At 46.3% G+C, this 231,139-nt stretch overlaps 10 protein-coding genes and 3 long non-coding RNA genes across 27 annotated transcripts in view; 8 read left to right on the plus strand and 5 right to left on the minus strand.

The window, feature by feature from the left end:
- Positions 1 to 8,097: 8,097 nt before the first annotated feature.
- LOC107079742 (uncharacterized) lies at positions 8,098 to 11,935 on the minus strand. 2 transcript variants are annotated; one of them, XR_011182968.1, is made up of 3 exons: positions 11,846 to 11,923; positions 10,103 to 10,191; positions 8,098 to 9,364 (listed from the first exon to the last, which is right to left on the minus strand). It is a non-coding gene; the product is annotated as an uncharacterized lncRNA (long non-coding RNA). The 2 variants fall into 2 exon arrangements; XR_001480661.2 differs by lacking the exon at positions 10,103 to 10,191 and having other exon boundaries at positions 11,846 to 11,935.
- Positions 11,795 to 46,646, plus strand: zmiz2 (zinc finger, MIZ-type containing 2). Of its 5 annotated transcripts, none has more exons than XM_015365744.2 (19): positions 11,795 to 12,416; positions 26,994 to 27,099; positions 28,734 to 28,848; positions 29,270 to 29,466; positions 30,815 to 30,995; positions 33,148 to 33,369; positions 34,057 to 34,251; positions 34,796 to 34,891; positions 35,197 to 35,368; positions 36,042 to 36,183; positions 37,438 to 37,648; positions 37,756 to 37,861; positions 37,994 to 38,151; positions 38,436 to 38,503; positions 38,678 to 38,746; positions 39,705 to 39,949; positions 40,360 to 40,529; positions 42,153 to 42,374; positions 42,806 to 46,646. In XM_015365744.2, exons 2-19 carry the CDS (start codon positions 27,050 to 27,052, stop codon positions 42,911 to 42,913), a joined length of 2,727 nt encoding a protein of 908 aa, XP_015221230.1. In that variant the 5' UTR covers positions 11,795 to 12,416; positions 26,994 to 27,049; the 3' UTR covers positions 42,914 to 46,646. The 5 variants fall into 5 exon arrangements, with proteins under 5 accessions (XP_015221230.1, XP_015221294.1, XP_069038118.1 ...); XM_015365808.2 differs by having other exon boundaries at positions 29,273 to 29,466; XM_069182017.1 differs by lacking the exon at positions 33,148 to 33,369.
- Positions 46,647 to 48,108: 1,462 nt separating this feature from the next.
- Positions 48,109 to 54,382, plus strand: ppiab (peptidylprolyl isomerase Ab (cyclophilin A)). Its single transcript, XM_069182045.1, has 5 exons — positions 48,109 to 48,285; positions 52,160 to 52,190; positions 52,835 to 52,923; positions 53,233 to 53,405; positions 53,998 to 54,382. Exons 1-5 carry the CDS (start codon positions 48,217 to 48,219, stop codon positions 54,128 to 54,130), a joined length of 495 nt encoding a protein of 164 aa, XP_069038146.1. The 5' UTR covers positions 48,109 to 48,216; the 3' UTR covers positions 54,131 to 54,382.
- Positions 54,383 to 56,714: 2,332 nt separating this feature from the next.
- On the minus strand, positions 56,715 to 78,063 carry LOC102686719 (B-cell linker protein). 4 transcript variants are annotated; one of them, XR_011182971.1, is made up of 21 exons: positions 77,409 to 78,063; positions 74,369 to 74,394; positions 73,660 to 73,694; positions 71,673 to 71,710; positions 70,688 to 70,781; positions 70,139 to 70,215; positions 69,725 to 69,782; positions 69,201 to 69,278; positions 67,901 to 67,929; positions 66,949 to 66,985; positions 66,594 to 66,620; positions 65,121 to 65,193; positions 64,303 to 64,333; positions 63,287 to 63,308; positions 61,853 to 61,952; positions 61,138 to 61,175; positions 60,799 to 60,842; positions 60,359 to 60,442; positions 59,833 to 59,991; positions 57,088 to 57,610; positions 56,715 to 56,885 (listed from the first exon to the last, which is right to left on the minus strand). XR_011182971.1 is itself a non-coding variant. In XM_069182088.1 (20 exons), exons 1-20 carry the CDS (start codon positions 77,409 to 77,411, stop codon positions 57,494 to 57,496), a joined length of 1,170 nt encoding a protein of 389 aa, XP_069038189.1. In that variant the 5' UTR covers positions 77,412 to 78,063; the 3' UTR covers positions 56,715 to 57,493. The 4 variants fall into 4 exon arrangements, 3 of the variants coding, with proteins under 3 accessions (XP_069038189.1, XP_069038190.1, XP_069038192.1); XM_069182088.1 differs by having other exon boundaries at positions 56,715 to 57,610; XM_069182089.1 differs by lacking the exon at positions 74,369 to 74,394 and having other exon boundaries at positions 56,715 to 57,610.
- Positions 78,064 to 78,378: 315 nt separating this feature from the next.
- gnsb (glucosamine (N-acetyl)-6-sulfatase (Sanfilippo disease IIID), b) lies at positions 78,379 to 95,057 on the minus strand. 3 transcript variants are annotated; one of them, XM_069182066.1, is made up of 15 exons: positions 94,960 to 95,057; positions 94,198 to 94,445; positions 92,358 to 92,417; positions 91,903 to 92,106; positions 91,574 to 91,639; positions 90,779 to 90,877; positions 88,612 to 88,776; positions 87,727 to 87,809; positions 87,021 to 87,139; positions 86,548 to 86,651; positions 85,701 to 85,802; positions 84,876 to 84,986; positions 83,610 to 83,717; positions 81,507 to 81,699; positions 78,379 to 80,686 (listed from the first exon to the last, which is right to left on the minus strand). In XM_069182066.1, the coding sequence occupies exons 2-14, from the start codon at positions 94,378 to 94,380 to the stop codon at positions 81,547 to 81,549; spliced, it is 1,557 nt and encodes a 518-aa protein (XP_069038167.1). In that variant the 5' UTR covers positions 94,381 to 94,445; positions 94,960 to 95,057; the 3' UTR covers positions 78,379 to 80,686; positions 81,507 to 81,546. The 3 variants fall into 3 exon arrangements, with proteins under 3 accessions (XP_069038167.1, XP_069038160.1, XP_069038170.1); XM_069182059.1 differs by having other exon boundaries at positions 94,895 to 94,965; XM_069182069.1 differs by lacking the exon at positions 94,960 to 95,057 and adding an exon at positions 94,844 to 94,908.
- Positions 95,058 to 95,097: 40 nt separating this feature from the next.
- Positions 95,098 to 106,309, plus strand: polm (polymerase (DNA directed), mu). Of its 3 annotated transcripts, none has more exons than XM_069182072.1 (11): positions 95,098 to 96,071; positions 96,310 to 96,490; positions 97,234 to 97,332; positions 97,813 to 97,983; positions 98,217 to 98,288; positions 98,392 to 98,512; positions 101,739 to 101,871; positions 102,079 to 102,181; positions 102,745 to 103,044; positions 104,137 to 104,220; positions 105,064 to 106,309. In XM_069182072.1, exons 1-11 carry the CDS (start codon positions 95,893 to 95,895, stop codon positions 105,148 to 105,150), a joined length of 1,530 nt encoding a protein of 509 aa, XP_069038173.1. In that variant the 5' UTR covers positions 95,098 to 95,892; the 3' UTR covers positions 105,151 to 106,309. The 3 variants fall into 3 exon arrangements, with proteins under 3 accessions (XP_069038173.1, XP_069038178.1, XP_069038182.1); XM_069182077.1 differs by having other exon boundaries at positions 97,813 to 97,926; XM_069182081.1 differs by lacking the exon at positions 97,813 to 97,983.
- Positions 106,310 to 119,689: 13,380 nt separating this feature from the next.
- hs3st1l2 (heparan sulfate (glucosamine) 3-O-sulfotransferase 1-like 2) lies at positions 119,690 to 139,202 on the plus strand. Of its 3 annotated transcripts, none has more exons than XM_015344209.2 (2): positions 119,690 to 120,749; positions 135,541 to 139,202. In XM_015344209.2, exon 2 carries the CDS (start codon positions 135,681 to 135,683, stop codon positions 136,560 to 136,562), a length of 882 nt encoding a protein of 293 aa, XP_015199695.2. In that variant the 5' UTR covers positions 119,690 to 120,749; positions 135,541 to 135,680; the 3' UTR covers positions 136,563 to 139,202. The 3 variants fall into 3 exon arrangements, with proteins under 3 accessions (XP_015199695.2, XP_015199630.2, XP_015199765.2); XM_015344144.2 differs by having other exon boundaries at positions 135,567 to 139,202; XM_015344279.2 differs by lacking the exon at positions 119,690 to 120,749 and adding an exon at positions 133,573 to 135,440 and having other exon boundaries at positions 135,567 to 139,202.
- Positions 139,203 to 150,838: 11,636 nt separating this feature from the next.
- Positions 150,839 to 155,663, plus strand: ved (ventrally expressed dharma/bozozok antagonist). The gene is made up of 3 exons (XM_015348997.2): positions 150,839 to 152,539; positions 153,769 to 154,028; positions 154,645 to 155,663. Exons 1-3 carry the CDS (start codon positions 152,188 to 152,190, stop codon positions 154,999 to 155,001), a joined length of 969 nt encoding a protein of 322 aa, XP_015204483.2. The 5' UTR covers positions 150,839 to 152,187; the 3' UTR covers positions 155,002 to 155,663.
- Positions 155,664 to 160,666: 5,003 nt separating this feature from the next.
- On the minus strand, positions 160,667 to 167,707 carry h2az2b (H2A.Z variant histone 2b). The gene is made up of 5 exons (XM_015340344.2): positions 167,594 to 167,707; positions 164,401 to 164,478; positions 163,214 to 163,327; positions 161,673 to 161,802; positions 160,667 to 161,407 (listed from the first exon to the last, which is right to left on the minus strand). The coding sequence occupies exons 1-5, from the start codon at positions 167,594 to 167,596 to the stop codon at positions 161,346 to 161,348; spliced, it is 387 nt and encodes a 128-aa protein (XP_015195830.1). The 5' UTR covers positions 167,597 to 167,707; the 3' UTR covers positions 160,667 to 161,345.
- A 951-nt stretch (positions 167,708 to 168,658) lies between these two features.
- Positions 168,659 to 177,414, plus strand: purbb (purine-rich element binding protein Bb). Its single transcript, XM_015362064.2, has one exon. It carries the CDS (start codon positions 168,714 to 168,716, stop codon positions 169,626 to 169,628), a length of 915 nt encoding a protein of 304 aa, XP_015217550.1. The 5' UTR covers positions 168,659 to 168,713; the 3' UTR covers positions 169,629 to 177,414.
- Positions 177,415 to 186,096: 8,682 nt separating this feature from the next.
- On the plus strand, positions 186,097 to 189,095 carry LOC138224485 (uncharacterized). Its single transcript, XR_011182974.1, has 2 exons — positions 186,097 to 186,327; positions 188,836 to 189,095. It is a non-coding gene; the product is annotated as an uncharacterized lncRNA (long non-coding RNA).
- An 8,179-nt stretch (positions 189,096 to 197,274) lies between these two features.
- On the plus strand, positions 197,275 to 199,624 carry LOC107079292 (uncharacterized). The gene is made up of 3 exons (XR_001480243.2): positions 197,275 to 197,343; positions 197,808 to 197,989; positions 198,408 to 199,624. It is a non-coding gene; the product is annotated as an uncharacterized lncRNA (long non-coding RNA).
- Positions 199,625 to 217,297: 17,673 nt separating this feature from the next.
- The window catches only part of ckap2l (cytoskeleton associated protein 2-like), a 28,895-nt gene continuing 15,053 nt past the window's right edge, over positions 217,298 to 231,139 (minus strand). The window contains exon 10 of the mRNA XM_015340531.2: positions 217,298 to 218,211. The gene's annotated coding sequence lies outside the window, so the exon portion shown is untranslated. The remainder of the gene's footprint in view (positions 218,212 to 231,139) is intronic.

A 231,139-nucleotide genomic window follows, 5' to 3' on the forward strand; every position in this document is an offset into this window, starting at 1 on the left:
TGGAGTGTCCAGAAAAGCATTATATAAGAGTAAGAATTATAATTATAGCGTTATAAGAAGCACAAATAGTATTGTTATTATTTCACTCCAAGTGGTGGCCAGCGGCCGCACAGCTCGGATCGCCACCTGTGAGGCACTGGAGATTCCACGGCTCCAGAATTCCGGTTGTGAGGAGTGAGGAGTGCCGTGTGGAAGCTAAAGACTGTGGAGCACGACGCTATGGGGGGCCCCGGCCAAAAGCTCGGACAGACCAGCGCAACACATGTACGCCGAGGGGTCAAACCGGTTGCCTGACAGGAAAGGCCTGTTGCCCCGAACCTGCCATTTGCATGCGCGCGTGTGTCCGCTGTGTTGTCCTCGAGGGCAGTGTGTGCAGGGCAGAGCTCTGCTGTTCCCGAGACGGTTCCAGGAGGGTTCCAGGGAGGCTGGGGTGTTTCCTCGAGTCTGGGGTGGGGGGGGAGGGGAGGGGAGAGTGCAATTACACCTCACTCCAGGTTGGAGAGTCAGGGTGAGGTGGCGTTCAGACGGCGCGAGCTTGTCGTGGCTCGAGCTAGGCTCGGTGGTTTCGGCGAACAGAGTAACGCCCTGGCAGCAGAAGAACATAAAGGAAGGTTCCCAACAAGAAGAGGCCTTCTGGCTTCCGGATCAATCATATGAGTTCATCTAGTGTGGCTGGTGGTAGCTGAGTGACATGAAGATCTCATCCAGCCCATAACTGAAAGATGTTCATGTAGGGAGCGAGGTTTATGCCATGCTGAAAAGAGAAGAGGGAAAACGCAACGGTTTGGCTGTGGAGCCTTGTTCGGGGGTATAAACCTTTACTTGGTTCAGGTGGGTAGCTGCGTCAGCATGCGTAGTCTGCAAAGGAACAAGTACAGTACTGCTCATCTTTACTTGTTCCTTTGCATTCTTGAAACATGCCAAGGTATCAACTTTGAGGCATGGCTGGTAGCTCATTCCAGTGTTGCTTCTGTCTGTGGGTGAGAGCCAGTGTGCCTACCAGCAAGATGATGCCCTAATCTTAGAGCTCTGGGAATGCAGCAGTGTTTCAAGAATAATAAAGCTGCATTCGTCATGACACTTGCAGTGTCGGCCTCAGTCACATCCAGCACCCTGGGAGGGAACTGAAATGGTGACTCAGAAAGACACCGTGGAGACCTGCCTTTCTGAATTAGAAACTGCACTGCAGGAGAGTATCACAGAGCAGTCTTCCAGCTGTCTACCTCAAGTGGTTGAGATCAGTCCTTTTAGGCTCTCTGCAGTCATAAGGGACATGGATAGGCCTACAGTGCATTGAATAAACCAAAAAGAGCTGCTTTCTCTCGGAAGACTGTGGCTGAATGAGATTTTGTCTGCCATTCCAATACGCCTGGCAATGTAATGCACTATGTTAAGACTGTGTATTGTTATGTGTGATCTTATCTGATGTAAATGTACAGCTTCAGAAGAGATACTCTTTCAGAGAATGTGGGCTCCAGTTTAAACATTTTCCAGCTGTTGGGACATTGAGGAATTTGGTAGCCTGTCAGTTACTGACTGTTGCGGTTGGCATAGCAGAGCCACCCTTAACTTTACTGAGGTCATGACGCAGCAGTGAGGATTCCAATCTACATGTACATATTGCAATAAACTCATCTACCTCTGGAAGAGCAGGCTTTCCTGTAGGTTGATCTTTTCTCTGGATGTGCACTGCACCAGCTCTGAGATTGTAAAAGAAATGAATCTGGAAAGAAGGAAGTAAAATGTGCACGTTACAGACTTGCCTTTCACTAAAATCCCTAAAACATACACAAGACCCACAGCAAACTGGGAATACCCTTTACAGAATTGATATCTTTCCCAGAATTTTATATACCTGTAAAATAATCATTAATTTAATTAAATGTTGAATTAAAATAACTAATGGGCATCCATTCCATTGACAGAGATTGGGATGGGGGTGTTTTTATTAAGGGTCAGGTAAAGAGGTCGGAGGTCAGGTCAATCCCTAATGCAAGCCATATGCTGTTCTGCTGCAGCCTGGCAGCGGCATTGTGGGTAAATTCCAAGTGACCTGGTTAGTCAGTTGACTGGTGGGTGGGGGAGGGGAGAGAGACAGAAAGGGAGAAAGGGGGGGAAGGGAGGGAAAGAAAGATCACTGCTAGCAAAAGAAAATCCAGCCAAAGTACTTATGTCAAAAGCATGGTGGTTAGTGGGAGTACATCAGTGTTATGTTTCAGAAGTTCTCAGAATGTGTCTCATCTGACTATTACATTCAGTAATAAAAAAAGGATTTGGAAATGCTGCAATCTCCAGAGTGTCTGTCCATGTGTCTGGTATGTGAGTATGAGTTTAAGTAAATGGGACTCAACATAGCTACCACAGGTCGAGATGGGATACGGATGTCTACAGCAGTGCAGGTCAGACCAGTTTTAATGATGGCAGCTGTGCATCCAGTCAGCAGGGAACAGGAACTTGGAATTCAGTGCTGATTACAAGAGCTGAAGTACGACGGTGACGTTCGTGATTCCACTGAGGTACACACAGCGTACGGCTGAGAATAGCTCTGACTCCGAATGTAGTGGGCTGGCAGTGACACACACCAGTGCCTAGTCAAGTACAATGTTACACCAGCGCCTACAGACAATGAGAGTTAAGTACGCCAGTGAAGTTAATTTTGGTGAAAAGCCAGGGGGACAGGGACCACCATTGTCACAAAACAACAAATCCCCAATCGTCAACATTCTGAAGAACAACAAAAGCACACAGTGTACTTGAGTGGCTGTTTCCTGTTGTGAAACGGACGTGGCTGAAGTTCCAGTGTCCCAGGCTGTCGTGGCCTCAGGCTTTTTACGACAATGACACTACCAACCCCCCCCTCCCAATACCACCTCCACCCTTCCCCCCAGCAATACAGATCCTCCATGGCAGGAAACACAACAGCTTGTTTTAAATGAGAAAGGCTCCTCTTGTGTCAGATGGCTTTTCCTGAGGGCTTTTATTCTGCATCCTCCAGTGTGTGTGACACATCACATGATTCAGCCCCGACCCCACTCTCCTAATCGCTCGTAGCAGAAGATTCTGCAGCGCTGCGTTCGAGAGCACGCTGTTGTCGGGGTTTTTTTTTCCCAGAAGAACAGCACTGGCGAGTCAGATTTTCTTTGGCCTTTTTCCATTGCGGCTGTCTTCCCCGACAAGTGCTTCAGCCAGGACACACGCGTCCCATGTCATCTCACAGACAAAAAGGGTCATGCTGCCCCCTTAAAGTGATTGACGCATCTCAGTCGCTCACTATATTTTAAAGTTCTTTGTTTTTCATCCGTTGCAGCCGAGATTGATCAGTGCATACAAGCCTGGTCTTAATGGTTCAGGAAACAATGGAGTTCTGAAGTAGGTGTTACTGGTATAAAGGGGGACACTGGGTTCCGGGCTTGTGGGTGTGGGACAGGAGATAACGACTCTGCCCTGTCTCTGTCTGCTCCAGTGCAGGGCAGCAGCTCCCAGCAGGACTACCTTACCCAGCGCCGATGTGACGAGCTGTTATTGTCGGTCAGCGACTTTCCAGGAATGTGCCTCCTCTGGCCAGAAAGGCAAAGTCACTGCATTGGAATGCAGAGAGCGTCCAGCAAAAAAAAAATAATATTGACTTAAAAAGGCTAGAAAAGGGAACAGCACTGCCCTGCACGCACTCACATGTGTGTGTAGGGTGGTGCGTTCGTGAGTATGGGCCTTTCACAGTCTTTAGGGGTTAGCCAGTCCGTGAAAGTGTAAGGGATTCTCTGAATTTACTATGGCAAAGGACAGACCGTGTCAACAAGTAATACATTTCAACTGCATCCCGAGCCCAGTTTGTCTGTGTATGTTAGCTAGCTTTCGAGGAAGATCCAGTACAGCCGAGCCTCTAAGAAATTAATCTGGCTATACAAATGCGGGTGAAGAAGCAGCTTTTCAATCATGTTCATTTTTACAAATTCCAGCTTGCAGCAGACTTTACCCAGATACTGCTCCGATTCGAAATGAATTGATGGTTTCCTGATCTAATCCGTACAAAATACCACGCAAGCCCAAAATTGAGCCAGCTCAGGATGAGGCAAATGTTAAGGAAAAACTAATACTGGTCTGCATGATGCCACTTTCTATAGTGCAAGCATGTATAAAGGTATACAGATGTTCATGCACACACACTGGCAAACTCCTCCTCTGTCTTGTGCTGTCGTCTGTCCAATGATTAGCTTGAGGTCAGATTGTTGCAGCACAGTGCATGACTGTCCCCGGCACGCACATCAGAGCCAGACAGCTCATTGAGATCAATAGCAGGCGCGTTGCCTGCGCTGACACTATGTGAGCCTATGAATGTGTGTGTATTGGAGCTGTGGCAGTGGTGGTGGTGGTGGTGGTGGTGGGGGGTGTTGGGCTGTGACAGTGCTTAATGACTGCAGCAGGTCGGAGGAGTCTCTGTGTGTCTCTGTGTATGTGGTGGGTCGGGGGAGGTGGGGTGGGGTGAGGGGGGGACTGAACTGTTTCTCAGTTGATCAAGGGGAGAAGAAGAAAAAAAAATGAAGAAAATGCAGAATCTCAGCATCCGTTTCCAGGGCAACGGGGCTCTGCAGACTCCGGGACTGACTGAGCTGTGCAGAGGATTCACCTCCTGCAGATAGACACACAGACACACATGCATTCTCACTGCCTTCAAAGTCAAGCCCCTGCACATGAATTTGCGCATGGGGTGCAGTAGGTGTGTATTTGACCGATGATGTTTAAAGTGTGCTGAGTGTATGCAGGGATCTCTAGTAATGCAGTTCGTAAACTCCCACAAGGGGACAGATTTTGTGAATGAGTGGAATCAGAGGGACCCATCTAGGGTCTCATGCAGCCATTCTTGATGATGGCAAATTGTCTGCTTCATCAATTTGACAAGGTAGCTTGTTCCAAACTCCTGTAAAAAAACACATCCTAGTTTCAGTTATAAATGTGCTTTGCCATTGCTGCTAGAAGAAATGTTAGTGGGACCAGTAGGGGGCGCTCAACCTGCGATCTGTGTGGGTCCTAATGCTCCTGTATAGTGATGGGGATATTATACTGTAAAAACAGATGTCGTCCTTTGGATGAGATGTAAAACCAAGGTCTTAACTCTTTCTGGTCATTAAAAATCCCAGGATTTTTCTTGAAAAGAGTAAGGGTGTAACCCCTGTGTCCTGGCCAAATTTCTCATCGGCCTTTACCAGTAATGGCCTCCTAATAATCCCCATCTCTGAATTGGCTTCATCACTCTGTTCTCCTCCCCACTGATAGCTCATACTGGTGCACTATGGCTGTCGTCACATCATCCAGGTGAGGTTTCACACTGATAGTGGTGGAGGGGAGTCCCCATTACCTGTAAAGCGCTTTAAGTGGAGTATATAAGTACCAAGACAGTGCTATATAGGTGTAAGGTTGATTACATCATTAAAAGATATAATAAAGGCTGACCTTGTCAATATCCCTGAGGATTCTGAATACATGAACCACATGTCCTCACAGGTACTCTCCAGGACTACAGAGATTCTGTTTTTTTTTTTGCCTTTCAGAGTAGGATATGATATTAATGTAGGAATGTATGTGGATGCTCTTCTCCGAAGTGATTTCAGACCAGTAATATATTTCAGAACGTGGTAACTGTACTCAATGTTCTAAATGAACTAAAAAGCACATTGTATAATTTAACAACCCTTGACTAACATTCAACGGTTCTAACTATGTATCCCAGCATTCTGCTTGCTTTCTCTTTGGATTATTGCTTCCCAACGTTCTCTGCAAGATGAAAATGATATGCCTTCCTTGGTCATGTCACCGAAGCCAGTGTGGACAGCTGCATAACAGCAGTATAAGGGTATGTGCAGCTTTCTCTAGACGTGCCTGTGAATCTGTGTATCTGATGTGGTGGCACAACTCATTACTCACATTTAGTTTTCTAGGATGAGTTAAATATTGTTGATTAGAGACAGTTTATCATTTTAATCCAAGGACAGGTGCCTTATTTGTGTTGATTTCCCTCTGTGGTACTTGTCAGTTTAATTAATTTGTGTGATTACCATGAAAATTGCTATTTTAATTAAAAGCAGTTTTCTGTTTAAGACAACAAACAAAGTCTGAAAGCACCTCTACACATGGCGAATTATTTTGCTCTTTTTCTGCAAAATTATTTTCATTCATTGCACAGGTTACCAGCGAAGACCAAACAGATTTCTGAAGCACTTTTATATAGAAATCACACCCCAGTTCTGCTACTGTACAGTATTAATGTCTGAATGGCGCTGTGCAGCTCAGTCACTTGCTGCGATAGTGCACTTATGTCTTTGACACGAAGTGTGCCTGCTGTGTGTGCATTTCTGCATCATGTAAGACATTCAGTTTTATTTTTTTGTAAGTATTTTAGTGTTGCGGTTTGCTTTTTTTTGCCATACCTCGCCTTTAACGTATTAAAACAAAACGACGCGCTGCAGAAGGAAATGACAGGAGATGTTCCAACGCGCACTGTGCGTCTGGCCTTCCTAAAAGACGAAAGTTGTGACCTTCCTCACTTCCCGGCTGCTGATTATTAATTTCACTCCGGAGGAACAGAAGAATCCCGTTGTTGAGCAATTTACTCCATGTCAGGTTTTCTGAACTGTAGGCTCTTAGGACACCAGCTGGTGGTAGGGGGTGTTTAAAGTATTGTGAGTATTTTTAGAGACCTTTCCGTGCCTAGGACACATCTAATGCTAAAAGAGCATTAAAAATATTCTCGTTTTGCTTCGTGATTAATTGCATCTAAACCCCTTCAGGCATAAAATGGACCACATTGCTTTGCAAAGAAAGTCTGTTTTGTGGCATGTAAATACCTTGTTTAGCCATTACACGCTGTATATAAAAAAGTCGTTCTTATGAATCCTCGGCAGGCGGGAATACCACTCAGTGGTGCTGCTTGGACTGCAGAACTGGTTGTTGTGTTTGCAATAGATACGTAAATAAGTGAACATCACTGTGGCTTATCCATTTTTCATCTTTCTACAGCTTTAGTCTGGCCCCAGAGCTCAGTTCCTCTGTTGGCTAATTCCCATGATGTGCTACAGCACTCGCAGGCAGAATATACCAACCGCCACCGCCAGGATGGTATATTTTTATTTTTTATTATTCTGTAACTGGAGAAGGCCTTTGTTGTTTAAAAACCTGTTAAATGTAGTATAGTACGGTTGAATAAAAGAAATGCCCATGTATTACCGAGGACACGCAGGTGTTTACAATTTCTCAATAAAATTTGCGAACGCTTGCACCTCTCATGTGTGGATGTGGTACAGGCCATTCCGGCCTCGCTTGGTTAAGTGCCTTATTGACTCGATGTCTTAGAGACTGTTCTTTTTTGTAAAGGTGGAACCACAATTTCAGACGTTAAGGAAGCGTAACAAAGAACAGATCCTCAACAACTACATGTTTAAATGTGAACATTTAAATTTGTGGCTTGCGCCGCGTGCAATTTTCCACGTTTTGTAAGAGGGAGAAACAGTTCAACTGAAACCCTTACGTAGGTAAATGAGTAATTAAGGCTAAAGCATACCCGCGCACTTATATCCCCAAAATAGATTAAGGACTTCACAAGTGCATAGTTAATCGTTTAACTTTTTTTCCCATTTTTAAATATCCAATTCACGTATACAACAGCTTAGTGAGCTTGTCATAGGACGCTAGGGTAAGGAATAAATATGTCGTTTTAATCATCTATAACAAGACAGGGTGAGGAAAACAGAGATGAGAGAACCATTAGGTAACTGTGGTAACTATCATAAAATGGACCACATTTTTTTACATTTCATTTTTGAAACTTTACATAGAATGCATGGCAATACTTTGATTATTTCTTTTTACTTTAATCCCATGAGTAACTCCCATCAGAAGCAGTTGTCCATATAGTGTAATAAACTAAGAAAAATGTGAGGAGAAAGGAGGTACTTTATAGAGTGATTCAAAAAGTACAGCATCCAGTTAAAGAAATGGAGCACAGTTAAGTGAATATTTCCAACCATATAGGGTTTGGTTAAAACAGAATATCCCAGAACACAAGAAAGAGAAAAAAAGAAAATGGAAAGAAAAATAAATGCAATGGAGAGTAATAAATAAAGTTTTATTTTGTTAAGTATTGTGTCATGTTGTGACACGTATCATGTCGGCAAAAGAATGGTGCAGGATAAAAATTATGTCTCAGAGATTATGATAATGGCAAAGTTTCTGAGATGATAAAGGAAATGGCTGATGAATGAATATTTCCCTGGGGTCTTCGGCAAGGAAGAGATCAACAACATGCCCCAAGCATGGGAAAGATGAAGTTCTATATTTAATAGTATTAGCATTAAAATGGCAGGAATGTTGTGGATACTAGAAGCACTGAATACTGCATATACAAAGCTGTAGTCATCTTTCAATCGTAATTAAGAAGACAAGATATTTCTCAATGCAAAGAGATTTTTACTGATTTAGTCAGTGATTTTCATGTGCAAAAGTGTTTTGTGTCCTGGTGGATGGTATATCTGTGTGGTACTGCTAATATTAGTGGTACAGTGTTATTTGCTCATATGTCAGTCTAAATGGAGTAAGCCACTAGCTGAGGGACTCTGGGAAACCTAGTGTAGCGAACAAGTTTGTTAATCAAGTAATTAATAATGGATCAGCTGATCCTTACCACTGAGGTGATGTAAAATCTTGGAACAGCTGTGGGTCAAGTCAGAAAATCTGTATGAAATTACTGAGAAAGAAGCCAGAGTTTAACCTGTGTCAATGAAATATTGGCACTGTTCCTGAGGCAGGATTTGCTTGGCTCACATGGTGTAGCCTTCAATGTAGCTTTCTGTTTGAGTGGAAAGGATGTGGGAGATGGTTAAGGTAAGATGTGTTTGTCATGTACTCTTGTGCAAGCCTTTCTTCTTCTTCTTCCCCTCGTTTCTGTTTGTCTGTCTCCTTTCTCAGTCATTATCTCCAGTCCTGCTCCTTATCTCCTTGTCTGTGTCTCTCTACTTTCCTGAGATTTTTCTCTCCCTCTCAGATGGAATTTTCCCCGGTGTTGTTGAGTCCTGATGAGGGTGTGACTGGGTGTGACCTTTCTTGACCTTCTCTTTGTGTTTGTTCATGGCCTGGTAACTCCTCCCCAGTGTCCCCCCTGCTATTCAAGCTGCAGTGCTGACATGCTGGCAGGTAGGCTGCCGGGGGTGAGCTGGACACTCTCTGCATCCTCCTGCCCCATGCTGACATGTGCTGGGTGAAAGGTGGACCGAGCCAGTTCAGCAGAGTTGACCACCACCAGGAACTCGGCTCCATGCTAGTACTGTAGGCCTTCTGTGCCTGACACTCAGGTACAGCCCAGTGGCAGCAGCGTTCACTGAAAACAGCAAATCAATTTACAGTAAATCAGTTGTGAAAGCAGAGCCAGGGCGTTCTCAAAGGCAATGACATTTCAAATAAAATAAACTCAATTTCCATTAAGTATATCCAGAAAGGACATTTTAGCCTTCATTGTCCTTTCAGGAAGACAGTTCCAAAGCCAATGAGTTTATTGACTGAAAGCACTGCACATAAAAACACCCAAAGCATCCAACGCCTACAGTACAAAACATGGAAACTTATTTTCTTCATCCAAGGCATGGATTTCAATGCATTAATAACTTTAAACTCAAGAGGCACTTACGGCTAAACCTGAGAGGAAACTTTATGTATTTATACACTCCAGTATGAACCTACTTACTCTCCATTTGTAGGTATGGAGCTCGTAATTGCAAAGTGGGTATTTGATGATCTGGCACATAGGGAGCCATACTGATTAGTAATGTAGCCTTCTCCTCTTGAAATCAATGCAATACCTAGTGGTTGCCTAGTGGTAAGATTTGAAAGAGATCACACGTTGAGTAAATGAAAGGTTTAATTTGTCAGGACTAATCTTGCCCTTTTCAGGGAAGGTCATGTCAGAAAGGATGTCAATTATTTTCTTAGGCAGCAGTGGGCAAACAGGAGGCATAAGGCACCATGACAAGGTGCGCACAAAGACAAGACACAAACTTGTAAAGAAGGACATTACATTCATGAATCTTTATAGCTATAATAATTAATAATAATTGCTTACATTTATATAGCGCTTTTCTGGACACTCCACTCAAAGCGCTTTACAGGCAATGGGGATCCCCTCCACCACCACCAATGTGCAGCATCCACCTGGATGATGCGACGGCAGCCATAGTGCGCCAGAACGCCCACCACACATCAGCCATCAGTGGGGAGGAGAGCAGAGTAATTAAGCCAATTTATAGAGAACAATTTATACGTGGTGAACAAAAACACAATATCAGAGCGTAACAGCAGTTGGAAACGAGAGGAGACCCATCCTGGAAATTAACAGCTAATTGATCAGAAGAACTCGTCCAGCCATTTCTTGGAGGAAGAGTATGTTTCTCTTTCAGCATGGCTGGGTAGCTTGTTCCACATTGCCACATGCCTTTGCATAAAGAAATACCCTCCGTTCGCAGTTTTATATCCATTTCTATGTAGATTCTTCTTGTGTCCTCTAGTAACGTCCTAAGAACAGCTTCTAAATTATGGTAGTGCGCATCATAAACAGCTAACTGTGCAATGTCCCAGAACGCAATGCACCTCTGCACTATACACTTTTGACTTGGGCTACCGTGTGTTTTTGTTCACCACGTATAAATTGTTCTCTACCGTGTTTGTATTGTTCTGGTTGTTTATTGACTGTACACACTATCACTTTCTATTCTGAAACATTTTGTAATGTACTGTCTACATTGTGAGGTGTTTTCTGTTGGACTGTGTTGTTTGCTGTACTGAGATAAACACGTGAAGAAGAATTCCAATGTACATGTACATGTGGCAATAAACTCCTCTACTCTACTTTGTGTTTTATCATTTGTTATTGTCAACACAGATATTACAGAAGAAATAACATTAGCCTGTTTAGTGGTTTGTGCTATATCAATCACAGTTGTTAGAAGAACAGCTCACATGATTGGAGCCGATTTTTGACATTAAAATGTGAGGTATTTCAATATGTACAGTATGGGTTTTGTACAGGGACACCATTTGTTAGTGTGTTATTTTGTGATCATAGCACACCGTCTCCCACTTATTTTTAAACCCAGATTTCCTTATGATGACATTCTTCATCATTGGTTATTGTGAGACTGCATTTTAATCATCACTGTTACTAAAAATTATCGTTGTGTAAAAGAATGTATACGTTTCAATCAAAAGTATTGAGATTAATTACACCAAAGATGGTACTTCTTAATGAAACGTCAGTGTCCAAATAACATGGTAAGATGTCTTCCTGATGTGTTGTGGTTGTTTTTAATTCACTTTGAATAACGGACACACACAAATGCATCATTTATTAGTGGGAAATTATTTTGTTTTAAATGCCGAATGTTTGTATAAGACTTCAATTATTTTGCACTTAAAACAAATGTGCGGTGATAGAATAACGCGGTTACAACACATTTCAAATGTTATTCCTTTTTCCACCTCAAAAGGGTCGACGGGCAAGTTAGAAATCACGCCGTTTCCGAAAACCCCAAAACTCTGCAGTCCTCGACACCCCCACCTTCAACTCACAACAGACAGCCATGTTGGCTCTAGCTTCGGGATTAGATCAAGGAACGGGAACAGGCTCTGTTTCAGGAGCCAAAATGACCCGCGTTTCATTCAACACCGTGGGGTTTGCTCGGAGCCAAGAGAAACTAGGGGAGGGAGCGAACGTCCTCTAGCTGTGATCGGATAGGCGATCGGTTAGTTGCGACTGCGGACGACGGGAAGGCAGTGAGGAAGGCGAAGAAAAAAAAGTGTCTTTTTTTACCTCCTCCGACAGAGAACCAACATCCCTCATGATCTCATGAATAAATTATAGCAACCCATTGTGCAACACCGAGGGAGGTAAAGCCGTGGAGTCGAGGCAAATACTGCCTGTGCACAGAGCAGCGAAACGAGTCGCGTTGTATGTAGGCTAACTCTCACTCTCCACTCATGCAGTGTCCGGGGACGATCTCTAGCGAAGCTCCCCGCAAGCCACCCGCGTCCAGGCTGAGCTCCGGAGCTCTGTCGCGTTGCTAAATAACGAGAGCCGAGAACAGGGGGGGAAAACGAAGGATTACAAGAAATAACGACATGGAAAATACAACTTAGCCGAGGTAATCGAGGACTGCGAGCGAAAAAGGGGGAAAAGGAGGAGAGGAGCGGAGGAGGGGGGGGGGAGGTAAGGTTAAAAAAAAGAACACGCACCGTTCCGAGTGGGGAGTGGAGGACGGAGGAGAAGCTGCTCTCGCCTTCCGCGCAGTGCAATATTTAAAAGGAGTAGCGCGTGCTGCTGCCCGGAGATTCCTGCAGTCTGAACCCCGGCGCGCGGCGACCGCAGGCAGTTCGCGTCCAAGGTAAGAGACTGACGCTGCGTCCACATTGTTGCTGCCATCGGCGGCTGCTCCGTGTTTGATGTGCGTATATGAGTGTGTGCGTGTGGTTTTGTTTTGTTTTTACCACGATGTATTGATTTATAATCGTGCTCCGGGGAGAGGGCGAATGAACGGACAACCCGATCTGCGATACCGGATCGGCGTGGGCTTTGATTTTTTTGTTGTTGTTAGAGTGTGAGAAATCCGAAATAAGAAAACAGTTTTTTTTTTTGCCGTCGTTTTTAATGGTCGTTTTCGTGTAGTTCGCGGTGTGTTACAGGCGCTTTAACAAAGGCCCCGCGGTCGAGACACCTGGTGTGCCTTTGGGAAATACCACATTTCTAAGAAGGAAAGAAAGAAAGAGAGAACTAGTTCCCGTACATCAGTGTGTGTTGGTATTACAAGGACGTACAAAATGTCTTCCAATTGTTATTTCATTCTGGGCACACGTTACTGTGCGACTGAGCTGGCTGTACCTAGCCTGCCTGAGTACGACCTGCCTGCCCGATGTCTGGCAGTCACGTTTTTTGGGGGGTCTTTTTTTGTGCTATTTACCCTCCTCGTACTTTTCTGCGTCTTGTCACTCGAGATGGGGATGCCGTGAGAAATGTTTTTGTGCTGTAGCGAGGGTATTTTAAATGGTGCTGGTTGGATACCTGCCGAGCTCTGGAGACCTGTACCCAGCATGCGACGTGAATGATGCCGCGGTTTCGTGACGAAAAGCAAGATTGGCCAGTTTCGTAGTTTTGTTTTTCTCCCCCAAGGATGTTGGCTTCTGATGATGAAGCCCGTCAAAAGAATTCAGCAGAGCGAGTCAGAAACTGTTAAGATCTAAGTTCTTGGCTGTAGAGTACGCTTTCTCTGGTAGATGGAGTAGTTATTACAGTAGAAAGTTTCCAGGTGTTGAGCATGTATCTTGTCGGTAGTTGGCTATGGAGGCAATTTTGTGTACACTTTTTTTTGTCGTCTCCTCGGAATTCAGCACAGACTTTCTTGTTCTCGGAGGGCTACGATTATCGTATTGTAGCCCACTTTTGAGACGGCGTCCACCAGCGCACTGAACCCCCTCATCCGATCGCGTCTTGTGGCGGACAGCTGGGTCGATACCACACCTCCACCTGCTCCTCACAGCACGGATCACTCGCCCATGGCTGTCCACCAAAACTCAGGCAGCGTGTGTCGGTGACTTGTTAAAAGCCCTGTGCAAAAACGTCATCGGACTGACCGCCTGACCCTATCGTTTGTCACTGCAAGAGTTTTAAAAAGAGTTCGCTCAGAAATGGAGACGACTGCCCAAATGCCATTGACTAATCTGTTACCTGTTAGCATCTGCGAGCAGGGCTGCATCTCGGTTTTGTTCAGAGACGGCTGCGGCTCTCAGTGTTGATTACTCATAATATGCTAAAGTTCAGATGGCGTTTTGTGTTTTCACGAGTGCGAGGACCCTGAGCTCACTCTGTCCATGTGGGTGGGTAGCGTTCGACCCGGGGTTGCTGACTGTGCTGTGAATTATTGATAACGGTACATGACATTTTGTGCCAAACTCTGTGCTTAAGACCTGTCGAGAGAAATATGCTAGTGCAGACTTATGCTCGGGTGTGACATTTTGCTTTCAGTAAGTGATTTAGTAATAGATCACTCCTGGGGTGACATGAGGGTATTTTTTGTTTGTAGGAGTTAGAGTGAGTAATATTTTGTGAGGTGACTTTGGAATAAAAAAAAAGTTAACTCTAAGTGAGTGCTGCTGTGTTCTGTTACACTGTGTAGTAGTTCATGATGCTTTCATACTTATGTGCTTTAGTGCTTATTGTAATAAAAGCTCCCGAGACAGGTCAGTGCTGTGTGTATCCTGCTGTGGGACTCATTTCTCTTGGAGGGGCTGAAACGCCCTGGCGAAGTACCAGTTCTCTGATCAAGGGACTCGGCGATGTCTGGGGTGAAATGAATTTTGTGTGGCCACTGTTTCTTTCAGACGCGGGGTTGAAATGCACGCGCTGGCGCTGTGCGGATAGTTTCGGGATTGTGCCCTTTCTCTCCTGTGCGTCAGGGTGAGACTCGCTTGTGCCCTCTGCCCAGCTCAGTCAAGGCTGTCCTGTCTGCTGCGAAACCGTCGCCTGCCGAGCTTTTCGAGAGGCAAGTTTGATTAGGCTGAATGTGGATGGCCTTGCCAACTCATTGAACACCCCTCTCTCTCACACACACACACAGATCTGGTAGCTCTCCCATCTTTTTTTCCCTGTTCTCCTAAATGAGGAGTGTCCTGAGCTCGGCTCGGCCCCGCCCCGCTGCCAGTGGTCCGACTGGTCAGTCTTGCCACGTCTTTCCAGCTCGGGGGGGCTGGGTGGATGGACGTGCTAGGACAATTGTGTGCTCTGTGCCCCCCTCCTGCCCGAGCTGCCCCACTCTCTCAGCCTGGGACGCTGCGAGTGGGAGAAGAGAAGGGGAGCAGCTGGTTTGAACTGTGATGCGTCTCTGTCTCGCCCCTGGCTGCGAGGTCAGGATCCCAGAACCTCAGACAGGTTGGGAACGAGAGGAGGCCAGTCGGCCCATCTGTGCCGCTTGCTAAATAGTGGTTATTGATCCAAGGAACTCATCCCACTATTTCTTGAAATAAGATATGGTATTGGCTTCAACAACATGGGAAGTGTGTCGCGGAACCCGATACCTTGTTCCATACTCCCGCTACCCTTTGTGTAAAGTAACACCTCAGACCCACTTTGCCTTCAGCACATGGCCCATCTTAAGCATGGCACTACACACCACTTCAGTGCGGTGCTACAGTGGGCACAGTGATGTTATCCGGGGAACTTTTAGGGAAATCCTGTGCCATTACGCTGTTCTTTTCTGTGTTAAAGAATCAGGTTCTGAATGCTCCTCTAAATGATTTTTTTTGTAATTGTTGTTGCAGGGCGTGCACGCCAGTATTAAACTGGGCTTCACTCGGGCAGATGCCTTGCAGAAACCTTGCATGGTCAGGGTATATAACCTGCATGTGAATGAGGGGCATCTAAAAACCTAACGGCACACAGCTGATCTCCGCTTCTTTACTTCCTAGTTGTAAGACAGGGTTGAAGGTGAGGATGAGGCTGCTTTTTTTGGTCAGCGGCATGAGTGCCTCTCTAGCCCTGCCCCTCAGCTCCTCTCTCGCAGGCTGCTGTCCCGCTGAATGCCAGCTCACACGTGCCAGTCTGCCAAGACCTCTGGCTTTTTATAACCACCCAGGAGACTGTGCAATGTGAGCAGCGCTGAGCTTGTCTGCCGGGCAGGAGCTATATTTAACTCCATGGCGGACAGACAATGGCGCTTCACAGCGAGGCCAGGGCGTCCCTGGTGGCACAGCAGACACAGGCTGGCTCCACGAGCAGGGGGGGAGCCGTGATGTGCAGGAAACATCAGTACCTTGGTCTAGTAAGCATGAGTGTGTAGAGCAACCTGGGGGGTGGGGGGTGGGGTTCAGTCACTTGGCTGTGGCACTGACAGCAGGCACCACGAGGGGCTGGCTCGCCCTCCTGGGGTCTAGAACGTGGCGACGTCTGCAGGGGGGACCCGCAGGAGTGGCTCAGTTCTGAGTAATCAAGGGGCGTGTCCCTCTGCAGAGTCTGGGAGAACAGGTGAGGCAGAAAATAGAACCACATGTACAGAGCAATGGGGGAGGGATCCGCGTCGCTCATTCGTGTGTGTGTGTCTCGGCCGTTTCTGCTCTGGGAAAAGGTGGAAAGGTAGACAGCAGAGGTTTGAATCGCTCATCTTCGGAAAAAGGGACATGGCGGAGCCCTTCCGCGTGCCTAGATCTGCAGACACTGTGTTTTCTGCTGTATTGTGCGGTATCAGTCCTGTGCATGGACGAATGGACTCGGTGTGGCATAATAATAATAATAACCACTTTATTAACCTTATACAATTTCTTGTATTCGGAATTTGTCTTTTCGCATACCCCAGCTTGCTCTCCATGAGACACACAGACACACAGATAGGGAGAGAGCCTGGTGTCAGAGCGCAGGGTCAGCCATTGTACAGCGCCCCTGGAGCAGTTGGGGTTAAGGGCCTTGCTCAGGGGCCCAACAGAGTAGGATTCCTCTGCCAGCCGCGGGATTTGAACCGGCAACCTTCCAGCCACAGGCGCAGATCCTGAGCCACAGAGCCACCACTCTGCCCCCCCCAAATTGTTTTCAGAGAGCATTGCCCCTCGGTCTCAATCTCTCCCTCCCATCGGCTCGGGCAGCTCTGTAGACAGGACTGAGGTCATTGGAAATAGGACGCTATGATTTCTTTGTGCAATGTCTTGTTTCCAAAACGTTTTGAGTATCGGGGCGCGTTCGCAGATAAAATCACATCCGCAGGGCCCCACGTTGAGACGGGATCCCCCAGCTGAATGTTCTCCTCTCTCCTCGAGAGAGCCAAGCGGAGAGAAGCGCTCTAGAATTGAAATCGTTTTTTACTTCAGCCTTTCCTCCACTCAAGGAAAGACAGTTGAAGCTCAAAGGGGGGTGACGTTTGCACGCAAGACCACATAGATGGTATCTTGTTTCCTGGTTTTTCTCAATGAAGGCAGCAAGACCGCAGCTCTTTCTGTCAGCTTCTCTCTTCGTGTTGAGTGGATGGGGGGGGGGGCGCAGACAGGCCCCCCGAGATGGGCGCCTGCTCGCTCTTGCGAAATGTCAGGTGGTTTGCAGTGTAACGGGTACAGTGCTCTGCGTGTATGTGTGTGTGTCTAAGCCATGAGCCATGCCATAAACAAATGTGTCTTGGGCCATTTTTGATTGTACTACGGACAAGACCCACCTGGAACCGGGTTCGAAGGGCAGCTGAGGCTGTGCTACATGTGCTCTGAGGAGGTGGGGGGATTTTTCCGCCTTGTCCCTGATCTCTTCTTCGGATGGACCCCTGCTTTGGGGGGAGAACCCCTGTTTCTTGACGTGTGACTGTTTTGGGATCCCCACGGATTCTGGGAGTCTGAGCAGTGTTCCCGGTACGAGACAGGTGCCCGCAGCTCCCTGGGCTGTGTGTCGCGCTCTGCTGCTTGGCAGCTGTGTAGATGCGTGTGGAGAGGGGAAAGTGCTGAGGTTATCTCTGCGTAGGATTAGATGACTCAGGGTTTTTTTTTTGCATAGTGCCTTCGGTTCTTAAACACAATAGAGCCATTTAACAATGTGCCTGCAGTAGAACTCACTTTTCTAGAAAGGTACATGCACACGGAACATGTTACTGAGGGGGGCAGCATGGTGGAGCAGTAATCAGCATTGCTGCCTCTGCGTTGGGGCCCTAGGTTCAATTCTGGAACTGTCAGTGTGGAGTTTGCATGTTCTCCCTCAGGGGACTTTGGTTTCCTTCCACATTCCAGAGACATACAGGGAGTTTAATTGGGTTCTGGAAAACCTGGTCCTGGTGTGAGTGTGTGTTTGTCTTGTCTGCCCTGCAATGGGCTGGCGTCCTGTCCAGGGTGTATCCTGCCCTGTGCCTGTTGCTTGCCAGGATAGGCTCATGGGATAAAGGAGGATGGACAGATAGATGTTACTATTGACCGGAGAAAGAGAACCTGGACGACCGGTGCTTGTGGAAATATGAATGGGCTGTTCCTCAGCCTGGTTCTGAGCCCTCAGTCAGGCTGCTCATGGCCCGTGTGCACAGGTTGTGAGAGAAGCAGTGGTCTTGGCAGCCCGAATGCTGATCCTCTTAGCAGAGGGCCCAGGGATGGCGTGACAGCACGGGACATTTTGGATTAAAGCACTCTGCACCTTCCTACTAATAAATCATCTTCGTGGTGTTCTAATCCAACGTGTAACTGGATGGCCAACTTACACAGGCTCTCGCAGCTCTGGAGAAGAGCCGGGGAGGACCCGTTTAAAATCTCAGTCTGCTTTTTTGCTATAGTTAAAAATATATTCCAAACTTGGGAAAAAAAAAAAGTTGGCTCAATTAGGCATGTAATTAATGTATTAATAGTGTAATTTAAAATTTAATAAAGTATGCGGGACAAATTGATCTTGAAAGAAGGGGGTTTGGTTTGGCGACAGTGTTTTTAAGCATTTCTATTGATGAGAGCAAGGGCAGCGTTCAGCAGCTATTCAGTGAACCACAAGAGGTAACTAAGTGCTTTTGGTCATGGGTCATGAAAAGTGCCTCTGTTGCAGACGCCTGGGCGGTGAACTGTCATGATTCATCGGGAGGCAATATGTTGCCATCCTGTGTCTCTGGAGGCAGCGGTAGGGAAGTCCAGAGACAGCAGTGGGATGATGTGTGGCATTGCTTTTTTTTTTTTAAACAAAACTCGCAGTGCCTTTAGCCCTTTTCTTCAGACTGCAGACCCACAAATGCAGACCTGGGGACCCCAAATCAGCACAAGTTCACCGCCTTTCAGATTGAGGTGGCTGCAGTTTTTCTTCCCCATGCTCCCATTAGTCGGCAGACATCACTGTACGTGCATGAGCCCAGACAGAAGGAAAGAAAAAATAAATAAAATAAGGATCTTTGCTCTCTTATTACCCGGCTGGCTCCAGGTGGATGATTAACCGACTGAAATTATCTCAAGTTTCCTGCTTTTCTCCGAAACAGTCAGAGGACTCGACCGCTGAAGGAGTGCGCATTTCTACTTCTGCTTTTCTGCAATGTGAAACCAGCTTTGTGGCCGCTGAGGAGAAGATTATAAACGTTACAGTTTGTTTTGCTCTTGTTGCAGATGACATGGCTAGTGCAGACATGAGTGTCTTAGTCCAGTGCTAAAGCAGGTTGGCACTTCTCCCATGGCTTAGCTGGGGTTGGATCTCATTTGGCCCAAGCATACAGCTCGCTCGTTCTAGAGCTGGAAAGCATGGGAGCTTGTCCTCCAGACCGTGCCTGCTTGTTTTTCGAGGCCCTGCTCTTGCGGGGACGTGCTGTTTGGCCGATTAATCGGCAGGTCTCCGCTGTCACAAGCCTGTGTTTCTGGCGGTCGCGTTTCTGCTCGATCAACCCGTTTCCAGCCCGCAGGTCTGGAAAGACAGAGTGAGATAAGCAGCAAGTCGGTTTTGAGGAAAGGGAAGCTTCACCCTGCTGTGCGTCTCCTCCTCCTGAACACCGCTTCAGAGCCAAGAACCAGAGCTGGGCTCCCCTGTGACTCGTGCTTTAAGGCGGGGGGTCAGACCTCTCGCCATATGTCTGCCGGCCACGCAGGTCTCTAACGCCTGCTCCCAGCGCGGGTCGGTAGGTGTGTGTGCTCTCTGGGGTAGGGGGAGGCCTGTGTGTGGCATTTTCAATGGGAGACTGTGTTCCTGAATTTGCCCAGTCATGGTGAGTTTGATGATCTGAGCCCGGGTCTGTCTGGGAACAGGGTAGTAGAATATACAGAGGTCAGTGGGCATCTGTGCTCTGGGCTTCATGTTTCACAGTTTGAACCTGGGCCTGTGTTAAGGATTTCTGGCTAAACGCTCCCCGTACAAACTTGCCTTCCAGCTTGCCCTCCCCGTACAAACGCCGAGGGGAAGTAAACCCCAAATCCGAGGAGACTCCAACCCTGCTCCTGGAGAGCCACACTCCAGCAGCTTTTACAGTCTGCCTTTAATTCATCAGTTTCTAAAGGCCTAGAACAAATGTAACTGTGATCAATTAAACAGGCTGTATGCTTAATTACGTCTTTTGGAATCAAAACCCTTCAGGACTGGTATTCCCTTGACTGAACATTTACTTATTAATTGATCAACGGCTTAAACCAGCGTTCCTGATCTTTCAGTTCCAGGTGATTGTGGGTGGCCTAGAAGACTAACTGGATCTGAGCTCTTGGGACCAGAACTGGGGACCCCTGCCCTATTATCTGCCCATCTTGTATCGTACATGTTTTCATATTTCTGACCTTCTCTGTATCCGAGCCCTCCTTTTTAATGGAACACTTTCCTGATTTCTGGGGAAAATGTGATTCACAATTCTGTGAATTCAGTATTTACATAGTGCGTACATACAACAGGGCAGTCAGACTCGGTCTCAGGAGGGCCTGTTTTTTTTTCCACGCCATCTCTCAATCACATACTTAACTGTATTCACCTCGGTATTTAATTAGCTGCTTGGGTGTATTTCTAACCTGGATCCAAAGAGTTTTATAGGTGACTGTACATCTACTGAAATGAATGGCAGCAGTGATCAGGGTTCAAGACTTGTAACTGGAAGGTTGTGGGTTTGAATCCCATATGAGACTATGCTGTTGATCTCTTGAACAAGATACTTCATCTGAGCTGTTCTAGTAACACAGTTGGCTGAAAAAATGGGTGCAAATCTAATCCTCTGGGGATCAGTCAATCATACTAATATTTAAAGGGATAGTGATGGAATGATTTTTGCTACAGTGGGTAAATCAAGTCGTTCTAGATGTGTCTTACATAAGAAGATTATTTCGTTAATTGACAACTCCAGTCAGAACAAAAACCTGGGAGATACTAGGTCCTCCAGGAAGTGAGACAGTCCTCAGGATACGTTCTTGTATGTTGGGCACAGCATGACCTTGCCATCTAGACTATACTAGGCAGGATTCAGAACAGCTGGCATCCCGGCAATGTTGGCTGGTGGAGAAAACCCCTCTCCAGGCCCGAAACCAGGAACAGGGACTGTACTTGAAGATGGTGGCATGGGACGATGACCTACAGATGTTGTGCCTCCACTGTGCCATCGTGCATGCGGTGTATATCAACTCCTTCTCCTGCAGCGGCGTGGGGTGATTATACAGCTACCAGCACAGATGCTGACACAGCTGGGGTGTTGAGCTAGACTCCTGATCGTGGCGCAGTAGTCTTCCCTGCGTGAAAACAGCAGAGCAGACCGGTTTCATTTATCTGGAAACGTTCAAGCATGAACTTAAAAGTGTGTTCATGCAATACTCGAGGAGCTCTTAGCAATTGTAAAAGCATTTTATTTCTTCTGCTTCGCTAATAAGAAAACAGGGTTTCAAAGCAGAAAGTGTCTTTCAGCCAGGATAGACTTGCGTTCTCACACCAGTACTGCTGCCCTCTCTCTGCGGAATGGTTTCTGCAGAACTCCACTGGCAGGGGTTGACATGAGGGAGGAGGGTGGCACTGGGAGGGATCTGGGGGAGCCCCCATGTGTCGCCCTAACACCGCAATGCAGAGCACCAAAGTCGAGCTTGGAGTGCATGAGAACTACAGCTGGCCACCAGTGCATTTCGCCAAACATAGATCCACTTCACACTGTGTGGTTCCTGATGCATTACAGAAAAAGGGGGCGGCGCTTGAAAACAAGCTTGTTCAGACCAAACAGGTGGATCTTGTGATTCATCCCTGTACTTCTTGCAGTTCCTTCTAATGTTTGACGTGTTGCATTATGCTGATTTCTTTTTTTTTTGCTTTAACCACTTTATGCTGACAGCCTTATTTGTGCCTTGTTCTTTTTTTTTTATAATTCAGTTTTTGATCTTGATCAGTCTCCCGGGGTACAGCCGGTCAGCTGATTGACCTACAGGGTCCTGTGTTGTGGAGATCCAGGGTTTGTTTAAGGTCTGCGCAGTCCGGTATTGTTAGTGCTGTCGGAGCTCTGGCCCTCTTTAGTGACCGTGGGAGGTGGAGGGTGGACTACATTGACTGTGTCTGCAACTCTGCAACAGCAGAAGGGGTTCTGACTGCTTCCAGATCAGTGTTTTCTTTCCTGTGCGTGTTTCCCTCCCATGTGCTTTTGATTAGGCTGAGAATTTCTTTCTCCCCTCCCATTTGTGTCACTCCCCCCCCCCACCAAAAAAAAGAGGAAACAAATGTCTTCTGCAAATCCGAGGTCCTCCTGCTGAGAGGCTGGAGTTTCACCTGTTTAATGGGCTGAGAATTTCCTCCCCCCTCCCCAGGAAAGCCTATAGAGTTGCAGGCAAACTCGGGCTCGTTTACTGATAAATGTGCACAGAGGAGGTTCCAGCTGGGCATGAGAATGACATCGCTAACGTGAGAGAAGCTGGAAGCGTGTCTGGATGGATCTTGGCGGGTGTGCGCTGTAGTAGTAGTGGGTGGGTGTGTGTGCTCGTACCCTTGGACGATGTGCGGCAGTCTTGCAGGGAGGAGAGAGGGGCTGCGCGAGGGGGTGACCAGATGCAGCAGCAATATGACTCTGCAGCTGGCAGCCCACTGGAGCTCAGCAGGTGTGCGCCTGGTCAGTACCTGGATGGGAGACCTCCTGGGGAAAAAGGTTGCTGCTGGAAGGTTTTAGTGAGACAACTAGGGAGCGCTCATCCCTGCCGCCTCTGTGGGTCCTAATGCCCCAGTATAGTGACGGGGACACTATACTGTAAAACGGCGCCATCCTTTGGATGAGACATAAAACCAAGGTCATGACTCTCTGTGGTCATCAAAAATCCCAGGGTGTTTCTCGAAAGGAGGAGAGGTGTTACCCTGGTGCCCTGGTCACATTTCCCCCTGGCCTTTCCCAATCATGGCCTCCTGATTATAACTCATCGCTGAACTGGCCTCATCACTCTGCTCTCCTCCCCACTGATAATCTGGTGTGCGGTGAGCATACTGGCGCAGTTTGGCTGCTGTCCTGTCATCCAGGTGGGGCTGCACACCGCTGGTGGTGGAGGGGAGCCCCCATTACCTTTTAAAGCGCTCTCAGTGGAGTGTCCAGAAGTGTCGGGAATTTGTTCCGCTACAGCGGTTTGTACTGACTCTGTGGTGTTTCACCACACGTTTCCCTTTCTGCCCTCACACCCCTTTGGCCATGGCAACGCAGTTCCACAACCATCGCGGCGCAGAGCACCATCGCGGCGCACGCACCCGCTCCACGCTGGCGCGGGGGGGCAGCACGCAGGATGCCAGCGTAACCCAGCGGCACGGGGCGACGTGCTGTGCGCGGGGGTTCTGCCACGCGAGGGCCTCGCCTGCCTAAGGCCTTTCAGGAGTCCCGGGAGTCCTGTCCCAGGGCGGGCCGGAGGGGGGTGGGGTGGGGTTTTTCGGGTAAGCCCCTGGCTGCTGGACAGAGGCCAGCGAGAGGCAGAACGGGACCAGGCGCAGCAATCTCAGGAATGTCTGGTCAAACACGGCCCCACCCCGGCCCCCCCTTCCCACACTCCCTTTCTCCAGGGACAGTGGGGGGTGTTGTAAATCTTGTGAATGGAGTCCCTGCTTACAAACCCCCCACATGAGTTCGCATGTGTTTTTTTTTTTTTTAGCGGCGGGGGTGGGGCAGGTGGGACCCACCCTCGCCGCTGTGATTCTGAGGGTGGGGCTCAGCGGGTGCTTGTCCTGACCACAGCTCTGCAGGATGAGATCGTGGTGTCGGGGTGTCCTTGCTTCGATCAGGCACAGTTCAGCTTGCTTTTTTAATAGTAATAGTTCTTATGCTTATATAGCGCTGTTCTGGGACTCCACTTGAAGCGCTTTACAGTAATGGGGAAAGAGATGAGGATTCAGGAGGCCATGATTGGGAAAGGCCAGGGCGAAATTTGGCCATGACGCTGGGGTAACACTCCTCTTTTCGAGGAACACCCTGGGATTTTTAATGACCTCAAAGAGCCAGGACCTTGGTTTTACATCTCACCCAAAAGACGGAGCCTTTTTACAGTATAGTGTCCCCGTCACTATACTGGGGCATCGGGACCCACACAGACCGCAGGGTGAGCGCCCCCTGCTGGATCTGGTTAGCGGCGGGGCTCCTGTCTCCTGAGTGCTGTCTCCACTGGGGCTCAGGACGGCAGTGTTTTCTCTCTGTCAGCATTAAGCAAAGTTCCTGAGCACCTCAGTCAGGGTCAGTGTAACCTAACTTTCCTTCACCTAAAATAAAAAAACAAAACAAAACAATCCAATGACATTAATTTCCTGCAGAGTTATTTCCTGTAGCCGCACTGCGAGTCCATCAGTTCCTCTCGTCGAAGGTCCCCGAGTCCAGCAGTTTCCTGTGTTATTTATTGTTCCTATTAGCATGCAAAGCTCTTTTCAATTACCAGAATTCTCACTTGATTGCACGATTGGAATATCCTGACAACTAAGAGTCAGGATGCATGATGCATACACCTCCTGCAATCAGTCATTTTTAGATCTTCCTAAAAATCCCAACAAATTGAAATAATTGCTTCAAGCAGCTCCGCTGGCCTGACCTGCTGGCTGCCCTGCCCAGACGAGCAGCTGGGTGGTGAGTGCAGGGAGCTCGGCCCAGGGACCCCACAGTGGCAGCAGGGGGGTTACAGGCACAATGGAGTGGGATTAGAAGAGGAGGGGTGCTCTGCATTGTTTTGCAGGTACCACCCAAATGTAGAATCTCCCTTCTGAGAGAGCCTGTGCAAATCCTGGCCACCTTGTGCAGGCCCACACCCTCCTCTTCTCTGGGAGCTGAGCGCTCTGCCTGAGAATGGGATAAAGACGTTTGGCCGTTTGTCTTCAGGGTGAGGGAAGAATGCCGCATCCGATCAAAACAGGTTGCCCCCCCCCCCCCGAAGAAAAACATTCCCCAGCGCTCGTTTGCGCTTGGCGGCGGCCGTACGGGGCTTTTGGGATCCCCGTCGGGATGAGGCTAGGACAAAGAGAAAGTGTAGGAGAGGGAGAGATGGATTAAGGATGGACCGAGGGGAGGTGAGGAGGGGGTGGAGAGCCGAGCGGAGAGGAAGAGAGAAGGAGAGAGAGAGAACAGCGCGTGCTGTTCATTCCAGGGCAGGAACAGTGTGTGCTTGGAGCTCCGGCTCATGGAGAGGGGAAGAGGGAGGAGGTGGCCGGAGTGTGTGAGTGTGTGTGTGTGTGGGGTGGGGGACTGCTCCATGCTCCAGTACCTCATGGCTCGTAAATAACATTGCAACAGCCTCCGAGCTGGAACCCTGTGCCCAGCTGGCCGCCTGGCTGTGTGCGCAGCAGTGGGGGAACCGCTGTTCCCTCGTTCTGCCCCCCCCTCCCGTGTTTCGGACCGCAGCGGTGTCCGGGGAGCGGCCGGGGGAGGGAGAGTTCACCGGGCCCCGGTGGAGCCGCGAGCCCGCGCCGCGGGACCCCGTCGCTCCGGTCAGAGCCCGCCCGCGTCGGCGTGCCTCTGTCAGCCGTAACAGTTAACTCTGTCAGGCGACTGGGGGCTCATTTCCTGTCTGCGGCAGAGCTGCAGGCTCCACAGGAGAGCTCTCTCTCTCTCTCCCGTCTCTTCTCCTCCTCACTGATGCTTTCCTTCGCCTTTCTCCTCCCCTCCTCTCTCTCTCTCTGCGAGCGCTATTTTGGTATTGGATTCTTTGTGTTTTTTTTTCCCCCTCTCTCTCTCTCTCACTCTCTCCCTCTCCATTATCATTGTGTGTGTCCTTCTCTCCTCTCCCACCCCACCCCCTTTCCCTGTTCCACTTTAGGCTGTCTGCCTGCCGAGTGACCTAAATTTGGGGGGAGGGAGAGGAGGAGGAAGGGGAGAAGGGGGGTGGGGTGGTGGTGTTGGAAGGCAGTGATGTTTGTAACAAATTAGCATGTCAGTAAATATGGTTTATCCCCGAGATTGAGAATAGGGGGTGGGGTGGAGGTGAGGGCTGGGACTGGATTGCTGATCCCTCAACTGGTGGGGCAGCAGGGGGGGGCTGTGTTTTTGGCAGAACAAACAGACCAGCTCTTGTTCAAGCAGAAGCTTGAGAGGTAAATTCTTTGGCAGTAACTTCGAACTCACCCCTGTATCACAGAAGGAGCGCACGGTCATAGATAGTTCAAGATGGTCCCCCCCCCCCCCCGTTACCGTTGGCGCTTGTAATGAGACGTTTTTCTGCGGAGACTGGAGAAAACGAAAGGAAGAGGAATAAGACACTTTTCTCTCAGCACTATATTTAGCATTCCCTTGAAAAAGTGGCCTTTCTGTAGCGGAAACAAAAGGAGTCTCCAAGGAAAGCTGTCAGCGGCAGAATCGCCAGCACAGGCACTTAAAAAAAAAAAGAGACAGTGGTGCATCAAAAGTGTAGGAGCCCCCTGCTGACGTCAGTGTGATTTGGAGGCGCTGAAAAACAGCTCTGTTCTCATTACTCCGTGGAATCGCCTCGTGGCCGCAGTGCTGAGTGTCTGAAATCGCTCTTGGCTTCTCCTGGAAGAGAACGCAGTGCGAGTGGTCCCAGTAAGGGCAGCGTGCCGATAAGTAAAACCGGCCTGGTCCGCTCTGCAGCCGGTACAGCTCGGGATGTTGGTGTCTTGCAAGGGGTCAGTGCAGCAGAGGGAATGTCTGCTGGGCAGGTGCGGCAGTAGCTTTGTACAGGACAGGCGTGTTCACACAGCAGGTACAGCAGAGGTGCTGTCAGGTGGTTCTGTTGCTTGTAAAAGCTAGCCAAAATGGTCTGCTTCCCCAGCAGCCGTGTCTTGACGGGGGACTACTGCTACGGTTTTGTCTCTATCTGGGCAGATGACGTGTGTCTGACTGGATGTTCGGTTGGTTGCTGGCCTCTGGTCACGGTCCTCATTGTCGCTTGACATGCGAAACCAGAGCTCAGTGTCACCTGCTGCCCTTCAGCGGGACCAAGGCCCGCTGGTGATCTGAGCAAGGGCCTGAGAGCAGGCCCTGCAGCGTTGACGTAGTGTGAGTGTACAAAACTTCAGGAGCAGTGTGTCTGTCTGTGTGGCACGTGGTGCACTGTGTATGCAGTGCGTAACCCTGTCTTTCCATGTCCCTCAGGCTGCCTGCTGGGTTGAGGTGTATCGGGGCTTCCTGCTGAGCCCCACGCCCCTCCGATGAACCCCATCAACCCCATGAAACCCGCCCTGCCTCCAACGCCACACAGGTCAGTGCCGTGGGCCCGAATCGAAACGCCAGCACTCCACACCGATTCGAAACCCTGAACCTCAACACTAAAAGTGCTCAAAAGCAAGCATGCGCGCACAGTCGCTGCACTGGAGCTGCCACACCTGCAGTGACAGTGGCGCACCTGTCTCTAAAACTGACCGGTCGGTTTTAGAGACAGCTCTGCTGTCTGGAAATCGCGAGCAGTCTTCCTATGTTTGCGATTGGCTCAGCTGCATCCAAGGCTGGGACTGAGTGAGCACGGTGCGGTAATGTGATTGGGTTGGGTGGGCAGGAAGAGGCCGACTGTTTTAGGTGTATCCTCTCAGCCTATGGGCTGAATAAGCTTTGCTGCTGATCTGTGCTCAGGAACACCGATTTCCTGTTGCTGAGGGCCTGACTTCCTGTGGTGTGCAGAGAGGAAACTGATAGAAGCCTACTCTGTCAGGAACCTGACCACAAAAGCCCCCTGACAATTCTTACATTGCTGTACAGTACTCTGCACTGCATCTTCACATGCTAATGCTATCCCACAGTACAGTACAAGAGCCTGCACAGCACCCAGACACTTGATCAAAGTGTTTCACCCTGCCATTCTGTACTGAAGTACAGTTCAGCACCATACTGTCCTCTCACATTAAATACTACCATCCAGGAAAGAACATGTAGCAGATATACAAAGAACACTTTTGTAAAAGCTAGGAAGTGTCATCTCTGTGTATCTGCTGCTTCTATTACATGTTTCCATTCATTCGGCAAGAGGTGTAATAAATAGTTAAAGCCCAGGATCTGCTGCAATGTGTCTTCAGCCTGTTCCAATGATGTAGTCTGGAAGGTTTTCAGTCAGCTTAGTTATTTAACCTCTCTTGCCCCAGGATGTGTAAAATGACTGTGTATGGCTGGGAGGCTGGGTTTCGCGTCGGGGAGAGGGGTGATGTTAAATACAGATTCAGCAGCAAAGGTAAAAAGATGAAGGGTTAACACAAAGCTGACCTCAGGCCATGTCCTCCGAGGGGATGAATTATACAGGACCAAGCGGATTGTAGGAATCCGGTATGTGTTGCAAAAATGATTCTTCAGTGCGACACACACACACACCCTCACTATCCCTCCCTCCCTCTCGCGCACTCTCTCACTCTTTCTCCGAGGCACAACCGCTCTTCCTCGTCTCTAGGTGACAGTGGTGTCTCCATGGAAACGCAGCAGAGAGCTCCGTGTGCTGCTTGAGCATGTGACTGTGTGAATGTTCTCGGACACACGCGCGCACACACACACACACTCGGCGCGCGCAGATCAAGAAGTGTGCAGCCACACACGCCCGGGCGCCACGCTCAGAGACTAGAGGGTGACACATACGTGCTCAGTCAGATTGCTTAGGCAGTGAGTAAGCCACACTCGCACACTGTATGTAACTGTGATGTCAGATAGGAAAGAAAAACCCACACACAGTGTCACATTAGTCAGTGGTGATGCGCTGACCAATGCAGGGCTGTGTCATTATTGGCATCAGGCAGACCGACCCTCACACACAGCTGATAGAACAGAGAGGTGCATGGGCTGTGGGATTCAGTCCTGAGTGGGAATTCCTCCACTACAAGGCTTTATAACCCTGCTGTCTCTCTCTGCCCCGTACAGTGACGGCTCCTACCCATATGACCCTGTCTCTTGGCAGCAAGGCAGCAATCAGCCAGCAGGTTCCCTCTCGGTGGTAACCACTGTGTGGGGGGTGACCAATCCCTCGCCCAGCCAGGTAGGGTAGTGACCCTTCGGCAATGTTGCAACAGCAGTGGCTCCTTCTTCCACTAGAACAGCCTGTTCTAGAGCTCATTCTCAGTCTCTGCATCCAGTCCTGCTCTGATCTCTGTTGCCCTTCGTGTGGGCCTCCTCTATTCCTTCCTCTCTCCATCTTTGCATCTACATCTTTATGACACTGTGTGCTTATTTCTGGGTGTTGTTTTGTATTGTGGTCAGACTGTACCTTATTGTCCTGCTTCTGTTTCTGTTGTGAATTTGGGTGCAACACCTTCTGTGAAGACTGTTTTTGCTCACCTCTGTTGTGCAGTCAGATTTGGTCCTGTCCTTCCGTCAGCTGTTTGCGTTGCGGGCTGCTCGCAAACGCAGGATCTTCATCCGCCTCCTTCTTCTTCCTCTCTGGCCCCCTCCCTCTCAAGCAGGTGCTGGGCAATCCCATGGGTCCAGGTGGAAACTCGGCTGGTGGTCACATGATGCCCGGCAGCAGCCCGGGAATGAGCTCTCCGCAGTTCATGGGCCAGCAGGGATACCCCGAGCCCAGCAAGGGCTATATGCAGCAGGGGCTGTACGGCCGGCCGGGAGGGGGCTACCCCGGCGGGCCGGGATACGGGGGCAGGTGAGGGCACACACGCCTCTGACCGGAAGATTTCCGCGCAGTGAGAATGGCAGAGAGCGTTTGCAGAGGGCGCCTCTCTTGGCACCTCTGTAATCGTGCAGCTAATTCCTAGCAGTTCATTGATCCGAAAGCCTTATCAGGCGGTTTTAAGGGTTGAAGAACCTCAAGTCAATTATCCGACCACATGGTGTGACCTTGGCCTCACGATTTTATTTCTCATATCGTGCAATACATAGGTGGGATTTTTTCATTTCAGATAAGAGCGAGTCCTGGGTTTTCTTTCGTGAAAGTCTTTCATTATTGCAAGAATAGGATCCCGGGCTCTCAGGAGTAGCACAATGATGCCCGCAGCAATCCATCATTGGCAGCAGCTTGGCGTCGCCGAGAGCGACTGGGGGGTATCGGCCACACGAGGGCACGGGTGATGGTGCCCGCATGAGCACCGCCCACTGGTGCAAATGTCCTGTGTGACAGCAGGTCTCTGTCTTTTCAGTCCAGCTACACACATGCCTGTGTGTTTACTTCGAGTTGCTTACTATTCAGACAAAAACATTTCAGAGGCAGTTTAAATAATTTCACATGGCAGCACGATGAGAGTGAGGGCCGCAGGGTGCCGAGTTACAGCTGATCGAATGACAGAAGTGTCAGATGACAGGTTAACTCTCGTCAAGTGAGGCCCGCAATTCTTTTAAGTGCCTCGGCTGACGAGCTCGTCAAGTGGAGCGTCGTCTCGGAGGGATCTTAAAACTGAAAGTGTTTCTCAGTGCGGCTCAGGCGGCACCATTATGCAAATGTCTGTGTTGCGCAGAGTAAAAAAAAAAAAAGAGAGTGGTTTTGCACACCCTGCCTGCAGAGCAGCAGTGCTGGCGGCGGCGCCCGACACGGTGAAAGACCTGAACCTTTTCATTCTTGAGCAGAGAACACTCCGAGGCGACCCGATTCACGTTTTCAGAGTCGGCCGAGTCCACCCACTTAAAATCACGGCAGGCAGCACTCTTGGAGCATGATTCGGAAGACGAAAGAAAACTGTGCAGAAAGTGCAGGGAGGCTCTGCTTTACGCAAAGGGTTGTAGGAGTGTGGAACAAGCTGCCCAGCCGATCCAGACAGTCTGGGTTCTTTCAGGAAACAGCTGGATGAGAGCCTTGCGTTGGGTTGTTTCTGGGGACTGGTGAGGGATGGCAGCAGGGGAAAAAGAGGCTCTGGTGAACAGCTGTGCCACCCAGCCTCGGCCGACGAGCGAAGCAGGCGCGTTGGTGTGCGCCGTGCGGGATCTGGTGTCGGGATCAGGGCCCGTATCCACAAGGTGGTGTGCTGACGCCCGGTCTCTCTCCTCTCTGTCTCCCGCAGCTACCCCAGCAGTGGCGGTGGGTCGATGGGGATGCCCCCCCACGGCGTGCGTCCCTCTGCCGACTTCACCCAGGCGGCGGCGGCGGCCGCGGTGGCCGCGGCGGCTGCCACGGCGACGGCCACAGCCACGGCGGTGGCGGCGATACAGGAGAAACAAAACCAGGAGCTGAACTACGGACCGGTAAGTCACCTGCAGGCAAGGCCACTGGATCGTGATCGTACTGTGGCAACACGAGACTTGTGCTGTCGCAAACTCATCTGGAGAGTGGCCCCCTGACGCTGTGACCTGCGAATGCAGGCTCGCCCTCATCCACGCAGCGAGGCTCTGACACGCACACTACCTACCGGTGGCGGTAAGGTAGCCAGCCTGACTGACAGTGGCTGCTGTCCTTTAGGGGTGTTGCTCCCCCTTGTGGCCGCCGGTGGGAATTTCTTTAGTCAATCCTGCTGCAATGAGACAGTGCAAGCCTGCTGGTCGCAGTGGTTTCAAAATCCAACCTCAGAACAGGAGGATCTGGCTCTTTTTTTCTCATTTGTTTCCCCATAAAGACCTTGGGAGAAAAAAAGAAGCACCGTACTGTTTTTGTTTTCATTTCTTTTTCAATCCCTAAAATTTCAAAGAAATAGTTTGGGTTTGATTTCTGTTTTTCGCAACATTACGTTTTGACTGCGATATTGAATTTCTGTTTTCAGAGATGCGTGCGCGACGCGTCCGAGTTCATGCTCTGCTGTTGGTGTGCGCCGTGATTTAATTCAGACATAAGAAAACAGTCATTTTGAAACCACACAGATATAGCCTTAGCCCTTAGAGTGTTATGTCCCTGTTTTATTTACTTGTATTCATTTTAAATGTAGTGGGCATGGGTTTTTTGAAATACAAGTGTAAAAAGAAACCAAAAGGTGTAAGATACTTAGCTGATAAAATACAATTTGAGTAAATATTTTTTTTTAAGTGTGCACTTAAGGAAATTCTAGTCATTTATTGCTGTGGACATACTGATGCTTGGTTGGCTGATTGTGCTTATTTCCTTTTACACTTCGAGAAGTGAGGGGAACATTTTGTGTGATTCCGGTGGAAAATGTGTGCAACCCAGTACAGTAAAAGCGTTGAATTAATACTGTGATTGCAAATCCTCTACATGCTTTTCCTCTCGTTTTTTGTGTTCCGGGTTCGAGCCTGGGTTGTTTCTAGCCGACTACAATCGGGATTCCCCCAGTGGCTGCTTGCAATTGGCTGAGCATCAGGAAAGGGTGGGATTAGTTAGCACATGTGACCATTAGAGCCCTGCAGCCTCCCGTGTTCTTGCAGGCACACGGTGCCATCGGTGACGGACAAGGCTCTCCTCCAATCACCGCTGAGCCTCCGGGCGCAAGGCTGTGCAGCCCATGACCCCCCCTTTTCAAAGAGGAGGGGATTGGTGGTGGGCGTGTCAGAGGTGTCTCTCTCCACTTCCTCTTTCTTCCCTGTGTGTGGTCACAGGCTTCATAGCTGCAGGCCGAGAAAGACCCACCCGGTTTTCTTTTTTCTTTTTAGACATTTCTAAAACATACTTTGCTCTTTGGACTTGAGAAAGGTGGCTCCAGAAGGACTGCCATCAGAATACGATGTGCAAAGTCATGCTCACGCCAGTGTCTGAGTACGTCGCAAGAACCTGAGTGGGGTTACAAACGAGGAGGCCATTCGGGCAGTCTTGGACATAGTCATTAGTTCATTGACCCAGGGTTCTCACTCTCCTGTTTCTTGAAGGAAGCAAGGATATCGGGTTCATCAACATAACTACATGACGGCACCTTTTTCTACGTGTGACCTTTTCTCTGTTCAAGTCTAAAACCTTCAGTTCCTTCAGCCTGTCGGTCCATTCCCATTCCCTTGGTTATTCTTTTTTGGACTGGTTCCAGTACAGCTATGTCTTTTATAACAGTGATCACAGTTGTACACATTTTTAATTTTGGCCCCACCAGGATGCCAGACCAGTCTCAACAGTGGTTCTACAAGTAATTGTGTCCGCTTCTTCTGTGTTGACTTCGATTCTTTGTACATATTAAAGTAGAATCTTTTTCTTTAATTTCATATAATCAAACCTTCTTTTTGTTGCAAAAAATAGAAAATGTGGAAACAAGCCCATCATACATTTAATTTTTGGTTTATATATTAAAATTTAAAACGGGGGACAACCTTTTTTCAATTTTCATTTTCAGAACAAAAAAGGGAGGATTCACTTGCATGCTGATCCACTGCCAATAGTAGTGACAATTTTAAAATAAAACCTACTGACCGAATGAACTGCAGGTTTATGAACAGTGATGTCAGTGCTGCCTTCGCTCTGTTGCAGATGGGTGGCGCTTCCTCCTATAACAGCCAGTTCCTGCCTCACTCGGGCCCTAGAGGACCCCCTGGCATGACCGCCACAGGCATGGGCCCCTCCCGACCCCCCTCCATGGCGCCCCTGTATAACTCACAGGGCCAGCGGCTTCCTCAGCACCCAGGGTACCCTGGGGGCCCCCAGGGGCCACCACGCCCACAACAGGGCCTGAAAAGGCCTTATAACTCTGAGGTGAGTCTGGGATCTACCATGAGATACAGGAGGACATCTCTGATGATGATTATAATGGCATTTTTATAGCACTTCCTATTCCAATACACTTTACAAATACATATACGTTACACAGCGTATCAGGGGGAGGAGTGAGGAATTGCTTCACCAGTTGACTCAAGAGGGCTGTGTTGGGTAAGCTTGTTCAATGAAAGCATGGGATCAAAGTTAGCAGGGATCCTTCTAAACATAAAATCCTTCTAAACTTTGGGGAAAAGCAGGTATTCAGCACCCGTGTTTCGCCCCTGTACAACGGCAACACCTACAGCATAGTGTCCCCGGTCACCATGCTGGGGCATTGGGCTTGGGAGGACTGGTTAAGATGAGAGAGCGCCACCTACTGGTCCACCGGCACTTTCACCAGCGGCCTGGTTTTCCTCTGGGTTCTGTCTGACCCCTGCTGCAGTCTGCTTGTTCTCAGGTTGTACTGCAAGGGCTCTGCTGCAGTGGGGAACTGTGCAGGGGCTTTTCTTGTATTAACCTGCTCATGTATTAACGGCAGGGTCACTTGGGAGTTTCTGCACGTGAAGGCCCGGAAGAGGTCCTTGAAGCCAGCTTGCTCCAGTGCCGAACGATCTGTGGCTTCTACACGTCTCACTGTTAGTTTTTTCTGCCTCTCCTGACTTTTTCTCCCCTCTTTGTGCTCAGGGTTTCCCAGGCCAGCAGTACGGTCCCGGGATGGGCAGCGGGGGGCCATACGCAGGTCAGCCCATGCAGTACCACGGCCCCGGCGCCCAGCGCTCTGCCCCCTCACCCTCTTACCCCGGGCACAGGATGCCAATGCAGCAGGGCGGCATGGGGCAGTACCCCCCGGGTCCTGGCAACCCGGGGCAATATTACAAGGTGCGTCAAGAGCAGTAAAACGCACGGGCCCCTGGCCGCTTTCACACAGCGTTTCAAGAACCGCCCTTGCAGTGACACGAACAGAGGAGTGCGAAACCAAATAGCGCTGCCACTGGGTTCTGTAGTCCCAGTTTGTTCTGAAAGGCCTTGATCAGTTTACATCTGTGCACTAGCTGCTCCCAAACATCTGGCTAAACGAATGCAGGGGGGATTGATATAGGTGATGTGGGTTAGAACATAGTGTCATTTGTTGAGCGTTTTAACCTCTGGTAAAAAAAAATGAGCAATCCAGAGTGTGGGTGCACGTTATACGAGAGAGAGAGAGCATCCACTGGAATCATTCAGCACTGTGAAGTCCTGTATTTCGGGATCCTTAATTAGTAGGGGATAAAAAGAAGGCACTGCCATTGTTAGCCAGGGTCACTCACTAGTTAAGTGCGCGGACTGCCAGGCGATGCAGCGTTAACGTCTCAAGAAGGCAGAATCTGACAGCCTTCCGCTTCACGTGTGCTGGAGGTCTCACTCTGCCCTGTTTGTTCCCCAGGCGGCCGAGCAGTTTAATGGACAGGGCACCAGCCTTCCAGGGGCAGGGGCAGGGCCAGGAGGCTACAGCAGCTTCAGCCAGCCTGCTGTCAATGGGGTAAGAATCTCGCTTCAACAGGTCCTGGACTTCTCCCCCTAATCACACGTGCTCTGCGCTTGAACCCTGACTGTATTTCTGGGTGCAAAATTTTAAGGTCTTAAAAATGGGAGAGGCTTTCTTACCAGAAGCAAGGAGGCCTTCCTTGCATGCAAGATGCTCAGATCGTGTCTGAACTAGACTTACATTGAAATAAACGGCTCCTTGTGCGTGTAAGGGTGAAATGATCTGGTCTGATATCTTCTCTCATTCTTTCCCACCCTCCCTCCCCTCCTTTCTGCCGTTTCTTCTCTCTCTGCTGACAGCCGGGGCGAGCGATGCCAGGGTACCCCAGCTCGCCCCTCCCTGGTAACCCCACCCCACCCATGACGCCTGGCAGTAACATGCCACCTTACATGTCACCAGGACAGGACGTGAAGTCCCCGTTCCTGACCGATATCAAACCCAACATCAACTCTCTGCCGCCTCCCCCTACAGGTACAACACCTTGTCGGTTTTCCGTTTAGGCTGGGCAGTGTTTCGTAGTAAACGGAAGTACATCCTCCGTCGAATGCATCTTTGGAATCGTTGTTGGTTAAATCACTTGATAAGACTATTAAATGTGTCCGTCAGGGAAGAGAATTGAGTCTGGTTCAGAACCTGGGAGATTACAATGGGATGAGAAACCAGGGAAAAGAAGCCAGGGTAATGACTTTGACAGCATGGCAGGTGGTTGGTGCCATACTCCCACAACCCTTTGTGCAAAGAAGTGCCCGATAACCGAACCGCGAATCTTGCCATCTTCTCCCAAGTGATGAGCTGAACTGAAGTATAGTGTGGCCATAGTGTAGTTTGACCTGCAGTGGCCAAGTGCGTTTGCAAGTGTAGTGCAAACCCCTGGCACAGAGCAGTGTATGTGAACTTCGTGGCTCAGCTGGAAGATATCCTTGGGCGTGTGTGCTGATTGTTTGTGTTCTGTGCACGGATGCTAATTGCAATTTTAGTCTCCAGTTGTTTGCTTTGGAGACAGTTGGTTGTTTTGATTTGAGAAGGTGCGCAACTTGCTGTGTTGAATGACTCAGAGGGTGTAACCAAGTCCTGTACTGTGATGTGTGACAGTGTCTTTGTAAGCCGAACTCCGTCTTCCCCCTCCCCCCTCTGCCTTCCTCAGGTAACCCTAGCGATGACCTGCGGCTGACGTTTCCCGTACGGGATGGGGTGGTGCTGGAGCCTTTCCGATTGGAGCACAACCTGGCAGTCAGCAACCATGTGTTCCAGCTGCGGGACTCGGTGTACAAGACTCTGATGATGAGGTGAGGGGTGGAGATGAGCCGTGCTTTGGGCTCTGGGGATGAGCCTGGCGGTACTGTTGCAAATCATTCTAGCAAATAATTATGGATTCTCAGTTGACAAACATTATGCACCAAAATCATGGCTGTGAGTGAGCTCTGTAGGACATCCAGCTACATGGAAAATGTCCTGTCGGGTCTTAAAGGGATCTTTTGTATTGACACATCCAGGCTGTTTTGAAAGGTGTAGCCTTAGAATGTCATTTGATCTGCTGGGGTTTGGAAAGATGCAGTCAACTCCAAAAGATGAGCTTTCATCTCCGATTTCTTAAGCTTCCTGGCCATCTAGAATAGCAGCTTTCATTTTAATTGGCCGGTGTGACGGGGCAGGTTACAGAAGTGACATCACTGCCCCCTCAAGTCGGGAAGGGAAGCTCTGCTGTGGCGGTTCTGATCTTGGGGAGCGGCGGAGTTCTCTGCTGTCCCGGGAGTGGGCCTGTGCGTGCTCGTTAGACACTGAACAGTCTGGTGTAACGGTAATTGTCCGAACCTCAGCAGCCGCGGGGAAGCATGGCAGTGACAGAAGGTCGAAAGTTGTGGCCTGGGCTTTGCTGGGGAGCAGGCCTGTGTCTGAGGCTCCTGGGTTCTATAATGAACATTTCCGTGTTATGGGAAGTATGTTGTGTACACAAAGGCGAAGCAGTGTAGTTATGGTTCTTCTGCTCTTCAGCGCAGAGTGAGCGAAGACGATCACCTCCAGTATCTTCTAGGGCTCTGTTTTACACTTCAGTCTTGTTTTGCTCCTGGTTAGGTGTGGTAACCTCTGCATGACCTATTGCAATCATGTCAGGCAAGCGCCCACGTGATTTTATTCTTTTCTGTGGATTTTGGATACGATTACTGATAAGTAGGGTGTAGTTAATGATATGAATAATATCTATAAATATGTTCAAAGATGAAAAAATCTCTCCTGTCTCCTGTCTAATTTATTGCATGTTTCTCCACTGTGTGTTTTTAAGTATTTGGTGTGTATATTTTTTTTAAAGTATTTTTAAGTACCTTATTTGGTGTGTTTATTCTTATTATACCGTTTTAAAACATTTGAATTTAGCAAAATTTGTATCGTGAATGGTTCACGCAACAGGGTCACTCCCAATTTACCTAACATTCCAGGCGGGCAAAGACTCGTGCAGCTGAAGTTCAGTTTAAACGCAAGTCGGGCAGGGGGTGCAGTGGTGGGAGTGGGGTGTGAGAGGCTGCGTTTGTTGCCCCCCGCAGGCCGGACCTGGAGCTGCAGTTCAAGTGTTACCACCACGAAGACAGGCAGATGAACACCAACTGGCCGGCCTCGGTGCAGGTCAGCGTCAACGCCACCCCTCTCAGCATCGAGCGAGGGGACAACAAGACCTCCCACAAGCCCCTCTACCTGAAGCAGGTGTGCCAGCCTGGAAGGAACACCATCCAGATAACGGTCACCGCCTGCTGCTGTGTGAGTACCGCTCTGCCAGCGCCTGCCTCTCGCCCCGTGGCTCTGCCCGGCCGAGACCGCGCGGGATGTGCCTAATCCCCCGCCTGTCTCTTCTCTCCGCCCCGCAGTCCCACCTGTTCGTGCTGCAGCTGGTGCACCGGCCCTCGGTGCGCTCGGTGCTGCAGGGCCTGATGAAGAAACGACTGCTGCCCGCGGAGCACTGCGTCACCAAGAGTGAGTACACCGCCGCAGTCGCCGCCGCCTCTCGCGCCCGCTGCTCGGGTGTGAGCGCATCCACACGCATTCGGCTCTTCCGCTGGTGCTGTGGGTCATTAGAAAATCTCTCCCTCTGTATCTCCCCCGCAGTAAAGCGGAACTTCAGCAGCGGCACTATCCCAGGCACCCCGGGGCTCAACGGGGAGGACGGGGTGGAGCAGACGGCCATCAAGGTGTCGCTCAAGTGTCCGATCACCTTCCGTCGCATCCAGCTGCCTGCCCGGGGCCACGACTGCCGGCACATACAGGTGAGGCCCTCTGGGGGCCACAGTCTGCGTAGGGGCCGCTGTTTGATTCCCCGCACCAGCTGGGGAATCGCCTGCGCTTGTATGTGCCCTGGGGGGGCGATGGAAGTCTTGAGCAGTTGTCTTCTGCGTGGAAGGTGTTGTAGGAACTCTCCTGCCAGCCCTCGCGCACAGCTCCCGTTTCCTCGGTGTCAGACGGATATATGAGAGAAGTTTGATGTGTAATGAGGTCACTGACGTTTTTTTCTTCTCTCTTTCTCTCTCTCTCTGTGTGTTTGTCCGTGCAGTGCTTTGATCTGGAGTCCTACCTGCAGCTGAACTGTGAGAGAGGAACTTGGCGTTGTCCTGTGTGCAAGTAAGATACCTATCTCATCAGTCTCTCGCATAACTGCAAGCAACACAGATCCTGCAGTTCTCTTGTGTCCGTCAAGGAAATCTCACGTTCTTTTTCGGACATTTGAATAAGCATTTGATTTTTCATATGCTGCTATGACTGTAACTGAGTGTGCGTCTCCCTCTGTTCTCCCAGTAAAACAGCCCTGCTGGAAGGCCTGGAGGTGGACCAGTACATGCTGGGGATCCTCATTTATATCCAGAAGTAAGACCCTGCCTCCTTTTCTTCCTCCACGTCTGTTCTCCTGCCTCACCCGCTGGCGCGGCTGCGGTTTGTGGTTGTCTGGCCTCGACGTGGACTTTGGTCACGTGCTGGTGGCTTTTCGCTTGAGGCCTATGGAAGACATTGTGCCCCTCTCTTTGAATTCTCAGTATGTGCTGTTCAACTGCACTCCTGTTAGCTGTGTGCAAACCAGTGTGCTGAGGGGAAAAGAAAATCCAGCTCCTTTCTAGTGGCAGGGTGTCTAGAGCAGGTTTCGGCAGCAGAACAGAGCATGGGAGCACCAGTCTGCAACATAGCAGGGCAGAGTAAGAGCCGTTCATTCTCCCAGCAACCCCTCCAAAAGCATTTATTAGGCAGCATGGCGGGTTCCTTCAGGATTGTAGAGCTGGGGTGCCTGTGTCTCTTCCCTTCCATTTTCAGGTGTCCGCTAAAAAACCTTTTTCAATGAAATGCTCATTTTTACAGATTGTAGTTATTACTGTCATTTGGGTTGATGTACGTCACAGCGTTAAAATCACATGGTCTTTCTCTTGGGCTGCCGCTCTTTCTGGTTTCCACTGTGCTGACAGGGCGGGGGGGTGGCCCTGGGCGGAGCCTGGCTGTGTGGGCGGAGCTGGGCTTGGCTGGGGGGTGGCCCTGGGCGGAGCCTGGCTGTGTGGGTGGAGCTGGGCTTGGCTGGGGGGGTGGCCCTGGGCAGAGCCTGGCTGTGTGGGTGGAGCTGGGCTGGGCTGGGGGGGGTGACCATGGGGCGGAGCCTGGCTGTGTGGGCGGGGCCTGGCTGCGTGGGGGGGCGGCGGCCCTGGGCGGAGCCCTACGCCACTCCTGTTCATCAGCCTGCTCCCACGCTGCTTTCCCTCCTTCCGCCTCCCTCTTCCTCAGCTTCGGCCGGATCACTGGAAGGACTCTCACCCTTCTCCCGTTCCTCCTGTCTCCCTGCCAGCTCCGAGTACGAGGAGATCACGATCGACCCGCTGTGCAGCTGGAAGCCGGTCCCAGTCAAGCCCGACATCCACATCAAGGAAGACCCGGACGGGCCAGCGCTGAAGCGCTGCCGCACTCTGAGCCCCAGTCACATGATTCTGCCCAGTGTCATGGAGATGATTGCAGCCCTGGGCCCCTCCTCCACTCCATACCCACCCCTGCCACCGGGGGGCAGCAACAGCACGCCGGAGTACCCCAGCCAGGGTAAGAAACCTGCCTGAACCCCGAAAGGTTATTGTGCGCAGACATCCTTACTCTCCTCTTTATTTAAATTGATCAACGCCATCAATGCGTATTTCCAAGACAGGTGGTGCCGAGTAGGAGCTGGGATTTTCATGCAGAGCGAAGTAAAGGCAGTTTTTAGTCTAATTTTAGGCATGTCGCCGCGAGAATAATTGGAGTTTACGTCATTAGCAACAGATGTCAGATTATTTTTTTTTAATTGTGGAGGAGGTTCAAAAATGTTTAGAACGGAAGCAGTTCAGAGCAGCTAAAATCCGGGTTGCAGAACAACCTTTTCTGTTGTTTGGCAATAGGCATGAAGATGAATCCCTGTGGCTGTGATTTTTTATTTATCCCGATTTTCCAAATTCCTTTCCCGCACTTTTCCGTAGGTTCAGGATACTCTGGCCAGCCTAACTTCCCCGATTTCCCTCCCAACGCCCCGGGGACCCCTACCTTGGGGGAGTTCAATCCCGGACCCCCACCTCTGTCTTACCAGGCCGACCTGCCCAGCGGGCTGCTGACCCCTGAGAAGCCCCTGGGCCACTCCATGCCTGCGCAGGTAAGCACCCGGCAGGCAGCCCTGTCCGCTGCACCTCTCCTGCTCTGAGGCACACCCCGTCTTCTCACACACCCTGCCGATTCTCAGACTCGCTCCACGTGTGTGTGTGTGTGGGTGGGGGGGGCGCGGGGCACGGCGATGACCCCGGTGCCCACGCGGGTGGCGAGTGAGGAAGAGCACACGGGCTCCTCCTGCCTGCCCACCCGGCGCTGCTCTGGAAGCTGTGCCTCCAGTCGCCCCCCCCCCAGGAAGGAGCAGGGTGGGAGCCCGGTGGGTCCAGTGGCCCCCAACCCTCCTGTCCTGATGGGGGGGGGGGCAGGTGTAACCTCCATGTTGCCCCTTTTCCTTCCGATCACTCGAGCACTTCTGTGCACATCTGAGCGTCTGGATTCTCATTCCTCCTTGGTTTGCTGGTCGGGATTTGTGGGATGAAGCGGATGCTGGCAGAGGTACAGGGATGAAGCTATGACAAACTGCGTTGGCACTCATGCTGTGACACAGCAAGTCTCATTATAAAGTCAGGTGCTTTTAATCCGGGTACCTTACAGCGCTGGGCATACTGAGAGAACCCCATTTCCATTACCTGCACGGACGTTCATGGGGGGAAAAACCGCTACCGTCAGGATTTTTCAGTGGATTGTGAAGATTTTCCTCTGGCCTTTTTTGGCTGTGCTGAGAGAGGTTCTGCCCCCTACCAGCACACGCTGGTATTTCTTTACCTGTGTGGACCTGCGGCTCACTCAGTGTTGGACAGAAGTATGATACAGCCTCCTCACTGTCCAAGACATTCTCTCAGATTTGGTCCTCAGACAAGCAGTGATACCTGTGTGGTATCGCCAGCAGGCACGCCCACTCAGCGCGCCCACTCAGCAGCCCAGAGTGGGTCTGTCACTGACAGCCTCCCTCTATCTGTCTTTGACAGCCTCCTCTTCTCTATAAGTCCAGGGAGCTTCTCCCATGGCACGGCATTAACTGTGTGTGCATTTAAAACTCTGTAAGAGCCAGGCTCCCTTGTGTTACTCTGCCCTTTACATGTCTTTTACAGGTTGTTGTAATGTGTTTTTATGTTGTTGCTACACTGGATAGTGTTGGAATTATGCTGACCTACCCAGTTAAAGGCAGGACAGATACATATCTTTTTTTAATATTCACTTTGTGCACTTCTGTTCTCCCAGTCTGAGTGTGCTGTACAGTCGACTCCGTTTATGCGGAGGTTAGGGATTTTGAGTACCATGTACAGCCAAATTCACATATAGTAACATTTTACCCTATAACCCTTATAAAAAAAACCCTAATAACCTCTCACGGTCAAGATTTTAAATATAAGTTTAAAAGCAGTACATAAAAGTAAATAAGACAACTGTATAGGCACGCTAACTAGATCTTGTACGCACGCTTGATGAAGCTTTCAGAGAATAAAGCATTTTTTCAATATTTTTGTTTTCTGGAGCCGACTACGTAACTCATGAGCACGTAAGTTGCGAGTTGACTGAAATTCGCAATGCACAACAAGGCAAGGCAAACTAGAAATCAGAATAATGGTGCATGAAGGTGTTAATCTGCTCAACAGCACTGCCATGGAAGTATCGGCTAACCCAGCCTGTCCTCTCTGCTCGCTCCCAGATGCCTCACTCTGGACGCATGGACCCCTCCCATAATCCCTTGCAGCAACAGCAGCAGCAACAGCAGCATCAGGGTCTCCATGGAAACTCGCACATGGCCGGGCAGGGGGGCCCACCACTCCATCCCCGCAACCCTTCCCAGAATCCCCGGTTGCACACGGATGGCTCCTTCGGGCTAGGAGGCCCTGGAGGGGCAGGAGAGGTGCCAGAACCGTCTCTCGATGTGAGTTGCGCAATAGCCCGCTGCCCGTAGGGCCCGTCTGTCTCTGACAGGCTCTGCACAGTTCTCGTCTCCATTATCTCTCTCGCTGAGTACTTTGACATAGAAGCCGTTTCTCATCCCGCTCCTTCCCCTGTCATGGGTTGGTCCCATCGTGTCTGATGGCTGACCGTTTTCCAAACTACATTTTTGTCTGGCTCTTTGTTGCTTTTGCAAGCGCCCTGAAGGAATCCGAGCGGCTCCCTTGGCTGGGAGGTTAGCCTCAGTCGTGTCTTACGCACGTACTCTTGCACTCGCTCCCCTCGTGTTGCACGTGCTCTCAGATCCCTCACCATCCCGTGTCTCCTCACTCCTGTCTTGGCTGGTTTCTCTCTCTGGCGCTCTTGCATCTCCTTCTTGAATAACGCTCCTTTTCTTTTTACTGCTTTCTCCAGCTGCTCCCCGAGCTGACGAACCCCGACGAGCTCCTCTCGTACCTTGGCCCCCCCGATCTGCCCAACAACAGCAACGACGACCTGCTCTCTCTCTTCGAGAACAACTGAGCGAGTCCGACTGCACCTCCCACGCCCGCTGCGGGGGCCACGAGCCACACCTCCCTGGATCCTCTTCCGAGACCTTCCGAGACGGTCCTCGCCTCCAACTCCCAGAATCCATTCAGAGGAATGTACTTCCTTGCATTCCCTTGCAGCGGGAAACCACGAGAAAACTACATTTCCCAGAGTTCCTTAGGCCAGTCTCACACACACAAAAAAAAACATTTGTAATGCAGCAGAGTAGTTCCACTCATGTCTTCGAGCATGACAAAATCACCCATGCTTCTTGGGCTATGACCTTCAGACTTAAGGTCTCATCCCTTCCATCCTTGGCTCAAACAAGCCCGTCCCATTGCAATGAGAGAACTACAAATCCCACAGTTCCTAGAAGCCGATCCTTCTGTTGCAGACATTGATAGTGTTTGCCACTGCAAAAAAAGGTAAAGCCTTCAAGAAGCCCTTGGGCAGGTCTCAGAGCGAAAGCAGCATTCCGTTGGGAGATTTTCCCTTGCCAGTCCCTAACCCTTTTTCTTCAAGACAGGGGTGAGAGACAAAGAAGCTACAGCAAATATTTTTTTTTTATTTAATGAAATCAATTAGTAAGTGAAGGAAAAAAAGACAGTTCAGATGTCCTAGGTTTTGGAATCTTTTCAGCTGAGATGTTTTTGTACAGAATCCCATAAGTTTTCTGATGATGACTTGGGAACTGCACTAAGACTGGTGGGGGTAGGTGTCGAAGATGGGGAATTGGGGTGCATGTGGATTATGGCAGGGATGTTGTGCTCAAGTGCACCAGAATGCACAGTGCAGACGGATGCCTCATTTAATCCCCTTGTGGTCTTGACATTTCTTCCCTGCGCTTGGTATCTGTGGTTTCAAGCGAAGGCTTTGCAGGCTGTTTCAAACCAATCTCAAAATGCCATTTTATTTTAACCTGTAAGTCTAAATTGTTTTAATTTTTTTAAAAAGATTTTATTAATCTAAAAACAGACATGTAAAGTAAACCATGTGTCCCACTAAACATCTATAGTGTCCATGAAGTCTGTATATAGAGCTCAGAATGGATAGAAAATGCATTGTATCCTTAGCAGGGAACTTGAAAAGGCCTTGTCTCGTCTCCTTTTGATTAGGCACTGTACAAAGCATTTTCTTCACCTTTCCTCCTTTCTTTTAGATGTGCATAATGTGTTCACAATACCAGTTTAACAATTTGGAATTTGAATTGGTGACGATTTTATCTGAAGTGACTTGTATCTGTACCCATCAGTATGGCAGGGGAGATTTACTGGAGCAATCCAAGCGAAGGGTCTTGCTGAAAGGTCCAGCAGCAGTGGCACCTACCCCCTCCTCACACCTGGAATTCGCACCCACAGTCTTCTAGCTGCGAGTCCAGAGCCCTGACCACTCCTCCACGTGGACGGAGGATGCTTTTAACATTCTTAAGCAAGGGTCTTAAGCTCGGCTCCTGTCCGGCAGCTCCAGAAGTCTTCTTGTTTTTGTCCCATCACGAGTTACTTAATAAAATGTTGTTTAAATAACCGGGCGATGCCTTTGATGCTTTTCTGGACCTGCACCTTGAAGCAAGCACAGCCTTTCGGTCTTTCGGGCTTTCAGTCGGCTCTGCAAATGAGTAAATGTTTGAGATGCCTTAAGCAGGAACAAAGGCCAGAAGACACTGTCTATTGAGAGAGCTGGAGCATGAGACACCTGGCTCGGCATTCTACACCTGAGTGAGAGCGATAGGGGTGTCTTCAAGAGCCATTTACTGCAGCAGTGGCTTTGCATTCCTCCCCATAAATGAAAGCAAGTTTTCTTTTCTTACTTTGTCGTTCATAGACAGTTACCCAGCAGGTACAACTCTGCCCAGCAGCTCTGATAGTCTTTTAGTTTGTGTTCTTAATTTGCGTGGCGGAGACGTCTCTCTTTGCTTTATGTAGCTGTGCACCGGTGCGAGGGCAGCACTGCCGTAGCTGGAATGCGTGTGGCTGATCCTCTGGTGTGGTGTAGGAAGAACACAACCCCCTGTTTCCGTCCTCTCTCTGCCCAGGCCTGTCTGGCGCCTTGGCACGGGCCCAGAGTCTTTGCTTCGGGCTGTGGTGAAAGTCTAAAGGCCAGTCCCTCTGGTTAGCTTGCTCTGTTCTTTTCTCTGTGTTGATTTCCCTCTCCTGGCTGACTTCCAGAGATGATGACGCTCGCAGGGCGTGCCGGTGTGTCTGAGGCAGCCACCGAGCCCCAGACCTGCAGAGCCCTGGATCTGGGAGCTACAAGCCTTGAGCTTCAGGAATTGACACATTTCATTAACAAAAGCAGGTTGGTTCTGCCCCAGTCACAAGTTGCTGGCTTGGGATAAGGCTCTGTATTTATTCCCTCGTGTTGGGAAATCGCTCTGCCTGACGCAAGTCCGCATTGCTCAAAGGTTCATTCACCCAGAGGCTCACCCGACCCCACGCCTTGCACCTTCTCCGCCGTAAAATTGGCAGCATCTGCAGGATAACATCTCGCTTTCTTTATGAACCTCTAGCCCGTTAGGCCTGGATAGGATCTGCTGCATCAACTGAAAATCTCCCCATGCCCTTTTTAGAAGGCAAATTATTCTGTCTCCCTCTCCCAACTGCAGAAGAGGGGGAAGGGATGGCAATTTTCCTTAACTCCCATCTGTTTTTGGATTATTTTTTTGGTCATCTGTGCAGCCATTCATTGATCGCGCAATGAGCTGAAAGGAATGTGGCTTCCCCTTCCTGTCGCCCTGCTCTTGACGCAGCACCGAGCTCAGAGAAACACTGCTGCCGTTCTTCCTCTGGGTATTGTCTCCTCATCTCTGTTCCACAAATCCCAGCATCCCCCTAACCCAGACCTCAGCAGGCCCAATGCGGGCAGAGTGTAGTGTATAGTGTTTGCAGTGTGCGCAGGCGTTAGTGTTGACCGGGTTTGTGATCTCAAGTGCTTGAAGTTCCGAGGTAGTGGGCATCGATCGGTCAGGCAGCCCTGAGCTTACAGGGGGCAGGAATGAGTGTTCTCTGACCTGTAAAGAAGGGCTGCATTAATTGTAGGGAAACGTCATTGGGGTGTGTGACGTCATAGAAAACAGAAAAAATATATTACATTTGAAATGCAAGTTTTGTATACAAACTTTTCTCCGAGACAAGCAGCCATTAACTTCGAATTCCAACTTCATACGCTCGCACCATTTATCCAGATTTCTGTATATTGTGGGTTTTAATTTGTCTCAATCCTTGACTGGAAGTTGTGGATTAATTACTTTAAAAAAAAAAACCCGAGAAGCTAGAAATGATGGACGAAATCCTATCCGTGCGGGTAGGTTCTTGGGAGAACTAGGAAATATTAAGTACAGTAACGAGGAGTGCGGACAAAAAAAAACCTTATTTTTTAAAAAAAGCACAACGTTTTGTCCCTGTAAATATCCAAAACACTATAATTAAAAGTGCATACAAAAACACATGCTCTGCCAGACCCACTCCTGTTCTTTCTTGAAGAGAATGCCAATTAATCGATCGACGTTCCTTGTTCCCTTTCTTGCCCGTTCTTATATTTTTTTATTTTATTTATGACTGCTGCCTACGCGCTGTGTCGGCTGTCGTCAGTTTGTATGATAATGACCCAGAGCGACGGAAGTTATTGGATGTGCAACTGTGTTTTGTTCCAAGTTATATGTGTATCATATTCATCTTTTTTATTAATAATAATATTATTGTTATTATAATTATTAAAGATAATTGGTGTACCCCATGCCTCTTTCTTTCTCATTGGAGTGAGCGGTGTGTGTGTGTCGTGTGTTTTGGGTCAGGCGCGCCTTGTCTGCTACTCAGAATGCATCCAGCACAATGGCGCTAAATTCGCTTTAGCTCATAGCAGGCTTCGACTGAAGGCGTGTTCTTGGGCCACCACATTCCTGAGGCACTTTTGAAGGAGCCTTTAATACCTTTAAAAAACAGGGTCTGAACACGGTCGTGTAAGGATGCAACACATTTTGAGACACCTCATCCCTCTAACTCGGGATTGGAGATAAATGCGTCGAAATTTTCTATCGTTTACATGCATGTTTTTGTTTATGCTATGGACTTTTATTTTTGCAGTAATCATGATCTCTTGATTTATGTAGACTACACTGTGGGGCCCACAAAAGCGGCGGACTATAAAATAACAATAAGTATTTTATCTACACCCTTTCGTTTCGCCAGGCACTGTTTCGACACCCGGAAGTGATTCGAAACCAGTACTTAAAGTGAATTGTGCGAGTCCAGGAATTTACACGTCAAGCATTTTAAGTACATTTTCAATAGCCGTCACTTTTTGAGCAGTCAGTTTAGAAATGTGCTATTTCTCTCTGTTTCGGAACTTCATTTTTCAGGGCATTCAGAGCTAAACAGTTAAAGCTTGTTTGGTTTACCATGTACTAAAACAAAGTAATTAAAAGTAAAGTTACTGCCTAACCGCAAGAAACGAAGAAAAGGATTACAGACTGTGTATTGACTCGTTTGCCACGATTACATTTTTAACTTTATTATGTCAAACCTTGAAGAACACTCGTTTCAAAGAGCACCTCACGAGCACTCATACATACACGTTAAAGGCGTGGTTAATGTAAATTATGAGTAAAGGCTTGTTGAAAAATTGCAGACACGTTTGAAATCTGACAGGCTGAAATCTGGCATTGAAAAGGATGAGCATGTGTATTTTCCAAGTCAAATCACTAACATGCCATTTAAAATGTGGGTTTAAAAAAAACACACGTCCCATCGAGTTCAGAGAACTCCAGGGATTCAGAAACCGGCGCCATTACGGATCTGTGGACCAACGCAGAATGATATCCTGGCTGTGGGCGAATGGAGCCCCAATGGCTGCCATTTTACGCCAGCGTTGTATGCACATGACGGAGCACAAACCGCGCTGTCAAGCGGAGCCCTCCCACTGCTTCCAAAGTGAATCCGATTGGGCGAAAGGCAGGTCCGTTATTTACAAGCTCCCACTTAATTGAATAGTGCTCACGTCTATCATTAACGGACCATGCAAATCACGCACCTCCCTCACCACAGCGCAGCGTCTCCAGAGGAGACGGAGATTCTAATTTATGCGCCGCAGTGATTTCTAATTGGTCAAGCTCTGCGCCCTTCAAAATCTCCCCTCTTCCCATTGGTTGTAACTGTCCCGGGGACTTCCTTACGTTTTATAAATTCTTTGCCTTTGCCGGCACTCTTTTTGTTCCGAATCAGCTGCGGCACGGGTAGGGTCTTGGCTGAAGTCCACGTTCAAGTACTTTATCCGGTAACCCCCCCCTCCATTCATCTTCAAGTATGGGCAACCCAAAGGTCTTCTTCGACATCGCCGTTGGCGACAACGTGATCGGCAGGATTATCATGGAGGTAAATAATGGCACTTGAATGGTCTGGACTTCAGGCGTGTGTGAAATGTGGTGTTCTTGCAGTCGGATCGTAAACGCATGGGATTAAAGAGCGCATGTATGGCCGTGTGTGCCGTCTTGTGGGACGCGTTCCCTGTCTGCACGTTTTGTGTGGATAGCCGAGCCTACACCTGGGTCCATGAAGTATCTGGTCTGTAATAGAGGTTGCTAACAGGGCTAAGCATTTTCCAGCGTTCCCCCTGTTCATGCTTCTTAACTCAGAACGATGCAGTTGGCCGATTAGACATGAACTGCAAGAAGTGACGTAGTTGAGCTGGGTAGTGATGCGGTTGTAGGGGGGGGAGGGGGGTATTCTAGTGGGTTGGAAAAAAAAACTATCCTAGATTTAAACCTGATGAGATTGTCCTGAAAATGATCGTTTTTTGCACACCTTTAAGCATTGGAATAAACTTAATTGGGCACAAATACTTAACTATCCACTGCTTATCGTGCACCGGGAACAATGCCTGGTCTCCTGGAAATGCGAATCTAGGCGAATACCCCGTTTTTGCCCAACTACCCTAATTTGGTTCGATTCTCCAGTCTTGTGTTTTTATTGAGACGGGCGCCATTTTCATTGTCATCCTTCCTTTACCGCGGAAGAGGCCATTTTGGGGGAAAATGCGAGCCTTCTATTAATCTGATTCCAAGATTTGTGGAAGGGGATGACTTTGGAAATCGGATACTCCCAGAGTGTTTAATTCGTCTGTACGGTGGTATTTGTATTGTATCAGTACATTTTTCCCTAGCCGGTGTTCGGGTGGGCTCTATTGTTCTGCAGAAGGAATGCCGCGTTTAGAAATGCGGTATTCCTGGGAGTCTCCCCCCCGGTACAGACGAATTTTCAGTTCGTGTGGCCATCTTGATCAATGAAGTCTTTTCCGCTTACTGGACATCTCAAGCGCAGGGCTGTCAGTCTTCAAAAATCTGCATTCTTGGCAGTTTATCTAGCAGTGGGCAGGTCTCATTGCGGCTTGCGATTTTCGACAATTGGGTCTATACCCAATTCCGGGATCATTTTCGGGATCAGTAACTTGCATTCGCTTGAATAAAATTGCTTTACTTTTTTTTTCTCCGCGCCCGTGACCGCGCGCAGCGCGTTCCCACGCGGCCTCGCCTCTTTGTTGCCTAGCTCCGGCTGCACGTGGGCCGAGGACCTGCCGGGGCCGCGCCTTGTGGCCTAAGCGCACTTTCAGGGCAAAAAAAATGAAACGCGTTTTAACCCAGTAACTTTCCGCAGACGGAAAACGTTTATATTGAGGTGGGGGTGGGTAGCATTCTATGCGCTCCCTGTTAAGCTTTACCGGTGCCCTATTAGTGACTTAGTTCTTAATAGTCGGACTAATTTGGTGTTCAGTTTCAAATTGAGGCGTGTTGCCGAATGGAAGGGAGAGCGGTACACGTCCCAACGCGTACCATAGCAAAGGGTTTGCGTGGTGGACGAATTCGAGAATACCGTAACTCGGGACGGGACATCGTGGAGCTGCGTAAATGCGACAGGAAGCGTAAATGCGCGCCCTCCGTCGACTGGAGAATCGCAAATCTAGAAGCTTCCATCCGCTCTTCAGTGGGACTTGGTTCCATTCAGACGTGATTTGGGCCAAAAGGGGTCCATTACATGAAAATGTATTCGTGACGCTTTTTTTTTTTGTTAGCCGCCTTCTCCTTTTTTTTTAAAAAAAGGAGAAAAGGACCTTAAAGTGTCAATAACGTGATGGTAGGGTGCTGCAGTACAGCTTTGGAGGGGTTTCCGATTAACCGCTTCTGCTGGCCTCTGATGTGATGTGCTGTATCGTCACGCGTTTCAATAACAATGTTTAAATAAAATCGTGTCTTGCTGCTGCGAAGGAATGGAAACGGCCGCCCTCCCGCTTGCTGCTGAGGGTTTTAGGCGTTCCAGTGTCACGATGACCCGGCGCAAAACTACGAAGTCCAAGGGCGAGTGTTTTTAAGAGACCGGATGTCACCTTCCCTCGCTGACTGTTCGCTCATTAATCCCGCAGCCGCAGCGCGCGGACACGCCCGTTTCCACGTGCTCATGTGGGTGCCACGAGGGTGTAGAATCGCCCGATCCTACCCGAATCGATTCGGTGCGCTGTATTGGCATTTGTGCTTTACCGACTTCGTGATTCTGATTTTAACGCAGTCGGGCCGCCGCGACGTCCAGCATCTCGGAAGTATTCGGCGAGTCCTTTTTTTTAAAAAAAAAAAGTAAAACGCGTTCACTAGGGTGTCCGCTGGCTCGGAACTTAGGGTAGATTTTCGGCTGCGGGGTGAGTCGGAAGTAACACTGGGCTGTATGTGGAAGTCGATGACTGTGGACGGTATAATAGAGGCCACGGTTTCGAACCGCCGTTGCGAAATTTGGCGGAGAGGCGTTTTCTTTATTTAAAAAAAGTCAGCTTCCTGCTGGAATTTTTTCTGTTGTTGGGCAGTGGAAAAATACCAGCATCGTGCGAGTTGGCGGAGAGCGAGCGGGCAGGTGATACCGGGGTGTGGAGCTCGCCTTTTTTGTTTTGTTAACGAGTAGAGCTGAAAACTGGCTGGCTGTGGAGGCAGACTTTTAACTTCATGCATTTATTAATGACCCAAAGGGTTCAGCAGCTTAACATCGGCATTTGTCATGTGAATCGCGAGGTGTTTTGGGACTGCCCTGGGTACACCTGCAGTAACGGGTTTGACCTTTTCCTGCAGAATTTTCTTTCAATCTGTAAAAGATTCCATTGGACGTTTTGCAAATAGCTTTAAAACCTTGTCTTGAACACGTTCACTGCAACCCTTCAATAAACGATAACCTTTTGCCTTTAAAGCCTGTAAGAGGGGTAATGGCACCCTAACATGAGGTTTGGTCCTCATTCTGCATTCAGAATTTAAAATAAGTCGAGGATTTAAACTACTTGTCCCCGATTCCCAATCCGCATATGAAATGAACATCCAAATCTTCAATACCACATCTTTCACAGGTCATAGTCCGGTTCCTCGCTCCACAGTACATCCTGGAAGTGTCTGGATAAAAATCCACAGGTGGCCTAGGTGCTAGCAAGTTGGCTAGTGTGCGTCCTTTCTGATTTTTATATTCTAAAGCCAATCCTTCATTTTAAGAGAGCCCTCATCCTTGAGGTCTGGAGAGGCGTTTTAAAATCCCAGATCTGCCAAATCGGCACGCTGGTCCTGCGGTGGTTTTTGCCTCTGAGCCCGAGGGCAGAACTGGGCGCGATGCTCGGGAGCGGGCTGGCTTGACTTGTGGTGTGTGAGAGAGTAGGGTCTGCCTGGGGCACACTGCTGCACTGAGGAGTGAGGGATTAAATGACCCTGCAGACAGCTGAGGGTGGGTTCTTGAGTCTCATCGCACAGCTGCTTTGTATGGAGCAGTGAAAGAATAGTTCCCCCCCCCCCAATTTAAGGCTGTTCCTGCTGATGGTTGATCTCGCACTGCAACTGTGAACCGGGGGCTGTGCAGCTGCTGAATGCACAATACTGGGAGGAGCAGTGCTTCCATCACTGAAGCCCTTAACGAATATGAGCAGTTGGCAGGGTGTTGGCTGTCTCTGCAGCTGCCTGGGCCCCTGTGCAGTAGGCCTGAGCCTGCCTGCCTTCGCAGGCCGCTGTTCATGGAGCAGTGAGCTAATGAACTGTGGCCTCAAGGCTTAATAAACGGTCGTTAGATTGCCCTGTAAATCCTTAGGTCTTACTTGAGGGAAGGTATTGACTGCACGAACTGCAGTCCACCCAGCAAGGGATTTGACTCACTGCAGTCCACCCAGCAAGGGATTTGACTCACTGCAGTCCACCCAGCAAGGGATTTGACTCACTTTTCTTTCTCTTCTCTCCAACAGCTGAGGGCCGATGTCGTCCCTAAAACTGCAGGTGAGTTATTGAGGCTGTAGAACTTAAGTAGATTTGGTAGGAAATTGGAGTTCCCCCTTTCTCTTCTACTCCTGTTGTTGTCTTGTCTGTGGTCTTCCTAGTCTTAACTTTGAAACGATAACTACAGTGTTCCTAGTAGAACTATACCCATACCGAGTGTCCTGGCCAAATTTCCCGTTGCCCCTTACCAATCATGGCCGCCTAATAATCCCCCCTATGAATTGGCTACATTACTCTGCTCTCCTCCCCACTGATAGCTGATGTGTGGTGAGCGTTCTGGCGCACTATGGCTGCTGTCGCATCATCCAGGTGGGGCTGCACACTGGTGGTGGTGGAGGGGATCCCCATTACCTGTAAAGCGCTTTGAGTGGAAAGTCCAGAAAAGGGCTATATAAGTGTAAGCTATTATTATTATTACTTGCATGTAGGGTTTAATTTCCTCTGGATTAATTCAATTGGGCGGGTTCTGTTCCGTGAAGTGTTTCTGCAGTGCAGTTATGCGTTAGATGGTGATGCTCAGTTCCGAAGTCTCCATCGTCCAGCAGATCAGGCTTTGGGTTAGCCTAAATGCTTCATGCCTGGCTACCTGCTGCAGTGGACGGGGTTTGGGGGTACTGTGGCTGACCCATGTGCTCCGTTTGCAGAGAACTTCCGCGTCCTGTGCACTGGTGAGAAGGGCTTCGGCTACAAGGGCTCCAGCTTCCACCGTGTCATCCCAGACTTCATGTGCCAGGTAAGGCAGGGGGTGGGGCTTGTAGTGGCCAATCCAGCCTTTCTTCTGTGGGCTGGGGCAGTGGTTTATGGGTCCAGTCATTAGCTCTGATCTAATCCCCCCCCACCTCATTCTGTTCCTCTACATATCCAAGTATTGCTACGTTTCTGTGGTTTCTTTTTTGTCTGTTATGCAAGGTTGTTTAGCAAGAAGCCATGGGGGATGGGGTTGTATTGGGTGGTCTTCTGCTCTGAAGTGTTTGCAGGAAGCTGAGACAGAGATTCAGGGAAGGCTTGTCCGGTAATGCCGTTCCTGCTTTCATCACCTTAGGGTGGGGATTTCACAAACCACAATGGAACCGGAGGCAAATCCATCTACGGGAACAAATTTGCGGATGAGAACTTCACTCTGAAGCACACCGGCCCCGGAATTCTCTCCATGGCCAACGCAGGGCCGAACACCAACGGCTCCCAGTTCTTCATCTGCACAGCTAAAACTACCTGGTGAGACTCCTGGATCCCTGCCCCCTTTCCCCATAGTTGAGCCTTCTGCCAGGCTGCAGCGGGGCATTTGTAAATGACATTTGACTCGTACTTACTAGGATTTTGAGTTTGGGAAGCGAGTATCGGTGAATAACCGCTTCTGGAAGTGGTTGGTACTTCTGAGCTGGTGCAGTCGGGGCTGGATGAAGTGAGAATTGCCTCCTGCACCTGAGCTGCTGCGTGGAGAAGCTATCCCATGTATCTGAGAAAAGCGAAAGGACTGTGCTGTGTACAAGATGCTAGCAAGGTCTGGTGTTGGGAAGGTTGTCCAGTAGTAAGTAGAGCTAGGGTTGGGTACAAGTTGCAGGAATGTGCAGAAGCATGAAAGTGGCTAACGCATCAGCGCAGCATGTTAAGGGTGCAAGACTTCAATTACCCCCCTTTTAAGTCAGATATGTACTCTGGAAGGTGATGGACACATGTTCTCATTGGAACAAGGGTGGAGAATCGGTACTGCATACTGCAGACCAGAGACGGCCACAAGCATGGCAGGCTCTCGTTCAGCCCGGGCGGGGTCTGCTCTTCCCTCACCCTTCCTGGTTCTCTTCCGCAGGCTGGACGGGAAGCACGTGGTGTTCGGCCAGGTGGTGGATGGCATGGATGTGGTGAAGACGGTGGAGAAGTATGGCTCCCAGGGCGGGAAGACCTCCATGAAGGTCACCATCGCAAACTGCGGCCAGCTCTGAGTCTCCTGCCCTCTGACCCCTCCCTCCCCCCCCCCCCCCCGTCCCATCCCTCTGCATCCCCCATTGCTGTCACCGTGGAGATGGAAGTGGTCCCCCCACCCCCTGCTCATTCTGTTCCTCTGCATCTCCAATTATTGCTACTTTTCTGTGGCGCCTTTTTGTTTTCTTTCAGAAGTCCATCTGGACACAAAGTTGTTTATAAATGATTAAAAATAAAGTTGTGGGGGGGAACTCCTCAAAGGATGGAATAAATCTGGCTTTTTTTGTTTGTTTTTTTTACCTGAGGGGTGCATTTTGAGAATTGTTAAATAGTAGATGGGGACTGAGATGCTGGGGCTCATGGTTTGCAGGCAGCATTGTTGCAATTTATACCTCATCTGGGTGTGTGCAGTGCTACTGTATGTCAGTATTCCTGCAAACTGCCAGAAGAGCAGTAGCTGCCCCCTCAGTCTTTGGACTCGGAGCTGTTGGCAGCTGCTAGTGTAGGGGGAGGGGAGTGCTGGGTAGATGAGGGGTGTTTCTGGGTCACAAGTAAAATGGGCTCATTGCAGCTTGATGTGACTCTAGCTTGCTGCATTGCAGAAGAGGAAACAAGTGTGTGTATGGGGTTTAAAAGAATATGATCCTGAGAGCCCCCATCTGCGTTGGGGATCTTTTGCAGGAAATCATATGACCTTGATGTGAAGCTTATTACATGCCTTTCAAATCCAAGTTGAATGGAAATTTTAAAATGCAGAATCCTACCTGTGGTCTGCTGCAGTAAAACGGGTTAGAAGGCAGTGGAGACTGGGGGGAGGAGGTGTGGAAAAGTACAGCTGGATGATGTCATCTCTCCAGCCTGCAGGTCTTGCAGTGGGAGCATCCACAGCATGCAGTGATGCTAGGTGGGCAAGGGTGCACAGGGGAGCTGTGGCTTCAAGACCTCGGTCTTTGCATTATTCTACAAGTACAGATGCGGTGCTGCTTTCAGCCTACAACCCATATGTGCATTCTATGTGTATGTCCAGCTACATGTGTGTGTGCTCTAGAAACCAGCTTACACCCAGGACCTGTAGCTGTGCATAATTACTGACAGAATGTGGGTCAACTACTTCCTGAAGCCTCCCAGTATCAAAAAATATTTAGAAGTGGGCTGCACTTGACTGTGGGGAAGTAAGTTGTACTTGAATTAACATAACCTTTTATTGTCTGAGCATAGCCATATTCAATTTGAACAGTGGGACAAAAGGCTTACTGTATGTAGTGTGTAGAATTTCTCTAATGCACCAAAGCATCTACATGTCACTTTGCACTGAAGCATTGCTTGTTACTCATAATGCACAGATATAGAATAGTACACTGTGGTACTATCCCAGGATAGATTTAGCAAATTTCAGCTGGGTACAGCCTTGGTCTAAGGTACCTTCAAATCATTGCCTTTATTTGAGACTTGTGCCATCCACAGATTTCAGAAAGAGACATTTTGTGGAAATTCTGTGCTATTCATCTAATTAGCATTTCCATGTCTTCAGAGTAATCTTGAAGGGTTTAGGGTTCAATTTAAATGTATTTCAATGCAGCTTAAGATCAGGTCTTGCAGTATGTCAGGCATGCTACAGTCCTATGTGCCAGCTGTGCTGAGATTGAGCTGGGCCTTACCTCCCTGTTCTGCTGGGTTTAATCGGGCTGCTGGTGCTGTTCTATAAAATGGGCTTGCAAGCAATTGGGGGTTAGGTCTCCCATTTTCAAATGCTGACTTTCTTTTGGGAGTATCCCTCTAGTGGATGGTCACAAACCCAAGTTGAAGGGCTAGTTGCAGTAATCAAATGTTTGGCGTGATTGTCGGAGATGAGCACATCCTCAAAATAAAAACAATGGTCTGTTCATTCACCTGCTGGAAGTGTGCACAGCGCCTACTTCTGCAGAGATTGGGGGGGAATTCCAGACCAGCAAGTTTTGTAGGTCTGATTTAATCGATTTCTTAAAATGCACAGGTCCATTGTGATCAACAGGTCATGGGTCTTGTAAGAGATCACTGTGGAGTAAACCCTAAAATGGGGGTCCCTATTCTCATGCTGGGGACCCAGAATGTTCTACCCAAGCCCTCGTTTAAAGAATTGAAATTGGACATTGAACTCTGAGCTCAGTTGCAAACATGGAGGAGGTTGCCTTGTCTTTTGAAGTAAGAGATCTGGAACCTTTGCATATAAATATATAAAAACTGGTTCAGCTAAGGTGGCTCAAGTCAAGACCTTGGCTCCAATGAGCATTAGAGCCACTAGGAGTAGGACTGAGAAGAGGACGCTGGTCAGCGGACACAGCCCTCAAGAACAAGTTCTCTGTAATTGAACAGATCGCTTGCTTGATTCATCAATACCCAAAAGGTGATGCCAGTCCTTGGAAACTGCCTGGTGAGCCTGGGAACCCCCCAGTGCCTCACTATACTGAAGTTGGAATATTTCACACTGTCACGTGACAGAAAAGGCAACAACGACAGAATATTGCAATTACTCATAATTCAAAAGGGTGATTTTTGGCAATATAGTACAGCAGTATGTATATTATGCTGGATTACAAAGTTTTAAAACAAGTAGAATTGTAAAAGTAATGAAAATTGTGTTTTATTAATATTTTTCAAGAACAGAAATTTTGTAATTAAATCTGAAGGCGGATCTGTAGATCTTCACATTTCACAGTAGTGTGAGTTTGGCGCCATCTCGTGGAAACATCTGCACGCCGGTTGCTGACACTTGGTATTTCTCTTAAAAGAAACGTCCTCAGGTACGATGCAAAATAAAAAAAAACGCATATATCTATACACGTTTCGCTCCCTTACCTCATAGTTAAAATAAATATCGAATTAAAGAAACTCTACAATTTAATTTTAAACATACAGAACAGTATTAACAAACCTCTATGCTAGGTTCCGGGTGCTAATATGAACGAAGGGAAAAGTGCTGAGAGAAGCGGACAGAAACCTAGAATCGACTTTTCGGGACTGTTTCCTCCATGTCCTGCAGGTGGCGTTCTTGTGCATCTCCGTTGACTGAAGAAAACCTGCGTCTGGGACACAGGTGGTCCCATCCAGATGTAGCCCCAGCTGTGCGGGCTGCTCCCCTGTGCAGGGAGGGTGGGTCTCATTAGTGAGAGGAAGGTGATTTGCAGGTCTTGATTTCACCAGGGAGTCCAGCTGTCGGGCAAGAGGCAGCACAGCTGGATCTGCAGGCTCCAGGGCTGCTCCTGTACCACGCTGGGAGAACAGCACTGGCTGGGATGAGCAGGTGTTGGGGTGTTTCTGGAGGTTAATGGTGGGTTACTCATTCTGCTGCTGTTTTCTTGTGCCCACCATGCGTGCTGTACAGGGGGTGTCAATGGGGTGGTAGGTCAGGGGCGGGCAGGGTGGCTGAGGTAGGTGGTGTGTTTGGCCTGGCTCTTGCTGTCGATCAGCAGGATGGGGTTGCTTGCATGGTGAGTGATGATGTCCGAGAGACTGCCGAAGACCTGAGGGAGGAACAGAGAGGGGGAAACTGTTCTGCAGTTCTCAGTACCACCTCAACAGTGTTCTCCCAAACTAGAGGAAGTGGAAGAGAGAACCAGATCCCTAGATACCTAAACCAGCAGCCATATCACTCTGCAACTCACAACTAGCAACCCACTGAAGCTCAGCAGGTGTGAGCCTGGTCAGTACCTGGATGGGAGACCTCCTGGGAAAAACTAAGGTTGCTGCTGGAAGAGGTGTTAGTGGGGCCAGCAGGGGGCGCTCACCCTGCAGTCTGTGTGGGTCCTAATGCCCCAGTATAGTGATGGGGACACTATACTGTAAAACAGGCGCCGTCCTTTGGATGAGACGTAAAACCCAGGTCCTGACTCTCTGTGTTCATTAAAAATCCCAGGGCGTCTCTCGAAAAGAGTAGGGGGTGTAACCCTGGCATCCTGGCCAAATTTCCCATTGGCCCTTACCAATCTTGGCCTCCTGATAATCCCCCTCTTTGAACTGGCTACATTACTCTGCTCTCCTCCCCACTGATAGCTGATGTGTGGGGAGCGTTCTGGCGCACTATGGCTGCCGTCGCATCATCCAGGTGGGGCTGCACACTGGTGGTGGAGGGGAGTCCCCATTACCTGTAAAGCGCTTTGAGTGGAGTGTCCAGAAAAGCGCTATATAAGTGTAAGCAATTATTAATTATTATTATTAATTAGATGGTCGGGCAAGCTTGAGTTACATTGGCAGAGGTTCCCACATACTCTTACTTAAAGGGATCCCTAACTGAGCCAAAGGGATAATGGCTTAGAATAGGCAGCTTCCCGAATGTTTATAAACAGAAAACAATTCAAGAGTTCAAATCATACCTACTGTAGGGTTCAGTTATTCAGCAGGTTTGTGGGTGCCCAGGACCAGGACCGGGGACCCCTTTATTATAGTAACATTGCTCTCACTCCTGCCAGAACCCATGCTGTGCAACTGAATTAAATTAATAAGCTTTTACTGGATACCATTTATAGATAACTTAGATAATAGTGAGTGTTGATTAATCCCAGAATGGCAGGCTGTAATATTACAAAATACATATTTTTAATGTAATTCTTCCAATCCGAATCTACACAAAACCTAGCTTTTTCCAGTGCCCAAAAAGGATGACAGCTTTTTCATAATTATAGCTACATACAGCATTTTCAACCTGAAATCAACTACTACCAGAAAAAAAAACCTGCGCTGCCGTCTTCTGACATAAACACATTTTTGTCATCTATTTCTCGTTGAAGATCTTCAGGAGAAGCATCTTCTAGCATGATGACATCACTTTCAATCAACGTGGGGGAGCCGGAGTCTATCCCAGCTGGCAACGAGCGCGGGGCAGTCCATCACAGGGCAGACGGACACAAACACACTCAACCAGGGCCAATATTCCCAGAAGCCGATTCATTTACCAGTATGTCTTTGGACTCTGGGAGGAAACTGGAGCACCCGGAGAAAACCCACGCAAACATAAGAACATATAAACTCCACGCAGACAGCACCCTAGGTAGGGTATTGAACCCTGGGCCCCAGTACTGCAAGCCACCAATGCTAACCACTCCTTCACCATGCTGCCCATCAGTTACATATTGATAAAGACCATCACAGCTGAACCTTCACTCAGTACAACTTGGTACAGGTCCTCGGACTGCTTCAACAGATTTCTTTTACAGATGCTGAACAAGTTGCACTCGTATGTTGAAAAGAGGAAACAGCGCCTACCGGTGGAGAGTCATTGCAATTGGTTAAACCAGCAGACCAATCTGAAAAAAGCAACCCACAGCCAAAGATGTTTCCTGCTCATTTTTAAATATCTGGGGGCCTCTTTAAAAAGACAGTGACAGGATGTCAGAAGTATCATGTGATGAGCCCCCTACCCTAGTGAATAATCTATGCATGATCATCTATACAAAGTGTTTTGAGATCCTGAGTAGAAAAGTGCTACAAAAATGCAAGGAATTATTATATTGATCATCTCTTCTCTCCTATCCCCTGTCCCCACTCTTCTGTCCCCTCTCTCCTGTTCCCCCTCTCCTGTCCTCCCTCCCCTCTCCTATCCCCTCTCCCCTCTCTGCTCTCCCCTATCCCATGTCCTCCCTCTCCCTTCTCCCCTGTCCCCCCTCCCCTCTCTGCTCTCCCCTCTCCTGTGCCCTCTTCTCTCTGTCTTCTCCACTCTACCCCCTCTCCCCAGTCCAGCACTGCTCACCTCCTCAGTCCTCTTGCCCTCCTTGCCCAGTGCGTAGCTGCGGCTCTCCTCCAGGTACCGGATGGGGATGTTGTAGACCTTTTGCATGTACAGGACCACAAGTGTGTATGGCTGCCGCGCCCCCTGAGCCGAGCTGAGGCGCACCAGGAACGTCCCATCCTGAGACCCAGACACAGAGATCAGCACTCGCATCCAGCTCTGACACTACCCAGGGTGCTGATGTGTCTTAAACGACAGGCCTGACAACTATGACAATAACTACCTAACATCTGTCTTTTGATATAGTATACAGAGACACAACTACACTCACAGAAATGTAAGAACAGGCCCACACACACAGGCTTTCCAGGATAGGTGTCTGTATCAATAATACTTAGCAGCCCTAGCAAGTAGCAGACGAGTCGCTCTAATGAGCTAACATTGTCAGGACATGTGCTGCCCATAGCCATGCAGACACAGAGACCTGCACCCCCACAGATCAGTGAAAGCAGGGTGCCAAGGGGGTGCAGGATTTTGGACTCCTCACCTTGCCAACTCCGTGCAGGACGGCCTCCGCTGCCTTGCGATCACAGTTTCCTGCAAACCAGTCCTTGTCCTGCAGCCTGGCATCCTGGGAAATTATGGCGGCCATGTTGAAAACCGATTTTAGATGGTGCTCTCCATCCTGAGCTAATAACATCAATGAGAACCAACTCATATCTACTACTAATATTATTACCACAACAACTACTGGTATTATTACTTAATTACCCCCACTACTATTTCAGCTGATTTAGGAAAAAGTGTTTCGGAAAAGGCTGAGTGAAGGCACGCTCACAAATTAACATCTTTTAGCACAGCAGCTCCCCTTTTGTAAAGAATTTAATTTCTGATTGGCGTGAGGAGCAGAGAGTGCTGTTTCAGTGCCACTGGATCAAGACGGGCTGAACTCATCAGAGTTCAACCCCGAATCCAAGACACACCCACCTCTGGCCCAGACTGGAGGGAAAGCTTCAGCCCCATTTGCTTGACTGGAGGGAGGAAAGGAAACAAACAAGTTAGGGAGCGCATGCCAACGTTCCGATGACATCATTTCCAAAAAGTGCCCGTGCACTAGAAGCTGTGTCCTCCCGGTCATTGTTTCATGCCAGCTGAGAGTCCAGTGCGTCAGCTCCAGCTGTTAATATGCTCATCACACAGAACACAAGCAACAGGATACGACACAATATCAAAACTGAAATAACAGGAAAATCGAGAGGATGTGATATGAAGTGCCGATGTCAAGCAGAGTCCCACTCCCTTCCACCCCACGGTGGTGACTCTTACCTCCCGGACCGTCCCTGGGCACTCTGAGCGAAGAGGGGCTGCAGTGAATCACAGAACACAGACAGACTGAGTTTCAGAAAAGCTCTTCTCCTGCTCCCACGCCTGTGCACTGTAGCTGAGCATTTCCACACTCCCCCACCACCATGCTCCTCCACTGCCACAGTGCGATTCCTCCTCCCCATTCCCACTTTGTGGCCAGAGAAAACCTGCAGACCGCTGTCCATACTGATTCCGTCAGCAGGTGATACAGACACTCCACTGGCAGCTCGGAAATGACATGAGTAACAAAGGTAGACAAGTAACTGGCGACCCAAACTGCTCGAATCCTCTCTCCCAGACTACCTGTCCTCAGCCAGTTTGTTCGGAAAACAAATCAGACTCTGAAGCACCTCTCTGTGCATGACCTATATCTGCTGCTAACTCAATGACAAAACCACAAGGTGACCCAGTTTTACTCATCTTTGTTAAACGCAGGTAAAAGACAGGCCTTGAACGTTTTTTTAAATGAACACATATTTCGCACACTCAGTTACGTGCACCAGATTCTTTAAAATCATGAACAGAAAAAGATCAGTGGGGCCTGGCAGTGTGAAAGGCCTTCCCTGTATCTTACAGCGGCAGGCTTCTAGTGTTTCGCTCACTCGGATACCATGACCATTAAGAACATTTTAACAAGCGGGGCTCGGCTCAGCCGAACTCCGCCGACACTTCTTACCTGGGCTTGTGCTCCTTGAGTGAAGTGGGCAGGGCAGGCTTGGCTGCTGGCATTGGTGGTGGCACCTTACCTGGAAAAGAGGTTCGCCTGCCCTTTGTCCCTGCCAGGGGGTTGTGTATGTGGGGGTTAGCAATGGCACACTTAAAAAGAACTGTGACATTATTATACAAACCACAGATGCAGAGAAAGAGAACGGACTATCAGTTCGGCCAACCTCATAAGCAAATAGTCTCAGAGACATTCCTATTCCTACTAGAGCCTACTAGAGAAAAAGCCCCCAGATATTTTTACTGTGTATTTTTTTACTGTGTATGGGCAGGCAACAATTATCAGTGTTACACAGTGCATTCACTGTCATCAGCAGTGCAATAATAGGCAGTAGATTCTGCACTTCCAGGGACTTGCTAAATTGCAGCAGAGGACGCCTTGGTATTACATCCCTATGGAGCAAGGCTAGTATATTACTAATCTCTGTGTCTCACAACACCAAGAGTCGCCTGAAGTGACTATCTCCCTAACTTTGGGGTCCCAGACATAGGACAAGTTAACAGAGTGCCCCAGCAATTGTCTCATGATCTCTTGCAATGTGGTCTATCATTTGCCCCTTTCATTTTCAGCACTTCCACTGTTGTTCAAGTGAGAGTTGGTTACTGGCACTTTAGGGGGCTCTAAAGAGGCTTGAGTAGTAGAGCACAGTTTTAGCTGTACAGTCCAGGCAGCTTGTGACCACAAGGTGGGGTGGTTGCAAGGGATTGAGTCAGCTCGGGGTTCCTGAGCAGACTGTGCAACACAGAGCCCTTGGGCATGCCAGGAAGTTGTGGGATTAAACAGGTACCAGTAAGAGCTGCTTCAGCCTTGTAATGAAAGCTAGTGGCCCTCTGCAGGCACTGTGGGAGCCAGGAAGTGAAACAGACCACTACAACTGCACATCTCAGAGGCAAGAACCAACAGTCCTACTGCCCACACCACCTCTGCCTAGCTGATACAGATTGAGAGGTAAGGCAGACTTCATTATGAACTGATTCCAAATAGGGAAGGTGAACGGGGGTATGGAGAAAGAAAATGCCAATTCCAAATTTCCCAGGACATTTAAAATGGACAATTTATTTTTAGGGGCATTATTGACAGGTAATCAAGAACAGTTCTTCTAGAAAAGTTAGGTTGTGTAAATCTTCCAACAAGGAACATCACATCAGTGGCAATGTCACAGAATGCCTGCCCATACACCGGTCCAATAAAGTCCAAAGAACTGGAAACATTTCAAGTCAACAACATTAACATTCCTGTCAGGTAATCAGGACCCCAGTATTGTAGCAGGGTGACAAGCCCAGGCCTTTTCTTGACAAGATTAAAAATTAACTTTGCAACTGGGCAGCCCCTGACTGGATGCTCTACGTGAGAGAAGAGAAAATAACAGGGAGGCAGCTGCCTTACCATCAGAGGAGAAGTCCTTCGTCTGCAAAAGACAAAGAAGCGCTGATCAGGCAGCTTGGAGGTGGATCAGACACCACAGTTTGAAGAAATACCTTCACTCCACTGGCACATGAACACCTTTCACGCAGTTTCCAGACATCTCGCCATGGAGGCTTAAGGATTCATTGCTGTACAGTTCGTACTGCTTTGGCTTGATTCTTATGGCCAAGAAGGGTTCTGCTGTGTGTTTGGAAAGATCACGTTGATCTTTGCCATATCTCTGGTTTTCTTACTTTTCTTGCTCTAAAAAAATCTAGAAGCATGAATGAGCTTCATGCAGTGTGTAGAGGAAGTGTATGACCATCGCATCATCCTCTGAAGCCTTTTGGGACAGTACCAGGCCTTAAAGGCTGCACTGCACTCAGATTCTTCCCTAACTCACTGGCAATCAATTAGCTTACAGAGATTCTTCATGGTAGTTTGCTGATGTTTTCTAGAACAGTTAAAGCAAATAATCCAATGAGAAACACCACATCCGGGACAAGGTCACAGAATCCCTACACGGACAAATAAAGGCCGAGGGAGTGGAGAAATATCAAATCGCAACATTAACATTCTTGACAGGTAATCAGGACCCCAGGATTGCAGCAAAGTTACAAAACCAGCTCCATTTCTTTTCTGGCCTATGTTCATGAGGGATCTTCGACAAATTCAGTGCTACCACGGTTTTACATGCATAGCCATGACCCAATGCACTTTCATTTTCAAGTCAGCCACGTTTACGAGCTAAACATCAGTAATAGTGAAACAGTGTTAAACGCCTAGTGAAAACACTCAGATTGGGCCTGCTCTGTCCTTGAGGGTGACCGCTTACTGGAAAGATGCTGTACTGACACAAGCAGGGATCCAGGGATTCGAGTGGGTTTTTCTGCTCCTCTAACACCCCTCTATAAACTAACTGGGATGTCAGCTTATGACATAACACATCACCAAAAATGGTTAGGTATCTAGAAAATGCTATGATTTCTGATACGTACAGACTTATCCCTGGGAACTGGGGGCTTCATCCTGTGAAAGATCAGAGGGAGAGAAGACATTAACATTCATAACCTGTGACCCATTCACATTTGTCATTTGTTTTATTAAGTTTGGAAGACAAAATTTAAAAATGCTACTGAATTTGTCCCACGGCATCACAAAATCTAATGTATAGTGGTCCATGGAGGTATTAACGAACAAGCAAAGGTTAATTCCACACTGAAAAGTAGGATAAAAGAACGAAAAACACAACGTCTCATCGGGTATTGCAAACGTACACACTGACACAGCCACCCACTTTAACCTTTTACTTTAAAAAGTAAAAGCATATAAGTAGGATGAAAGTTAAACTGTACTTAAAGATGTAAAGTAAAGGTAATTCCGCACTTAGCTTTAACACAAAAGTTACTTGTAAAATAGCTAAAGAGTAAAAATACAAGTAGCAATTTTAACCAGTATGCTTTTACTTCCAGTACTATCTGAGATTATATACGGAGTTTCTGAGAGTATCCGAGAGCTTTATACAGAGTATAAAATTATTCAAGCATTCTTACTTGAATTCAACCCAAATATGGGTTATTTGCTCAAAATTACTTTTGCAAAATTAGATCAAAGAAATAAAATATTCATCATTCATTGCCGTTAGTGCTGAAAAGAACTTGTAAGGATGAGGGGTTAAAATGCACCATCATATCAATTGCAGAATTTTCTTCTGATTTAATTGTGAGTGTTTGGGGGGCTGGAGGACAGCAGCCCCTGGAATGCTATCACCCGGGCAATGCCAGGGGCGGGAGGCAGGGGGCGCCAGGGTACTCACATGGGTATGGTGAGACCGCGTGGTCCTGGTGAGGGAGGGATCAGTGGGATCTTGCTGGGGATGGAGGGACACACTGACCAGACAGATGAGAAACACCCCGACATGTGATCACCCAGACAACAAAACCCCTACACAACTACAAAACACAAACGTGAAGGGCACACTCCTAACCCCGGTGAGTCAGAGCACTGCCTAGCTGCCCCTCAGCTGTAAACTGCTTTACAAAACGCCTCTAGCAGCAGAAAAAGCAACAGAATACTGCATTGTTGAAAATCCTTCAGGGGCCCAGTTTATATCTTGGGCAAAAAGTTGCTTAGTATTAAGACATGGCTAAGATATGGTGTATTTATTTTTCAAGAGGAACTTAAGTAGATCACAGTAGATCATCATCTCACGCCAGAGGGAGAGAGAGAGAGACACTAACAGGTTATAACAACAGGCTTGACTAAGAGGTTTCATTTCCGAATCTCCCTCTTGACTGGTATTGTGCACCGTATGTTGATGAAATACCCAGGGAGTGTGCTATCACTGTCTGTGGCTAGACAAGTCAGCTCAGTTGTCCTTAGCATCATTAGCACTAGCAAAGTAAACTGGCAAACGCCATCTCAAAGAGCACATCCGATGGCTGCTGTGCTGATGGACCCCCAGACGCGCTTGTTCATTGCAGGCACAGCTGGCTGAAGAGGGGCTGGGGTCAGGGTAGGGCCGGGTCTGGGTGCGCAGTACAGAAACAAGCTTGCCTTGTGATTTGCCAGGCTTGCCGTGCTGTTGGCGCAAGTCCCAACGCTCCCCCAATGAGTGCTCACCAGTATGAAAAAAGCAGCAGTGGAGGCAGTGAGTTTCAGAGCAAAGCACGCACTCTGGGCCAGTACGAGGGTCAAGGAAGGACTAGATGCTAAACAGCAGGGGGCGTTATCCCAAATTGGAGTGGTACGAAAAGAAAAACAATTGTGTGAATCCCAAAGAGAAAAAAAAATAAAACCATTAATTTGAATCTGAAATTGAGCACTACGGCCTGTGGCCTGTATTGGTTGCTGTGCTTATTGCAAGCTGAGTTATTATGTGATGGAGGGGGTCCTTCGAGAAATCTAGCTTGCTGCTGTGTGTGATGTTGGTCAAGCAGTAGGTCTTGCTCTTCCCTCGGGATTAGAATGGGTTAGACATTGTGCCATTCTTCACAATAGAATTTAAACTGAGATCTTGACTAATTGGTTTAGTTAAAAATAAAACTCCCTAAAGGTCCACAGGCTAAAAAGAAATAAACCAGTGAAGTAATTTCTGACTTATACTGGCTGACTGTTCCAGTTCACTGAGGTTATCTGAGTCAGCTGGGTTCTCTCCTATGTGCAAAGCACTGTCAGATCCTCTGGGTTGGAAAGAGCCATGCAAAGGCAAACAGTTATCATGATAATAATTATTTCACTTGTACTGTAGGATGCAGGAAACAAATTAAGGACCTGCTTGTCAACTCACCTCTCTGCCTCTCCTGTGATACGTCTCCTAAAATAAAAATATCAGAGAAACATTCAAAAACATGAATACAACAGTTCACAGACTTTAGAAACAAAGAGCCTACTAGATAAACGCAAACAGCAATGGACATTGTAGCTTATATAGACACTTTACAGCGTACATTATCTGAAAGTGCTTGCTTGCAACAGGGTATACTGAGTGCCAAGCACAAAAACACTACTGAAGGCATAGCCAATCAAAGATTCCGACAAATACCACAATTGATTGTAGGTTCTGAGGCCGACAGCTACAGAACTTTCTCTCTGTCAAGTCAGTGAGAGTTATCAGGTGCGGGTTGCTTGTTTGTGTGACTGACCTGCATCAGGCTCCAGATATAGGTCGTCATTGTCATCCTGAAACACAGATAGAACCGAGAGTCGATTCAGGGCAGAAGGGACAGGCTGTAACAGCTACAGCATCATTGCCTTTGCGACGGAATAGATGAACTATACTGTCATTTTCCAACATGGAGAATATATTGAACTTTATCCAAGATTCAACAGAATCAACCAAAGTCACACATTTCTCAAATTATAATTTATGAAATTATCTTTTAATTTTGACACCTATCTCTTTGAGAAAAAAGTCTATGACCTGTGAACAAAAACCTTTTTTCTCTGACAAATTGCATTAAAGTACAATGTAGTATTTTCTCCCTAGTCTTTACCAATCATGGCCTTATAATCCTCATCCATGAACTGGCTTCATCACTCTGTTCTCCTCTCTACTGAATGCTGGTGGGTGGGGAGTGTACTGGCGCACTTTGGCTGCAATCGCTGTTTCCATTTAATACTTTTTAGTATAAAATATAACTCATTACCTGTGTTTTTTATTGTATACAGCCTTTTATGCTGAACTTTATCATGGATACCAATACGTTTGGAGGTGCCTGTACTTAAAATGAATAGAGATCAATAAGAAGGCTTCTTCTGCCTGCAGCTCTTTTCTTGTTTTTGTACCGAAATTTCAGATTTGGATTTTAAATCTTGAGAGCTATTAGGCTGAGCAGCTGCGTTAGGTTCACACAAGCTTCACCAGCGGGACTCAGAGGGCTGTGCTGAGGCACAATCACCTCCCCACCACACTGCAGCTGCTGTTTCACTTGAGACAGCCAGCCAGCTGGGAAAACACAGGTGAGGCAGAGGGGACTGGAGAGAAGCACACTGGAGAAAGAAAGAAAAAGTGTAAGATATACGGAAATAGCAGGAAAGGAGAGGGACCATGAATTTGTCCTGGAATACAGAGCTCAGTGTGAGCAGAGTCCTCACCTGGCCTTCGTTGGGGTCCAGATATACATCTGCAAGAGACAGTAGGGACAAGGTGAGGGCCGGACAGCATGGGCTCCACTCAGGGCTCCTGATTAATTACCAACGCTGGTTTCAGCTTTACTTGGCGTGGGTGATTCTCAACCCGAGTGCCTGGCCACACTGGGGTGCTGTAGTACAGGGAAATGCAGACCACTCTCAGTATCGGTAGATATGCCATGATGTACTCCAGGCCTGGGGATCACTGCATCATCTCCACAGCTGTGCCAGCGTGCTGTAGCCTTCCTCCTGCACTCTAGTGTGGCACTTAGGAAACTGCATTTCTTTTCTACAATGATCACCGTCACAATACATACATATAGTTTACAAACTACATGTTTGCTGGGGCAGAACAGCTGTGCATCAACTAATGCCACAATTTCACAGATCTGAACAGAACCTCCATCATCACTTTACCTTCATCAGCCTGTACAGAACCTCCATCATCACTTAACCTTCATCAGCCTGTACAGAACCTGTGTCTATCAGCACTTTACCTTCATCAGCCTGAACAGAACCTCTATCTAACATCACTTTACCTTCATCAGCCTGTACAGAACCATCATCTAACATCACTTTACCTTCATCAGCCTGTACAGAACCTCCATCAGCACTTTACCTTCATCAGCCTGAATAGAACCTCCATCTAACATCACTTTACCTTCATCAGCCTGTACAGAACCTCCATCATCACTTAACCTTCATCAGCCTGTACAGAACCTGTGTCTATCAGCACTTTACCTTCATCAGCCTGAACAGAACCTCTATCTAACATCACTTTACCTTCATCAGCCTGTACAGAACCATCATCTAACATCACTTTACCTTCATCAACCTGTACAGAACCTCCGTCAGCACTTTACCTTCATCAACCTGTACAGTACCTCCATCATCACTTTACCTTCATCAGCCTGTACAAAACCTCCATCATCACTTTACCTAATAGTAATGATAATGTAATAATAATGTTGCTTTATTAGCCCTACACAATTTCTTGATTTAGGAATTCGTCTTTTCATATACCCCAGCTTGCTCTACATGAGACACGGAGAGAAGCTTGGGGTCAGAGCGCAGGGTCTGCCATTGTACAGCGGCCCTGGAGCAGTTGGGGTTAAGGGCCCAACAGAGTAGGATTCCTCTGCTGGCTGCGGGATTTGAACCGGCAACCTTCCAGTCACAGGCGCAGATCCTTAGCCACAGAGCCACCGCTCCACACCCATACCTTCATCATCCTGTACAGAACCTCCGTCTATCATCACTTTACCTTCATCAGCCTGTGGGACAGAGACAGGTCTTGGGGGCACCTTCTTTCCCGGCTTCTCCTTACGGTTCACCTGGGGGGCTGTAGCAGCAGAGAAAGAGGACTGTCAATACTTCACACCAACCTCTCCCCTTCTCACCGCTACAAGACGTTTCAATTTTTTTTCCAACATTTTTAAACCTTCACCTCCTTCCGGTTGTTTGTTTAACCATTTGATTTAAGGTTGTGAGATGTTTTCTGGGTTGTGGCATTTAGACTGTCACCAGCAATAACTAAAGATATTCGGCAGTCTTAGGGCTGAGGCTAGAAGCAGGGCCTTTTAAAATAAATTAGTGGTTCTTGCTAATTAGTCCTTTTTACAAGATAAAGAAACCCCCCCTGGCTAATAGGAGATTGAAAAAGCTAAGTTAATCGGATGAGTTTGGATGCGCTTGTTTGGCAAGCACACTACTTGGTACGTGTTAAATCAGGAGTTTAGCCCTCAGGACTCTTGGATTGGATGGCTGAAGTGCTAGAGAAGCCCTTACGCGTTTTGGCATTGGGGTCGATGTAGGTGTCCTCGGACTTGTCCTGCAGCTCGGGCTTCTGAAAGAGGACACACACAGGCCCTGTCACAGTGTGCGGGGGACACAGGCCACACACACAGGAGCACACAGAGGAACAGGCAGCTTCACTCCCACGCCAGGAGGGAAACGGAAAGCCCACTGTGTAGCGGTACATGGGCTGAACTGTTCCCCCTGGATCACCTCACTAGATTATGCACAAACACTGTGACTGCTGATAAGGCCCTTGTATTTGCGTCTTATTTCTCAGGACAATGTGTACAACAGCATGCGGGCTGAGGTGGGAGTCTTTTTCTCCAGCTCGGACTGGTACACAGACAGGCTCCTGAACAAGCTTATGAACACACGACCTGTCTGTCAGGCACGCAGACGGGTTACCTTGCTTTTCCCTGGCGCTGTCTTGGAAGGTCTAGAGGGCGGGCCCTGTCTGGAGGGGCTGGGTGCTGCTGCCCTCTCTGTGGAGAGACAACATTACAGGACAATGACATCACACACACCAATCCCTGCAACACCGAACAACAATATCAGCCAACTGCAGACCACTGTCCACACACATATATTATGGATTGTTACTGAACTTATCAGCCTTGCTTTCCAGTTACAGATATCTGTAATTACAAAAAAAGATTACTGTCTTCATGAAAGTGTTTACATGAAGAATTGTTTACACAAAGCTTTCATAACATTACACCTAGAACAACAATACTGCTGTGCACAAAACCATGACATCACACACTAAACTGTGACATCACAGCAGAGACGATATGACATCACCGATTACAGTATGGCACTGAATGGACAACTATGACATCATTATGGAGCAGGCTTGGAGTAACTACAAAGAAAAAAAAAAGGCCAAGAACCTCTTATATTAGGTTAGATAATAGACGTTCCACCCTTCATGACACCCCACCAATCTCCGCTCACCCAGGTAAACGTTCTCCTCCATATTTCTTTGCGGGACCTTCATGGCGGGACGTTCACAAGGCGGCGCCTCGTAGGTGTCGCCATCCTCCTCGTCCTCCAGTGACCACCGGAGACAGGGGCAGATGGACAGATGAAGACAGCTCTCATCAATTCACTCCTTCTCCCACAGTCACAGCCTTTTGAGGTTACTGAGCACTGAAGCCCACAAAAACCCAAGTCTCACCTTTTCACCGATGAAACCCAGGTATCATCACTGAGCAATAGAGCCTGTGCATCCATACGGCTCTACTAAATATTTTTCTATCTGGTTTAGGAACGTGTACTGTTGTCACTACAGCGGGAGAACTAAAAGAAGGAGCCATTCAGCTCCTGGGGAACTTCTTCAAACATAGCAACCTGGAGGGTCCTATTTAAGCATCCGGCTGACAGAGAAGCCCAGATTTCAATATGTGACTCTCAGGTTCATCGGTGTAACGCCAAAGCTTTAGCCTTAGGGAAGGGTGGGGTTAGTAGGACTGGTTTTCATTGAAAAGGGAAGCGTAAGGAAGTTTTGCTGATTTTGTCTTTTCTCTTTCCCTGTGCTGCTCTCATGCCTGTCATGTCTCAGAGTGTGTGTGTGTGGACCATGGTGGCACTGGTGAACTTGAGTCCAGAGTGTATTAAACGACCCCTGCCCGCTCGACCTCAGCGCAGCACAGGGCCCGTCTGACCTGTGGCCCCGCCGCACAAGTCTTTTGGGCTACGTAGGGAATCTGCAGTGGAACACACTCTCCCCAAGCACCACACTTCCATCAGCGGTACAACGTTAGTGTGGGTGTTGCTGTTTTCACTGCTATTTAAAGACAAGAGCAGTCTCTTGGCTGAGCCTCTCGAATCAACTCACTCGACGAGTTTCACAGACACAGCGAAAGAGGCACGGAAGCAGACTGACTGCGAAAACGCACCTAAGAAGGCGATAAAAATAGCAAACATCTCGGAAACTTACAAATTCGTCCGTCATCCAGCCACACGCATCACTGTTATCTGAAAAGACGAGCAACAATAGTAAGGAGATTTGACTACATATATATCAAATTTAACTTTCACCATGTCAGCAACAGACAGTGCTGCTCGTACAGTGCCTTGCGAAAGTATTCGGCCCCCTTGAACTTTTCAACCTTTTGCCACATTTCAGGCTTCAAACATAAAGATATAAATTTTTTATTTTATGTGAAGAATCACCAACAAGTGGGACACAATTGTGAAGTGGAACGAAATCTATTGGATTTTTGAAACTTTTTTAACTAATAAAAAAATGAAAAGTGGGGCGTGCAAAATTATTCGGCCCCCTTGCGTTAATACTTTGTAGAGCCACCTTTTGCTGCGATTACAGCTGCAAGTCGCTTGGGGTATGTCTCTATCAGTTTTGCACATCGAGAGACTGAAATTCTTGCCCATTCTTCCTTGCAAAACAGCTCGAGCTCAGTGAGGTTGGATGGAGAGCGTTTGTGAACAGCAGTTTTCAGCTCTTTCCACAGATTCTCGATTGGATTCAGGTCTGGACTTTGACTTGGCCATTCAAACACCTGGATACGTTTATTTGTGAACCATTCCTTTGTAGATTTTGCTGTATGTTTGGGATCATTGTCTTGTTGGAAGATAAATCTCCGTCCCAGTTTCAGGTCTTTTGCAGACTCCAACAGGTTTTCATCCAGAATGGTCCTGTATTTGGCTGCATCCATCTTCCCCTCAATTTTAACCATCTTCCCTGTCCCTGCTGAAGAAAAGCAGGCCCAAACCATGATGCTGCCACCACCATGTTTGACAGTGGGGATGGTGTGTTGAGGGTGATGAGCTGTGTTGCTTTTACGCCAAACATATCGTTTTGCATTGTGGCCAAAAAGTTCGATTTTGGTTTCATCTGACCAGAGCACCTTCTTCCACATGTTTGGGGTGTCTCCCAGGTGGCTTGTGGCAAACTTTAGACGAGACTTTTTATGGATATCTTTGAGAAATGGCTTTCTTCTTGCCACTCTTCCATAAAGGCCAGATTTGTGCAGTGTAAGACTGATTGTTGTCCTATGGACAGACTCTCCCACCTCAGCTGTAGTTCTCTGCAGTTCATCCAGAGTGATCATGGGCCTCTTGGCTGCATTTCTGATCAGTCTTCTCCTTGTCTGAGCTGAAAGTTTAGAGGGACGGCCAGGTCTTGGTAGATTTGCAGTGGTCTGATACTCCTTCCATTTCAAGATGATCGCTTGCACAGTGCTCCTTGGGATGTTTGAAGCTTGGGAAATCTTTTTGTATCCAAATCCAGCTTTAAACTTCTCCACAACAGTATTACGGACCTGCCTGGTGTGTTCCTTGGTCTTCATGATGCTCTCTGCGCTTTCAACAGAACCTTGAGACTATCACAGAGCAGGTGCATTTATACAGAGACTTGATTACACACAGGTGGATTCTATTTATCACCATCAGTCATTTAGGACAACATTGGATCATTCAGAGATCCTCGCTGAACTTCTGGAGTGAGTTTGCTGCACTGAAAGTAAAGGGGCCGAATAATTTTGCACACCCCACTTTTCATTTTTTTATTAGTTAAAAAAGTTTCAAAAATCCAATAGATGTCGTTCCACTTCACAATTGTGTCCCACTTGTTGGTGATTCTTCACATAAAATAAAAAATTTATATCTTTATGTTTGAAGCCTGAAATGTGGCAAAAGGTTGAAAAGTTCAAGGGGGCCGAATACTTTCGCAAGGCACTGTACGTGATGCCCACATTTGCCTAGTTCTCTGTGATGAGACAACACATGTATTGCAAGGAAATAAAAGTGACCCTGCCCTGGCAACATCAGTGAGATGCACCTATAAGCAGGTAGCTGTGAGCCAGTTACTACACCTAACTCGTGCTTATTTGTAAAGCGGACTGGCAGACCTCACTCTGAATTGTGCCAGAATTGTGTCAGTGGTGTGCAGGATCATCTTTCCTTACCTGACCTCCTGGGCGGGGCTGGTGGAGTGTTGTGCCTGGAAGAGGGAGAACAATGCCAGATATCAGGGGTCAGAGGTCAGAGGTCGAGTGTTAGTGGACACTCAGAAGCTTAGATGTAAACTCAAGAGTTAAATAAATAACACCAGCCCCTGGTTTCCAAGTGATTTCTGCTTTTAATGAGGATGTACCTATTTTGCATTATGAATTTATGGGCACCACTGACATCAATGCAGAAAATTATCTGCTGCAACAAAGACAGACAACTGCAGTAAAATCCTCTGTCTTGGCTCATGCAATGATGACCACAATCTAGGTCACAATTCTTCCCAAGACAAAGGAGGTGCTGCATAACGGCAAACATGGCAAGCAGAAAAGAAGGCATGAAAACTTCTGAGATACTTCAACACACTCAAGAATAATCTTAACATACCTGCAAACTATTCAATGAGAAAGTCATCTTAGCAGAAGAACAGCATGAGAGCAGACTTCCCTTATTACAGGAAGGCAAATGAAACAATGGGGCTGGAATGCAGAGCATGCTTCATAATAAACCCACAGTGCATGTTTGCACAAAACCACACCACAGCACACGGCTTCAGCTGCCTGGAACAGCACAGTATATTCACTAATTTAACCAAATCCACATGTACAGTATATTACAGTATTGCTCAATGTGAACTCCATAATTAGTGCACGATTAGACACTTACATATTCTTCAGTTTGCTAAAAAAACTCTGCAAGAGAGAAAGGGAGAGAGAGTGTAGCGATTAGACAAGTGAAACCCAGCCTTACATGTTTATCTGACTTTTGCTTAACTATTAACTGGACTTCAAACAGTCCTGCAGAAACAGTTATTGTGCTAGACAGGAGAGAATGAAACAGGAATAAAGTTTTAAAAAATTTGGGGCTCTTTTTGAAAAGTCTCCATAAGCAAGCAAGCTGGGCACCACTCTGCTACTGGGATGAAAAAGGTGTCCTGGAAAGGCCGAGGGGTCAATCTAATCCGGTGATTCAGGTTGGCAAAAAAATGGAAAAGGGGGGAAAAACAGGACTTCGCCGAGGATCAGTGCTACAGTGAACATGCATGAATCTTGGTCCTGCTGCAGAACGCACACAGGGTCTGTTATCACCAACCTTGAAGCTCTGCGTAGCTGGCAGGCAAGAGGAGAGATCTTCAAGGTAATCACACACACACTGTTAGCATCCACTGCAGCCTACTGGGACTGATCCAGCCCAGAATTCATTAATGGACAGGCAGGAAGAAAGTTAATATTTGAAAAGCAAACCCCATTACAAAAGGTTGCAGTCATTTTTGGAGAGCTTCCAGGTTTGTAACTCAGAGTTCGAAGATGTGTCTCTGTCTCTGTGCACGAAGGCTGATTCAATGGCAACATTATTAGACAGCCCTTAGCCCTTGGTCACAACAACAAGTGTTGCATAAATTGCTGCTGTTGTTTTGGATGGTGTTTCTTGCTAAGCAGCAATTTATGCCACCTCCATTTCTCTTTTAATCAATGTGTGAATTGTTACGCATTACTGTCACTTACGTGCGTTAATTCACATAATTCCTCTTAGTTTCTTTTAGCTTCTTATGAACTATTTAGTCTTTACTTAGACTGGCATTACTGTCATAATTAAACAAGTTGGGGGAAAGAAATTCTCCTTGATAAGCTGACAGGGTAGCTGTGCAGGGGGAAGTAAATGTTTGTGACACAGTGCTCTGAAGCCCACAGTTAAAGAAAAGCACAGTAAACTGAAGCCTGCGCAACCCTGATCTACCTCCCCACCTCTATATCAGCTTTCAGAATGTCTTTTTGTTCTGGTGGAGTCTGTGACAATGCCAAACAAGTAGGCACATTAACATTATCAGTCAGAGAGAAACAGGTAAAAGACACAAATATGGTATTGATTGTGACGGGAACATGATATAGGAGGAAAGAGGAAATGATGATATAACGTCCCTCAGCCCTATCTGATGCACACTTTCCTGGTAAAACTCTGTGCCAACTGGGCTGGACAATCCGTGAGGCTGGCAGTTTTTGGAGGTTTCTCTTGACAGGACAGGGCAGATGAACAGCACCGCTCGTCCCCTCCGAGGGCAAGTGGGCTCCACTGAGGACTACCAGACGTGAGGGCCTGTAGCTTGTATGCTCTGAGAAAACTGAGTTCCTCCGGAGTCCGAACAAGAATTCTTTCAACATTCTAGAGCTCTTTTATTGAAAGTTTTTTAACCTTTTCTTTTGTCTGTTGGTTCACCGCGCTCAGTCAAAAAGCCCCCCCCCCAAAAAAAACGCCTTCAAAATGTTGTAACCCTCAGCGCCAAAGTCACCGGTGAGCTTTTAAGACCCCTGGCACAGCTGTGTGCCCGGCAGACCCTGAGGAAGGCCTGTGCCATCACTGAAGCCCCACCTCACACCCCTCACACAGTAAGTCTTCTGAACTTCTGCCTTCAGGAAGGACGTTTTTTCGCTGTCCAGGGTGCAAGCCAAATAAAAGGAAATTTACCTTCATTCCATCAGACTCGCAAACAATGACTGTAAAGAACTCTAATCACATGATGTCTATTGGACAGACCCCTCCCCCGCACAAATATGCAGGTATTGATTCCTTACGAAATACTCCACACTTACTTTCACTCACTTCTGTGCTCTCTTTGCTGTTATATCTAAGCAATGTTTTTGGTTTGTTTTGTCTTTGTTTCTGTCTTGTGTTGTGTGTTACACCGCGTGCTGCTTAAACTGCCCCCCCGCCGGGGATGAATCAAGTATTTTGAATTGAATTGATTTAATCAGGCAATGATGTGGCTCTGTGTTTCTGGCAGACAATCCGAAGAGAGACGCAAAATAAGAACAGTCATAGAAACACACTCTGAGCTTCTGGGGCTGACACTTTCACACACAGGGGCTCTGGTTTGCAACCCATTGGCACAGAATGGGAGTTTTTACCAGAGCAGTCTGAGTGAAAGACCTTGCTCTGGGGGAGGGTGCCTCACCCGTGCCCTGCTCCTTGGGAGCATCCTTGTGTAGCGGTTGTCCGGTCATCCCCAAAAAGCAACTTTCAAAGCAGTTGGAAATCAAGCTTTAGGTCCAAGAGATTTGACTATAAAGCCGTCAACACAAATGTGAAAACCTGGTATCAAGATATCAAGATAGTGGGAAATGGTCAGCCTTGTTGCAGAAGTTGGTGCATTTAATTTGCCTATAACCTTACTCAGCTGTAATTCTCAGTCCCCTTAAAAAAAACATAACTACTCCAAATGTCTAGCTGTCTCTAGCGAGGGTTTCGAAACACCACTGCTGGTGCTGCGCTCCTTCCCCGTTAACAACATCGCCGCGACATCGCTGCTGTCTGCCAGACATCTCAATAGCAGATTGACCGGAATGAAAGGACCGCTCGCGTCTGTCTGTTTGCTCTTGATCGTTTACGACTTTCATGTCTGATGTTAAAACAGGAAACAGATCCACTACAGTATACCAATTCCACACTGCACACACCCCAATCGAGCATACAGAGCACGCACTTGGCGCAAAGTTTCAAGAAGTTGTGCCTTCTCGATTTAAAAGTTGTTTTAGGATAAAACGTAAACATAGTGCCTTCGCCAGCACGTAACCGCGATACAGAATGAACTGACAGGAATGGAAACACAAAATACATCACAAATCAAGCGAGGACTGACATCTTTTCTTACCACTACCAAGAACAGCACTAATACGACTACTATTACGAATGATAAAAATTACTACATTACCATAGTGTTGCTCAAACAAGTGGCTGATCTAGTGCGCTTCACTCATCTGGGAAATCTCGAATGCAAATCGTCATTTAGAAGAATCAGGTTAGAAACAAGCCTATTAAAAAAAAGAGGTTCTCTCGCTTTTAGCGAGGGCTCTTTTGCATATCTCTCCTGTGGACACGCAGGACTGTGCGTGCGAGGAGATGCGACGCGACTTCTGCCTGTGTCGCATGTGCCAGCTTGGTTCACCCACACGTCAATTTCGATTTCTCTTAACAGTCTCGTTGAAAAAAAAAAATTCGCGCTTCGTGTTCCTTTTAAAGGTGCAGTATAGTCTTCAAAACGTTTCTTATGCGATTTACCAGGGTGAGACACCCGCGTTAGACGTGGAGGGTCTGGGAGTCCTGCGCGCTAGGAACCCCGCGCTATGGGGTCGGTCTGGGAGCTGATGCAAAAGATCAAGTGGACCGGTCGAGCATTCACGGATCTCGGCTCCATTTAGGAATTGCACACGGGTGCAGGGCTTGACTGAGCATACTGCCATTGCTTTTATCCCTGCCGGTAGGAGGACACCGTCAACAGACCAAGCGCTGTTCTGGGATTGTATTCGAGAAGCGAAAAAAATAATTCCCAGAGCCTACAAAATGGTTTACACGGCCGTATGGTATAAATGACCCTTCAAATAAACAGCAACAAGCACTGTTACAGGTGAAAGCAACAGGAAGCCTGGGTAATTATTCACATTTATGGCACGGACATAGGTGCCGGCGCTGAGATGGTATTTTTCGTTAATATATTTGGTTAATACTCTACCTTCTGTCAAGGCGACCTAATAGGGTTAAAGTAATGAATATTTAATACATTATTTTCCAGCTTTCTGTAGCATAACCTAATGTCCAAACATTTGCGGAATGAAAACTGTTGTTCCCTTGTTAAAGACACACAGGGGGGGATATACGGATAAGAAAGAGAACGACGAATATCGAAGAATTTAAAAAATATATATTTTATTAATTTGGCTTAGTTAAATTTGCGAAGGTGCTCCACATGGCGTAGTAACAACCACAGAGATCGGTTCTGGTTGCATCGTAGTTGATTTTTGCACCACCTAAAACTTACGGCCAGTCCGCATTTGCTGAGTTTCATTTTCAAGCGGAAAAATATTTTCTTTTTCTTTTCTTGACCACCGAACCTGTCGCTTTAATTTTATATTTAGCCAAAAAAAAAACGCGACAGCAATTTAATAAAACACGAATAAGCCTCTTCCATAATATAGCCAAAATTTCTTATCGTAAACAATATTTTTAATCGCAATTTCCCTTGTTCCTGTTCTATTACATAAAATGACCACTACCATTAACAACCTCAGAAGCCTCCCCCACACAATTAACTTCTGAGTGCTCGGCGGCGCACTTCATCCTGGGACAAAACAAAGGTACAAATACGGCCTTTGAAACGGGGCCACTTTCGGGTGAAATGAGATCTTCGGAGGGAGATACTCAAAACAGGGAAGAAGAGTCTTCCCTAACTGACAAAAACGGGATAACCATCGCGGCCTTCCACCTGACACCTCGCTGATCGCGATATCAGACCCGTCTCCCCGTCCCTGCGCAGAAGCGAGTGGAAGATCCACCTGCAATCGTTACTGGGAAAGAGGGACACTGAATTCAACAGCGCGAAGGGGGGCGGCCCGGGTGCGATTAACACCCTGATAACAGTGAAGCTATTGTGCTAGACGAAAGCAGGAAGATGAGAATGACTGATATTAGGCGGCTGCAAAGGAACCCGCTCTGTGCCTCCTCCTCCCGCCACTGCGAACAAAGCTCTTACTATTACAGCGAAACCTGGAGGCAGCAACGCATGAAAATGAATGCAAAAGAGCTGGCATGTGTTGCAGGAACGATGCACGCTCTCCTCCGCAACGGTGACAGAGCACGCCGCCCGTCTGCGACACGGGGGCGGGCTCCAAAGAGCACCCAGTGGTGAGGCCGCAGCCTTGAACGTCTTCATAACCTTTGGTACCCGCAGAGGCGGTAAGGTGGGCGTGGGAGAGCAAGGGGGCGGGGCCGACGCGTGAGAGAGGTGCGTGGCTGAGTGTGTAGTACTGTGGGGGGGGGGGGGCTGGTCAAGACCCACGATGGAAGTGCGGGCCGGCGAGGATGGGATTGTTGACATTATGGCCCAAGTGTCACCGGCTTGTGCGGCGGCTGCTTAGCAACGCCGTGGACCTGAATTTCTGCAGCCGCGCACGGACTCCACCAGTGTAGCGCGGGATAATTTCATATCCCACCTCCGCACGGCCTAGTAGCCTCCGCCTGATTAGAAACTCTCGCTGTTTTACAAACACAAAAAAAAACCCCAACATACTGGTTTGTATTTCAATTCCTATCTGGAGGCGGGGAGAGCAGAGAAGACTGGATTGTTTCCCTCACCGCTTGCACTGCAGCAGAGGGCTCAGCAATTTAGGAAGTTCAAAATATTTAATGCAGCTCTAATGGCGGGCCCGGGGGGGAACTTCGACTAGGAACTGATACCAATGATTCTTTGAGGTAAGATACACACCTCTTTCTTCATGGAGTACAGTCACCTTGATTCACAGCAAGGAGAATGACAAGGGGTTTCATGCAAAACCTTCTGAGAACAGAAGTGTTTCCTCACAGTGGTTATTTTTATTTTTTTTTTTATTATAAGAAACAAAGAGTCTGTGGCAGAGTTCAGGGTGCTCCTGCTACTGCTCAAAACGAGTCAACTGTGCTCCTGGTTAAGGATGAGCACCTATCTCTGAAAGATCTGACTGTAGAAAAAAAGCCCTGTTTTTACACTGTATTGTATCTGACTGATACAAGCAGCCCCTTTCAGGCCTGTATTGAGCGAAACCATTGTGACTGTACAGAATACAGACGACCCCTTCGTCTCCAAAAGAGGAATACAGTTTTATACAGTTCGTTCACTTTACCAACAGCAGACTCCAGCACATAACAAAAGTGAATTCATGGCTTTCAATTCTGCTTCACTGCAAGGGATTAGTTAAAGCCACCTTTGTCTTGAAAACAGGCCCGCACTCTTCATTAGTGTTATTAAACTGAGCCTCACAGGCCTGTGTGCTGTTCTCCTCAAACCCTAACACTCCCTCAGGACTCGATCAGAAAAGTCTCGATTTTTAAAACAAAACGAACGATTAATTTGGACAAAAGAAAGGAAACACAACTTTGAAAAAGTAAAATCTTTGGTTTCACATTGAAGTACAGAGCAGACGGCTCCAGTCCCTTCCACCCAGTAAAGTGCTTCACATCCTGTAAGACAAGAGCACAGATCAGGTGCTGTGAACTACCACGGACTGATGAAGAATAAAATCACAAATAAAGAGTCATGTCAGAAACCACGTTGTACAACTCAATGGGCCCAGCCTGCATGAGAAATGTCCTGGTGAGACGATCACATCCTCAGAGACTATGGCAAGAACACCGTCCTTTAGAAGGGCTGAAATATGGGGTTTCTCTGCTTCCTTCTAATATTCTCTCTGGCTATTTTTATAGAACAGCGCTGGTGTCTGGATACTCATCTAACTTCAGGAGATAAAGCTTCATTTTCACACCCTTAAGACATGACTAACGGGGAATAGCACAAACAGGAAATGGTCTAATCAAGAATATGCTACCCTTACTCGAGTGCTAAAAATTAAGTTAATGTGAAGTTAACCAGTCATATATGCAAAACAAAAGGTATACATACTGAATTTCGAGGATACAAAAGGTCAACAGTCCATCCAGAAACCTATAATAGTCACTTTCTGGAGGTCTGATGGGTATATGCAGTGTAAATCTATTCGAGAATTGTGCTGTATTATCACATTGCACTACTCAGCCACATCTCTTAATACATAAAGGTAAAGGATTTCTTTAATTTTAGCAGAGATGGATTTCCATATTTGCATTGATCCGCCACAATCAGGAAGTAGCGTGCTTGAGAAGAGCGCCTTCTATGCTAATGATAATGATGACAGTGTAAAACACGTGCTTGATGCAGACTTCGTTTTCGAATCACCGCCATATGCGTAATGCAAGACTAAGAACTGTCGCTGGCTGAGAAATCTCTTATTATTAAGTCCTGTACCTTGCTGACTGAGAGGCCACACAGTCTCTGGCCTGCTCAGCTACTGCTTGTAGACCCTGCAGGACTCGCCCAAGCAGGACTGTAGCTTGATCAAACGTTGGTTCATAGTCTGCAGGAGGGTGGGGTCCACCTTCTTGACAACATTCTCCAGTTGGTGAGGGTCAGAGGTCAGGTTGTAGACCTCCACAAAGGACTATGGAAGAGATGTAAGAGACAAAGAATTGAACCCAAGTCCCCAGTTAACTAAACCCCTATGAAGGCCTATTGGATAACACACAGTCTTGATTCTACACTGTTCTCCGAGCTCCTATATCCCTGAGCCCCTTTAAAGCTGTGATTAATAAATCTGGAATCGCATATTCATTCTTTTTATAGCCTCCAAGCTCTTTAACTTGTTGAGCGAAGACAGGGCACATTTGCTCCAAAGCACACTGTCAAGCCATTTGCCATTTTCCACACTGTGAACCCCACAGCCCCTCACAGGACAGTGAGCAGGGATTGGAGATGTCATGTTGTCTCACTGGTGACACTAGAAAGTCACAGGTTCCCAGCATGGCAAGCTGAGGGCAGCCAGTCGTACAGGGGGCTTGACCAATCATTCATTACCGCTTGGGGAATCCCAGTGGTCAATGACGTCACCTGGCTCGAAACAGTGATGTCTGGACTACAGGACTCACCGCCCCTTCCCCCCACAAGTCTTTACTTCCCTCTCCTGCTGTATTTAGAAACTCTCTCAGGTACTGGCCCCCTGCCAGTACAGCTACATTTAAAACACAAGTTAAGAGAGGAGGCCATACAGCCCATGTAACTTGTTTTGTTAGTTAGTAGCTAATTGATCTCATCCAATCGTTTCTTAAAAAAAAACAGCTTTCAGCCTCAACAACATAACAACAAGGTGGCTTGTTCCATACTCCCACAACCATTTGGGTAAAGATGTACCCTCCGTTCTCGGTTTTAATGTAGTTTGTAGTTTCCACTTGCATTCTATGGGCTGGCACGGTGAATGCCTTTAAAGATCTGGAATACTTGCATCAGGTTCCCTTGTAACACTTTGACTAAAACTGTACCATCCCTTGATTAAAGTTTTTCCACTTTTATAAATATATCCTAGCATTTTGTTTGCCTTATCAACTGCCATTGTCTAGAGAATGTAAATGACATCACCACACAAACACCTAAGTCTTTTCAGTGCACCGGTTTCAGTGCAATGATTTCAGTGAATTTCATTTGCTGCTTTTACAGAGTTTGCTGATCCTAAAATGGTATCATCGGTCAACCTGACTACTTTACTAACTATTCTGGAATCTTTATCATTGATATGAATTAAGATGTCCTAGTACAGATCCCTACAGTACTCCACTAATTGCATCACCCATGGTGTGCAGTGTAGATCTGTGTAGTTCTGTGCACTTACAGTAAAACATTGTACTGCTACAGAGACTGAGTACAGCTGCCAGCAGCTGAATGGGAATGGGTATTCAGGTGTTGGATATAAGCCTTGAGGATGGATTTAGTCTACATTATGGCAATACGGTGTGAAACCCTCACTTCATATTGACATTTGTCTTGCAGGATGTGCTGAATGATACAATTACGCCTATTAATCCGCAGAATCCTCAGATATAGTTATATACATAACCCAAATTACTTAAGAACAAGGTTTACTGACAATATTACTTGAGACTATGTGTATGCAGAACACTCAGCACAGTACAAAAAAGTTACTGTGAGTATATCTATTTTTATCAGTTTATGCTAGCTTTTCAGCCCTATCACACTCTCTCAAACTTTTTCATATCTTTTCACATCACCAGGTCACTTTTGCAAAACCCAAGGTTAACATCAGCTGCCATTCCACATTTCTGATGCCCTGCAAGCCCCCTGCAAAGCACACATTTCGACATTGATGTCTTTCTGTAAAACGCGTTACAGATCCTTGCTTCTTTGCCTCCTGATTATCTACAATCTTCTGAAGAAATTGTGAAAGCCTGACTCAACAAATGATGAAAGCTGTTAACCATGCGCTGTCTCCTACTGGTAAGCCTGCATCCAGTCCACCACCCTCGGTGGCGTGACAAGGACTCAAGAGGCCGAGAGTCCTACCTCGCTGTCTGCAAACTCGCAGTACTGCAGGTTGTAATCACTCAGTGTCCTCACGCAGGCATACGTGTTATTGAAGGCGTCTTCACACACACAGTCTGGGAAGCATTGCTACAGGGTAAAGGAAGATAAAGAGAGAAAGGCGATATTTTTCACATCTCTTAAGTGACACGAATGTCTAAGGTTCCAGACTGTCAAAAAAAAAAATGCTGAAATACAAGCATCTCTACTAACAAAAACTGGAGCCGTCAAGCTTGTTGCCTACAGATCTCAGACTGTGTCTGGTATTAGCTTGCAATGCAGGACTTTCTGCTTGCGAGCCAAGTATTCATCTGGGTTTCAGTGTCCTAGGACAGTGCACAGGCAGATTGACACTTCAGAGGTATAGTGTGTGGAGAGAAGGACGAGATCATGTTTTCTGTACAACAGAACTAAAACATGTATTAATGTGGCAAATTGCAGCGCCCCGGCCAGCTTACCTAGCCCCCAGCGACCCTCTGCCAACTACTCGTCACCATTTGGGGAATCCTGCTCAAGGGCAGTTAGGGACATGAGCCAGACTCGAACCCACAACATCTGGATTACAGAGCATCACATTGTCAAATGATGCTGTATTTTACCAGGACACTTTAGGCATTAATTTGAAATTTGTCAGAAGAAACAAATCCCCAGCATCAGTCTATACAAGAAGTGCTCAACTTTGCCACTTGAATTAATCGACCTTCCAATGTAAAATAATTGCTTAATTAACCCAGGTGTTGCAGATCACTTCAGTAATTAAGGGTTAGCTAGAACAAATGCTTGACTTCTACCTGTCTGTACTATTGCATGGGTTCTTCAACAAACGACCCAAAGTAACAGCACACTGCCTTTGTATGACCTATACATCTGGGGATTGTAGGGCACCATCCATGAGCTGTAGCAGCCTGCAATTTGCCCACAAATCCTAAATGGGTGAAATGAAGGATCACACTAGCCTTCTGCACTTTACTGTGATACCAGGATAGTGCGACTCCACACTGCCTCCCACAGGAAAGATGTTCACGATCTATTTTGGGTATTGATTAAACATCTCTAATCCTGTTTAGCTCCCTCACCATAGAAATCTCTCGACATTGGAGACAAGGAACTAATTACTAATTTACTAATTCAGTCCCACAGTGATGAGTCTTAATGTCAAGGGGTACACTCACGCATGGTGACACGGGGACAGGGAGGAAGAGAGCTGTGATTGGAAGATGATGATGATGATGCAGGGCGAATACTCACAGATAGCCCCGGGCCAAGAGAAGGGCAGGCAGGGTCTTGATCAGAGTGCCCCTCCCCTGTGTGCTCCACCAGGAAGTAGGGGCGCACAGAGCCGTTTCGCAGAGAGGGGGCCTGATGGAAGAGACACATTGAGGACACGCCCATCTTGCAGCACATAGGCAGTAAACACAATGCCCTCTCATAGCCATAACATGCAGCATATAGAGAAAAGCCACAAATTATCCATTGTGCTCACATAAACAGAACAACACATACAGGCAGAAGATATGCAATAACCTCTGATTGCACAGAGGTCAGGAAAGCTCTTCTCACAGTAAACAAATATGAACACAGCAACCTTTACAGATCCTAATATTTTGTTCTTCATAGAAATTTGGAATTGCCAATTGTTTTAAGACAGCACTCCTTGACAACTGCCATAACACTCAGGAGAGAATGATACCTGTGGACATGTTTCTCCAGCAGACCCACCTCCAGAGCCCTTGGTCATCTGACGCGCTCCTAGGCGCCTAACAGGAGAGGCAGACACAACTGGCCGATGTCTCTTGCTGACATCATCACTGCAAACACCTGGCAAGCTGCAGAGCCCTGGCTCTCTTACCTAACACCCAGTGACCCCCTGCCAACAGTGCTCCACCATTTGGGGGATTCAGCCCACGGGCAGTTAGGGACATGAGCCAGACTTGAACCCACAACATTTCGATTACAGAGCATAATCTGAGCTCTGAGCAAGCGCTTTACTGATATGCTCACATTAAAAAAAAAATTCCCTCAGCCTTAAAATATACCAATGTCCCATCCCAGGGTGCCCCCTAAAATATGCACCATGAAGGGGAGGAAGGACTGTCCATCCATGGGTGTCTGGGACACGTTGACTCCTGCGATGTCCAGGAAGGTAGGGCCCAGGTCAATGTTCAGCACTGGTGCCTGGCAAACAGAAACACATTGCAGTTACTAATGGCTGATTGGCTGCAGCTACACCTCCTGATAGGTAGATATGGCAGATTACTACACAAAGCTTTATACATATCACGTATTGGAAAACAGAAAGAATGTTTCTCAAGACATACCTGGGCAAGCATGGTTCACTGCCCCTTTCATGATAAATTCACATTATCTTTTGCTTTAGAGTACTGTTACTACAGTAAACCTGGGTATACAGTACCAATAACCAAGCAGCTGCAAAGTAAGGGCTATTGTAAACCTGTACGTTTTGACAGTAAATTGTCAATAGTGAATTAACATGCAATTACAAAGAAGACTGTTTTCACTATCTACTGCATGCACTCAGCAAAATAACACTACATTAAAATTATAAAAATATTACTGAAGCTAATCACACGCATTTTACATAAGAACACATGAAAGGAACAGGAGGAGGCCTCTAGGGCAGTCTAGCTCGTTTGGTAGAAGCTAACTGACCCAGGGATCTTATCCAGCCATTTCTTTAAAGTAAAGCTAAAAAGGCTCAGCTTTAGCAACTTGACCAGGTACTTGCTGCATTCTGGCCCAGCTTTTTGAGTAAAAAAAACTATTTTGAATTTGTAAACGGCGGGGAAACGCAGTTCTACTTGTGCTCTCTGGTAGGTGTTTCATCAGTGTTGTGATGGGGAGTTGCGTCAGGCAGTGGGAAGACTAATGTCCAACGTGGCCTCAGCCCGCCTCCTCTCACCTGCAGGGTCTGCTTGGGCTTGATCCCAGGGCCTCTCACCAGGAGAGGGACTCTGATGTCAAACTCGTACAGCTGCCGCTTGTCAATGGGCAAGGAGAACTGCCCTGGGGACGCAAGACACACTCACGGTTACACGCAAACTTCACCGCTCACTGGGGCCAGCCGGCTGTCACATGTTGCGCTGACAGGACTATAAAAGCTCATGCTGATGAACAGCGCTAGCACAAGGCTAGCTGTGTCTGCCGCTTCGGGAGCTGGGACTCACACAGAAAGCAAGGCTTTGATTCAGGTAAAAAGAAAACAAAAACAAAAAAACAACAAAATTCAACAGAATATCAAGCCCAGGATTCTCTTGTTGTAGCATCTCCAACAAGACAGGAGGAAGAGGCGACTGCTGTGAGCTATGACCCCTGACCTCCATGTCTCCTCGGTGACTGAAATACAGGGCCACCCAGGAACAGCAGGCGGCGCACCTGTATGGTAGCCATGATCGGAGGTGTAGAAGATGTAGGTGTCATTCAGCTGCTTCAGATCCTCCAGTTTCTGGACTACCTTTTCCACCAGGTCATCCACTGACAGGAGAGTCTGCCACCTAGGGACAGAGCCGGAAAGCGCAGTCAGCACATCATGCCGCTCGTCTGATGACAACACTCCTTCCTTCTCTCTCACGCCCTGCAGGGGTAGCCAAATACCAGCCATTCCTGTCCGCAGTGCAGATCTTTGCAAAAGCCAGACCATTCACTGTTATTTGCAAACCTGCAGACTTAAATACATAGGAAATGTCCACATTTAACTGCCCTGAGCTGACACTCTTTCACTGCAGACACCAACTGCTGTCAGCAAAAGGCAAACCTCTAATTCTGAAACCCTTTCCAACCTCGCTGGACTACCGTTTACAGATAGTGACTAGATTGCTAGCAATCCCAGAGCCAGCAGTATTCATCTGGGGGTGCCTCAACAGTCTTTGATGAGGGTAATGTGGATGGAAACTTGGACAGGCAGACAGAACTCATGTATTTAGCAACGAGGTGTTCTTGCAAGCCTCTTTTTCACAGTTTCCCACGATGGGTAACATGTGGCGTTGATAAAATGCCATCCAGGGCGTCCATTTGAACATGTACCCAGATCAGAAGCCTGGTACAGGGTGTTGAGCCCCTGTCTGCCCTCATCATCTCTTACCTTCTGCGAAACGCGTTGTCCAGGAAATTGATAGAGCTGTTAGTCATGGGGTTGTGTGGCTGCCTCAGGAGCCAGTGCTTGTCCTGAGAGAGGGAGATATTTAAGGGTTAGTGCCTGGCTCTCTCTTTTCTCTCTGGCATTTCAATTATTGACACCCTGTGCTGCCCAAACTGCTTTTTGCACAGGTTCTGAAACAGGGGGCACATTCGTTTGGAGGGGCTGTGCCTGGTCTGATTTACCACAGAGACTTTACTACCTGTGTTCACTATTCTCCTCAAGCTGTGGCCTTCTGCAGTACCGCTCACACCAAAACAACAAAGAAAACAGGATGTTAAGATTTACCTCCAAAGAGAAATCAACAAACTACTCAAAAAAGCCACTGAGAGTGAGCCCTTTAGCCTTTGTGTTCATTTAATTAGTTAAATTTGTAGCAGGACCGTTTTCACTTTCCTTTTTAATTCAACAGCCCTCCTTGACGAAAACATGCAGTCAGACCTGTCGGTTGTTTACTTGTTCCTCATACTTTACCGACTTCATAACAAATGATCACTTGTTTTCACAGCGGAAGTGCGCGTTATTGGCAAAAGATTTGTGTTGTTTATTTTCCTGCTTTAAAATGATTGCCCATTGTCATCATATTAATGACAGTGAAACTCGGGCATCAGCAATAATGAAAACTGTGTGCAGAAGTCAAAACGGAAGTTTCACTTCTGCTTCCTCCCTGCCTGCAGTACATGTTCTGCCCACTAGGTGACAGCAAAGGATTCCACTGCAGCCTAAGAAAATCCAAGCGATAACTCCCTGGAGGAGAGGACACTTGAGCTGATTGCTGTGGTCTCTGCGTGGACAGGCTCTGAAATGCTGCACGAGGGCAGCCTGGGTTACCTTTCCCCCAGGTTTGTTGAAGCTGCCATCTCGGGGCGCCTTGATGTTGCCGAAGGTGTTCTGGTACTGGGGTGCAGAGGTCCAGGGGGAGTGTGGGGCAGGGGGTGCCAGCATCATGAAAAACGGATACCTCCGCTGGTCCAGGAACCGCAGAGACCTGTCCACCTGGGGCGGGAGGAGGAAGGACCCAATTAAAGGGCGCGCCGAGTGCTGCCAGCCAACCATTTTTCACTGCGTCTGTTCTCGTATAACTGCACTTCAGCCACGAAGGCATCATACTGCCATGATTGCATCTTAACATAATCAACTAGTACACGCAATGGGCTTTGTCGCGAAATATCCCAATTAAATACAGTGCCTTGCAACAGCATCCAGACCCTTTAAAAGTTTTCAAATGTTGCTGGATTACAAATGATACTTACACAGCCTTTTCCAATTAGTATATTTTTACTGCAAACTCGCATGCTCAAACAGAAAACTTTTAAAGTAAAAATTAATTATGTTTGTCAGCAGATATCTGAAAGAAAGTCAAAAACTGAAATACGCTGCTTGCATAAGTACTCAGCCCGCCCTGTGCTCTCACAGCTCTCTGCTTACACAGCTGAAATTGCCCTAACGAGGATATTATCGCCTTTATAAGTTTACGGATTTCCAGTACCTATTGGAAAAAGTGTGCAGGTATGATTTGTGATCCAGCAACTTTTGAAAACTTTTAAAAGGGTCTGAAGACTTTTGCAAGGTACTGTTATAAGAAGTTGCTGCTTACTTTCCAACACATTGTTTAGTGGTTTCACACTTGGCAGGTCGTCTCTCGGTGAAGCAGAACTGCCCAAAGAAGTTCTACAAAAGCTGCACCAAAGTGACATCTCACTGCATGTAGAATCAGCCCCTACAGCTGGAACAGCGCAGACATCAGCACTCTCTTCCTTATCTTCCTCCTAGATTTGCGTCTCTGTTTTCCTCGTGCTATCTTTGCTTGTGCTGACTAAGGCCTCGTCACAAGATCTCTCCAGAACTCCCCGCACCAAGAAGTCCACACGGGAGGCAACACTAAACTTGCAGGGCTGTTTGCACCCCCAAGGCAAGGTGCTGACAGACTCCTCTTTTCAGAAAGCGGCCTTTCTGGCAGAGTCAGACTGTCAAAAGTCTGTCAGAAGCTCCAGCATACAAAAGATCTCAAATAAGATTAACGCAAGGTAGGCAGTGGAAAAAAAACCCATTATAATTTTAGTGTAGCTGTTGAGAAAAAGTACAGTACTTGTTCTTTAATCAAAGGGCTTGAGAAACAAGAGCTCTGCCATGTCACTCGAATTTGTGTATTTTAATTTTCTAGCTCCCTGGCAGTCATTCCTGGTCTTGGGGGGCCACAGTCCACCAAAACTAATAAGTAACCTGTAATCCTCAATGAGCAAATAACCTGAAAACAATCAATTCAAACACCAAACTGCCAGGGTGGGAGAAAATGTCTTCTGGTTGTCAGCTCTCCAGGAACAGGGGTGAAGTGCCCCCAGAACAAAATGGACGGCTTTAAACTCTGGTCCTCAGGGTCTGGAAACCAGCAGGTTTTCCATGTCTTCTCAAGTTAGAAATGCCTCTTCAGTTGGGGTGAGCATTAATTTGATCTGATTAACGTTTAACTGGACCAGTTTATTCATTTTTCAAAGCCTTAAGGTACTGACAATTTAAATAGAAAACCAGCTGGACTGTGGACCCTGAGGATGAGTAAGCAGTTCCTTCTACAGATGACTAACTCTGTGACCTCCCCCTTATGGTTCAGTCTGAAAAACAGATCAGACCTTTACTGCTTCTTCATTTTCTGAATTACTCATTCTCTCACTTTCAAAACACATCTGCCTTTGTGCTCCAGAACAGACTGTATAAAAGGTGGACTGCAGGGAAGCTTGGCGGGGGACAGAATTTGCGTCGCGCAGTGCTCTCAGGCTCATCAGCGAAGTGATTCAGAGCCCTGCGCAAAACGGACACTTGTCCCCACAGCCTTTCGAAAAAACTGAAAACTGATGGAAGACTGCTAAAGCAGAACAGACAACACCACATTCCTAAAACAACACACAGAAATGTAGAAAGGTAAGAGAATGCAATGGCCTGAAAAAATTGTGCATGACTCCTTGAAAGATTGTAGGCAGCACAAGGGGCCAGCAGGACTCACAATGAGATCGGTGAGGTAGTCAGTCTTGTACTGGTCCCCATGTTTCTCCTCCTTTCCATTCACAGACAAGGTGTAGTTATAGTATTGAGAATTCCCCACCTGCAGGCACAGGGGCACATGTCACACTCAGCACAACACCTGGATAGGATTGCAACACTCTCCTACGGTCTCGCCCACTGCCAGGGCAGCAGGGCCAGATGCCTTCACACTGCAATCTGAACCTCTACAGGTTTCACAAGCTGTAGGCACTTACCTAAGTCAACAGCTGGCATTTAATACTTCAAACGTCTTTTGAGCACACGGGCAGACAGTGGAATTCACTTGAGAGGCAATTACAACTGCTTCATAAGAGCACCAGCAATTAAAACGTTTAAAAGTTGATCTCTCTAAAACACCATATGGATCAGTATGATAGAGCTTTTCTTTCTAAACATGCATTGCATACAAGACTTTCAACCAGAGAACAAAGAAATCCAAAACGCTTGCACTCTGTATCTGTGGCATTAAACCTTAATGGTACCACAGGAGGTGTATTCTGACTGGCCCATAACTTCAAACACGTTACTGGTATATATAGGCAATGCATACAAATTATTGATGCCTTAACGAACGTACAAAATACCACAGTGAACAATCCTTGCACAATAATAGTTGTGGGTTTCTGTCCAAAGCTGCGGCCCTGCGTCTCTCCACGCAGTCAGTATACAGTATGAATCGGCCTAGAAGAATGTTAGACTTGAGAGTTTAGAGCTGCAGCTGGTCCCTGCAGGAAAGCAGCAGTGTGCGGAGACTTACCAACCCATGCCACTGGTGCCAGCCTGGGGGCACGTGGCTCACCCCACCAGCCTGAGGCTTGCCGTACTGTGAAAAGACACAGAGAGAGAGAGACACCGGGCTGAGACTGGCGGCTCGGGAGAGGAGAGGGAGAGGGGGGACAGGACGTCTGCGAGGGGCAGGCGAGGGAGGGCTGAGCAAGCTGGTCAGGGGGAGGGGGGGGGGTGCTCTTCGATTAGTGCAATATTTTTTAATGACCGCGGTTCCAGACAACACCTGGCTGTAAGGCAGCAGGTGCTGCTGGGAGGGCCGGGGCGCGGGGCCTGGCAGCGCAGCGGTGCTCGGGTTACCTGGTTCAGGTATTTGCCAGCGAAGAAGGTCTGGTAGGAGCGCTTCTGCAGGTAGACGGGAAAGGCCTGGGGCTCCTGGGTTCTCTGCCAGTCCGCGCTGCTGCAGTTGCCGTTCAGGGAGTTGTTCCGCACCCCGTGGTTGTGGGGGTACTTCCCCGAGAGGACGCTGCTGCGGCTCGGGCAGCACAGGGGGGTCACCGTGAACTGGGGAGCAAGGCAGCCGAACTCGGAGTGAACACGAATCAGGCCAGGGGGTCCAGCTTCCTCCCCAAACCCCCAACACTGTGGAGACCCCGTTTTCTCCCCCAGCACGCACGCACGCACGCACGCATGCACGAGAGGCTGGGAGACTCAGTCGCTCTTAAAAGTTCGGTACCGAAACCCGACAATCGTCAGGCTATCAGCAGAGAAAGAAGCGACCCCCAGACCCCCAGTCCTCATTCTGCTGGACTCACCGCGTTCGAGAAGGAGGCCCCAGCATCCCCGATCAGGGCTTGGGCCTTCCTCATGGGAATCTGTAAGGAGAGAGAGAGATAGAGAGAGAGAGTGAGATATATCTCTCCCCAAGGCCGTGGGGTGAGACAGGGCTGCAGCCTGAGCCCAACACTGTTCAATATCTATATCAACGAATTAGCAGGAATGTTGGAGCAGTCTGCAGCTCCTGGTCTCACACTACACGACACAGAAATCCAGTTCCTGCTCTATGCAGATGACCTGGTCTTGCTGTCGCCCACAGAACAGGGGCTGCAGCAGAACCTGGCACTGCTGGAGCAGTACTGTCAGACCTGGGCACTGACAGTCAATCTGGACCAGACCAGAGTTATGGTTTTCCAGAAGAAAGCCAGACCTCAGGGAAACAGGTACAAATTCACACTCAACAGCAACACATTGGAGCACTCATCCAGGTACACATATCTCGGTCTCACCATCAGCTCATCTGGGAGTTTTGACTTGGTAGTGAAGGCACTGAGAGAGAAGGCACTCAGGGCATTCCACACAATAAGAAGGAGGCTCTTCAACATCAACCCACCAACAAGAATCTGGCTCCAAATATTTGAAAATGTAATCCAAGTGTGGGGTCCCCTCACAGACCAGGATTAGACTCAATGGGACAAACACCCCACAGACAATACACAGTAGCCGAATATTTGACCAAGATAAGAAACAGACCCTGATGAAGTACAGGCTCAGTGACCACAGCCTGGCCATAGAAACTGGGCGACACGGGCAGACCTGGCTGCCCAGAGAGCACAGGCTGTGCTCCCACTGCCAGCTGGGAGAAATAGAGACAGATGTGCACTTCCTACTGCACTGTGACAGATACTCTGGGATTAGAGAAACATTCTTCCCTAAATTTAAAAATCTAATCCCAGAGTTCCTACACCTGCCAGAATAACAACGGGTCCCAATCCTACTGGGAGAGGGAGGAAGGAACTCAATTGAACTGGCAGCCCAGTATGTGATCTCCTGTCACAGCCTGAGGAACAGTGAATCTGTCCCCCAATAATGCTCAATATGTTTACAGTATATGTACATATTTTAGGATATGTCTTTGTTGTAAATGTCTGTAGATTTTATTTTACTTTACTTTTATTTTTTGTTTTGTTTCATGTGAATGTCATTATTTTGATTTGCTTTGGCAACACTGATTGTACCCATCGGCCATGCTAATAAAGCACCTTGAACTGAATTGAATTGAATCGAGAGAGAGAGAGAACAGAGCTGTCAGCTCCAGGCCCTACTGAGGCAGGTCTGCCCATTTCCCCCAACGGATCAGTGGGCTCTCCCTTCTTGCGCTTGCACGCCTTGCTGTGTGACCATAAGTCACTGTAAGATGAGACTCAGGCCCTCGACAGTCCAGGGAAAGAGAACCCATACTCACAGACAACCAGCGTGTACGTTCCACAGAAACATGGAAACCACTGATCCTCTAGAAAATTGATTTCTGTGGAAACTCTAAAATGACACTGTCACGATTCTCCCTGTCACCCACTACCCTGAAGTATGTAAAGCATAGTCTTCCTGATTTAATTTTACAGAACTTACTGTACAAGACTAAACTCCCTGCATTCAAATTCTTCTCATTACACGTTCAGAAAACCAAATTTGACGTTACTGTTTTTAGCACATTTAACTCCTGACCACTACCGGAGGTCAAGGAAAGCGCTCCTCGTGACAACCGAAGAGCAGGGCACGACTGATGTCGTTACCTGCTGTCCTGAATGCGTCAAGTTGGAAGAGCGCCTCCTCCAACTTGAACCGCAAATAAAATTATCAACAAAAGCGGACTCTCACCATCCCTCCGAGAACCACATCCTGGTCGTCCGTCAGAATGAGGACGATGTTGCTTAACTTGGTGCCTTCCGCACACCTGAGCGCGCAGACACACAGCCCCAGCAACACGGCGGAGCGAAGGACTCTCATGCGGCCAAACCGGCCCCGCTTCTCCGTGATCCCGGTAGTCTGAGAACCGGCCATCGACGAACACCGCACAGCACACTCGGTTCGCCCTGAAGTTACTCTGGAGGGGCGCACAGCAATGCCTAATGGAGGAGAGGAGAAGCAACACGGAAAGCGTGTATAGAGGGGGGTGGCCCGAGGAACTTTTGAGGAAGTAGAAACTATCCCTGATACTTGTTTGACTTTTGATCATATGACTTTTTTTTTTTTAAAGTGGGATTTTCAGCGGACGGCAGCTTGAAAAGAAATTAAAAACAGAGCACTGGGTTTGTATTGCTTCACATCACTATAACCATTTCATAAAACAGAAACTACAAAAGCTACGTGCTCCATTAGGTTTAAAACCTCGCGTTAAAAAGGAGAACCAACTTTGGGCTGCTGCTATTTATTATTAAAACAACGCCGTCGCCCCCCTCCTTCAGTGTACAAATATTTGCAGAACAGTCGAAGCAACAGGAAAATGAATATAAACAGTGCATACTAAAAACAATTATGTTCAGAAAACATCACACGTAAATCTATTGAGTCATACTAGACTTGAACCTCCTGGACTCGCTTAAGGTCATCTACGTATTTCTGTCACGAGGGCAGCGCTACCTTCTACCGACCAATCAGATTGGAGTAGTACGCCGGTCCTTTTGAAGTAGCCAATCACAGTTGTAAGAGGGTGGAGCCCGGGAAAGTGCGCTTTATGTCTCCGGCTGGGCAACTTCAGTCACTAGATTGATGCTAGTCGCAGCCTGAAAGTCAACCGAGAATCAATTAAATCTGTTTTCTCGAGTAATGTTATTATTGAGTTATACGTTTTCTTTACACCCGTGCTTATTTATTAGTTCATGAGACATTTTAAACGTAACAACCTCGGAAAAAATTATAATAGCCTAGTTAACAGTTGGTTACTTATAAAACAGAAAATGCTTTAAAGATTGAATAGAGGACAGGCAGAATTAACTTTTAATCAGACTTTTTCTTGTCTGATTAATTGTTAATCATCAGTCACAAATGCAAATTGTAACGTTAATATAAACGTAACTAATAAGAATCATCACTACCATTTAAGCTTTTCATGCGGTGTTTCCCAATCGGATATATTTTGATGCAACACCGCGGCATAGGGGAGAAATTGGAGCACAGCTGCGGTCGCCTCCGGGACAGAAACAATGTTTTCAGGAAGTTAAATTGCTCAGACACCAACTGCAATTCTTTAACACGCTTAAGTCTGGACATTGACTATGTTTTCAGGTGTAATTCATTGCTGTGACTGACTGGAGTGCACACATTATAGTTAAACCATAATACTAGTGAATGTCGAAACCGTATTATTTTATAGGGTTCACTGCGTTTTTGAACGACTTGAACTACGGACCGGAGTTACAAAGTTTCAAAATCGGAAAGGAAATAAATACACATAATCGAATAAGCAAAAATGGAATTTAACGCAGTTTAAGACTCCAGTCACTTTTCGTTGAAACGATTTTATACAACAGAGCGTCACAGCACGGAAATCTCGAACCCCAACCTCACCTATCCATGGTCCCGTTAAAGCGTAGGAAGACGGTGCGCAATGACGTAAACTGCGAGAGAAATGAAGTCATTAAATTCCCCGATGTCGTCATTTTCCTCCTGGAGCGCAGGATGGGCGCGAGCCGCAGGGCCTTTCTCACGCGCCTGGGGAGAAATAAAGGCTTCCGCGTGGAGGACTGCTACAGGTAGGAACGTGGTACAACGAAATATAAACGCTTTAAAAACTGTAAGTGCTGTGCACAACTTGTAAAAGCGACAGTGTTGGATACAGAGATTAGAAAATAGATGGATGGACTACAAATCAACTGTCTGAAACAGTGGTCAGGGCTCTGGACTTGTGACTGGAAATTTGTGTGTCAAATCCATTTTGTACCCTTCAGCAAGATGTGCCACTCAGCAGGACCTGCTGTGCTCTTGTTGCAGTGATGCTGTCACACATGTGGTATCGGAGAATAACACGGGGGAAGAGGTCGTGGACTGGCTGGACAGACAGATCCCTGGCGGATGGACACCCAGACCTGTCCACCTGCTGGACATCAGCTGGTTCACAGAGAGCATGGGGGCAGCCAGGCCGCTGGACGTTCAGGACGCACACAGGCTGAAGGTCACTGAGCCCAGGGCGTGCCTTGTGCTGTACTGTCTGGACATGACATGAGGCAACAGGCGCCAGCTTGGCTAGCTTTTTCACTCATGTAATTTATTATACTCCAGTCCGACCTTCCATCTTTTCAGTCTCTGCACCAGCAGGGAATAGTTCTGTGTATCAAGAGTGACCTATTTCCCAATAGGGAAGCCTAATAAGAGATAATCGGGGGGGAGTGGTGGCACTGTGGCTAAGGATCTGTGCTTGTGGCTGGAAGGTTGCCGGTTCAAATCCCAGGGCTGGCAGAGGAATCCTACTCCGTTGGGCCCCTGAGCAAGGCCCTTCACCCTGCTGCAGGGGTGCTGTACAATGGCTTCTCTCCCTGTCTGTGTGTCTCATGGAGAGCAAGCTGGGGTATGCGAAAAGACAAATTCCTCATGCAAGAAATGTTATATGGCCAATAAAGTGATCTTATCTTAATCATGCTGTTATTTCTATCTTGCCTGTACCAAGAGGTTGTTTTACCTTGGTTAAAATGTTGCTCAGTCTTGTTCTTTCACTACTGTACTACTACGCCTTCTAATCTGAATCGTTGGTAATTATTTTACCCACTGCTCCGCGATGACGTTGTGCAGTAGAGTGTCTGTCTACATGGGAAGTGAGACCAACTCCTCTGGCGCCTTCAGTGCGACCTGACTCTGCAGTGCACTGGCAGTTTGGGTAGTGCCAGCTGCCGGTTTGAGCTCATCTCGTTGTGTTTGCAGGTGAAGTCGGTGTCCCAGGCAGGTGGCGGAACGAGAACAGTCAGTCCCTATGCGTGCGGGAGGAGGACTCCCCTCCAACATCACAACAGAGCCCTAACAGTAAATATCCCCACTTGTCTCCGCTCTGTGCATTTTTGTGTTTCTGATTCCATCCCACTGAACCACATGTACTGTATAACACTTATGTTTAAATATTTTTTAAAATATTTAGAATTTGGAATTATTTTTAGTAGATCCTTTGGCCTTTGAGAGTGAGGAAGAGCAGACAGGTTCCAGGATAAGTATCCTTACCATGCAATCGCTGTAGCAATATAGAGGGGGAGACCTGTTGGTACCTATTGGAGGAGAGGCTGTGTTGCTGCTAATCCCACTCTTCCAATTCTGCATTCCCCCTCCACACCTGGGGAATCCTTGTCACATTTGGCTAGAATGACCAAAGCTCGAACCCACAACCCGCGCATTGTAGAGCTCATTGTGTTGGAACATCTAAGGTGGCCCTAACATAGCAACAGCACCCTGTGTAGACCTGCAGGGCACTTGTTTGCCCAGTCAGTGCTACCCTGTGCGCCTGGCCCACAGGATGCCCTGGAGGTCCTGGCTGAGAATGCGGAGTTCTGTGACAGTGAAGGGCGGAGCCTGGCTTTCCGGAAGGCGGCGTCGGTGCTGAAGGCTCTCCCATTGGCTGTCCGGAGTGTGGGTGATCTGCAGGGTATACCATGCCTGGGGGAGCACTCTCTCGGAGTCATCAAGGTCATACCATTCAAATTGAGGGAGCGGGGGTGTGGTTACTGTATTTTTAATGTCTTACTGCTACTTATGATAAAGCCCAATATGGTTCTCTCTCCTGATGTTTTAATTAGGTGCTAAAACTGAGATCGTCTCTCCTTACATTCTTATGCCCTTAAAGGGTTTATAAACTTATGTTTCGACTGTCTGCTTTGCTCTTTGTTCACCTCATCTCTCTCGGTCCCTTTCTCTCTAAGGAGATCCTGGAAGATGGCTTGTCCAGGGAGGTGGAGGCCATTGTAGAGTCCGAGCGATACCAGGCTATGAAGGTGAGCAGTGTGTGAACTCGGGTCTGTACTGGTGAAGGCGGTGTGTCTATCGGATTCTCTCCTTTGTTAATGGGGTATCTCTGTCTTGCGCTCGTCGTTTCAGACCTTGACGGGTATCTTTGGGGTGGGTGTGAAGACAGCGGACCGCTGGTTCAGGGAGGGGGTACGGAACCCCAGTGACCTCTTGACGTCCGGCCAGAGACTGACCCGGGAGCAGGAGGCAGGTACTAGCATTCCGGGCTTTGCTGTCCTCTAAATTGAGAAGGTCTCTGATTCTAAATTGATTCATTCTGGTCTGGCTAGGAAAATGCACTGCAACAGGCTGCATACCCCCTGAGATGAGCCATACGCAGGGCTCGCTGCTGAGTGGAAGCTCAGGGTGTGACACGTATTTTCGCTGAAGCGCACTCAGTGTGGATTGATGTGTCAGTGGGACTTCCTGATCAGGTTGAATAGGCAGGCGTGGAACAGAGCAGCTCATGAAATAAGTGATCCTTTAGTTTCTTTGTTTTTTCCGAGGTCCACAGTCCAGCTGACTTTCCATATCACTTTAAATGCTCAACCACTTTATACCCATGGGATAGTTTAACAGCTCCAGCCATTCACTCATTTTCTAACGGGTTCTTCCCATTCAGGGTCACAGGGGAGCTGAGGCCTATCACAGAAACTTTCCCAACAAGGCCAACTTTCCCAGAAACCAATTAACCCATCAGTATACGGTATCCCTGTAGGAGGAAACCAGAGTAGGAAACCTAAGCAAACATTGGGAGAGCATACAAACTCCACACAGACAGATCCCCACCCCCTGGGACCTGAGCCCAGTGCAAGGCAGCAACACTAACCAGTGCGCTACCGTGCTGCCCCCCATCTGACTGATACAACTCCAACTTTTCCTTTTTCTTCTGCCTTGAGGTGTGGATGATTTTAAAAAGATTCAGAAAACCTCCAGGAGTATGGACAGAGAGAGGCAGGTTTGGGAACCTTTGATAACTTAGTATGTTCTTGGATTTTACCTTCACTCAAGAATGTAATCCCATCCATTCCTGCCATCAGTCTAGTGTCGCCACAGGACGTCCAGATGTTCTCTATAGACCACTGGGTTTTAAACTGGGGTGCACACCCCCCCCCCCCCCCGGGGGTGCAAGATGCCCTTAAGCTGGGAGTGCGAGACATGCCAGTTTTTTTTAGAAGGTAAATCGCTGAAAACACTAATTAAGCACAGACACTTAAGCACAACGACTTTCATCAAACCTTAGTATTTTAAAGTCAATGTAAAAAATATATTCTTAGTTTTGCTGCAAATTTAAAAAAAATATATAGTTCTCTCTCTTTCATTCAATAGTTATGATACATTTCAAGTTTAGAGAACTGACCTGCTTCAGCAATTTGTGATCAGGGGTGCGTGAAGATATTTTGAGAACCAAGAGGCTGCAAGCTGCAGTAAAGGTTAAGAACTGCTGCTATGGACACATGGGAGATCTGTGAGCTGCTATTGGAAAATGAGAGAGTCCACCATAGTGGGTGACTGCTCTGTCTGTGACCTGAATCCCAGGCCCATCAAAAGCCGGCTGCAGCCATCAGCAGGTGACAGATGTGTCTCTGGGAGACCTCACTGCGGCATTGTGGGAAACATTCACAGCAAAGTGTGTGTGTGTGTGTGTGTGTGTGTGTGTGTGTGTGTGTGTGTGTGTGGCATCAGGAAAACGGACAACAGTGCCAGATGCTCCGGACTTGAATGGGATGTTTGCTGCATCTTTCAGCCAGTGGTAACTCAACACACACGCGGTATGGTGTGGAGAGGAATGAGTGTGGTCTGGGGCTTGGCTGGGATTTGGGCCAATAAAACAAATTAAAGGCTTCAGACTGCAGCGAGCTTGTCTGAGGTTTGTTTCAGAAGACATGGTGCTGCTGCCGGCTACAGTGATGGATGAGGGGGAGAGGGAGGTCACCTTGGGCGCCCATCCCATGTTTAATGTGCTGATGAAAATAGTTTGACCTGGAGGGGGGAACGGGGGCCGGGGGTGAAATTACTTTGGGGCCATAGGAGCCCCTCTATAGCGCTGTCCCGTGTGGGTGGTTTCAGACCGTGTCCTCTGGATAGCCTTGCAGAGTTCACAGAGGAGACTGAGCCTGTACACAGACTACACGGAGGCTTTCCAGCTTTTGAGATTACCCCCCTTCCATTTCTCGCTAATGTAGTACACCCCTGCAAGAGCCTGAGGCGTCTTGCTTGGCAATAAGAAGGCAGAAGCAAGCATGTATATTGTCTAAAAACACACCCAGAATCTGCTAAGATAAGATCACTTTAATGGCCATGTACAATTTCTTGCATTAGGAATTTGTCTTTTCGCAGACCCCAGCTTGCTCTCCATGAGACACACAGACTGGGAGAGAAGCTTGGGGTCAGAGCGCAGGGTCAGCCATTTATACGGCGCCCCTGGAGCAGTTGGGGCCCAACAGAGTAGGATTCCCCTGTGGGTTGTGGGATACGAACCGGCAACCTTCCAGCCACAGGCACAGATCCTTAACCACAGTGCCACCACACCGCCCGGTATGTTACTGATATGCTAGATATGTTATGATCAGTTCTATCTATATATATTCCTATACATACAGTAAATGTACCACAGACAATTTGGTTAAAATGCTTGACATTTTATCAACTTTTAATATGGGTCCTTAGATGTGAACTTTGACTAGTACTTCAGACACAACGTGGGTTACAGGTTCTCGCATTAAGAACAAGATCACAGAGAGAATTTTCTTCAGGACAGGGGTGACTTAGATGATCACAATCTTTTACCATCCCTAATGAAGTGTAGTCACCATATTTAAGTTTGTTCCTATATTGAGCCACAGTGGCTCTGTGGGCCAGAGTTTGTACTGGTTTCTCACCTCACTGTATAACAGCAGCTGACTTGAACCCACAGCCCACCAGTTACATGACTAGAGATGTACCAGCCATGCTACACTGTCCCCTAAGCAATCACCATGTAGACAGTGGTGCATGTCTTTTGCTAACATTATATAGGATCTGTCTTTTTTTATCTAACATGCAGAGGTATTAAACAGCAGTTGTGAACATGTTGGCTATGATCTTCCAGGGGCATGACCCCCCCAAGCTGAGGCCCTAGAGACCAGCTGAGTCTCCAGTGGGTTTATTTATGTTTGCTAGTTTAATGTCAATGGAAAATGTACTGTATAATTTTTATGTTTATTGCTCTTTCAACCATTTCAGTCCAAAATCTGTACCCTGGCTCTGTTAAGCCAGGGTGTATTCTGGAACTCGAGAAGTATCTTTTTTTCAGTTCCCGTTTTCCTCACTCCATCAGGTTTTTCCATTTAAATGAGACGGCATGCTCATGATGGCTCTCTCCAGCTCTGCAGTTGTTAAAGTTTCAGGTAAGGCTTACTCAGCTGCATCTGGGCTCAGTCTGCTCTTCTGCACAGGTGTGCGGCATTATGAAGACCTGTCCACACCCATAACCAAGGAAGAGGCTCATGCTATTGGCCAGATTGTGGAAGAGGCGGTTCATACTGTCCTGCCGGGGGCGGAGCTCACTATCACTGGAGGATTTAGAAGGTAGGCGTGGCTTCGTGGTGTTTTAACATCGATAGGTGCTGATGTTGCATTTTGTTTCTTCGAACAGGTGCAGTTGTTTACTTGATTACATGTTTAAGTTGAGTGTGTAGCAGTGACTATGGAAAAGTTGGTTATTAGAATACAGTTGGTAGGAGAATCAGGAAAGTCTGTGTTCGATCACTCCACTTTCTCTCCCTCCCTCTGCAGAGGGAAGAAAACAGGCCACGATGTTGACTTCCTCATCACACACCCAGAGGAAGGAAAGGAGGTGGGACTTCTGCCCAAAGTCATCAGCTGGTTGGACAGCCAGGTAAAGGAGAGGGGCGAGCATAAGACTTCAGATTCATCCAATGCCTCAAACCAAAGGGAACATACTGTGTTAAGGTGTGGAATGGGAGGGAATAGTTCCCTTGTGCGAGATCTTTACTCTCTTTTTTTAAAACGTTTTAAAAACTCTTAAGAAAGTAAAACAGCAAGGCTGCTGAGTGGTTTATCTAATACTAGAGCCCACGTGGAGCACAGTCCGAGCCCTTTATTCATCCTCACTTTAGACATCGCAGACGGACAGGCTGCAGACACCTATTCCTGTTCCTGACACCTGTTGTAGCTGTAATAACTGGGGACTTTCATTACCCCTTTCATGGATGTCTGTGTATTCATAAACACTGAGAGATTCTGCATTGCTGAATGAAACAGTACAGTAACAACGTAAAAAGTGTTTTCTTAGATTTGGTGCTGGAGGTTTTGAATTGGAGAACAAGTGCTGTTTGCAAGACCGGTTCTTATCTTTTCTGGACACTTCTTACGTTCAGAGTGATGGCTGTGATTTCCTGCTGTTCTGGCTTGTGAATCCCACTGTGTCTGCTTTTCCAGGACTTGCTGCTGTATCACAGGGTGAAGGACAACACGTACTCAGAATCAAAGGTACAGCTGGCTCGCTCCCAGAGCAGCATGGACCACTTCGAGAGGTGCTTCTCCATCTTTAGGCTGAACCGCCCTCTTGCCAGGCCACCAGAGCCTGGAGCCTCAAGTGGAGGGACAGCCCAAGAGAGTGCAGCCTCTGGGGGTCACTGCTCAGGCGAGCCCAGGAGCTGGAAGGCCGTTCGTGTGGACCTGGTGGTGACACCTGTTAGTCAGTTTGCGTTTGGCCTCCTGGGCTGGACTGGTTCACAGGTACAGTGTTCATGCCTGGGTCACTCCAGGAACTGTTTAGAAATATTTATACTTCTGGTTTTGTTTTTTAATTCATCGGGACAAGTAATTTATTGGAATGTTTCTTGTGCGCCACAGCTGTATAAAGGACCAACATTCTCTAATTCTGTGGCTCCTTAAGATGGATTTTGTGCAAGACCTTTATTTTTAAGTAAACCACATGTGCCTTTGCAGAAGGGAAAGTGCAATTAGAACTGAGAACAGGAGGCTTTTTCTATGCACATAGGGTTGTCTGGGACTGGAACTAGCAACCCAGCTACAGTGGAATAGTCAAAAATTGGTGGATCAGATCGTCTGATCAGTTAGCTACTAACCACCAAATAAGCTAAACCAAACAAATGCCCCCTCTCATTTGTAATTGTTGTGATGTTAGACTGTAACACAACCCAGCAGTCTTGCAGGGCAACAATATTGTCCTGTGAAATCTAATCACTTGCACTTATTATCATTATTGTCTTTGATTATTTCAAAGATCTTAAAAAAAAAGGGTTGTACAAGATAAGACAGAAAATAACCTTCATTTGAAACTGCAGTTTGGTGAACAGCTGCTGTCTGACAAAAGTGGAGAGCCTAGCAGCAGTGTTCTATTAATGCCAGCACAGTCTCGCAGACTTCCCTGTTATTATTACACAGACAGCAAGGACTGCTGTGCTCCAGTTTCTCATCACAGTCCGGCCATCAGGTGTCTCAAACCGGGGGACCAGGCGCTAATTACTTAATTAAGTGTCTGCTCAGGTTAATTAACAAGCTGAGTTCCTGTGGCTCATCCCAGCCTTCCGGTTCCCCCTCACCCCCACCATTTCCCAGATCTCGATCTCTCCTGTGAGTCTCTGGTCTCCGCCTTCTGTCCGTTCTCGCTCTCCTCTGGCTTCCTCTTTTTCTTGACCTGCTTTATGTAATCATCACCTGTGCTTCTCTCTCCCCCTCCCTCAAACTCGGATTCAAACAGCTTTATCGGTATGACTGGTAAATTAGTGTTGCCAAAGCATATACAATTGATACATCATCTACATACATTTAGAAAACAGATCTGTCTCTCTGCTCTGTCTGCAGCACTTTGAGAGGGAGCTGCGTCGCTGGGCAGGGCAGGAGAAGCACATGTCCCTGAACAGCCATGCTCTCTACGACAGGACACAGGTGAGGCCGATGCACCCTCTCGCATCTTACTCCAGATTCTCGCTCTTTTTATTTACTCTCCAGTCCTCTGCCCAAATTCCTCTTCACACAAGGTGAAAGTAGATGCAAAACAAGTTTTTGTTTTTTTTAATTTTAAATCCCAACGCAGATGTCTTTTGGGTTATTAAAAAAAATCAGTTTAAACACAGACAGCCAGCATTTCCATCCCATCCCCACTGAAAAGTTTTTTTTTTCTGGGGATGAAACACGTCGCTCCATGGCGTAATGACGGTGTTGATGTGCGTGCAGGATGGATCGTGTGAGGACACTCGGTCGCGTCTGTGAGTGGGGGGCGCTTTCCCTGCGGGGTGCCGGTTCGTGTTCGGCACGCGCCCATCTGGTGATGCAGACGAGTGCGCTGGGCCCTGCTGGAGGAGACCGCCTGCGTGCACCAGACCCCACGCCTTCCCCTTGTTCCCATAAGCCCGCTCCTCAAGAGGCAGTTCCCCTCCAGGGGCACGCTCGCCTTTCCCTGCTTGTGAACTGCTGCTGAACCCCGTCTCTCCCCGAGTGAAGGAGCTTGCATATAGGCTTCCCGAGCTTCATTTGTTATCCCGGGAGCAGGCACACCTGAATGACTGACTGGATCCCTGCTGTCCTCCTGGTGTACATCCAGGGGCTCAGACAGCTGTCCTGACTAATTCTCGCTCAGGTCTTCTACAGTTGGAAGTGTGATCGTTATTCCGCAGCTCACAGCCAGCCCAGCAGATGGAATGTGTACGAAAATGTCGTGACTCACCAGGCTTTGCTGTAAGCGGGCAGAAGTGTGAGCCCTGTTATTAAAGGTCTCTTTTTCTGACGCAGAACGTGTTCCTACCCGCCAGCTCCGAAGAGGAGATTTTCTCCCATCTGGGGCTGGAGTTCATCCCCGCTTCCGAGAGGAACGCCTGAACCCTGGCCCACACAGGTCTCTGTGGGAACGGTGTCTGAATCACTCCGGCATCAGTTCCTGAGGGACAGACATTTACCACCCTTGGACCCGAGTCCTTGCAGCGACACCCTGGCCAGGAATCAAAGAAACAGATGTGGGAACTCCTTCTCCTCCCCTGCAAGAGCAGAGGAACTTTCTACATACCACTTTAAAACCTTTTAGCTTTTTAAATAAATTAATAGAAATCGGGGGCATTTTTTGGACATTTTTACAACGTGGTGGTCAATCAGAATCCCCAGAATCAAGCCAAAGACAAAGAGGGGCAGGTTACAGCAAACATCAGTACAAAGGGTGTAGCAGCCCCTCAGACTTCCTTATTGCAGGGGAGAGAGTTGAGAGAGACCCCTAAGGAATGGCTCATCAGCCTGACAGGCTTCAGAGGGGTAATAATGGACCTAGAGGACAGTACATTAAAAGCTCAGGCAGCCTGTGAGAAAGGACTGAACCTCACTGGTTTGATCGGGAGCTAAATTAGAATTGCAGAAGATGATCAAAAGTGGGACTGCTGGCTCTGCACATTTTGCCTCAATTCATTCTTTTTATTATGAGGTACCCCTGGGCAGACTTTGAAAACTCCCCAGGCAGCACCTGGCACATCTGTTTCACGTCGGCCTCTGGAAGAAATGTTCGCCTTTCTTCCGCGTTATTCAGCGCAAGTGCTTGTTTTCCTTACCCTCGAGACCCAAGTTCTTTATAAACCGAATTCAGACTGAGTTATTTGGTACTGCTGATGAGATAAGTGCTATACTTCAACACGTGAGTCACTGGAGAAGACGCTCACTGCAGCTCCGAAGACTGCATTCGCTGTGAGCAGCTTCATTTTCCACAGATTGCACGCTTTGAGTTTCTTTGAGGCAGGGGGAATAGTTGTGGTTGTGAAAAATGAGGCATAGTCAAAGCGCAGTTTTGACTATAATTTAGTTGCGCAACACAAAGTAATTTACCTGCACAAGCTGCTGGGACATGCCACCTCTGAACCTGATATTGGAGCTTTTCTAGTTTGGGGCTTGTTATTCCTGTTTTTTTTTAGGTATGTAGTTTAACAGCAGTGATGTGTGCAAATATTTGGATCAGGAGACTTTTTCGCATGATGGAAATAAATATATAAGGTCATTGAAATGTTGATTTTTCGAATTTAATTACAGTTTTGGAGCTTATATACTGTCTTTGTCTGGCCTGTTTTCATATCTTAAAGCCATGGCAGTGAATCTGGTCTTATAGGAGAAGCTCTGAGCCTAAATTGATGTCGGGGAACTCTCTAAAAATAAGTTGAAAAGACACTTAAGAATTATGCAATAGTTGCATTAAAGCAGTACTGCACAGCGACATATCATAATAAATTAGTTATACCCTTCCCCTGGGAGTTTACGTGGTTGTGGAAGGAGGATTTTATGTAATAAAAGGCAACTGATAACTAGAAAGAAAATCCAGAAATATAGTAAAAAGAGTTCTTCTATATTTAGAGGCATTAAAATGCAACAAATACAACCACACGTTCAGTGTCTCTATAGTGATAGTACTGAGCAGAATTGCCAGAACTCCTGGCATTAGGTTTGCCTGCTACTCAGCCCATCCTGCAGCTGCAATCCCATGGTGCCCTGCTGTGCTTGCAGGGCAGGCTGGGTCAGCAGATGACCCTGTCACGTTGCCAGCCATTTTGCAGAGGGATCTGTGACTGTCATTGCTCATGTGTTATAATTTAAAACCGACTACGTCCTGTAATCTGCCTGCAGTGTAGAGTAGCGGCTGGGCCTCTGGACACATAATTGGGGGTTGCGAGTTCAAATCCCCGCTGTGGACACTGCTGTTCATATCCTTGAGCAAAGTACTTTATCTCACACTGCTCTAGTCCACCCAACTGTACAAATGGGTCCCTGCGTTGCTGGGAGTACCCTTGCAACTGTCCTCTAGCATCTTGTTTAAAGAGGAATCATATCCACTTAAGGCAACAGAAAATGGGATGAGCTCTAACCTGATGAGTCTCTGGGGCAGAGTTTAGCCTTTGCTTTAAAAACAGGATGCTGTTGTTGTTAGGGCTACATTACCTCCTTTAGCAGGGTTTACCCAACCTATACCCCCAGTGCAAACAGGCTAAAGCCGAGGACTGTGGGCCGCAGACAGGAGGAGACACAGCCTGGATCTGAACCCGTGATCTCCGCACCTTTGGGTTTCATTCAGACTTTAATGCCAGCGAGCAGCTCAGGACCAGCCCTCACAAATGGCTGAACTATAAAGCGTTTCCATGTCCTCTACCTCCCAACTCCCTTCACGGGCAAAATGAAACCCTCCCAGAGTTGTTTCCGATACCCGGACGAGAGCTGATGCCACCTGAAACATGCGGGCGTTTCCAAGTTGGCTTTTGTCCTCCCGTTCCGTTCTGAGGACAGCAACACCGACGAGGGCATGACCCGGCCTCCCCCCTTGGTGCAGACGAGGGAAGAATAAGCTCGATGTGGCCTGGTTGAACAGGAGAGCTCTGCGCTGCCTTTCTTCGGCGTGCAGCAATACCTGTCAAGCTCGGTGCCTCCCGTGACACTAGAGCTTTTAAGGTTGTCTTTTCAGGAATGGGAGAGAAAATAAGAATGAGTGTAAAAACAGGGGGGTGATAAATATTTGATATGCCACGGTCGGTGGCCTCCCCCCCCGTGTGCTGTAATATTGATGGCTTGGCCCCTGGGCAGGGCTCTCTGCTCTACGCATTAACTCAGCCTGAGCCCTTCCTCTCTCTCACTGCCTCCCTTGCCACTGCCTCGGCTCTCGCTGTTCTTCTCCGGCTTTTCTGACATCTGGCCGGGCTGCGTTAGACGTCCTGCAGCCTAATTTCATAACGCTACTTAACTGCCTGTGTAACGCTCAGGGTTCGCACGTATGTTACTACCAGTCGCCTTTTTTTGGGGACCATGAAAAAGTTGAAATGAGATGCCCTGAGGTGGGCTGGGAGAGAAAAATTCACTGGATATGTCTTCGTCCACACCGAGCTCATCGCTCTGCCCTGTCCGACTGACAGCATTAAAGTCTGGGACTCCTCCTGGGCATACTGCTGTCGAGTTTGGAATAAAATGTGATAATATCAAATTGCCATGCCAACACTGGTAAGTTCTGAGCGTTAAGGATACTGGCAAACATCCAGCTCCGGGGGACAAATCCAGAGATGAAGCCGAAAGTCATAGGCCTGATGAAGAAAGTCTTAATAAGGACTAGGAAGGATAAGAGCAAGACGTACAGTAGTTCTAGGGTGCAGACTGAACCTCTAAACAGGAATTCAGTAGTTGGGTCAAACTCTGGTTAACACCAGGTTTCTAGGATAGTGTTTTTCATGTTTACTTGTCTGGCCGAGGAGAAGGCAGACTGGCTGTAAGGTGGAGGCAGGGAATGAGCCAGGGAGCTGCTGCGAAGGTGATGGAGGAGAGAGATTTATTCATTGGAGAGCAGAAGTGGGTGAGATTAGAGTCTGCTCTCCTGATCATCTGTTTAAAAACTCCATTAAGGGATTTTCGATTTACACTTGGTTTAAATACGTGCAGTGAACTTGATAAACTCTGAAAAATCGAAATCTGTAAGGAAATAAAACGTTCCTGACCACATCTGCAAACAAGGGGAAAAGGGAAGTAAGTGAGGTGTCACAGAATCCAGGAACACAGAAACCCAAGGAAAAAAACAGAAGTCCCACGTCTCTCTGCTTCTTCCTGTTAAACACGCAGGCAATTTCAGGCAGAATATTGCTTATTTCTGTTCCAGAGTCTGGCTACGCTGTGAGGTCAATTAATTTAATTAATTTGGAGGAGGCGTTAAATTAAGGAGGCAAGCGCACTGCGCATGCTCACATCTCTGATCTGTCAGGGCTAGGGAAACTGGGTGGAATTCACGTCCCCTGCTAAAACACAACTGCTGCAGAGGGTGCCAGGATTGCCTGGGCTGTGCCCACTTCTTTTGGGTCAAATTGCGTTACTGGCACAGATAGCCAGTCAAAGAGAGGGCAAAAGAAGGCCAGAACCCAGAAATGCCTGCCTGTTTCCAGCCATCTGCAGCCGGAGCGTGGCGTCGTCCATGTAACTAAAGCACGGTCTCTTTGGCTTGACAGGCAGGGATGCAGGGAGAACAGCTGCAGGACTGAGTTCCCAAGCCAGTGTTTCCAGACGGTTGCACTGACTTTGCAGTGAAGGGAGCGTGCAGGCACCAGTTGCTCTTGGGAGAGGCCAAATAATCTCATCTTGTTAGCATAACCCCTGTTTTTTTTTAAAAGGCAATTCCAGAAGCCAGCAAGAGAGTCAGTGAGGATCTCGGAGGAGGACGGGAAAGCTAGGCCATGTTCATGTCAGATCATTGCGAATTCTTGATGTGCGGTTGAATTATTCAACGGCTTTTGCCTGAGAGTTTTTCTTTGATGGGGGGCAGCAGTGGGAGTCTTAAACACAGGCCACCCGTGGTGTAACTAGCAAGGCGGAGCGTGACCTGCGCTGCAGTCCCACAGACAGATTAACCTGCCGTGCAATTTCCTCAGACGCTCTGCTGCAATGCACAAAGCTGCCTGGCTCTGGCGTGCGTTTATAGAGAGGCGCGCCATTCATAATTGACAATGTTTGCAAATGGAAGGAAAGTGCCGTCTTGCTCAAAACAACATTAAGAGATTGACATTTGGTGCCCCTGACTAAACTGTGTTTTTCCACTTCCTGTTACTGACCTGTAATAGTCTTTGGCGCCTGGACGTGTTTTGTGCGGGAGCTGGCACCTGCTTTTCGAGCAAAGCCGACACGTTCATCACGGAGGGCGGAACCTCAAGCTCGCCAGAAGCCAGAGGAGAGGTGTGAGGGACTTGTCAGGCATCCAGGTGTCCTGGGAAAAGAGAAGTCACGAGATGTACAGTAAAAAAAAAGCCTGATAGGAGTTGTCATTCCTCGAGAGCTAACCGACCTGGAAATAAATGGTTGCAGCCAAACGGAAAATATCCCACTTCAGATTAAATAGTTTTCTGACCTCCCAGAATGTATTTTGTTAAGGTAGCGCAGACTTTAAAAGAGATCCCTCTACAAGACTACACTCCAGAGAGCCAAGGACCATCATCAAACTATTGCCACATCCATGGGTGTGTTTATACAAAGAAGAAAAGCCAACTTCTGGGGGGCGCTGTTGAGCATGGCTCAGTGTAGATGTGTGTTAGGTGCTCCTGATTTAATTTTTGTTTTTTTTTCGCAAAACAGGGTAATTTATTTCTTCTATCTGCAATAATACTGATATGTTATTATTTTAGTTTAATTTGCAATGTCCAAGTTAAAAAAACAAGAAGGAACAGTCAACAGAATCCGCTCGTCTGGACTCAGAAGCATGCCGGGCCGACAGTAACATTGCTTCGCGGGAGAGTAATGGAGAACTAACAGCGCAAGATACAAACTTCTGTTGAGTCCTTCCGATCTGAAAATCGAGAGGCAAGCGCTGCACTTGAACACCCTCGAATCCCACGGGAGCCGGCTAATCTGGTATTCCGGTCAGGGTGACGGGATTAGAGGCCACCTGTAAACATGTAAAACACATGTAAAGCACATGTAAAACACTCGCTGCGGAGAATGAGATGCTTACACAGGAAGTGGAGGACTTAGATGCGAGAGGTACTGTAGGAGAAATGATCTATGCATCGTGACCCGATTGCCTTTGTTTCTCAGCTCCTGGTTGATCTTTTAGGCAAGGATGAGCTGGACCCCCCGCCTATACGAGATCGCGCTAACCCCATCCCCTTATTCTGTGGGAGCACTATTTGTTGGTGAAGGAAAAAACACTGTGCCTGGCGAAAGACAAGGAACAACTGCTTTCAAGGGAAGCAAAGCCTTATATTTGCCAATCTCAGTGCTGATGTGGCTGAACGCCGCGCACTTTCAGCCCTGTAAAAGCGCAATTGCATGAAGCTGGGGTGGAATCCAGCCTTTTATACCCTGCGTTGCTGATGGTTGTCCATGAAAACCGTCGTCTGAAAAGCCAGCTTCTTGATTCCGGCCGTTTTCTAACGGCTTTATCAGATACAGGGTCGTGGGGAAGCCGGGACCTATCCCGGTAAGCAACGGTCCCGAGGCACCAGGGCCAATTTTCCCGGAAGCCAATTAACCTACCAGCATGTTTTGGGATTATAGGAGGAAAACAGAGCACCTGGAAGAAACCCATGCAAACCTGGGGAGAACATGCAGACTCCACACAGATAGCAAACCAGGGATTAAACCCAGGGCTTTTACATGCACTGCAATCTCCAGATGGCCAAGGCTTGACGTTGTGACATCTGGGCCTTAGAGCTTCTCCTGCACTCTGAACTAGCTCATCTGCGGCAAAGAATACCAGGGCACTACATTTCAGAAACCCCCACTTCACCTGCCCAGCTCCCTGTGTTCATTGATAAGTTTCATTCAAGCCTTTCAACCTGAAATGCAGTATGCAAGCATCTGTCTCATGATGAGACCGCGCGTGACCAAGTAGAATGTATTTTTAGCGCATTCACAGATTTGATGATGGGAACCTTTGAAAGCTGTGAATGCAATTCAGACGCAGGGGCAATTAGCACATAAGGATACTAAATGTATACGTAGGTACTAACACAGAACAAGCTGTGAGAAAGACAACGTAAAACGACACAGGGAAGTCTTCAGCTACTGTATGTCTCCTGTTCCATCAGCAGAAGAAAAAAACAGTTTAAGGCAGAGCTAGACTGTGGGGAACAGGGAAGGGAGGGAAGAGACAGGAACAAGCAAGAGGTACACTTCCCTTAAGAATACAGGCATCCCTTCCATTTTCACTCAAATGAATCATGCAAATTTATACCTACTTTTTGAAAAAGGAAGGTGTTTTAACTGCAATGAACAAAATTTCTTCACTGATGAGCTACCTACTGTAGGTGGAGGCACACGATGGGCTGAACAGGAGAGAGCGTACGGAGGCACATCAGAACGGGAGACAGGGAGCAGACTGGTTTCTCGTCCAGGGGGGACCCCACCTTGTACCCCTTGCCTGCCAGGACAGGCGCCGGCTGCCCTGTGACCCTGTGTTGGAAAAAGCAGTTAGAAGATGGGTGGATGGAGGGTAGGGAGCAGTGTCTCGGAGAGTAGGACTGTAGTGAAGAAGGGAAGAGACAGTGAGAGACACAGAAGAACAGCAGGAGTTGAGAGTGCTCTTAATATTAGCGGACCCTATTTGCTGTGCTCCCTCAGGCACCAGGCTGTGTTCTCTAGTGAACCACAAGCCCACAAGCCATTGACATCACTTTATTAACAACATCCGCAAAGGACTCCCATCAACTAGACAGGCAAACGGCATCAGCGCTGGGGATAGACAGACCTCTGTGGGAGACTACAGGCTCCCAGAAGTCTGTTTGTGTGCAGCTGTGTCTTGTGTGCAGTGCTCCTGTGTGTCTTGTTTGCAGCTGTGTCTTGTGTGCAGTACTCCTGTGTGTTTGTGTGCAGCTGTGTGTTTTGTGTGCAGTGCTCCTGTCTGTCTGCAGTGCTCCTGTCTGTTTTTGTGCAGTTGTGTTGTGCCTGAGAGCCTGCGATGTCTGCTCCTGTGTGCACTCCTGCCTGTGTAAGCACCTGTACATCTGAACACGAGCAGGCCAGTAATCTTGTTAAATAATGAAACTGCCTGCATGTCGTGTATAGGACACGACAGTGTGGCTCTTCCGTGCCTATTTTCAGTGTCTGCATTATGCAGCCTTGTGCATTTTTCAGTGTGTGAATTTGTGAGTGCTGTCCTCTGCGCCTTGTCTTTGCGCTTTGCTCTGCCCTTTTAAAGCGCCTAAACAACAGCCTCTCCCTCCTCATACAAAATGCTCCGATGTCACCGAACCAAGAGCACAAGCCCTGAGCCCCGAGGTTCCCTGCTGTGTCTGTCTGTGGGGAGTGTGGGGACTCTTCACGCTCGGGGCGATTGAGGAGAACAACAAACGACAAGCGACCCTTGAAGACCGACGCACAGACATCTCCCTTTAAGGGCCGTGGAGTGTGCAGTCATTTGCGATTAAGCTGCAGAAGGAAAACATGAGGCATAATGGGCACTGAGAGCGTGATAAGAGCACAAATATTTAATACAAGAGTGTTCCCTCCTTTCTCTTGTTGCAGATCATTCTGTAGAGACCAAGCGATTCTGCCTTCGATTTGCACTTGGCCCGCAGAATGACTCTTCTCGCACAGAAATGACATCTGAAAAGACCCCAAAAGGATGAGGGAGTCACTGCTGGGGCAGAATAACAGTGGTGCGCCCCTCGAAGGCTACAACGTCTGTTTCAGATCACCAGCGCCCCCTCCAATTAGTGGCTTGTAGCACATCTGCTATCCCAGTCCTCAAGGAACAACTGAAGGAGGACTTTCTAACACTCCATCTGTAAACCACAATGCACCCCAATTTGAAAAGTACAGCCAGTGTCCGTTTTTGGAAGTGGATTTTAGTGGCACGTGACTGTTCTGCATCTACTTTCGTTCAGATGGGTGGGAGGGGGAGAGATTTGCATAGGGTGGGTAGTAGGACTGTGTAGCACAAGTGTTTCTCCGATAGCTACTGAACATGACAAGTCTGAGCACTGCCGAAAGCACACACACACAGCCCGCACAAAGAGCTCCCCAAAACCACTGTCTTTGCAAAGTCAACCTGATTGTTATCATGCCCCTCTGACCTGAAACCCCTTCACACCCTGGCAGTAAAAAAACCCACAAAGTGCCGCTCCAAAAGCCCACTCCCATCTTTGCATGCACCCGAACACCATTAACAGTAGGGAGTCATTATTTAACATTTATGACCCACCCCCCGGTGAAACACCCCTCATTTCTGTTTGTACGTTCAGCTGACGTCTGATGTTCTGCTCCCATCCACACAGCTGGGCATTTTAATGGAACAACTCAGGCAAAGCACCTTGCGCAAGGGTGCAACAGCAGCCTCGCCCCTGGGATTTGAACCCGCAACCTTGGAATTACAGCTCCGGGACTTTACCCACCACCTCCTGTCAATCAGCTGTGGTTGGGCATTAAGGCAAAAGTGCGTGTTCTTGCGCGTGTTGGAACCTCGAGCCCCAATCCACTCTGTCTCAAAGCAGAAATGTACAAACACAGCAGACTGGGCCAGAGGGAGCAGAGCTGGTGGAGAAATGAATTGTGTTTGCGAACAGGAGTGGAGGGATGTGTTCTTTTCAGGCCTGTATTGACTGATCAGGCGGCTGTAAATGTTCTTTAATTGTTCTCGAGACCCATGGCGACCCGGAACCTCCCCTGACGGACTCGGCGGGCCGCAGCAGAACGCGCAGCCCTCCTGCTCAAATTGCTTTTCTGATTGCCTGAGGAGCGGGAGTCGGAGGCGCTCTCTCACGTGGCAGGTAATTAGTCTGGCTGCTCCAGCGGCCCAGCCAGGCTCTCCCCAGGCTCGCCTGCACTCCTTAACCCCGGCCTGCACGCCCGCTCCCCCCCCGGTCACCGAGAAGGGAGAGCAGAGACACAGGCCAGCGGACACTCCACGCGGAAAAGGTCCAGAAAATGCACATGCAGATACAGTCTCAAGGCAGCACGGACTCAGGAAGTAACATTCCTTCATTCCTGGCCTGTCTGCGTGGCCATTTTTCTGTTTTGTAATATACTGAGTTTATTTTTTAACATTCGGAAGCTGGTAAAGCAACTTTGTTATTCATTAATGCATGAAAGGTTTAATCAGTTGATTCAATTATTCCTTAATTAACGGTCAACTAACAGCTGGTGCAACAAAATACAGGTTGCAGAAATTAATATTTCATTCATGTAGAGGTTTTTCAATGCTAATGAACATAGCCAATCCCCTGGTAAGATTGTTCAGCCACCAAGGGATTTTGAAGGAACCGTGAATACTACAACATCACTGGGCAATACTGCTGAGAACTGAGCTCAGGATTCGCTTTGCTTTGAAGCCTACAGTAATATTGCCAAATATCAGAAAGTAAAGATTGGGCTGGACCAGTACCGGGATGGGAGACCTGTAAGGAATGTTGCTGTGGGTGGTGTTGATGGACCAGTATATGGCGCTCTGGATCACAGTTCTAAACCCAATGCTCAATATATGGTGCTATTTATCTAAACCCAGTGTCCCAGTGTGGTGACTGGAGACACAGTGCTGTAGCAGAAGTTGTCCACTAGATGAGATGTTAAGTGAGATCCTGCTACTTGGACATTGAAAATGCCATGGCACTGTTTGTAAGAGCAGGTGTATTAACCCTGGTGTCTGTGCTACATTCCACAGTGAGGCTGTACAGCCTTGCCTTGATGAACTGGTCTCCTACTGCTCCACCTGACAAGTGCTATCCCTCAGTGGTTAATGAAGTGGGCTTGCTTGGGGTCAGAGTATCCGTCTGGTTCTTGAAATCACTGCCGGCTGGTACCCAGTCTGTCGTCCCTCACCACTTTGGCCCAGCTGAGCACTGGACCAGTGGCATTGTGCCGAACCCCTGCCTACCAGCCTTGCTTGGCAGCGCAGCTTCAGTCAGCAGAGCAATCTCCTCTTGACTTCTCAGCTCCTATCCCCTTCGACAATCTCCTCCTGACTTCTCAGCTCCTATCCCCTTCGACAATCTCCTCCTGACTTCTCAGCTCCTATCCCCTTCGACAATCTCCTCCTGACTTCTCAGCTCCTATCCCCTTCGACAAGCTCCTCCTGACTTCTCAGCTCCTATCCCCTTCGACAAGCTCCTCCTGACTTCTCAGCTCCTATCCCCTTCGACAATCTCCTCCCACCTTCTCTACTCCTATCCCCTTCGACAATCTCCTCCCACCTTCTCTACTCCTATCCCATTTGACAATCTCCTCCCACCTTCTCTACTCCTATCCCATTTGGCAATCTCCTTCTGCCTTCAGAGCTCCTATCCTATCCTGTCTGCCATCTCCACCAGCTCTTGTAACTCCTTGTGCCTTCGTTGGGATCAAGCACTTGGATTCCTCAGCCGCTCCAGCAGACGCTGTTCATTTCCATCTACCTGCCCTGTCATGACAATGGGGTGTCCTGGTCTGGGACGAAGATCTGAGTTTTGGAAGAGGCAGGGCTGAACAGACCTGCCCTCTGCTGGCCACAGTCTGCTACAGCTTTCGTCTTTTGCAAGGCATTGCTATTGACACATGGCAGATGTCAAAGTATTCGATTACCTCCAAACATCATTTCTATTATTGGATCTGAACATTGTGTACAACGTCTAGAAAGAAAAGTTACAAAAAAGTAGTTAAAAAAGTAATAACTTGGGGAAATTATAATTAGTTCAGTTTGCCTATTTAAACCAAGCCCAAATGCTCGTTTTCAACAAAAAGGAAGTCTGGGTTTTTCTCTCTTCATTATCCGAGCATTTTGGTCTAATTACTTTTTTTAAAATTTGTGCTGCTGTATCTCAGTTCCTTTATTTTGATGTCCATATTCCTCGATATCTCTCTTCCTTCCTTGCGATATCCTGCCCATCACACCCTCCTTCCTCCCTCTCCCTCTGCTCACTCTACCTCTCTCTTTCAAATTCAGATTCCTTTTCAAACCTTTCCTTCTTGCTTCCTCTCCCCCTCTCTCTCTCTCGCTGGCTTTCTCCTCTTTGCTCTCTTCTTCTACAGTTCCTCCATCTCCTCCTCTCTCTCCCCTCTCTCGCAGTCGTGAACTCAGGCTGCTGTACTGCGTTGTGTCTGGGCTCTCTGCTCATCCAGTGAGTGCTGTTTTCTGTCCTGCATTATTAATCCCTGCAGTTCACAGTTGACCTGCTCTTCACACCCTGCTTCAGACACTGTCCTCCGCACTGGAGCAAAGTGGCAGCTTGCAGAGAGTGCGAGAGGAACAGTGGGCTCTGGGCTGTCAAAACCCTCTTTCTTCCTCCTGCTTTTTAAAGAGCTGTGCTAAACTTGTCCTTCCCGCGCCCCCGTTCTCTCACTTCACATGTCACGGCTGATCTTTCTTTTTTTTTTTCACAGCCCCTTATTTTATATCTGAGGAACAAGAAGGTGAGGAATCCCACCTCAATTCCACAACAGTGGAGAATGGAGTCAAGTCAGCCTGTGGCTTTGGCCAGAGAACAGAACCTGTAAAGCGAAAGCAATTATTTCTCCCTGGTTTCCTCTTCGTCCCGCTGGGAGCTGTCAAACCCCTTTCGTCCCCGTCACTGGTGCTCCTGAAAGAGCCAGGCGGGGCTGAAGGAGGATGGGTGCCCTGTGATCGTGTTGTTTCTGTGTTTTTTCTTGTGCTCGGCGAGCCTAGTTATCTCTCACCGCAGTGATCTCCACTATTGGGCTCCTTGCTCCTTGCTCCAAATGCTTTCTCCAATACAGGGTTGTGGGAGAGCCGGGGCCTATCTCAGCAAGCAACGGGAGCAAGGCAGGGTACACCTGGGACAGGAGGCCAGTCCATCACAGGGCACACACACTCACACCTGGGACAGGTGGACAGTCCATCACAGGGCACACACACTCACACCTGGGACAGTTGGACAGTCCATCACAGGGCACACACACTCACACCTGGGACAGGTGGACAGTCCATCACAGGGCACACACACTCACACCTGGGACAGGTGGACAGTCCATCACAGGACACACACACTCACACCTGGGCTGATTTTCTTATCACGGGCACCCACACTGGAATTCAGAACTTCAGGTGGAAGTGAAAAGCATCTGACTTACAAAGCTTATATATCCTTATATTTAAAATAAATGTAAAGATTCAGCTAGTATAAAAAATAAATCACAGCAAAACGATCTTGATTAACCTGTGTAAGCTGGGTTGCCTGTGGACTGGGTACAGAAAAAATGCGTGAAGTTCATGTCTGGACAATATTTTCTCCAGTACGTTAATAAAAGTGCTCCAGAGCTCATGATTAATGAGAGAGAGAGATGAGAGACTAGGGGCTACACGCAGTCACCCTCACCCACCTTTGTCTTAACACCTCACACGCCAAATCTGTAGCACACCTTATTAAGGCACACACAAAAAATCTGACTCAGTGCTTTGAAAAGAGATGGTAAAATGAAATTGAATGTTTTTTTTTGTGGGGGGGTGGGGAGAGAAATAAAGATGAAAGTCTGGCGCTTAAAAGTCAAAATAACAATCCCAGTCATAACAATAGAGCCAAGCAGGCAGTTCGGAAGATGGCAGGATTTTGGCAGAGGCAGGATCAGAGGCAGTGAGGCTTAGTGGATCTGAGGCGTTTTGAAGGAGAGAGATATTGTGAGCCAAGCGCACCCCCCACAGAGAGCATGCTGAGAGGGTTTTTTTTATCATTTACAAAAAAAAAATCGCTCTTTATTCCCTCCTGGAGCGCGAGCTGAGCGTGCAGTAATCCCAGAGCTTGGAGAAGTCTGAAGGGGGAGTTGTGTGTATGTGTGTGAGGAGGGGGGGGGTCGGCTGAGAATTACTGGAGAGACACAGCTGGCATTTCCCAAAATACCAAACCACACCCTTGTTACTCTGCCTGATCGTCTCAATCTGAAGTCTGGAAACGGGAAGAAGGTGAGAATTGTGGTAACATACTTGTTTGTTTTTTTTCCTGTTTATAATTCGGTATTGTAAGACCCAAAATAGAGAAACAAACAGCTCAGCAAGACAAAAATAAAGAGAAAAATGAAATCTTCACTAGCCTACAACACTAGCCTACAACAAGAACTAAAGTCAGCTAAATCTGGAATTGCTACCACTGCAATAATGCTGTATCTTGCAGAAGGATGATTATCATGGAAAAAAGTGAATCACTTAAAGCAATAAATATGCTGTCAGGGACCAAATGGAAGGAATGCATTATGGTGGAATAAGATGATTGCTGCTGGTTAGTCTATCCAGAGCCCTGTGCTGGAGTTTTCAGAAAGTAGCCAGCTGACACCCTCTGGGGGCAGGTGAGGTCCAGTCTGGGTCAGTGGAAGAGTGGAGCTCTGGTCAGATGAATCAATCCCAGCTGTGTTTTTTTTATGGCTAAACCACTACGCCAAGCGCTGTAGACCACATCCATTCTACAGCTTAATTTGAGTTCATCCAGCTGCTGAGTTATTTCAGAGGGCCGATAATGAACTCAGCGGCACGACTACAGAGCTGGTATAAAGTGGTGCTCTGAAATAAGTGGGCAGAAAGCTGAAAATCCTGGCTGTAGTGTTTGCCTCTGGCTGACACCTGAGACCATTATCTTTCCCAAACCCTTCCCAGTCCCACGGGACACTGCCACACACCATTCCAGTGACTCTAGCGACAACCCAGGTGACACAAGAAACACCTGCTGCACTGCACACACGACCCTTTACTGTGGAATGGAGGGGGAAATCTTATTGCATTGCATTTTTAATTGCCTTCCAGAATCTGAGTATTCCTCAAAAGCCTTGCTTAAGGCAATAGCGTCACACGAGAAAGGAGAAATTCAGGCTCATATGCCTGTAGTTAAGTAATCCTATATCTTCTGTTTTCACTGTTAAATTCCCCAGACCATTTCAGCACGTCAGAGAGTCCCAGAGATGTCACAGACAGAAGAGGCACTTGCTGGGGCTGTTGTGCTTGCACACAAATAGCTGCCTGTTTCTAAGCGTGTCAGCACACAGGGATCTGTCGCATTGTGTGTGCAGCTGCCTGGGAGGTGAAGTTGGAGAGATTGTAGCAAGAGGCTGAAACAGTATTTAAAGAACATAACAGGGGGGTGATTAAAGGCTGAAGACTGAGGATCTCCCATGAGGAGAGAGAGAGAGGAGTGAGAGAGACGGAGGAAAAAGAGAAAGAATGAGAGGAGTGAGAGACACAGAGGAAAAAGAGAAAGAAAGAAGTGAGAGAGAGGAAAAAGAGAAAGAACAAGAGGAGTGAGAGACAGAGGAAAAAGAAAGAACAAGAGGACTGAGAGAGAGAAAGAAGAGAAAGAACGAAAGGGACTGAGAGAGGGGGAAAAGAGAGAAGAGTGATAAAGAAAGGAGTCAGCGAGAGGTGGAAGAGAGGAATGATAAAGGAGTGAGAGACAGTGAGATGGAGAGGAGTGAGAGAGAGAGAGGGAAGAGAGAGGAGTGATAAAAAAAGGAGTGAGAGAGAGGAGGAGAGAGACGAGTGATAAAGGAATGAGAGAAAGAGAGAGGAGAGGAGTGAGAGACAGGGGAGTAGAGAAATAGAGGAGGGAGAGAGACAGAAAGAGCTCAAGAAGAAGGGAGTGAAATTGGAGAGCGAGAGAGGAGAACAACAGCAAGAGTGTGAAAGAAAAAGGAGGATGGGGGCAAAAAGGAGGGTGGAGCGGACTGGGAAAGACAGCGAGCAAGAGGGGTGGGTGAAGGGAGGGGGAAGTGGAAATTTCCCAGTGGAAAGATTCTAGTGTGTGTGCTCACCGCACTCCCTGTGTTACTCACTCTCCCACTCAGTCACTCAGTCACTCACTCACTCACTGGCTTCCACAACGAGGAGCACCACAAAGCCGCCAGGTCGCACTCTGCTCCACGCACACACTCGGCGCGCGCGGGGCTGAGGGGGCAGAGAGGAAGGAGGAAAGAGGGAAGCGCAGAAAAGGGGGAGACGCACGGACAGGAGGATCACATCGAAGGAAGCAGGGAAAAGGCTCATCTCTCAGCCTGCAGGAACCAGACTTCGCCCTGCTGCTCCAAAACAGGTACGCTCCCGGCTTTCTGCCTCTCTCGTCTCCCTCCTTCTAAGAGTGGCTGCACTTTGGGGTGATGCTCTCTCGTCTCTCTGGGGCTGAAATCTGAAATCTGTGCAGCCTGTCGAGGGTCTCGGCTGTGTTATCTCCCACCCTGCCGCCCTGCTTCAGGACTCCTCCTGCACTTCTTTGTCTCCGGGGCGGGGAGCACACCAGGAATTGTGCTGGAAAAGCTCTGTCTTGCAGGAGTTTTCCCTTTTCTTCCGCCTTTCACTTTGAAAGCCAGGAGCCGATTCCAGAGGTGACCTGGAATGTAGCCTGTGCTCCGAGATTAGGAGGCTCCTGGGGCACTCTGAGGGACACGAGAGTGACAGGCAGCAGTGATCAGAAGTTTTCAGATGCTGGCTGTGCAGCACAGGTTGAAGTGAGGGGAAGGGTAGTTTGTGTACAGTGTCAAAGGCTCCTCAAAGTTAAAGAACAGGTGCTAGCTACCCTAAGAGGGTTTTTTTTTTTAATCATCGAATCTGCGGGGTTCGCTGTCTGGGACAATGAGGGGTGTGAAATGACTTTGATGGTAGAAATAAAATCTAGTTTGTCGGTAACACAGTACCCAGCATTCTTGGTTTACTTGGCTCGATTCTACTTTCTGTTTTTCTTCACTCGGCTGCGGAGAATCATTTGTGATGAATTAGGAAACAAACCCTGATTGGTCTTTAAAAAGCTAGGAGCTTCACTCCCTGTGGGTATCCTCTGCCAGTCTGACTGAGGTGAAGGGTTTCATCAGAGAAAGGGCACGGATACATATTCTGATGTCACCAACAGTGCAAGACTCATGCCTTGTATCGATACATCTATACATTTGCACATTTGCACATGTGCACTTGTGGATAGATCAGAATTGTATTATTTTGGCAGTTTGCTGAGGCGCTGGTCCCTGGCACAGATACTGTTAACCGGTCAGAGATTCCAGTCTGTTTCTTGTCGATTTTCCAGCCTTGCATCTTCATAGTCAGCTGAAGAGGGCTGTGTGAGGAGCACAGACATTTATTGGGTCTTTGTAGCTGTTTCAGTTCTGAAATGCTTTCAGCATTAACAGCTACCCGACACGTCACAGGGCTTGCTGAGAGGAGATCACCTCTGCAGCAGCTTTGTACTCTATCTTGGAGCTGTGTAGTTTTGCATACAATTTAATCAAATGAGTCTTTATGTTTCTGTTTATCTGCTTCATTTTTCAATGAAACTTTTTTGCTGACATTTTGTAACAAGAAATAAGGTACTTAATGTAGCCCCTGAGTAGACATCCAGGTCACACAATGGCTGGACTGCTAGACTGTGCATGGTACAAGCAGGCAGGACCACGCTGACCAGACACTCAATGTACGTCTTTTAAGAAATCGACGGCTTTTGCATTGTGCTCTTTTGTCTATTTCTTTATAACGGCGACACACAGTAACGGGCTGAGGAATGAATGTGGTGTTTTGAAAATCCTAGTAATTTAAGCTGTCAGGAAGGTCGGTGCATATGAAGATATAGCTACCCGTAACTTTGCTCGCTTATTTCATGTTTAATCTGCTTTGAGACGATTAAAAAAGCTGAGGACAGGCAGCACAGAATTGAAAAGCGCTCTCTCTGGTCTGCATCATCCCCAGTCTGAATCCGAGTCTTGGGCTTTTGTTACGCTCGTCGTTGTTAAGCCTGCTGCAAATTAAGAGAAAGATCTGTGGGTGATCCCACCAGCTGTTCGTGGTGAAATTGAAACAGCTACAATGACCCAACAAATGTCCCGTGCTTGTGCCTGGTCAGTCTATCTTTACTGAGGTGTATCGTTAAGGTGTATTTTTACTCAAAGGGTTGCAGGAGTATGGAACAAGCTGCCTAGCCACGCTAGGGAGCTGTAGAAGCTGATACCACGGTTTCTTTCACAAGATGGCTGGGTGGGAGCCTTGGATCAGTTAGCTACTAGCAACCAAAGGAGCTAGTATGGTCAAGTCTCCTCCTTGTAACCTTTCTTCTGTGTTTATAATGCTAATGCAAAATTATCATGAATTATCCACTCATTCTTACTTTATAGTCCTGTTTTAAAAACTATGTCTTTGGCTTTTGCTGTCCCAAATGATACCGATATGATACTGCTTTCACAGTATCATGAACCTTTTTGTTCCTCCTCGTTGTCCGTCTGTTCAAAAATCCTGGGTTACAAAGCTGGCTTATACTGGCAAAGCTGAAAAATAGTTTTCACCCAGCTTAGAGAAGCATTTGTAAAACTGATGTTTTGTGGTAAGATGAATAGTTAAGGTCGTCATTTATTGTTGCAGCTGTTATTATGGTTTAATTTTCTCTGACCAGGTTCAAAATCTGAAGTTTTTTCAGGTCTTTTGAATCACAAAAGAAACAGGGATCTCTAATCCTGGTCCTGGAGGACTATTGTGCTGAGATTGTCTACGAATCTTTAAAGCACCAGGGTCCGAGGAGCTGATAATTTAAGATAAATCAAATTGGTCCGATGAGCTACCAATGAGGTGATTATGTTGTTAAGAGTTAAAAGCTGGAATGAAAACCTGTGGACATCAGCCCTGCAGGAGCAGGACTGAGCCCTGACGTGGTCTGTGCTCTGGGAAAACTGGCAGGTATATTAGAGAGCAAGGATGCAGAAAGGCCTTAACCTACAATCTGCACTACACTTAGGAGATAATCACCTGGAAAGCAGCGACTTTAACTTTGCATTGTAGCAATATACCATAGGCTTCTGTCTGTCACAAAGCCCAGGAGCCACTCATCTGCTGCTCTGTCTGTCAGGCCCAGAGCCATTAGTGCAATAGCAGGCTCATCTTTGCTTGCCTGAGTGCTGCAGGTTTGTTGATCAAGGAAGCTTTAAAAGCCTTGAGGAGCCCAGAGCATCAGTTTCACGCACACCCACAAGTGTTTAAAAATTAACTACTCTTTCCCAGCAAGTTATTGGGTGTGCTGAATAACCTCCCTGATCGCCTCTCCAGTGATGCATGCCACTTTCGCTCGGAGGGTTTCACTTCACTCCTCTGCTTTCCTCGAAACCATCTCCCCAAACCCTTCGCAGATGGAATAGTTTTGAGGTCTGCGTTCAAAAACCTCTCACGGAAGAACACAGGGGGCACCCAACGAGACATAGGATGAGTGAGAGAACCACCTTCTTCAATTTGCTTTCATCTGAGAGATGAAAGGTCGAGTAGCACTGGCTGTGTTAAGAAACTACCCCCTAGCCTGGGCTGTGTGGCAGGGTGACACTGGGAGTCCATTTTTCCTGACCCTGATAATTCAATATGTGACCTTCTGTCTGTCTCAGAGAGGGACAGCCTAGCCTTTGCTTACTCTCAGAGTCACCCAGACAAACATAGGCAGACAGCACCAGTCGTCAGCTCACAACAGATCTGCATCCAAGGAGCTGTTTTTAAAAGCAGGTAGCGCTCTACTTGCCTGGACAGACTGCTAGACAAAAAGAAACATGTTTACATAGGAGGAGGTCACTTCTGCCTGTATTGTCCTGTTTGTGCTCTTAAAATAGGAATATAGACCTTCCATTGCAGACATTGTATTAGCTTGAAGGATCCGTGTTTTCGCGACACTGTGAAAGATTTCTCCCACTCGTCACCACCTGGATGGATTGTGGTTTAGAAGGGTTTAAAACACCCCATCTGTTTTGCCCACTGACCAACTGGATTACAGACACATGGACAACCAGAAAGGGTGATAGGTGTCTTCAGGAAGGCTCCTGTCAGAGGAGTCCCTTGACTCTGTGTTGCTATACAGCACAGTGGCCTTGGTATTGTTATAAATTTCTCCAACGTTGGGGACTCTGAACTATAGTGGGGAAGATATGAGCCACCCGGATTTGGAATGGATGACCTTGACACAGTATGTGTGTGTTGGTTTTTTGTTTTGGGGGGGGGGGGTTGGGCAGCGGGCATGGATTAATTGCAGACTCGTTAGGAATTGAAAAAATCGATCTCTTCCCAAGGAAAGAGCTACTGCTCTATTTGTCTTAACACAAAACAATTTGTGAATTGCAGGCTTTTGGACAAAGACAGAGGTCAAAACTTTGACCTTAAAAAAGCAATGTAATGCTATTGCAGCTTATTGCAGCCTTTTGGAAATGGTTGCTATGTCACCGAAGGGGGTCCAGGCTTGCCAAACTAACAGAACTGTCTCTACTACAGCACTAGCGTGCTCCATTTTTTTCAGGACACCCAGTTTCATCTGGTTTTCTATCAATGTCATGAACAGAACATTTGAAATCGCACCTGGACTTTGAAACAGTGTGCTCTGTCATGCAGACATGCTTAACAACGTGTGCAGAGACCTTCATTATAACAGCTGGCCTGTGGAGAACTCAATCCACATCCGAGAGCCAGCGTGAGGGGAGGGAGAGGGAAGGGACAGCAGAGGAATGGGAACAGAGGAAACAGGGAAATTTGCTCGGCAGGCGGCATCAACCTCACCCCACATCAGACAGTAATGAACGGATGATGCACTGTGCAGGGAGGCTGCTTTATTTACACTGAGAAAGGGATAATGTGTGAAGAAATTACTGCTTCCCGCCCCTGAGGAGGCCTGCTCCACATAATTGGTCTATTTGAGAACGATTAACCCTGAGAAACCCCAAATCAGAGGGAAGTGCGTTCCGTAATCTGGGAATGAAGACAGACAAGGCAAGGAGAAGGACGGGGAGGTGTGATCTGTGTGCTATCTGTCTACTATTCCCCTTCAAACCCATTTCCCCAGCTGTGCCCGAGCCCCAATTTGTCCTCGTCTGTGAGAACGTCTTCATTACCCAGCGCTCCTGTGTGCTGTAAGGGAGTGTGGGGAGCCCAGCGGGAGAGTCACGATCTGCTCCCCCGGCAGAGGACGACTCACACGCACAATCCCAGCACCCTGACCTCGCTCACCCTGCTCCCTTCTGCTCTGGGGGTTTCCCTCGCTCTGGCTGCTGGGGTTTTTTTTATCCAGCGAACTCATCGCCCTTCCGGGTCGCCCTATCGTGTTGGCCCACTGGAACCACAGCCTCTTCCCCAGTCTCCAGTTTCGACTGTTGCGTGCGTGACTCTTTTCGGTCAGGCTGCCCCGTGTGTGCGCAAACGTGCCGAAACCGCACTCCACGGGAACCTGAAGCAACGCCACCGAAAGCGACGCAGCCTGTCGCTTGAGACACAAGGACTTTGGGGCTCCAAAAAGAAAAGAACTCAGGACTCGCCGCGGCCTGTCCGCCGCAGCTCACGGCCCGTCTAACGGTGCCTTCTTTCTCAGCACGTCTGGTCTCCCAGCCAGGTGGACGCATGGCCGAAGTCCACTGGCCCAGTCCACTGGCAACAGTGCTCAAGCTGTCTCTGCAGAGTCAGAACCCTGTACCTTTCTCCTGTTCTGTCAGCAGAGAAACAGAATGAAGTGTGAAGCGAATACTCAGACTTGTATTACCTTGCCAGGGGCATTCAGAAAGGAAACTAAGCACAGAAGATCTAGAAAAGGCAATTGCTGTCTTCCTTTTCCCCCCTCACACCCCTCACTGACTAGATAACACGGAAAACCTAATGAAATGAATGAAATATGATCATACACCCATCTCTCCCCCCCCCCATAAACGGGTCACACGGTGTTTTGCCCAACAAAAGTTGCCCCCATTATTGCATCAGGTTCCCCCTGCTCCAAAGAGGGCAGCTGTGGAAATGTTTTATGGCAAGATTGGAGTCTGCTTTAATGTTCCACTGATCTTTAAAATCCTGAGGGCAGCGCGGGACCTCTGTTTAATGTTTCATTGTAAAGACAAAATGAGCACCATCACCGCCTGGCCTCCCCTCATTAGTGCAGCTCTCCGGGGACAAAAACAGCTTCATCCCCATTATCGACTCCCAGACCCTGAAGGCTGATGAGCTCTCTAATGCAGGACAGAGCAGAGATTCGCAAGCCGATCCATAATGCCAGACAGCCAATCGAAATACCGTGGGAGTCAGGACACCAGGGCAGAAACAACAATCACAGCTTCGACTTGCTTTCTGCAGGTCCCGTTTACTTAGCTGGGAATCACGGCTCTGTTTTCTTGGGGGGGGGATCTTCTGTCCTCACTAGTTCATAAGAGTGCAGGTCTGAGCAAGTTGAGCTGAGTGAAGGTGCCTTGCTGTCTTTAAGAGGAACGAGGGCTGTGAGTATGGCTGTCCATGCATCTGTCGTTGTGTACGTGAGTCTGATTGAGAGTGTGAGCCTTTTACAGAGTACAGTAGGGGGACGCTCTTCAGAATGAGCAGCAAAACATGAATCAAAGGGCACTAGAGGAAGTGCATTTAAAACTGAGCACAGGTGGCACTTCTTTACACAAAGGGTTGTGGGAGTATGGAACAAGCTGCTCAGCCATATTGTGAAAGCTTATGCCGTAGGCTTCTTTCAAGAAACAGCTGGATGAGGTCCAAAGGATCTACATGGGCCAAATGGCCTCCTCTAGGTTGTATGATCTTTAGGGTTTTTATGTTCTTAAGGGGTCTGCTTGACCAACACATGCATATCAGTGTGTGTTTCTGTAAGCAGAACGCATGTGTGTGTGCACCTATTCATAGCCAAGACTGAGTAAGTGGTCCCTCTGGGTAACCGCTCTCGCAGTTTTTCAGAATATCACACAAAAAACCTTGAGTAAATACGTTTCAGGAGCTGATGATGAGAAATGGGAGGGATGGAATGAGAGTGAATGTGAGGGAGAGACAGGGTAGCAGATGGCTCACACACAGGTATTTCATTTCAAATGATCAAACTGTGCCCCCCTCCTCGCCCCATTCCTGCGCTGTGGTACACTCATAACACCCCATCTGCCTGTGTTAACACGGTGCTCTCCAACGCCTCCTCTCGCCCACTCCTCACCTCATTCCCAGCAGGAATGCTGGCCATTATGGCACGGTGCTCTGCAAAAAGTGTCTCGGTTTCTTCATACCTTTAAACTCCACTGATCATAATCAAAACGCTGGATTCCCTGGCAGGTGGGCACACTACTGACGTATACACCTCACGTGCACAGACAACTGTACTGAATTAGCACAAAAAAATGGCACAAGGGGTTTTTTGCAAAGTGCATAGCAGACTGATTCAGTTTTCATGCTTATTTTGATAAAACTAGAGCTCACCTCCTGAAAAGACTTTTTACAAAGCCTTTGTTTGGCTATGAAGAGACATGCATGAGACCTAGAGACTGCCGTTCAACTCCAGGCTGTGCCATTTGCAGACAGCGTCTGTGCACCCTCAGTAGATGGGTGGCCTCAGAACAAGACCTCTGCTGACTCCCATGGCTGAGCAGACACCCCGAGGCCCATCCACCCTGGGGTGGAGCGGGGGGAGGGCTGTGCCTGTCCTGCCGTTTGCTTTTCAGTTGAGCTGCTGTGCTGGTCAGGGGTGGCCGCGCTCCAACAGGCAGATTCCCTGGCAGGAGCAGTGAGAGCCGTGATCTCCCCAGGGCATGTCTGGGAATGCACGGCCTAGAGGGGCTGCCCTAGCTGGGGGCTTTTATATTTGGGGTGGCAGGGACACCTATGGGGTTGGCATTTGTAAAAGATATAGTGCACACATACTGGGCTCTGCAGCCATTACAAGGGTGACCCCCGTTTGACACTGTGGGGGCGAGGCGGAACTGAGGGGCAAGCGGAGCAGAGCTGGACAGAGCTTGTATCCACACCGGGCACGACTCCGAGGCACGTTCTGCACGAGGAAAGATGCCCACGCCAGATACTTCTCACTGTATGCTGTCGTACTTCGAGAGCTTTTTCAAGAACTTTTTTACATAACCTAGAATAAAAACTCAGAATTCTCCACATGACACAAGGTCTCGGTGACAGTTTCAGTATTTGATCTGTTTATTTGATCTGCAACGATCAAACTGGCCGCCGCCGCCGACCATTTACAATATAGCCTGCGTGTACGCTCTTTCAAAAGCGTTTAAGAAGAGCTGTAATTGTTTCCTGCATTTGCGTTTCCTTCTGCTGGCAGATTTAAGACAATACAATCTGGGATTTTAGGAAACACCTAAAATGGCGTGATGGTTTGGGTGGCAAAGCCATATTTAGAGCAACAACTACCCTGTGCCACCCCTCTGGCTGTGCCCCTGGCTCATAACTGGAGATTCTAGTAGGCAGAAAGAATGAAAACATGCTAGCAAGGTTAGTGAGGGGTACTTCAGACGGGGAGCTGCGTCAGCATGTGTAGGCCGCAAAGGAACAAGTAAAGGTTTACTCCCTGCTGAAAAGAGAAGAGAAGAAACACAACGTTTCAGCTGTGGAGAAGGACACCCAAACTCCAAAGCTGAAACGTTGGGTTTCCTTTCTTCTCTTTTCAGCAGGGAATAAACCTGTACTGGTTCCTTAGTTAGGGGTAGACTGATGCATCAGTCAGGATTGAAAAATGTCATCAAATATGAAGTCATTTACAAACTGGCTGCTGCTGCACTGTGGCGTTGTGTGTCCTTATTGCTGGGATTCTTTTTTTCTTCATTGCAGCTCCAGCCTGGTGTTGCATCAGCGCTTTAAGTGTGCAGACTAGGGGCTGCAGTTGACTTCCTTTCTCTTCCTCTCTCTCCCTCTGCCTTGAGCTGCTGGCTGTTGTGATTTAATGAATGGTTGCCATGGTGAGAGTTTTCCCCAGCCCCCTCCCGCCCCCCCCTGCGCACACACACAGACACACACCTCATCTGCTTCTTCACCTGACACAACATAATGAGCTCTGGAACACCTGAACACAGGGAGTGATGAGCACACCTTTTACATTAAGTTCGCTCTTCCCTCGTTCTCTCCTCTTCCTCCCACTCCCACAACCATAACACCATGGAGAAGGGAGAAATCACTTCACCGGCGGAGTTCAGGGGGAGAATCTAGGTAGGGCAGATTGTACAAAACCAGAGCAGAATTCAGGTGGGGAAGAAGGGTCAGTTTAATGATTAAGCAGTTAGGATCTTGGTTTGGCATCTCATCCAAAAGACGGAACATTCTGCAACGCTGTTTTTCCAGTCACCCAGAGCGGTGTGGGTTCATTTTTGGAAACTCTAGTCTAGAGGGAAGAGCCCCACCTACTGGTTGGCCAGCACTACTTACAGCAGGGACGTAGTTTTCCTTCTTGATCTCCCCTCCCTGCTCAAGCTGCGGCTGTATTTGCTGTCTGAGCACCAGATCTCTTAATTAAAATTACTAGACAATATCTAACTGAACCTTCTCTTCCTGGTCTCTTGGCTGAGCTAAAATCAAAACAGTCCATGGTGGTGATGCATTTAATGTTGTTTCCTGACAACACCCAGAAGAGATGAGACAAGTGACAACTACAGACCAATTATTATCTGTCACTACAGCTCAGTCTGCACTTGCCCTCATGGTGCCTTGTTTTAAAGAAGTACTGTAAATCAATGGTTTACTCTTCTTCAGCCATGTCATGAGCCACAGCCCTTAAATCAACAGCCAGCTCTAATCTGTAACCTGGCCAGCGAACAGCAGGAGCTGCTCCAGATGCCTGTTGTTCATGTTAGAGGCAGTGCCAGGCGGAGGCGTGACTAGACCGCACGTCCAGTTGAGTTACTGGCCAGGGTTGTCCCTGGGGCAGAAGGCCAGTGCACCCGAGTACAGAATGGCTGCTGGACCTTGGGGAGGTTTAGCCCATGCGGTTTAGCCCATGCGGACGAGTGGCAGGGTGGTCCGGGGTCCAGGGGAGAACGGGCACAGCTAGGCTGGTTTCCCCCTGCCCTGGGCAGATCTGAACGGAGGAAGCCACGCTCCAGGCAGACACAGCGCGGCGAGTTTGATCCGGAAGGCGAGGGGCGCGCGAGGCTGGGTGCCAATCGAAACCACTGCCGCCGCCAGGCTGCTCGTGCCAAAGCCCTTTAATTAGAGCAGACTGGAGGCAGCAGACCAGACGGTGGGGGGGGTGAGGCTTTGGATCTGTGACCTCATTGACCCAGATCCGCAGAGGCAGGGAAGTGAGGAGGGTGTAGAGGGTCTGGACTGATTAAAGGGTCTAGTTGGAAACACAGCTGGGCATCTGCCTGCAAAGACCGTGCGGATGTACCGAAGGCCACTTTCTCCAAAGCAGAAGGAAAAGGGGGAACTCGTGCACTTTCCTGCAGGCACGGCAGGATTCTTTTCCAAGTCAGTCACTCGCGTCAGACGCACGGAAAAGCAGATGCAAGCTTTGCTCTGCTTCTGCAGACACGGGCTCAGCTTCTCGCTGTTGTGGTTATCGGTGGTGGTGGAGCCGGTGCCCGGTGTCACAGGCTGTAGTCCTTCCCTGGAAGCCGGCCCAGTGCCAATGTCTCGCGGTGGCAATGCGGGGTTTCCGCCGGGGCTTCAGGATGACAAATCCGCAGGCGCGCTCGGCCGTCGTGACAATCACTCAGTAGGCGAAATGAAGAACGGGCAAGCCGGTATCAGCTGTTCCACTTTCCGTCTTCTCCTTCACTTCGTGTTACTAAAAGGATTACCAAACCCAGCACTAAGCAAAATTGTTGGTTTATTTCCCCCTGTTATTCAAACCGAAGAACATGCACCCGTATTTATTTGCCGAAATCGGGAATGTGACACAGAAATACCCGTGTATGGAAAATAAAATGTAGATAGGAAAACAGGGAAAACACCCGGCCCTTCGGGGTAACGCGTCTAATTAAAAATAGACCCGCCTGCCACTGCCATTGATAGGATATTGAGTTTTTATTTTCTGGTCAGTGAGTACTCCCTGGTTTACTTAACTTCGTATATCCCTTATTCACCACAAACGAGCTTGGAAAGCATTTTTTTCTTGGAAACCGTAAACGAGCAAACATCTGAACATAGTGCCAACAACCACAATGTATACGGGTAAAAACAAAACAATTTAACGGGAAACACCAGGAGTCTAAAACATATTAAACAGCTTTAGCGAGGGATGAATTGTGCGATCTGGAGGTGCAGATTCATAAGGAGTTCATATACTGCTGTGCGGTTTTCTTTATTTAGGGGAAACGAATCTCTCTGCACAGTAAAAAAAAAAAACTAAAGCTATTTTAATGCGCCACGCCGATTCGTGACACCCCGCTTCTCTTCGGGAGAGCTCTTTCTGGATCACTGACAGCCGCTAACGCAGAATACCGACGATGAACCGACAGATCCCCCCCTCCTCATCTAAACCCATCCTCTGCCTTTTTATCCCCGTCTCTTCGCGCTAATCTTCCTCCTCTGCCTCGCCGTCTCCCGCGGAGCTCCTCGTGTGCGCGTTATCAGCGCGGCAGGTCGGGGGTCTGCTCGTCTGCGATGAGAGGTTTATCAGCGGCGCGCAGCACTGGCGATGCCAAAAGGGGTGGCTAATCGGTGGCTTTTACTAGGCGCCCCCCCATCCCCACCGAGAGCAATCTCTGACACTGTACCCCCACCCCAACTGAGAACAGAGACACCTCCCCACAACTAGTCTCCGTCCTTACCATCTCTCATGACAGAATCAATCCCACAGACCTCCATTAACACGCTTAGGCACACTAACGCTCTGTGACACATGTGCGGCCACAGAGCGCGTTTATGGGTGTCTATTTGATTCTATTTGAATAGACAGTTGATCAGAATGATCATGAAGATTTTTTTGGATAGGTTGTGCCTGCTATATTGTATGTGTATATATATATTCAAGATCAAGATGATATCTTTGATACAGTTTTCATCATAGGAATTTAAAAAAAACCGTGGGGGAGAAGGGTGAGTTTTTGCATGCCAGGTGGTCAGAATGGCTCTGTGGGTCACGGGCCATCTGTGTCACAGGAGAGTGAGTCTGGTAAGGGGGAACAGGTAGAGGTTACAGTCCAGGACTGTCCAGCTCCAGGTTTTGCAGAATACACTACAGTATTTTTGAAGCCTGGGTGGAAAATGCACTCCGCTCTGTTCACTCTGTTTAATACTGGACTATTTTCACATTTCTTTTGCCAATTTCCAAAATCTCAAATGCAGAAACAAACAGATGTTACAGAATCTATAAATGAGACCCTTGTCTACCTTAATATATATATATATCACCCCCATCTCTCCACAGATGTTCCCTCATCAGCTCAGCTCTGAGGTGGGGGGCTCCGCTGTGACGTGGCCATTAACTTGGGGGTCAATTACATTGTGACTGGGGAGGGAATCGCACTGCTCTGCACTGCCTGATGTGTGATTCCTTCAACTCTGAAGCCATACCAGAAGGACTGATGCTCCGTCCACAGTCTCACATAGTAAAAGATCAATAACACACTGCAAGAATCTTATTCGGAACGGGCAAATCCATCTATCCCATCGATCTTCTATTAATCTTCGATCTTCTATTCACTCCATCTAAGACGGGGGCCTATCCCAGCGAGCAGCGGGCACAAGGCAGGGTACATGCCAGTCCATCGCAGGGCTCACACACAGATCCGACCTCAGACACGCACACTCACACCAGGGTCGCTTTTCCCAGGAGCCTAATTCACCAACCAGTATTTGGACTGCGGTGAATTTGGGAGAACATACAAGCTCCACACAGACAGCACCCCTGGGTCGGAAAGTATCTTGGGACCCCAGCGCTATGAGGCAGCAATGCTGACCACTGTGCCACATAATAATAATAATAATAATAATAACAATTATTAGGTTTATTCCATGCTGAAAAAAAGAAGAAAGAAAACACAACGTTTCGGCCGTGGAGCCTTCTTCAGGTGTGGATAATAATCCACACCTGGGTGATAATAATAATAATAAGAATAATAAAATAATAATAATAATAATAATAATAATAATAATAATACACGTTGACACAGGAGCACAACAACAGAGACAGACACTGGGGTCTGTAGAGCTGCTGGGTCTCCCCAAGGGCCAATTAAACTGAGCAAACAGGAACACCTCACCAGCAAGACATGGTTCCTATTCAAGACACGCTAATTAATAACAAAGTCACAGCACGAAGACTTTCATCAGAGCGACACCGGGCACCTCAGGTGTTCCTGCAATGGTCGTGTGAATGGTTACTCTAAAGACATCCTTGTTTTTTGAATGGCATTACTCTCACGCCCGTAGAGGTTGTCCACATGCACTCCGCATCACCCCCCCGTCGGACGGGCTTGGAGGGGAGGCCGCAGGGACACGCACCGGGGGCCGAGTGACGAGTCTGTGGGTCCCAGGCGGGTGCCGGCCACCCTTTGCTGGGAGACGGTGACGCGCGAGGCGGTCGCGCGAGCTTTCTCTGACGCGCTCAGGCGCGCGCGGGGCCCCGCCGGGGAGGTCTGCCGCGTGTCCCCCGGGGAGGATGTCTGATCCCCGGTTCGAAATGGTCGCGTCCCGCGGGGGACGCCGGGGAGAGATTAGAGCATGACCTCATCGGCAGGGCGCGCCTGCAATTAATTACGTGCATTTGGAGCAATCATTTCAGTACACGTTAGTACTCTTACGGTTGGTGTCAGGACTTTACTCTTTCAGAACTAACAACTTAATACACGTCCGTGCGCCCATCCATCCATCATCAGGGAACCACTGCCGCCCGATGAGACAGGTGGCTGTTTCAGAATCTTAAGGCAAAAAGAAGGAGAGCTCCCGTCTGAGCTAAGTGCTATTTTAATTTTAATTCCACTATCGGGGAATTCATCTGTTATCGAGGAAACCTCTTTTTAAACGCAGTTCAAAGGGTAGGAGATGATTAGGTGTTTTAGATAAGTATCGGCAATAATGTACTGTGAAGCGAAGCTTTGCTTTGAAGTCAGTTCCAACGAGCACATTCATTTATGTTAACGCTTGATTAGTTTAACGCATTAATCAAGACAGTCGCTGTACTCGTTAAGAGCCGTGAGAATCATTATCTTTTCTCTACAGCACGATTAAATCCGGATAGCTCCAACTAACATACTAATAAACACAGATGAGATTACGCCCCCTGTTCCCAGCGAAAAAAAAGGCGTTTTTCAGTTGGCGCGCCTGTGGCTGAGTTCGCCACAAGGCGGCGCTAGTCTCCTATCTACAGCGCTCGAGTCGCTTGTTACAGTACACCGCGCAGTTCGCGGGACGGAACGGGAATTAAACTGGGCCTTTTCACTTGAGACCATTCAATGCATTTTCCTTTCACAATCTTAATGTGAAATATAATTTAATGAGGTTGAGCAGAATCGCCCTTATATTCTCTCTCTCTTGGAAACAGTTTTTACACACCTGGGCTGACCTGGGCTGTCTATGGTGTAGCTTTAGACCTCTACTGGGACTCTTTAATACAATATTTCTACAACAACAGCAATAATAAGAAGAAAGTATTTCAATATCAATCCCAGCTCTTAAAATAATGCTCTTATGTGAAGTAATACTGTTAATACTGATTTAAGCAGTCCGACAACATACGTGATTGCATTTACGGCAAAACCACAACACAGGGCCAGGTTAGGGGACATGAATGGTCAAATTTGGTTTAAAAAATGTGAATTTTGACATTTTCATTGGACCCAGATGTAAACAACAGTTGTCTTAAACTTGATTATTTCATTTCATTCCCTTGTGCCACACCCTGTATAGTATATATCCTGTATCGGGATGGACGATCAGAGGCAGCTGTCTGCAGATTCTTCAGGTCTCTTTAAAACAGCAGCACATTGACTGGTGGGGGTTCCCATGTTAATCTCTATCACAATATGCTCCTTGAGAGCCGCCTGCTCTGACGTTTTACTAAACGCTGTGAGTGGAGTGTCCAGAAAAGCACTGTATAAATGTAAGGAATGATTTATTATAATTACTGTTCTTACCGTTAATGTCATTATGTACGCTGTTATAGCACCCTTCTTGTCAGATGGGCTTATAATAAGAAACAGTCTCTTGCGATTTGCTTTCTTCACAGACCTGTCCCAGAGGGCAGCAGCAGAGCACTCTGGGACATGAGCATCGGGTCCTGGTAGAGTGGGTCTGTCCTCCGCCCTGCCTGTCTGTGCACCCTGACCCCTCGCCCCCCACCATGCTGTGGACAGTGCTCCTCGCCGCCCTGCTGCTGCTCGTCCTCCTCCAGTCCCAGGTGTGCGTCTGCCTGCGGGAGCTGCGGCAGAGCGCCCCCGTCAGCAACGCCACCCAGAGGCTGCCCGGCGCCATCATCATCGGGGTGCGGAAGGGGGGCACGCGGGCCCTGCTGGAGATGCTGAACCTGCACCCCGACATCGAGGTGGCCAAGGCCGAGGTCCACTTCTTCAACCTGGACGACAACTACCGCCGGGGCCTGGGGTGGTACCGCGCCCAGATGCCCCTCTCCCTGCCCGGGCAGGTGGCCGTGGAGAAGACGCCGGGGTACTTCACGGCCCCCCAGGCGCCGGCGCGGGTGCGGGACATGAGCCGGGACGTGCGGCTGATCCTGATCGTGCGGGACCCCGCCGAGAGGCTGGTCTCGGACTACACCCAGGTGCTGCACAACCGCCGCGAGCGCCACAAGCCCTACCAGCCCCTGGAGCAGCTGCTGATGCGCGACGGGCAGCTCAACACCAACTACAAGGCCATCCAGCGCAGCCTCTACCACCTGCACCTGCGCAACTGGCTGCGCCACTTCCCCCTGGAGCAGATCCACGTCGTGGACGGCGACGCGCTGATCCGAGACCCCTTCCCCGAGATCCGGAAGGTGGAGAGCTTCCTCCACCTGGCGCCCAGGATAGCCCCCTCCAACTTCTACTTCAACCAGACCAAGGGCTTCTACTGCCTGCTCTCGGAGGGGCACGACAAGTGCCTGGACGAATCGAAGGGGCGCCCCCACCCAGAACTGAGTTCTGACGTCCGACAGGCGCTGTGCCAGTTCTTCAGGGAGCCCAGCCAGCGTTTCTTCCAGATGGTGGGGCGGACCTTCGACTGGTGCTGATGCCCAGGGGCCCCGCGGAGGCCTCGCAGCCAGGGCCCCCATCGAGTACAGGCCACATGTGGACACGCAACCTCAGAGGAAGTAGAGGAAATGAGTGGATGGGCACGCAAGGGTGCGCGGACACGGAAATCAGAAAGCAAATCTCATCGACAACCCAGCTCTGGAAACCTGTGTTTGGAAACCCGGGAAAGACTCATGAGTCTTGCCTTCTGAGTGACAGCCAGAGCCCGGGTCTTCCCTTCTCTTTGCATGGCTCCCTGACAGTGTCCTGCCAGCTTCTCCAGCTCGGGATGAGCTCTCCGGAGTCTTGCACAGCACAGACGGCTGTGCAGGGTATTGAAATGTTTCCGCTGAGGTGATGTCTGTGCTAGACTAGAATCCTGGTGCTGGGGGCCCAGACGCCTGCTGGGTTTCCTTCCAGCCGAGCTCACCCCTATACAATTGACCCCTTCATGGACTCAACAATAGGATTAGTTCAAACCGCTTGACTGCTTTCAGCACTTAAACGTCTTAAACCTTCATCCCTTGAAAATGCCCTTTAACTACAGCACTTCATTAACAAAATAAAATCCCCAACCCTTGAGTAGAAGATCCAACTCAAGCAACTCGTTAGTTCAATTAAGGCTTCAATTAGGTAATTCAGCTCAGCTGGAATGAAAACAGTAGGTCTGTGGTCCTGTGGGACCAAGAGTAAGAACCCCTGGAATAGAATACAAGCGTGCACCAGCCAGGTGGGCTGTGGACGTAGTGGGAAGTTAGGGTTTTTTGGAAGAGTCCCTAGAAAGACCATTTAATGGCCACTCAACTCAAAGCGCTTTACAGGTAATGGGGACTCCCCTCCAGCACCACCAATGTGCAGCATCCACCTGAATGATGAGATGGCAGCCATAGTGCACCAGTACTCTCACCACACATGAGCTATTAGTGGGGAGAGTGATGAAGCCAGTTCATAGATGAGGGTTATTAGGAGGCCATGATTAGTAAAGGCCAGAGAAAATTTGACCAGGACACCGGGGTAACACCCCCTACTCTTTTCAAGAAGTGCCCTGGGATTTTAAATGACCAAAGAGAGTCAGGACCTTGGTTTAACATCTTATCCGAAGGACTGTGCCTTGTGTCCCTGTCACTGTACTGGTGCATTAGGACCCACACAGATCCTTAGCTGTCCCAGGAGGTCTGTCATCCAGCTACTGGCCAAGCTCACACCTGTTGAGCTTCAGTGGGCTACCAGTTGTGAGCTGCCGAGTGATGTAGCAGCTGACTTTGTCATTTGAAGAAGTGTACAAGGCAGCTATTCGTTAATGAGTTAAAAATACCACACATGACCAAAGCGAGGGCCTTCCCTCTGTAGGAAAATAAGAGACTTTCAATGCAGAAGCAGATCAATTGGCAGTTTGTTGTCTTGACTTGGCCGGCAAACTGTTCGTTTACCTACATTGTCAGCCTTTCAGGTGAGGAATAGCCAGAGATTACAGCCCTGTTTTGGCAGGGATCATTTCAGCCCTGATTAGTCAGTTCCCTACATGAAGGCGTATCTGTGAGTTCGTCGATGAAAATTAACTGATTTGCTTATTCATGAGACGTTTGGTATTTATAGCGTGTCCCATAACAGTACACACAAAAACAGTAATTCACGCCTCTACAAAGAACTAGAGCACAGAACGGAAAACCACAGAACTCCCACAAATGTGCAGACAAAATCTGGGATGAAAGAAGATGAATTTGTGCTGTCTAAACACTGTCCTATAGTCTTGGCAACAGTGACTGAACTGTAGCAGTGACAATAACAATGCTTCCACCTTGGTTGTTTTCTACTGTTAGCTGGTGTAATGTGGTTGCTGTTCCACCACTTAATATATGTCCGTCACTCCACGTGTGTCACCGCTCCAGATGTGAGGGTGAAACGCAATCCAGTAGAGAAATGAATCTCCAAAAACAACAGCTGCTTATCCTGCCAGAGAGCGTGCATTTCTCAGCAGAGTGGTGTTATCCCACACCTTTGGACTCCAGGAAGACAATCATTCACAAGGGATAGCCAGTGCAGACAAATGCAACATTTCCATTATTTGCACCATTATGTTTTTTTTTAATGAACACGCATCATACAATTGTGCAAACCAGGAGGAGATGAAAATAACAAACCTAATGACCATTTCACCCAGTGCAGAAAAGCAGAAAATCAATTCCAAAAATTTTAAATCTCCCTACTGCAACCTTAGATCGGGTTTGCATTGTTTTTCTGAAAAGAAGAGTAGGGAGTTTAAAAAGATTGTTGGGCTCACTTCTGAATCCACGGTGTAAAAAAACACAGCTGAATCGATTGTGCTGTCAGCTGTGCCACTGTGGTCAGTCACTCAGGGCTCTGAGTCCACCGAGCTCATAGATTTATCAATATCAAGGTCAACTGGATGGACTTTGTTTTCCAGAGCCCTGAAGAGTCTTTTTTGAATGCCATATGGACAATTTTACTATTGCTGTAAATACATTGTGTTATATTGTTGACTTTGCATTATTGTTGTTAGCATTCTTAACATTGTGATTTCTTAGTGTTAATAAACCTGGGGGAAGAATGCAATTTTGTCGCTTTAAAAATGACCAGTTTTATATTTCAAGGAGCAAATAAATACGTGGCACAAACAACTGATTGAATGTTTCGTGATTGAGTTCAGCTATCACGCCTACCATTCTTTGTTCTTCATGGTTTTTAAAATACACAGCCATCCACTGCTAGTCAGCTCTGATCATTAAAGCGAAAGTTGTGTGCATCCACTTCATAAAATCTTCCATTTTCACCAGCCTTTACAATAAAAGCAAAAGACATTTCCAGTGTCTATACAGTGCTGTTTGGTGAAGGAAATGTCAGCCCTCAGGGATCAGAAAATGACAGACTTAATTGGAAACTTTTAAAGGCAACTCCAGCCCACAAGGGACTGGAATTCCACAGGCTTCGCAGTTCTGTCTCAATCATCATTGCCTTAAATCGAAAATGTTTCCCATTCCCATTAAGCAAATCATAAGTTACATTAAGAGATCAGGTGGAATGAAAACAGTCCCTGTGGCCCTTAGGGAGAAGAACTGTTAACAGCTAGAATGAAACACAAGGCAGAGACTAGAAAAGATCTGGCCAATTAAGTAGCCATTTCAATTAAGCTTTAAAGATGCACAGGAAGGGAAACAGGTCTGTCAGCCTCTTGAGTATCAGAGCTGTCCAGTCTTTTCTTTTACTGCAGTTGGTCATGAAGTCCTTTCCCTACCTCAGACAGCAGGAAGTTGGAGAATCTCATGGAGAGCCGAGAAGTGTGCACAAGAACCCAGGCACCACTGTGAATTTCTCTCCGTGAGATTTCCGATTAACCACTGGGACAGATGTTGTATCCTTGAAGGCAAATGAGCGTACTCAGTGGTCATCGGTTAGTATATTATTAACTGCTGTAAAGGTCTGTAAAGCACTCTGGTGTTGCAAAGGGCACTATAACAAATTGTTGATTGAAACTGGGATGGGAAGAAGAGGCTTGGAAGTACAGAGAGCACAGTAACACTCTGGGTGGTGTGTTTGTGGGCTAATAGAGGTGGTGTTTTTTTACAGATACAGCACAATCCTTAAAAAAATATTTTTTCAACATCTTTGTGTCCATTTTCCAGGCCGGATTTCATTTGCACAGGTTCCTTACCCAGCTTAAGTTAAATCAATACAGGCAAGTCAAATTCCTCCTTCAAAGTTTATTTGCCTTTCTCCGTCTCCTTCTGTGCCACTAGCAGCCTTTTCCACTCTTCCATAATAATCAGTCTAAGGATCCTGCCTTGTATGACTCCTTCGCTTAAATACAGTACCTGTGGCAGGTGCTTTCCAGGTGTGTCCCATGCTTGCTTTCATGTCTGCAGTGCCCCCAAGGCTCTCTGGGACTTGTAGTCCTTTAGCTTTGTGTGGGCAATGTCCTGCTATCCTAGTGGTCTACACAGTGTTACCCCGCCACTGTGTGTGCTACAACACATAACATTTTATGTCACATTTCCCCCTCCTGTACTTTTTAAACACAACCAGATCATACATTAAAACAATGTTGTATTCATCAGGTCATCATTATTTTATATTTGTATTGACATGCTCCGAGTGTTTAAGCATTCTGTTTATAACCATAATGTTTATTAATTCATGATGATGAATTTTGTCATCAGTTTGAGTAAACAGTAGAAATTCAGCTGCACATCAAAATAATTATTTTTAGTCACTGATTCTAACAAATTCTGGTCTGTTAGCAGTCATCATCTGATCAGCATCAGGTGTTATCTCAAAATCTTCAGCACGCAGAGAAAATATGAGATATTTTGATGTTATTCCCAAGACATCCAGTCTGAGTTTATAATGAAAAAGAATTGAATTGGATTATAGTGCTCCTGCAAATTGCAAGGATAGACTCTGGCTCCTCAGCGACCATTGGCTGGATACAGGTTAGAAAATGAATGGATGGATTAACATATGTAGAATAGCCAAATGAACTGCCTTTGAGCTGCAGCAGACTCATGTAGGTTTGACACTATTGTAAACCTGGCTTTGGAAAACGCATAATTTCAGTGTTTGTAATACCCACAGTTCAGGTTTTCTATTCATTAAAAGAGATCTAATGCTGTTAAACAATCACGTTACCATTTCAAGTTTGGCGGCAATGGCAACACAAAAATAGTATATTCTTAATAAAAGCGACATTTAATCTCTCCACGTATTCTTGTATTTATTCATGTCTTGGCTCAATCAACTACAGTATGAAAATGAAAAAATGGAGATGCCATCAACATTTCCAGGCAAATCATTTTTTGAGTTTTTTTATTTTAAATATAGACATTACTACTCATGGTTATTGTAGCCAATTGCAAGTGGTAAAACTTTTAGATATTGCAACAAGCAGATGGAAGGAATTACATGGAAGTGTTCTGAATTTGACAGCCTAATTGCTTGTTTGTGTTTGTGTCATTAAATTCCATACATTGAGCCTCTCAGTACTCATACTTCCTGATTTTAGGCTTTAAAGTGCCCCTCTGTCTTGTATCCTGCGAATGAGGAATTGGCTGACTTTGATCAGTTCGACTTGCCAAAAGCCCCTGGGAAACATGGGCTGATCCCAACCACCCGACGCCACTGGACCCGAGAAATCTGGGTCGCTCTCCTCAGATGCCTTAGACTGCCCTCTGAGAGGGTGCCTGTACCAGCGGAGCCACAGGGTTAATTCTCCGAAAGCCATCACGCCCAGAGCAAGAGAATCAGGAGTAAGTGTGAATTTAGACGCCTGCTGCTCGTAACATTCACACCCTGGGCAGGGCTCGATGTTGTGTGTAAACTGATGCTTGGGATTGTCTGTCCGTGCCTGCTGAGATCCCAGTCCCTGGGATTGAGCACAGGCTATTTAAATTGCCTGACACCTTCCTTGACGAGCCCCGTATTAGATAAGAGTGGTGTGTTTACGGGCTTTATTATTACAATGCCACATTTTCAAATCCCCGAAACAAAACCCATTTTCTTTGAAAAAAGAAAAAACGCACTTTGAATTTGAACGGGAAAAGAGGGGAGAGAGACAAGAGAAATGCGCCGCTGAAAGAAAGCCAGGCCTGTTACTCCAGTTTCCACCCCGCCGTCCTGAAACAATTCCCCTCAGCTCTGGGAGGCCCCGCTCTCTTTTGATTCTGAGCAGGGTGGTGGCCTGCCTGAACGATGATTAACCTCTTTAACGCTGTTTCCCCTGCCACACGTGCAAACCGATTGTTTTGAATGAGAATGAAAAAAGAGCCCGCTGCTCCTTTTCTTCAGTTGCGAAGGCTGGAAGTGAGGAGCTATTCAGCCGAAGCAGAAGGAAATAGATCTGGTCCCCAGAGGCTACAACAGCAGCCTTCATCGCCCTGGGACACCAGGACAGCAATCAAGGGGTCCTTCACGTACGAATCTGCTATTCTAATCCTGGGCTACTGGCCGCTACACGAGCTGGATGTATAAATGTTACTAGCTCCTTTTTACTTGAAACATGTCTTGTGTACTTATGTTCCTCAAAGCCATATATGCACTTATCAATATAATATTAAATACCCTTGCTTCCTCGTCAGGATCCCCAGGTGATTTGGTAAGATGGGACTGCTTTCCAAAAAACATCCATTCTAGGGGGACACTTTTAAATGATTTACAAATACAAACACGTGCCTGGCCACTCGGAGCCATGCACACACCTGCTCTTGCTGAGGGGACCACATTACAGAAGGTGGCATCGGCTGGCCCCAGTGCAGACTGCACACAGGAGGATGGCCATCCACGGAAAACAAATACAAGTGACAGTGAATAATGACATGGACAGCGATTAAAAAGTCTCTTTATCTGTTATGTTTTCTCCACTGATGAATGAATGGTCTCTTCAAGGTCACGTTGTGGCAGCTGGGTTTAAAAATGGCTTTGGCCATGACAGCTGCTCAATCACATTTTAAAATCATCTACAATTGCCAATCTGGGCTGCATAAGGGGTATTTAATATTTCCCCTCAGGAATTCCTAAAAGCAAAATAGGAGTAATAGTTCCAAAACTCATTCTTTGCAGTTTAAATGCCTCTCAGGACACATTCATTGGTGTCTAAAGTGCCAGATTTCCTAGAATGGCTCAGGCTGTAGATGACGATCAGTCCTTTTAAGAATAAGTAACAAACAGATAAAATGATGAAAAGTGGAACTTGAAACTTTTTTCAGGACATTTAATAAAGCTGGTGCTATTAGCTAGAGCTTGTATTCATCTTAGTCTTTGTTTTGTGTTCTTCCTGTTGCAGCATGAAGCCTTCCCTTCATGCTTTGCTACCCTTAGATGTGGTGCATTCTGTACTGTTGCATACCGCCTTTTGTGTGACATTCTCTAAAGATATCTATGAAATAAGATCTATGAACTGGCTCTATCACTCTGTTCTCCTCCCCAGTGATAGCTGGTGTGTGGTGAGAGTACTGGCGCACTATGGCTGCCATCAGATCTTCCAGGTGGGGCTGCGCATTGGTGGTGGTGGTGGGGAGTCCCCATTACCTGTAAAGTGCTTTGAGTGGAGTGTCCAGAAAAGTGCTTTTTAAGTGTAAGGATTTATTTATATTTTATTCAAAATAAATGACTTGAATAATCTAAGACCAGGATTAAACTACAAATGCTCAACATGCTCAAGAGTGCAGGGATGTCACAGGGGTACTCCACACACATACACCCTCCCTCATCAATGCTCCCTCTCCTTGTCTCTGTCATTCAGGGACACACTCTTGGGGGTGGCTGTGTTTGGGTGGACACAAGATAACTAGATAACAGTTCCAGGTGTTTGTGGCACGTTCCATTTTTGCAGGGTTGCATATTTCTCTGCTCACTGTCCTTACTGCACACAGCTTCACACAAACCCCAAGAAGACCAGAGATGTCCAAATTCTATACACCTGTGCAGACCCCATGGTATCCCATGGTACTCTGGCTACAGGTACATCTCAGACTTAAAACATTCATGAAATTCACCATTTATGTACTTAACAGATTGAAATCTGTAGTACATTTTTCGAATATCTTCTGCAGCTGATCTTATATCTTACACATGCAAAACCTAAAAAAACCTTCACATTCCTTTTACAAAACACTAATGGCCCAGAGCTGTATACATAACACACTGGAAAGAGATGTGGACACAAAATGCAAACTGAAACAGATGCATCTTTATTAGCATGTTTTTAAATTCAGAGAAAAGCCGAAAGACGCCTTTCTGGGTTTCGCAAGAACTCAAGTTTATATGTTTTCGTCTTACTGCGTAGCACTACCTCTTGTTGTGTTTCAAATTGCTCTTAATGACATGAATAAAAATAATTCTGATTGAACTATTAACCAATTAACTGCGGTAAATAAATTATCTACGAGTGTGTTCAAAGAACCTATTGCTGGCATGTCATATCTTAATTCCAATCTGTCCAGATAAAAGCCTGACAAACAGTTTTCTGTTGAGCTGAGGGTCTAACATTGGCTCATTTGTAGTGTTTACCTGGTTTTAGACAGAAATAATGGAGACTGGTGTTTGACACACAGCATGTTAATCCCCATATAAAAGGCTCCTTTACTGTGCTTGACAGCTGTAGGAAGAGAGGAGAGGTTTGCGTTTGTAACAAGGCAGCAAACAGCCCCATTAGAGATGAAAGGGACTCATTGACATCAATCAAAGGCCGTCTCCACTGGAGACCATTAGGCTAAAAGGAGATAGTTTGCACTCAGTCTTGTGGGGTTATCTGTGACTTCACATGCGTCAGAGCTGCAGGCAGGATCTCTGCAGGATGCCACGGGACAGGTCGGACGTGTGTTCTTCAAAAAAGACTGCTACTTTCCTTCTGCCTTTGTGAAGACATCACTGCCCACTCTGGCAACCATGTTTCTGCAAGACACCCACCAACCCCTCTCCACCAATTCAACTTCACTTCTGTCTAGAGCAAAGTCATGTCGCAGCTACAGAAAATCCTGGAGGAAATTTGGCTTCTTGTCTCCTGCCGAGAGAAAGCTGAGTAAGAAACAGGATCTGCTAAAAATAAGTACAGGAATTATTTCTATATATATATATTCCAGCAACATGACATTTCTCTTCTCTCAAAAGTGTGTCCACAAATTCTGGTGGAGCTTATTAATAAGAGTCCTAGGTTAGTGAGATATCCCTATTAGTCTGTCTTCATAAAACTCAAGCCTTTGCATAAAAATGATAGATTCTCCTGTGATTTTATTAAGTTCTGATATTTGTTCAAACAACACTTACACTGTCATACATTCAATGAGTATATATCGTACTTTATTGCTGAATCAGTAGAATATTATGGAAAACAACTTCTGCAGCACTCAAAGAGAGGTTTGTTCTAAAGAAAACCCCCCAGCAATTCATGGGAGTAAAGTCTGCCAGATAATGTCCAAACTCACTGAGAGATTTATGACAGCTCTGCTTATTCTAGTTTCATCCTGAGCCATGAGATTTTCACTCCTGCATTGCCTAAAACTGCAGAAATGTTCCTTTGCAGTATTGCATAAAACCAAGTCATCTGTTGAGGTCAATTTGTGTGCCTGTGAGAATCATGATGTCAGGAATTTATTTTTTTAATGGAAATAATTTTCTAGAAACAAGAAGCCTTTCTTACCAAACGGATAGTCCCTGCTAGTCAGCGAAAAAAAAAACAAACAAAAGAAAGGCCCATCTTCCCCAATTGGTAGTTCGCAATTGATTCAAGGATCCGATCCACCCGATTCATGTCTTCAACAACATAGCTGGGCAGCTTGTTCCATACTCCGCCAATCCTTTGTGTAAGGTAATGTCTCCTCTTCTGACCTGAGGATGTCATTCAGCTGTTTCTTAAAAGAAGACGGGGTATCGGCTTCAACGGCACAGCTGGGCAGATAATTCTACACTCCCACCGCCCTCTAGATGAAGAAGTGTCCCCTAGTCTCAGTTTTACATTCGCTTCCACGCAGTTTCCACTGAACACTGTAATGTTTAGATCGCAACTTCGAGACGATTCAGCTGGAGGTGGATCAGAAGATCAAAACGGCTTCTCAGCCCTGCTACACTGCAAGACCCCACGTCTCCACTCTGCCAGACCGCAGCACCTGGAGAGAGAACGCAGGCTGCTGCTTCATGGGGAGAAACGGAGACAGCTCAGGTGAAAGAGAAAATAAAATTGTTTGATAGCGTCCTGGCAGGGGCCAGCTTAGCAAGAGAAAAGTGCATTAGAAATTAAAGAGATTCCCAGTCTGAGGGAATGCAAATAACCCAGATAGACAATAAAGAAGTAATCAGGTGCAGACTCCATTCTCTGTGTATTCACCTTTGATGCCATCTGGAGAGGCATGAAGAACAGTGCTGTCTCCTGCTCCTCCCTCTGTCATCAATAAAAACAGGCTCCTGTCTGTACTGTATCCCTGCCCAGCCAATTCTCTGCACATCAAAGCTGAGGGGTATCATCCTCATATATCAGGATCTGGATAAGATAGGGACACTGTATACAATCCAGTCCCCCTGGCAGCAAATGCATGGTAAGGTAATGACGTTTGATTCGTCTGTTAGGAGGTTGTCAGATACACCGCTGAAGCAGAACTTTGCTTTGTTAATATACTGTACTTACAGACAACAAAAAGAGAAAGACTGCAATACGAACAGAGATGGAGATAGAGAGCAGAGCCCCAGTATCATTTATTTTTTTTATCTACGCAGATGAATATAAAACTTTTAAAGGTATGGAGAAGTGAACTAAAGATTTAAACGCACCTTAAACGCAGAGTCGCCTTTTAAGACGCCCCATTTATTCGAAAGCAATTATGAAATCTTTCAGGAGGTCTTAAATGCAAACCCCTCGGGGACGGCATTAATACTGTAGAACAGGTTATTCTGCTCCTGTCCAGGTAGAAAATTCAAAGCAACAACGACAATTAACTCCGTCGATGTTGCCTGAAACAGGAGCTAGTCCATTTCAAAGTTTCTAATTAGTGAATATAATGTCACAAAGACCGACCGCGGCAGTTACAACGAACATTAAGGAGTTCGCGCCTTAGCGCCCACCTGCAGTTCATCAGAATCCCGAATTATGGGAGCCAATCTCCTTTATAAACACCCTCCCCCCGCCGCATAGAGATGCATAGACTACATTAACTATAGTAAGCACTTTCGAAAAACATCATGCTAGTTGAAAAATCCAGGTGAAAACTCAATTTCACCGTGCCCCATAATTATTTTATTTTCGCAGTTACTCGAGTGTGAATGATAGGTCCCGTTAAATCCCTGCCAGACGGCGGGTCACAATAAGCTTTCGCGTGATACAACTTCAAAAGGGCTTCTATTTTCGTTTATCCTCCCCTCAAAGGATATTTTAAAATAATAAAGTGTAGCATTTCTTTCCAAAAAGAAGCGACTTAACATCAGAGTCAAGCCGGCATCCTTATTGAAACATGAAGGTCGTCGCTTGTTTAAATAAACGCGCACCATGTGCAAGTACATAATTGAACAAAAAAACCGAGAGCAGTCGAACTACAGCTACTACTAATATCTCGTTTAACTGACGAATTTCTAAAACATACATTATAGTGGGCCTACAGTTAATGTATAAGAGTTATTCAACCTTATATTAAAAAACAATTAACAGTAAGTTGTACGAGTAATACTAAATAAAGAACGAGGTTACCGAAATGACGTAATTTGAAAACCAGACTAATCTCAACAATAAGAATCGATGGCTTGTGTATTTTATTTAAACTTCAAACATTTTAAGCACTCCAGTAGGCCACTTTTTAAAAAGCAGTTATAGGGATGCGCTCGAATTATCCCACAGAGGTTGTATTTGCTGCTAATGCAGACTGTGTTTCATACACTTGGAATTTGGCAAAATAAACCTTCAATCGAATACCGCTGTTTGAGACCTGTTATTTATTCAGGCAGGAAATATTAACGTTCAGCATCTTTCTCCAAAGCTGGGGCAGCTACTTTCTCTATTTTAATATCCAGAGTACAGCAGTGGGCTAAAATTAGCCCTGAAAGTTTAAGTGTACTTTCAGAAATGTATCGCGTCGGGCATATAGGCTTGTCAATATCGTCTGTGCAGCTCTTCATCGGCTAATTGGAAAATTCCAGTTTAATCGACGCTCAGGCCAGACTGCGTTTAATGTCCCGACTGTTGAAACAAACAAAAACCAAGAGACAACTCATGCAGGTAGGCTGCGAATTTAGTTTGCAAATCCGTGGAGCCGTCCCCGGAGTCGTGGCGCCCTTAATCGCGGCTGTCGTGATTCCGTTGTTGTTTATTTACTATCTTTATTGAATTTTACATGTAAAAAGACTCAAAGCTCTGTTGTTCGCACATCATTCTTCGGCATTTGGATGCGATAACGGGGTAAACAGACGCGTTGTTTGTGGGGATCAAGGTTTATCAATGCGAGGGTTTTCGTGTGTGTGGAGCGGGAGACAGGACGGGGGGAGGGTTGGCGAGCGGCACAGAAATCGGCAGCCATCATAAACAGTCATGTATTACGTACAGCATCAATGTGCTCAATGCAGACAATCGCGAATTAGCCAGTGGATAAGATAATTAGCACCCTTTGCAGCTCTGAAAGGAGCCGGGACGGAGCTGTTATCTCTCAGGCTCAATGGTTATAGAGTCTAGGCTCTATAGACTGCTGTCTCCACGCTCGATAACGCGCTATGTCTCGGCTAATAGGCGATTAACTATTACCCGGTACATCAAAGGACGTATGGACTGGGAATCCAACACAAACATGTCGGGACAAATAGGAATAGTCCCTTTACACTGTAAGAACACCCCATTAAAAAAGTATGTACAGACTTCACTCACTGTTACTCTACATATTGCTTTGAATTATCCCAACGCGATTAAAAAATTGGATTGGAGAACTGTTTGGCCTCTGATATCACTTTGTTATGCAAGGTCTCTGGGCAGCCCTCTGAGTCCCCGGGGACGATCGACACACATAATTTCACAGCGTGTCCAGCCTTCTATTTAGAAATTCTTTTCTTTTCTTTATTTTATTGTCTTCTTTTATTTTATTTGGAATAAGCCAAACCCAATAAAACTGATTTGTGTGGCAGACAAGGTTGGTAGACAAAACTGGAATGTGTACGTTTCGGTGTTTTTACGTGACTTTCTCTCACTCTCTACTGTTTTTCCTTACCTCGGTTGTTCCATACGTCCTAATCTCTGGATATACATTTGATTACATCCAGGCGCATAAAAGACCGTGTAGACCCGATAGTACATCGCGCATTACGCAAAAAAACTACTATCGGGAAAACCCAAAGATTCCAGGAACGTAGCCTTTATAATTATTTTTATCTGAAATGCAAAATGTGCACTTTTTAACCCGCGTTATCTGTCCGTTGGATAAACCCGATTGTGTTAAATCAATCACCCTCATTCTCTGCCGAGCACCACACAGTTCGTGTACACTCACAAGGCTTAATGTTGTTAAATGTTAAAGCGGTGATACACTGCGTGCAGGTATTCATTACAAAGTCAACAGATTTGACTGATTAACGCCACGGCAAACACAAGGACAACATCAGACCAAAAAGCAAAACAACAACGCGAGTTTTCCGGTTTCGCTTGTTGGAAAATCTCTGTTCAAGACATTTTATTTAACAGGGATTCCCCGTTTACACATAAAACCCAACTGAAATCTGAGAACGTGCAGTAATGCAACGTGCTATTAATGCATCATTAAAGCAGAACTGCAGGTCGACAGCACCCTAAGCGCCGTCCCAGCCAATCTGGCGAATAAGAGCACTGATGTTACAACACACACACACAAAACTGATGTTACAACACGCAGAGCGAGAGAGAAATGTTCAGATGAATCCCAGATGCCCCCGGTTCTGCATTTCTATATAACACCGACAAAACCCACCCAAGCGCATGCTTTTGTGGGTTTTATATAGGGCAATAAACATCGATTTTCAACTCAAACACCTAGAAATTATATTTGCATTTTTTCACATTTCAAATTTCTTCACGAAACATTTCTTTTGTTCACGAAGAAAATCAACACTTATTAAGTGCTGTCTATGCAGCCATATGACGTGGTGTTCCAAGCAATCCCTATTGCAATTCTTTGTGTCCAGTTTTGTCCTGTGAGCTTCACTCTGAATATAAATGATCAGGCTGTTGCAGCTTCATGTTCCAGTGATGTGCTGCCTCCACTGTAAAGCGTATTGAGAAATCTAGACATGAAAGACACTATATTCATTATTATTATTATTATTATTATTATTATTATTATTATTATTATTATTATTATTATTATTATTATTATCATCATCATTATGGACCAGTTTCTACACAAAGCTCTCCGACACATCCCAGATATATCCCAGACTCCAGCTGCAAAGGCTGTAGGATCTGGGGCTTGCCTCCTGGAGTCTCTCCCAGTCCTGAGCCACAGTAACCTTGGTGGCTCAGGACTGGGAGAGCTGTGGAGCCTCCGACAGTCCGTCAGCACAGTCTGTAACAGCATGGGGCAGTTCCCGAACTGCGAAACAACAGCGATATCATAACCTTTTGGTATAATTTAATTTAAAAAATGTTAACGCACATCGGCGCAGCATAAGCTGTCTTTCTGAGAACGATGCCACATTTCACACAATGATACTGAGTCTTGTATTTGGTAATGAAAGAAAAATCAACCTGCACACTCCGCAGAAACAAGGTGGAGGGTTAGGGGTTTAGTTAACAGCTGTGTTGTTTATTAACTTTCCTGCAACAAGATCATATCCAAACCAGACAGTCTAGTATCAAGAGAGATTGTGTATTCAACCAGACACACAAGACACTAACAACCCAGTTTATGCTACAATAAGCAGGACTTGCTGCCACACAGACACTGCCCAGATTAATTAAATATACCATGCCTTTCTAGAGCTGTGTCTCACTCTCTCCTCCTTGTACACTAGTACTACAACAGATCAGCCAGGCACAGCTCTTGGGAACATTACTCCTGTCATCTCTGTCTATACACAAGGAAACAAACTGTATTTCAGCTAAAACACTCATGGATGGCAGATTCCTTGGAATTATTCAAAGGTTGCTTGGGTGAGATACCGGAATCAATATAAGGCAGAAATACACCTAATATTAGTTAATAAACTAATGTAATATAACTAACTATATATCAGGCACCCAAAGAAGGGTCCATAGCCAAAACTTTGTGGTTTCTTCTCTTTTCAGCATGGAATAAACCTATTACTTGTTCCTTTACAGCCTACGCATGCTGACACAGCTCCCCACCTGAACTATATGTCTAGTTCACTAATATAGTATGACGAGCAAGGCTGGCAAGTTGGCCTACAGATTTTTTGCAGCCTTTCTAGTGTTGTCATATTCTCGCTTGCTGGATGTGTTCCCAGTGCTATTAGCCATTTGTTAGCCCAAGAGCATCATCAGGCGGCGTCACTGTGAGATCACGGACGCTCCCAGCAAATGTGTATCGACTGAATTGCCCCTCCACTGAAAATAATGGGAGACAGTGAACGGGCATTACTGACAATTAAAGGAGTTTCCCAGGGAGCCGCAATCCACAGCAGCTACATGCAGGTTGAACTTGCTCCATCCCCCCGCCCCAAGTCAACACCCCCAGCATGCACACATAGATTAGAGACACAGCCTTGCAGAGGGAAGGGACTGGGGGCGGGGGGGGCCATCCCCAGACTCACTGGAGCCAGGAATTAATGGGTTCATTCCCAGTCGAATGAGACGTCTTAATTACCACACTTGTGAAAACTCAGAGGGGCGGGGCAGGAGGGGAGGAGGCCTGCTTTGATCTTCTCCTAAACGAATTGCAAATGAAGTGGCCGAATCCTTCATAAATACAGCAGCCCGCAGCCAGGGAGGCCAGCAAAGGCTAAGGGAGAGAACCGCTGGAAGTGGAGGAGCGCACTCGGCCATCTCTGCCTACATCACCAGGGGACTCCTGCGGAAACCGGACAGCTGGGCTCTCCGGGGGCTGAACAACTACTTTGCCAGTTGAAAAGACTTGGGATTTACTGCAGGCTGAAAAACAGGATTTACTTAAAATACTTTCTTCTTTCTTTCGCCTTCTTCCTTGATGAAGGTGGGGGTTTATGAGATTTAGCTGCTGCATTCTCCTGCAAGGAATACATTTGCACACAGGCTCTACTCTTACGAACTCTATAGACGGCGACACCATGAAGGGACACTTCTCCGTAGAGTGGCTCTCCCAGAGTAGCCAGAAGACCAGGCCAGCAGCCCGCTGTGACGTGGTCACAGAGGAGCCCTGTATGTCCAGCACTCCCCCGGAGAGCTTGCCAGGGTTCTACAACAGCCAAGAGGGGCGTCCCATCTACCAGGAGCTGCTGAGAGGCAGGCCGTGGACTGGCCAGGACACCCCCTCTCTCTCCCAGCGCCCAGCCCCAAACCCGGGCACCAAAACTGACCCGCAGGCAGGCTCCCATGGTAAGGAAATTCCCTTGGGGAAAAAACTTTACTGCCCACTTTTAAAACTTTGTTGTTGAAAGGCACATCAGCGTTTGATTTTGCAGGAAATCGCAAGAAAGCAGATTATCTCATCTCGTGTCTCATGGAGAGCAAGCTGGGGTATGCGAAAAGATAATTCCTAATGCTAGAAATTGTAAAGGGTTAATAAAGTAATGTTATTATTATAGTAATGTTATTATAGCTCAGTGTGTTTCCTTGTGAATTCAGTGCTGGTGACTGGTGGGTTGCATCTTGTCCTTCTCGCTGTAGTGAGGGATAGGAGATCTGTACTTATAGGTCACTTTCGATTTGGAACCAATACTGATGAAGGGAATATTGCAGCAAAAGTACTGAGTTTCTGTCAAGGGTTAAAAACCAAGCATTTTGCTCTGCCTGGCTGTGGCTCTGCTGTACAATACAGAGAACACAGGCCTGTGAGCTCTATAGGAGTCTTCCATCCACACACTGCTGAGCCTCTGCTCAATCAGGGGAACATATTACTAAGAAACTAGTAAAGTAGTTGGGCCCCCTCTATTCTTGGCCAGGCATACAGACATCACAGGCATTGCATTACTGACACAGGAGGTAGTAGGTGTTAATTCAGTATTTCATTTTGACGTCATTTTCAGGGATTTTATGTTGGAAAATTGTTTCCTCTTTCATTCATGCTGGTTCAAAATGCTGCTCCCTTTATGAAGCTGATGTCTCAGCAGAAAATTAGTTAATGGGATTTGAAGGCATAGTGTACTGTACTTAGACTCTGTACTGTATGTAACTATACATACAGTACAGAGTCAGACTGCTAGGTTTAAAGCACTTGTGCTTCCTGATACAGGAAAGTTGTACACTGCACTCTCCTGTTCTTCAGCCTTGCTCAATTTGTTCACTAGCGGCTTCAAAGGCACTGTTGCTTCTGATAGCTGTACCATGTCATCTGCGCTGTTTACTGTTTCATGCTCTTTCACACTCAGTGAACCTGCTGAACTGTATGTAATGGTGTAACTATCCTGGCTCATGCAACTTAAATCTGTGTTTAGTGCTTAAATCTGTGCAGTTTCCCAGCTTAGTAGTTCAAGTAGGGAGCTGCGTCAGCATGCGTAGGCTGCAGAGGAACAAGTAAAGGTTTATTCCCAGCTGAAAAGAGAAGAAAAGAAACGTTTTACCTGTGGAGCTTTCTTCCTAAATCTGTGCTCTCTGTCCCCACTCAGCGCTTGAGCCAGAGATCGCCAGCGGCACAGAGGAAGAGGAAACGTCAGGGTATGAGAGTGAGGGGGGTCAGTCAGCCTCCCCCGCTGACCCACCAGGCGGCTCCTCCTCCTCACCACCGACCCCTCCAGGGCGCCGGCCGCGCACAGCCTTCACCTCCGAGCAGATCAGCCGGCTGGAGAGGACCTTCAAGAAGCACGCCTACCTGGGCACACGCGAGAAGGAGGAGCTCTGCAGGAAGCTCAACCTCTCCGAGAAGCAGGTGGGCATCTCCAAGGCGCCTGATTCTAGCCCCTGAGGGCCAGACAGTTTCTGGTTGTCCTGCTACCTGAGCCCTTAATTAGGATATTTTCCTAGTTCTTGAGAAACTGGAAATGTAGTGGCCCTTAAGACTAGTGTTGGGCACCCCTGTATTATGTCCATCATGCATTCATATAGTTCCTCATTGTAATATAATTTACGATTTACGATTCCCATAAGGCATTTCAACATGCTATATTGTCAGCTACATAAAATTCGGCCACCTCCCAAGCAGGCTCAACCAGTAAAGATGCTCACATGAGCACCGGCTGAGCTCTGATTGCGGGTTCGAGCCTGCGTCATGTCACTAGCTGACTGAGCAGGATTCTCGATGCTCGGAAACACTGACCCCTGCAGTCTCCCAGGCGCTGGCAGGCGTGGCAAGACTAGAGCAGCTCAAAGGAGCAGCTCCTTCTCCCCGTATCAAGCCGATACAGGAAAACCACACACCGCTGGCCAGAAAAAAATTCTCTTTATGGGAGAATCTTGTGAAGTGGATGCTAAATCCATTGCTATCCCTGCAAGGGAGGTTCAGGCTACCTCGGCCCCACTCATGCTCTCTCATACTTCCTCCCCAGATTAAAAACTGGTTCCAGAACCGCCGGATGAAGCTGAAGCGCACCCTGCAGGACGCCCTGGCCCAGGCCTGCCACGTCAAGGTGGCCTCCCAGCTGCTGCACTACCCTGAGCTCCAGGCTTTCGGGCCTAGTGCCTACTCCGGCTACTACCCAAATCAGGACAGCACGGCGGCCTACCTGCCCCTCCCGGGACTGCCTTATGCCCCATCCCAAGCGCTGGGACACCTGTCTGCGCTGCCGCTGGAGGCACAAGTCCACCCGTACAGCGTGCCACCCTTCGTCATGCCACCCCACAGTGCAGGCACTGGCAGCCCCCCCGTCATGGCACGGTACCACCCCTATGCACCCCGTTATTAAAGGGGCTGCCGCGGACTCTCCCACAGTAATTGGAAATGTATCCCTGCGGCTCTGTGGGGCCCACATTCCGGTACGAGCAAGGACACTAGTTTGGCTCTTGGGAGAAACTTTCCCAGAACAGTCCCCCAGTGGGGTCTGCATTGCATCAGTCCCACACTGCATTCTAGAGCCTGGGGGTGAGGAGGCTGGATCTGTTCTCTCTCTCCTGGTGTAGGAGACAAAAAGGACACTCCTGCTGGACCTGGACAACAACTCACTGTGTCAGCCAGGAAGAATCTGTGCATCCCCGCCACTGGCTGGATCAAGGAATCCTCTGTTTCTGCCTTTAGGGATTACCTGTGTTCTCCCTCCCAAAGTAGTAAGCTGTATTAGCAACAGTCCTGTTGTAACAGGTTGTAAAAGCAGAAAACTGCGCTCTCTGCTTTGCTGGTGCTCAAATCTGTAACGTGACAGCAGAGAACATGTTACCTGGGAATGTTATGAACTCTTGATCTCTGAGAATTAGAAGACACATTCTGTAATTGTACTGGGGTTTACAAAAGCCAGGGCATAGTGCAATAATTATTTTCCTGTCTTTGTTTGTGTTGTAATATTTAAATCACGAAATGTACATACTATATTATTTCTAAATGTATAGTATCATTGAGATTGTCGATTTAATCAAAAATGTCATTGATAATTTTTTTGGTTTGATTTTTTTTGTTTCTGAAGAAAAGAGTTTTCAAAAATATATTAACTTTTTTATTCTGATATCCTTGTGCCTCCTTGATTTGCTTGGATATTGACGCATTTCATCAGTATTTTTATCGTCAATCAAGACACCCAAATGGGAAGGTATTTGATTAAATGTACGAAAATGAGAACCCACTGATAAGCAAATGGATAAGTTCGAAAGAGATGGATGGCACAAGACAATTCTTTTTTTCTTGTGATCCGATCATGAACCTTTATCAGTACTTGAGCAGATTAACAGAACTATTTCCAATATCGTTCTCAATTGTTATCGCGTCGTATCATTAATGCTGTTATCTGCTGCTGCAGCGTTAGTGTTCTATTATACTGATGTTGTCACTCCCGGACCTGCATTGCGAGTTCAAACTTCTGCTATCAAATTTCTGACGCACTGTAATACATTTTCGAGAAACGGCCGTAAGGGTTAAACGAAGCACTGTTTAAAACCAGGTCTTTTTCCCCCTCCCCCAAAATTTTTAGTTTTTTTGTTTTACGTAGGCCGTGCCCGCTGCTCACCGTCGAAAACACCTTAACACATTTGTTTTAATTGACACATGTTTTCACTTCAAAAAAGAAAACGTCGCATACATTTTGATTCGGAAAATGCCCCGTTTCTGCGTACGTCTCCAGCTGGATGTGTGGATGCTGGAATCTCCAATTCTTCCATTAACTAGGTAAAAACACGGCTGTGTCAATCAAATGATTTCTAGCTGCGGGACACAAGACGCCTTGCGCGCCAGTCAGCCCTGACTTCAGGCAACAGTTGATTCCGGGTGGTGAAGGGGGGGCTCGCCAATCATTAAAATGCAGTGAATAACATGGATCTTAACTCTGGTGACGAGAACCTGGGATTGTCGTTAGGGCTGGATGTGGTGGGTTTTGTGTTTTTTTTCTGCGTGTATTGGAGTTGCGGAAAATCTCACGTTACAATTGCAGTCCTCACTGGAAAAGAGGTCGTAACATTTTCATCTTCCCCTTTTTAACTCTCACCACAATAATCATAAAGTTTAAAAATGCATCTAAATGCATTTTTGGGGAAAATAATATGTGTTTTGTTTATATGCCACATTGGGTTTTACAGGGTTTATTTTTAAGTCTAATGAATTTCTTGGTTGGTCCTAAAACAACGTATAATAATAATAAGTAGTTCAAAGTAGGTAGCTGCAAAGGAACATGCCATAGGTTTATTCCATGCTGAAAAGAGAAGAGAGAAAACACAACATTTCAGCTGTGGAGCCTTCTTCAGGTGTGGTGACGCCTTTTTACAGTATAGAGCGCCCCCTACTGGTGCTACTGATCCTACTGATCAGGCTTACAACAACCTCACTTCTCATTAATGAAACAATTTAATACCAAGTCAATACAAAAAATAAGAATGTAATATATACAGCGCCTTGCAAAATTCTAGGGTGTATCTGGGTCTTCCACTTCTTAATGATCATCTTCACCACGATCAAAGAGATATTATGAGTCTTTGGACTCTTCTTCTGATCTATACCTTTCTCTGCAACTTTATGCCTGATTAGGTTTGAAAGCTCCTTGGTCTTCATGGTTTAAATTGGCTGACGGAGGCGCTTTACAGAGACGGGTGTTTTTATTCTGAAAGCACAAAAATATTTTTGAACACTGAAGACACAATCATTTTGCTTTGATACGACCTATTTAGTTTTTCTTGCGTTGAAGGTGTGGAGCGGATTGTGTATTTAACAAATATTGATTCCTACTTCAAAGTATCATCACTGCAAGCTTTAATGCAACAAAATGTGAAAACTGTGCAAGGATTAGAATACTTTTGCAAAGCATTGTATATAAAACAGTAAACTACTATGTGCTCATTCATACTTAAAATTACATATCTAAAATATAAGCAGTGTGTCACACACACTTGAATTAATTTAAACTATGATTATGAAATAAATATCCTAGTTGTGTAGAATTGTTATCATTAATCATACAGTACATTAGTACCGCAAAGGTTTATATGGAATACAGTACATTAGAACGGTTTCTCGCTAAAAGCAATTCTTTACAATTGCTCGTCAGAGAACTATCTTATAGCGCCCCCTGCTGTTACTTTTTTAACATTTAAAAATATTACACTTTATTTTCATTAAAAAAATGTTTTTAGGTTGTAATTGTTTTAAGATTGTTAATCGTAATTCTTCATTAAAACTTCGATTCAAAGTGTGCTATAAAATTTTAAAAATAATGCTTTAATTGGTGTCTATATGTGTATGATTTACAGTACATGTATACGTGGTAAGTCACATTTCTTTGGGTAAAAAACGAGTATTTTTAAAAGCATGTATAAATAAAATTGTATTATTTCATGTGATAAGACTTACATTCTACCATCAACATGTGAAAAACATTTTTGTATCGCTTGGTTACACAAGTCTTGAACTAGTCTAATTACCGTCCATATCGAGAAGTCATCCTCTCCAGCACGACTACATATTTCGCCTTTTGCTTATTTTGATACTAGAGGCGCCCCTATTCAAGACAATTAAACATTCTGTTTTTTAAATGGGAAACACAATCGGCCACAGTCAGGTTTAGAGGGACGTCACGTCACGAAAATGCAAAATACCAAGCATAACGCAGAGGACGCAAATGCATATATATAGCAAGTAAAACTATCTCAGTGTGTACTGTATTGCAGAAGACATGGTCTGATTTTAACTGAACTGTAGTTACCAATCCCAGCGTTGGCTTTGGATGTAATTCGGCCGCTTCCCTTTTTAATATGAGCTCCTTGCGTGCACCAGATGACCTTTTTCAGTTTCAGTACAGAGACAGGGAAGTTCTTTTCGAAGCAAACAGTTCATGCAGACTTCACATTTCCTCAGGAAATGGCCATTCAAGATTCTTAGACCAGTTTGGAAATCGTGCCTTGTACAGTGCCAATCAAACACATGGAAAGCATCGTAGCAATACAGTGAGCAGGACAGTACCCTGCATCAGCTTACAGAGAGCAAGAGCCACTTCTTCACCCAAAGGGATGCAGGAGTGTGGAACAAGGCAGCCAGCCATGTGGAGCTCTTCCCCCTTCTTCTTCAAGAAACAGCTGGATAAGAGGCTTGGATCAATTAACAACCATCTAGAAAATGGTCTAATCTTTGGTCTGTAACAAGTTCAGAGATGCTTATTTTGGATAAAGTGAAACTGGGGTGAGTTTGAGGTAATTTGGGGGGGCTAGCAGAAGTTTGAAGTCATTGGTAGTGGGCTAGCAGAATTACTGCAGCACATTTATATACTACATGCAGTGTGGACTGCAAATTTTCTTCACATAAATGAGACTATTAATTCAAACTTCTGCAAAACACAACTGACCTGAAATGTTTCCAGTTACAGTTGTGACATACCGATATAAAAAAAACTTTAAAAAAATCAATGAACTGGTATTTTTTTTCCTGTAAAAACTGCATATCTTTGAATGGTACTTTGTCACTTTAAAACTTTCTAAGAACACCCTAATATGCTGAGACAAGGGTGCTATAAAATGGGGTTCACATCAAAACAGGGAAAGCCACTCAAAACCAGATAAATATAGTGGAGTATTGAAATGGCAAAACGGAATTACACACAGCAGCTCTGTGTGAACAGTTAAAACCTATGTCAACTTCCACAGAATATTATACCATCATAGACAGATGCATACAATGTGGTGCTGATTGTAAGAGAAAATATTTATGATTGAACAAAGGACTAGGGCATTGCAGTAGTTGGTATTCACAGTACTCACAGTATTGGAGACCTGGGGTTCAATCTGTGTGAGAATTTGGATGTCCTCCCCATGTTTGCATAGGTTTCCTACCACAGTCCAGACATACTCGTAGATTAATTGGCTTCTAGTGTCTGTCTGCCTTGTGATGGAGTGGCAACCCGTCCAGGGTGTATCCTGCCTTGTACCTGTTATTTGCTTATAGGCTGCAGCTCCTCTGCAACAATGAATTGGCTGAAGCACGTAGAAAACAGATGATGGGTGAATACAGGACTATCAACACGTGGACCTTCCAATCCACTCTAGTACTTTGTAAAAAGCATTGCAAGTGTTATTCTGATGCAGCAAATTATTAATAAAGATCAATAAAGGATTTTAGTGTAGCATATCTATGAACCTAAGTGGACAGAACAGGTTACAAGCTGCTTATCTCTGAGCTAAAGCTAATTTTTTAAAACGCAATTATGCTGGTACACCCTAAGGCTTAGCATTTACAGCCACATTCCCAGCTTTAACTTGTTAATGCAACACATTTCATTCTCGCTCCTTCTGAAGTGAGGCACAGATGGGATAACATTTGCTTCTCAGCAAGACAGGACACCCAAGAGGTGTTTACAAAATCAGGTTTGCTTCAAGGTGAGATATCAATATACGAAGTTAAACCTTATTAAAACTATACAGCGATAAACTGAATCTTCAAAACAAACAATAACTGGATGTGTGAAACCATTAGAAAAAACACAGCGTTTAGGATGTTCAATACTGTTCAGGTCACCCGCACAAGTCTCTGTTCAGTCATTCAATGTTTTTTACTGATCATACAAGCCAGCTCTCTCTTAGCAGAGTGTGTCTGTTGAGGTTTAAGATAAAGAATGCATTACCAGATGAGACTCTGCTGCTCCTTAATGTAACCAGAGAACCATTTCCCGCTCTCCGTTATCAGAAATCGTGAGAGCTGTATCAACTCATAGCTCATGGCAAGTCCATTATAATGTCAGACACTTATTTTTCATGCCTAGTATGTTATGAGCTCAGTTATTCCCAAATTGAATGGGAGAACTTCAAATAAAAAACACTTGCGTGTTGTTTAACTGTTAAACATTTTCAATGCAAAGGTACTACCTTTTGTAACAAAATCTAACTTTTTCTTCAAGCACAAAACCCAACATATATACTTTACATTACATGCCAAAATGAGCTTATTAACAGTTAATATTCAGCAATTGTCTTTAATGTTTAGAAAATGATCCACTGTACATTGATAGGCATTATTCTGGTAAGCTAGAACCACATTTAATACAACCCTTACAACCCAGAACCCTACCTAAAGAATATGAGTCACTGAGAAAGTTCCACGCGTGACCATTCTTGTTCTTGATTTAACATAAAAGGGAAGAGCACTAATTAAGCAGGACGACTCTGATGGCACCCTGCTAACAATTTAAAAATTAGAGAATTATACAAACTAACAATTTAAAAGGTTAGTTAAAAGGTCACCCTTCTGTATCAAATAAATAAACACACAACACATTTTTCTTTTGTAAAAAATGGTTTAACAATTCCATTTTTTTGTATAAAACACTGTTGACCCTTAGCCAATCATCAAATTTTATGCCACAACATGACAAGGTACATTTTGTTTCTTCTGTCCGTCAAACAAAAATCTAAAAGAAAGGTACAAACGTTTTATATATTTTTTTGCAGTTTTCTTTGTTTTGTATTATTACAACGCAAAAATCTAACAATTTGTTTCTTTCCAAGTTTAACTACGTTAAAAAAAAACACCAACAAAAAAAACGAAAACAAACTCCCAGTCTGTCCTTCAGCTGCATCTGTCCCTGATACAGAACAGCAGGAGGGACACATTGACTCCACTCTGCTCTGCTCTTTATGCGGTCTTCTGCTGGCCCTTCTTCCCAATGAGGGACTTGTGGATGTGGGGAATGACACCTGAAGAGAGAAAAAGATTGTTAAGTAAGCACCGGGACAGGTCAAGTCTACAAGTAAGTGAAGAGGTGTCCCTGACCCTGGTACTGGGGAGTTCTGAAGTGTTATAGTGCAACCGAAATCGCCCTTGGTTAACTCTACCAATGACAGGCTTTGCTACGATCTACACCGGTTCTGGACCTGAACCTAAAGAACTGTGGCTTTGCAGGACCGTGGCCTGGGACTACCTGACACACAGGTGCTGCTATGGCTAAGCACTCTGACTCACCTCCTCCAGCAATGGTGGCTTTGATAAGCGAGTCCAGCTCCTCGTCCCCACGGATGGCAAGCTGCAAGTGACGGGGAGTGATACGCTTCACCTTCAAGTCTTTGGAGGCGTTCCCTGCCAACTCCAAAACCTGTAACAGACGCACTTTTTTAAAGCCCCTTTCTACTACAGTGTGCTGTACATTCAAAGCAGCACATTTATTGCCGTCTCCAGTGCCATCGTATGATTTGCAACTAACTTTAAAACCTCCGAGATCAACTGAACATCAAAGTCGGTCTCCTAAGCATCCCAGAACAAAATGTCCAAAGAAATCTCCCCATGTTGTTAAAAGCATGCTTTAGCGTTAAGATTGCAAAGGGCGGAAAATAAGGTCCACATATTCAGAAACATGAATTCACTTTATTACTCATAATAAATGCATTAACTAACAGACAGTGGTCTTTTTTTAATTGAAGAAAATACAAGACAAAGCTACTAGCTATTGTCTTACAACTAAACACCACAATGCCTGGAAAGGCTATAAACATTAAATTCACAAAGCTGACATCAAGTTAGAGTCTTTGCCAATAAACACAAACTGAACAGACCAGCTTTACAAGTCTTCGTAGCCAAGAAACTTCCATAGCTGCAACTCCTTAAGTATGCACTTGCAGAAAATATATTTAAAGTAACATTGAGTTACTTTAAATGTCAGATACCTGCTGAAATACATCAGATGTAATCAGGTTCAGGTTTAATAACCAATTAAGGTAAACACTGCATTCAGTTTACATGCAGATACAATTTTTGTATAGATACTGCTAAATTGTGAAGCACAAGAAGTAGTTTCAGAATTACAGACAGCACATTAGATTTTACAAGAAAAATGATGCAGTCTATCCTTTCCTTAGTATGTCTCTTTTAGATGCATTTTGGAAAATGAACGAGAAATGAATTCTAGTTAATTACATAACTCTTTTACATAACATTGCAAATATTTTTAAAACAAGCTGATTTATGCTAAAGATGTTATAATGCTGCAGCTAAATCCCTTATCCAGATTTCCTAGCTCCGTGCAGACAGTGGGGACAAGAGCAGGAGCAAAATGAGTTTATAAAGCTGCGATAGGTATAGAAAGAAAGGCCCAGGACTGTGGAGTTTGTTTCAACTAAAATAAGAAAAACAAATTAAAAACAGGCTCGGGGAAAGATCAGAAGCAGAACTGCCTTTGTTCTATGTCAGTCCAGTAAAAGGAAACGCTCATGGGAAGTTATTTATATACACAAAATGCATACAATGCCATTGCCCATATCGTTGAAATACAAAAGCAGCAGGACAGAAAAGCCTATAGAATTCCACACAATGTGGAGTATAACAGTAACTGTTATATTAGTAAAGAAATACCTGATCAAGAAGTCTTACCAAGCCTCTCTTGATATCAATCTATTACTGAAAATCAAACATCAAAGCTTGTCCCAGATTCAGCGCAACAGACAACCCCAGTGTTGTGGCACGGAAAGGAAAATGTCTTGCAAGTATGGGTGAGTGAACAGGAGTCTCACCTCAGCAGTGAGGTATTCGAGGATGGCAGCGCTGTACACAGCTGCCGTAGCCCCAACACGCCCGTGGCTTGTAGTGCGAGTCTTCAAGTGTCTGTGGATACGGCCCACTGGGAACTGAGAGGAGATACAGAGAATAAAGCTAAATTGACTCTCAAGGCAGGAAATTTAGGTTTTAACTCCAAATGTGATCTGCAGACCATTTTTTCCTGCATAACAGTTATTCTACATAACATAAGGCACATTCCCCCCACATTTCAGGGTGGAGCATATATTAGAATACAAGTAAAAACAAATTCAGAAGTTGATCTGGTTGTTGACATTTTTACCAGAAGAGTACTGAACAGGATTTAACTGTCTGTGCGTACTGTAATGGTTCCAGTCTGTTGTTGTTACAGAGTGGAAAAAAACTAAACAACATGGGAACCATAGGGCTGAAAGGCAGTGTAGAGTGGATTCATGATAAAAGTTTAAAGCTCTCAAGGCAGCTTTACAGCTAAACATTCCAATTCCATAAGTCAAAGTGTCCCATGCCTGAACAATGTGTTTCACAAGGAGGAATGGGTTTTATCATTATTGTTTTGGAGATTGCATTTGGGTTAGCTTTAATCTCATCTCTGCAAAGACGCCTTGTTTCCCGAGCCCCTTCCCCCAATTTCTGTATACTGTATAACTTGTATTTGGTCCCTCACTTAATTTCCACTTCAATTCAGAAAGATAACTTATGATTTGTAAAGTTCTGTTTCCAAATTCCACAGTCAATTTCTGGTTGTGGTGTGTTCAGGTGAGTAGAGAGTAGAGCAGTTTATTGGCATATGTACATGTACATTGGAATCCTTATGCATCGTTCTCTCAGGACATGCATAGTACTGAAGGAACACCACACAACGTAGACAGTACATTAAAAAGCCGTACGTAATAGTGGTAGTACATACAGTCAAGAAATAACCAGAACAGTAACAATAAATGTGTGGTAGTCCCAAGTCAAAATTGCATAGTGCAGAGGTGCAGTGAGTTCCGGTGAATACAGCAAGCAAAGGGGGAAAAAAAAGATACTGAAATACATTTATCCCCAGCCAAACAATTTTCCAGCTGTATAAACCAAAAAGGACCTTGTTTTACACTAGCAACAACTTTATTCCTTCCTTGCGAAACAGGATGAGCGATGGATAACAGCTGGATGGGGTTACCTGCAGACCAGCCCTCTGTGAGCGAGACACTGCTTTAGCCTTGGCTTTGCCACTGTCCTTGCCAGCTTTACCTCCTGCCTGGGAGAGGAGAGTCACGAGTTAACACAAGAACCAGAAACATAGCTCAAACATGTGCAAACAATTCAAAACAATTTAAACAGAACACAAAACACTCATGTAAGCAACCCATCTGATCTGTATAAATTATGATTCGTGTAACTAATTTAATCATTGTCATCCATTACAAATCTGGCTGTGACAGATTCTTGCAACAGAACAAAATAACAGCTGAACATGCTGAGCTGGGCCAATCAAAAAGTTATGCTGTAGAAAAAAAAAATGACATTTAAAAAAAGCAAGTACACTACTCCTTATCTGATCTGAAAGACAGAACATGGTGAAAACCTAATTAGATAAACAGTGCATTACTTCCATTGATTATGTTGTATTTCTATAACGCATATCAGCTTTAAATTAGGTCTAAACATTATTGTTGGCACACAATCATGAGCAGGTTTCCTGTCCAGCCATAGTGTGCTCTTGAAGCAACTTGCCACCAGAAACCAGCTCAAGGATCTTCAAATCAAATCAGAAGGGGCCTTATTAAGGGGAAGGAACAAAAAAAAAACTAAGTACATCTACAAAGCTCCTTAAATGTCATCACGAGTTTTCTTAGATATAGCTGATAAAATGCTAGAGGGAAAAGCACTAAAAGAAAGTCACATTTAGTTTGCAATTCAGTTACAATTTAACTGAAACTCTAACTGAAAGTCAGTCCAGGTCACAAATGTCATATCTAAAAATCACCAAATCTAATTAAACCAGAAGATCTGAATTAAAAAAAGAGCATTTAAAATCTAGATCTAATTTAGCATTTTTTAACAAAATACAGAAAATGGCACCTCTATAATTTAGGAGTACTAGATTTAACACAATTAAACTTTAAACCATTCTTCAACTTTACATCAGAGTCCTTTATGCATTAACTGAACTATATTGATCAACAGTTGTGTAAATAGTGTTACTTTCACCACTTAAAACATCTAAATCCATAAAAACAGAATCCTTAAAATTTACACCTCGTTTTAGTATTGCAATTATTCTTATATGAAAGGACTTTTCTAAAACCTTAAGCTGTATCAACACTACATTGTCAATTTCAAAAACACACACAAACTCGGAAACTAGACAATCAATACTGAGTGGCAGCAGGACATTTTTAAGGGTTGCAACTAATCTGAACAAATATCCTATGTATAATTTAGTTCAACTGATGAAAGTACACAGAAGACAGCAACGCTAAATATTCTGCATTAAAATATTACTTTTTTGTGTTTACCTCAGGATGCACAACGTACTTAAACACGGGGATTTAAAAGATTATTTTCTCACACTACTTACAAGCCCGTGGAAAGTTCAGTCCAGGCCATATCTGACTCTCCTATGCAGACTGTATGACTAAACTCATTAAATGCACCAATCTATAGATCAGACACATTGAACAGCTTAAAATGCATGATGTTTACACCATCGCTAACAAAATGACCAATTTCAAATCACATACACTACAATTATTTAAATCCGCAGCGTCAAAAACAAAAACTGAAGCGAAGTAGCTTTCATTAAAGAACGCCAGTCTTCAAGGAACGGAGGCCAAGTTCAAAAGCCCTTCTCTCTTCTTGAATAAAGCAGGGCGCCTACTCCTTGGGTTTATCATAGATAACGTCTCCGTTATGAATGGATGCACAGATGCACCGCCCATTGTAAATATATACTTTACAATCAGGACCGTCTGACCTATGAGAAAGTCTTTCTGAATATGTTCGTAAATATGTAATTTGATTCCCTTCCAAATCCTGCAGCAAGCGCGCACTTCCTACAAAACTCTCACTGTACAGTTGTATATACTGTACAGCGCTGTAGACCGTCTAAGTAGACGCTGTTTGTACTGGAGCCCCCTAGCTCGAGTCCTCGTTACAAGTAGGCACCCCAGACACTCTGGACAAGATTACAGGCTAAACGTGCTTTTACCTTTTAAAACGTACCCAGAGAACAACAGACCACCAGGCACTGTGTTTACCGAACACGTGTGCAAAGGCTTCTGGTTTACTTACTAAACTGCATTTGAATACCGCGCCATTCATTGTTTGGAATTCAGTCATTTCACAGCGCAACTTCACCCACTCGAAAACGGAGGTCTGACGAAAACGATGCCTAAAACGAACCCGTCATAGTGCACACTAACAGCTCGCTGCCCTGCTCGAGGACTTCAACGTTGATATTTAGTTTACCACTCTCCGGGGAGAAAAAAAAAAACTATACTCTGACAAACAGATTCGATTAAAGAGAGCACACACGCCGAATAATGCCGAATTATCCTAAATGCATCCATCTCAGAAAATGATGTGCAGTGCGGCATTTGCCAAAAATAGAGAGGTAATCCCGAGGTGAGACATCTCGTATCTGCGGTGTTTTGATTCAGTAACTTACACTTTTGATTTCAGTTTACATTTACAATGGATGAAGAAAGTTCGATCGGCGGTAGCGTAGCCAGACTGCGTCTCCAAAAAACGGCTGTATTATTCGACTTTGATTCTTTATTGACCAGTTCTGTTCCATTATAAGATCTCCTTTTATCAACTTATTTTTTTTTTTGCTTCATCTCTTCAAGCCATTTCCATACTCTTGCACTCGCATACACTCCAATCAGGACTTTTCCCGCCAACACATACTACTAACATTTGGGGGAAAAAAAAACCCTAAATGAAATAATATTTTCGAATCACGACGCAAAGGGACCTCACCCCATCTCCTTAGATGGAAAGTATCAATACAAAACATAATACAAATTAAAACATTTTTCGCGGCACATTAAACACTAAGGAAAATTGATACTTTTTCAGCGAAACCATAATCATTTATAATTAAGAAATTAAAGGAAATGCACATGTAACAAGTCCAACGAAAAAAGTCTTATTGCCCCCCCAAAACTCAGATATCCGAAATTCACATAACCACATAATGTACACTAATTGGTTACAGTATCAACATTATGAGCCCCGTAAAATAAATATCCTAAGCCTCTATAATAAAATCAAACCAAAAAAACAACAACCCAGCTCTCCCAACACTATCCGGATAACCTAACCACGTCGGCATTAATAAGAAGTGAGTAGTTAATTCGTCTAATTACCATTTTCGCTGTTTATTTATTATTTTTATTGAAATTCCTGACAGGAATCGAAGAGGTCGGAGACGATTTTCCGCTCGAGACAGAGAGAAACAATAAACCCCTCCGCGAGCTAGTGCGCGAGGGCCCTCGCGAGCAAAGCAGTGAGCCAATCGCCGCACTCGATGTTAGTTTGAAATATTTGTCCAGCCAATTGCAAGGCATATTGTAAACGGTCTGCCCTTCCCCCACCTCAATACCAGCATCAACGGCCTTTTTCCCCCTTTTTGCGCACGGACCTTCAAAGTGGGCGGGTGTGACGAGCGTTAAAAACAATCCAATCCCACATCGGTATTAAAAAGAGTGACAGATTAATCGCCCTATCAAATCAAGCCACCTAAATGAGAAGGAGAAAAAAAACATTGAAAGTTTACAGAAAGCTTGTTTTTTCTTTCTTGTGCACGTATTACGTGTTAACTTGGAAGACAGATACACACTGGCAGTGATAATTGGTACATACACTGGTAAGAAACTACAGCTCAAGACAACTCCATGTTGGCTCAGAGAGTAGGATCTATCACGCAACAATATGCGTTCCGAATATGAGCCAAAATGGCGCCTTTTTCATTCCATCTTTTCCTGGGCCGAACTTTGTGAACTGGAAGGAATGTCATCAAATTCATGATCAGATATTGATTGAAAAGCCAGTGAGGCTATAAGGTGTCCTGCTTAAGACTAACTGACGCAGCCCCTGTTCTATACAAGGACAGTCGTAGGGCAGAATTTCCGACAGGAAAACCAGGCGGCAGCCAATCGAAAAAAAAAAAGAAATGACGATAAAGGGGGTAACGTAGGAGCCAGTGACCGGGACCAATCGAAACCGAGACAAAGGTGAAGTGCTAATGGTGGATTGATAGAATTGACCAATGACGACGATGAAGGCGGGAGAAATAGAAGTGTACGACGGCAGGAAGCGACCAATTGTAGGGCGACCTCGAATGATTGGCAGGATGGCGACCAATCGAAGGCGGGAAGAGCTCGTCTGAGGGGCGGGAGTCGGTAGCGTCCATGACGGAGGTGTGTACGGTGGCGAAGGGAGGGGGGAAGAAACGCAGGAGGGAGAAGCTGGCTGCTGGTGGTGAAGATGGCGGATGGAGACAGTGGGAGCGAGCGCGGTGGCAGTAGTGGTGGCGGAGGGGGAGCCGGCAGCGGGTTCCAGCACTTCCAGCGGGAGCAGGAGACCCAAGAGCTGGCCTCCAAGCGCCTGGACATCCAGAACAAGCGCTTCTACCTGGACGTGAAGCAAAACGCGAAGGGCAGATTCATCAAGATCGCCGAGGTCGGAGCCGGGGGCTCCAAGAGCCGCCTGACCCTTTCCATGTCAGTGGCCGCGGAGTTCCGCGACTACCTGGGGGATTTCATTGAGCACTACGCCCAGCTGGGGCCCAGCAGCCCGGAGCAGATCGCGCAGTCCTCGGGCGGCGAGGACGGCGGGCCCCGCCGCGCCTTGAAGAGCGAGTTCCTGGTGCGGGAGAACCGCAAATACTACCTCGACCTCAAGGAGAACCAGCGGGGGAGGTTCCTACGGATCCGGCAGACCGTCAACCGCGGCCCTGGGTTCGGGGTAGGCGGGGGAGGCGGCCCGGGGGGCAGCATGCAGGCCGGGCAGACCATCGCCCTCCCGGCTCAGGGCTTGATCGAGTTCCGAGACGCCCTGGCCAAGCTGATCGATGACTACGGCGGGGACGATGAAGAGCTGGCCGGCGGCGGAGGGGCCGGGGGCTACGGCGAGCTGCCCGAGGGGACGTCCATCATGGTGGACTCCAAGAGGTTTTTTTTCGACGTCGGGTCCAACAAATACGGGGTGTTCCTGCGGGTCAGCGAGGTGAAGCCCAGCTACAGGAACTCCATTACTGTGCCCTACAAAGCGTGGAGTAAGTTCGGGGGCGCCTTTTGCCGCTACGCCGAGGAGATGAAAGAAATCCAGGAGAAGCAGCGGGATAAGATGTACGAGAGAAGGGGAGACGAGTCGGAAGGCGAGGACGTAGATGACGACTGATGTAGATGATTTAAAAAGGCAGCGAGAAGCATAGTACCATGACGCAAAACGCAGAAATAATACATAAGAAAGAATATTACGTGCATGACGAATCGAACATTAATACTAAAAACAAATATCGTGGAGTTGAGTACATTTGACTGAGAAATATTGTCGTGTAAAAGAAAAAAAAAAGCTTACTCAAAAGTTTTATTGGGATTCGCAGGAGGGGGGAAAAAAGTTTTCGAGAGTAAAATGAGACGTTCTCGTTTTGGGGGTAGTATTGGGGTATCTCTTTTTTTTTTGTCACAAGCGCAAAGAAAAACGCCCTTTCTCTCTTGTAAACCAGCAACTCGGTTTTCACAGCCCGCTTGCGAGACAGCGGGTTTATGAAACCTTTATTTTTTCTTTGGAAATCTTTTAAAAAAAGATAAAATAATTAACGGAATTCACCTGGACCCGCACACGTCAACGCTATAATGTTTTTAAATATGTAGCCATACATGTTATTTAACTCAAAACAACAACAAACAGACCAGCATCCATCGTATTACTGTTTTTACACGGTCTTGTCTGGTTGTAGGCAGGGTTTTTAATATTTTTATAAAATCCAGATATGAGGAGTCCGTAGGGACTTCGCAGTCCGCCAGAATCAGTGACAGTTTGTGGACTTTAAAATGAAGCGTCAAATTTGGGGGAAACGGGCTTTTAAACACGACGGGAGATGAGGCGAAGTTTTAGGAACCTGTTACTGTGAATCAATCATTCTCTGTCGACGGTGCACCTGTAAAGATACAGCGCCTTGATCAAACTGGAATAAGACGCCAGGCTGCGGCTATGGGGGTGGGGAGATAAGGCGTTTCTTTTGTACAATTCCATTAAAACTTAGTTTTCCAGCTTTGACCGTCCACATCAGGTATCCAGTTCACGAGAGGGCGCTAAACATGTAACAGCTTTCTTTTTTAGGAAAGGTGTGTGTGTGTATATATATAGCTATACGTTTCCCGTTTGGTTTCTCCCAGGATGTTGTCGTGAACGGGGAGACAGTCCCTGCGGGAAAATCTAACGCGATCCTAATGGGACGGCCTGCTGCGTGTCACCCAGGTGGGGGCTATGCGTCCTTCAGGGATGCAAAGCGCTGTAGAAATGCAGGAGTCGCCCGGTCGAGGCGTGCGCAGATCGAGCAGCAGAGAGCGGCGCGCTGCGCGGCGTGTTTACTGGTGCGTGTGAGGGAGGAGGGGGGCTTGTGGCGAGTCGTCTTAGGCTGCAGTTGTGAAAGAATTGCCGAGGCGAGAGAGCGCGGAGTCGCCTGGCCCTGCAGTCCAAGATATCTCCTCGAGTTGCTGACACACGGAGAGCGGCTTACTGTTTTATTCCTGGAGTTCAGGACAGCGGCGTCTTATCGGGGTGGGTGTGGGGGTTGGGGATGCCGCGCTAGTTTTTGTTCTGAAGGGATGCACCTGTCAACACGGCGATCTGACATCGACAACCGGCTTTGGAGCTGAAATCGCGGGGCCACGATCAGTCGTTCTTTTACTTCAAGAAGTGTGAGGAGGAGACCATTTGGAATAGGAGGAGGAGAGGAAAAAAAACGTTTCCACGTCTGAACACCACGGAGTGTTTTTGTGTTTTGGGGGCAGCAATGCATGGCTGGATGGTTTTAAAAAAAAAAAAACTATATGGAAAGAAGGTTATGCTTAAAAAAATCTTTGAACAAACCAGCAGAGAAGAAAATATTTTTTAACTAAATGGGGGGGGAAAAATTATATGAATTACAGAATTATAAGGCTTGCAAAACAGGTTTATTTCACGCTGGGATGCTGAAGATTCGTCCAGGAGTATTTAAGTTTTATTTTAGTTTTTTTTTTGTTGTTGTTTCCAAGAAAGAATGGAAGAGTTTAACCTTATTAGAGAAGTACTGACTGTGTACTTCAGAGATCAGATCACTTGTCCCTGCCCTCCCTTTCCCTATGAATACAAACCTGTTCTTTTTATGTGATTGTCAATATTACTCCCTGGCTTGGAAGTGAGTAGTTCACTATTCATTCCAAAGTTTTCTGTATTAAGTTAGCACAAGCTTTAACAGGAGGGCATATATACATGTCTCCAGTGGTCCTTAAGTATTTTAAATTGTGCATGCCTGTTCCAGTTTGGAGCTGCCTTGTGTTAATTTATTGCATATTATAATTACTGTATGTTGGTATTAATCAGTTCTAGACCTTTTTTTAGTTTTATTTTGTAAAAAAAAAAATAACATGACAACAATAAGAGCTAAGAAAGTTTACCACGCAACATCCAGCAGTTGTGATGTCCTTAGTTTTGTTTCCCAGTTTCAGTGGAGATAGCCCTTCCAGAATCTGCTTTGGTAGACTGCGTTAAGGTGAATCAGTTAACGAATGGATTTCTGACACAGATTAGCACAGGGGTCCCTGTCCTGGCACCAGGTGCACACCTGCCAGTTTCCACCATGCCCGAATCCAGAACCCCACGGACCACGTGCTTGATTAAAACCTTCGCCGGGGGCGTTTCCCGCCCGAAAAGGTCAGCGATTTTGAAGCGGCTCCAGTACAGCAGGTGTAAAAGGCTGCCTCTGGCTCTTCAGGAACTGACAGCATGAATTTGGATTAAGTGCATGTCTGTCAAGGGTTCGATAATTTCCATCCGCACCCAGGTGGAACCAAAGCCTGCAGGTGTGTGGGTCCCCAGTACCGGGACAGGGAACCCCTAGATTAGAGTGTTTAGTGTTAATTTGTTTGCCACGTGTCATCTGTTGCACTTTAAAAAAAAAAGAACAACCTTCTTTAGCTCACTGTAAACAGTACATTTTTAGCTTGATGTGAACTTTGTTTTTAATTTTAATTTTACTCTTCTCCACAGCAAAGAATTTGTCCTAAAACCGTATGGGAGCAATAGTGTCCTTTTTTAATTATATATATGAGTTAACTACATCCTTATTCCTGTACTGTGTTATGTGATATGGCAGCTGTTTCCAGTCATGTGTGTTCTGCTGTAATATTCTATCTAGTTCCTTTTAATAATAAATGAATAAAAATTCTTTGCTGAGGAAAATGAGCGTAAAGGTTTTCAACAAACTTTGGACACGGGAGAAATGGCAAAGGGTTTGTGAGAGTAAGAAAGGGTATGAAACTGGTCCCATGTTGGCTCCAGGGGTTAGGTGCTGCTTTACAGTAAGCACAGGAGCACGTTGGAGCCAACATGGCTGACAGCGGAGACTGCAGTTTCACGCCTTTTCCTTGCCGCTCGGTGAATAAACTGTAATGTACAACCAGCAAACCCTCCGTTTTTTAAGAATCTGCGAACGAGGCAGCTGTGGCAATGATGCTGCGAGCTGACTTTGCTGTATATTGCTGTAGGTTTTAATGTGCAACCAGTTCAAGTATAGAGAGGCAGTTATTCCTCGTGTTACAGTGTTTGAGGATTCAGCTGTGCTCATCACTCCTGTGAGCTGTGGGACACGTCTGGGAGCTGACTAGTAAACCGATACCCTCCTGACAATTGACGAGACAGAGTGGAGGCCTAGCACCGAGCAGCCCTAACTCAGTGTTAAGTGGTCGCTAGTCTAGAATTGTTTTAACGTTTAAGGAGCTTTTTCTCTCCTGTGCAGTTTGAACTAGGGGAGGCTATCGAACGCTTTAGGGCTCTTCGGAATTGGAGCGTGGGGCGTCAAGGGGCTTCGGAAGCCATGCCATTCCAGTTGGCTGTTCCTGTGCTTGCTACAGGTTTTAGGCGAATGGTGATCATGTGTTTCACAGCACATCAGTGACACTGTTTCAGGAGCGTCACATGATGCTCGATTTGATATTCAGGTCTTGCCGGTGTCACGAAAGGCAAAAGCGCTCTCCTTTGCGCCTGCACAGCATGGCTGCCACTCCCTTCCAAGACCTATTCTGCTCAAAGCATTGTATCTTAGTGCATGATGTGTGGGGTGTCTGGAAAGCATATTAAAGTGGTTTCTTTCTTATTTTTGTGTTGCTGCTGAGGTTTTCTGCAGAGCTGTGACTGGACAGGTAGCCGAAGCATTCCCATCTCCACACTACCCCCCCCCCCCCCACTGCTCATTGTGCCTCACCCACCCGGCGGGGAACACCAGTAGGTTTGCCCATCAGTCCTTCGAATAGCAAGGAAAATGCTCTGCCGGTATAAGTGGTGATGAGCTTTGCGCTACCAGTTCACCCAAGGGAATCTGAGTTTTAGCAGCTGTCCTGCATTATAAGCTCTGGAACAAGCATAGGAGCCGGTTTGAAACCACATGAAACATTTCTTTTGGCAAAATTATTTTACACTTTTTTTTTTTATAAGGAGCTGTTTTTTCTGTCCACCCAATATGCTGTGTTATGACTGTAGGAGTGTGTTTTCATGCCAACCAGAGCAAGGCAAGTGAGGTGTGGGGAGAGGGCGGTAGGTTCCTGTTTGCTTATGTCTTGATGCTTTAAGGCCTTCTAGGATGTGACTCATTCCGCAGATTCGCTGCGATTACAGGCAGACCATTTCTGATATTTTTATTTAATAAAAGAAAGCAGTCTTGGGATTGTGATTAACACTTTCTTGGAAGCGATAGGCCATTCTGATGGTGCCACTAAAGCGGAGAGGGAATTTCTGTATCTCCTGTATTTGTTAACTCGTATTCGTGAGGAAGGCTCGTCCGTGCTGCCTCTGGAATATGTGCAGGGACTAGTTAGAGGGCGGGATGTGAGCTACGTAAGTGTGAGTGCAAGCGTCTGCGATAGCTTTGCTTTTGAGTGTGTGGGGTATCGCAAAGAAGACAAAACCTGCCAGAAACAGTTGATCTTTTAGGAGGTGAGGTTGTAGCGAATGTTATGCAAAAAGGCTTTATGGTTCATTCGAGGGCTGCGGTGAACAAACAGTGGTGGGAAAGCCAGTGGACAGAATCTGGAAATGATCATGCTGAATTTGAAGGAATGAAACTTTCCTTTCACTGTGTCTGGCCAACGTTCTGTCCTCTCGCCTCATGAAATCGGCAGATGACAAGGTAGAACCCTTTGGGGAGGCTATCATATAGGCTGGTGTATGTGGCTGAAGCATTGGAACCGGTTCACCCTAAAGTTTCGTTAAGCACCTAAGACGAATCCATGCCAGCTTTCTGTTTAACTCAATTGAATTTAAGTTTAAGTTTGTTGAAAATGAACCGAAAGATTTAGAATTGTGCTTTTTTGCTTCAGCGCGCTGGCAAAAGTTGTAATAGTCCGCATGCTTTGTGATGCACTATTTGTGCGTGCAAAGGAGAGGGCCATGGATTACCTGCAGATAAGGTGGGATATGTATGCGCAAGTGAGCAAGAAAGTCCGCACATCTAGGCTGCTTTTTCTTGAATTGATCAGCACTGCTTGCTGAGAGCTGGAGACATGTGCTTTGCATTGGCAGCTGGGTCTCCCCAGTCGTGTGCGTCACTCTCTGATGGATTGGGGGGGGCTCTTCCCCTGCCTTTGTGGCTGAAATGGGATGTTTCATAGGGTGGGGGAGAGACGGGTGTCTTGAGGGCTCTTTCTCATTCCGTGCCGCTGCTGTGTCTGAGAGGGTGTGTGTCGGCGTGCTTTGGTGCTGGAATCCGGAGGCAGCTGCTGTGTGCCTGGGTTGACAGCTGTGACAGTGACCTCCTGCACGGCTGTTGCCGTTCTGTCAGTGCCGGTCACAAGGGGGGCAGCAGGCGGGGGGGGGGGTGCTTTGTGTTACACTAGGGCTCCTGCTGTAAGTCTGGGATCAGAGGATCTGCTGGTCTCTCCATGGGCCGTTAGCAGGGAATGTGTTGAGCAGCACGTTCAGTTGTGCTGTTTGCAGTTTGTGAGTAGAGAATTTGAATATTATGATTTTATAGCAATAATAGTGGTGGATTCTTTTGCAGAGTGAAAAGGAAGGTTAATCACAGTCAGGCAGCTTGAAATGTTAGCCAGTGGGTAATTGGGTTGGAAATAGCTGTAAAAGAAACAGGATTAATTGCTGCTTTTCTTTTGTTAGGAGTAGCATTGGATCTTAAGAGGAACCCTGGCTTTGGGAACTTGCTGTTTTCCATCCGTGCCCAAGCTGTCTGTAATCTCCCGTGGTTGCCCAGGGGTAGGGTGGCACAGCTATGCAGTGGAGCTACAGCCATTCCAGTAGGCTTGTTACATTGTCGCATTCAAAGCTGCTGTTTTTCTTAAAAGTGAAAGTTACGACAGGTACTTGCCCTTTGGTCTTGCACAGTGTTGAAGCGATCGACAGAATAAAAACACCCTTTCACTTCAAAAAAACATAATTTCTGTGAATGCATATCTTCTTAAAAGAGCAATTGTGAGCTTGGCCCCATCTCGATCGCAAGCAGACCGGTGCCTGTCCAGCAGTGGGAACGAGAGCTGAGGATCTGGAGGTTTCCGTGCGCTACCTCAACGCAGCTGTCTCAGAGGCAGAGTTTCATCAGGGTCGAACATTGTCACCTCGTGTCTTAAAATGAGCCTACTGCCCAAGCTATACAGTAACTGCATCTCAATGCTGCGCGTCATGTGGGCATGGTGTCCATGCCTTGGCTGGACGCTGCATCTCAGTGGCCACCTGAGTGGAAGAGCACCGGAGCTTGAGTTCGCCGATGGAGTGGAGGTGGCTGAGCAGTTTCCAAGCTAGCTCTCAAAGAGTGCCGAGTGTGTTAGAGGGTGGAGTGTGGTTACGCCGAAATCTTGAGTTATTTAAAGCCCTTTCCGTGGCGGACTGTCTGCATTGTGCAAGGTTCTCCCATCAGGAGATTCGGAGAGGGGGCAGCCTGGAGGGCTGGGGTGGGTGCTGTTTCTGGAATGAATGCAAGAGGATAATCATTGGGGCCCAAAAGCATCCTGTTTTTTTTTTTAGTTCTGTGCTGCCTCTTGTGTCGTTCCAGGCTTGGAACGCCTAGGTTATTGCCTCTTCCCAGGAGGACAAAATCTGGGGTGTTGGGAGGAACGAACAACTGTACAAAGAAAAATGCCAGCACCCAAAAGCACTTGAGTGATGCTTGGTCATAGGGATAGGCCCCTGTTGCAGAAATACCATACCTGCCAGTCCTGTGCTTCTGCACGGCTTTGTTACAGCTGGCTTTTTAACTTAATTAAAGTTTATAAAGAAGGAGCTGCACTGGGCTGGATCTCGACCAGTTGCCCTTTCATCCTGGCAGCCTGCTGAAGGTGCACTCAATCTGTCAGTGTCTCCCCTGCTCGGAAAAGAACATCCTCCCAGATAAAGTGGTGGAAAAAGCTTTTGTTAAAATCCCAATGAAATTCCTCCTGTTTTCCTTCCAGCTGGGAAGTTCCCAATGAGAGCTGTGTGCCCTGAAAGCCGATCTTGAATGGCATAAAAGGCAAATCTAAACGGTATCAAAATATTTGCAAAAAATGCTGATGGTTATGGTGGCACTTTGTAAACTGCACAACCTGGAGGGCAGTGTTTTAGTGTTATTTCAAAGAAGTACATTTTGGGGAAAAAAAGCACATTAAAAGTACTGAGGTTAACTTGGAAGAGCTCGGTCCCAGTGAAGTACATGAGAGGTTGAGTTCTTATGGTCCTTCCAGGCCAATCCCAGTCTCCCCAGCTCACAGGACTGCGGGCACAACACCGTGGTTGGCAGGACAGCGAGGAGGGCGCTGGGCACGGGCCTCAGACTTACCACTAGCCAGCTAGCCCCCTGGAGCAGACCACAAGCCCTGCTAGTTGGCGATCCTTTTACTAGCAACATTTTTGCAAATGGAGTTTTACAGTCTATATTTAGAAATGTAATGTATGTTTTTATCAAATAAAGAAACCTATAATTAATGAAAGCATAATACTATTCACACTGGCTATGTCCTCTTTCTTTACTTGGTGTTAAAAAAGTGTCACTGAAGACAGATGAACAGTTTTTTAATCTGCTGCACTTCAAACAGATGCATGTGAACACTTGAGGCAGATGTGTGTTTGAATACAAATACGTTCTAGAACAGACAGTTTGAAATGGGCAGTACTGGAGGGGAAGGGCGAGGCTTCAGCATGAAGCTGATAAATATCTGCAGTAGCACCTAGATCTCCTGAGGCTGCTACCCAATCTGATTTTATTTTTAAAGTTGCTTCTTCATTCCCTCAAAGCAATTTTAAATGCTTTGCCATGTGCACTAGTACCAACAAGAGCAGGTATTGTAAGTGGCATCCTGATATACAAACGTTTTAATTTTGCATGGCTGCAGGAAGAAGCAGTTTCTTCTTCCGGGGATACTTCTATTCCAGGGTGATCTTTTGCAATTTGGAGTCTTAAACTGTGGCACACTGTCCTTCTAGAACCAATCTGGTTTTAAATAAAGGCCCTCTTTCTGTTCTTGGTGTTTGTCTTGGATAAAGGGGTTAAGCTGAGAGAGTTGTAGGGATGCACCCCCCATGTTTCTCTGGCCCCAGTGTCGCTGTGCTGCTGAACAGTGATTCACTGCTCCCCCTCCCCCACTGGAGCTTCGTCGTCGGAGAGTGAGCCTCCCACTTGCCCAGTTGGCAATACTACAGTGAACTGGAAAGGTGACAGCTCAAGGGCACTTAATACCACTCTGGGCCACCATCCAGATAAATCTGGGATTATTTTATCCGCTTTGGCCATCCTGCTGTGGAAGTTATCGTACATAGAGTCCAGGGCCCCTGTGACGAGGATCCTGCAGTTTGGTCATGAAGCATGAGGGTCACATGTCTGCACTCCAACAGATGTCGCTGCAGTGCTTTTCTAGATGATCGATGGAAAATGAGGAACCTTCAGTGGAGACTCTAGAGCGTGCTGCTCCCTTAGAGCTCAAAAGTGGGGAAGGAAGTTAAAGCGATTATCTCTAAACTTCCCCCCCCGTTTCTAATTTTCTGTGCTCAGATGCGTGTGTGAAAAGGAAGAAGGGTGTGGACGTCTCGCGTTCGTCACCCATGTTAATGGTTTAAATTACGTTTTCTGATCAAGCACCAGTGGTGCCGAAACGCCATTGCAGAACCCAGCCGTGCCTGGTCTGTCATACAACCAGCACTCTCTCCGAGTCAGTTCACTTCCTCCCTAACTCTCGGAGGTGAGCTGAAACTGGAGTCCCGTGCTCATCCCTGTTCGCCTTAATGAATTATTCATTTGTTTGGCTGGTCCTTTTTTCCAAAGTGACTCATCATTGCACCCCTTTATACAGCTGAATAGGGCAATTTGGGTGAAGGACCTCACTCAAGGGGACAATATCAGTCTCTTGCCTAGGATTTGGACCCTCGGCCCTCTGGTTACACGTCCTGACCCTTAACCTTGTACACAAGCATTAGCCTGGAGCTTCACCTCCTGCCCAGCATGACAAAGCCCATAGGACCCTCAGAGTGCCACAGGGGGTCTTCACACACGTCTCTTGGGGATAGGGCCTTGTGGAGAGCCTTCCCTTTCATAGCCTGTTGTTGCTGAGCAGCTCATTGGCTGGTCTTCGAATCTCCGTAGCGAAGACAAAATTCACATTTTTCTCCCCGTCTCTCTCTTCCGGCCAGCTTGCGTGGCCTGAGGGAAGTTCACTTCTCCGAAGTGCTTTTCCACATGTTTGCTGCGCCCAAACAGAGCAGCAGAGTGGTTGCTTTGGTGGGACTCAAGCTCCCAGAGAATCTGAACTGTTACCCCAGGGGTTCAGACCGCTCGGCCCCGACGTCTCTGCGGTGCCTCTATCGGTCACCACGCTGCAGGGCTGAGGTCACCAGCACCAGGTCCTGGAGGAGTCCCGTCTTTTCTGCTTTTCCTTCCGAACTGAGCTCTTCATTCGTTAAAACCATTGGAAGCGCCGTTTGACAAATAGCTCTGTTTTCATGACATGAGGAAAGGGGTAAAGACAGATGAGGAAATATAGACAGAGAAAAGGCTCATACTGCAGACAAAGTACCGTGTTAAAGAGTATTAATAGAAGTGTTGCAGGAATTAAAAGCACTCAAGCACACCAGCAGGACCTGATACTAATTTTATTGAAGTCAACAAGATTTTATTCATTGGCAATTAACACTCTTCCAACAGTCACAAGACAGAGGTGTTACCTACTGGCTAGAACACTGCCAATTTAGCACAGTGACAAAACCGAACCCTGTAATTGTAGACGAAGATGTCTTACTTCAGTTACATAGAAGGTTAAGGAAGAATTGGAATTCATCCTTACAATGAATTTACTTTTAGAGTATCACACGTAGTATTACAGGAAGTAGGCAGTATAGATTTAGGAAGGGCTATTCCTGTTTAGTGAACTTATCTTCTTAACTAGAGTTCTTTGGAAAAGCAAAACCAATGAAAGAGAATATGACATACATCAGCACAGTATGCAAAGCAAAAAGTAAAGGTTTAGTCCCTGCTGAAAAGAGAAGAAAAAACAAAGTTTCGGCTTTGGAGCCTCCTTCAGGTGTGTATGATAGTACAGTTTGGTGTTTTAATCAAGTCAATCAGATTTTTAACTCTCTAATTGCCAAGCTGTTACCTTTGCCAATATCAAGGCTGGTGTCTCCACTTTAGAAATAATATTTGAGTGTGTCATAATTCTAATAAATGTAGCTAACAGATATTTCACCCTGATTTAAAATAGTTGCCTGTAGACTAAATTAATCAGTGCTCTATCAACGATCTATCAGTTCTGTACAGAAAAGGATGGGAATGACTGTTTCATGGGCTCAATTCCACCTCCACGAGAGGAATTCTGAAAGCCAGCAAGTGGCACAGGATCCCTACTGATTGCAAGCCTCGTTTAAGAACTGGAGCTCTTAAACACTACCTCATTAATCAGGCGGAAAGTGGCCAGCCGGATTGAAAACCGCACAGCACAGGAGTAGCCTGTGTACTCACAGGCAGCGCGGGCCCTTTACCCGCACACCCTGCACAACCTGCAGAATCCTCTGTCACACCGATCGCATGCATGCATCCCTGTGTTTTAGTTTATTTTCGTGCGGGTGTTCACGGGTCCCCGTCACTGTCTGCACATGCATGAGGGGCTGTGTGACGGAGTGCCTGTGATGGAGGGGTTTGCGGGCACGCATCTGGGTTCGTGCCTGCGCCGGACAGCGACGGCTCGTCCGCACCCCTTTCTGGGGGAGTCCCCCAGCCCCGCGCGCAGGCAGAACGGGCACGCGGAGCGGCTGAACATGATTTCGCTGGGGGAGGCACATTTTCACCGTGTCTCAATCTGCGCTCGGCTGCTCTTGAGCTCGGCTGATGCAGACTTCAGACATCCACGACCTCCCTTAGCGACGTGAAAGGCCTGGCGAGCCACGAGGCACGGGAGATCCTCCGAGGTTTGGGGAAGATGGCAGGGCTGCCTTAGACACGTTAGCTAGCAGGAGCAGAGAGGAAGGACACAGACAAGAGGGTGAGGGGAGAGGCATGAATGAGGGAACCCAGGCTCTGTGGAGAAGCCCTGCTCCTGACGGTGAGCTATATTTAGCCCGTGTTGCCATGTGCCGGGAATGTGCTGCCCTGGCTCTGCTCACACGCACTTGCTGAAATGCCGCGCGCATGATGCCTCCCCAACCCCCTTCAGAGGCATCCGCTGCAGAGGCGGGTCAGGGGATCCACATCTGAGCTCTCGTCCTCTGAGGATGTGTGAACGTACGACGCGTTACCAACGAGAGGAGGCACTTCAGCATGTCCGGCTTGATTGTGTGCTCATAGCTAATTGATCCAAGGCTCTCTGCCCCTGCCGCTTCTTGTAAAGCTCCAGAGTCTTACCTTCAACGCCAACGCTGGGTAGCTTGTTCCAGGCACCCACACCCCTTAGTGTAAAGAAATGCCTCTGGTTCTCAGTTGTTAAGATACTTACCCTTTGTTTTCACTTGCATTATGTGGATTGTGTTTCGCTTTTAATTCTGAAGACTGGAATCAGGTCCCTTTAACCGTTCAAGCCTAAAAATAGTTTAATTATTTTAGCCTGTCAGAGCAGACCTTAATATGAGCCTAAGAATGTATCTGGTTGCAATCTCTGGCCTTATTCTGGAGCTGCAAAATCTGTTTTTTATAACATGGTGTACAAAAGTGCACACTGTATTCTAAACAAAGTCTTACTAGAGCATTATGGCACTGTGGCTAAGGATCTGTGCCTGTGGCTGGCAGAGGAATCCTACTCTGTTGGGCCCCTGAGCAAGGCCCTTAACCCCAACTGCTCCAGGGGCACTGTACAATGGCTGACCCTGTGCTCTGACCCCAACTTCTCTCCCTGTCTGTGTGTCCATGGAGAGTAAGCTGGGGTATGTGAAAATATTAATTCCTGTTGCAAGAAATTGTATATGGCTAATAAAATGAACAATTTTATCATAACCTCCCTTGATTTAAATGTCTTTACTTTTAGTTAAATGTTAACATTCTGATGGCCTTTTTAGTGCTTCCACAGAACAACTGGAATACAGATCTCCTTATGATGCATGCCTTGTCACATGCTTTAAGTTTCTTTCTAGCACTGGATGATTAAGAAGGTGAACCACATGCAAATGTAGCTCAAGGAACACCCAGGGGAACTCAGGGAAGGATCAGGTTTGGCTTTTGTTACTGTGTTAAATACACAGAGATGTAAGTCTGCTCACAGTCCAGCACACCTTTCTTTCATTACATAAGGTGGAAGGGAGGATGTGTGTACTGTAGGTGTTCAACAATAAATCAAAATCATGAATAACATTTTAGTCTATTTTCCCCCAATGATTTTGAGGTGCAATCTATCTTATCTGATTTCTCCACCTCCACCCTCATCATCATTCTGATGAACAAAGCTGTTCGGGTATGCAAATCTACTATATCTGTGTGTCTAGAAATTACAGTTTAGAGGAAATAATGATATTATTCTCTCTCCTAGCTGTACATCAACATACACAGATATGTAAAGAATGGGTTAATTTAATGTCAGGGGCTATGTGGCATTTCTGCTGAATAATATTTAAGAACAGATGTCTGGGTAATGATGTAACCAATGTTTTTTAGCCGTTTTTTAAAAAATGCTGGTTTATTATTGTTCTCAGTGCTGTACTACTGCAGTGTACCACACGAGGTCGCTGCAGCCCAACGAACAAACGACGACAGGTTACACAGGCCTAATTGGTTAGAGACATTTGGGCGAAGTGGTTGTAGAATTTCGACCGCTCACCTATTACGCAGATACTCCGTAATTCTGGGTACGTGTATAACGCCATTTACAAAACGTTTGATCACATTCTGAACGTTTGTCAAAAGCTTTTGGTTATGTGAAAGCAACCTTTTCTCGAGGGCACTTCTCGGAATGAGCAGAGGTATTAACCCTGTGTCCTGGCCAGATTCCCCTCTGGTCTTTACCAATCATGGTCTCCTAATAATCCCCATCTCTGAACTGGCTTCATCACTCTGCTCTCCTCCCCACTGATAGCTGGTGTGTGGTGAGAGTACTGGTGCACTATGGCTGCCGTCGCATCATCCAGGTGGGGCTGCACACTGGTGGTGGTGGAGCGGAGTACCCATTACCTGTAAAGTGCTTTGAGTGGAGTTTCCAGAAAAGCGCTATATAAGATTAAGAAATTTGTATTATTAAGTTGCAACCTACGTGGGCTCTCCCGTGAACTTCATATAAAACGTTGAGAACAGTAGAGACGATAGCCTCATACACATGGTAGCGTGCTGCCGCGTCTGTTTCTGTGCACGCTCGCTCCTCTTTCCCTGGTCTAACCTCACCTCAACCTCAACAGGAGCCGTGTCTGCTCTCCACGTGACTGCCACAACTGTTGTAAGCGACAAAGGTCATAAAGTCTGTTAGCGGCAGTCACCGTCTCCTGCCCCTCTTCGTGCGCTGCCCACTCTGCAAGGGAAACTAAGAGGGGGTCGCTGCAATATATCGTATACCTGCCTGTCAGTCAGTTTTGGAATACGTGCGCTGCTTGCATAATCGCTGGTAAACAAACTTTTCACTGGGAACATTTATTCCATGCTGAAAAGAGTAGAAAGAAAACACAACGTTTCGGCGGTGGAGCCTTCTTCAGGAGTGAGGTTTAATTAGTTTTACTCACATCCAGTGTCAAACAGGGGTCTCAAACCGCAGGTATAGGCAGCAAGCGGGGCGCGTAGTGGACCGCATGGATCTCAACTGCTCTGCTCGTCCTACAGGTGCTGTGAGTCAGTCATCTCGACGAGAAGGCGCAGTAAAGCGGGGATATACATGCGAGGCTTGTTTAAATGAGCAACCACCGACGCCAAAAAGAACTTTCTTACTTGTGAAGGGCCTCTACCATATTTGCAATTGAGCGGCGAGAACGAGAAATCGGCTTCAGTGAACGGACTGCGCTGTTCTTCGATGCCTTAAGGTTGAAAATGATGATATTGAATCGCCAGCACTCGCCAACAGTGAGTGAACGGTTTTGCTCGGAATCGGCAACCAAGAAGACGCCGACAGCTTCTGGAATTAAGAAACAATCCCGTCGTCTTCAACAGGAGAAAAAAAAAACATTACCCGACTGAAACATTTTCTCGTTCCAGTCACAGGCAGACCCTTCAGAGTTCGGACAGACAGGTGTAGCCCTCTCAGTCTTCAGCGGTTACGAGGGAATGAAACTGCCGCAGAATCGCAGCATCTGTGACCAAGTCTAGTCCCCATTTTCTCCGAGCTCTGTGTTTCTTCTCGGATATCACTACAGATGGCCACCTTCTTGGTGGCTCTGTGACTAAGGATCTGCGCCTATGGCTGGAAGGTTGCCAGTTCCCGCCTGGCAGAGGAATCCTACTCCGTTGGGCCCCTCAGCAAGGTCCTTAACCCCAACTGCCCCAGGGGCGCCGTATTGATGGCTGACCTCTGACCCTAAGCTTCTCTCTCTGTCTATGTGTCTCATGGAGAGCAAGTAGGGGTATGCGAAAAGACAAAATCCTAATACAAGAAATTGTATAGGGGCAATAAAGTGATTTTATCTCTTATCATATAAGTGATTGACAACAGACAAGGTGAAAGACCAAAGACTCTTAGTGACCAGACCATACCTAGTCGCATCCACCACGGAGAGAAGTGATTGAACGACTCCTCACAGTTTAACACGAAGGTGAAAAGCTGTTGTTCATGCGACAGTGGAAGCTTAACAGAACTGCTGCTCAAAATATAATCATGCCTAAATTCTGTAGAACTGCAGTACGTACATCATGAATAAAACTCACAATAAAAAAGGGTTTCTTCACATTCACATTTACTTGCATTTATTAAGTGGTAAATGTTTTAGCATTACAGTTACAAAATACACCCAGGATAAAAATGAATACCGTCACATAACTGGGATAAGTTACAAAGTTATACAACTTACATAATGCAAGAAAAAAATACAAATATTGAACGTGTTACACTAGTAGGCTAGTACGGCAAGCTAGTACGGAAGTTGATCAGCGCCACGAAGAAAAATAAATCATTGCTTTTAAACGCAATATTTATTGTGTAAAATAATTACACTAGTATATTAATATACTGGTATATTTAATAATATTGCCGTATGCAAAACTATTTTCATTAGGAAAAAAAACCGTCCCACTCCTCTTTATGCAAATTTATTAGCCTGACGGAGCACGTATAGTGTCCTTTTCATACATGAAGGGTAATAACGTCATGGTGCATTCCTGGGTTCAATTCTTACTGTTTTCACCATTTATGTGCAAAGCAGGAAAGGCGTGGCATGACAGACATTTTCTTTTTGATCTGAAGTGCAGAAAAATGTCGATAAGGTTGTTGCCTATTCCTTAAACACTGATCAGAATACTTTTATGATGAATTAACCAGACCTATACCTACTGTGGATTTACAGTATATTTAAGTATTAAAAAAACAACATGCTTTTCGCCTGTGCTTGTAAAGAATACATTTGAGTCATGTGAAAGGAGAAGAAAAGGCATTTCTGTCTAGGTTTGCGGAGACGTGAATATAACTAGATACAGGAATGCCAGCCTCAAAATCCCCAAACAATTCCAGGACGCCAGAGAAGCGGCTACATGAGAGTAATATGGATTTATAAAGAGAGTCCTGTTGGCTTGGCAGTAGTATCTCGTCGTGATTACATCTCATTTAAACGCGCTAATGAATTTATTTCCCCGTGGCGCTAATAGGCTTCCGTAGATACGCAAAGACATGACTTAGGTGGAATAAAAGCGACAGTAAAGTGTCAGTATAACGTCAGTCACAAATCACGTCTGCATCTCCGATGACTCCTTTCCCTTTCAGAGAACCGAGGTTGCGAAGACATCGCAATCACATCATTTTCACAGGGATTACTCTGTTGCTAGGTCGCCCTTAACGACGACACTCAAACGCTCATTTCTTGACACACGAAATGCCCTGTGCAGCTTCATTGGATGCTTTGGTTTTTTTTTTCATCCTGTAAAGTTTAATCCAGCGGAAGGTCTCTTTTTTTTCTTTTTGCACCTGGACTTTGTTTTTGTCAATAACCCAGAACCAGTTGGGCTGGGCCACGGACTCCAAGGTCTCGGAGTTCCACTTGAACTCGAACTCCTTCCCTCTCGGGGTTTTCGGCAATCCTACTTTCTGCAGCTGCAAACACAAAGCGCGGGAAACGGACAGGAAAGACACATGTGATATCAAATATTACACCTGATGTGGCCATCCGATCCCCACCCTGATGAATACTTTCCAGTCAGGCCTACTAATTGAAGAAATGACATCACTTTATGGCATAAATTCTTGTTTTTTTTAAATCCCTGCAGCACAGCAGAAACAAGCAAAAACGTTGGCCGCCTCTGCTCTAGAGTCATCACTGACAGGTGAGGTCTCTAATAATTCCAGTGATGATTGGCCTAAGAACTATCTGCAGAGCATGTTTGTCCAAAGTCACATAGTGTTGTAAGGCAGTGTTATAGTTAGAGCCGAGAGCTGCTCTATACAGTGTCTCTTACAGCGTGCCTCAGTTTGACAGGGACAAAGAGAGAAAGACGGTGCCAACCCGATCGAGCGGCGGAGCTGGGATTTGAACCTGCACACACCCAGCATCATGCCAGCTGGCTTCATCACTGCCTTCATTTTTTTATATATATATAAGGAGCCATAAAGCGGTTCTGCCTCTTGCCCAAGATCTGTTTCATTTTCATCCCTGGGGTGGAATGCTGTGGGAAAGCACAGAAACATCCTGAAGGCCTACAGGCAACCACTTTATTTATTCTGAGATGTCTTGCAGCTGGATCTGGATACCGTATTTGGAGATCAGTCAATACAGGCCTCCAGGCGCACAACAGAGCTGTGCCAAGACCCAACCATGTGATTGAATTCTTCAGACCTACATGTTTTTTTACTCATCTGCGGTACAGTTTGCATTTAAGTCTGAATAAACAATCCTCTCCTACCTTCAGCTTGCTGTCCTTGACGAAGGGGTAATAGTAGTCAGTGTTCTTCTGAAAGCAGAAAGCCACATGGGTGTTGTTATCCGATCCTTTTATGTGGTGCACCTTCACTATCCCTGTGGGGGAAGAAACATGGGCATGTGGTCTGGTGTTTTAACAGTTGTATGGCATTGTTTGGCATCCGAGGAGAAAAGCATTCCATTCACAAAGGATGATACAGCATTTTTTGGGAGTGTTTACACAGCTGTCCTAGGTCCTGGAGGCAGTATCCTTGTACTTTGTATTGCTCAGTGTTCCCTGACTACAGCAGCTGTAATTACAGTAATATTCATTTTATAATCTGCCTGAATGAAGCAAATGTGCTGTCTATTCCCATGTATTCCCTGCACCTACATAGCACTATTCTGGATGCTACACTAAAAGCACTTTACAGGTAATGGGGACTCCCCTCCACCACCACCAGTGTGCAGCCCCCACCTGGATGATTGGACAGCAGTCATAGTGCACCAGTACTCTCACCATACATCAGATACCAGTGGGGAGGAGAGCAGAGTGATGAAGCCAATTCATAGATGGACATTATTAGGAGGCTATGATTGGTAAGGGCCAGGGGGTACATTTTGCCAGGACACCAGGGTAACTCCCCTGCTCTTTTTGAGAAACACCTTGGGATGTTTAATGACTGCGGAGAGTCAGGACCTCATTTTTTTTGGATTCATCCAAAGGACACAGCCTTTTTAACAGTATAGCTCCCACTGATCTCACTAACACCTCTTCCAGCAGCAACCTAAGCTTTCCCAAGACGTATGCCATCCAGGTACTGACCAGGCTCACACTTGCTGAGCTTCTGTGTGTTGCCAGTTGTGAGTTGCAGAGTAAGATAACAGGTTCACCTTGCTATATCACCCTGCAAATCAGTTTCAGTTCAGAATCACTGCACTGTCCTTCATTGTATCTTACCTTCAGTTCTCTGGGTGTGTTTCACACAGATTGTTGGTTTGGGGGTCATTTCGATCACAAGTGTTCTGCCATCAGAGGTCTGGAGGCTGTTGGGCTGGGAAAAAATAAAACACAGCACAAGTCTTTACAAGTGGCATGTTACAACAGGAGCAACGGCAAGAACAAACAATGACCAAAATTTTTTACTTTAGGCATCTTTGCAAAGCTTTTAATTTACAAACCTTCGTAAAGCTCCAGTTTATCAAACATAGAATGGCTAAGAGCAATCGTGTTTCACAGACATAGTTTTAAAAAGGTAATGTCAGTTTCTTTGAGTTAACTCTATAAAATGTAAAACATAATACTGCAATTAAAATAATAAAGATTGCTCAAGCCAGGTTAATGTTTCAGTCAACGCCTGGAGACAGGTTTTAGCACACATTTTTCTGAGAGCCTGCAGTGAAGGTGTTATCAAGATAACCTCCATTATACTGCAGCTGAGGAAATGATTGCCTTTTGTGCTATGTCAAATCAGCAAACGTTAGTTAAAATGTCTGTGACAAAACCAAGCAAACACATGCTTGAGCTCAACACATCTTTTTCAGAAACTGTAAGACAGAACAATAGACAAGGAAATGCAAAAGATGAGCTGCCGATTAATATTGAAAAATGCAGCTTGTTTTACCCACAAAGCAATTATTATAATTCACTGAAATACCTGGGTTTGAAAATGATATTTATGAAAAAGCGTTTATGCTGACAATTTTCCACCTCTAGATAATGTGGGATGTTCTTCCATCAAGGGGTGTTATGTTTAGAATTGTATTATGCAATAATAAAATCTAACATAGAATATTGTGTACAATGTTGGTAACTACATTAAAAAAACATACTCTTTTTCAGGAATTAGTTCATAGAGGACGATCCATTCTAAGTCTCAAAAGAATGTCTTGTTCTGACAAGCTAAATTAATTAAATCTGTCTGATCTCCCACAGGGATGATTAAGAAGAAACCTGATTCAAGTATTCAAAATCCTCAAGGGCAATGAAAAATAATTTCTTCATAATAAACGGCAAACCAAGAACCAAAGGACACAAATGGAACCTATAGGTTTTTTACGTAGTTTTAGGAGTCTCCGAGCTCCATGATTGTTACAGTACATTAAAAAAAACCCTGTCCATGAGTCTTGAAACCACAGCCAAATCCATTTAAGGGCAATAAAAGTATGGCATTTTAAACATTTAAAAGCACAAAATGCCTTTGACTTTATAATGTTTTTTTTGGTACCCTATTGAACTGAACGCACTGCGTGTGTGAGGAATGTTTGTGGAAATTAAACCTCTGGGTTCAGCTTCACAGTTCTTTTGCGTACGCAGATGTTTTACAGATCCAGCCATTCAGAAGGATACTAATTAGTTCACAGTTTGCAATCTGCATGGTAGATGCACTATTTTAGACATAGTGAGTTGTGTGACTGCACTACTTTGTAAAACTGCTAGGTGGAGCAGGAAAAGCTTAATGTGGCATGTGGAGCATTTGGGCTATTGGCTGATTTCGAATCCCAGTCAATGCTGAGGGACAATCTTTTTAAAGATTTTTTTAAAAGATATTTTTTAAATGTAAGTTGTATACTGTTTAGACTTTTATTAATTATAAATTGTGTATTACAGCATGTTAAATATTAAACTAATTATAAAGTAAGTATATTTTTTAAAAGCAAGATTGCTCAGTTTGATATGTAAAAAATAGTTTAATATTATACTGTAGCTTGTGTACGTGATGCGCCTCTTCCAGGTTTACATCCACATAGAGAAAATTCCAAAGTAAATTTTGGTAGCTGAAAATAAAAACAGTAGTATAGCGTAATACACACCTAATGTATACACAGTAGATGGTAGTGTTAGCTAAATCTAAAAAAAGTACACAACAGTATTCTACCTTCTTCATAAATATTTAATGCATCAAAGTCTTTAACTTGGTTACAGTGGGTTATGGTTTTAATGTGCTTGTCCTAACATTATAAAGTTTATATACTGTACTTCATAAAAAATTATAATGTTTTATCCTTTTCTAAGAATATGTAGTAAGAACACCACTTGCTATTATTGTATAAAAAAAGTTGTACTGATTTAAAACCACTTGATAGTAATATCAATATGGAATTGTGTAACTAAGTAGCTAAAATCAAGTGGATGTTTTGGAATCATTTTATAAAACAAAACTTTAATTGTCCTTATAGTGGCAATGGACAATGGGACGTTCATGTAATGTAGCACGCTGCACCCAGGCAGTTCAAAGCATTACTTACATAGCCGAATATATAAAAGTAGTTCACTATTATAGCTTGTTGTGAATGTGATGTGACCTTTTCAGGTTTAGAATTGAGAAAATCTATATTTTTCCTAATCCACATTTCAGCAGCCAGTAATCAGCCAACAATTTAACTTTAAATTTAGAACCTAAAACCGTATATTGTACTGTACAGTACTGCGCGGTCCGAAGACTTACTGGGTGGTTGTCTCTGGCAAAATTGGCTCCGGTGTGAGTGTGTGTATCTGGATGAAATATTGTAAGCGATAGTTTCGTGATTAAGTAATTTCTTCACATAATTCTTTAAGTTAAACAAAGGAGGGAAGAAGGGTTATTTTTACAGTTGCCATTAACTGGAGAATAGCTTATCAATATGTTGAAACCGGACCAGGACAGTGGAGACAGACACCTTAAGGTTACACCTTTAAGTGAGCCAGAAACTCACTCTGTTGTTTAGTAATGTACAGCCTAAATGCCGCCGGTCTTATTACGTGAAATATTTTACACCAAAGCGCTCGCTTATTAAACTCCGAGATAATGACTAATTTGACTTTGCATTCACCTCATTTAGCTGAAATGGAAAAAGAAAACGTACAGTAGTTAAATTTGTTGGAGGTCGCTCTGTTTCAGTAACAGACACTTCGACTCAAACCTGTGTCCTACAGCGATATAGACGTGGGTAATGTCTCCCCCATTAAACATGTGCTTATGGCGGAAATCCTGCAAAACCAGAAGCGGCGCAGAAGATGATATACTGTACATTATTTTCTGGAGCACCGCTTTGTTCAAAAAAGGAAGTCCGTGGTGTTCCCCCTGTTTATTGGTACCAAACCTAGATGTTCTGTACAGATTACAGAAAAGTGAACGCTGAAACTCCACCAGACATCGTATGTTCTGTTTAATCAAGGACCGATGCGCTGTTCCCTTTCTGTAATAGGGTTATGCCCTGGAAATTAGACACAAGAAGGGCATGGGCAATGTTGTGTTCAGCGGGAATTTTTTTTCTGTAAACTGAAGAGTTATAGAGGAGACACGTTGTGTATCGCCTCTTTTTATATTTGTTAAAATGTTCCAATTGAAATGCAATAGGGAATATATTATGAATAAAATTAATAATTAATGACTGTGGGCGAGCTGCAAACTGAAGAGCTATAGAGAAGACACGTTGAGTCTTGTCCTTTCAGCTTGGAATAAACCTTTAGAGCGATCCTTTGGGCTATATTTATTACAAAGCCGGATGTGGAAAAATAGTTTGTTAGTGTAACGCTTACGGCCGACAAGCACTGTGTGTAAGAGCCGGCGTACCAGAGCGGGTGTCGTCACCGCCCTTCCCTGTGATAGCAGGACTACAGCTACTGGGCTGTGGAGAGATCTCTCTTTGGGTCACGGGGCTAGGTCGCTGCAGAGAGACGCGGAAGTCCCGGGTTCGAGCCCCGGACGGTGCAGGGGCCGACCAGATGCGGCAAGGGCGCCCGCCTGAGCCCCCGTTGCGTTACATTATTATAGCTTGTTGTGAATGCAATGTGCTTTTTCAGGTTTATTTTCGGATTAAGAAAATCTATATTTTGTCTTAATACGAATTTCAGCAATGAGAAGCTTAACTTTAAATGTTAAATTAAGAAAAAATACTTCATACATACTGTACTGTAGTGGCTTTGAAACCATACGGTCTCATATTGTATATACAGTATATTTATACGAACAAACTGCCGTGTGCGCTACTGATTCAGTATATCTGTGGATCTGACTTCATGGGATTCGCGTGTGTGGAACTGCATTGAGGCAAGACCTGGCGGGGGGGGGGGGGGGGGGGTGTTTTCATAATACTATGAATGAGTCCCTGAGGTATATCGTCCAAGTCCCGGAATAATAAGAAATAAACCTTTGATGAGTTTACACGAGAGAAAAAGGAACCTTTTCAGAAGTCTTGCACTGTAGTTAATCTTTTCCGAATTCGATTTCTTTTATTATTTGTCAATTATGATTATTGTTAATAATTATTATTGTTATATTATTTATTATAAAACCACTGACATTGACGCAGGTGCTGTTGCTGTGCATAGCCTCTCATTAATTTTAAATGCGCTGAACTCCGCCACATGGCACCCCTTTTAATTTTTAATGGAGTTTATTTAAAGTTCAGGTTTGTGGGGCGTTGTCATTCCTCGTGAAACACCTTTATTGCCTTTGTCTTGGGGGTTGTTTTGATTAAACTATGAATGAGTCCCTGAGGCATATCGTCCAAGTTTCGGATTATTAAAAAATAAACCTTTGATGACTTTGCACGAGAGAAAAAGGTACCTTTTCAGAAGTCATGCTCTGCGCAAAGTAGGTGAATTTGACGAACAGCTCATGTTGCTTTAAGAATTTATAATCTATGTGACTGTACAGTAGCTCTCATGTGATTGAGCAGAAAGTCACCTTGCTGTCACAAGCAGTTTATTTCATTGAATTGTTTGGACACGTACGGAAATACTCGATCTAAATTTAAAGTCTGCTTCTTTCACAGTTTTATGTGAAATGTTTTTGCACTTAAACTCCGAGATCCTAAGATAATTGCGTCTTATTAATTTAAAATGCACTGAACTCCGCCACATGGCACCCCTTTGAATTTTTAACACCTTTATAACCTTTGTCTTTCTGGGGGAGTTGGGGGGTCCCACTATGAGAACACGAATGTGAATTAAACATTTAAATACTGCGATATATAACACTAATACCCTGATACAACCAGCTAAATACATATATCCACTGTAGATAAATAAATTAATATTGTTAACCGCGCTCAGAAACCTATTGGTAGCAAATTCTTCAAAAATTAAGAAGCTTCATATTTCAAAAACAATGATTATTACACAAGGAAGTGAAATGTTATGATCAGGAGAGGAAAAAAGTGTATTTTTTATTTATGTGTGGCTGCTGCAAGTGCACCCTTTCCAATGGCTGGACAGTTAACCCTTCCAAATTGCTCTGTGAGTCTGTCCTTGACATCTCACGCTCCTCTGTACGCTTAAGTGATCGTGAATGTCATGTAGATATACAATTATTAACAAAGGTCAATGTAAACGTCATATTTACAATTGTAGTTCAGGTGGGTAGCTGCGTCAGCATGCGTAGGCTGCAAAGGAACAAGTAATAGGTTTATTCCATGCTGGAAAAAAAAGAAGAAAGAGAACACAACGTTTCGGCCGTGGAGCCTTCTTCAGGTGTGAGAGAGACAGGGCCGTCTCTCTCACACCTGAAGAAGGCTCCACGGCCGAAACGTTGTGTTCTCTTTCTTCTTTTTTTTCCAGCATGGAGTAAACCTATTACATATTTACAATTGGTTTAATAAAAATAAAAATAGTTGTTAAGTTCACCAAAGCCTTCTCAGTTAAGAACCGAGAGACCAGCAGCCATATCACCCTGCAACTCATAACTGGCAACCCACTGAAGCTAAGCAGGTGTGAGCCTGGTCAGTACCTGGATGGGAGACCTCCTGGGAAAAACTAAGGTTGCTGCTGGAAGAGGTGTTAGTGGGGCCAGCAGGGGGTGCTCACCCTGCGGTCCATGTGGGTCCTAGTGCCCCAGTATAGTGACGGGGACACTATACTGTAAACAGGTGCCGTCCTTCGGATGAGATGTAAAACCAAGGTCCTGACTCTCTGTGGTCATTAAAAATCCCAGGGCGCTTCTCGAAAAGAGTAGGGGTGTAACCCCGGTGTCCTGGCCAAATTTCCAATTGGCCCTTACTAATCATGGCCTCCTAATAATCCCCCTCTATGAATTGGCTACATTACTCTGCTCTCCTCCCCACTGATAGCTGATGTGTGGTGAGCGTTCTGGCGCACAATGGCTGCCGTCGCATCATCCAGGTGGATGCTGCACATTGGTGGTGGTGGAGGGGAGTCCCCATTACCTGTAAAGCGCTTTGAGTGGAGTGTCCAGAAAAGCGCTATATAAATGTAAGCAATTATTATTAATTAATTATAATTATCAAGTCGGTAGCTGCGTTAGCATGCATAGGCTGCTTAGGAACAACTAAAAGTTTATTCCATGCTGAAAAGGGAAGACAAGAAACACAATGTTTCAGGTGTGAAGAACAGTCCCAAGTCAATTGCAGCTGAAACCTTCCCCCACACACCCCCCTTCGCTGCGATTAGGATATACACAAAGAAAACACAGAAAGCTCTATATGGTCAGGTGTTTCGCAGACGTAGGAGTAGTAGATCTCCCGTTATGAACTCGCTTACAGCTGGGATCCGCTTTATTCAAAATAAGGTTTCTGGAAATGGAACCAGGCACTAGAGGTTCTAGAAAAGCGGTGAAAATGTTCACAAAGCGCGACCTTTAAAACGCCTGTGGTTTGAAGGCTCTGTGTCATTTGTTGGCAAAGTTAATGACATCTGAAGCATCCTGTCTCAAAAATAGGCATTTTAATAAGAAAGCGAAGGTTGTGAAAACGGTGACAAATGATCCTGAACAAAATACAAACAGTTTGACATTGTTATGATTCATGATTTAATACTGTTAATATTAATAATGATCATTATGATAGTTTGGTTTCAGTGGTGTTTTTTATTTGGCTGCTTTCTGATATATAAAAATAAAATGTCAATATAATGTACATATTTTTTTAGAACATAGAAAAACATGTGCCTTGACAGGGAATCAAACACTGACCTCCAGGTCATTTAGAAGCCTCATTTAGAAACAGTGCTGAAACAGACAGTCAAAAGAAATTGATGCAGATGTTTACAAAGAAAGTGGACTACTGTAATACTACAAACGATATAAATATATTATATTTAGATCCTTAAATTAACATAGTTATTAACATATTTAGTTACACAATTCCATATTATATTCCCTATTAAGCGGATTCTAAAAGAACACGTTTTTTACTGAAATAACGCCAGCAAGTATTCATAGAAAAGGTTAAAATATTATAGCCTTTTACAAGGTATATAAAATGTAGTCAGAATGAGCACGTCAAAACTTGGATGAAGAAAGTGGAATACGGTTGTGTACTTTTTATTTAAGCTACCACTACCAGCCATATACAGTATGTATAATATATTTATATTCCTAAATTAATATCGTTTATGAGGATATGATGTTCAGAGACATTATGCTCCTGTTATTTTTATGCTCAGCTACCGAAATTCCCCTTTTGTTGTAAAATTCCATATTAATATTCCATATCTAGCGGATTTAAACATGCACAGTAGAGAGATTAAATGCAGCAATCAGTTCACGTAGAACTAATGCACCACAAGTGCTACCCGTCGACTATCTTTGGCCAGTGAACCACGTACTGCGGTCACCTGTAGCTCAAAAACGCGGGTCAGGGTTTTACCGCTTATGAATGGCTACATCAGTATAAACTGCTGCAGGCAGGAAACATCTATCTTTGGCTCTTGACACTACCAGGAGCAACTGCATTAAAACCACAACATTAGCCACAGCCTTTGTTCGACTGTCTCCAGAAAGGCCCACATGCAGTTTTTCCAGCACGGGGCCGTGCCCTTTTGACGACACGATCCGGAAGGTGAAGAAACAATAGGGAAAAATATCATGCAGGAGTGGGTCAGGAGACAGGGGGCGTGTCCGAAGTGAGCAGGTGTCAAGGGGAAGTGAGTCCGAGGCAAACAATCCAAGCATAAATCCAAAAGGGAAATCCAAAATGGGAGGCAGAGTCCAAGACCAGGGGATCCATCCAAAGTAATTTAAAAACCAGAACCGGGTCGGGACCGGCGGGACAGGGAATCAGGAACAGGAAACTAAAACCATAACGGAGCCAGACGCAGCAGGACCCCGGGCTCTCAGGAAACGGGATTCAATGAGAAGCGCCGGGCAAACGCCTGCGTCTGGCTTTAAAGGTGGAACTAAAGAGGGGCTGGAATAAGGAACAGGTGTGGGAAATGGGACAGAACGACGAAGGGCTGGAGCGCCCTTAAGAGGAGGAGTAAGTTGATTCAGTTGTCCAGACCCCAAGAGCTGTGATCTTGGGGATTCTGCTAAGATCTCAGAAAGCCCCGATGGACTATCAGTTTGTTCTGAAACGGACAAAAAATAAAACTTTCTAAAACATCCTGCATACTCCCCATGCCGATACAGAACAGGTACATTTTAACTTTCGATAAATTATCAAACAATTTGACTTTGCTTTGCACATGAACTTATGGGATCAGAAACCCAAAATAGTTGCTTTTGTTTTGTCTTTTCAATTGCCTGATTGAGCACCAAAAAAGTAGGTGATCCGAATTTTGTAGGAACAAAAATTGTGGCATCCAATATATTGGGTCTTTTAACTATAACAACCCACAATTAAACTGATCAACAATTTCGAATTATAGTATGATGGGTGGAATCACACTTCATAGACGGGTTGCTGGGAGTATAGTTCATACCCCAACAGGGCATACCATTATTTCAGCTTCACATGGTAAAAAAGGCAAGACTTTTAATCAACAAAAACTGGATGAAACTGTCATTTGTTTTTAGCAGTTAACTGTGTTACAAAGAAAATCTGCAAAATTAATTAGCAATTCTTCTTTTTTACTGGTAAGGAGCAAGAAAAATGACAGCATGTGCCTCATCTAATAGATATGAATGTATTATTATTATTATTATTATTATTATTATAAGTCACCATAATGCCTATTTGAAATAAATCAGAACCACATAATTAAGTCTAGTTTATGATCTCCTTTTGAGTAAGTTTAACTTTAAGATTTTAATGCTTTTAAATATCTTTAACTTTTTTTTTCCATTGCATACCACGGGTGCGATTCCAAAAAAAATGCGCTGTGTACATTAGTGTGCACTAAAACGAAAATCGGTTCAAATGGATAAGAAAATTAAACGTCTGTGATTTGCAATGAGTAGTTAGAACAAGGAAATCGAGAAGGGCGAATGCCTCAAACCGGCTTGGTTGCAAAAGATCGCAACACTCTGAAACAGGTAAAAAAAGGAAACACTTCGGCCGTCACCTGGAACAATAATGCTCTTACAACAATAACGATATCAGTTATTTTCTGCAAGACACTCAGCACAGATAGCGCTCCCCGTCTTAGCATGGGGTGCAGGAGTGATTCCCTACCTCTCTGCTAGCTCGTCTTTCCAGCTTGCCCCTGCTGAATGTGGTCTTGGTGGGAGTCTGGGCCATTCTTCGTACGGAGGCAGCAGAGAAAGCAGTCAGGAGTGGACTGGTAGGTGCCGGAGTAGTATTTTTATACCGAGTCCCAGGGGTGAACGTCTGGAAGAGCCACGTGGCTTGTTGGCTTGGGTCGGGGGGTGGGAGCGTCGGTAAAATATCCATTTTTGCATCAGTCTCCCCAGGGCTCTTCAGCGCCAGGCAGCGTTTTCACAAACAGGGATCCTGAAATGTGTGGTCTCGTTCCACGAGCTTAGTTTTCTTGTGTGTAACCTGGTTTTCACCGTTGGTTTCTATAATAGCCCCCCCATTTTGGAAAAAAACGTTTTTTTGTAACTAATATTTGTATATTTAAAGTACCTCTGTTTACTTAGATTCACGAACTTCAGAAGATTAAACATTTAGACCAGTGTGTACAGTGTGTCTTTGAAGTCCTCTTTATTATTCATAAAATAAATGTTTTTCTTTTTTTGATCTGCCCTGTACTTTCTGCGATGTAATGAAATGCACGATGACAAGCGACGCCGTCCTCAGTTTTTGTTTCCCACGTTGGGAAAGGATGTCACTGTGGCGCGGTCTGCATCCACGAATGTACCCCACTGAAGGTGAATGGGGGGCCGGCGTGACCGGCTGAGTCCAGAGCACCCGGAGAGCCCCGAGCCGGACCTCGTGGAAGAGTTAAAACAGCTAATGGAATCACTGTAAGAATAACAAAAACTCGTTCCACTTAAAAAAAAAAGTATTTTAATTGTTGCAATTTCATAGCTGCCCCTACCTTGGCTCAGTGGTTAGCAGTGCTGCCTGGCAGCAACATCCTGGGGCCCTGGGTTCAGTGACCTTAGGGGCTGTCTATGGGGAGTCTGCATGTTTATTTAAGTTTCCTCCCACAGTCTAAAGACATACTGGTCTTCCAGAAAAGTGGCCCTGGTGTGAGTGTGTGTGTTTGTCCGTGGCTGCCCCGTGATGGACTGGTGTCCCGTCACTGGTGTATACTCCCCTGTGAGTGGGATAGATAGGCCGAGACCCTGAACTAAAGGGGGATAGAAAACAGATGAATGGATGGTTTCTTTACGCAATTTATGATCTCAGCACTCATTTATTCTCTTCTTCATTTGACAGTACACGAGGAGCTCACAAAACAGGAACAACAAAACTGCAAACGAGAAGAGAGCAAAACCAATCCCATAAATAATCTAAAAAATAATGTATTCTTTTTTCATCAATCACTTCATATGAGGTTGATTTATTTGTGATTCCTGGTTTTCCCATCTATGCGCACTGTAAAACAAAAAGTAGTTCCACATTATTAAAACAAAAGTTCTATTTAATTAGAGTGCTGCATGTACTTCATAAAATATACCTCCACCTCAGATAATTACACTTTAGATTTGATTAGGAGAGCTGCAGGCCACGCTGGAGAAGAGGTAAACAGTATGGTGGGGTATCAGAGATGAAGAAAATAACAATTGTGTAATAAAGAAAAACGAAGGTGTTATATGAAGCATATTTTTGTTTTAGAAAGGCGCAGAGCTTGAAATGTCTATATTCTTTTTAAAATATGTAAAAATAAATGGCAATTTACTGTTGCTTATAGCTCAACACATTAAACTAAAATGGAAATCTATAACATATGATCATCCATAGCCAGCACCCATATCACCCTGCAGCTCTCAAATGGCTACACACTGAAGCTCAACAGGGTTGAGCCTGGTCAGTACCTGGATGGGAGACCTCCTGGGAAGCAATGGTTGCTGCTGGAAGAGGTGTTATTTGGACCAGCCGTGGGCGCCCACCCTGTGGTCTGTGTGGGTCCCAATGCACAGGTATAGTGGCGGGGACACTGTACTGTACTGTAGTGGGTGCCTTCTTTCGGATGAGATGTTAAACCGAGGTCCTGACTCTCAATGGCCTTTAAAGATCCCCAGGCATTTCTTGATAAGAGTAGTGAGTTATCCCGGTGTCCAGACCAAATTCCCCCCCTCACCCTTTACCGTGGCCTCCAGATTGTCCCCCCTGTATGATTGGCTTACACTTACCCTGTGATGGACTGGTGCCCCATCCAGGGTGTAACCTGCCTTGCGCTCATGGCTTGCTGGGTAGGCTCCGGGTTCTTGCGACACCGTATGGTATAAGGAAGTTTGGTACATGTCATGTCATGACATGATCGTCCATCTGAATTATTCTACTCATATCTATGCTCTTAAATCATGACAGCACAAAAATATTATTTGGCATTGATCACACTGCAGAGGCCTGTGACATTGTGTTCTGTTCCAGCAGTGCGGTTTTTCAATTAAATCCATTGCTTAATCATGGCCAGCAGCCATATCACCCCGCAACTCACAACTGGCAACCCACTGAAGCTCAGCAGGTGTGAGCCTGGTCAGTACCTGAATGAGAGACCTCCTGGGAAAAACTAAGGTTGCTGCTGGAAGAGGTGTTAGTGGGGCCAGCAGGGGGCGCTCACCCAGTGGTCCATGTGGGTCCTAATGCCCCAGTATAGTGAGGGGGACACTATACTGTAAACAGGTGTCGTCCTTCGGATGAGACGTAAAACCGAGGTCTTGAATCTCTGTGGTCATTAAAAATCCCAGGGCATTTCTTGAAAAGAGTAGGGGTGTAACCCCGGCGTCCTGGCCAAATTTCCCATTGGCCCTTGCCAATCATGGCCTCCTAATAATCCCCCTCTATAAATTGGCTTCATTACTCTCTGCTCTCCTCCCCACTAATAGCTGATGTGTGGTGAGCGTTCTGGCGCACTATGGCTGCCGTCGCATCATCCAGGTGGTGCTGCACATTGGTGGTGGTGGAGGGGAGTCCCCATTACCTGTAAAGTGGTCAGTGTCCAGAAAAGCGCTATATAAGTGTAAGCAATTATTATTATTAATATTAATCACCCACCATTGATCAATTTGGAGTTTAAATTAATTTCATTGCATAACCTTGTGGGGGCTTTTCAAGTTTCCTTTATAAACACGTTGATCGCTTACAATCTTCAGAGCCAAGATGCAGCTATGCCCTGAAGCAGAGGAGGCCTGAGCTCCACTTGAGAAACGCTGACTCTATCACACTTTTACAATGACATGTGGTCAGGATGTCCTGAAATGTATCTAGTCAAGGAAATAGCGCAACGCTATTTCACACGGGGTGTGTGTGTGACTAAACTTCTCTGCAGTAATTGGTAGTCATACAGTAGAAATCATAAAAAAAGAAACAGGAGATTACCAGTAACCGTTTACTATGCGCACGAGTGAAAATAAATATTTACCAGTGAGAAAAGAAGGAGAAAACAAACCAGAGAAAAGCAGCCAAACTGAAGAATTACAGTTAACTCAGAGCCGATTTAAGAAAAACAGGATTGAGGGGACACAAGCTGTGGTACAGCACACAGAGTTACACTTTTGACTTCCATTTGAATTTGATTTGACTTCCAATGAATTTCATTAGTTGTTCATTTCAAAATCTGATGTTTAGTCCAAGCTTTCCGCCTGAGAAAAACATTTATCTTCATTTTAAAATGGTAAAAAACAAACACTCATCTGGAATCACATCTGTTACGATTGCATAAGAATCAAGATAAATGTGCAGATAGATTAAAACAAGTCCCTGTTTCTAATAAGAAAAAAAAACATTACATTGCAGCTATAGAGTAAATAATAATAATAATAATAATAATAATAATAATAATAATTGCTTACACTTATATAGCGCTTTTCTGGACACTCCACTCAAAGCACTTTACAGGTAATGGGGACTCCCCTCCACCACCACCAATGTGCAGCATCCACCTGGATGATGCGACGGCAGCCATAGTGTGCCAGAACACTAGCCACACATCAGCTATCAGTGGGGAGGAGAGTAGAGTAATGAAGCCAATTCATAGATACAAAACCATTAATAAAGTAACTCAAAAACGAAGACCCTTGGGAATTTTTGATTGGTGAACCAATCTGAATCTTGAGGTTTCAACTCTGTTGATTTCACAGGGTAAAAGTAATCCTTTTCTGTGAATCACTGTTAAAGTTCATATTTCAAAACAGCGGAAACGTCCTCGTCAGCACAAATATTTTTGAGTCCGGGCACTTGGCGATTAGGATGACTCTACTTAAGAGCTGGCATGTAACAGCAGTGAGGATATTAAAATACACAGATAAACTGACAGATTTTCCAACATTCCAGAAAGTTAGCTGACATACAAGATCCAAGAGAAAAAAAAATGTTAATGGTCTGTAATGGAAAGAATATGTTTAAACTCCAACAAGGCATCAATGCCATATCAAATGAAAAAAGATAACATCAGTGTGTCTTTGCCATGTTAACGTAGTCCACCAATGCTCATTATAAGAGGAAATGAGCACAAAGTGCTTTTCAAAATATTTTGTTTCCAAATTAGCAATATCTGAGGCCATATGAGACCCTGAGGCAGTAGTTCTGATATGTCAGTAATATGGATCATTAAACTGTTTTAAATTCCAGGAGAGCAGTACTAATATGCCTAGCTAGTAGTGCAGTACAGTGTATAATGATGCAGCATTGAAGGAAACCAATGACCTTTGTTCTGCTACACAGTCTAAGTCATTCAGCAAACTGAGAAACTGTGATGGGAGTTAATCCGGGTGACCAAATGGCTTAAAAAATGTCCAACTTCTAAGTCAAATCCTGTTAAACCAAGATTGAGATAACATGCCACTTTTCAAACAAAAAAACAGAAGACTCTGTGGTTGTTCAGGAGATGAGTTTCAATCTTCTGACCTTCAACGTTGTTCAGCGTTTATCACAGGAGACATATGTAAATGTTCTATTTCAGCTCAACTCCAGTTGCAAAACCTCAAGATGAGCCCTGAAAGTATGGTCTTCTCCAGGGTGTTCTAGCCTTAGTGGTGCTGTGATCAGACAAGACACTACTCATCAGATCTGGCTGCCATCTTTGAACACTAAGGAGCACTGCAAGAATTCAGATGGCGAGAACATGCGTTCTTGGGTATCAAAACATTAGTCAGTGAACCAAAGTCAGAGAATCTGGAAAATTCCAGATTGTGTGCCTTTTTATCTACAAGTTGTGTTATCTGAGAAACACAACTTGTATATACTGTAAGCTGGTGAAAACTTACATTCTGTAGTTCTCTCCTGCAATTGTTCCAACATTTTGTAAAATGTTAGGTTTGGAGGCAAATATACTGGCTAGTAATCATATGAAGCCTGCAGGGAGCGACTCAGTTGAGCTGTCTCTTAAAAAGCTGCAGTAAGTAAAAGCAGAACATGTTCCATATTCCTTTTGGCGTTGCAAGCAGTGTACCTGAGGGAACCACAATTCGAGAATATTTGAAGGACTGGCGCTGCAGTACAGTGTACAATGATGCAACATTGCTCTACTACAGGGTCTGCGCAATTCAGCAGAATGGAAAAACTGGTGTTAACGAGGATACCAGACACCTTCACAAATTGCTCATGAAAAGATGTCAACATTCTAAATCATGTCCAGTTAAGCCAAGACTGAGGTACTTTATACTATTTTTGAGAGTGGGGATTTTTCCTGGGACCTCTGAATAAGGTATTGTTTCAAGTTTAGGTTTTTGCTCATTTACTTGTGGGGTTTGATTACTTATATTCTGATTCTTTAAAAAAGGAGAAAAAATAACAGAATATTTGCTCAAGAAGCACCAGCAATGCAAACAATAAAAACAATGAGAAGTGTGGCTCAAAGGGTGGTGTGGTGGCTCTGTGGTTAAGGATCTGCGCCTGTTGCTGGAAGGTTGCTGGTTCGTATCCTGTGGCCGGCAGAGGAATCCTACTCTGTTGGGTCCCAACTGCTCCAGGGGCACTGTATAATTGGCTGACCCTGCACTCTGACCCCAAGCTTCTCTCTCCCTGTCTGTGTGTCTCATGGAGAGCAAGTTGGGATATGGGAAAAGACAAATTCCTAATGCAAGAAATTGTATATGGCCAATAAAGTGATTTAAAACTTCACCAGCAGCTGTATGGACTCTACATGTGATGAAGAAGGAAATTAAAGACAATACTACAAAAGGAGTAATTTTATTACATACACCTATGCAGCACTCTTATTAGAAATATTCACAGATCAATGAAAAACAACAACAATTAGTGCACTGCTGAATATTAGTAAACAGATATACCCTGATAAACTGGCAAGCAAAGTACCTGGATGGGATGCCAGTTTATCGGGGTATATCTGTTTACTCATTTCTTGTATTAGTGCCGAAAAAATGTCTAAACTTGTCAGTGATATTCACAAACAGGTAAAACCCCCCCTACCGGCTCCAGACCAAGACTACTGCCACGCCCTCCAGCCAGGAGACTGGATCCTGGTGAAGGGCTTCAGGAGGAAAAAGTGGTGTTCACCCAGGTGGAGAGGCCCATACTAGGTGCTCCTGACCACCACCGCTGCCATGAAGGTTGCAGAAAGAGTGCCCTGGATCCATGCGTCCCACTGCAAGAAGGTGACCAGCGATCTACAAGCAGACGACGTATCAGAGCAATGATGACGTCTCAGCGTCTTTGGCACCCATTCCGACGCTTGGGGTGGTCACTCGGTAGAAGCCTGTGTGGACTCGTCTCCCTCAGTCTGTTCATCATCGTCCCCATTCTGTTGACAACTGACTCTGTGACTACTGGAGATCAAAACGCCACTACTCCAGTTCCGAAAAGCAGACGGAAGAGAGAGGTTGTTTCCCCGCTGGACTGGCTGAATGAGACCGATCATGCTGATTTCCAGGACAATTTGTGGTGCCGTGACATGAACTATACTGCGAAAAGTACTCGACCGAATGCGTCCTGTTATGTGTGTTCTCTAATGCCTCAGTCCACAGCCTCGCCAGGAAGGCTCATCCCTCAGCCGGTTGCAAGTATTTTCTCTGAGTCTATAAGTTTAGTTGCAGGATTTCGAGAGGTTGCGAAAGGCCTGACCCCGGAGGATTTGTCCTAACCTCATTGGCCTACTCCGAGGGGTAAAACTACAGTACAATGAATGGGTCCAGAGGACATGTCCCAGGCTCCATTGAACTAAGCTTCAACACGTCTGACACTACTGCACGAGGGTTGAGTTTCAGTCTTCACATGTCTTACACCGGCGACAGAAAACCTGAGTGCCCCCCGTTTTGGAATCACATGATGAAACACATTACTTGGACTGACTCCCCAGTCAAAATAGTAGTTCACCTCCCATCCATGATCTACCACTCACATTGCTATGAAAACAAAGGTCAGGGTCCATCCCTAGGACGAACTCTAGGTTGTAATCTTACTACTATCAATCATACCCTGTCTGATGGAACCATGGTGTTAATGGATTGATATTGACAATGTGGTGCAAAGCTGTACGATAGCCTTCTTCCTCAGTAGAAGGGTGTTTGTGCATTCGTAACCCTGCATCACCCAATCCTAATAGTTACAGCAGACTCCCACTTGCTAGACTCCACCCAAACCTTGACCACCCAGAAGGGAACCCTAGCCAAGAGGGCCTTAACCTGGGCAGAAAGGTGTTCCCCAAGTATGGTAGGGATCCCAGATGATTATAGACTATTCTCAGCAGCGGAAATGGTTTTCTCATCGGGTCTGAGTATCCAATCCGTACCTAATGCTCGCTGGCTGCAAATAACCCGCTATGAAATGTACTCCTTTATTAATATAATGCTGGATGGCCTTGACGCAATTAAATAAGAATTAAGAGGAGTCAGGTTAATGGGCTGCAAAATAGGTTTGTGCTAGACCTCCAGAACGCAGCCTCTGGAGGGGTGTGTGCTCTGATAGGCGATTCGTGCTGTACCTATATCCCTGCTAATGATGATGACCATGGTAACCTCACCCTCAGATACACCAGCTGAAAGAGCTTAAGAACAGGGTAAATCAAGAATGGGGAATTGGTAATGAGTTTCCCTTCTTTTCATGGTTAAAATCATCATTTGGGTCATGGGGACTGTTTTTCTTAAAGCTATTCATGCCTGTTGTTGTAGTGTTTTTGCTGTTGTGCTGTTGTGTGACATGTATTATTCCTATGCTTCGATCTATGGTCATGAAAATGTTTACGCATCAATATGCACTGTTCAGAACAGACTCCGAGGAGCCCTGGGACCCACCAGGTGACCCCTATGAGGACTCTGTGGTGTGAACATATTTAAGGATAAAAAGGATGGAAATGTAATGGAAAGTTACTGAGAAAAAGTATTTTATCCTAAAAAATGTTGTTTACGGACAGAGCTGTGCTGCAGAAGCAGCTGGATACTTAGAACAAAGTGATACCACCCAACTCGTCAAGGGCATGGGGTGTTTTAATAATGTTTATCACTGCTGCTTGAAAAATGGAGTATGAGAAAATATTTGAATAACTGCTCTTCTTTGCTTGAAGCAAAAACCTATAAGGAATGGAAAATTACTGCTTCGCCTGTCCTTGAAGTGTTGCATCAGCTTTTATATCAAAAGATATAAAACAAAGGGGTCTCCTTTTGAATCGGCCTTCACTTCTCTGCACAGACCAGTGATAGCTCTCTCCCATACTGCAATATAAATAAAGACCTTACTGAGTGAATGAGAACACCTCTCCTGGCTCTTCTTTGGTAAAATTCCACGACAGTGTGTAAAGAGCTCTGTATGTGAGTGTAAGGAGACTGTAATGCGAGTGTGGTTAGCCATCTGGTCTAGCTAGGTAACCAACTACGTAAATTAAGGGGTGACATCTTGGAAGTGTAGGAAGAATTAAGTGAAGACAAAGACAATGCAATCTGAAGGGTGTTTGAGGAAAACCATTTACGTTGTCGTTGCATTACCAATGGCTATAGAAAATGGAAAACGAGTCGAGAAAGCTGAAGGAGAAATTGAGAATGTAAGTCAGGGTTAGAGCAAAGGTGCACAAGGACCATGGGAAGCTGAATTAATGTTACAGGAAGTAGGAAGTTTAGGAAGCTTTGTTTCCTTCGAAATGTGACAACTGAAAAGGATGAAAAAACAGATATCTGTGCAAGATGAACCAGAACCTAATGCATGCTCTCAGAATGCTAATCAGGCTGCTGCAGATACAGATGTAAGAGTCTCAGCAGGAACTAGACAGTGAAGAAATGAAATGGAAATAAGAGTAAGTGTGAGGGGAAGTGACAGAATGTTACAGTTGCTAGCTGTGAAGAGAGCTAGAAATGGAGAATGGTTCTTAGAGGCATCTCACATGGTGAGAAATAACTTGGTTGGATGAGTTCTTTTGTCTTCAGTGGAAAGAAGAAGTACTATGAAACTAAAGGGTTAAATTCCTACTCTGTAAAAAAACACCAGCTGCAACAAAAAGGGCGTATTGCTGTAGGAGTATTTAGAAATTGTTTTCATTTAACCTCTTGTAAATACCAGCGGCCTATGCAATGCAGTGCTATATCAGTGCAGTGGTGCCTGATAGTGTTACTGTGGAACAATCAAGAACAGTGTTAAATCATGCAATATTGAATGTTCATTTGATATTTACTGGACCATGTTAAATGAAATATACTATAAATGCGTAGGAACTATGCCTAGCAGTTGAGCAGTGAATTGGTGGTAATTCATTCACCAGTGGCATTATTGGCAGATGTTTAGATAGCAACTCTGTATAAAATTCTACATGAAGGTTGAAAATTTTAGTCATTGGGAAAAGATGTAGGATAAATAAGTAACACGGGCCATGAACATTACATATTGCAAACAGGGGGAATACCACACCACTAGGAACGTGCTACATGGGGGCGGTGTGGTGGCTCTGTGGCTCAGGATCTGCGCCTGTGGCTGGAAGGTTGCCGGTTCAAATCCTGCGGCTGGCAGAGGAATCCTACTCCGTTGGGCCCCTGAGCAAGGCCCTTAACCCCAACTGCTCCAGGGGCGCTGTACAATGGCTGACCCTGCACTCTGACCCCAAGTTTCTCTCCCTGTCTGTGTCTCATGGAGAGCAACCTGGGGTATGCGAAAAGACAAATTCTAATACAAGAAATTGTATATGGCCAATCTGATCTTATCTTATAGTGCCAGTCAGACAATCATTCATCTATTAAGGCTATACAGCTGCTGCCAACCCAGTAATGTTTTGTAACTGACATTCTCAAATTCAGTATGTGTCCAGCATAGATACAAATGTGCAGACTCTTGTGAGTTTGGGTGATGTCTATATCATGGGGCAGTGGGTGCTCAGAGCCTTGTACACAATGTGTGGAAGGTGGCATTGTTGCAGAGCTACTCCAGACAGGGCAAATTGAGAAGGAAGGGGCCCTACTCCTGTTCCTCATGAAATGGGCAACTGAACAAAAACCAATCTAACAACCAGCATGTCTTTGGGATGAGGAAAGAAACTGGAGTACTCAAACACTGAGAGATGCACACTCAGCAATAGGTAGTGTCCCAGCTCAGAATTAATCCTGGGACCTAAGAGCCGAGGATGTAGATCATCCGGTTGATGCTTTTAAAAAATGTATTGGAAGGACATCTTTCAGAAGAGACAGTTTGCAGGTTTGCATTCCAGCGCAAGTTCCTAGCTTATTAGTCTAATCGTCTCAGAGTGTTGGCGCGTCATGAAGTCTGACAAGAGCAGGCTTGAGTTCTTCCACAGTGCTTGCCCCAGGAGAATATGCTGCATCTTCTGGCTACACCAAATCTCCAACAGCAAGCTTTACAGAAACACCAGAAACCAAAACATCACGCAAGCTATCTTGACCCCTCGATTCTGTTGGCTTGGCTATGTGCTGAGGATGAAACATGACCAGTAACCATTTGCCTTGAGATGGACACCACAAGGCAAAAGAAAGCCCAGATGTCTAAAACCGCATGGCGCAGGATCGTACAAGCTGAGCTGGCCAATATCAGTCTCTTATGCATTGACTACTGCAATGCTCTACTCGCTGGGGTATCTAAATCTACTCTGAACAAACTGCAGTATGTCCAAAATTCAGCAGCCAGAATCCTGACCAGGTCTAGTGCAAGTGTTCACATTACTATCCTGGAGTCCTTGCACTGGCTTCCGGTCAAATTCCGCGTAGACTTTAAAATCCTCATGCTCACCTTTAAGGCTTTACATGGCTTGGCACCTCAATATCTGTCTGAACTTTTATCGCCCTACTCCCCACCTCGCAACCTCCGCTCTACATTGTATGGGCGACAGGGCCTTCTCCTGCTATGCCCCCAAGCTCTGGAACTCTTTGCCCAAGGATATCCGAGAGTCACCTTCTCTAAACTCCTTCAAATCCAGACTCAAAACCTTCAGAAAAGCCTTTACTTAAGTGGTTCCATTCTTCACCCCTCTGCTCTTCTTAGTACCACGTTCCACGGTCTCCTCTATTGTTATTGTTGTAATTGTACTTGTTTCTTATCTTGTGAAATCTTCCTATTTATTGTTATTGTCATCCTGTAAAGCGCTTTGAGAAGCCACCTTTAAAAGCACTATATAAAATAAAGTTTATTATTATTATTATTATTGTTATGGAATGAGGCACACCATGTTTCCAACTACAGGAAAAAAATGGAATGGAACTCGTTGTGGCCATATGAAGACGATTAGTGTGAAGAGCCAACTTTATTCACTCTCCAGAGAGGCAGAATCGCAGCTACAGGGTCCCCTGTTACACTAGGAATTCTCAAAATTCAAAAGCAGACGCAGCTGTTTCTGCACGCCTCATTTTACAACAGGTTATTAATTCTAATATTTATTTTTCGCTGACCATCTTCAAAGCACATGAGCCAAGTCAAGTCCATCCTGTTTCCTACCTCAGTGTTTATCGTGTTCTCTCTTTAGTGAGTGTTAGTGTGCTACATTTCTGTGAGTTAAAGGTTAAGTCTTTGATGTGCACAGTCTGATCCTTTCAGTAGTTATTAATCTACGTGTTGATTTACGTGTCTTACACCAGTTTTACACCTTTCCTTAGTTCTTTAGATGCTGGAGATATGAGACCTGGGAGCCCTGCAGGATGTGTGAGACAATATTTTGCATTGAGACTGGACTAAAAAATACCAATGAGAGTAAAAAGGTACCCTCCCCGAGCCTGAGGAGAGGACTGTTGAAGAAGAGGGGACGGTAGAGGAACCTGAGGCGACAGAACGTGAGGGTGTGCTGCGCAGGTCAACTGGATCCAATGGAGGAGTCCAGCCTGCGAGGAACCAAGCCTGGTGGCGGGGAGTGTCGCAGGATGTGGGCCGCTGAGGCAGGAACAGGCTGGGATAAAGTGACTTATGTGATTGCCAGGATCGAATCAATGTTGCCTCTCACCCAAAGTTCACAGCTTCAGGTTTTCTAATGAATAGAGTGGAGCTGATAACAATTAGTAATACTGGTCACACCCAGGTCATTTGGGAAGCAATTAGGGACTGGAGGTGTGAGAGGGTTGCTGAGCCACTTTGAAGCAGACCAAGGGAGGAAGAGGGCGAGCAGGAAAGCAAACAAAGAAGTGATAATAAGGGCCTATGAAACCTAAGGTCAGCATGTTCACACCTCTCAAACAACACAAGCTTCCTCCTGGTAAACTACTGGGCACACCCGTTTCTGACAGATTACTGACAGAAGTGCCCCACCCAGCATTTCAACATAACCACCGTCCGTTAAAAGTTCAGAGCCCCAGTCACTACTCCACACTTCTGAATGTGCAGTATCTTCTATTTTATATTTCTGTTGTTAGAGGATGCTGGACCTTCGGACTCAGACGTTCCTTCAGAGTCATCCTAATCAACAGTAGCAGTGTCAGAATGAAACCTAACTCAGCGGTTTCCCTGTTTTTTATAGTTCAGGTTTAAAGTAAGAGGTTTTTGTTTTCATATATGCACTGGTGTAACAGAGCAGCCACATCTGGAATGTCAAAATTGGTTTGGGTTGCCAAATCTGTGATGGCAGCAGGAGGCAAACAGGGAGAAAATGTGGTGTCTGAATATGCACAAGGTTATTAGGGGATTGGTGTCACCTATTAGGAACCTATGCCCCTATATTCAGAGAGTAAATAAAGGCTGTCTGCTCAGGTTAGGCTTAGACGTTCACTATTATTCGTGACAGTGAGACAAAAGCTTGTGCTGAGACATCTGAGATAATGAAAGATCTTTCCTGGAAGACAGTGTGTAAGAACAAAAGTCCTGAAGGGAATTTTGTGTGTGAATCTGGCTCAATGAGACTGGGTGAGTAGAGTCTGGGTGAGACTGTGGGTGGGTAGAGTCTCACGGTGAGACTGTGGGTGGGTAGAGTCTCACGGTGAGACTGTGGGTGAGTAGAGTCTCACGGTGAGACTGTGGGTGAGTAGAGTCTTGTGATGAAACTGCCGTGTCCACCTGACATCAAGGTAATGAAAACTGCAGATCAGGTCCAGCCAAACAGGATCGACCGAGTAGAGGGAAAATTCAACTGCTGCTACTCATAAGGGACGAGAAGGTAATAAGTGAAGGACCGGTTCCAGTTTAAAAGAAGCAAAGTTGGTCCGGCTTCCATAAAACAGTTATACAAAGGGGTTGTATACAGATAGTCTCTTTACTCCGCTACACAGCAAGTGGGATCGTCACAGCTGGGTATGGATGCGCCATCTTAAAAAGACAAGAACGACAATCCTGTCGGATATTAGACACTGGAAGAACTCTGATTTAAGGAAAGGAACTATATTTTTAACAAGTGTGGAAATATTTCCTTTCCCTCGTGATATCCACCAAAGCCTGGTCATTTTCATTTCTATTCAGATGCCTCGCTGGTCATTTTCCATGAACACGCTTGAGTGTTATCACTTTCTTCTGGTCACGCTACACAGAACAGCAGAAATGGGTGGTGTGACAAAGGCTCTGGGTCTCCCTTGAGCTGGAGAGACTAAGACGTGATCTTTGGCATAGAAGGCTAAGTTGCAGCCAGTTCACTGCTCTGACTCATCGTCCTGACCCTTTGGGTCATTTTCACCCTGGCCCCAGCTTCCTGAAACGAAGTATAAACACATACTGGAAATGAACAAGTTGAGGATCATCCCTCCCTGAAAATAATAGAAATAATAGCAATTGTTTAGCTGAGGGGTCTCTTCAGGAGTGTGATGAAAACCCACATGACTTGAGACAAAAGCTCCACGCTTTCCAGAAGCTTTTCACAGTTTGAGAACTCCGATGAGCAGTTGACTGGCAAAGCCATTGTTTAGTGGTTTAGAGGTTATATAAAACCAGACAGGTTTTGAATTCCATCCTCTGGTAAAGGTCTCTGGCCAGAACAGTAGCTTTCCAGCTCTTCCTACATGAACTATGAGATTTGCTGGTTTGCTTCAAGAGACTTTTCTAGGTGTCAAATTTCATGTTCCGTGGAATTGTATTTGTATGGTGATTGTGCATGGTGCCTACATTCTTTGTATACCAGCATTTACAAAAACTGGGTGCCATATGCAGAAATGATTAGAAACATATTATTAGATGAATTCGAAAAATATAAGACGCTTGCGCTACAAAAAACTCTTCATACTGAAGCGCTGCTGTAACCCTGTAATGAAATAGTAAAAGGAGCTTCTTTCAGCACAGACTACGGGGGAACTGTGCCACAAAGAACACAGCTGCAGTTAAAAATTTATGACTCTCCTAAACGTCCCAAAGCAGCACATCTTTGGCAATTGATACTGGGCCACCTTCCTGGAAATTGAGATTAACGGTCTGGATTTTACTGGAAACATGTGATGTAAATGTTTTTTTTAATTGCGCAGCTCAGGTTCTTTTCACAACCACCAGTTCACAGCTGGTTGCTTGGAGTCTTAGAAAACCTTTTTTTCTGAGCAACACGATTGAAGATGATAAAATAAAGTCCTACTCTTTCTACATTCCTGCAGGAGGAGGCAGCAAGCTCGGTTTGAGAATGTTTTGTTACCCTATTTGTTTCTTGACCCTTTGAATAAGAGCTTCTGCGCGCCCATTGTTTGCATTATGTAGTGATAATGGGTCAACAATTCAAAGGAATCTACCACTACAAAAGACCATTGTACACCGAATCTAGTCTTCCACTCAGAATGCACCATATTTGAAACTAGAGCTCTATTTGTTGAGGCATAGCTGTAAACAAAACTTTAAAAAGCGATTGAAGAGATAAGAGATTAAGGCACACTTAAGCTTTTTAAATATTTTTGAATTAAGGATGAATTTTGATAATACACAAAATGCAAGTAAAAAAAAAAAAAAGAAAGAGCAGGCTAATTAAGATCAAGATCTGAAGGCAAGAAAAAGAGTCTGACCATACCGTGTCCTACTATTGGCTCTGTGTTATAGAGCCGTCCTGACAGCAGGGGGAGCTCTTTGATCCAGGTTTCAAGTTCAAGTCAGGGTCACTACCCAACCCCAAGCAGGGGACCGGAGACCACTCGGCTTCCCTGTGGCTTACCAGATGCCGGCAGACTTGCGGTGACATCAGCAAAGGACCCCACTCTCCGGCAGTCGGCACGGATCCTCCCGTTTGTCTCTGCAGAACCCGTAGGGTGTCGAAAGCTGCTACGTTTCAAACAGAAAGCAGTGGGCTCTGTGGTTGCTCAGGAGCATAGTTTCAACCTTCTGACCTTCAGCGTCGCCCCATGTTCATCACAGATTATTTAGTTTATGTGATCAGACAAGACTATACTAATCAGATAGGGTTGTGCCACCTTTGAAATGCAGTTTTTGTTTTAATTCTGTTTGCTTGGACCAAGCTGAGGTTGAAGGCAATGAAGGACGCCGATTGAAATGGTGTTACAGGGAGATCTTACCAGCGACATGTGAAGTGACATGTTTTGGTAAGTCAGAGGGCTAAATTGGATTGTGTGGTGTAAATGAATGACCTGTGTGTGTGAGAGAGAGAAATAATAAACCTTAAACTTACATTGTTCTTTTCTGGAAACTCCACCTAAAGAGCTTCTCAGGTAATGGGGACTCCCCTCCACCACCACCACCACCACCACCAATGTGTAGCCCCCACTTAGATGATGCAACAGCAGCCCAAGCACACGGTTCACTCAACACGAACGGCTATAAAGATGAATGACTTCAGATGTGGGCAGGCTGGAGGTGCCCGTCTGCAATTTGTCAGGTATGCATTGGGCCACCACAGCATGGCTGTACTTGAGTCCAACAAACTCCTGCTCGTGTCCTCAAATCGGAGAAGAGGAAGCATATGGAAAGTCAAGGTTGGACAGGGATAACCAATTGGATGTCCCTCTACCTAAAAAATAGATTTTACTTCTCTCTACTGGTCTCTATAGGAAGATCATTAATGAAGATTGGACGTTTTGTGTTCCGAATGCGTCGAAAGTCAATGATGATTTCCCTGGCTTTAGAAGTGTCGTTGTCAAAGCACCAGGCTGTTTCCAAGTGAACCTGCTTTTGGTAACAAGTCTCATCGTTATTCAAGATGAGGCTGACAGTGCTAGTGGCATCTGCATATTTAGAAATCAGAAATTTAGAAACAGACTCATCCCGAGATGTAAGGTTGTTTGTGAAAAGGGGAAAAGAGCGATGGAAATAGGACACAGGCTGGGGGAGCACCAGTGCCGAGTTGGAGGGCAAGATGTCCTGTTATCCACCCAGACGACGGTCTGTTGACGATGCGTTAAAAAGTCCAAAATCCAACGACACACAGCAGGGCTGATGTAAAAGTCCGTCAGTTTACTGAGTAATTCATGTGGATTAATGCTATTGAATGCTGACCCAAAATCCCCCCAAAAAGGACATGAGCATAGGAATTTGGCTTCTCCAAATGCTGGAGTATACAATGGAGATCCAGGTTAACTGCGCTTCAACAGACCTGTAGGCCCTGTAGGCAAACTGGTGAGAATCCAGCAGAGATGTACAGCGCTCGAGGTGCTTAAGCACAAGATACTCAAAGGCTTTCATAGCCACTGAAGTCAGAGCAACTGGTCTGTAGTTGAGGCAGGACATTTGTGGAGATTTAGAAACAGGTATTAGAGTGGATATTTTAACTGTGAGGGACTTTCTGCTGAAGAAGTGAAGTATTATAAATGTTGGCAAACACAGGAGCCAGTTGATCAGCTGAGGGCTGCAGCTGGCATATCGTCTGGGCCTGTGGCTTTTCTTTTCTTTTTTGAAGATTGCTCTAACTTTGTCATTATGGATGAAGAATAATGATGAAGAATGGAGCTGGCAGAGGGGTAGACGACAGTGACGGTAATGAGGAGGCCTTCACATCAAGTTTTTCAGAACGAACATAAAACTGGTTCCATTTATCTGGAAGATTGGGGTCGTCATCCAGTAAGGTGGCAGAGATTGTTTCCTTATAGTTGGTCATTTCCTGAATTATCCTCCAAACTACACTTGAGTTGTCAGCAAATTGCTCCTCTAGTTGTTTACTGTAGTTGCTCTTGGCTTTCCTCACTGCAGAGCACAGTTCATACTTGGCTGAGATATATTCAGTCCGGTCACCCTTAATAAAAGTTTTATTCTTCCTAAGGCGGAGGTCTTGAAGTTCTTTTGAGACCCATGATTTCTTGTAACTGTCTGTCTTGAATGTTTTTGTAGGAATGCATACCTCTTCACAAAAACTTTTATAGGATGTAACTGAATCACTGTATTTATCCAAGGAGGCGCAAGCAGAGCTAAATACATTCCAATCTGTACATTCAAAACACCCTTTCAGGCTTTCTATAGCTTCTGGGGGATTAACTTTTAATTTGATATTTTTTCATTTTTGTTTATAAATCGGGATTAGCAGAATTATTGTGTGATCTGAATTTCCAAGCGGTGCTTTAAGATAGACACGGTAAGTGGGATCCAACGTGTAACAGCAGTGATCTAGTAATCAATCAGCTCTGGTAGGACAATTAACTTGCTGTCTGAAATGTGGCAGTTCCTGCATCAAGTTAAGAGTGGTTAAGGTCACCCAGCACTATAACCAGTCTGGATGGGACCTTTCCACAGTAGCAATATGTTGCACTAGTTCACATATGGCTCTGCTAGCTGGAGGAGAAATGTAAACGCCAGTTAACACGATTGACTCAAATTCTCTAGGTAAATAAAACAGTCTGCATTTAATGGAAATAAACTCGAGAACTGATGTACTACTGAAGAGCTGTTACACCAGGGCTGATTTATCATAAAACGAATGCCTCCATCCTTAGATTTACAGGATAAATTGACTGACCTGGTGGGGAAAACGTCCGAGTCTGGAACGGAGTTATCTAGCCATGTTTCAATCACACACAGCGCGGAACATTCACTGTAATTCCGATCAGTTCGTATGAGGAGCAAGAGCTCGTCAATTTTATTCCTTCGAGAGCGGACATTTGATTGTGGGTACGGACCGGGATAGCGCTCCAGCTCGCCGGCTACGTGTCCTGCGCTCCGATGTAGGCCCGGCAGCAAATGATGACTTAGTCCCTATGTGTTTTTTTTTTTTAGTTCTCCAGGAAAGGAAAAAGTTTAATCTGTTACCTTTTAATTGTTCTCTGATGGATAACAATTCCATAGATCATATTTCAGAATGCATAAGGTCTTCCTGACGAATAAAAGACAAAAGAGCATAACCAAGAGACAAAGCATGTACCGAGGCCGCCATTTCTAGCACCATACTTTTTTCTACTTTTGGTGGCATGCTTAAGCTCCCTGACCTGATTGACCATTATCAATTTCAGGGCTTTTTACATCCTAGATGCACATTTTGGTGATGGTAATTTGAGAAATACGCTGGATATTAGTCAACAGGTTTATAACAGTGGTCAGAAGAAAGCTTTGTGCATCTTAGGAATTTCTGGACCTATATGTAAGAGATGTATAAAATTCCTCTTTATTGTGGAATCCAGCACCTGTCTAAGAGAATATGTGATTGAGTGCATGTGGCTGTTCGATGCTTTTTTTATGAGCCAAAATGGACCTGCCCCTTTGTTTAAACAGTGCTGAATAAGTAATACCTTGAAAGTATTGAATTTTAAGTGCAAGCAGCTTTTCATGCTTTATTAAGCCTTCTGGAAAAACTTCAAGAGTGTCCGACGTTCCACACTGATGTCTGAAACATTCCATGGTTGGTTTCAAACACACAGGTCTGTTTTTACAGGCTGCCCGCATATAACAGCTTTCTGCATTTCAGAAGGTAATATGAAATGGAATTTAGCAAAGGTGGGGGTTTAGAAGGGAGCAGGTCAACAAAACTCCTGTTCCCAAGGATAAAAAGGCATTATCTTAATCTCTTTCGGGCGGGCACGAGCTGGGAAGTGGGCGTAAATAAAGCATGTGTCACACCTACTGTGGGAGAGATTCGCAGAGATTTGGTCTTGATGCCAACAGGAAATTTCTCTTATCACAATAATATATGGAACTAAAGGGCACCTGGATGTTCGAATTCCAGTTCAGGAAATCCAACTTTCACTGAACGATAAGCAACAGGTGTGCAACTTTTCCATTAACTGACCTCCGTGGGTCTTATTGAAGCGCAACATGAGCAAAAAGAAAAACAATCTTATTTTTGCCAGCATGAATCCATTAAAAAAATAGTGGGAACCCAATACTGCTTTGACTTGACCCAACAATGGTCTTGAAACCGTTGGTAGTTGTTTTCTTCTCATTTTACCCCGTCTCAACATAAGTTTGAAATGATTTCTGCCTGTTTTTATTATTACAATGCACAAAAGCACACAAGAACTACCTCTGGAAATACAGGGGATATTTACATGCACAGAAACTAAATAATTTGAATTTTCTCAAAGATGTGACCATACTACCGTTGGCATTAGTTTGTACTTGTTAATTGTCTTGAACTAAACCTGAACTTGAGCCCATGTATGGTACAACTCATGCTTGCTGCACAACAACTATGATCAAAGACAAACTGATCTCGGCCATTATGTGAGCATTTGAACAAAACATTTGTTTGTTGGCTAAATTTCAGAAATAAAAGCAAGGAATAAATGTATTACTTCAGAGCCTCCAGTTTTGCCGGGAAGCTGCCTCACACGCAATTCTGAGGAAAACATGTTTGTATTCAACACTATCATTTTTAGCCATACATCCTGAATGAAGCAGAAGTAAAAATAAAAACAACCTAATTTGTCTTTGTAATTAGCAAATACAAACCAAAGAGAGAACTTGGATCCAGTTGGAAATAATATTTATTTTTCCACCTCATTTTTAACAATCTACAATAATAATAGAACAGTAATTTACAATTTACAAAAAAAAAACTCCTAGCCGACCTTTCTTTGGTCCACAGTGCGGGCCTCTTCGCTCTGACCCGAGTTTCCTGGAGCACATGGTCATAAGGGTCATAGTTAAGATGGACCAGTAATGTGTAATCTATGTTTTTGTAAACTTGACCCATATCACAAATTTGCCTCCACCCTAACAGCCACCAAACACGTATGCTCTTTGTGTGCGAATGCCAGGTGTAGAGCACCCCGTCAGATGTCCTGCCAATTTGTATGTAAACAAGCTGTACTCCTGCACACCCTAAACCTGCCCCATTGCAGAGGCTGCAAGCGATGAACAGTTTGAGTAAGAGATCTTTTGCCATTTGCAAGCCGGGAGCCACCACAATAGAAATGACAAGCAGCAGCAGAAGCAATACTGTTTGTGAATCATTCAAAATAGAGACTCACTATGCATAAAGTCAGAGCACGACTTTCACATAATATTATTATATTGATCTTGACAATAAACCTATTTTAAATAGTGTACTATAAACTTATATAATGTTAGCATAGGAGCTTAAAACCCAAGTTAGCATTTGTTGTTTTTTTATTGGTTTGTTACAGATATCTGAAGAACGAAAATCATCTTGCATTTGACTGACAGGGTGGTAGTTAGTGGTGCTGTGCCACAGCTCGAGTCCAGAGTACCTTCTGTATGGAGTATGCATGGTCTCCTGTGGCCATGCCAGTTTTCCGTCTTCCTCCAAAACACGATGTCCAGGTGAACTGCATTCCCAGTTTTCCCCCTGTATGTCCCTGTGCCTTGCGGTAAACTGGCATCCTGCCGAGGGCACATACTTGCCTGGTTTCCTGGTGAGCTGGGGATTAAGGAAGAGGTGGTTATTCAAAATCTTTACAGTGGGAATCAGCCATAGCTCTGCAATGCATTTTCAAGCAAAGTTGGAGTAAGGAGCTGCAAAGGAACAGAACAATGATTTACCCCTCACACCTGAAGAAGGCTCCATGGCCGAAACGTTGCATTTTCTTTCTTCTTTTTTTCAGCATGGAATAAACCTATTACTTGTTCCTTTGCAACAATGATTTAGATTACTTTTAGGAGCTTATTCCTGTATTTTTAAATTTTTCAGATTTAAATATGCAACACCTCTCAATCCCACTCTCATTATAACACTTGTAGTAACTACCCCCCTACCCCAAAAAAACAAAACAAGACTCCTAAAGTCTTTTTTTCCTCCCTTTACCCCACTGTGATTTCATTTACCATTTATATTTCCAAACAAAGACATATGCTTACACCTTTGTTTTTCTATATTATACAATTGTTCTCTTACACTCCACCATACCAACGACTACCATGCCATGAGCTGTACTGTAGAGCTCTACAGCTGTTCTGTACTGTTCTGATTTGAAAATCAAGGTAGTGAGAACATGCATTTTAGAGAATCTTTCAGTAGTCTTGGGGAAGAAGTGAAATGACTTGTAAGCATTAAAAGCAAAATGTCTGTTTGAGACCAGCCAAGCACTTCGGAACCTGAAAAACCTTTACTGCTCAGTCCCAGAGCTGCCATTTTCTAATCTCTTTACCCAGTTCAGCATGTGGAGGAGCCTATCCCAGCAAGCAAGGCTGCAAAGCAGGATACGCACTGGATGGGACACCAGACACAATCCAATAGATCCAATTTTCCCAGAGGTCCATTAACCTACAAGTATGTTTCTGGATTATGGGCGAAACCATAGGAAGGCAGTTTCGACAGTCCAGTATTTCCTCCACCTGGTGTCCTCATTGACAAACAGAAACCTATAGAACTAAAGGGTGTAGCGGCGAGGCTTAATAATAAGGCAGAATTAAGTGTTTCTGAGCTTTCCCAAATTAGGCCTCATTTCTCTGTTCATCTCTGTGGTGCAGCCACAGAGAAACCATTCATGCAAGGTGATTTAAGGTCCAAGGACAGCTCCCAAAGGGGGATGCACTTAGCTAAGCCTGGCTATCATGATCAATGGTCATCCATTGGTGCCTATCTGTCTAGGGAGTGTGAGTTGGACATCTGGATTGCATTCCTAAGTGTCAGGACTAAGTGACTCATATCTCACCTTGATCAACCAATCAGGGACTGGTAGGGCCGAGTAACCCACGTGGGACTCTGATGCCCATGGAACTTTCAGCCAATCAATGAGCTGAAGTTCCTCCAGGTAAAAACAGGCAACACAGAGAGCCTGAGTGATTCAGACAAGATTCAACAAGATTCAGACAAGATTCTAAAGGGAATTCAAAGGAGAATTCCAGGGCAGGACGGCCCAGGAGCAGAAGGCTCCCAAGGGCAGGACATTCTCGCAGCGCGCCTCCTGACCATCCTGAGACTCAGCCCGGACAACCACGGAACGGCCAGTGTGTCCGAGTGCCAGAACTTTCCTTTGTTCTAAGAGTCTAGAGTTGAGGTTGCCAGAGAGTAACCAGCAGCAGGCCTCGTGAACAGGTCGGAACTGTGGACAGCTGAATCACTATTCAGAACTAGCTCTTCATCATAACGAACTGGTCCTCTTCCTGACTTGCTGGGACCCACAGTCATCTTTTCTCCTGTGCACAAACTTTGCTAGTTAAAGCCAACAGTGAGCATCAGCAGCGCACCGTCGCAAGCCTCACAGCACAGCCTGGCACGGAGCCAGAGAGCGCGGATTGGACAGCAACAGCCTGCAACTGTTTCTTTGTGCCCGCAGGAGATCTGAATCCCCAGAGATTGGATGAGTATTCAACTTCAATGCATTACAGCTCGAGAATTCAATTGTTATCCCAACCAGTTGATATCAATTTAATTCGTAAGAGTTATGTACTTGTTTGAGTATCTAATGTAGAAGTTGTAACCAAGTTCACTTTACGAAACGGTCTTAATGAATGATATACTGAACGTATTTCCTCTTGATGTGTAACTCTTTGTAACTGATTGAATATATATCTTTTGTATTCTGATAACCCTCTCGATAAGATCTGTTAGGTTTATATGCATATTCTATGTATTAATAAATGTATCCTCGTGTATTAGTACCTGTGTGTGCGCGTTGTTTGAGTTATGTCGCATGGTTGGATTCTAAAGCCATCAAAAGAATCAACTTTGTGATTTACTGCTACAATTAATAATTGTCTCAGTAAATGCCCAAACCCTACAGAACTGGTGCCTTCAGAGAGCCACTTTTCTTACATTATTTGGCGTCCCTGAACCGGTTTTCTCTACATTTATTTGGCGTCCCTGGGTGGACGTGGCAAGACTGAAATGAGTCAACCAAGCGGAATAATTCAATATAAAACGCCGCGGGTTTCATACACGACAATACAGTGTGCTGAAAGCAGAAAGAAAAAAAGTTCCCCTTGCTCTTTAAGCAGTGCTTGATTGTTTTGTGATCTTTTGCGATCTACCGGGTTGATTGCATACTTGATCTTGTGGTTTTCTGTGGTAAAACTGTGATTTCGTACTTAAAAGTAATACTCTTTAAGTTTAACGATGGTTGCTAAAAGGTCTGAATTCGAGTCGCTATTAAGCACTCTCTCTAGCAGCGACAAGTCTGACCACGATCTCTGCCATATCTCCGTCAGCGGAGAAGCTAGGAAAATAAATCTCCATTCTCTGAGAGAGCTAGCGAAGGACATAGAGAGATTTGACCCGGCAGTGTCGGAGAATAATATCGAGAGTTATATTCAGGACCTCAGGTATAACCTGCAGTACCTGCCAAACGCCACAGAACAGGAGAAAGTGTTTCTGGTTAGAAAAACTACCAGCAGAGCTGTACATGAGTGGATGGCTAGGCAGATGAAAGAAGTCTGCAATGACTTTGAGCAGCTATGTCGATTACTTATCGAAGAATACAGTGCGTTTATTGACCCGATTGCTGCGATAGCCGCCGCTCTTAACATTAAGCACGAGAGAGCAGAGTCCCCTCGCGAATATTACGAGAGACTTAGACGAACTTATTTTGCAGGGCGAAATGATGAGGGTTGCGAAGAGAACACACATTTCAAGGGTTTATTCATTGCGAATCTCCACCCATCAGTCAGAAAGATGATCTTAATGCATATAGATGCACAGACCATGAAAATGACTGATATTAAGAGATTCGTGCAGAAAGCCTGGGAGTATGATGTCCAAAGTCGCTCTGAGCAAAAAGTTGCTAAAGCGACTGCGTTCGCCGTCAGAGCCAGCAGGCTTAATTCCCCCCTGCTCGAAGGAGCACAGGCTCCTGAGCTGGCTAAGCCCCGTTCCAAAGCACTCACACAGGACCGCACCCAGCGTCCTAAGTGCCATGAGAACACCGGGGGAGGGAAAGGGCTAGATAAAACTGAACAAAAGGATTCAGTAGCCGCCCGCCTGGCCAGGCTTGAACAAGCTTTATTAGGACAGGGACAACCGTTCCCCAAGGCTGCCGGAAGCGTGAATGAGCTGATACTCTCCACTGGAGGAGGCGGAGACCCGCCCCCTCTCCCTCCCTCAGTCTATCTGATTGAGCGGAAGGGTTCCTGCCTGGATAAGGTCAGCCACTCCCAAGTGAGTGCTGACTCCACCCCTGAAGTCACAGAGCAGGCAGTAAAACGCAGAGGAAAAGCAAGAAGCTTTTACCTCAAGGCTGCCATGGGAGATGTCTTACCCAGTGAGACACTGATTGACACTGAGGTTGAAAGGTGTTTGATGTCACACGGCAAGCTCAAACGGGTAGAAAAAGGAAAGGGCATGCGACTCAGAGAGGAACCTTTGGTGAATCACCAGAAAGGCAAGGTGTGGAAACAGGTCAAGGCTCTTAAGCCTTCTGTACAGAAGGAAAGGGGGGCCAAGAGGCAGACTGTGCTCACACAGTGCCCACCGAACACAGAAGCCTATGCGGAGATTCCTTCTGTTCCCTCTGGACAAGAAATACAAATATTTCCTTGTTCCCCAGATATACAGGGAAGTCGTGTCCCGGCTGAGGTCCCAACAGCCTCCATGCCACAGGAGCGGTGCTCCAAGCAGCCGCCTGATCCACCAGGTAAAGCACACCCCTTTTACGTCCCTAAAGAGGAGCAGATCTCCCCACCTGGCGATGAAAAGGAGCTTTCCCTGTGCACCCTGGCACCCAAGAGGGGTCAGGACCACCACCCTGAAGTGGTGGAAGGGATCCAGATGGCAGGAGAGCAGGTTGGTGATGTAGCCCTCACCCTTAGCGCTGAGAGGTCCTCTATTAGTGAGGATCTGCTTGAGCAGCTGTCACAGGGCCACCGCCAGGTGCCCCTAGTGCAACATTCACAGGTTAGACAGGAGGTCCAGCTCGACGCTGAGACTACTGCGCTGTGGACACACCTGATCCCAGATGCCGATTCCCTCTGCTTTGACCCAGGGAACGTGCAGTCAGGTAACATTATTTCTCACGACTACCAGGTAGTGAGTGAGACTGACCTGATTGTTCCTGCCTCAACGGCAGGGTTGCCTACACACCCAGTCCCCCAGAAGGGACAGGGAATGAAAGCCGAGACGGTTTTCTTACAGCCACCAGCTCAGTCTGTCAGTCTGAGTCTGACCAACAGTGGTTCACCCAGACTGGAGCTGGATGGTCAAGCCACCCGCCTGCCAGTGCAGGACATCGCAAAGAGGGGTGTCAGAACCCCAGCCTGCACTGACATGGGCCTGGTGAGTGATAGTAAGTTCAAAGACAGTGAACTAGCTATCCCAGTGCTGGAGCAGCTCCCTGAACCCCTAGCGAGGGAAGGGGGGAGCGAGCAGGTGTCCTACACCTACCCCCAGCGAACGATTGTAAACATGCCGATAGAGGGATTCCTCAATCAGGAAGTGTGCAGGGTGGAACTGAACAGTGAGAATGGGGTAACAATCCCAGATCACTCAGGTGCTCCAGATGACCACTCAGCCGAGGGTCAGGCATGCTCCACCGCTGCACCGCCCCCTGCAGGGTTCCTAGAGCACAGGCATGAACAAATCGAAAAAGCAGATGCCCTGGAAAAGGAGGAGCAGCATCAGCCGCTGCGTCAGATCTCCCCAGATTTCCAGGAGGTTGGTGCCCAAGATGCCACATGGCATACTGAGAAAGACACCATGTACATGCTGCGCCAGCTTAGAAAGGCAACAGTCACTCAGAAGGAGATGACTGGGATCAGCCAGCAGAAAAGACTTTTGGGAGGACTGATTGCTGCCACCACTGTTGTGCATTTGCTATTTCTGGTAGGTTTGTGTGCTACTGGCACTCTCACCCTGACTGCCCCAAGAAGGCAGGGGTCAGAGATGCCAGAGGGTAGTGACAGACTGTATCGACAGCAGCAAAAGTTGGAAAGCTTAGGGAAAACCCTACAGGCAATTTCCTATGCAACAGGGTTAAATCTTATTCCCCAACCAGTGGACATGATTGTTGGTGTTATACAGTGGGTTTATGCTTGTGTGCAACAGGCCAGAATGTTGACACAAGACCTGTTAAGGGAGTTTAGTGCCACTGTAGCCAGTCTAACCACGGCACAAATCCCAACCCACTTGATTCCACTCTTCTCAGTAGAGGAGTATGTGACATTAACCCCATCGCTCATAGCTCACCCAGAAGGCAATCCAAGATTGAATTTGGTTCCAAACCTTGAGATGGGTATGGCTACCAAAGCTATCCATTGGCTGTGTCTAAATGATTCACCAATGAAGGGTGTAAAGCTACTAACGAGCAGAGGGAGGTTAATGAACCCCATGAAGAGCAGGTGGGAAGTAAATGGCTGGTCAGCACACCACATTTAACTGACACTATGACTTGTGACGGGCATGATACAGCTACCACAATGCAGCTACCTAACCAATAGTTTTCCCGAGGAGGCCATAGTACAGCATGGTAACTTAACACTGTACGGTCGGGAACCAGACAATATAAGACCAAACTTGAGGTCTAAGATGCCTTCAGGTGCCACACTATTCAATTGGATAGAAATCCAAGAAACAGTAAGCCCTGAAGAGGTACAGGTAGTTAGTTTGCTTTAATGGAACAAACCTCCAAACCACCCTAGCAGATACCCAACACAGGTGTTGTGGTTTATCGGGGGCTGGGAACAGGAACTGTTGTTATTGTAACACTACTGCCAGGTAGCTGGATCATGACTGACAGTGTACTCTGAATGATGTACTCTCACATCAAGATGTACTCTGGGTAGCATGAATGAATCAAAGGTAGCATGTCAAAAGAAAGAAAGTGACTTCTCCCCAAATATCTACCACAGAGGTATCAGATATTGACAGTGAACTTCCTGATGTGTAATTCCTAGACTGAGATAATGTCTCCTACCGTGTTTATACATACTCCAGATGTTATTCATCCTGTTTGTATCCAATGCTGGTTCCGGTATGAATTCTCGAGGAGTAATGTAGACATTTAAGATTAATGTTCTAATGGCAAGGGACATCACTTAACTCTGTTTTGTTTTGAAGGCAACAACGCCTCAGGACCTCGTGACCTTCAAAAAGGGGGGATATGTAGCGGCGAGGCTTAATAATAAGGCAGAATTAAGTGTTTCTGAGCTTTCCCAAATTAGGCCTCATTTCTCTGTTCATCTCTGTGGTGCAGCCACAGAGAAACCATTCATGCAAGGTGATTTAAGGTCCAAGGACAGCTCCCAAAGGGGGATGCACTTAGCTAAGCCTGGCTATCATGATCAATGGTCATCCATTGGTGCCTATCTGTCTAGGGAGTGTGAGTTGGACATCTGGATTGCATTCCTAAGTGTCAGGACTAAGTGACTCATATCTCACCTTGATCAACCAATCAGGGACTGGTAGGGCCGAGTAACCCACGTGGGACTCTGATGCCCATGGAACTTTCAGCCAATCAATGAGCTGAAGTTCCTCCAGGTAAAAACAGGCAACACAGAGAGCCTGAGTGATTCAGACAAGATTCAACAAGATTCAGACAAGATTCTAAAGGGAATTCAAAGGAGAATTCCAGGGCAGGACGGCCCAGGAGCAGAAGGCTCCCAAGGGCAGGACATTCTCGCAGCGCGCCTCCTGACCATCCTGAGACTCAGCCCGGACAACCACGGAACGGCCAGTGTGTCCGAGTGCCAGAACTTTCCTTTGTTCTAAGAGTCTAGAGTTGAGGTTGCCAGAGAGTAACCAGCAGCAGGCCTCGTGAACAGGTCGGAACTGTGGACAGCTGAATCACTATTCAGAACTAGCTCTTCATCATAACGAACTGGTCCTCTTCCTGACTTGCTGGGACCCACAGTCATCTTTTCTCCTGTGCACAAACTTTGCTAGTTAAAGCCAACAGTGAGCATCAGCAGCGCACCGTCGCAAGCCTCACAGCACAGCCTGGCACGGAGCCAGAGAGCGCGGATTGGACAGCAACAGCCTGCAACTGTTTCTTTGTGCCCGCAGGAGATCTGAATCCCCAGAGATTGGATGAGTATTCAACTTCAATGCATTACAGCTCGAGAATTCAATTGTTATCCCAACCAGTTGATATCAATTTAATTCGTAAGAGTTATGTACTTGTTTGAGTATCTAATGTAGAAGTTGTAACCAAGTTCACTGTACGAAACGGTCTTAATGAATGATATACTGAACGTATTTCCTCTTGATGTGTAACTCTTTGTAACTGATTGAATATATATCTTTTGTATTCTGATAACCCTCTCGATAAGATCTGTTAGGTTTATATGCATATTCTATGTATTAATAAATGTATCCTCGTGTATTAGTACCTGTGTGTGCGCGTTGTTTGAGTTATGTCGCATGGTTGGATTCTAAAGCCATCAAAAGAATCAACTTTGTGATTTACTGCTACAATTAATAATTGTCTCAGTAAATGCCCAAACCCTACAGAACTGGTGCCTTCAGAGAGCCACTTTTCTTACATTATTTGGCGTCCCTGAACCGGTTTTCTCTACATTTATTTGGCGTCCCTGGGTGGACGTGGCAAGACTGAAATGAGTCAACCAAGCGGAATAATTCAATATAAAACGCCGCGGGTTTCATACACGACAATACAGTGTGCTGAAAGCAGAAAGAAAAAAAGTTCCCCTTGCTCTTTAAGCAGTGCTTGATTGTTTTGTGATCTTTTGCGATCTACCGGGTTGATTGCATACTTGATCTTGTGGTTTTCTGTGGTAAAACTGTGATTTCGTACTTAAAAGTAATACTCTTTAAGTTTAACGATGGTTGCTAAAAGGTCTGAATTCGAGTCGCTATTAAGCACTCTCTCTAGCAGCGACAAGTCTGACCACGATCTCTGCCATATCTCCGTCAGCGGAGAAGCTAGGAAAATAAATCTCCATTCTCTGAGAGAGCTAGCGAAGGACATAGAGAGATTTGACCCGGCAGTGTCGGAGAATAATATCGAGAGTTATATTCAGGACCTCAGGTATAACCTGCAGTACCTGCCAAACGCCACAGAACAGGAGAAAGTGTTTCTGGTTAGAAAAACTACCAGCAGAGCTGTACATGAGTGGATGGCTAGGCAGATGAAAGAAGTCTGCAATGACTTTGAGCAGCTATGTCGATTACTTATCGAAGAATACAGTGCGTTTATTGACCCGATTGCTGCGATAGCCGCCGCTCTTAACATTAAGCACGAGAGAGCAGAGTCCCCTCGCGAATATTACGAGAGACTTAGACGAACTTATTTTGCAGGGCGAAATGATGAGGGTTGCGAAGAGAACACACATTTCAAGGGTTTATTCATTGCGAATCTCCACCCATCAGTCAGAAAGATGATCTTAATGCATATAGATGCACAGACCATGAAAATGACTGATATTAAGAGATTCGTGCAGAAAGCCTGGGAGTATGATGTCCAAAGTCGCTCTGAGCAAAAAGTTGCTAAAGCGACTGCGTTCGCCGTCAGAGCCAGCAGGCTTAATTCCCCCCTGCTCGAAGGAGCACAGGCTCCTGAGCTGGCTAAGCCCCGTTCCAAAGCACTCACACAGGACCGCACCCAGCGTCCTAAGTGCCATGAGAACACCGGGGGAGGGAAAGGGCTAGATAAAACTGAACAAAAGGATTCAGTAGCCGCCCGCCTGGCCAGGCTTGAACAAGCTTTATTAGGACAGGGACAACCGTTCCCCAAGGCTGCCGGAAGCGTGAATGAGCTGATACTCTCCACTGGAGGAGGCGGAGACCCGCCCCCTCTCCCTCCCTCAGTCTATCTGATTGAGCGGAAGGGTTCCTGCCTGGATAAGGTCAGCCACTCCCAAGTGAGTGCTGACTCCACCCCTGAAGTCACAGAGCAGGCAGTAAAACGCAGAGGAAAAGCAAGAAGCTTTTACCTCAAGGCTGCCATGGGAGATGTCTTACCCAGTGAGACACTGATTGACACTGAAGTTGAAAGGTGTTTGATGTCACACGGCAAGCTCAAACGGGTAGAAAAAGGAAAGGGCATGCGACTCAGAGAGGAACCTTTGGTGAATCACCAGAAAGGCAAGGTGTGGAAACAGGTCAAGGCTCTTAAGCCTTCTGTACAGAAGGAAAGGGGGGCCAAGAGGCAGACTGTGCTCACACAGTGCCCACCGAACACAGAAGCCTATGCGGAGATTCCTTCTGTTCCCTCTGGACAAGAAATACAAATATTTCCTTGTTCCCCAGATATACAGGGAAGTCGTGTCCCGGCTGAGGTCCCAACAGCCTCCATGCCACAGGAGCGGTGCTCCAAGCAGCCGCCTGATCCACAAGGTAAAGCACACCCCTTTTACGTCCCTAAAGAGGAGCAGATCTCCCCACCTGGCGATGAAAAGGAGCTTTCCCTGTGCACCCTGGCACCCAAGAGGGGTCAGGACCACCACCCTGAAGTGGTGGAAGGGATCCAGATGGCAGGAGAGCAGGTTGGTGATGTAGCCCTCACCCTTAGCGCTGAGAGGTCCTCTATTAGTGAGGTTCTGCTTGAGCAGCTGTCACAGGGCCACCGCCAGGTGCCCCTAGTGCAACATTCACAGGTTAGACAGGAGGTCCAGCTCGACGCTGAGACTACTGCGCTGTGGACACACCTGATCCCAGATGCCGATTCCCTCTGCTTTGACCCAGGGAACGTGCAGTCAGGTAACATTATTTCTCACGACTACCAGGTAGTGAGTGAGACTGACCTGATTGTTCCTGCCTCAACGGCAGGGTTGCCTACACACCCAGTCCCCCAGAAGGGACAGGGAATGAAAGCCGAGACGGTTTTCTTACAGCCACCAGCTCAGTCTGTCAGTCTGAGTCTGACCAACAGTGGTTCACCCAGACTGGAGCTGGATGGTCAAGCCACCCGCCTGCCAGTGCAGGACATCGCAAAGAGGGGTGTCAGAACCCCAGCCTGCACTGACATGGGCCTGGTGAGTGATAGTAAGTTCAAAGACAGTGAACTAGCTATCCCAGTGCTGGAGCAGCTCCCTGAACCCCTAGCGAGGGAAGGGGGGAGCGAGCAGGTGTCCTACACCTACCCCCAGCGAACGATTGTAAACATGCCGATAGAGGGATTCCTCAATCAGGAAGTGTGCAGGGTGGAACTGAACAGTGAGAATGGGGTAACAATCCCAGATCACTCAGGTGCTCCAGATGACCACTCAGCCGAGGGTCAGGCATGCTCCACCGCTGCACCGCCCCCTGCAGGGTTCCTAGAGCACAGGCATGAACAAATCGAAAAAGCAGATGCCCTGGAAAAGGAGGAGCAGCATCAGCCGCTGCGTCAGATCTCCCCAGATTTCCAGGAGGTTGGTGCCCAAGATGCCACATGGCATACTGAGAAAGACACCATGTACATGCTGCGCCAGCTTAGAAAGGCAACAGTCACTCAGAAGGAGATGACTGGGATCAGCCAGCAGAAAAGACTTTTGGGAGGACTGATTGCTGCCACCACTGTTGTGCATTTGCTATTTCTGGTAGGTTTGTGTGCTACTGGCACTCTCACCCTGACTGCCCCAAGAAGGCAGGGGTCAGAGATGCCAGAGGGTAGTGACAGACTGTATCGACAGCAGCAAAAGTTGGAAAGCTTAGGGAAAACCCTACAGGCAATTTCCTATGCAACAGGGTTAAATCTTATTCCCCAACCAGTGGACATGATTGTTGGTGTTATACAGTGGGTTTATGCTTGTGTGCAACAGGCCAGAATGTTGACACAAGACCTGTTAAGGGAGTTTAGTGCCACTGTAGCCAGTCTAACCACGGCACAAATCCCAACCCACTTGATTCCACTCTTCTCAGTAGAGGAGTATGTGACATTAACCCCATCGCTCATAGCTCACCCAGAAGGCAATCCAAGATTGAATTTGGTTCCAAACCTTGAGATGGGTATGGCTACCAAAGCTATCCATTGGCTGTGTCTAAATGATTCACCAATGAAGGGTGTAAAGCTACTAACGAGCAGAGGGAGGTTAATGAACCCCATGAAGAGCAGGTGGGAAGTAAATGGCTGGTCAGCACACCACATTTAACTGACACTATGACTTGTGACGGGCATGATACAGCTACCACAATGCAGCTACCTAACCAATAGTTTTCCCGAGGAGGCCATAGTACAGCATGGTAACTTAACACTGTACGGTCGGGAACCAGACAATATAAGACCAAACTTGAGGTCTAAGATGCCTTCAGGTGCCACACTATTCAATTGGATAGAAATCCAAGAAACAGTAAGCCCTGAAGAGGTACAGGTAGTTAGTTTGCTTTAATGGAACAAACCTCCAAACCACCCTAGCAGATACCCAACACAGGTGTTGTGGTTTATCGGGGGCTGGGAACAGGAACTGTTGTTATTGTAACACTACTGCCAGGTAGCTGGATCATGACTGACAGTGTACTCTGAATGATGTACTCTCACATCAAGATGTACTCTGGGTAGCATGAATGAGTCAAAGGTAGCATGTCAAAAGAAAGAAAGTGACTTCTCCCCAAATATCTACCACAGAGGTATCAGATATTGACAGTGAACTTCCTGATGTGTAATTCCTAGACTGAGATAATGTCTCCTACCGTGTTTATACATACTCCAGATGTTATTCATCCTGTTTGTATCCAATGCTGGTTCCGGTATGAATTCTCGAGGAGTAATGTAGACATTTAAGATTAATGTTCTAATGGCAAGGGACATCACTTAACTCTGTTTTGTTTTGAAGGCAACAACGCCTCAGGACCTCGTGACCTTCAAAAAGGGGGGATATGTAGCGGCGAGGCTTAATAATAAGGCAGAATTAAGTGTTTCTGAGCTTTCCCAAATTAGGCCTCATTTCTCTGTTCATCTCTGTGGTGCAGCCACAGAGAAACCATTCATGCAAGGTGATTTAAGGTCCAAGGACAGCTCCCAAAGGGGGATGCACTTAGCTAAGCCTGGCTATCATGATCAATGGTCATCTATTGGTGCCTATCTGTCTAGGGAGTGTGAGTTGGACATCTGGATTGCATTCCTAAGTGTCAGGACTAAGTGACTCATATCTCACCTTGATCAACCAATCAGGGACTGGTAGGGCCGAGTAACCCACGTGGGACTCTGATGCCCATGGAACTTTCAGCCAATCAATGAGCTGAAGTTCCTCCAGGTAAAAACAGGCAACACAGAGAGCCTGAGTGATTCAGACAAGATTCAACAAGATTCAGACAAGATTCTAAAGGGAATTCAAAGGAGAATTCCAGGGCAGGACGGCCCAGGAGCAGAAGGCTCCCAAGGGCAGGACATTCTCGCAGCGCGCCTCCTGACCATCCTGAGACTCAGCCTGGACAACCACGGAACGGCCAGTGTGTCCGAGTGCCAGAACTTTCCTTTGTTCTAAGAGTCTAGAGTTGAGGTTGCCAGAGAGTAACCAGCAGCAGGCCTCGTGAACAGGTC

Source organism: Lepisosteus oculatus, chromosome 2 (genome assembly GCF_040954835.1).
Source record: "Lepisosteus oculatus isolate fLepOcu1 chromosome 2, fLepOcu1.hap2, whole genome shotgun sequence".
NCBI lineage: Eukaryota > Metazoa > Chordata > Actinopteri > Semionotiformes > Lepisosteidae > Lepisosteus > Lepisosteus oculatus.

Excerpts from the sequence above, each read along its gene's own strand:
- LOC102686719 (XM_069182088.1), bottom strand. Across the intron at positions 60,443-60,798 it reads CCCTCCAGTCTGGGCCAGAG|GATGCCAGGCTGCAGGACAA; the intron begins GTGGGTGTGTCT and ends ATAATTTCCCAG. Across the intron at positions 59,992-60,358 it reads TCCTGCACGGAGTTGGCAAG|GATGGGACGTTCCTGGTGCG; the intron begins GTGAGGAGTCCA and ends TCTGGGTCTCAG.
- purbb (XM_015362064.2), top strand. The coding sequence starts at position 168,714 with ATGGCGGATGGAGACAGTGGGAGCGAGCGCGGTGGCAGTAGTGGTGGC.
- hs3st1l2 (XM_015344209.2), top strand. The coding sequence starts at position 135,681 with ATGCTGTGGACAGTGCTCCTCGCCGCCCTGCTGCTGCTCGTCCTCCTC.
- zmiz2 (XM_015365744.2), top strand. The coding sequence starts at position 27,050 with ATGAACCCCATCAACCCCATGAAACCCGCCCTGCCTCCAACGCCACAC. Across the intron at positions 30,996-33,147 it reads AGGAGCTGAACTACGGACCG|ATGGGTGGCGCTTCCTCCTA; the intron begins GTAAGTCACCTG and ends GCTCTGTTGCAG. Across the intron at positions 38,747-39,704 it reads ATCCTCATTTATATCCAGAA|CTCCGAGTACGAGGAGATCA; the intron begins GTAAGACCCTGC and ends TCTCCCTGCCAG.
- h2az2b (XM_015340344.2), bottom strand. Across the intron at positions 161,803-163,213 it reads TCGAATACCTCACTGCTGAG|GTTTTGGAGTTGGCAGGGAA; the intron begins GTGAGACTCCTG and ends CGTCTGTTACAG. Across the intron at positions 161,408-161,672 it reads AGCCACCATTGCTGGAGGAG|GTGTCATTCCCCACATCCAC; the intron begins GTGAGTCAGAGT and ends TTCTCTCTTCAG.
- gnsb (XM_069182059.1), bottom strand. The coding sequence starts at position 94,928 with ATGACCTTAAGCGAGTCCAGGAGGTTCAAGTCTA. Across the intron at positions 84,987-85,700 it reads AGTCCTTCCTCCCCTTCATG|GCCCCCTCTCTGCGAAACGG; the intron begins GTGCATATTTTA and ends CTCTTCCATCAG. Across the intron at positions 83,718-84,875 it reads CTCTTGGCCCGGGGCTATCT|CAATGCTTCCCAGACTGTGT; the intron begins GTGAGTATTCGC and ends TTTACCCTGTAG.
- ppiab (XM_069182045.1), top strand. The coding sequence starts at position 48,217 with ATGGGCAACCCAAAGGTCTTCTTCGACATCGCCGTTGGCGACAACGTG. Across the intron at positions 48,286-52,159 it reads TCGGCAGGATTATCATGGAG|CTGAGGGCCGATGTCGTCCC; the intron begins GTAAATAATGGC and ends TCTCTCCAACAG. Across the intron at positions 52,191-52,834 it reads TGTCGTCCCTAAAACTGCAG|AGAACTTCCGCGTCCTGTGC; the intron begins GTGAGTTATTGA and ends CTCCGTTTGCAG.
- ved (XM_015348997.2), top strand. The coding sequence starts at position 152,188 with ATGAGATTTAGCTGCTGCATTCTCCTGCAAGGAATACATTTGCACACA. Across the intron at positions 152,540-153,768 it reads CCCGCAGGCAGGCTCCCATG|CGCTTGAGCCAGAGATCGCC; the intron begins GTAAGGAAATTC and ends GTCCCCACTCAG. Across the intron at positions 154,029-154,644 it reads TCAACCTCTCCGAGAAGCAG|ATTAAAAACTGGTTCCAGAA; the intron begins GTGGGCATCTCC and ends CTTCCTCCCCAG.
- polm (XM_069182072.1), top strand. The coding sequence starts at position 95,893 with ATGGTCCCGTTAAAGCGTAGGAAGACGGTGCGCAATGACGTAAACTGC. Across the intron at positions 98,289-98,391 it reads AGCGATACCAGGCTATGAAG|ACCTTGACGGGTATCTTTGG; the intron begins GTGAGCAGTGTG and ends TCGTCGTTTCAG. Across the intron at positions 104,221-105,063 it reads CTCTCTACGACAGGACACAG|AACGTGTTCCTACCCGCCAG; the intron begins GTGAGGCCGATG and ends TTTCTGACGCAG.